This window comes from Dromaius novaehollandiae, chromosome 10, assembly GCF_036370855.1.
Source record: "Dromaius novaehollandiae isolate bDroNov1 chromosome 10, bDroNov1.hap1, whole genome shotgun sequence".
NCBI lineage: Eukaryota > Metazoa > Chordata > Aves > Casuariiformes > Dromaiidae > Dromaius > Dromaius novaehollandiae.
The window spans coordinates 6,621,080-6,909,437 of record NC_088107.1 but is presented as its reverse complement, the minus strand read 5'-3'; the positions used below and the strand labels follow the sequence as shown (position 1 = coordinate 6,909,437).

The 288,358-nt window shown below is 41.6% G+C and overlaps 1 protein-coding gene and 2 long non-coding RNA genes across 10 annotated transcripts; 2 read left to right on the top strand and 1 right to left on the bottom strand.

The window, feature by feature from the left end:
• Positions 1-88,191: 88,191 nt before the first annotated feature.
• LOC135329330 (uncharacterized) lies at positions 88,192-92,541 on the top strand. 2 transcript variants are annotated; one of them, XR_010390698.1, is made up of 5 exons: positions 88,192-89,535; positions 90,074-90,190; positions 90,773-90,862; positions 91,287-91,340; positions 91,421-92,541. It is a non-coding gene; the product is annotated as an uncharacterized LOC135329330 (long non-coding RNA). The 2 variants fall into 2 exon arrangements; XR_010390697.1 differs by having other exon boundaries at positions 90,071-90,190.
• Positions 92,542-126,196: 33,655 nt separating this feature from the next.
• On the top strand, positions 126,197-253,098 carry MCTP2 (multiple C2 and transmembrane domain containing 2). Of its 5 annotated transcripts, XM_064517924.1 has the most exons (25): positions 126,197-126,266; positions 126,387-126,587; positions 142,735-142,836; positions 143,658-144,191; positions 150,714-150,776; positions 151,856-151,964; positions 164,226-164,368; positions 165,159-165,235; positions 166,052-166,163; positions 168,136-168,171; positions 176,860-177,024; positions 178,840-178,970; positions 185,672-185,858; positions 186,736-186,829; positions 191,406-191,508; positions 193,963-194,065; positions 203,345-203,446; positions 204,722-204,796; positions 205,588-205,707; positions 229,148-229,270; positions 232,079-232,120; positions 243,124-243,233; positions 245,643-245,752; positions 248,049-248,146; positions 250,455-253,098. In XM_064517924.1, exons 4-25 carry the CDS (start codon positions 143,721-143,723, stop codon positions 250,521-250,523), a joined length of 2,643 nt encoding a protein of 880 aa, XP_064373994.1. In that variant the 5' UTR covers positions 126,197-126,266; positions 126,387-126,587; positions 142,735-142,836; positions 143,658-143,720; the 3' UTR covers positions 250,524-253,098. The 5 variants fall into 5 exon arrangements, with proteins under 5 accessions (XP_064373994.1, XP_064373995.1, XP_064373993.1 ...); XM_064517925.1 differs by having other exon boundaries at positions 126,216-126,587; positions 142,735-142,832; XM_064517923.1 differs by lacking the exons at positions 126,197-126,266; positions 126,387-126,587 and adding an exon at positions 126,890-127,009 and having other exon boundaries at positions 142,735-142,832.
• Positions 147,057-152,364, bottom strand: LOC112987224 (uncharacterized). Of its 3 annotated transcripts, XR_010390932.1 has the most exons (3): positions 151,910-152,364; positions 147,533-147,600; positions 147,057-147,317 (listed from the first exon to the last, which is right to left on the bottom strand). It is a non-coding gene; the product is annotated as an uncharacterized LOC112987224 (long non-coding RNA). The 3 variants fall into 3 exon arrangements; XR_010390931.1 differs by having other exon boundaries at positions 147,057-147,600; XR_003260227.2 differs by lacking the exons at positions 147,057-147,317; positions 147,533-147,600 and adding an exon at positions 149,466-150,507.
• Positions 253,099-288,358: the final 35,260 nt, after the last annotated feature.

Sequence of the window (288,358 nt, the reverse complement as noted above, 5' to 3'; positions counted from 1 at the left end):
CAGCTTTTAGCATACTTTTGCTCTGGCAAGACTGCCTTGTTCACAGGCACACGCAGTATCCCCTGATACATTTCTGTAATAGAGGATCATTATAATACGTAAATATGTTTTGGGCTGGGATCTTCAGAGGAGACTATGGGAAATGAGATCCGAATATCCTTGGAAACCAGTCCTTAATAATTTGTGGCATTCTTAAGCTTAAGTATGCAAAATAAGTGAGCTTTTTTTCTAGGTGCCTCATATTCACTGCTCTGTTTTTGTCTCACCTCCACTCCAAATATCATCCTAGTGAAAGACTGTCTCATCTTCCCTATATTATACTGAAGGAACCAAAAAGCCCTAACAAAAAACAGCCTTGAGCAATGTTCTGAGAGTGCGTGCACTTCTCTATATTTGTCGTGAGTGATCGTATGGACTTTGTTAGCTAATCAATATGGGAAAAAATGCGATGGGTACTTGCTTTCAGGCCTGGAGCTTCCACGGACTGAGGAAGATCAGTTCCTTATTATCTCTGTGCCAAAGGCAGCTCATCTCCAGGTGAAAGGCTTTACATGTGTGACTAAGGAGTGTGTGATTAAGTTCCCATTAAGGACACTAAGGTAGCTATTAAAGAGAGGAGAATTAAGCTAAAGCGAATGCACTTGGGAGTTTCTTGGGTAGGGAGGATGCAGGCTGTGAAAGACCTGCTGGGGAAGCTTAGGGAGCAACCCTGAGAGGAACCAGGCCACATCTGAGTGGGGCAGGCAGCAGGCTCTGAGGTTTCATTTCATAAAAGAAAAAGGCTGCGGGTTCATTTCTGCTTGGACAGGGAGTATGTGTTTAACCCTGCTTGTAGTGAGGGTGGTGGGACTTTAGGCTGCTAAACATGAGTGACATGATTCAGTGGCTTGTGGTGTGAGGTCCCTGAGTTAGCTGGTCAGGCTTGGCAGCAGGTTTAATGGGCTGACAGCTGCCTGCTTCCCTCCTGCAAGGGCTCCCTGGAGAGGGGGGAGCTGGGGGCTTGAACCCCATAGGGTGGGGATAGAGTAGAAAGCTGCTCTCCTGCTTTCCAGCAAAGGCTCTGACTTTGGAGACCACATATTAAAACAGAGATAGCTGTTCCTCTTCCTCCAGGCCTATCTGAATGAGCGTGCTCAGTGCGTTTCTGAGATATTCACTGTTCTTGTTGAGCCTGGGGCACCAATCAAACAAGACAACTCAGGGGCATGGTAGGTAAATAACTGGAATCTTTAATTTAGGAGGGGGTTTGGGGTAGGCAGGAGTTAGGCTGCTCACACTTGATAATGGGCTTTCTGGGCAAGTTGCTGAGGGATCTACTCTCTAGCATTTTGTGGTGGTACCCTTAGACTTGGTGCTAAATGTTATTTTATAGCTCTGTGCCTTAGGTGCTAAAGGGTGCTGAGAGGGGAGGTGATCCCAATTTGCTATTTTTTTCCCTGTCTTATTTAAGCAATTCCTCTAGGTAAAAGTGAATCTGTAATGTTTGGGTCACCATTACAAATCTTGGAATAACAGAGTGAATCACCCCAGTCAAGAATGTTAGGTCTGTTTTCAAGTAGGTAAAATGACATCTCTGGAAATCTACCTGAAATTATTTGCAAGTCAGAGTTTTGAAGAAATCTTGCTTGGTCTGTGAGCATCCCTCCTCTTCTGTTTCGTGGGCTTTGGGGGAGGATGGGAATGGTCTGTTCTGAAACTTTCGTATGTGACACAGCCTGAATAATTTTCCAGCCAATGATCTAGGAGGGTGGGGGAAAAAGAAAATGAAGATAATGAGCAAAAAATAAAATCACTGGTTTTGGGAAATGATTCCTGGTGACTTAGTATCATAGGCTTGGGATAGCTTCAGAAGAGAAGAGGTAGTGAGCCTGTTGCTTCCATTTGAAAATAGTTTGAGTACTGATGAATATCTCACTGAGTTTAATCTTACGGTAGTAGCTGGCTGTACTGCCTGAGCTGTCTTTAATTTCTCCAGATCTGAGTTTCCTTGTTCCATTGCATTGATGTTGGTAGCATTTATGGATTTTTATACACAGTAAGTTTATGTAATTAATGAATGGTATTTCCATAACATTTGCATAACATTCCTTACCACATCCTATAGCTGCAGTCTCGTGGAATTAAACCTGTCATGGAGAAAAAAAAAAAAAAAAAAGAAAAAGAAAAGAGAAAATGTTTATTGACTGTGTCACCTCTGAAAAATGGGAAAAAACAGATATGATAGGAGCAGAGTGGGACAGTGAGTGGTCTCACGTACAGGCTGAGCTGCAAGGAGCTAGTCTGCTTGTTGAGGGCTAAGCTAAAATCCAAGATATATCAGAGCCTTTCTCAAAAGTCACTCAGCTGGACAGGGCGTTGAGATCTCCTTGCTGAGGTTGAGTTCATGGCTTATTACTCCTAGCTCTTGCTTTTTGAGCCTGTTTCTGAATCCCTTTGCAGAACACTATGGTCTCTCCAAGTCTGATAGGCAGCCATGAAAACTGAATTGCGATGAGCCTACAGGGAATAGGGCCCTAGAGTTGAAAAGTAAACCAAAATATTCACCTCTGTCATTCAAGATAGTATATAAATTTGTGGTCACTTCATCAGGCCAATGTGCAGTCTAAATACCATCCTGGGCTCCTGCTATGTCCAATGCCATTGGAAATACAATGGTAACAGTGGCAAGGAGTCAAGTGAAAAGATTTGAGCATGGACCTAGCCTTCTTTAAAAACCTTTGGAGACTTTGCAGGCTTGGCTCTCAGCTGAAATTCAGCTAAAGTGTTCAAGAATGGCCCAAACCTGTGCGTTACAGATGCCTGTTACAATAAGTCATGGTTGTTATTCTAAGAGCAGAACTGGACATTTGCAGTGTACTCTGCTGCCCTTCTATAGGTACAGGGAGAGACTCTGGCCAGAGCTCTTCCCTCAGCGGGGAAACATGGAAAAACAAGCCCACTAGACCTCAACCATTTTTGTTTCCTAAGAAGAATAATACTTCTTGCTAAGTCCACAGCAGAATATAGTATGTGTAGAAAAAAAATTTAGAGATGTAACAAGCTAAACTCTGTCTTTTAGAGACTATCTTAGAAAGAAAGAGGTGGCGGGGGGTTGAACTTCTAATTCCTTCTTGTGTGAAATACACTCAGCTTAGCCAAGTCAATGATGAACTCTGTCTGCTCTCCCCCTGCTAAAAAAATTCAGGCTTGTCTCTGTTCTGTTTCTTGACTGCAATGAGCATCCAGTCAGTTGCATTGGCAGGTAATACATTCTTTCAGCTATAGCGTGCTCTTCCTTCCAAGGCATTTTAGTTTTTACAGCTCAAGTGCTCTGAGGGTGCCAAAATAATCAGGGCTTTGCATTTCGTGTTCTTGCCATATATGGGCTAGGATCTGATTGTTAATCCCTCAAGGTGGCAGTAGCTTAATTAAAGCTATGTATCTGTGAGGAGATAATTGTAACATCCTTTGAATAGTTGGTCCTAATTTACACCATGTACAGTCTGATATTCTCATCTATAATGTATCAAAGGTCCATGCTAGGTTTTAATGTAAAGCCATGTAAGATAAATGAAGAGTACATGTGGCAGGTGCTCAGTACATGCATTTAGATTAAGTAAGCCCTGCTCATTGAGGTGGTGATTAGATGAGTTATGTCAGGGAATTGTAACTGCTTCAGTGGATGAGGAAAAGGTTATTTCTTAAGAGCTCATTTTAGCAGCATAACTGGCACATAATTCAGATATCAAATACTAAATGAGAAAGGAGAACAGGCAGGGTGTAGATACTGAACTACGCAGACTATATATGCACAAATTCAATGGAGCTTCTAGTACAGAATTAGTGCTAGAAAGCTATTTGAGTAATGCTCTTTCTGATTAGCGTCAAGTACCTTATAGTAATATTTAACTACATCAAAAGTGAGCTTAGGGTGTAGCTTGTTCCAAAATGGGGGGCTCAGTCACAGTTCATTAGCTTTCTCTGCATCTCTATAGATCTGAGAGCATGCAGGTCAAACCTGCAAGACCAAAGGTGGAAGTGCAAGGCTTGTCTTCCTGAAACAGCATAATTACCAAAAGAACTGTTGTGTTTATCAAATTGACCAAACTTTCATCAGAAAGAAAACAAGTGGGAACAGATGGGTTTACTAACTCTCCAAAAATATGAGACCTATTTATGTCTGTGCTGTTTCTCTGACTGGGTTTGGACAAACTCTGGGTCAGAGGATTCAGCGAGCACTAATGGGCTATGCCCTGCTCCTCTCTCACATGGGTGTAGGTAGAGGAGCTGGTGTACAAAGGGAGCGAGGGAACTTTAAGCAGAAGAGGGGAGAGAGCCTGGAGGCTGTCCTGGAGGCAGCCCATGGGCAGAGAAGAGGGCTAAGAAGAAGGATCCCTAAAAGGAAGATAGGATGAAAGTGGGAGAGAGCTGTACCTGTGTAAGGAGAAACTGTTTGGGTCTATTTAGGGTGTACTTCTTATTTTATGTCCACAAAGAAGTTGTAGAAATATCAGACTCTGGCGTGTGCTGCCCTCTCCGCAGCATTATGCCCTGCGAACGTACTTGAAATGTCAAGAATGTGCTGCCACTCTTCCCTGAAAGTGTTTTTCACAAGTACAGCAACATGCTGTGCAGTTTTGCAGCCACACTCACTGTGTTAACTGTTTTCATGTTAATACTTTCTCTTAAAGGTCAGCTGAGATTGTGGCCCCTGAGCTGCAAGGTGCAGTACAAAGAAAAGCAAAGTGGGAAAGGAGTGAGGTATAATTCAGTAGGGTGAGTCTTAACAAATAAAACTGGAACGGGGTGCTGTAAGGAATCAAGCCTTACATCTACTGTAAATGAGAGGGGATATATTTCTGTGCATTACAGCTTCTCCTGGCCATGTTGATGATGGTAACTCTGTAGAAGTCACTGAAAAGTATCTATAAGTTAATATTGCTGGGTGTATCTATACATGATGAGAACCGATAAAAATGCTAGAGGATCCCAGCACATTTCTTACCAGGCGCTCTCCACCATAGCGATATCTACTATCTCTAATCTCATGCACTCTATTAAATCTCACAAAAAAGACAAATGCCCCGTGACAAGTGATTGATCTTCTGTGCCTTATGGCGACCTCACAAAACAGAAGGCTCCCCTCAAACAAGACTCCTGGAGGGGAGCGGTAGAACGTTTGTATTATTTCTTCCTGCTATGTGAAGACTTAGCAGGCCGTGCAATAAAAGACATAACATTCAATTGACCTTTTGCTTATCTATAAACGTAAAATGAGCTACACAGACCACAATTCACCGAGGAGCCATTTCCGAGAAATTTATTTCCTTTTACTAGCCATAAAAATAAATTGCTCCGCACAAAGAATAGGCACAAAAATAGCTCTACTAGCCTATAATAAGATTATTATGAAGGAGATGTTTTTCCCTGGGCAATCACAGCCAGCCAATGTGTTATCAAATTTTTATCTCATTGAATTGCTAGGCGCAGATTAGTGTTCTAGGGAGATTTTGTATGTTACGCTGGCCGATTGTAACCTCCTACAGCCTGCGTACCCAGAACAGGCTGGATTCAGGGATTGACTTCTATTCTTTGAAGGATGGATCTTTTTTTTTCCTCTGCCCTGCTTTTGAGCCAGATTTGAAGAATCTTACACAAAGCGTTCAAAGAAAAAAGTAATTTTTCCATGTCATATCAGTCTATTTGGACAAAGCCAGGCAAAACTGTTCTGAAAGACAATGGGAGGATAAGGCAATAAGTCAGAGTTTATCCAGCCCATTCCTCTTTGTGGAGCCTAGGACAATGAGCCTAGCTATTAATCTTCCCAGGGTTATAACTGAAGAAGTTGGCTCCCTGACTTCCATCCTTTCATTTTGCTTTTCCAATGAAATTCATACTGGAAAATGCTGCTTCTAAAGAAAAATACCTTTCCCAAAAGAATGAAACCCAGCCCATTGCCCCTCTATGATTAGTATTCAGAGAATCATCAGGGTTAATTTTTTTGTCCTCGACTATGTCCTGATTTGTCAAGTACTGATGGAGGTGCTGAGGAGGAGCAGGCTGGTGAGTTGCAGGGTCAGGGGATGGGTTCTCTTTTTGGTGCTGCTATGTCCTGTTCTCCTTGCCTTTGTTTCCCATCAGCTTTTTTTTCTTCTTTTTTTTCCTTCCTTTTTTTCCCCTCTGATTAGCTACAAGATTTCTAGGGCTAAGGTTGACCCTCATAGTGTGATTTCAGCTGGAACCACTCTGAAAGGTCTCACAGCACTTTATAACCCATGTCAGACCTAGTCTCACAGCCAAGGTGAGCCTTGTTACAGGAATATCTGCTCCAGCAGCCTCTTGAAGTAGGAAGTGGTCCAATATGTTGAGTCCTGATGCATGTTTCTTTAGCAAGCTAGCAAAGCAGGGTGCCAGAACCTGAGTTGGAGGGGTGAGAAATCATGAATGTATTTGCTTGGAAAGTCAGCATGCCTTGGTGCAGCTGTCTACGGTTTCTTCTTTTGTTCACGTGGAGAGGTTGAAGCAATGAAATAGTCAACCTGAGAAGAGAGTTAGGACAGCATCAGAAAAAAAAATAGGGTTTCTTGTCCCTTGATCATGTGCTTTAGCCATCAGAGCTGCCTCCTGCCAGGAGATGTGAGCCTGATTGCAAGAGAGAGGGGGTATTAACATTAATGTCATCAGTTAGGGTTCCTAAATGCGTGTTTGCTTGAGATCTAATCAGGTCATTATTTTATGTTTTCTGAATACGTATTGATTGCAAACATATTTGAGCTTAAATCATTATGTAATGGTGATTAATGTATTATATCATTAAGGTTCAAAATAGCGTCCTCTGTTCTCACATGGTAGTAATTAGGAAGCAATGGATTGATAAAATCTACATGAAATGCATATTTAGAACTGTGATTTCAAACAGAGTTCCCTTCATTGCTTAGTCCCTGTATATTTATTTCAAGATAAATAGTGCAAATCTCATCTCTTGTTCAATGGCCCTTGAAGCTACAGACTACCCATCATGCTTTCTTTGACAGCAGCAAAACCAACATTTCTTATTTTCTAAAATTCAGATCCATTTTTGAATTGACTGCATTTTTTAATTCTTTCTGGATGTGTTGTGTTGTGATTGCATTAGTGTGGAGAGCGTGGGTAGGGTGTCCCACAAGTCCCCTGTCCCTGGGGCAGGGTGGCAAGTCAGAAGGGATTAAGTTCCTCCCCAGCACCTCTGAGAGGCGAGCCTGAGTGGGCTGCTTGGAAAGCCCCACGTCGGCCCCAGCAGGGACCTAGGTGCTCTGAAATGAGGCTTCGACGAATGGTTTGGGAGCTGGCTATGATTTTAACAGCTGACTTGATAAAACCGCCTCCAACACAGATATGGATGAGGGGCCTGGATTTAGCATGAAGGGTTTGTAGTGCCATAGATTAACCTAGTAAGATGCTGAAGTAATTTGCCTGTTAGGATTCTGACTTTGCTTTGTATGAATATGCATGTCTGCTTTTGGGATTTCTGAAGGGAGTGTTCTTAATTTAGACTGAAGTTCATGAAGATTGATGTCTCTTCAGTTGACCACTTATTCTTTCCATAGGAATACTTAAAGACCAGGTCCCATTGCCTTTAAACCATTCCAGAGTTCATGCTGAAGAAAAAAAGTCATTTTTGAAATAAAAGATGACTGGAAGAGGTGATCTCTTTTTGCTGCTAGATGAGGTCACCTCAGTCCATGTGACCTACTGGAAGGAGAACTTTAGCCAACTGATACTCTCCTCCCTATCTGAGAAATTCTGTCTTGCTCATGCACACATATTAACCTCCCATATCCTTGGGACCTGAGAGGGCTTAGAGAGGTCCTTTGCTCAAAGGACTGGAGCTCTGGCTGCACTGATAGGTCTTAAAAGTGACACAGAACAATGTCATAGACACAGGACTGCAATAGAAGATCCTCTGTGGTGACTACAAATCCAGTTAGTTTCCTGGATTCATATCTCTCCCCCTCTCCCCTCCTGCAGTAAATAGCCTCTAAAACAAATACACATTTCTAAGCATTATGTCACTTCTGGGCAGCAGCCAGGGGATAAGATTAGCACCATTGTCATCAGAACGAGTACGGGCTGTCTCTTTGATGAATGATATTGGATCCTTAGGATTTTTTTTTAATGTGCCTGTATATTTTTGGATACAAATGTCCCCAGATAGCCTCAGCATGGTGGTGGAGGGGCAGGGAGAGGGGCGAAGAGAAAGAGATAAGGCAGCTTTGCTGTCAGCCCACTTTCTCCTTTGTTCAGCTTTTTGAGGAAGCAAACCCAAGGTGTGAAATGCAGGCCCTTTGATCAGCTGGTTCTCTTCTGTGCCTTCTGTACTGGAAGAAAGACCCAAATATATGGAACAATTAACATCTCTTGGCTTGTTGCTCTTTTTTCCCCCTTGTGAATTTTTCATCCTTATTTAGCTCCCTGGCTCTTTCAAATACCAAAGATAATGTCAAGATTTCCAGTTTGTCAGGCCTGAGGTTTTGCATATGATCTGGGCAGCTGGCTGGTGAACTGCCATGCAACAGGCAGAGTCCGTGGTGTGTGTGCACTCACTAATCTTGTGTCCTCATTTCTTCTCTTCCATCTCTGTTCTTATCTGTCCTCTTTTTTCCAACTTCTGTTACAGCCCCCTGGGACAGAGGCTCGATCTCTTTTGTTCTGTGTTTTGTACAGGATCTACTGCCACTCTCCACACCTGAGAGTTCTCAGTTTTGAAGTGAGCAAGTAACGGCATTCATGTCCCTAAATATCTTCCCTTCCAAACATCAAGAGTTTTCACATGCCCCTTTGAAAGGGACTCAGGAGAACAAATACTTTTTGGCGGGGGGGTAAATGAACTCTAGCTGAACTTGGATTTTTTTCTGTAGACTCCAATTCCAAACTAAATATGTTTTTTAATTTGAAGAAAAAATGTAATTAGTTTCTTGGAAATTGTTTTAGTTCCACATTTTGCTGCTTAATCCAATGGGATGTGAAGCAAAGACAAATGCTGTTACTAGAAACAGCATAAGATTCCTTTGTGATCTTAACCCTTTGTACCCCTCAGCTTGAACATCTATGAGTTCATCCAACTTGATTTATTAGAGTTGTGTGCGTTAAAATAGGGGTGCCTTTTATTACCTGAGAGCCAGAGAATATGCCCAGCTCTGTGCCTTGACAGCAGCCTACACTGGTGAGCAGTATGATTTTATATTTCTTTTTGCCACATCCATCTGTGTCCACTTGCTTTCTCTTGTCTTAGACTTAGGGACAAAGATCATCTTTTCAGCTTGTGTTTACATAATGCCTAGCACAATGCAGTCCTGTTTGGGGCCTAGGACTACAATTCCACAAAATAACAAAAATCCAAAGTGAAATTTGAGATTGTGGCACATTCTCAGCATACTTACTTCACTGTAATGCCTGTAACTATCATAGAAATGATGAATTTCTAGCACTACTGGAGCTAAAGTCTGCCTCCCTCTTATGGAACAGTTTCCTTATTTTCTCCCTGTGGGGAAGCTTTTAAGCTTTTGTCTATTAATGGGAGCTGTGGGTTCAGATAGGGAAGAAGATGGTTCCATCAAGTGTTCAAGATAAACATGAAGCACACAGCAACACTGGAAGCACTGCAGTCTTTCCAGCTTTCCCACTGTGTGACCGTTCACCTAGGTCTTTTCATTCTTTCTTTCCAATTTATTTCCTTACATAATAATAACCCAAAGGAGGGATGGCACTTTGCAAACACCATTTGGTTGAATTTTGATGAGGGATTTGAATCACTCTGACAAATGGGAGCCTTCTGAATGGCTGGGTTTTAAAGGTGGGACTGTAATGGGGGGAATGAGAAACCTTGCAGAGAGCATGCCGATCCCAGCATTTTGTCTTGAAGGGTTTTATAACTGAGTAGGCAGATCCATGAAGAATTTAACAGTATTAAAGCTGGATAGTGGAGTGGTGGAAGGGAAGACTCCAGGAAATGGTAGCTTTTACCAAAGGGCAGTTACAGGCAGATACTGTGCTTACTTATTCTGCTCCCTTCTCCACCTTCCCTCTCCTCTATACCCTCTGATACCCTACTGTCCCCCTTGAGGTACCTGCACTTGAGGTACTCAGTGGCTGATAGGGGTAGATAGAGCATAACTGTAATATACTACTTGTGCTTCTTGGGCTTTTTAGAGGACTATGAAAAGCCATGTGCTAGTCTGAGCTTCTGCTGGAGGTTGTTCAAGCCTCTGAGGGGCTCATGGTAGGCTTGCAGCAGTTTTGAATCTGTTACTGCCTAACAACACATTGATTGAGGTTCAGCATGTCTGACCCTGCACTGTATCAGGGACCTTTTCATCTCTCAGGTCACTGAGGACTCCCCCTGTTATAAAATACAGCAGAAAGAATGCTTACCTAAGAGCTTAAAGAATGAAGAGTTCCACTGAAGAGCCAATTAGTATTATCTCATACCTTTTTATTAACTGAGTCAAATGCATCTACCTTTGTGCTAGAAATGAAGTTCACCTGGGAATCCTTATGCAAAATGGCATTGCCTGTTTATGACCTTCCAGCACATGAACTTCTGTGCATTTTCACCAGGCTTTCAGCATGCTGGATGACTATCAGCAACTTGGGATATGTTTTAAATTAGTGCCCGAGGGGAGATTTGGATTGAGTTGTGTGCCACATGCCCAACTCAGCTGAACTTTCTTCTTATGCTTTTTATTAAAGTTGTATATCATCAGGAGAGTGTGAAAGTCACATTAAAGAAGGGAAATTATCTCCCCAGCACCTTGGCCTGTCAGACTATTTTGCATAATAACTTACGGAAATGAACTGGCCACCTCTAATACTCGAGGACAGGCTGGGAGAGCGAGAACCTTCTGAGAATTTTATCACAGAATATCCTTGTGTGGCACATCTGGTTTGTTTTAAGCATTTCTGTGTATTGGGAAGAGAGCAGCAGGGGATGGGGAGGGAATGCTTTATTTGAAATCTGTTGCAATGTTTCTGAGTCAACTGTTTATAATGAGAACAACAGTCTTGGGAAAACTGCAACCAGGAGACCAACTGTCTGAGCACTTGAGCCACTAACATGGAAACTTCTTTAGGGTTTCTTCACCTGCTGTACTCAAAAGGGAAAGTTCATATGGATGCTGCTGGTGAGGTGTGGGCCTTGGGCTTTATCTTTGTGAAATAGCTGAAGAAGATTGGAATTCAGATTAAGACCCCTTTGCTCCAGAGCAGTCCCTCATTGAACACAGGCCCACATGCAAAATCCAGCCATCTGAATCATTGCTAATTACAGTATTAGTTAACTAGTGCCAGGAGTTGCCTGACAATTTGGTTTAGTGGTGTGTGGTAGAAAATAGCTGAAGGGTGCTTGTTTTGTCTAGAAGTTGGTGAAGCACTGGATATTTACAGCACTCGATGGTTTGGCCCAAATCTTTTGAAACTGCAAGGCACAAGGGCTTAGCTTGAGTAACACATGTGCCAGACACACATGAGGGGAAAAAATTACCTTAGTCACCATCCACATACTTCTGGACCTTATATCAGGGAGTGAAGAAGTAATGTAGAGTAAATTAGGCATCAGAGCTAATTGGAATCAGTACTTAATATTTTTAGCTCTCAAAATGAATTGCAAGATGGTGTATCACCCATTTGATGGTGAAATATAGATGGATATCTCAGATTCTTTGTCTGGGGTGTCATTCTTTTTGAAGTGCTATCTGGTTCTAATTTTTTTCCTTTCCTCCCCTTTCTCCTTCCTGTGTTCAAATTCTCTTACTTTAAATCCCACATCAAAATGTTGATAATTTAATAATCAAAATATAAGTTAGCAAAACTGCAAGGCAAAGATAATTCTTTATTGGCTGGTATAGGGAGTTTTAAAATGGACCCATGGAAATGTTTGCATGTTACTGTTCTCTTCTGATTCAGCTGATCAGGTGTTTGCTTCATTTCGCATCCAGGGAGGAAAGGAAAATGAATCTTTATGGGATTCTAACAGTCACCCAGGAGTGTCTACAGTAATTAGATGCCTTAAATTGCAGCTGGGGGCTTTCATGGGCTTTTCAGAAGTGCACAAGGAGGTCAGACCATGAATACCCGTTGATGTCCTGCTGATTTCCTCAAATAACAATTCTTCTTATACTATATAAAACTTGCAATGTGCCAAATGAGTTATGTATTGGCCTGGCTACGTGTACCTCTAGCTATTGTTCCTAAGGGTCACCCAAACAGCCCCTACAGCTAGCCTTATAAACATCTCTGCTTTCACAGTTAAGCGATATCCTGGCTGGATAAGCAGTGATATAGTCTTAATCAAGCAGGCTTAGGCCGTGGTGTAATACACCTAAATATACCCAAGCACTCAGTAGGGCTGACTCATCCAGCACAAAATATTTCCACTAGTACCCAGGTGCCAAGTGTCGAGCACAAAAGTTAGTGGCTGCCCTTGCTCACAGGGCAATGGGGACAACCACGTTGAGCACCATGGGTGGCTCAGGTCAACGGAGGCGCCCTGATGATGTACACCCATCAAGCTGATTCAAGCTGAATGAGTAAAAGGTAATCAGCTGGTGTTAATGTTACACAGAAATTAACACTTAAACACATTCTGGTAATATGTTTCCACCCACAATTTTTATCTGTGGTATCCAGTAGTTGAAGGATTATTTTGCATTGGAGTAAGTCATTTTATAAGCATAGTAGAGACTTTAGAAAATATGTTGTCATTTCCTTTCTGCTCAGTTTCTTTCCACAAAAACAGGCATGCACAGGCATGTTTATGATACCCACATTTATAATTGAATGTGTATGTAGGTGAAGAACTGCAAATAAACACATCTTAAAACAAGATCTATCTTCCTTCCCTTAACTGGCATGATCTCGAATGAAGTCAATCATAAAATTCCCTTGTGCTGAATTCAGAATTTTTTCCTGTATGAAAGCTGATGACCTCACAAGCCCTCCTCTCACAGAGAGAGAAGAATAGTAAAACCTTCCAAGTATTTGGTAGTGGTGTGAGTGTTGTTATTAGCAAGATAGAGTCAGCGGGAAAGTCACACATGTGACTGACTTTGTGTGTGCGTGATGGTGTTCCTGGTACTGTCAAAAGAAGACTACAAATGAGTATGAAGAGAACTGTGTTTCTGTATCTGTTCCCAATTTTTCTTTCTGCAGTTGACAGCCCTTGTGCATGGCCAGTTGTTCTGCTTTCTGTCTCTGCAGTCCCACTGCTCTCTTGGATGATAGTGTGAGGCTTTTTTTATGCAAGTCCCCAAGTAAGAAAGACAAAATTTTAAAAGCAAGCAATAAGGTGCTCCCTCTAGTGAATGTGTTTGTGTAACGTTGTGACCCAGGGCAACAACATCTGTTTAGTCAATATGGTAGAAGCACTGGAAAGGGTGGGAGGAAATATTACCATTCCTGGTCTAGCTGGAAGTCAATAGCAATTTCTTGTTGTAACTTAGAGTCAGTCATGTAGTGACTCTTAAGTTGCATGACTACATTTTGGAGAAAGGCTCAGCTAAGTACTCTGTGTTGTGTTATCCTTTTCTCACCATACCGTGTCTTCCCCATGGCACTCCCACATTGCAGTTGTGAAGCTGGTCTCTGTTGGTTTTTCAAGCTTTGTGACAAAAGGAAATCTGTGTGACTGACTTTGGCTGTGCTGGGTGTGAACAGCGCCCGGACATTTGGTACTTGAGCACTTTCCTCTGTGAGATAGTTGAAGCAGTTGTAACTTTTTTCATAGAAAAATTACATTTCCCATGGAAAACAGACCTCTAAAATTTCCACAGTTTTGGGCACTGTGAAAAAAGACTCAAACCTGAGTATTGCTGGCTGAATACAAAAGAAAACTCTTTCTTGTCCCAAATGAAGATAAAAAATTATTTCCAAAAAAAGAAGAGTCATTCTGAGTTAAATTTAAAATGCTCTATTTTCTGGGGAGAAAATAGAATAGATGGGAAACTTTTAGCCTAATTTAGTAGCTACCACTCAAGATATAACTTGGAAGAAAGTTTCTAAAGCTGGAAAGTAATTCTAATGACATATGTGACTGGAGAAGCATGAGAGTCTCTTTCGTGCTTTGATTAATATTCTCTATTACATTAGGCAGCTTAAAAACTGAAGGAATACTTTATCAGTGTTGTTCTGCCATTCCTTTAATGCAAACCAACATCTCTGCATAAAATTAGGACTCTGGATTGGTTTTGACCTGACTGAGGCAAAGCAGAATCTGGTAATGCTCCTCTGTGCAATCAATTGTGTGTCCACGTAGCTAAACCTGAGGCAACACACAATTGTGATGAGACAGACTTGTTTCTGTGGGAAAATGTGAAACATTTCTCTGTGTTTCATTCCTTTCTGCGAGAGCCGTGAAGTGAGGGGTGATTTTGTGTAAGCGTGTCGGACAAAGCCAGTGAAAAGAAGAATAAAGAAAAGGAGACGAGGTAATTCATCAGGGAGTTTGCTTGCAGTCTGAGAATGCTGCTAGCACAGGTCTAAGAGCTGAAACAAGATTTAGCAGAAGAGAAGTCTATCTCAATCATATCCAAGCCCCCCCAGGAGACTCAAAGGCACAGGAATCAGCACATGGGTCTGTACATCTGGAGGAGAACATGGGGCTGATGAATTATTCATGGATTATCTACTTGTGCTCAGGAATTTCTCTTTATTCATACCTGAGGAGCACAAGAAAAGGGGAAAAACTTTGTTTCACACCTGCCTTTTAATTTAGAAAGGGATTACTTGTAGAGCTGTGGGGAAAATCATGTGGTCCTAATGGCAAGGGTTGGAGGAGGGAGTTTTGGAGCCATGGAAGGCTGTAATGCTGCAATTTTATTTCCTTTTTTAGGCAATCTGAAAGAAAGCATAGAAAATCTATGAGAAAAAGACCACTATCTGGCCCTTCAAAAATTAATCTATCAAGCCTTTTGAAATAATGTGTAGCTTCATAAAGTCTGTAAAGACCTGAAACAGGGTTCTGAATGATACGTTTCCAGTGTTCTCCAGGCATTGCCAGTCCCTTTGCTTTAATTTGAGTCTGAATTAATCTTAATCTTCCAGACTGATAAGTGCAAAAAGTCCTCAGAGAAATCAATTCATCCTTTACTATCCTGGCAACGTCTTAACATAGATGTGAGGAAGATTTGTGCTGACTGAGACAGAAATGGCAGGACTGGGGAGGGGGGGATTTTTTCCATGTTCTTTCTAAAATAATCCTCAATGTAATGGGCTCTTTGCAAAAGCTCTCCTTGCCCTCCTCAGATGATAGTGACACCCAAGCAGCCAAGCTTATCTATGGCAGATCAGTAGTTTAATCCTCTGGAATGCTGTCTTGCTTTAACACATCGCTTGGGAATTTAGGACCAAAAGGTCCTAGGTGGCCTGATCAAATGGTCATTCCAGAACCTTTTGCTCTAATGATGAGGTATTTTCTAATCTAATTCCTGCTCTTCAGTTTGTGGCCAGTTATAATTCATATGTTCTTGTACCAGCTTTGCCTGTTAGCTTAATAGCCATCCTCCTTTGCCAGTACTTCTCTCTCCACCTCGCTCCTTTCCTCTCATATATTAATAGAAAGCAATCATGTTACTTAATCTATACATAGATATCCTGCTTTTCACTTTTCTATTTCTTCATTATCAGAAGAAATTGTGCTTTAGCCTCAGAAGGTATGGAGCTGCAGTTCAGCCTAGAAAAGTTTTCCCAAATGAACCAATGCTTTTGTAAATGAGTCGCAGTTCATGGACTGGCAAAATCAGACTGTAGATCTGCTCTCATTGTGCATTTCCAAGGCATATTGATTGTTTTCAGGGTTAGAAATACCAGCTTCTTCTACTATTTTATAGAGCTTCTGCTTCTGGACCCATACAGGGGAATAATCTACAGTATTTTCAGCTAAAACCAGTCATACTATATTAGAATAAACTCACAGGCTAAATGTTGATTTCTGCCAAGATCCCATCTCCGGCAAATGACTACTAGGAAAAAGTATAAGAATAGGTGGCTTTCTGGGCCAGAAGTTGTACCTTGTGAAGTTTCTTCCCTTATGTTGTGTAATTACTTGCTGAATCCTTGTTAAATGTGATGTAGGAAGTGATATTCTTTTCTAGCCAAGCAAGAGATGACAGACAGGCATCCAAAGACTCTAGGGTTCATGTTCCCTTCACCATACCACTTTTGTTACACTTCTCTTTTACTGTTGTCATACCTGCTATAGCTCCATGTGTCATTGTGCAGGTTGATTCTTGAGAGTATTGACTTCATATTGTGGACTTTATCTAACTGTGTAGGTTCAGGCTTGGACAAGAATATATATCCATGGCTGTTCAAGCCCTGGCTGTCATTGAAGAAGAAAACTTTGGAGGGAAGTGATCTCATGGAAAACACACTCAGACTTTGGGCAGCAGGAAGTCTCTTCCAAGCATCAGAAATGATCTCTAGTGTCAAGCAGAGGGCAGCTTTGCTGGTTAGTTTGACAGTACTTGGCCCAGTGAGTCTCCTTGTCATAAGACAGCCAAGTAGATGGTCTTAAGAGAAAATAGCAATGTCTGATAGAAGGGCTGCCAAGCTGATGGATATTTCTGAAGGGGCTGTAATAAGGAGCAGTTTGACAGAAGGCAGTAGTTCTGGCAATAATTTCCCACACCAACCATACACACTTGCATCTGGGAGACTGGGATTAGAGCAGGGAGTGGCTGGAAAAGCCACATCCACTTTGTACACCACTAAAGACACCATGTGGATTCAGCGAGTAGCCAAGGGGAGAGAAGGCAGGCATTCACTCTTACCTTGAAGCAGAGCAGATCCCTGGCTTTTCTAAATTACGGTGGCAGAGGGTGATCGGCCTTAGCTGATGATAAAGTGCAGAATGGATTCTCTCAGTGTTTCTGATCATAGCACAAATCAAAAGCACTGTTCCGTGCCAATGCTCCCAGTATGACTGATGCTTTAAAAGGTCATAGCTGTGGAGTTTGTGTTCATTTCAATTCATCAGTCTTGTAAAATCATTGCATTCTTGCCTTCTCCCTGCTAGTCAGGCTATGAATTTGTTATTCCTTTTATTTCTTTTATTCTTTGTCAATCAACTCCTAATAAGGCGTCATAAAAATCTAAAGCAGATGACTGAACAAAGCATCAGTGAAACGTTCGTTCTTGATGTTGTTTAAACTCTGTATTTTCTGTCTTTGCTATCTAGTCTGGTTAAGAGGAAAATCCTTGAGCTGATTCACTAGGCCCTGGCATTTTTTCTAGTATTCAGAACAATTCTCTAATCTTTCTGGTGGAGACCAGAGGCTTCTGACTAGGAGCAGTAGAATGGTTCCAGGACCAAAACTGGGACTTGAACTTTAGTGTCTTCTGATGTACCAGACGGCAAAGGAAAAATGCCTTATTTCGTCTCATCTGTAGCTGACACTTACCTTGCAGGCAGAGTCCTGCCTGCAGGAATCCTCTCCAAGTATCATCTGACACTCCAAATGATGCAGGAAAAGGAGGACATTTGAGTTCAGGAGGGATATCATTAGCAAGCACAAGCTGTTTTACTGTTGGGAAGGGAAAGGCACAGGAAAGTCCTTCCTTAAGGAAGGATCAGTTTGTTCTCCACTCTGTCCTGAAGTGCTAGTCTCAGCTGAGTGAGCATTACTGACTTCACTGTGGCTTTTCCTGGCAGGGGAATGGAGGGTGGGCTGGTTGCTCAAGATGCAGGTCATGTTGCTTCCTTTTCATCTCTGAATCTCCTTTCCTGTGACTTGTGCTTTCACTTATGTTCCTTTAGGAACATAAGTGCTGTGCAAAGCTCTGCTGAAGGGCTCAGTAACTGCATCTTGCAGATCCTCTTGAACACAGTGGCTTGAACAAAGGCTGCTGGAGGATATGCGAGCATCTGAAATCAAAGGGTCTGTGAAGAAGTGACTGTCTGGATTGCCATGATCCCCATGGCTCCACCAAGAGGAGGGGGTAGTGTTTTTGCCCTACCAGTCCCTGTCTTTGTACCCCATGCAAATTGTTTGCTGTTGTTTTGAACATGGTACTTGAATCACACCCTAAGATACTATCCTGGATGCCTCAAAAGAAAAGGACCCCTTCTACCTCTCACCCCTTGTGCTTTGAGTGAGAAAAATGACAAACTGGGGAGTAAAGAAGGCAGGGAAGGAGGGCAAGATCATGTCTCAAACAAGGCTGAGTGGGACTGATGTTTTTTCTCCCTGTTGGAGGACTGCCTCTCCAGTTTCCAACTCACCCCATCCACACTGCCGTGGCGGTGGAGCTGGGCACTTTGCTGTGCATGCAGAGGCTCACGCTCTCCCTCTGCCTCTCTGTGCCTATTTGTGCGGTGCAGAGAAACACTTCGGTCAGCATGAGCCAGTCCAGTTGGTAATAAGCCAAAGACTAAATTAAACAAAGATGTTTTCACTCTCAGGAACCTTAAATATTGTCAGGATCCCAGGTGAAATATAAAGGAAGGCCAGAACGACCGTACAGAGAAGCCAAAATTTCTCTCACATCAGTCGGGGCTAGTCAAAGGTTCAGCTGTCCATGGCACCAGACTAGGTTCAGTATGCCAAACTGCTTTTGTCTCCAGCTGTTAAGCACTGAATGACCAAAGCACCAGTCAGATGAAGTGTAATTGCTTTGGAGGATCAGTGCCATAGTACCTATGGTTTATATTTTCAGTTTTAAAAGTTAAGAGACTGTATGGAGAGACATACTGTGTGAGCTTCTTACTCCATGAGGGACTTAGGAGGGCCAGGAAGGCATCACCTAGCTTGACTTCTTCATAATGGGAACTAGAAAAGGCCATTGTAAGATTTGAGAGACCTCAGAAGTGGGCCATATTCAGTGTTTGAAAAAAGGGTTAGAAGAGACTTTCCCATCCCTTGAATTTTAAAGTGCACTGGGCCAAATTTCCCTGAGGCCAAACTCCCTGGAAATGAATTCAGCGGTCACACGGGATAAATCTGCTCCATTGTTTTTTTAGAAGTGAACCAAAGAAAGCATCAAGATACAAAAATGTTGTTGGTTCCTTGTTGTAGCAGGCTAAGCAGAAAGTGTCAAACACTGAAGCATTTGAAAGAGAAAAAACTAGTTAGCTGCTGCTCTTATATGCATGCTTGGTCAGTCCAGCTTATCCATAAGCAATGGTGGGGATGTATACTATTATTGAACAGCCTTTTTACCCTTAACCTGAGAAAATTGAGGCTTGACTAAGTAAGTACTAAGGCACTAATTCAACCCTTCATACCCAGCCCTAGGGAAACAGCCTTTTACTGTGTCTGGTTGAGTGCTGGTACAGGTGAAAAGGTGGCTGTGTTTAGTGTTTTGGCCTTCCTTTTTTTTTAAACTCTCCAGATGGTCCATTTGTAAAGGACCTTGCTGGCATTTATTGGAAGGTAAAGTCTGTACTCAAATATCTGTCTTCAAGAGCTGAAATGATTCCTTTCCTAACTTGTTTTGTTGTTTGCTGTTTAGAGGGGATAAAGCCCACTTCAGGGACAGGAATTCATGCTGAGAGAAATCTACTACGAAGGTTTGGCTGTCAATAGCGTCAAGCTGAGCTGAGCATGTGAGAGGCTTTTGTCTCCTCATGTAGAGAGCTAGAAAACTCCCCTGTGCACTGGCAAGGGCTTTGTTTTGTTTTTCCCTTCTTCCTTTTCCTTGCCAGATTTCATTAGTCTTTCAGGAATTGTTGAGGATTGATTGTTCGGATTGACCTGAACTCCTTCCCAAGAGATAAATGGGAACATTCACACATAAAGGTCCTGGACCAACATTTTGGGTGCTGTACTGTGAGTTGCCTTAATGGTACAAACTGTGCAGCTATTAGTGGACTAGATCATTGCTCCAGGAAGACTGAGCAATGTGAAAACTGCTGGCTTGATGCCTCACACTAGAGAACATGTATACTAAGTACGGTGTGATAGAGAAAGAACAGCACTACCAGGGCAACTCTGTGGACCAGTCCACCAGCTCCAATAGAGCAAATAAGGAGACTTTCCAAAAAGCCCTTTCCTCAGAGCCTGTTTCAGCAAAACAGCATGGCACCAAACTTAAAAAAAAAAAAAAAAAAAAAAAAAAAAAAAAAAGTGGTGTTTTTTTTTTTTGGTGTGTTTTTTTTTCCTGGAGTGATGTTCTGTTTCATAGCAAGACGCAGCTTGCCCATTTTAGATGAGAGGAGAAAGCAGGGGTTTGATTGAAAATATGGAGCAGAAGGGGAGGCAATTCACAGTCTGATTCCCAGGTCCTCTTCCTCCCCCGCGTCAGCCTGTACTTACACAGCCGTTCTGCAGTTATTACTCTGGCGAGGGAGACCAGAGACTTAAAACTGCAGTTATCTGAGGTGAAGAAATAGCATTATTCATTTGGCCAGTGCCTGTGAATGTGGCACTGATTTCAGCTGAAAAAAAGTGATAGAAAAAAGAAGGCTTATAAATGCATTAGCAAGGGGGAACATTGACCTGCCACTCAGGTATTTTTAGGATGTGCTTTCTACATTAGGGCCTTCTTGGATTTTGCATTTTAATATCTGCAGAATCCTGCAAAGCTGAATTTTAGGAAAGCAACTTTTCTCTTCACTGCATTACTATTGTCACAGAAGATGTTAAAAAAGAAACCACTGAATCATCTGTAGTGACTGCCAGGAACTCAAGCAGGCCTAACAAATCATGCTGCTGGGCAGACTGCACTTCCAAAAGCAGCTATTAGAAGTGTTGGCTGTTTTCTGCCTTTCTGAGTTAAGAATCGATTGGGAAATGACAAAGAATATTCAGTGCTTTCAGAAGTTGCTTTCTGACTAATTTCTTTCTGAAACCAGCTGTCTCCCTGGAGTCTTTCTTTTAAACCTACAGTGTATATTTATTGTTATAATCTGCTTTTCACCTGAAAAGAATAATAATCCCCATTTACTTTAAGCCTGGTTGAACATGCACTGAATTCAGAAATTAATTTCTCCCTGCTCTTAGCAGCTAAGCTCTGAAGGATGGATCCTCAGCTGTGCTATAAATTGCTTAGCTTCATTGAAGGGTATTGCCCTGTGTCTTTAACCTCTGGAAACAAATCTCAGCTTAGAGACCATATGAAAATTGATTTTGCTTGTCATGCCATTATCTTCATTTGTGTAAAAATGGTGTAACTGATGCACTGTAGACTCAATCCTGTGAGGCACTGAGTGCACCCAGCGACAGAGTGAGCCCCCACCAGCGGAATGATTCAGACCAGGGTGCTTAGCATCCTCACGGGAAATACTTTGTATCTCGCACTGTGGAGCTCCAAGCTGGCATGGTTTCAATTCTGCCAGACCTAGGCCGCCTTCAAATCTCATACACACACCCTGCAAAACTCAGGAGAGCGACTTAAAAGTTCTGAGATGATTAAAAAGTAAAGCATCTGTCAGCTTGCAGTTTGCCTTCTGGCTTTGAAGGCTGGAGGGAATGTTCTGAACACAAGTAAAAACAATTTTTAATTTAACAGTTGAGGTTGTTATGTAGTTGCTTACTTAGCCAGGAAGAAAGGCTTTGAGATGACCATCAAATCTGCATGTGAGGTGGCACAAGCGCTTTCCACCATTTAGCTCTGTGTTTGCTAGACTTTGACAGGAGACAGTTGCTTTTACATGCCTACATGGCAGAAAGCATACAAAGCCCCTTGCCAGCCCGTTTGCTCCAGACAAGGCTGTAATCCACAAAGTTCCTGTAAGCAACACAAACCTCAGCAGCTGTAAAGATCTCCCTTAGTGAAGGCAGATCCTCTTGCTTGATGTGCTGGACATTGGGAGCAGTGTAGGAGAAAGGCCTCTGAAATGGTATTTGAACACCTTTTAATAGACCACTGTTAAAAGAAATAAACTAAGTCTAAAGGTTATTTTAATGTTTAATTTTTTTTCCTGGTCAGGCAGCAGCGAACATATGGATTGGGGCTCAGGGGTCTCAACACTGCTTCCCTAAATCATGAAATCATAAAAGAACATGTTGGAAGGAACTTTGCAAGGTTATTTACTCCATTCCTCTGCTTGGAGGCAGGATGTTGAACCTGCCATTAAAAATTGCCAATGATGATGATTCTATATCCTTCTCTTGCAATTTATTTTAGTGCTGTAACTAGCCTTGCAGGTCTTCCAGGTCACATATTCACCCTGGTCTTAAATCACAGTGCTGTCGGTGGTGGACTCTTAGGAAGTATTCTGTGCAGTAGGGGAGAGCACCACGTAGCCTGGTGTGTTACTGCAAAATATTGCAGTCTGTGTGTGTCAGATGTGTATAAAGCAGTATCTCTGCCCAGAGCTGCCAACTGTGGAGTAAGGAGCTGGGCTAGTGTGCCTGGCGTATTGCGGGATAATTTCTTAACATCTAATGGACTCTAGTTTCTGTCAGCCTCCTTGTGAAAATCAGAGGGTATTTCTTTTCCCCTTCCCCCACCTCCTGTTCTCTTTCTGAAATGCTAAAGCATCTGGCTGCCTCCAAGCAAAGACAAACTACAAACACCTGGGTGTTGACTTTTTTTCCCCCTTCCAAGATCTGCAGCTGCATGACAGACAGATTCTGGAGGTTTTGAATGGCACCTTCTTTACACGGCTGTCATTTGATCAGAAACAGCCCCTGACACTTACCGTGTGATTTAGAGGATCCTTACTCTGGGGCTGACCTGATTACCTCACGATAAAATGATGTGGGGCCATGACACCAAGGCATGATGTCATGGGCCTTGACATGTCACCAGAAGAAATACAAGCTTCCTGGTGCTGTAACCTTATTACAAGGTGAGTTTTGTTCTCCTATACGCTGACTTAATGGTAGGTAGCGTGTTTATCCCATTCCCTTCCTCCCCACTGAGGCCACCATCATCACCAATGCTACCGACAGCTTTGTCAAACTGATACCCAAAAAGCATGGGAAGTTCTCGTGTGCCCCAGATGTAGGTATGTGAGATAACACCCTGGATCTGCACACAACCCCCCTGCTCATCTAGCAGCTCCAGCACAGTCCAGCACTGCTCCCAGAAGTCTAATTAGATTGAAGCTTGAAGTCTCTGGATATCATCTCATACCTTTATTTGAAATGATTTATCATGCCGTCTGATATAATCCCTTTAGATAACTGTTAGGAGGCCTTGCTTAACATGCTGTACACACCCCTGTCCAGTGCAGAAAATGTTCTTGGCAAATGAAAACCAAAGGCCTGGAAACAGTATTTAAAGCTCTTTCCCTGTCTTTTCCTGCACTTTAGATGTGCTTTCAATTGACAGCAGTCTACAGGCCTTTGTCTCCCTGGAAGGACACATCAATACATGTCATTCTGTGTATTGACTCCTAATGGTTTTAAGAGGGTTTTTTTTGTTGTTTTTTGGGTTTTTTTTAAATATGCTGCATTGGAAATTGATAAAGTACTTTCCAAAATCCTCAGACCATTAGCAGACACGAGTAGCTGGCAATTGGATGCAGTAGAGACCAGTGGAGAGGCAAGTTTCCAGAGGCGCAGGCATGTCGGGGCCATGGTGGTGCTGCTCCTTCCCTGCCTGCCAGGTGCCCTAGCCCCAGGGAGGTGCTGTGCTCTGACCGACTTTGCACACATGGGAAGCGGGAGGAAGACACGAGCTGCCTAGGTCAGGCTGAGACGAGGGAGATATTTTGCCCCAGGATATCATTTTGGAGAAACTCTCCCCAGCTGCCTGCCAGATAGGTCCAGGGTAAAATGTTTCTCTCTTTTTATTTTCAAGCCAGTGCCGTGACAGCAAGTGACTATCTCAAGGGATGGTGTTCTCTCCTTTCCCACGTGCATCCCTGATGATGTGCAGGCTGTGGCCCTGGCTGTACTCTGTGTGGTCCTGGCTGCTCAAGATCTGAATCTGGACCCACTAGGGACTGCACTAATATTCTCAGGAATGCAAATTTCAAGGTACAAGGCAAGGAGAGTGCAACCGCATCTGGAGACGCAAAGGTCTTCTCTAATGCACAGAATGCCCCCCTAGAAGTTAAATTTCTCATATCTTCCTCTAGTGAGTGAAGCAGGATTTCTGCTAATCATTTCACTGGGAAATTAGGATCTAAAATGAAAGGTGACAGAACATGCTGCCTAGGTCTATTACTGTCAGTTTGCTTGGGCTGGCAGATAATTCATGGCAAGTAATTTAAATGGCACTTTTACTTATCCTGCCTTTATCTCATCTGTGGTCAATTTGTTGGAAGTCTTTCTAATTAGAGTTGTCTTTGCCAATCACGTGGTTTATTTCTGTTGCCTCACTGGCTAAATGTACCTTGTATGAGCTATTAATGGCATATAACTGTTGTGAGAATAGGAAGAAAAACTCCTCCTTTCAACTGGAAATAATTTTTGCATTAGTTAAGAAAAAATGAAAGTCTTATTTAAAAAAGGATTTTTTTTAGATCAAATTAATGTTTGATTAATTTCTGAGGTTTTAAAAACCTGCCGTATAAAACTGAAGTAAATGTAAAACTGTATGCTGCTGAAAGCCAAAACTATTCTGTTCTCTGAATGACAAAGACGTTGCTATTTCCACCCCCCCACCCATTTTTCAACCAGAACAATTTCACATTAATCAGTCCAAACTTGTAAAATGTATCAACAAAAATGGATATAGTCTGAAAAATATTTCCTAGATCTATACCTGATGATAAATTTGAAAACCATTTTCCTGTAGGTGTAGCAACATTAGCCTTAAATGCCTTTGTTCCTGCCAGTGAGCTCATTTGCTGGAGTATTTGCAGAAAAGGAAATACAAAAGAGAGGTGAACAAAGGGGAAATGGTTGAAAAATCTGAGTGAATTGTAATATCCCAGATGGCAAATGGAGGGCAAGAGAGAAAAGACAGATAACAGTGCCACCAAGCTAATGAGGGAATTTATTCAGCCTCTTGCCTGGGCTGGGAAAGAAACTGCTTTTGACGTTTCTTCTCCCTGGTAAAAGCTGATGAGTCGTAGGTGGGTAAGTGAGAAGTATAACAAAAATCTCTCTCTCTCTCTCTTTCTTGGATATTCTGCTGAATGTTGTCTCAGATGTATGAGTTTAGAGCAAGTCCTGCAAAGATTTGTCTCGTATCCTTGTTCCATGAGTGGCAGGTTTGGTTTCCAGGTGCTAACCTGCATCCTTGTGCCGCCGGCTCTGGACTCACTAGAGAGCCCAACGTGCAGCTTGTACAGAGCAAAGCTTCAGAATCACTGTTAAGATTAGCTTTGTTAAAGCCATTGATGGTCTGATTGCCCAGGTTATCCATATCCCTCCAAGGTGAGGTTAGCATGTGAACTTCGAGAAAAATCTGGGTGAGGACTTTAGTTATTTGGATTTCCCTTCAGACTGATTCTGTCAAAATACCCTTCAGTAAGTAACTTGGAACGAGATTTTCTACTCCTCATTCCAGCCACGCTAAGTAATTTAACCTCTGAGGGAATTTTGCCTCGGCAAAGCTTGCAGGGGACCAGTGTGGCACAACCTAATTGCAATTATGTAGGCACTTCTGGTAGGAAGGAATGCTGCATGTTTTCTTAACTGCACTGTCCTCCTGCCACCTGGTCCCACTGCTGCAGACAAAACCGTTCGACACGCGTGTCTGTTCTTTCCATTCTGGGAACTGACTGCTTTCCTCCTTCCTTCCCCCCTCCCCTCCTTGCCTTCATTTCTTTTCCTGCTGAATGTCAGAGTATATTGAAGAAGCAGCATTTTTTTCATGCTCTTTGGCATAAATATTGTGCGGGGCACAGACAGCATGGGCTAAATCGATATTGGAGAGGTTGGGCGGCTGGGCCATTCACGCCTTGAATTTAATTTCACAGATTGATCTATAGAACTGAAGACAGGTTGCAAAAGACAAACAGCCCTCTGTGCTCTGCTTCACCATTCCCTAGCCGTCAGGGCAAGAAGGAAACCAAACTTACCATGAGGATGTTTCCTAGTTTCAGGCCCTGTATAAGCAGCAACATTAGAAAAGCCGAAGACATAAAATTCAGATTCAGGCTTTACACTTGGGACAGAGCGAGGAATGAGTTTGGATTTGGGTTCTGACTAGCCACAAATCTCAGCCCTCGATTCAACCACATAGTAGGTTTGACAGTGTTTTGTATCATTTGTTTATTATGACACAAGAAGTCATATTCATTTTTTTTCTTTTTTTTTTAAATCAGTTAAACTTCTGGGGGTGGGATTCACTACTTTTTCTCCTCCAGTATGCTGACCATGGGGCACTCCAGTGCAGTACAATCATCCGTGCCAGTAACTAAGCAGAGAATGCAACCCAATAGCTGGAAATGCTTCTTCATGATAGAAAGGAGAAGGGAGGAAACATAGGTGTGGACCCTGTCCAGTTTCTATCTGCCCCAATGGGAATCTTTGGCCTTCGTTTGTACAGCAGGCTCTTGCTGCATGTGCTCAGCCCAAAGGACAGATGCATTTGGAGCCTTATCTGAGTTCTTCAGTCACACTGCGTCTTCAAAAAGGGGTGAAAAATCTTTGCAGTGCAGGCTTCCTACTGAGATTTCTCATAGTCCTTGCTCCAGAAACACCAAGGCATCAGGAATTCTCCCTGCTACTTTCTATGGCCACTGCTGGTTCCAGCTGGAATGTGAAGGACAAAAGAGCATGAAAAAGAATAAACAGGATTTGGCGGTAGCATGGCTGACAGGTTTTGTTTTGCATACGTGCATGGAGGGAATGTCTGAATTGTTAAGCAACCTTAAACAGATCTCGTTTAGAAGGTCAGAGAAATAGAGGGGTCTTTTCTTCTCTATGCATTTTTCACTTTTAACCTGTTTTCTACCAAAGAGGCCCCAAAATCAAATCTGATGGCAAGACCACCCCAAAAAGCTAGGAAAGATTTGGACCATGATCCAAATTTCATACATCTCTACTTTTCTCATTTATTGCTATTGGATTTATTTCTTTAAGAACAGCACTCCTGGGAGCCCTTCTCCTCTTCCTCTTGTGCCAAATGGTATTTTTTGTTGTTTTTCTTCCAAGTAGTAAGTAATATTCCAAATACTCTTTTAGTAATGGATTAAACACTACAATGAGTGACAACCTTGTCTGAAGTTTCTTATGCCCAGCTTTGATCTTCTAAGTCTGGTAGGAGTATGGAATAGCCTAATTTTCCTTATTTCTTCTGGTATTCAATTCTACTTTCTAGATTTTCTTTTCTGAGTGATGTTTTCCAGTAATCATGGCACTGAGCAAATGCCCACTGTGATATTTAGCAGTCTGCAGATATAACAGGAATTTTACCTTCTCTATGCCAACTCTTTCTAAGTGTTCATTTGCTTCCCTATCACATGGCTGGCATTTTGCACTAGGTTAGGAGTCAAGATTTTATTTTTCTACTTGGCTGTTGCTGTCAGTGCCCTGTGAGCATGATACAGTTCATAGGTACACACAACAGCTCTGACTGAACTTAGCATACAGCCTTGCCATGACTTTCAACCAAATTTCCTCACCCATAAAATTGCTTTGACTAGTATAAAAATGCTGAAATGTGGGATCCTGTGTTTTTTGGTTTTTTTCCTATTATTTCTCTAAGATAAGTTACGGTATGAGCAATTTATGCACATGGAGCAGAAGGAAATGCAATAGGAATAGAAAGTTTTTCCCCTCCTGCAGTGAGAAGTATCAACCGAGCTGCTTGCAGAGGGGCTTTTAATATGGCTTGAGCTGGACCTGTCCAGCTTTCTTACACTTTACCACTGTTGCTTTGGCATTTTCTTTTGAAAGGGAAGAAACATGGCTAATTGTTTATGAACCAGATTTTAACAATCTGCACTGGCTACAAAGAAAAGCTTGTGAACTGGGGAAAAAACCTATATCCTATAAATACTCTTTTTCTTGCTACATTTTTATATGTGACAATATTAAATTTGTTGTGTCAGCACACATTTTTGCAGGAATCAGCATCATAGGCCTCATTCTGGAAATCTGCAGGAGAGTCTAGGAAGACTGGCCAGCACACAGCTCTTGGTCTAAAAAGGAAAAAGATTGCACATTTCACTCACCACCAATTTTTGTTTGAAAGTAACTAATACAGAGTTTTTGTATTATAGCACTAAAAAACGATATGAGAAGCTATAAAAAATTGAAGTAAATGATATAGCAAAGTGAGGCTCATCGCTCTTCTTTCTCAGGCACATCCTGGGTATACAACTAACAGCGCTGCTTCCTGATTCCTTCTGCTCTAAGTCTGTCCGTCCGAAGTGCTGAACTGCCTGTGTACAAGCAGCTAAACTGGCAGCAGGATGCTACAGCCTCCCTTTTTAACAGAGTCTGGTTTGAGCTCTATAGCCCCCATATTTTAGGATGCCACTAGCTGCTAGGCATTTCTTTGCAAACAAGGTGGAAGGGTTTGGGAGCTGTGCTCCCAAGGCTGCCTTTTTAAGGCACAGCTACAGTGACTGGCACAAAATCCAGACTGAATCCCACTCCCGTCAAGCGTATGCCCCTGTGGCCAGGAGCAGCTTTGTAACAGTTACACAAAGTGAAATGAGTCACAGGCTGTAAAAATAACATTCATGTGGTGGCCAACTTGACAGTGTGCCCACCACAACGTGTCCTGGTGCCAATCAGATAGGTTTCACACCTTGTGGATACTCCTCCTTTATCGCTGTTGCCATCATTGCATCAATGCTGAAAGGGCAGAAAAGCATGAACAAACTGTTACACTTGGCTTGATAGACATCTCTCCTTTCATTTACTTCTCTGTAAACAGATTGAAGATAACAAGTGCAGGCATCTCAAATGGCTCTTTCCAAAGCAGCAGGTTGCTCAGTAACTACTTGCACCTGCCCCCTCACCCTTGACTGCAAAACATAATTGCATTTCAAGTCACCTCTTCCTTTTCCACCGTCCTTTATTTTAAGTATCAAAAGAGAATCATCTACACTCTTGTTTAATGTTAGCAATAACCCTTAAAGAAGGATGTTAAACACACTGACAGATGCCAGTTGCTGTTTTTTAAGAACACATAAAACTGCTCTTTTGTTTCCAATAGCTGTTTTATTTTAGGCTTTTCTATTCAAGTCAAAGAGGAGTGTAAGGCTTACAGTTCTGGTTTGACATTACCTGGCTTATCATTTTCCAAGTGATGCAGCCCACCACAGCCATAGCTTGCCTGTGTGCTAGCGGCTGATGAAGCAATGGCTATTTGTCCTTCCGATCCCACCTCCGAGTCATCTTGTGCCATGATTTACAGCATGCTACTACTACTGCGGTGGTACTTAGATGTGTGGCAGACTGTGACTCTTGCTGCCTGTCAGTTTATTACTCTTCTGAATTTTGCAAACAGCAGATCTATGATGAAGTGCCTTCATCTGTTGTTACATCGTCCTTCGTTTCCCCTGCCTGTATTGTCTGACACAGGGATGCCTTTTTCAGTGTTTCTATAGAGTGTCTGCAGATATGTTATCAAGGTGCCTTAATAAATAAGATATAAAGAATATATTTTATTGGTAGTGCTGATGGCTGAAATTGTCTGAGGATATAAATGTGACCTTTGCCTAAAGCAAGTTGAACTTTGTTCAGTGGCTGAGGGTGGGGATAGTTGTATTCAACCCATATTGGTCTTTCTAGTGATGGCACCTCAGACACTTCTGTATTAGTGCTGAGAATGCTGGAAATTTGCAGCTGAAGCAGAGGTTTGGTGGCTGATGTGTCCCCCCAAACTCAGTAACAACATTCCCATTGCTCTCCATGCAATCGGATCCAGCCCTTAATGCGCAGCAATTAATGATCCTCCTTGAACACTAGCTGTCCTACAAGCGTCTTCAGACGTGATAGGGATTTTGATTTATTCACTAAAATTCTTCCAGCAGCAAATAGGAGTGCATCCCCCTATATCACACTAATATGCCTATACAATCACCCCTGCTGTTTAGATGAGGGGCTGATTTCCATGCCAGGAATCCTGCATTGTGCCAGATCCCTTTATTCTTCTTGGAACTTTGAAGATACATTGTGATGCTAATTAATCCCTTTCTCGAGAAGAGGGCAATTGCAAGTATTGGAAGCAACTTCATCAGTGCAGGAAATGAAGGCACATAGATGCTCTTTTGTGTTTTTTTGATTTCCCTTTTGAAGCAAAGACCATGAATCGATCTGACGCCTGGGCTCCTTCATTAACCCACAATGATATAGTCACATGGTCAGATGCAGCTGGTTGCAAACTGCCTCCTTCAAGCTTTCGGTTTATTTAGTTAGGTAAACTGTTACCTGTGACCTGTGTGGATGCTAATTTAAGGAAGTGAAACAACCTGGTCTCCAGGCAGGATGTTAGTTTGCCTTTTGCCTTTAGGCTGGAGTCCCATGACAGGAGGTGCAGTTATGCTGCAGCATGGCAGTTACTAATGTTCTTTTACTTCTCCTGTTTAATTTTGTCCCATATTATCCTTACTAATGTGCATACCCAAATCTGTGCCTTTGAGTGGCTGGTCGGCAAACCGCAGTCGCATGCAGCTCTCTCTTCCCATGTGAAGATGACCATGCCTTCTCCATTTCCCTGACATAATGAATTTGCAAACCAGAGAAAACCAGAATGGCCAAATTGTGGAACAGTGAAAAGGTCAAAGCACTTGAATGCGATGCAGTGAATTGCCTCCAGGCCTCTGCGTTCTTTTGACAGTTCTAACGGTAAGAATAGCAAATGGCATGGCCTGTGCCTGCCGGGGCAGAGGGCAGCAGGAATCGTGACATGCTGCAAATGGCAGTCTCGCCTCTCTTGCAGCCTCTGGGCACCAGCTTCCACCGTGGCATTAATCAGATTCCTCCGCTATAGTGCAGCTCCAGCAGCAAGCGGGGCATCAGGGCCATGCAACGCACAGCCCGCTTGACGGAGCGCTTGCTCAGAAAATGCTCTGGCTTGTGCAAACAGGGCCATGGGGAGGATCAGCTGTGTTTGCTGTGAAAGCTGGAAATGGACCTCTGGCATGGCGGAAAGCAATAGGTGTGTCATGGGTAAAGAGAGCTTTCAGATTCATCTGGGGTGCTGAAGGACCCCTACTGCTCAGAGGAAATACAAACTCAATAAATCTCTCGGGGCATGTTTTAAGCACAGGTAGGTGGTACCTTAGAGCAGTCCCTCGTGAACCAGGCAGGAGGACGAAGTCAGGAGAGTCCCCTCCAAACAGCATGGCCCTCACCGTGAAGAGGGGACTGCTGCCTCCTGCCACGTGAGCTGTAGCTGAGAGCGGAGGTTAAAATCCTCACGCTCACTTCCCCTGCAAATTCATTCGATGGCCTAGATGGTGCCACTCACTGTGATTTTCCTAGTGAGACAAAAGCAGATGTTCATTAGTGAGAGGTTTTTCTTAATAGGAACTTTGTGGCCATAGGAGGGATGGATTTGGACCTTTGCAGTTCTTCTAGGTATCTTGGGGGAAGGCAGTAGGATGGCCGTGGCATTAACTTTCTATTCTTTATAGAACCTCTCTTGAGACTCCCTTGACCTTTTAGATGCTTGATTTATATAATCCTCTCAGAGGACAGGCTAAAGGGGGGATATTATCAGCCAATTAAAAGGTTTCCTCCTGAGGAGGGTGGAAAATAGCATACAGATGATCTATTTTTCATACAACATCAATTACCATTCTGTTGCCAGATGTTGCACTGAGGAGGATATGTGCTGCAATGTGCTGTGCGGAGCTGCTTTTCCCAGACAGAACCTCTGGGAAGAGAAACTCTGTGGTGGATTCCTAAAGCCATAAGGGTATTAATTAAATACTTGATGGCCGTGAAATGCACCTTTCTGACAAAAAGCAACCAGCCATCAAATCTGCATTGGTTATATCCCCATTTGCTCCTAGCAGCTCTTTGCCAGCTGATATCTGGGTCTAAATAAATAAGTAAATAAAAATTCAAGCTAAGTTGCTGTTATTTTTGTAGTTTTCTGGGAATCTCCCAGCTAATACCCATACTACACAATCTCTGTGGTATTTACTCACAGTTTCATCTGCTCTCTCTCTTGCTTCTCTACTTCCAGCTGTTCTTTGCATGCAGTATGCTGCCAGTTATCTTCAAAAGAGAATGTGACAGTGTGTACTCATAAAGATGTGTAATTCCACAGTATTTGCATCAGGGTTTTGGTCAGACATGTCATGTGGAAAAGAAGATGCTACAAATGGGAAACAGTTGCTGAAGACTCCAGGGTGTTAAATGTAATATTCTGGAGAGCATCCTGTGAAGAGAGAGAATGTTGCTTTTCACAGATAAAACTGACTACTACTGAGATTTCTGCGTAACTTGAGTCCAGAGAAATTTTTGTACATGGAGATTTCTACCGTAGCATGGGGAGATTGTTGATTTGTGAATGTAGGTTTGTGGAGGGTGGTGTGGAAGCTGCTAAGGAATATTTAATGGTTGTGGAAAGTTCTGAATCGGAGAATCTTATAAAAGGGAAACATAGCTGATATACTGATAGAGCCAGCTTGGAATAAGGGGTTGAGATGGGAGGAAAGCGTGGGAGTTAACATGAGCTGAAGCCAGGAACTGAAGAAACCAAGGCTTTTTCAGAAGTGAAGGTCTAAAGAAGAAGCAGGGACAGAGGCCAGGACGAAAGTCAGAAAACCTGGAAGGCAGGACAAGAGGAGAAGACAGAAAATGAGAAGTGAGGCAAGACTGGAACAAGTCAAGTCTGAGAACGGTCACTGGGAGCTTGGTCTTAGGGCATAGCTGCAGGTAAACATCATGTCAAGCAGCTGTATGTTTGATAATGGGGTAAACCATCACGCAGGCTCAATGTCTAGTCCTTAGCTTACTCCAAGCCTTTTTGGGCTTATCAGGGAATCAGTTTTCCTTAGGCTGTGGTAAAGACTTGTCCTTGCAGAGACTGCTATGTTGGAGGCTTGTCACTCTGCTGTCGGCTTTGAGAGACTTTGGGTATCCTGCGGATCTCAGTCTTCCCAGTGAGCCTGCAGGCTGTCTCTACCCACCTGTTCTCTCTTCATCTTAGACTGTCTTTGGGACAGGGTTTTTTTTGCCCTGTCTTTGCACAGCACTTATCATAGCTCTCACCCAACTGTGGTTCTGGTGTCAACTCCAGAAGATATTTTGCTACCATTCATTGTATGCCCTGATCTCATCATACTGTGCATGTGTGTGTGGGGGAACATCTCTGCAGCAGCTGCTGCTCTAGTATGGCTCCATGGGCCATGCGAAGACCATGCAGGAGGGGTAAGGACATTCCTTACACTCTTTTAGTTGCTGTCACATGCTATACAATATTCTGCAATCCAAACAGACCAGAAGCTGGTGAGTTTGCAAAGCTGTGGCTGGACAACTTCTCCAGCCCAGATGCATCCTGTGAAATGAAAGCTCCCATTATGCTGCCCTTTTAGCATGCATCTGTCTTAACCGAATGGTGCTCATTAGTTCATGTCTGCTCACTCCTTGGCTAATCCATCAATGCCAGTCATGATGGATGTGCTTGTGAGGAAGAGTGGTGGAGTCTGGGAGCTGCTAAGTGTTCAAAATCCAGGTGGAACAAAAATACAACCTATCATTGACCTCAGTGGTGCCAATTCAGCAGCCATGGTGTTTGATAGCTATAGAAAGCAGCACAACTTCAGTCTTGAATTTTTCTTCCAAACTCGTCGTGGTCCAGTTTAAATGGATCAGCTAGACTGATACTTCCCAGAGTTGTTCTCCAGTATGGGATTCTTGCTGGGCTCTGCTGCTATTTCATTTTAGTTGCTTACAAGCTGATGCTTATGAGCTCATAGGCCACAGTGGTCCAAGGTAACAGACCATCCTCTGATTGCTGACCTAGGACTTTTTCATTACAGACTTTTTGCACAGTACAGTCCAATGCTATGCTACAGATGCTAAAGCTAGTTTGAAGCAAGTCAGTGCACCTACCACACAGAGATCCCACCTCAGATCCTAAAAGCAGTGTAGCTGCGCTAGTATGGCTTTTTGTGCCGATTATCTACCAGCGCTGGCTCTGAGCAGAATTACCTTCCTCAGGCACAGCATAGTAATGGTGTAGCTGAAGTGTCTGGTGTTAGAGATAGTTAAAATACAATAGCACTCCCAGACCCCTGCACATCTCTCAGAATCTGAGGGGCTGAACCCATCTCCTTTCGAACTTTCCCTTCTCAGTCATACTGAGACAGAGAGGCTCAAAAATGCCAGATTTCTCAGCAGATCAACAGGTGAACACCTGTACACATTGTGGTAGGGGTCTCAACCCTGTAACACTGAACCTGTTGCTCCTGCTAGGTACCTCGCACCACCTTGTTCCTTCACACTGGAAGGAGACAACTTGGGCCATAAAATCCATCACTGTACATCTACAGGAATACAGACTGACTAGCCAGATAAAGTCCCTGTTAGCCTTAGTTGTATCAGGAGGAAAGGATGTTGTGACAGCTGGAGAAACTGCAAACATCTGTGTGTTGCCCGCATGTATTGCTCTTACTGGCAGTCTTTGTACGTTAAAGCAGCGCAGCGCTGACAGTTGTAACCTTTACAAGGAGTAAGCAATCACCGCAAATGACCTGGAGGCAGACAAATAAAACTCATTTTGAGTCCCTCGTGTATTCCATCCAGGAATCTGTGCAGGAAAACCAAATGAGAAATCACAAGTCCTGTTTTATTGCCATGCTGCAGATGAGAATGCAGAGCTGACCTCTGATGAATCATTTTACGGTGGTGCAAGAGGAGCAGAGGTGTGTTTGATGATTTGGAGAGAGAGAGAGAGACCAAGTGCAATTAAAGTGAGGGATACCTCATTTAGGATGCACATTGCACAGCACAGGCAGTAGGTGACAAATTAAAGAATATGTAATATTTTGTTGCAAAACAGCAAAATAACTTGCTTGCATTTAAAACCTTGAGATTCTGTGTAGTCATGTGTTTGTAAATTGCATCACGCTGTAAACTGGGACATCACATTTCATTCCTTTAATGTATTCAGTCAGTCTCTCCTTTGATTGACTCCTTTACAGCCACACTCATGCTTCCCATCTTGCTGTTTCGTGTTAACTTTCAGGTCAAACATTCACTGGTTAATATTCCACCACAGAGCTCTTTGGGCCTGTCTGCCTCTTACTTGGGCATCGATTCGCCTTTGGAATATGCCTCAGGTTAGACAGCAGTGAAATACCCTTCCAAAGCAAGGTCATGGGGTTCGACCATTGTGATGGAGATCCAGCAGATGGAAGGAAAGGAAAGCAATTTCCTTATTTCAGGGGGAGGCTGAGCACTGGTCATACATGGTTTGTGAGAAATTCTCTTGCAGGAGCAGTCATTTTATGAGCAACTCGGATGGTGTTTTCCGTTCTTTTGAGTTATTACTAGGAGGATAAGATTCTCAAAATAGTGAGGATTCTAGCAGAATAGTTATTGCCCTTTGCTCTGTTGTGCATGCCTGTACCCTCCGAACTGAGAACTTGCGAGAGCTCACAAGTTCCAGAGCGTCAGAATGTTTGGGGAAGAAATTTGTTTGGAGACTGAAGAGAGGAAGACAGGATACAAAGGAGGTGAAAGGGAAACCTGAAATGATTTGAGTTTTTGAAAATTCCAGATGCTCTTGTGCTGAAATCATAAGAAGTAATCACTTAATATCTGGGTAATCTGAAAAAGAGATGACAAGGATGGTAGAAAATAGCTGTTCTAGGGAGTCCAACCAGGTTATTCCCTAGAGCAGGAGAAAAAGTAGTGCTGTCCACAGGAGAAAAAAAAAAAAAGATTTAACTTCTCATGTTCTTGTGAACCCCTGTTGCACTATAATAATACTTGCAGATTTGAAGGCCTCCATTTTCCAGCACAAGGCCTGGTCTATTCACTGCAAAGGTCTGGCTTTTATCTGAAAGCAAAGCAACATATTTTCAATACTTTATCTTGATGTTCAACTAATGTCTCATTTTCCCTCTTCACCTTCCAAGCCTGGTTTATAAAGTTCTCAATATGTTCCTAGTAATTTGAGCTTGGAAATTTCCTCATTTTTAATTAATGAATGTTTTCTGAAATCAGCTATTACTGTCACTGGAGCCATTCAAATATCTTCAACTGATAGCAATTCTGTTCTTACAAAAAAGCCTAATTTGTTTTTTCTGGATAGTTTTAAAATCTTTTTCAGACACAAACCTGGGTATGCCCAAAATTGTTTATGACAGAAAGCTAACACCATAGGATTCCACCTTGTTTACTTTATCACTGCTGGCCCATTTTAAGTGAGAATGATAAAGAAAGGCCTCTCTGCTCCAAAACCCCTTTAGCCAATCTACAGTCATTACGTTAAGACACTGTGCTGATGATGGAGAAGCTGCAATTGCATTGCTTTTGGACTGTTAAGATGTGGTTATAAATGTGTCCACTTAAACAGCTGCTCTCCAAGCTACTGCTGGTGAATATTTTTTTAAGGAGCAATTGTTCCGTCTTGCCTTACATGGGCATTTTCAGATGTGAGGCAGTAGATTTGGAGCAGCAGCTGTGCCCAAATCCTTGAAAGATTCCCCTCTCCCATTTCCCTTTCCTTCCCCAGGAAGTTTTGATTTTGAATCTCCCAGGGAGCTGAGGACCTTGAGACAGTTTGAGGACAAACGCAGCTGAATAAGCTACTGTCATGAACGTCTCTGGGCAAGTTCTATCCCCTCTATTCTTTTTGCAAAGAACAGAGCTAATGAAGCGTTGTCAGGGAAAGCTCTATCTCTGCAGCTTAGCTCAGCTGGCAAAGGCTGTGGGACCAAACATTTCAGCATATCTTCATGGACAGACCTTCTCTTTTTCTTTTAGAGAAACTGTTAAATGAAGAACCAATGAAACAAATCATAATAATCCTAAAAGAAATGGTAATAATTGTGTTTCAAGCCTGTGCTAGGAATCAAGAGGATTAATTACTGATTTTGTTTTGATTATTTTCTTGTTCCTTAGGACAAGATGGATCTTACTTGTTTCTAGTGATCTGCCACCAGGCACAGACTCCATTTCCTCTTCTCCACCCTTTTTAGTGCTCTCTGGAGCTCAGGGCAAGTGCAGTCTGGTGCAGGCCAGAGGTGCAGTTTTTGCATTAATAGCCACGTCTCTCCATCTCCATTTCCTTCCATTTCTCTTAACCATGCAGGCTTCACTTTACGGTATTTGGCATCTCTTGGCACCAGATCTACATTTCTCAACTTGTTTCATGCTATTTACTCATCGGCTCTCATCCCAGAAAACTTCCTAAAGTAGGAGAAATGAGGAGCATGCTGGGGTGTCTCTGAAGAGCTCTGTATTCGTTGTTACCGCCTTCCTCAGCCAGCCCTCCCCACTGCTGAAACTTAACATCTCTACTCCTCAAGTCTGGGGTTTTGTTTCTTTTCTGCTTTGTTTGTACTATAAATTATGAGGAATCCCAGTAAATTCAGTGGGAATCATGAGTGAAAAATTGGTATGGGAGAGAACAGAATCAAGCCCTTTTATTGTTTAATGTATAGCATTCCTAGTGGGTAAATATCCTGTAGTAGCACTGTGGAAGAGCAAATATATGAAAAACTGCTTAGTACCAATAATGATACTAATGTAGTTAAAGCATTAATCTTGCTGCAGCTGTTGTCTAACCTGTCACAGGGCTTAAGGTGGTTCCCCATACTTCCTCAGGCATAAATAGTGCATGTGTTTCTGAGTCTGTTTCATACGATCTTAAGAGGAGGAAACTGGATCCGGGGCATTTTTCATTTAGATATACAGAAAGACATGTGCTTCCTCCCCAAGATTCTTGTAGCCTGCTCTCATCTGCACAGTATCTGTCAGAGCTTGGACAAACCCAGGGCTGGAGGCTAGAAAGAGCAGGTGGTGGGAGCTGCTGGGGACACTAAGCTGTAGGATTTTGTCAGGATGTTTGCAGAAAATGGGAAAAAGTCCCATGTGAAGCAATCACTGATTTCTTACAGAGTGCTTGAATGTTGCTGGGAGCAGCAACAGATGTGTCACTTTGAACTGCTACCTTCAGTCCTTCACGTTTTTTTTTCCAGGATCCTCCTTTTGGGCTGATCCCCAGCAATCAGTATCTTCCTCACACTTATCTTTTGCAGCCTTCCCAGCCCGATGCTTTAGGATCAGGCTAAAATCCATCTCAGCTTTAATTAAAAACAATTTAAAAGGGGAGGAAGGAGCAGTTTCTTGATTCCATGGTATCCAGGAAAATTTGAAAAGTTGAACACAAGGGATCTCAGCAACTGAAAGCTCTCCTGTTTTTTAAGGTGACCTCAAGATTTTGGGGATGGCAGTAAGGAGTAGGCAACAAAGGCAGGTGCGGGAGTGAGAAGACAGTCTAGAATGGCAATCTCTGAATACTGAGAGGGGAGAATGGCCCCTTTATAACGTTGTCACAAAGGGCTTTCTCCCTGACGGAGGATGCAGTGCGTCTGAGGCAGGGTGTGCATGGTGCACAGATATTGTAATTGTCTTTATTGAGTGAAATTGAAACCCAAGTTTACTAGCTGGCTGAGTGCCATCTGGCGGCTAGATGCCCTGTGTCAGCAGCATGGGATGGTTCTTTCTTTTAGTCATGCTCTGAAAATTCAGTATACTGTGAGCTGAGCTGGAAAGAGGCCAGAGCCCACCAAGACAGAGTAATGTTGTCCTTTGGCAGAAGGTCAGATGGTGTGGAGGTGGGGTGAGGGAGGAGGACATGACGGGGGTCACCAGCCACCCAGGGTTGGAAGGAGCAGAGGATTTGCAGCGTATCTGATGAAAGTTTCTGCTTTTCACAGCTGGTGAGAGGTGTGATGTGAACTCTGTGATGGTCTTGCAACAGTGAGACCCTGATAGTTCTGCAGAAGTGGTAGTGGAGGGTACACCGAGGCAGTGGTGCACCCAGCAGGTATCCACATGCTGCTGCATCAGTGCTGGGACCTGTTGTCTTAGGATCTTCCCTCCACACCAGAGAACTGAGTTTACAGTCTCAGGAGAGTCTCTTCTAGATGTTACGGTGCAGAGCCAAGGCACTCTGAGACCTCATCCCGTGCACGTGCTCTGCCTTACCTTTACAGTCTGCTAGCATTCATGGTATTGTGCCTCTGTGTTAAACCCTGTGGTGTTGATATCCTTTCTGTAAACAACCTCTTAGTGAATAAGTTAGGCTTTGTGACTGGTATCATTCCACCAATGATTATCCAGCATGCTGCACTCTAAAAGTGCCTTTCAACTTCTCATATGATTAAAAGCTTCCTGATATCCTGGTGTCCCGCTGCTCCAAGCTCCAGGACCCCAAATCCTGTCATGGAGGTTCCCATACTTCTGGTGGATACCACAGAACACAATTACAGACCACAGACAGCATCTAAAGTGGCCACTAGATCCAAGTTACCTGACGTCCCTTGGCAGATATGGTCTTTGGTCAAAGCTGCTCATGCCTTTTAGCTAGGAACACAAAGCCAGCATTTCAGCATGGTGGCAGCATTTTTTCTCTCTGAATAGAAAACTATTTCACTAAGGCTGAAGGCTGAGGTTGTATCATTGCAAGTGTTCAGGTGTTAGTGCATCCTTAATGTAGACTTTCCTTCAGCTGGAGGTCATTGTCTGCCAGCAGAGACATTGCAAATGAGCGTTCTCTGAAATAACACAGCCAAAGCCTCCAGTTTTACCCAAGAAATGTCAGTTGTTCCTTTGATGCAGCTGAAGTTAGATGTTCAGAGCAATTGCTGTCATCATTTTAATTACAGTCTCAGCTCTGCCTTGGTCATTGATGCAGGGCCACATGAGTATAGCAGAATTCTGCAAACATGATCTGAAACACTGCAGTTGACTGTCATCTCCTTGCTGTGCTGGGAGCCTTTGCTGTAGCATGCTATATCTTTATTTGCACGAAGTCTTGGCCAGATGCCTGGCACCATGCCTGCAGACTGGTCCTATTTCTATTTGTTGATAGATTTCTCTTATATCTGATACCTTGATTAACGTACATTGATCTCTCTTGTTTCTGCTGGGTAGAAAGGATACTCTTAACAGCAGCCTAGGAACTGGTTTCTCTGGGAAGGATTGCTGCATTACATTTTAAACTCTCAGCATGTACAGCTATGAACCAGACCTAAACACAACATATATTTTCAGGACTTGCTTTTCCCTGCCACTTAGTGGCTTTAAATGGCAAAATATTTTTGCAAAGACAAATTGCTTTGCAGGTACCATGCTGAGTTTCTGGAAAGGTTCCAAATGCACAGAAGGATTCAGAGTGACTCTCTGAATCCCCATCAACAGGGTGAGATGACCCCAAGCACTTACTTTCCACATATGAAAATTAGAGGAATGTGAATTATTGACAACAAATTGCAGTTCTGTTTCAAATTCAAGGCAGTCATGTTACTGAATAGCACAGAGGACTAGTTCACAACACCTCAGCTCTCCCAGGACTGGACCCTGAGCACTTTTTGTTTTAGATGCAGCAAAATTAAGACCATTTTGCAATATGGATGGGCCATTTCTGAGTAAAAGATGGCTAGAAATAGGACCATTCTCAAGTAGATACCATCTTCTTTGTTAATAAGATGAGCTTTTGAATAAATCTGTGGTGTTGCATTAGGAGTATTAGTAGTATTAGATTTTTGAACTGAAGAAGAATACCTTATGTTACAGGGTGCTTGGATCTTTGTCTGCCCCAGCCTCCTTTTCCAGTTACCATCTCCAGAGTCTTCCACTTGTGAAGATGTACTGGATACTTGCAGTGGCATAATCTTCCCTCTTTTTCTTAGCAATAGAAAATCTGTAATCATTCTCCAGTTGCTGATATCTGGGCATATCTGGTGAGGCTCTGGATGCTAGACATTTCCCATGGGGAAGAATAATAGAAAGCTCAGCTTCCTTCTGCAGCACACTTCACATTTTCCTTCCCTCTTCTCACACCAGCTACCTTTCCCTAACTTCCCTAGGGATCACAATAGTGGAGTCCTTAAGTTTTTTAACCCTTTTCTTTCCAAAAGTGGTAGGGAAACTAATTCACTATAGGTGGGTTCAGCTTGGATGTTATTTATTGGAATCAGCAGCTCTATAATGTTAGGCAAGAAGTTGCTTTTCAAGGCACTGGGTGGCTCTGAACATTATTAAACATGGTCATTAGAACATGCTTTTCCAACTATTGACTGGCTGTGAACATTAAATATTTTGTTTTAATAAGTGCTTGCTTTTTCAGCTGCTGAGTGGCCTTAATCTTTTTTTTTTCCTCATTAAAAAAATGTTGATTTTCCAGCTCATGAGCCACTGAAAATACTGTTCTGTTTTTTTCTGGCATTTTTCTTTTTTCTTTTTTTTAATTCTCTGATCAGTTTATTTTTATTAAAAAAGCAGTGAGGATATTGGAGCACCTAGCTAAAATAACTTGTTTTCAGCTGCTAGGACAAGTATAGGGCAATGCTTAGGATAACATAAATTCAAACCTTGCTTGTGTGAACAAGTTCCATTGAGATAAGAACATGCAAACTATCCAAACATCAGCAGATTGTCCTCTTTGTGTGCTCTGGAAGGACTAATGAATCACAGTGCTGCATGCCAATTTTACCACCTGCCAATCAAGCATGTCCTGTTGTGTCATCCGTACATATTCATCGGGTAAAGATATAAAGCAATTCTAAGGTCAGAAATGAAGCATGTATGTTTTGGATTCAGAATGAAGATGAGAGGTTTGACTTAAATTTCATTTCCCTTAATTTTTCTGTAAGAGAGACCATATTACACAGTAAGAAAGGTAAATAGGAAGAAAGGCCTCATGCTAAAGCATTAGACTTTGAAGAGCTACTTCTGCTGCTGTGGGCTCATTGCATCACCATGAGAAAGTCATTTATGCCACGACTCTGTTGCCTAACCATAGACTTCACAAACTGTTTGGGATGCTCACCATGCCCCATCTGTCCTCCAGCTGCCATTCCAGGAGAGAAGAGATCTCTTGTAGGCATCTGCTAGTTCCATGAGCCCTAGAACAGTATGTCGCAAGTGGCATTAGATGTCTCTGTTTAGGTAAATGGATTTTGATCTTAGTCTCTCTTCCTGGTTTTCCTATCTGTAATAGCATCCTGCCAGGAATCTGCTGAAGACACTGTCTGCCCATTGTTATGTGTGGTACCATTCCTGCTCCAGTGGGTCCCTGGTCTTCGGGGTTGCTGTGATGGAGGAGCAGTAGTTACAAGAAGTGGCCGGCATCTTGCTCCACTGGGATGTTCTGCTTAGGGAGTAATGAAGTGGCAGCTTTCCTCTGTGACTGGGGCATTTCTGCAGCTTCTAAATCACCCATTTGGAATATGCTGTGCATCAGCCTGGAAGGGAGTCAAACCGTTTTATGAAAGCTGCAATTAGTGGCTTCCCACAAATAGCATCTAGCACTGACAAGTGGCTGCTCTGTAATGCTGTTTATGGGCTTGTTTCAGGTAATGGAATTTCATTGCTTTTCAGGTGCTCTCGCCACAGGAAACAGATATATTTTTTCAGCTCTGTGATTTTTTCCACTAAATTGCACAAATCATTATATTTGGGCAAGTGCATTGGAAGCATTTTACTCTGCATTTATTTTGCAGCCCAAGTCCTTCATGAAAGGACAAATAAATATGTTCATCTAGGCAAACAATCCAGGAAAGAAAGCAAAGAGAGAATAGAGATGGTAGGGAAATGAACTTGGTCTTCACCTGCAATAGGTTAGCATATCTGTACTGACTTAGCATATTTATGCTGATTGATATTGGCTGACAAGTGGATCCAAAATGTCCCCCTTTCTCCATCTGTAGCTTTGGCAGCTTCTAGCAGCCACTGCCTGAAGTCTCCCAGAAATGTGTGTGACTTCCTTTGGAGACCAGACTGTTAAGTGATGTGGGACGGTTTCCTGACTCTTCTCCTGCATAGTTAAATACAGTAACTGTCTTTGTGGGAACTGAGTGAATCAAGCTGAGAGTTCAAATGGTCTCTTCAACTGTGGTGGATGATTATGCTGCGTTGAATGTGGGAATCACAGAAGGTAAGAGCTAGTAGTGTTGCTTCTGGTTGGCCCATGTAGTTTAATGGTTTTCCTTGGATGACACATGGAATTCAGCAATACACAGGACCTCTATGTGTGGTCCATGCTTACTAGAGTCCTGCTGGGCTGGCTGCCTTGGCATTTCATATTAAAACATATCCCACATGAACAGTAGTGAAGATTAAGTCTATGAGACAAGACCACTTGCACTGATCGTATTAGGTCATGATTAGGCATAAAGAGCATTTGTAAGGCAAGCTGAGTACCATATATGCATAGTGTCCTCTTTTGTGCATAAGTGGTGCTGAAACCATAAGCCTCAAAGGGAAAAGAAGGCCATGAACCCAAGAGAGGTGCATAAAAGGCAATGTAGTCACTCCATGGGGAGAACTTGGAATGGAGGTTGCAGAAAACTAGGGCTCCTAATAGAATAATGTAGGTTATGCTATCGCACAGCACTGAAACAATACAGGACTAATTAGCTCAAATATTTGCTGACAGTGTGGGTTTTGAGGAGAGGGGGGCATGGGCTTTCATAAAACTTAATTAACCCATAGAGTAAATCAGTTTCATTCATTGCCATAACCCAACCAATCATGATAGGCTTACTGTTTGCTCATTTGGAAAACGATTAGGATTCCCATTTAGACTTAATTACAGAGCAAAGGTTGACAATTATCATCTTTGTGGAAGCACTGGATGCCACAGTATCTCAGTTGAACATGTGCCTATAATTATACACATCATTTTCTTAGCAGAAAATGTAACCCACTTATTACCTGGATTTCATGCCTGTAATTAGAGATAATAGTAATAAAAAAATGAAGAAGTGGGCTGGTGCTGAATTATTTTGGATCTTTCCGTAGCTAATTACTTTGTGCGACTGTTTATCACAAATTAAAGTCTTGGTTTGTACTTCACACTTTTCTTGGAAGGAAATTCATAGACATACAGGTGAATCAAAATAGCCAAATAGCTCATACTTTGACACCGCTAAGAACACCACTGCCTCATGTTGTTTTGGGTGCATGAACCCTTCCTCGTTCCTCCCTGAAGTTTCTCATGTTACATGGACCTGTAGTTATCATCCGAGTCACTGCAGAAACAAGCTGTTGAGGGAAACTTGGAAAATCATAGCTTGATCTGAACCAGAACAGAACAAACTTAGCTGGTTGACCAGAAAAACCTACATTAATATTAAAGTCTGCAAGAAGTGCTTGACTATAATCACGTTTAATATAGCAAAACAAAAAAGATAAGCAGGTTGAGATTCCTCCCATTAGCCAGCTTAAATCCCTGCAGGAGACGGTTTCAACTGCTTGCATCCAGGGGGTGCACCACAAGTGCTTCGGCTCAGATAAGGGAAAAAGAAAGTTCAAAGCCTTTTACAGATATTAATTACAGATAAGGCAGGAGGTAAAATGAGGATTTGTGAAACCCAATCTTGCTTCAGTCAGATTCATGGTCCATGGGCCTCTGTTTATCCCACAGGTCAGTAAAGAAGCTGTAGGAGAGTGCCCTTTGTGGAGAACAGGGAAGGATCAAGGGTATGCCAGGCACTCAGCAGGCATCGCAACCTTGCAACAAAGTTAAATCGGCCATTTCCCTTAGTTTCAATTGCATTTAGTTCAAAGCCAGAGTGGGCAAGATGGCAGAATGCAAGACTGATTTTCTTCTGTTTGCTTCATTTGGGATGTGCCTGAACTTAGAATAATACCTGCACCGTATAGGGAAAATGGCACAAGTGACTTTAGGATCTGGACATCACCTTTTCCTTGAGCAGTATTTTGACTAACCAGCAACTGAAATGTTGAGTTTGCCTCACTTATATTTCCTTTTTATTCTTGGTGATCTCTGAAGAAATGCAGCATTCAGTATTTTTTTCTACCATTTTTGCCCTACTCCTTTTGAAAAACACCATTTTCTTCCTGAAATGAGGACTGCCTTGTTAGATGAAAAAAATAAATTCAGCTTTATCAGGCTAAATCATCTCTGTGCACCAAAATCAGCAAATAGCATCAGCAGAACTTCAGGGAATGCATTTCCACAGCTGATTGCTGCTGTGAGGTAGCTGGGAGATTGGAGGCAAAAAGTTGTTTTTGTTGGTCCTCCAGAAATACTAACTTTTCTTTTCATTCAGTTTTCTTCATAGGTGTAGATAAAGGGCAAGAAAGTGAAGTTTGAAGCACTGACAGTATCCTTTTGAAGGTTTACTGTTCAGATGCTTTTAATATTACTTGAATCATAAGCATTTCACAGGGATAATAAAAACAGTGATGGAAGTAATAAAACATGAAAAATAAATCCTTACATTGTTTGAGTTGCTTATAATGCTGAGGGCCTTTGCTTTTAGTTAGTTTCTTAAATATTATCCACTGGAGCTTTATTTAGGCATCCATACCATCGAGCATACATGATATTATGGTGTTGCTTTGAGGAAGCTGAGGGGGCTGGTTCACTTCGTTTGGTTCCTTGGCTCCCAGCTGCCTGGCAGCAAGAAGCTCCATCAGATGTCTGCAGAGAATACTGCTCTTCTCCAGTTTTAAAAGCAAGCCGGAGCTCTGCAATGCCAGAAACTGTTTGGTGTGACAGCAGAAGGACTTCCACACTTCCCTTCAGTTGGGAGCTCAGCGCTGGGACTTCTTAATTGCTCCTGACAAGCCGGAACAGGTCAGCCATGCCCCAGCCGCAGTTTTCGGTGCAGGATGAATGAGCTTTCCTTTGAACTGCTGAACTGCAAATTCCCCTCCTGGCCACGCAGCCGTGGCGGGTGGGACGAGGGGGAGAAGAAAGAGTTGCTCAGCGAATAAAATACCGGTAGGTGTGCGTGTGTAGGTGGTGGGAGCAGCTGACTTGCCAAACCCACTTGAATTCTCTCCACAGAGCTGAGCACAGTTGGGAAATCTGGCAGGGTTTGATTGCCTGGTACCTGGAAAAGCTCATTTGGAATGCTTGGTATCTCAAACTAACCCACAATTAAGTGATTAGTTGTGATGATTGGAGGTTCAAAGACATAATGCTGTATTGAGAAATATTGCAATTTGTTTTAAAAGTAAGGATAATAATAATAATAAAAAAAAGAGACCCAAAGGATAGAGGAATCCTTGTAACAGAAAGAGGAAGCAGGAAATTAATGGAGTGGGGATTTTTTAGCAAACACCGGTTCAGGACTGTTCATGGGCTTTGAGCAGAACTAGCTGTGCCACTTCAGTGTTTATCCACTGCAGGAGTCCCAGGTAAGAAAACAGACACAGAAACTTATTGGCACACAGACATTCATTATTTTGCAGTACAGGCATGTGAAATCACAGGCAGGAGCTGCGTTGCTGTACTCCTGTCTTCAGAGTGCAGAAAATCAAAATCCTACAGATGGATTTTTAAGGATTCATGAGCCCAAGCTGAAATGTGTGGTTGCAGCTCACTGACCATGGGAAGGAGGGCAGCAAGATTCAGAAATACACAAACACACACCAAAACCAACCTCTTCCAAGCTTCACAGAGCCACATTTGTCTCAAACTGCAGCATTAGAAATCCTGGATCATGCGTGCTTCAATCACACGTGATTGAAGGTCATCCACCTTCAATATCACATTTGTTTTTTCAGACAAGGAGAAAAATTGTGTATCTTTGCCCAGAGAGAAGCAGTCTGAAAAACCTTGTTGTTTCAACATTTCCGAATGAGTTCTGTAGATGCAAGAAGCTATGGATAGTAGATGTGAGTTTTGAAAAACACCTTGATTTTTGTATCTGAGTTCAGCCTTAGCACTAGAAGCTGTGGAAGTTAAGTAATCACCGTTTTAGCTCTGGGAGAGGCTGCCAGCATTACAGTCATTTGCCTTGCCCAGGTAAAAGCTATCAAGAAAAATGCATGTTAAGAAAAGTCCATTTCTTGTTACAGGGCTTTCTGGAGGTTAAGTCTGGAACAGAGTATATGTGAAGTTTTAAGTTGCAAGAATAAGTATTGGAGAGAGCTGTAGTGTTAAGCATATATAGAAGAAAATTGCTGGCTTATTATTGACATCACTCTGAATACAAAACTGAGCAGAGAGAGCCTTCTTTTGCCTTTGCTCTTTACCTCAAGCATTTCATACTAGAATTATTAGCTGTGCTAGGAGAAGATGAGAGTCACCTCAGTGCAGTGGTTGTGAAAAGCTCTTGCATGGGAGCACAGAACTGGTGACTCATAGAGAAGGCCTTGGAGGCACACATCTCTGAGATGTATTGGTGTTTGTATTGAGTGAAGGTAACTTAAAGCTGTGACTGAGCTTATGCTGAATCCAATCCCCTAAGCACTTCTAGTGCAGAATGAGTGTAAAAATGCTTTGGAGAGAGCAAAAAATGCATCTAAGTACTTAGAACTAAGCAGTCAACCTTTGATATGGAGCGCATCATTTTAGTGAGTTGGAGAGGTCAGAAAATTAAAGATGAAGTGGCCCAGATCACCTTGGCTTTGGCATTTGGGGCTTTTGAGCATCTTGCTTTGAAAAGGAGCCACTGAAATAAGTGCCCTCTTAGTATGCTATTAATTCAAGAGTATTTGAAGGTGAGAGATGCCTATTGTATGTGAGACACATCTTTGGGAGCCAGCGCTAGGATATGTCATGCAAAGTGTATGTGACAGAAATGATGGGGAGCAGAACAGAGCTGCTGAGCAGGTTTATTACAGCTTAACATCCAGTCTCCTGCAGAGGGAAATCTCCAGTGTTGGGCAGCTGGGATCCTGCAGGGCACAGGGGCTGAGGGTTGGAGTAAGAGGCTGAGTTAGCTTTCCTTTTTGTCTAAGGGTTTGATCCAAAGCTGCATGAGAAGGCCCAGCTCTGTCTTCAGCACAGTTCTCTCTCCTGCAGGGTGGGTGCAGCTGCAAAGACCTTGCAGTATTGGTTGCTCCTAGCTCTAGTCAGGCTGGGAGGATCAATACCTTCTGTCAAAGGCCTTGAAAATCTCCCTGAAGGAAAATCAAGAGGTGACTGTTCCAAGTCACACCTAGTTTGCAAGCAGATACCTTCTCCTAGGGAAGAATGAATGTCTAATTTGTTCAGCAGGGAAATATGTTTTAAATCTTGGTGTAATCTGACTCCCTGCACCAGGAGAGATAGTGCATGGTTTTTGAGACAGAAATATATCCCATTCTTGAAGTGGTTGGGAGAAAGCAGCAATCCGTGTGGGAAAGCTGGAGAAATGGCAGGAGGGAAAAGAATAATTACATGCATTAGTGGTTTATGCCTTCCAGACGTTTGCAAACGCTGGGTAATGCAACTTGGAGGGAATTTTAGCTATTCCAAGAAGGCTGCATGATTTAAGAGGGCATAAGAATTGCAGTTTGCTCTATGGTTTAACCCAGCAACAAGATTTCCATCAACCAGTCAAATATCTGGAAGGAATTTGGAGACGCATTTTAGGAACACAGATATTAATATAGTAGTGCTTTATCGCTTCAGTGACCTATCACCTCAGTATTGTCTGGCCCTGTGCTGCTTGTGGTACTAAGAGGTTAATGTATATAGCAGAAGGTTTGGGGAAAATAAACTAAGACAGTCCTGCTGTTGTTGCCACTGTGAATTATTTTTACGTGTGCTGTTGGTCTTTCTTTCTGTTACGTGCTTTAGAGACCATTTACCTGATCCATTCTCCCTTGCTGGCATACTCTCTGCTTTCCAGAGAGTGGTAAAACAAAGACAGTGAGCCACTGACAGTCCCATGGCCATCATCAACCCATGATCTAATTAAATTAAAACTCTGATAATTACACGTCCCTTTAGCAGTCTCCTGCCAGTTTCATTCAGTGATATCTTCCAGTCCTCCTAAACAGCTGATACGTTAGAAATGGTCCTGGAATATTTTTTGCTGTCTCCCGCTCACAGAGGACACTTTATTTCATTTAATAGGTGTTCTTATTCCAAGCTATCCCGTGGGATAAGGCCTCTTAGCACTTTTTGTAATAACATGTACTTCACATAGCTTTTTCACCTTTCCATTCCATCACCTTCTTATATTTTCCATATTTTTCACATGCCACAGTATCTTTCTGCCTTTTTCTTTTTTGACATCTAAAGAGAAGACACATACCAATATCAAAAAATCCCCCAGTCTGCGTTGTGATGAACAACAGATGAGCATGACAGTGGTGAAAAACAAACATCAAGCATTTTCCTTCTCCTATCATAAAGGCCATAAAAAAAAAAGAGGAAACAATTTTGGAACTGTGATAAAAGCTTCAGTCTACTGAGGGTTTAATTTTTATCCTTATTTTATTTGGAAGGGGAAACAGAGGCACAGTGACTTGCCCAAATGAGGCAATAATTCAGCCTAAACAGATGGGCTAGCATGGTTCTGGCTTCTTCCAGAAATGTCTAATTTTGATTGTGCAATACTTACTGAATACTCATTTTCCTCAAAGAGTTTCATTTCAGAGCTAGCAGTTTGAGACTATTCTGAAGAGAAGAGAAGGGTAGATAATACCACATATTTCAATCAGCCCATGAGCAAGGACCCAGAACAATCAAATTCAGCTCTTCTGCCCTCTGTGCCTTACTTCACATCTTCATTTAGCTCTAGGAAAGAGTTTGAACTGACAGAAACTGGTGGAAACCTGCAGCGTTGCAGTGGTGAGCAGGACTGAGGGTGACAAGGCTTAGAACCAGGGGAAATTTCAGCAGCTCTCTCTGATCCGTCTGCTGGGGACATATCACCAAGCTAATTTAATTCCTGTCACTTCAGGTGTAATTTTAGTGATGACAGAAGTCTCCAAAGTGCTGTACTATTGGTTTGCCTCTTTACTTCTGTCCCTGTCAGGATAGCTGGTTAATGCAATTGGTGCTCTCTTTGGGTGGTAATTCAGTTCATGATTAAAGTTTTCTCTCTCTTGGCTTTATATGTTTTCACTGTCATCAGCACTCTTTCAAAAGGGAACATAATACACGTAGTTGGAGACAGTTCTTAACCCTGAATTGCAGAGAGTAAAACAGGCATTACCATCCGAATATTTTTGGCTAGTCACAGAAAAATGTGGAGCTGCAGTGTCAGGTATTGAGGTTAATTAAGCTGCTGATCACAGTGCCATTTGCAATAAAGGCTCTTAAGAAAGCAGGAAGCAAATGTATTCTGCAAGGCACCAAGAAAACAACATAAAACTTTTCAGTTTACATAACTTCAAAATATACCGGAAGCTGCTTAGCCAAAGCAGCAGAGAAATCGATACAGGCTGTTAAATTAGCTTCAGAAGAGAGTGGGTGTTGGGTTGGTGCCCCATAGTCATCTGCTGCTGCCTCATAACCTCTGGAGCAAGCGCTTTGTACTTTGCAGCTGGCTCAGGTGTGCTGCGCTGCACTGCACCCCTCCTGGGGAACACAGTGTCAAATACGCTGCCTTAGGAATGTCTGAAAGGTCTTTCAGACCCTCTTAGGTCTGAAAAGGACTTAGGTATTCAAGATCACACAGGAGAGAATCTGCGCTGCTATGAATTAAAAAAGGAGACATACAAAGGGTATTTTAAAAGACCTATTTTTAGCATCGTACTTTGCTTTTCTTATGGATAAGGCTGCAGCTGTTATCTGAACAATTAATAAACCATCTTTTTAATAACTTTTTTTTTAAAAGGAGAGGCTGGGAGAAACTAAATTGCAAATGTTTTCATTGTGAATATTTTCTGAAAAATGCCTTGCAAAATGTATTTCTGTAAAGACAGCAGAGGGCTTAGGATGCTTAGACAGTAGCCAAAGCAAGCAGCAAAACGTGAATGCCTCCAGACTGCTTCCAGGGTTTTGTTCTGCTGCCAAAAGCTGAGACATAGACTCGCAGCATGAGGCAGCAAACTCCTCCGGCTTTATGTGCTTGCACGTGAGGTGGATTTAACATAAGAGACTGTTATGCTCCCCCCACTTCTCTCCTATTCCTCCTTCAAGATCTTGGTTTGACAACTAAGAGAATAATATGGGAATAATTCCAGATCTAGTGATGCTGAAGGCAGATGAAACAACTTTGCTGGTTGCAACACATATTTATCAAAACATCTGTGCCTGTAAACCCTTTCGAAAGCCCAGTTCCAGTGTCTTTCATCAGGTTGCTTCCAGCTTGTGCCTCTGGCTGGCTGGGCATTAGGAGATGTCTGATATTTTGAGTGTGCCTCCATAGGACTTTCTGGAATATAGAGTCAAGACACCAGAAGGTTATATAGTTTCTGCTCAGGAAGGGCTGGATAGGTACAGGTGGTCTTCAGACCTCCTGAATTTGCAGGTACTGATATTTAGAGTCAGAATGATGGGTTGTATGCAGCTGCAGGTGCATTCAGCTCTGGAGAGAGGGTGTTATTATCACCTACTTTAGAAAAATCCTGTAACTTGCAATTTCAGGATGGTTGCCATTCTGGCACGAAGAGTGGCAGGTTTTTTGGCCCAGCAGAGGTGATAGACTAGACAGTTCCTAGAGGCTCCTTCATTTATCTTTCTCCCCCTCAAAGACCTGGGGATGAGCTTTGTACCTGAACAGTAGGGCATTATGCCCTAATAAGCCAGTGAATCCCATTATCACAGGGTAGCACTTCTTAACCTCACTTTTGATTTGCCTGTTTCTCCTAAGATCCTCCTGAGTTAATAGGAGTTAATTGCCTGCAGGGGAAGGAAATCAGCTATAATTCTTGGCTGCAAGGGTTTAGGTAGATATCATCATTGGCATTAGAAGCCTGATGGCAATTAAAGGTAGTTAGCCACTGCTTGGTGAATTAAACCTCTTCAGGTGATAATTATAGACTGTTCTCATTCCCTTGCTCTGGAGGAGCTGAACTGCTGGGGACTATTGCATTTGCACTTCAAGCCCTTCTGCAACACCCAAGGTGGCTCTGACCCTCAGTCTGAGAAATAGTCTCATGAAGCAACTGTGAAAGCTCTCTTCACCAAATTCTGTTTCATGCAGTGGCTGGAGATAAAGGTCTAGATGTTATAGAGCGTATTTTCAGAATTACCATCAAGAAGCCTGCCCGCTAGGTATGAGGTATGTGTGTCTGCTGGCAAACATAAGCCCCCTATCTACGTGCGTGGAAGTAGAGCCTGTCAGAAAGAAACTCTGATTGTCCATGTGTAACTTCCTCATATGCAGATGTCATTGTTCATAAAACCTATGGATTTAGTTTTAGATTAATGGTGAAAGTTGTCCCCCCTCCCCCTTTTTTTACATTGTGTCAATTAAGAAAGGTTGACTGGCTTCTAATTAAATCAGTCTTTAGGAATCTGGTAGAACCCTGGCCTGAACCAGTGTTTGAAAATCTTCATTTGAGCTGTTTTCTGCTCCAGTTTCACATACACATTAAAACAAGTAGACAGTAATGCTTTGTCATCTGATGTTCTTCAGCTATCTGGGTCCTAAAAGATATTGTTAGACAATGGAGAAATTTCTGATTTCCATTTAACCAAATGGAGAATGGCTTTCTGTAGGTGACTAGCCCATTTGGGAGTGGGACCAAATTATGAAGCCGAGGGGATGGTGAGAGACTTGAACTGCCAGCCACCAAGCAAGGGGGTCAGAGAGTTTGAGTTGGACCCCAGGCAGCCAGCAGCACCCCCTCAGTGAAAGGGGCAGGGCTTGGCTACCTCTGCCAGGACCCAGTGAGAAAAGCATCAACGAGCAAGGTAATCTGTTATCTCAGACTTCTCTTTGCCTGATATTTGAGCCAATTGTTGTCTTTGACCGTTCAGTTCGTTGTGCAGAGATTTTCAGAGTTTGGGGACACAGGAATAGTTTAGTCACCTTTGTTTTAGAGTTATATCAGTAAATGCTAGACATCTTACCCAAATCTTCTCCAGTCCCTCTTTTCTCCCTCCTAAACCTCCCCCTCCCACCCCTTTTTCTGCTTCTTAGCAAAGGGCCACAGATACAGATCACAATCCAGTGCTAGGAGAAGCTGCCTTCCTAACGTGTTCATGCATGTAGAATATTTCCCAGGAGCAAATGCATTTGGCTAATCTCAGGAGTTCACTTTGTATCTTGAGATCAGACCTTGAGCAATTGAAATTCACTGCCAGATTTCCCCTTTGGTATGTAGAGATTCTGCATATCAAAGCTATCAGCGGCAGGATTCATCTGTATGAAACTGATATGTTAGAACCTGTGAAACCAGGTTTTATTCACATGGCACTGCAGGTAAGCAGCATGGTGTAACTGTAGACTACATCATTGAAGGGCATTTCACTTGCTTAATGTCCAAACAGGAACCAGAAGTAGGAAGAAATACGTTAAGTAATCAATGATAAAGCTGGGGTGCGGTAATTTCTGCCAGGCATTTCAAACATCAAATAGCTCGTTTCTTCTTCATGGTCAACGTTAGCACTTACTATTTAATATTCAAAATTTTCAGATGTTCAAGACACTTCTAAAAGACTTATTATAGTTAGTCCTCAGAGCCATTCTGTTCTGCCACTATTGAAATAACTCTCCTCCCTTTATTTTGCCTGTATTTGTATTTCATAGTTGCAGCCCAAAGGATAATTCAGTCTTTGTGTCCGTTCAGTCTTCGGCCTCTGCGCTTGTGCAGGGTTGTTAGGGTGTCAGCTTTGGTATGTCTCATTTTGTGATGTGGGTATTTATCCACTGAGAGCTGTGCTGGGACCAGCAGCCCATCTTTCCAAGATGCACAGAGAGCTTTCAAATGGGAAGAAATTCTTCAATGTTGTTCTGCAATGCTCTGTAGGTCATAGCTGTAGGGGCAGCTGTGGTAGACCTCTCTATGCTGACATTAAACTGCCTGGTTGGTCTTCTGAGCTGCCATGTTACCACAAGTCAGTTGAAGAGCCCTTAGCTCCTCTTTAAACTGATGGAAATCAAGTGCTTAGTTTCTTGTAGACTGACTGCTTTAATTTTGGACTGTGCTTGAACTGCCAAACTGAAGGGAATTATACACAAACACTCTGAGCCATCAAATCCCAAAGACTTTTAAATTAGCAATACATTTCAAATGCAAAATCCTTATCATTCAATTTTCCTTCCTTCTATGCGATATGACCTAATAGATACGTAATTATGTTCAGTTAGTTTTTTTTTTTTTTAAATAGTGGGCTTTCCTCAGTGCTGTGCTGTGCTACTGCAGCTCCATATATTTGTAAATTAAATTGCTGGAGATATATAGATCTCCATATTCTTTTACAAAACAAGAAAAAGAAAAAAAACTATTCATATTGGATATTTTAGCATGCAAGGGTTTTTGTTTGTCTGCTGGCTTTGCTGAGTAAGCTATTCCTAGGGTTGGTTCTGCTCAGAGTATTTCAGCTGTGTAACCTTGAAGCAGATAGTGATCAGAGGGGTTAAACTTCTTTAAAACTGGCATGAGTTGGACTGGCATAAATACAGAGCGCTGAATCATGCTCCCTGTATGTTTGAATTCATGCCTGTTAAAAACAGATGAAAGGAATTTTTTTAAAAGGGATAAAATAGAGATATCATATGAGGGAAATGCAGTGATAATGGTATCTTGAGGTGTTTCTTGCTTTGTTTTTGAAGTATAAAATATTAAGATGATCAGTGAGAGAGTGGAATAGGCAAAATTATGGATTCTTGGGCATTTGTATTGATCCTGAGGAATATGAAATTTATGAAGTGCCTGTCTGGAATGTGGCTTGACTATTTTAAGCAGATCTGAGAGTCTGTAAGTCATTTTGCATTAAGTCAAAGACAGACATCAATTGAGGGATTTTCTTTTTTTTTCTTTTCTTTTCTTTTTCCACCCCCCCCCCAAAAAAGCTTTTTTTTTGTGCGTGTAGATATATTCATTCAATGCTGCTCATTCACAGACCAATTCTGAGAACAACCTGAAACCTTCAACAGCAACCAGTAATTTATGAAGGTAATAAAGAGACAGAACACTTTATTCATTCCAGGTATGCTTGTGTCCAGATGAGATGGAGGGCAGTTTTCAAATTACATCCACATAATAGATGCAGAAGGGAAGCCACTAAAATTGAGGACACCAGACCAGAAACAAGCTGCCTTGTTGCTGTTAATATCCAGGAAGTCTCTGTGATGCAGATGTGGTGGCAATAGCAAAACCTATTTCAAGGTCCTGTCCCATTAAGAAGCTCTGAGTGTCAGTAACCACACAAAAGAGCTAGCAGGGGGCAGGGGAGGGAATGCTCTTGAAAGCACCAAACATTATCTGTCTGTCTTCGGGGAACTCAATTATTTGTAGTTCCCACTGCCTAAACCCCACCAAAGTAAAAGCACAACACTGCTATCCATTGTTATTCTGGTTTGGTTTTTGTTTTTAAAATGATTCCAACATGTTGGCTTATGGTTCCAAAAAAACTACAGTTCTTAGAAAGAGAATGTTGTTTTAGTTTGAAAAAGAGCTGTGAACCCAAGTATCCCTCTGACAGAAACAGGGGTGTGTGAGAATGGCTGTGATGAAGCACAAGAGGATTATTTGACTCCTCATCATGAGAGGAAACAACCTTGGCAAAGAGTCATCCCTGTTCCCTCAGGTCCTTAGGACCTGGTGAGATGGTTTCGTTGGGGTGGAGGGAGATCAGGATCTGACCCCAGATCTCACAAGCCTAAGGGCAATTCTGGGTCGGGTGAGGTTTGGGAGGGGGGAAGGAGGGTTAGGTTATTCTCTCTCTTCTGTTTTTTGGGGAACAGACCAACCAAAAGTTTGCATGGGCTGGAGAAATAAGGGAGTTGCTACCCAGCAGAGAACAGATGTTCTGGAGTAACCTCTTAATGTGAAAAATGGTGACAAAGACAGAATTGCCTTTAAGACACAGATTAATAAATGAGTGAGATAATAGAGCTAAGAATCTCTCACAACCTTGATTAGTGTTAATAGCTCTACAAGAGGTATTAGGCCCAATTTGTGTTGGGGATAATTTCACTGTACAGATCATGGATCTGATCTATGTTGCTGTGTTCTAGTGGGGCAGCAGTGTAACTGTACTGATGTCACTCCTCATTCACACTGCTGGAAAAGAAGAACAGAGCCAACATAGTTTCAGGGTATTTTCTGTAATACCTTATTCAGTTTTTATAGAACCCTACTGATTTCCTCCCTCTTAAACACTTTAGGATTTTCTTCCATAAAGGGTTGTTTGGAACACTAAAAGTATTCAGGAGGGAGGAGGTATCGAAGCAGCCAAAGGTGTGTGATAAATTAATGCAATCACTCAGCTTTGCACTTTATCTCAGCGATATCCCCTCTGCATATGCAATGCATGCATTAGTATGCAGTAATAACGGTAATACAGTATTAATGTAAACATAGAGATAGACACGTAAACACCATTTGAGGCACATACTATTTCTAGATATATTGTATGGCTACATCTGGCTGCATGCTGCAGAATGGGGCTTTTATGCTATTTTTGTTTGAGACTTTCTTTTCGTAGGATTTTTGTTTGACTTCCCTCTCTTTCTCCTCCTCTTTGCCTCTGACTGCACTCCACATGCATTTGGGCATGATAATGAACATGCAAAATCACACTAACAGGCAAGTCACAGAAGGAAAGAGAACATAATCCCTTGTTTTTGCAAATCCACGGTTACTTATCCTATCACTCCAGCTGACCTGTCCCTGCTGGCTGGAGGACCAGGTCTGGTTACTTCAGTCTGCTGAAACTGCTGCTACTAAAATCATCTTCCAGACTTCTTGTTCTACCCTAGTCTTTAGACCTTCCCTGAGGTCAGTCCTCTCTAACAGCAAAATTGCTTCTCTTTATAGCCTCATATACCTCAGACTATGCAATCCATGCTCTTATTCCACTCCTACCTGCTTATTCTTACCCACTGCTCCACTATTGAAGTTTGGAATAAGAGCTATACATATCACTTTGGGCCAGTTACCCAAGTTTGTAAGGGACAATTCAAAGCAAAATATGCCATTCTCCAGGAGAACAGGTGAGCCAGTGGTTTGCATTGCACATCTGTGCTGTTGCGCAAACATTCACTGTGCAAGAGCCTCTTTGTGAAGGGATACTACTTAAAATTACAGAAAAGTCCACAGACAAGGCTCATGATTCTCCTCTTCAGTCTTCCACCTTGGCAATGAAAGCTGAGACTAGAAAGGGGGTCAAGGAGCCAGATCTGCCAGCTTTCTGATCAAGCTTTGTTGTACTATGGGATTACTCAGCTGGGAAATGCACCCGGTAAATAACCATCCAAGAACCCATGAGAACGGACATTATCCTGAAATGGACAGATAACAGAGAGACCCCAGGGAGACGATCTTTACTAGTCTAACAGAGATTTTTGTTCTACTCTTCTTAGCTGGAGTATCAATATTAGAAAATGTAGAAGTCCTGGACAATTAATGTTCTGGAGGGTGCAAAAGTTGTTCAAAGCCATCTTGCCTTTCCACTGTACTCCTAACAGGCTCTGCAAAAACTTTCACCCCTGCACAGAGACATTTGCCAATCTTTGCAATTATGTAAAAGTAGTACAAGAAAATTGGTACTATACTTTACTCCCAGAGTGAAAACTTTCTAAACTGTTTTAAACAGATTCTATGTTACTGATTGGTTTGCCCTGTGGTGTGGCAATACGTAGTTATGAGCAAATGGCCAATGAAATAGTTCACTTGGAGGGAACCTGTGATTGAATATTTAAGCACAAGTCCATCTGCAGTGAACTCTTTTTAATGTTCCAGGATCTGCGATAGAATGTTTAATTAAAGCCAAATTGAAATTTCTATTGCTCCTTTTCAGGCCTTTTTTTCCCTCAAAGCAATTCTGTATAAATGCTCTTATGAAATATTATGAGGCTGAATGGTTTCAGATGAGAATTCCAAGCCAAAATTAGAGTTTTTCCAAAAACATTCTAAACAAAATGTAGAACCAAATGCTTGGTGTTTTCTGTGATTCTCAGTAATTTGAGCAATTTACATAGAAGCTTCTTTGCTTTTGGCCACAAATTTGTTCCTTTTTAACTAATTTGCAAAGTCGTAGGTGAAAAATACCAGTGAATAACAGATGCAATATGCAATAGCATAAAACACAGATGTGCTTACACATAGACTATCTTGTAACATATATATGAGCACTGCTGTGCTTATACCTTAATGTTTTTTTATAATCACATTCAGAAAGCAATTCAGTGAAACTCCTGTAACATCTGAGTAGCCTCATTTGCCCATTGCAGATGCTGTCTCTTCACACTTATGGTTTTGTGTGCTCTTATTAATAGGGATATTGAAAATACTCAAGTTTTGGAAGAAAAGCTTTAAAATAAGCATCATTCAGTCACAGCAGCTCTAACTTTTGCTCCCTCTTGTTTTGTCTCTTGTTTAAAACAATAATAAAAAACATACTCAGTTATGCATTTCCTAAGTCAATACTAAACTAAACACAGAAATGGCTTTCTGTAGGCAGCCAGAGTTATTAGAAACACAGAGGTGTCCTTATGCTAGGTGCAAAATGTTCAGCCTGACTGGAAGCATGTACACTAGAAAGGACTTTAGAGAGATATTTATAATTTGATAGGTGATAAACCTATGCCTGCACATCTGTATCAGGTTTCCAGATCATGTCAGGTTCATTCAGCAGTGTAATTTAAAGACCATTGAAGCTTTGATGGTTCTGCAGTGGGCAGGAGCTGAACGCTGTGTTAATGTTGTCCCCTAATGCTTTTGTGTGGGCCACACAGTATGGTAACCTCTAAAACTTCTGCTTGGCTGAGATCTGATCTCACGATACCCTCGGCCTTTTACAAGGCTACATTGGTTCTCCGCTAGGTATTGATTTTTGACCATGCTGTGCAAGAATCTAGCTACTCCTGTTTTTATTAGTCTTTTGCTCTATCCTTCCTCAGATTGCCATTGTGGTTATAATTTCCTGATCAGCAATCATTTGCGATGGCTTGATCTATACTTTGTCACAAGCATTACAGCTAGAGTAAATTTTCATTGCATGTCAAACTGTAATTTTGCCACTTTGAGCTAGAACTGTGGTGCTGAAGTACAGTAGTTGTAAGGTTGCTATGAGGACTAGCTTATTTAGGGGGTCATCCAAAAGGCACATTCAAAGTATAAGTGAACCCTAACAATTGGAAGGGGCGTGTTTTCCAACTTCAAACTTTTCATGACGTCTCCCTACAGGTGAATGACTGCAAGGGATTTCCCTGTCCAAAAGGATCCAGGCTGAGTTGACTGGCATGAGTGGAATGTTCATGTGAGAAAAAGAAACCATGTTTTAATGTCATATTTACTTTTTAAGCATTTTTTCCAAAGAAACAAGTGTTTCTTTAGAACACTTGTGGGAAATTATATACAGCTTGGCTGATGCAAACAATTCACAACTCTGTAGGGATAAGCAGGAAATTAGAGGTGGAATTTTTTGCCCCTGTAATAGAGTGGATTTACTTGGCTGCAGTAGCAATACATTCTGAAATGTTCTGTTTCAACAGCCATTTGTCTGCTTAGTGAAAGAAAGGATTAGACAATAAAATAACTACAGTATTTTGTAAATATTTAGTGAAAATAGACAAAACAGCATCTTTGACTTTATTAGCAAAGAGGACAAAGACCTTTCCCTGGAAGGGATAGTGAGGCCTATTGAGGCATGAGATTTGGTGGAGAAAGGTGGAGGACAGGTTTTCTGTTTGTTCAGTATTTTTTTATTCCTTATTTTCTGCCTCTCTTTTCATTTCCCTAATTTTTTCTCTGTTTAGATCACAAATTCTTTTGAGCTGGAGATTCTCATGACCACTGTAATGCAAATAAGTTAAAGCAGCTTTTGGTCTATGTTATCGCTTAGAAGAGATTGAAAATAAAAAGGAAGATATTAGGGTGGGTAGAGCATCAACAAGCATCAAATGAGGTTATCACTGAGGCTGGCTATCAGCCAAGTTGCTGGGAGCCTCATTGGAGTCTGCCTTATGAAATGCCACTTCTAGCAAAGCCAGAAACTGCCTATGAGCAGACTGGTGGTAGAGATGAGAAAGCTTCTTACCATCAATGGGATGAGCTTCTGGGACATCCTCTTACTAGGATTCACTGAAGCATACTGCCTCATTTTATGATAAAGTTTTCTCAGACTATGGAAAGATGATGTGATACATGCTTGCAATATAAGGGGACTGGGCCCAATGTCTTAAGAGGTCCTATCCTGTCCTTTGTTCTTAAGGCCTTCTGCTTGTTTGAGTAGGAAAACAAAATATTCCTAAGTACTAAAACTCCAGCTAAGTTTTGCACAAAACTTAAATTCTGCTTCTTGTTTATTCAAATCTATCCCGTAGAGAGGGGAATCTTTTTCAGCTGTTCCATGTTGAACCCAGTGGAATTGTACTATAGTACTGCAATTTTTCGTTTGCTTTCATTCTCTGCAGACAGTGATTCCCTTGGTAATTTCTTTAAAATGCCTTCTCTTCCCTACTTTTCTGTCTTTATATTGCCTTTGGCAATTTTAAACCTTCAGAGACAGTTACAGTTTCTTAACAGTTTTCTTGACAATCTGCATCACAAGACTGAAGATCTTAATTGTGTGCACTAGCATCCAAGTATGATATCCAGAGTGGTTAAAAATTAATCCCTTGGCAGTACAGGGTATTTCAAGAAAAGTAGGCATACTGGAAATATGCCGGCATTTTCAGTTACTTTTTTGTTTTTATTTTCCCAATGTGAGCTCATCTGTCCTACTGTGATAGACAAGAAGAGGGTGAATGGATGGCCTAAATCTAGATAGTGAATTTCATGCTGATCAAAACTGGATTTCATTTTTTCCTCAGCCTCAAGGATTAGAATTGGCCAAAAAAAATTATACCTGAAAATGTTTCCGTTAAAGAAGCCATTTCATCAAAAACTAGAAAGGCATAAATTTTGCTGAGCAGACTTCTTATAGAGAGATTTGTCTGATGTAGAGGAGGACCTTGAAACTGAATCTTCTGTGTCAAAGATGTGGAGTCAGGCCCTTTTTCAAGTTCTCCTAATGCTGCTGTTACAGTTTGCTGGTCTTATCCACTCAGCAAGTTTGTTATTCTGGCTTGTCTTTCTCTCCTGAAAGTTTTTATGAAAATAGTTGAAAGGTTTCATTTTTGTTCCATTGTGGAATGAAAATCAAGTGTCAAAATCATGACACCTCTTTTTTTCCTTTAATGGATTGAGATTGCTGTTTTTTAGTCTACCTACATGTACTGAAATGACTTCTCAATTCAAATTGCCATTACTGAGAGGAAGATGATTGTAGTTTAGGTATCAGTTCCCTGGGACCTGCAACCTGCCTGGCAAGGAAACATTGTCAGGTTGTCTTTACCTCATTTAAATGCCATTATTCCAAGGCTTACTCAATCTATGTATCCTGAAATGGGAGAGACACCACAGAGAACGGAAAGATGGATGGCAGGCCTGGATGAATGCCCCAGTTATATTCTCTGTATTAGATTGTCATGCTTTTCCTGGCCCAGATGTTAACATCTAACACATTTTTAATACTATTGCCTGTTGAGATCCTATTAGAAAATGATTCAGTGTCTGGAAAGTTAGGGGGGAAAGAAAGTTAATTCTCTAGAAATAATACAGTCATTATGTGTACGCACAATTCAATATGTAACATGTTTTTTAATAGCCTTTCTACCATCCTGTACATTAGCTTTTTAAAATTGAAGTCACACTCATTATAAACTAAATGCCTAACACAACTGATTCTCAAAACAGTTTGTAATTTAAATTCCTATTGGAAATAAAAGTAATGACCCACAATAGCTCATTAGCGGCCTTGCAAATGTTCATTATTTCCTTTCTCTTTGTCTTTCTCATGGTTTTCTCCTCTGCTAAAAGACAGGGGAGTTGAAAGAGTTAGACTACCTTTAGAGCTATCCATCTCTAATGGCCCATGAAAATGCACATGGGATTCTTGAATGAGGAAATCATCATTCCCAGGTTTTTTCAAGGGGATAAGTATGTTCACTTAGCAGTCCATGAGGCAGCTAAGTATTCCAGATAATTTTAAGGAATTATTTCTGCCCAGGAGATTTATTAATTGCTTTTAAATGTTAAATCAAGTCCTGAGAAGGCCAAAAAGTCCCTAGAAAGAAGGATATGGACACATGGGAGTTTGAACCCGGGTTGTTTCAGATGACACCCTTCCATCCCCTGGATTCTGCCTAACTACCATTGGAGAGGTTAATTTGTATTCAAATTGCTCAGAGATGTGTCCTACTGCCAGCTTCCCCTCGCAGTACTACTGCGTAAGCACCAAATAGCACTCAGCAATTGATGTGCTTTAACGCAACCCATCTGACTGGCTTGTGTGTCAGATGAAGAAGGCTTAGCATCTGTCATGCAGATGATCCTTGGATTACTGACGCAGAAGAAAGACAGCATGGGGTTGCAGTGAGACTCTGCATTGCTTAGTCCCAGGAGCAGGACTTCATTAGCAGCTCTCGCATGGGAATGGTGTTATCATTGCTCATCCTTGAAAATATGCTGCCTTTTCACCTGGCTCTTTTACTGACCTGAAGTCCTCAGTCATCCACGACCACTCCCCATCTCTCTCTTTCATGATGGCTCATACAGCAGCATCTGCTGTTGGTGTAGGCAAAACAAAGAATTAAGGCAAGACACATGCTTCCCTGGTGGTTGCCACCCCTTGTCAATGAAAAAGTCTTTTCCCTCCAAACTGGCAAGTTCTTGAGGAACAGAGATAACACCAGCCATTTCCACTGTCGTGCCTCAGCTGCTAATGCCTGTGGGCAAATACAGCCTGGAGAGCTACTGATGGAGGGGCAGAGCTCCAGGGAGCAACTTCCCATCCCTCCGGGAGGCTCCAAAGATTCTGGCAAGTGATAGGCTGATCAGAATAGCTGAGCTTGCAAGATGTGGTGATTAAAACTGGCCTAACCATTTCTGCAACATCTCTTTCTTACCTAGACTGCTCAAGGCCTCTTCAAAGAAATGGAGAATTATAGTGACTGGTCAGCTTCTGTAAGTCAACACAAGGCAGAGTCCCTTCTAAACCGCCCTTGGGGAGAAGAGTAGCAAAAAGTGCTCTGCACTGCTCTTTCTCACTGAGGTGACAACAGTTCCCATGACCTAGTGCCTGTATGGCATGAGAAGGAAGAAAGCCCCAGCAGGGCATGAGTGAGCAAGCAAGCAGGCTCTTCAACTAAAGACCTTGGGAGCAAACATTCTGTGGGATTAAACCTCCCATATCCCGTCTGGGTGGAGCACTCTCTGCTCTAGCGTATCCTTGGAGGAAACGAGTGTGAGAGAAACCTTACGTATGCTTAGTTTCTCTCTACCCCAGTGATTTTCCTCCTCATTAGCAATCCAGACTCGGAGATCGTCAGCATACTGAGGAATGCTGATGGGGCAGCCCTTAATGAAAACCTCTTCAGAATATGAAGTAAGACATTGCTTGCCTGTAGTAGTGTGTCATAAATGCTTAAAGAAGCTAAGTTTCACTAACTACTCTCTGCTTATGCAAAAATGTTATTTTGGCAACATATGCATGAAACAAAACCTGGTAACATGCTTTAAAGTATTACCTATTGTTGGAATTTGAGTTATTCAGTACAGTACAGTCATCACTCAATAATTCTGTGAAAGCTGATTTTTCCTTTCTAAGGTCAATTCACTTCTATTAAATTGCTTCAAACAGTTTTCTATAAAGCAAAATGCTCCTCTGTGAGCTCACAGCTGCCAGCACAGTGACAGTTACCTGGTTTGCTGATACTTACCATAGGTCATCTAAGAATGAGGTTTGACTGAGTTTAGACAAAACTAGCTTATTTGACCTCCGTCAGATTTCTTAAGGAAAAAAAAAAATCAAATAATGTTATTTCTCAGTCCTTTGCTCTGCTTTCCTGGGACTTCTTGTCTAAATTTTGCAAACAGTCCTTTATGACTGGTGAGACCCGCTAGCTATACTGGAAGCATCCTCCTCCTGCTGCTCGGGAAGGCAGCTGCTCTTTGCATGGCGTTGCGTCTAGCTCTCTGCAGGCAGCGAGAAACGCAGGCCCCATCTCCAGTTTGTCATAACTTGCATGCGCTACGTTGTATTCTTTTTAAAACCTTTAGCTCCATTCTTCTTATTTATATCTAACATACCAGTTGGCTTCCTCTCTTCTCATTTAGCGTGTGTTTGGAGGTGTCAATAGTTTAGCTTTGCCCATGAGGTTGTGCCAGACACAATGCTATCCACCTCTTCCAAATTGCCCTTTAAAACAGTGTCATTCTCACTTCGTTCATTATAAACTGACTGCACGGTACCACCTGCCGATGGACCAGCATTACAAACCTGTCTTTTACTGCTATTTTTTTTCAAAGGCAAAGTAGTCTGTGACAGCATTGCTTCTTAGGCAGGGGCCTATGTAAGAGATAGGAATGCGCTTGTGTTCGTGCAGGGCTTTCGAGTCTGTCATCTGCTACCACTTAGCAAAAGGATAATGCTGTGTCAGAAGGAGACTTAGGCTTTGGAGGAAAGAGTGAATAGTCTCCGCTTCTTGGAGCCTAAAAGGGCAGAAAAAAAATTAGAGCATAAGCCAGCAGGCCTAAGGCTATTCTAATTTACATCAGAATGTACATAGGCCCTGTAGGACTTGCAAAGACTAGTAATCATCTAAATCTACTTTGGTCACCCATCCTAAAGTTCAGGAATGAAGTATCTGAGCGTCGGGGTCATTATATTTCATTAGTCTTCATTAACATGAGAGCTGATTTGGTCTGATCTCTTATTTCAAAAGCTTCACTGAGACTCCAAACCTCTGCCTTTTCCCCAAATTCAGGAAATAAGTTTGTGTGATCTTATGCTAGGAAGCATGTTTGTACTTTACCATGCAAGCTGTTCAGTGAAATATTGATCATAATTTTTAGCTGTTGATTCTGAATCTTTTACTTACCCAAGGAAAGTTCCAGTAACTTGTGGCCTGATAAAAGCTCAGAGAATCTGCCCCTTCCTGAGGAACAAAATCAGTGTAATCATAGCCAGATAACTGTCAAAACGAATGAGTGCAAAGCCAAGAAAAAGATACGATAGAGCCAGAATTTGGTATTTTGCAAAGCCAGATTCTCGGCTCCTTCAATTGTCTAATAGGGCAATTAAAAATGGTTTAACCTATGTCCAATAAAACATTGTTGGTTTCAAAAACTTTCTTTCGCCCCGCTTTGCAATGGTTATCTCAGGTTTGGGGGGGGGGGGGTTAAGATGTAAAATACTTTGGTATATGGATTTTGGTTTAGGAGGTTTTTTTTTCTCTTTTCATTTTATCAGGACAGAGTTCCATTTGTTCAGCATCTGCACAGGACAACATCTGGAGCCTCAGGAAATTCAGCTGCTCTGTGTATGACGCTTAAATGAAATTACTTTTTCATGCACTTCAGAAGAGTATCAAGAGCATCTCTCTGACCAAACAGGGCCTTTTGTTCTCCTCCAGCAAGTGTTTCTCATTAAAAATGTCATCTCCCTAACAAATTGCTTCATTGCTCTTGCAGCTGGGGTTATTGTTTTCATGCTTTTGTACTTGTGTGATTCTCTAAGGGAGCAGAAAGCTGGGGGAAGCGCGGCTTGATTTCTTTTCTATTTGCCCTCTGCATGAAGTGCTTTGATTTCCCACCTTTATGGTGGAGGGTGATATATTTACCTTTTCTTCCCCCCACCCTTCCCCCCCCAGACTCTCGCAGCGCTCGCGTTGCCAGCGCACGCGGCGGGCTGTCCCTGCAGTGCGGCTGGGGCGCTGTGCCTGCAGCGGCCGCAGCGCGGGCTGGTTTGCACTGCTAAGCCACTCTCTGACCGACTATTTCAAATCTCTTGGGGCTGTTGTGTTTGAGCAAGAACAGAGGGCAAGAGCAAGGAAAGAGCAAAGTGAGAACTGAGAAAAATCTGTGTAAAACTAGAATACAAAGGATGATTTCTAAAGGACATAAACCTGCTCCTTTCAAAAAAAACTCCGTTAGGTATTTTCTCTAATTATTTTTCCTGAGGAAGGTATGCAGGGCAGTTGGGTCTGCAAGAAAACCCAAACTGCCCTTAGGGATTAAGGAAGATTGTTGTGCCTTTTTGTGAAAAGTCTGGCTAGAAATAAAATTGGCAGATGAGAGGAGCTGGAGTAGTTTCTCAGGACGTGTGTCGAAGGGACGCATAGGCAGCTCGTAGCTACTAGGAAGGGCTCTGATAGCGCACAGTGTATGCAGCCCCCTACGGCAGCAAGCAACCCTGCGCTAAACCTGGCCTAGGAGCATAGAAACTGGAAGGGGCTATATAATTTCAGCAAGGAACTGCAAAGAAAATATCAGAACTTCAGGAAGTATCCTGAGGAAAGGATACCGTTTAAATCACAAAACCTACAAACTCCAAACTCTTCTCACCTCTCACTTTTCAAAGAGGCTTGTGTCTCCTTTGTGCACTTTGAAAAACATTTTTTCCATTTGAAAAGAGATATATGGCAAAATATTAGAATCACAGCATAATTCAGTCTGGAAGAGACCCCTAAAGTTCATCCAGACCAACCCTCATGCAGAGAATGACCAGCTTCAAAATTTAATTTTAAATAGCAAGTTATAAATAATCTAGAGTCTACCTCTCACTTGCGTAAGTGTTCAGTGCCTGCTAACACGCCATCTACTTAATCTGATATCTTTTTTTTATAGGTGACTACAAATTGCTCTTTAATATACTCCAACAATATGAACTTGCTGGGTAATCAATTTACACAGACTTCTTGCTCCTTTTCACAGTTCTAACTCTAGCCCTGCAGTATCTGCCATTTCTCTTCAGTGTTGATTCCTGGAGCCTTGTCTGGACACCAGGTTTTCAATTTTTCAAATGGTATGAGCTGTAGAGAAATGTTGAAAGAGTTAAGCCTAAAGCATCATAAACCAGAATGCAAATAATATCCCCTCAAATACATATGCTTCAAAAATCCTGTTAACATTAAGACATTCACATAATGTTTGGAGGTTGAGGTTGTTATTCCAACTTCTCCTTCATTATAGAATAGTTACAAGTCACAAGATTTTCTGCTTTAGGTGAATGATTTCTTAACGGGCTGGTTTTGAGGTTTGTTCCTCTAGTTCATGTGGGACACCAGCAGACAATTAGCTCGCAAACCACAATAGTCACTTCTGTCCGTCTCAGACACAACTGATTTAACTGTGTCACCTCTCCTCCTCCCATCCCAGTTCCACCCAATGAAAAAGGTTTCTCTATGTTAAATATAGCATCAGTCAGCCTTCCTGTGTGGCAGCTCCATTTCAAGCTGTAGCAGAAACATCGGGCACCACACTGCGGAAAGTAAGTATGTAGCAGTTGTAAATATATACATATATTTGTATATATAAAATGGTGCTAGAACCCACAGTCTATAATTTGTGGGTGACCTTTAACTACATGAGGATAAATGGTTACAAATGAGGACCTCTGGTCTTGGCTGTTGTAACCTATTTTCTTACTGCTGTTAGTAAATCAAAAAACATGTATATCCATGGGTTTTTTTAGTATAACATTTGGCTTAGATTTAAGTGGGGATAACTGAACAAAGTGGAAAGCTAAACAAATAAATATGATTATCCTGCAGTGTTTCTTTTCATGGAATCAGGTTCTGAAATAAGCAAAGCATGTGAGATACTTTAAGGTCTATAAGACAAATATCTACTATTTCCATAATGAAATGTACTCTCTGAATTAGGTCTTTGTGCTATTAGGAGCTTTTTCTTCTGTTTATTTTGCTACAAGATCGCATTTTTATGGGAACCAAGTGACATGTTAAGATTTTGATTCTCAGAGGCCCCTGACTGAGAAAGCTAGTGACATGAAGTCGACTTTCTATGCACAGAGCCAATATCTCACAGGTCCCAGCTCTACCCTGGCTTGGCCTGGAGGGGCACGTGTTATGATCAGAGGGTAAGTTCAGTCTCCAAAATCCAGAATGTTCCAGGACATTTGGTTTTGATATGCACCACAAAGACAGAAAGGGCTATTTGTGGTGAGAAAATGCACAGGACTTCAGGAATAGGACAGAAATAAATACATTCTTTACAGGTGGATTGTTAAACAGCTGTGAGGTGACAGTCTCTTCCTGAGATCAACATGTGGGGAAAACTGGAATGCTGAGCTAGCACTCAAAAGCTATATATCCTGTTCCCAATCCCTATAACTATTCATTTTATGTCCTTAATTAAGTGTGCATGTAAGAGCTTTCTGTATTGTATTTGTTCATCACAATGCAGAGAAATAAGTTTTAGCAAGCTGTCAATGACATTGAGGAGTCACTGACCCTCTTGGCTCTTAATTTTTCCACCCTAATTTCAATGGGTTAAGTTCTTCTCTGTGGCAGTCTCTCATTGCTGCTGAGCTGTGGCCCATCTGTCTTTGCTTTGAAGCTGAGATATTCTTGTCACAACTGAGAATAAATGTTGGGCTTCATGAATTCATAAACTTATTACCCACTTGTTTCAAGCTTTTCTCGACAGAGGGAGCAAAATGAAAAACCATAACCAAAGCCAAAGTAAAAACCCTGCTAGCCCATATGTATGTGGATTTCCTTTCTCTCACCTCTCTTTCATTCTTTCTTCACCTCCACCTCCACTAAGGTTCATTTGAAATCTCTGCTTTATCATCTGGGCTGTACCATGCATACTCAGTCTCAGGGTCAGTCATTTATTTCCTATTTCCTTAAAGTATTTGCCCCAGTCAAATCCCTGCCATGTTTTTATCTCCCTCTTATCAGCCTGAAATTTAAGGCCAAGTGGTTTCTACTGAAAGCTTGGGAATGGTGGATTCCTTCCTCTTGCACGGGTCTTCTTAAGGGTTTCTTCACCAGTGTGACAGCTCTACCCAAAGCTCAGAGACTGTCTAGGTATCTGAGTAAGACTGAAGCTCTCAGCTCACTTTCTCTGTAAGGAGAGCAAGGATCAAGAGGCAAAGATGGAAGTAACTACAATTCTCAGTGTCAAATTAGTCTCACACAGGAACCCTGGTTCAGTGGATCCCCATGAGTCTCATCCCCCTTTGGTTTCAGTACCTGCAGGAGTGGAAACCTTGCTTGGTGATGGGAAAGTATGCTCCCAAAAAGTGACTTCACAAGGAAAAAGGAGAATGGCACCTCTGGCATCGCAGAAGAAGGGGTATGTAGGGAACTAGACAGGACTGCTGATGGTGACAGGGTTTTAATTCAGTTACAGCTATAGAGGTAGTCACACCCGGTGCTGAGAGAGCCAGTTCAGCCTCAGGAAAAGAATATCCAAAAGCAGCGATGATTTTTTTGTGATGTCCAGAATGGGGAAGGGGCGGGGGAAGGGAAAGAGGGTTATGGGCGTAAGTTTTAAGGCTTTTGTTCTTGAGAAGAAAGAAGCTTAAAAGGCTGGTTTGCAGTTCCTTTGGGCACAGAAGAGAGATATTATGCTTGGAAAAATCTGGAGCACAGAGCTGAGATCAGAAGCAGGGCTCAGCCAGAAAAGGCCTTTAACAAGGACCCTGTGATACACTCCAGATCCCACTCTGTTAGTGCTGCCCTTAGCATAGGTTACTGTTCTGCCTTTCTGCAAATCCTCATGAACTGCATTAAACCCAAGGGGTCTTTACACAGCTATGATACAGAAATTAATCTTTGTAAATAGTTCCCTTGTCTGTGTATTCCCCAGTTTCACTTCATCTCCTGTGAAGGTTTAAGGAACTTTGCAATTCCACAACCTCCTGAAATATTTCCAGTTAGTATTTTTCCTTGTTCTTGTACCTTTATCCCTGATGGTTTATCCTTCTGGTTATCACAGCAATATAGTACCTGAATGTTCCTCAGGAAAAAAAATAGGTCATCAGAAGTAAGGTTGGGATGTCTCTGGTTCTTGTCTTTTTTATGGCTTAAGAGAGCTCTTTGCTTCAGATGTGGAGAGATGGTGATGCTGCAAATGTTATCCTGTTTATGGAGGAAAAGGGGAAGGGTTTTCACTGTTTCCCCAAGGTGCCTAACTGTGGATTTGTCTCATTTCCTCTCTAAGTTTCTTGCACAGCTGGATCTCCTCAACTGGGAGACTTTGTCCCTGGCTCTTGTACTCTTTGTTCTGGGCTTTGCAATCTGCACTGTTGTGGAGAAGTATAACTGTCCAGGCAGTTTACAGATGGAGAAGAGGTCTTCAGTGGACCAGGCACTGCAGAAATTACTCTGAAGATTGGCTCTGGGGATCTAAATTAGGAAGAGAGGCAGACTAAGAGCACGTGGAAGGCATAGATGGATTTGCTGAGGGTGGAGTGAGTTAGAGGAGGAAGCCACATTTTATACCAAGGAAGTCTTTGCCTTTGTTTTGAGACACATTTTATATCAAGGGAGTCTTTGCCTTGAGACACTGTGTCTAAATCATGGATACAGTACACAGCTCCATTACAGACACATCTGGGGATTACAGGTGCCTTTTCTCTCAGTTATTGACGTCCTGTCACTTCTTTCCTTTGTTTTTTAATATACCTTTCTTGTGTGAGATTCATTATTCTGGCTTCCATATCTAAATCCCTCTCCCTGAGGATGTGGGAAATCTCATTTCCAGGAATCTGTGGCTGTCTCAGTAAGCTCTTAGAAGTTCACCAAAATTAAGGAAAGCTTTCTGCACAGAGCTATTCTGTGGAGGATGTGGCATAGATGTTCAGGTGTCTGCCAAGTCAGCAATCAGCTGTTTCCTGAATAGTGATGTTAGCAGGCTCCTGGGATTTATCTACACTGGCCCTCATCCTGGGGGTGTTTTTCATCCTTTTCCCTTGTGATTTCAGCCCTCTTCCCTTTTGTCATGAACTAGTTCCTTCTGATCTGTATCAGTGTGGGGGCAGTTTAGCTTGTTTCACAGTGTTACTTATTACAAACTGCCTCCCTTATGCTCAATTTCCTTCTGTTGCGGCCCATTTGCTCACGTTCGATTAAGGGCATGACTGTTCCTTTCCCCTTTCCAAGCATCAGCTCCAGAAGTCCACCCCACAGTTGACCCTGCCCCATCTCGACGCCTGGCCCCACCTCATAACTGGTTGTTAGTACTTGGCAGCACACCTTGTTCTGAGAGGTGTTTCAATTTCTGATGGGTGAGTGATTTGATTCAGAGTTTGGTTTGGATAAGCTCCCATAAATTGCAATGCTTGACTGTAGGTTATCCAAACTATCTGAGCCTCTTGAGACTCTAAATTGGCCTGAAAGATCCACGCTTCTTTCTGAGATTTTGGCACTTTCTGATCCCAGTGAAGCTGCAAATAGAATGGCAGCAGGCTCTTGCATGAGATCTTAGCATTTCTGTTTCCTATTTCAGCTGGATCCTGGAAGCACAAAGGCGCAAGATGCAAAATGAGCGAGCAAGCAAACAAGCCCGTTAGACCCAGCTACTCACCCAGAGAGGAGAATGAGAGGGATGGGAGGAGAACTCTGATTCCTTGCACCTGCGACGTGCGCTGACAGAACTCAGAGGTCAGAATTTGATAGAAAGGTGACTGGAGAGACTATCAGTAGCACAGCATTGGTTTTGTCACCTCAGAGCACTGGTCTGGAGGTATGTCTGGGTGGAGGAGGTAATGCTTTGTCCAAGGAAATACAGATGAGGCTGTGACTGTCAGATTAAAGTTTGTATTTTTGCTTGTTTCTCCTGGATGGATGATGACTTTGTAAGACAACCCCTAGTATCTGTGTATGTACGAACAGCCCTAGTGTCATGGCCAGTGCAGTATCCTGTCTACAGCAGAAGTTAGCGGAGGACACGTAGGGAGAGAAGAACTGGATATGTACTGACTGAGCAATCCCTTGGCAGAACCTCCCAGGTTCCAGCACTCAGTAGTTCAGTGGCTTTCAAGCCAGAAATCATGTCCAGATCATTGTATTTAACAGCCACCAATGAACCTATCCTTCCAGAATTTGTCTACATCTTTTCTGAACACAGTAACACTGACGATTTATAATTACTGAGGTAGGAAGAGAGATGTGGAGAGAGAGGTTCAATCTTTCACAAATCTCTATAAAGATACATCTGTTTAAAAAAAAACAAAAAAGTAGTTAGAGATTTGGGTAAATTCTAAACCACTTATTCCTAGAACTACAGTTATGGATGGATTCCTTGCAGAGTTCAGAGATGGGAGAGGGCTTATATCTGCTCTGCCAAGTGTGTGAGACAAAGAAAGCAGTTGTCTGACCTGATGATGTCATTTATTTTTACTCACCTTTGAATGCTTTTTTCTTATCTTGGCCTGGAAGCACTGGATAAACACAATCATTTTGCCAAACATGGATGTTAATTGGGAGGAGCCCCCCCACCTACATTCCCATTACATTATAGCATGTTCTTGAGAGCAATTTGCAATGTCCTGGTGTTTCAGCTTTAAATATTGCAATTTTCCCTCTCTCTCCAACTACAGTCTGGTGTGCAGCCCTTCCTGCCCACATTGTATTACGTTTCTTGTGAACGTCATAAAGATATTGCTAAATCACAGCTGTCTTGCCAAACAACTGACTGCCTCTTGCCAATTTTGTTCAGCCTCTGAAAAGCTGCAGGACTTGTGCTGGGCCACATTCAAACTCAGATGATGTTCTCTGTTAAAAATACAAAATGAAATGCAAGTTACTAAAAAAGCAGTATGTTTTTGGTTAATTCTGTGAAAGAGTTAATAGGATTCTCCCTGCCCCCCCCTCTTTTTTTTTTTGCACTCTCCAAGGGAAAAAAAAGAGAGCAAGAGACCCAAATGGACACAACTAGAACAAAGCCCTGTTTATGATTAGTATGGCTGAAAATATCCATGTTAGGCCAGGTGCAGATGGCTAATTCCCCCAGACTACAAGCCAATTTAAACCATAATTCCTGAGATAGACCACTTTTCCCAACATTAATGGGAACCAGCTGCCTCCTATTAATAATATGGATGATTACTAGAAAAAAAAGTGGGGGATGGAAGCAGTGAAGTTAGAGAAGATATTATTTTCCGGCCTGTTGGCTGTGTCCTGCTGAGGACAATATGGAAAGCTATGGAATACGAGTCTTGAAAAACCTGTCAAGTTAAATATGCATAGTGTGTTTGCTCAGAAGAAGGATCGAGTTATCTGTGTACTTGTGTGTTTCAGTGAAAAGGTTATTTAAGGGGTAGCAATTGTATTTATTTAGTTATTTGCTGGCTCTTTGGTTTTGTCTTCCCTCTGCTGACATTGGGTGGTTTTGATTAGCTTTCTAGGAGGGGAGCCTATTGCCTTTTGTACATTGAGCCTGGCTGTTCCCACTGAAGCCTGATTGCATGTGAGATTGTGGAGTACATCAAAGCAGAAGGACAACAAATGAACTGAAGTGTTCTCCTTAGAGCCTGACTTGCTGGTTGAAAAATTTGTTTGGGCTTCCATTATCACCATGCTGGTGTGAGATGAAACATGAAGACGTGGAAATTCAGGGCTTGTAACACCTGTGTGTCTCGGGAACTGTTTTTTCTGTGTTTTTTAATGATTGTTTTCCTCTGGTTGTTTTGGGGAATTGGAACAGAATTTATTTTGAAGAGTAAATTCCACAGTATAATCGTTACTTTACTTGTTTGGAAGGAGGGAGGAAAAGGCCCATGATATCACTCATTTTGGCTATACTCCTTGCTCCCTATGTAGTTGTGATTCCTAACACATGGATCATCTCTTTGAGATCAATGAATAAAGGAGTCTAGCTATATAAAAACTTCTCTCTTGCCCCTGCAGGAGATGGAGAGGAGCCAATGCCCTTTCCCAGTTATTCTGTTAGGATTTTGTGGGATTCTTGGAGATATACTAGCTAATTTAGGATGAATTTCCTCTTAATCCTTTTCATGATGGCCTCTGAACACATGGAGGAAAATGCAGCTAATGGCATTGTGGTTTCTGCTAGAGGGTTTGCAGGTTGCATTTTTGTGCAATTGAATAGATGCACAGATGGAGCCGGCTGGGATTCCCATCTACCCAACCTTAGGGTACAAAGGGCTGTGATGTCTCCCCAGACCATGTGAACCTTGTACAAGCCTCCAGTGCAAGAAGGCTTTATAAGAAATTCTGCAGAGGGAACCTCATAGTTTTTTTCTGGTCCTCACTGACTAGTGAGACAAGGTGGGGGAGAAACACAGACCAGGACTTTGACTCTTTGAAACACTGATTGCTTGGCGTTTATAACAGGGAGTTGGGGACCACAGTTCTCAGGAACAATTCTCAATTTGACCAACCTGAGTTGGATTAACTTTTGTCCCTTGCTAAGTTACAGGAAGAGCCCTTTTCTGAGTCAGGAACAAATCATTTTCCAGATAGCAAACAGGCTTCACTTTTACGAAAGGGAGAAGCAGTTCAAAACCTGCAAGACTTGGGTGCCAGCTCTGAGAACAATATCTTTGGACTTCCAGGCAAGCCGTGAATCTAAGGATACTCCAGCAACATATTTCAGTGGCGGCACTTTGTCTTCATTCACACTGTGTAGTAACCCAGGTTTTGCACGGGTCACCAGAGCATCTCTCTGAGGTATTTACTGTAAAGAAGAAAGCCTCCACTGCCCACACCCAGCCTTTCAGAACAGCATTAAAACAGACATACCAGAGGTAATGGGAAAGGGATTATTGATTTTATGTATGTAAAACAGAGCACAGTTGAGTTGACAATGCCCCTTTAAACAATAGAAAGTCAGCCTCAGCTGACACTAGTTCGCTAGATAACAAGGCTGGTTGTGGAAGAACAGGAGTACTTAGAAAGCAGGGATTCTTGCCACATGGAATTGACCCTCGGGGGCTTGGAGAAAGTGGGATTTGTGGCTGCTCTGAAATGCCAGTGGTTGGGTCCAGCATTCCTCTTGTCAATAAGAACCTTGTGTTTTTATTGGAAACATGTGTCAAAACAAAACAAAACAGCAATTGAGGCTGCTGCCGAGAGAAGGTGGGCAAGTCCAGAGACAGCCAACCTGTTTTTCTGGTTGTTGTCAAATGTACCATGTCACCATTGCCCGTCATGCTCAAATGGAGGGACAGATGGTGAGTATCTATATACAGAAGAGGCTGTTGCTATAAAGCTATGTACGGGTAGAAAAATGTCTTACACTAGTGATTCTGCTGCTATTCTCTCCTTAAAGACGCAATTCCCATTCAGAAAGTTAAGAGAGGTCAGGCTGACTGTGACTCCCTGCTACAGCCTGATGATTCCCAAATTGAGATTTCATATTAGATTTATGCCCTGGAGAAAAGCTATCAGAGCCAACCAGTGCTGATCTGCTGTGAGAAGGCAGGGGAGCTTTCAGTGAAGCAGACCTATCAGTCATATGTAATATTTTACTCCCTATGGGCTGCCAAAACACTTTGAAATCATCGTAAGTCATGAATCTTGGAGCTGTTACCTGCATCATAGAAGCGTCAAAGTAAAGAAGTGAGAATCCCAGTATCTGATGTTTAAATAAGTCTTTTGGTTTGTTTGTTTTCTTTTTTCTGGTTAAAAATTATTTTGTTGGGCTGATGTTAACATCTGCCTCTTTCTCTACCTTCCTACCTCCCCCACCTCCTGAGGTGGCTGTATTTCATCAGTGAGTGAAGTGGTTTGGGGAGCTAAGGATCACAATTTGTAGCATGCTTTAAGGGCTTTCAGAATGAAAGGCAAGGAATGATGTTGAGTGTTCAGTTATTAGTGTCTCAATATTTCTTTCCCTTGATCTACCTGTCCCATTGTGTCGTCACATCTTCACAGCCCAGATTTGAGGCAATATTGGTGAAACCTGGAACATATGAGTCCTATTTAGGCCAAGCACCAGCATATTTCTGGACTGAATCCAAGCCTAATTGAAAAGGCAAACGGATGTCTCTGGCAAAAGAAAACATGGTTGTCATAGGCTTTACCAACTTCAGTTTAACGCAAAAGACTGTGTTCTGGCATCCTTGTTTGGCTTCCATTATAAATATAAAATCAAAGACGTACTTCCTTCTCTTGTAGGTTTTAAGGATGGTTTACGAACCAAAAAAGAACTCTCTAGAACTACAAGGTCCTGGCCTTGTGATGCCAGGAAATCAGTCTCCTCTTGTCTTAATATCACCACCTCAGCTGTTTGTGCAAGGCTGCTTATTGTTCACCATTCCTCACTGCACCTGTGTGATCTCTTAGCTATTTCCTATTGCTCTTCAGGAAATAGAAACTATCTGCATCCGAATTCCAAAAGATTAAAGCCAAGTTTTGGACTGGAGGACTATGAAGGTGGGTTGAGAGTATTTCCTTAATGAGCCTCATTTCTTCACTGCTAGCCCAAGCAGCTTTGAGATATTCTCTTTGGAAGGCCAAATGTACCAAAACTTTCAGGGAAAAAGCAGTCTGTTTTTATCTTCTGAGACCTCTTTTGAGCATCACTGTTGTTTCAAACATATTTCATCCAGTATCAATCTCAAGTTTAAAAATTGCAAACAGAGGGCTTTTTCATAGTCAATACTCTTTTTTTTCTTAGGTTGAACCATCACATGATGGCTGTCATGTACACTTAAGCATATAGTTTATGGGAAACTTTTCCCTTCAGTAATGGTTTTGCCAAGAAGAAATTCCCTAATTAATTAATTGTGCAGGCTTATTGATCCTTTCATTCCCAAGAGAGATATCAGAAACAGATGCCAGTTGTAGAAAACTAAATCCACTTGTTGTGATATTTGACTGAGCCCTTTGGTTTTAGTTGTGCATGGTGCATTTTAGTATCTTCATTGCTCACTGAACAAAGACTTCTCTGAACTAGGTACATTTTGGGAAACATTATTACAAAAAAAAAAATCTGGAGACTCTCAAATTAATGACATAGGATCTGATAGCATACAGACTGAGCTCTGAATGGCTCCTTTTGAAGGTCTCGTCTATCAGCTAGGAATTGGCACAGGCAGTTCTTGGCTCACAGTGGAATTTTAAGCACACTCCTCTCACGGCGGTGGCACAATTGTTTTGAAACTAGGCAGATCTTCTATGTTTACTATTTGGCAGGTTCTGTGTTTTTGGCTGGCAGCCACATTGAAATGTGTTTAGTTTTAATTGACAGCTATGGTCAACACTGCAGAGCCCAGGTAGGTACTGCTAATCCTGACAAGGCAAGGCAGAAACAGCAGCTTCCTTTCCAGCTGCCCAGAGTCTCCTACTCTTCAGGAAAAGAAAGGCACTTCTGCTCCAGATAACTCTGCCTTAGGAACTCCAACTCCAGTCTCACCCTTTGTCTCGGTGCCTCTTTGGAAGCAAACCACAGATCGTTGCCTTGTCCTTGAGGTCTGCTCACTCAATGGGTCATAGTCCGTTGCAAACAAAATGATTTGTTGATCAGCTTTGATGCAACTGGGAGCCAGGTGCTGCTATCTTTGCATGAGAGGTCTTATTAGAGCAGAGAGACTTCCAGAGTGGTATTTGTTTTTGGTTTTAAGACTTGAAAGTAAGAAGAGTTGCACACAAACCTTTAGTTTGAAATATAAGAGACATTCCAAAAGGGCATATGGTTAGATTTATGTAAGCCACAGTTTGTAATGGTTTAGATTTAACCTCCTAGTCCTTGTGAAAGAGTTTCAACCTTGCTCTTGAGAGAGCAAAACAGTAACGCATAACATTTGTAAAAGGAAAAAGAAGAGAATAGCACATGCACAGACTTACAATGGCTTTGGTCATGACATCTAATTAAAGACAGCAATGATTTCTGTGAACCACAAAAATGTTCATTTCTGTTGGCATAAAATTCCACAGAATAATACTATCAGCTATCTCTCAGTCTATCTGTCTCTGTGTCTGTCAGTCACGCTTGTATGCCTCAATATTAGTGATGCATTCCTTCTCATGTCATTGTCTCCCTTATAAGACATTTTTTCAATGAATTCTTTAACTTTCTCCTCAAATGCCTTACATTTCAAGTGGCTGCTTAACAGAGCTGTCAGGCCATGCTAAGGAACATGTATTTACAGAGAAAAGGCTGCACTTGGGTATCAGGATAACATGCCTCTGATGAGCATTTAGATCGTGTTCTTATTAACATTTATGCTTCTGACAGAGAAAAGGAGATCACATCAAGTTAGAAACTACCAAGAGAGGACAAAATTTACTGTGTGGAAGAGTGATGAGAGACAGAAATATGGCATGTCACCAGGGAGCAAATCGGAGGATTGTTCCTCCTCTGTGTCTTGGGATCCCCCCAGTGAGAAAGTAATCCAGATCTTGACACTGCCTCAGTGACATGCTTTGGAATATGATTTTGGTGAACTGTGGTATTCAGCAGCCTCCAGATACGATTACTGGTCATGTCTCTGCAGAGAAGCACCTTTGGAGTAGCAGAAGGTTTATGAAGTCTGGATTATTTCTGAGAGATGGCTTTTTGGATCTGGGGCAAGGTGAAAAATATCCCCCAGCTGCTCATTTTTTAATGGGGCCATGAGATCGAGGTGGAGACCTTGTTGTTCCAAACTTTCCAAAAGGAACTTCCAAGAGCAGAGTAGCCCTATTTTCTCCTTCAACGGGTCTTTAAACTGTGCAGTACTCGTTCATCAGCTTCAGACTTTGATTTGGCACTGCTATGTTGTGCAGATGTAGCAATCACATTTGCTAGCCTGGAACTAATTAAAAATGGAATATTTTAGATCAGTCATGGTGAGTGTGGCCAGATTTACAGGGAGAATACAAGGGAGCTTAAGGAGCAGAGTGATTTAGCCTTTTAAAAATATTCTTCCTTCAACATTGGTACATTACCTACAGGCCAATTGGGTTGGTCCGTGACAGCACTGTCTTTTATGCAGCCTCATGCTGGTTAAAGTGGAGCTTTAAGGGAGCACAGGAGTTTCACGGTTTGCTGTGTCCCAGATGAATGGAGAATTGTCTCTAAAATCTTCCTGGCAAAACATCTCTTTTTTTTATTTCCATTTTTTTAAAGAGGGCAAGGTTGCCAAGATCATCCATCAGTTTTATAGGAGACAATGAGTTAAAGGCAATGGGAAATAGAAAAATCAGGAGAGCAGATAGAAGCAGATAGCCCTGCAGAAGCCACGTGTCTGATATCTGCACGAGATGAGGTAGGCCCATGATAGGTAACATCATTGTATAAAATTTGGAGACACGACTGAGTTCCATGAACATGTCCAACCCTATGAACTCTGTAGTTGACAGCAGTGAAAGCTTGCCTGCAGACAGCATTGTAGGATCTTTTGGGAGGAAAGATTATCCACAGAGCCATGGTGTGGTAGGTCACCATAATTTTGTCTTTGCTCTGCTCATCATTTTCTAGGCTTTGCCACTCCTGGTTGCTAGCTCTGCATCTGCTTTTTGTTGAGTCAGGCTTAGAAACAATGAAAAACAGTGATCTTTCGCACAGTACAGTTAAGGCTAGTTACTGATCAGTGCTTTTGGACCCTACAAGCAGATCACTCTACTTGCACAGTGGCTGGCAACTGATGTGCCATGACCCCAGTTATACACTGATCGTGACCTGGTAGAGACATCAGGCTCCTGTCACCACCACTTCGCATTACCCGATTATCTCCCATACAGCACCCTGGCTGCAATTCCTTGTGTCCGTAGCTCTCTCTTCATTGCATGCAGACTCTAATTCACTATTTGATTAGTTCCTCAGGTGACTACCTCAAGATAAACAAATGAATGATAATAATAAGGCTATGCTCTAGGTGTTCCGGACACTGGAAAATAGAAAGTTTACCTGTAGCTTGTCATTCGGATGTGATATTCTTGGTACAGTGCTCAGCTGGCAAAACCCATTATTTTTTTAGATATAGGAAAGTGATTTTTCAGTCCATCTTCCAGGAGGTTTATAGCATGTAAAGTTTGTAGTTTGAAAACTCCAAGGCGAACAGAGAGTTTAGTATCATACAGTGATTTTTTTTTTTAAATCCTACAAGCCCCTTAAAAACAATTTGCTAGACAAACTGATAATGTATTAACTGCAGATAGAGACACGGGGCGGGGGGGAGTCTCCAGTCATTTGCACCTGGCTTTTTCCTCCAAGGGGTGCCCGGTTTCTGGCAAGTCTGTCAAACCAAGAAGCCCCGTGAGGTTCTGCTGAGGGTATTCAGCAAATGCCTGAGTTCATCATCCTGTCTTAAAGAAAAATAAATGACAAATCAGCTTTCCTTAAACATAAGGAGAGGCAGGTCTTGCAAACTCTGACGGGCTTCTTTGCTAGCATAGCTTATATTACCATTAAAATGATTTAACTGGAACTTCTGCTCAACAGCATTGTAGGTGACATGTTCCCTAGCTGCAGTGTATCCAAACAGATTGTTGCAAGGCCTTGAATAAATATTTTCTAGATCTAGCTCTGAAGCAATTTACATCAAGCAGCATTTATTTCAAGGGTTCCAGCTAGCTCTTGTGTATTACTGACAGAGCAAACAATGTTTTCCATCAAATCTGGTGGGTGTAAACAGAATGCCTATTAATAATGTGGCAGGAACCCGACTAAATGTAATATTCATGGCTTATGCATATGAAAGTCTCATAGATAGTTTGCTTATAAAGAGCAAATGAATTCTGTAGTTAATGTTTGAAATGAATAATAGAACAAGGATAATTTTTAAAATTTCTCTCACAGACATAGCTACCCCCACACTTTCTTTCTTCTTGTAATATGAAGGATTGATGCTTTCCTCAGAACAGGCTGAATGCAAAGCTCATCCAAGCTGGTGTGCTCATTGATTTCAAGAGGTTTAGTGTCAGGGTCAATACAATGTAGTAAAGTGTTAGACTAAAGCATGCAAAATCTAGTAAGAGGAGCAAATTCCCAGGGTCCTTAGCTTCTTTTCTGCATGTTACGTAGGTAACATCCTGCACTGATCCATTCATTTCCATGATGGTTTTAAGCTGTGCTGAAAGTGAGCAGGACCAGGTCTTGGCCTGTGAAGCAGTCATTACCTGGCTGAGCACCTTAAAACTGAGCCTTGTCCAAACCCCAAGTCTGCAGAACGGAGATGGAAATTTCATGAAACTTAGTTCAGTTTGAATATTCTTGCTGCTTTTGCTTTCACACAAATTAGCAGAGTTCTAAAAACAGCTTCTAACTCTCATTTCTACTGGCACAGCCCCTATTGATCGTGTCCAGAAAGAGGAATGGAAAGACATGACAAAATTGGCAAAGATCCTGAGCCGGGGAGCTTGGATCTAAATCCTGATCTGAATTTTGTTAAAGAACAGGAGTTTTTTGAATCGAGAGGTTTGATTTAATCTTTTGTACGTGCATGGAAAATCCATAGCACTTGAGTATGGCTTTTTCTCGGTGGATAAGATCTGTTGGATCTGGTATTCTAGGATGACCATTTTAGTGAGGAAACTTGTAACCTGGGAAGAGAGAGGTCTAAGCAGCAACGGCATCTGCAGGGGTATGGAGCAGTCTCCAGTCATGGGAACCAGGGAGGCAAAGGATATTCCCAGCGTTCTCCAACAAGGCTCAGCTCAAATGTCTCCTCTAGCTTTTTTCCAGAACAGTCTTTTTTGGTTGTTGAGTCAGTCAGCTGGAGCAGGTATAGTACTTAAGAAACTAATTCACAAATGCTCCCACAAATAGGTTGGAAACTTCAGTTAGCACCAAGATTTTTGCCACATTGTGATTTATGCTTGCCCAATCTCTGCACATTTTTGAGGTAATTGCAAACCCTAGGAACTCCCTTAATTTTAGTACCAGTGAATTTTCAGCCAGATGCTTGTACCTGGGAGTGCATTGTTTTACCATTTACTGTTTTTTGGGGTTTTAGTTTTAAGCTCTTCAATCTCTCCAGTCAAGAAATAAACATTATTCTGTGATTGAGTCAACCAATATCATCATTATTATTAAAACCAGCTAACAAAATCTCACACTGTACAATTTGTAAAAAGACAACAGATTGGCAATTGTTTGTCCAAACCGTATAGTAAATATGTTCCAGTAATGAGTGGTTTAGCAGAAAACAGGAGAGAAAAGACCACAAATAAAATCAATATTATTATAAATATTATTTGCCACAAGTAATTTGAAAAGCTGAGTTTTCCTCCAAAACATTTGTTTTAAATTATATGCTGACATATTCTGGAAATAACTATGATAGACTATTTTTAAATTAGTAGTACACAAAGGAGTTTCTTCTTAATGTCCTTTTTCACATCAACAGTTTCTGATTTCTTACATGCTAAAATAGACTTGGATAAGGATTTATGTGTGTGTGTGTGTGTATGTATGCATGTAGCCACTTTTATTTATTTATTTTCTGGTTTGGACTACAGAATTGTGTGCAGGTGGTTTCCAGCAATTGAAGAGATTTGCATGTTTGATGAGTTATGTTTTATATTGAAGGGAAGTATTGCTACATGTATTTTCACAACATTCCTTTCAGGCATCTTTTTGGGTTTGTTTCCAAAATGCTATGAAAAAGTGATTTGCTTTCAGAGAGGAATTGCTCAGCTAAAAATAATAAATATGTTATAGCTAATGTGGAAACTAAATATGTCAGAGGTGATGTGGAAAACATAGAGCAGACTGAGCTGAAAGGATAAATGATCCCAAGAAGGAATCAAATGAAGCTGTTTTAAAAGTCCAGCTTTTACCAGAGTCAAGACAGTCTGAAAACACAGATGAAAGATCCCTGCTTTCCATGTAGGGCTCAAGAGAGCCGAGAGACCTTCTGGTGGCTTGGGCATACATAAGTGAGATGGTTACTGCGGGCAATATACCCTTATACTGCCCCTTTCTGGGCCAAGTAGCTGAATGTCAGTGCGTGCTCCATGATCTGCAGCCCCATTATGGGATGGCCAGATACCCTGCAAAGGCACATGTGGGCTGGGAATGCCAGGCATGTATAGCTGCAGCTGCAGGCAGGCACCCATGTCCTGTGTGAGCATTTTATGTGACCTCTCTCTATGGCTTTAGCAGTATAGCAGTTCTCTGCAAGGACTGAAGTTTCCTTATACTCATCCCAGGAAGCCTTGCATTTGACGGAAGTGAAAATTAAGAGTTGCAGTTTGAGTAGTGGCCCTATATAACTGGCTGACGATCCTGGGCACCCTATCCCCATTGACATACAGTATTTATACTGCAGGAGGTCACTAAGACTTGCTGCATTGTCATATGTGTGTGTTGTTTTCCCATTTTTACCACCAAATATCATATTGGCTAGAGGTTGAAAGACAGCTCATCTAGGTGTCATCTTTGCTTTTGAAAACATTCATCTTACAAGATGTCTCAGATCAATTCTCCATCTTGGTTACGGAATTGAAAATTAAATGTCCGGGAAAAAATAGCTTGAAAATACATTTTTAACCCCAAAGCAATATTCTACCTGCAAACTTAATTGTCTTCCTTTAAGAAGATGTAATTAAGTATCCTCATAGCAGACCATCGGTTCCTACAAAGCATCTCTAGAGCAGACAGACATCATTACTAATACAATTCTTGGAGGTGCAGGCCGGAAAATAAATTGGTTGTCACTGGGACATCATCAATATAATGAACACCTGACATGCAGCCTGTTTGTTTCTGATGAAGCAGATATGGATGAGAGAAAGGGATTCTTAATAAGAACCACAGAGAGAACATTGTCTGACTGTATCTGTCTCATGAAATGTTATTTGCTGCCAACACATCACAGTAAGGAAAGTCTGGCCTACCTGTGAACATATGAGAAAAATAAAGTGAAGAGACACTTGCAGGTACATTGTGAGAGGCTCTGCTGAATAACAGAATTTGAATCTTTGACTTTTTTTTTTAATTGCATCTCAGTAGTTACTTTCATTTCAGGCAGGAAATTGGTATTTTGCCTGTCTTTTATTTCCATTTACCACTTCAGCAAAATTGAACCTTTGGTTTTTTGGAAGTATACCGTTCCAAGAGAAATCAGTAGCTAACGTTGTCATTCAGACAAATACAAAGCAGAGCTGCTTGGTGTTTTGCAAAGCCTGCAAGGAAATTTTGACATGCAGCAATGAATACCCAAATGCCCTGGGCTGCCTTGGGGATTTCCAGCAGTGTCTGGAGGATGCTGGGGAAGAAATTCCAACATCAAGAGCAGCTGAATCTGTTCCATGATCGTGTCTCAATTCAGCAAAGTGCGCTCTTTAGTCTCATTCATCTTACAGTGATTTAAGCATGTATTTATTGTTATGGATGTACATAGACGCTATATTCAGTGCTTTTCCAAGCAGAACCTTAGCTCCTTTTCTGATTAGTTGAGTCATTTGGGAAGTGAAACTAGTTTCCATCACGAGTTTTCTTCCAATATTTGTTAATTTATAGTTCAGATGATGTACACCCTTTCCTTCAACTGCTTCCTATTCAATTTACGTGATGGGTGATCTAAATCACACAATATAATTTCTCTTTTCTGTTAGGTTGAAGCACACTGAAGAATAAAATTTTCACTTTGTTTACTTGTAAAACATTTGAATGAGCACTTACTCAAGTCAAAGGGATTAGTAAAGGGATTGATGAACGTAGTCACACAGATCCCCACTTGTCAGAATATCTGTGAACACTACAACTCAGAGCAAACTACAACAAGCAATATCATTGGAGAGTATCCTTGTACCACTAGAGCAGCTCCACGTACCATGCACACCTTGAGCTGATCAGGAACTATAAATAACCAGCTTCATGAAACTCATTCAGCTAAAGAAAGTAGACAACATAAAAGCATAACTTGTGGAACCTAAAGAGATAGCTAAACCTCAACAGGATTAAAAGTTCGGATAAACACCCTGATGCTCAGATCGTAACCTGAATGCTGTCCAAACCTATCCAAGCCATCTGGGCTTAGAATATTAACCTAATAGTGTCATGAGAAATGGTTTTCTCACAAGGTTTCCGATGCTTCCTGTTTTTTGACAGGCAGGAAATACCATAAGAGGAGCCTTTCTTGCTGTAGTTCATCATTTTCAGTAGGAGCGGGAATCAGGAAGTGTGCGAAAATGAAAAACAGTGCATTGGAGTTGAGGGGGAGGGAAGAAGAGATGTCAAGAAGGAAAGTTAATCAATTTTCTAGTGCCACTGAAACAGGTGAGTTTTTAGAAGGCAGCACGGTATTGGGAATTGGCTGCTGTGTTGGGCTGGATGTGCTTCTGGCAGGGCAATTCACCCCACCAGCTTCCCGTGCGGATAATTACGTTTTCCTGTTACTCGGGAATGTAGCTGGATGGGAAACTTTACGTTTGCAAAGCACTTTGCAGCCCTCAAGGGAACTTTCTGTCTAAGAATCCCAAATCAGTAACACTAGTCTTGATGCTGTTGTCATTTCTCTTCAGATCTGGCATCTTGGGGTGACTCATCTCCTATTGATTTTTCTACAAGGCCTTAATTAAGGTACTTTGAAGGTAACAAAAGTTACCTGTTACCATGTGGCATCATCCCACTGCTGCTGGGTGACACGAGAGCAGAACGCATCTGTGATGATGGATTCAGTGGATGTATGGCTGTGCTATTCTGCTACCACATAAGCAAGTGGATGTTTCTCTGTGTGCAAGTCTGAGGTTGTGTATACATGTGTGTGAACTCTCTGAAAGCAAACAACTAGCCTTTACAAGACCATAATCCAAGCAAGTAACAAGCTCAGCAGCTGGGAAGGGTGTCTCTGTGTGTCAGTGTTGATAGGAGTAAAACCTCCTGTGACTCAAACCTCCAGGATGGGGTGGGAAGTTGAGGAGAAGAAGAAAAGAAAGATAGAGAAAGGGGAAGAAAAAGAATAAAGTCCTTCTAGGGACGAGGAGCTCAGAGACAGAAGATTTCTTTGGCACAGACGTTGCTGTCATTAGCCTTGCAGGAGTTTAATGTTTGATTCCCTGTTTTTTTTTTTTCACTTTGCACTGAGGGTGAAAATTTTGAAAACAGTGTTTTAAATAACAAAGCTGACCTGTTGTGAGTGCCATAAACAGCATCTCTTTCATATGCTACAAGTAAGTAGTGCAAGCAGGAACCTGACATACAAGCGCTATCACAAATCTAGCAGTTACCTGCATCTGCTCACTGTGAAATAAGCATTGATTATCATTTTCCTCACCACCTCCCCTTCACTCCAGCCCTTTCTTGAACTCTTCTGGGAGAGCAGGAGGCAGCTGCCTGAAGGACAGAGACTTGGAGTGGAGAAAGGGAAAGGGAAAATCTAGTTTAGAAGTTGAATACTAAAAGGAGACATCGATTTCCTGTCAGGGAGATGAGGTGTTCCAATTTGATATGCTGCTTTGGCTTGAAAGGCATTTACCCAGTCATCAGAGATGCGAGGCATGATACATTCAGATGAGATAATGTTTTAGAATTTGTTCTTAAGCCCTAAATTTCTCTCTACCAGCTCAAGCCATGCGGTGTAGCCACAGTTTCTTGCTGAAGCAACAGGAATGGTTTGAAGCTTGCCTCACTGTTTCTCCTGCGATGCTACTGTCAGATGTTTAGCCAAAGGAGCACTAGCTCATGCCCAAGGAAGGAACTAAACAATCCTGTAACAGACAGAGAATAACAAGCAGACCAGGTCTTTTCTTTCACTACCAATGAGGGAAACATGATGTCCAGCAGAAGAGTGCGGCTCCAATAGGGCGGTGGTCAGAGCAGAACAATGTAAGGGATGAAGAAGAAAAGAAACAGAACAAATTAGTAATGATAGGAACCTTGTGGTCTGTAGAGTCCAAGAGCGACATGACTCACAGGGAAGAGTTAAGGAGGAAGTGGACAGGAGGTACAGGTTAGCGTACAGCTTCACAGCTGGCAGACTGAACCCCCTCTCCTAAAACATTTTGAGTTCACAGCAGCAAGAATCAAGCCATTAAATATGACTTTGAATCCACAGCTTGCCCAGATCTTACATTTTCATTTTTCCTGCTCTGCTTCAGACCAGTGTGTTACTGAAGCTCAGCTGAGAGTTTTGGACACCTATGTGAGAAGGCCGTATGGGCCTGTCTCTTAACATTTACTGATAGAAATAATCCAGGATCTCCTTTCATGTTTAATAAACGTACTGAGTTGACAGCTGCTGCTTCAGCATTGAAACACAGTGCCTGCTCTGAAAAGGAAGATTTACAAAGGTTAACTTGAGCCTCTGCAGCAGTGATTTTCATGTTGCTGATGACTGTGAATCCATGGGATACTCAACAAAGAACATGAAAGGTAACTAAGAAAAGCAAGCCCATTATCTCTAGACTTAAATTTGCTATACCTCCACCATGGGGATGTTATAGAGACCCACAGTTGGAGAAAGATTGAAAATGAAAGCTCAAAAGTCAGTGAGAAGTAGGGCTTCAAAGGCTAGTTCAGAGCAGGAGCCAAACTGAGCTGCTCTGCATCATCTTCACTGACTGAGAGGGGACCTGGGGAGCTCACAGGGTGAAGGTCTGCCTTTGTGAATAGCAAGTTGAATGTGATTGCTTTCAAGCTTCAAAGAATTTGAACAAGGCATGTGAGCTCTGAGGGGCTGGAAAGGACCAGTTACAGCAATAATTGTGGTGGCTTTACCCAGGCACCTTGCCAGTCACTGACACCTGAAATAAGCCATGTGTTACGGCCTTTATTGGCAGATCTTTCAGAGAGACTGACTTAAATTACTTAGGAGTATATCACTCTCAGGATCTGCTCACAGTGGATGTGGGCGGAAGCCATAGTCCCGGCATAAGCAGAAGTGCGAGCCAGCTACTGTCACCTGCTGCTTTGTGTGAACCTCTAAGCATTGTGACAGCACTTTACAAAGATAAACAATAAATATTCATACAAATGTTCTCATACACAGAAATACACTCACATACATGTGCATGTGTGTGTGGATACATAAACAAACATATTCATTAATCAATGCATTTCCTGAATGGCTGTAGGTTTTTTAATACTGTTATTCTTTTATCTCCACAAATGAATAACAGCGTAAGATCTGATCTCTAATTATATTCTGAAGCCAAATAAACTCCTGAACATTTCTGGATGTCTTTAATTAGAATAAAAACAAAACAAAACAACCAAAGCAGTTGCTGAAATCTTGCTATCCGTTTGCTGGTGATTAGGAATAAAACTGGGAGAATTAGTCATTGCAAACATTTAATGATTTTAGACCTTTCTAACTTTTCCCATTATCCTACAAACAGGCTTTAGTTTTTGTACATATGTTTACTCTTTGAAATCATTTGCTATGTATTTTGTACAAACATGTGTCAGCACACTGGTTGATAGTAAAATAGTTCCTAGCTGTACTCAGGGCTGTTAGTGGTATTTATGTGACATTCAGTAGGTCTTGTAAATCATGTGGTGCTGTATACGCTTACACTTGGGTGACTGAAAGCTCCATAAAACAGATGGTGAAAATCAGAGATTTTAAATGGCCAAATAGCCACTGCTATGAGAACTTGCTTGAGTAGTCACCAGGATGGGAGAATGTGGGTATAGCACGACCAAGTGTTGTTTCAGTAATAAGGAAGGGGTGTTTTTAATCCCTCATAAACACTTTACGATATTTTCATTCACTTTTAACAGCTTACTGACTGTAGAAAAATATTTTACCTTTAATCCTTTCATTCTTTGATTGATTTACATAGGAACAAAGCAACCCCTTGCTGAAATGCAATCGTTTCTGGAGTGAAGCATTACTATTTAACTCAACTATAGAAGCAAATCAGCTCTGTGCTTTTGACAAAGAAGCAAAATAAGGAAAGAAGAATTGGTTAAAGAGGTAGAATTTATCTGGGACGTGGGAGTGAACTCTCCAGAAAGTACCAGGAGATCGTCAAGGAAGCAGAGGGATCAGCGCTCTTATTGCATGTGAATTGCCTGAACTACATAAACCAGCTTCAAGGAGAACACTAATGAAAGAATAAAATGACTTACAAAATAAATCAACCCTGGAAAATAGGAATGCTTTACAAATGGTTTCATCTTCTTTGGCTGGTGATTCCAAACATTGATGTACAATTACTTTGTGTCCTAGTTGTTTTGTTGTATCTGAAACATGAAGCCTTCACTTTAAACATGGATAAAGACTAAAATCAGGGGATGCAGTTATTTCTAAATTAACCATCAGCTCAGAAGCAGGGTTTTCTCAGGCTGTTTTCAGGGAAGGGAAAACAAAAATGGAAAAAAAGTTAAAAGTTTTGCCTTAAGGGCTGGAAACCTATTTTTCACGCCGTTTAACTTTTGTCATTCTCAGTGCATCTGTTCAAATTAGCTTCAGACAGTGAAATAAATAGGAAATATTGCCCAAGGGTCTCTGGGTTTGTCAGAAGGGATTTTGAAAAAGTGGAGGAGAAGAAAATAGGAAGCCCGACTCATGAAGGCCCGCTGAGTCTTTTTGCTGATGTGAAATCAAAATGACTGAGGTTAAATGCATTCAAATATTACAAACACCAGCATACAAGGAAACCCGTAATTTGGTGATACTAGATTAAAATTTCAGGACAAGAAGCAGTGAGAACTTCCCCAGGTTTGAAGTCAAAGTTTAAGCAAAGCTGTGGAAAAGAGAAAGTCAAGTAAAGCTGGAAAACATGTTCAGAAAGTGGAAAAAAAAAAGATGATTCCTCACAGTGCAGAACAGCAAAGCAGCCAAGGTGTTTGCTGCACCAAACCGATGATCATGTCCTATGAGCAATACAGCAAGATCTTAATGTGTCTGAGAATTAGAAGATGTTACTGATGACTCCAGAGAGCCAAATGGAGGGAAAGCTTCAGAGGAGGTCACAAACAGGAGATGACAATGGTTTCTCAAGAAGTTGCTGGGAAAGGGACTGGGGAGAGACTGGCTGTTGTCTTTCATTTGCTTGTTCCATGTCCCCAGTGGCAGTTCAGGTGCCAGCAGCTCCTGTGTCCACACTGCCCCTGTGACATAGGGACAACAAGGAACCAGGTATGAGCAACCTACAAGGTGTCCAGCTCAAAGGCTGGCAAATTTTATGGTGCGAGTTTGAATCTCAGCTCACCTATTTATTAATAGTTGCCAGGTTGTATATAAAGGGAATAATTCAAGTCCGGTCACTCTGTGGTGGCTTTCAGCTGTAGAAATGCATACATCTTAAGTATGGCTCAATAGAGCATCTCTGCTTAGAAAGCTCTTTGAGCTAGTCTGCCTTAATAAACCCTGCTTATGGCAAAGTCCTGGATATTGGGTTCCTCCTCTTTCAGTGTGCTACCAGACCATGGTAGCATCTTTGTTTCCAAACTCCTTTCTGAACTGGTCTCCTTCCTGACCAGTTTTGCAGGATTCCCCTTCTTCCTCTGCAGTATTGTGGAATAATTATAGAAAAGTGACATATTACAAACATGTGTGACATTGGCAAAATGCAATGGTGTATCCTCAGGTTTGAAAGTCTTCCTTCCCTCCCTCTGTCAGTGTTTTAATTCCTGGTGGGTTGCCAAAGCCTCATCGATCTCTTTGTTTGCAGTAGAGGAGGAACACAGGACAACCCATGCACTGGTCACTCACCAATGGTGATGGTTCTTGTGTGACTGTCTACGTGGGCTAACCAGCTGACCAAAAAACAACCTTCCTGCAGATGAGAAAGGTAAAGCAAGACCATCCAGGCTGGGAGATCCATAGAGCTATTCCTGACTCTGCTCCTAGCTCTTCTGGCTGCTCTGGCAGTGTGGTGCCAAGGCTCCTGGCAAGGCAGTTATGGTTCTCTCTACCCTCGTGACGGTTTTGCCTTCCTAGGTGTATGTAGATGACTGGCTAGTCATGTAAGGGACCCATCTGCAGCACAGATGAACACATGATGTGGATAAACTACTAATTTAATACTAGTTAATAGGCTTTAATATGCCAGCTTCTTGTGAGCAACAGCTTGACATGACTTCCTAACCTCAATCTGTTCCCATTTTTCCTCCCAGTAGTTTATTTCTTTCTGTCGGTCACATCCTTCCCTACATGCTCTCTGGCACTGGGTATTTAAGTCACACGGTATTTCTTTGTAGTCTCTGTATAGATGAATTAAACTGTTATCAACAAGAGTAGCTTATCTCTTCTCCTTTATTGAATCTGGAGTTTGCTAATGCATCTATTACCTTTATATCGCAGAAAACAATTAAGAGACTTGTTTGTTCATAAAAGAATCAGTTTATCTTGGTTAAATGTTTGTATCTCGTAGTCTAAAGCCTTGCCCAGTACACCTGCCGGTTCAGAGTTCTTCTGGAGCCAGCTAAGAACATCCTCTGGAATGGCTGGGAAAGGCATTCTGGTAAGTGACCTTATTTCAAAACTTATTTTTGGGTGCACATATATCTCATTTTTCACTGTTGATATTTTCTAAATGTTTAAATTCAAAATGCCTGAAAACAGCATGGAAATATACAGCCAAAAAACATTTTTCATGTTTTTTTCAAAATGTTTTTGTGAGAAATAAAATGCACTTCACAGCTCCCTCTGGCATGGACTGTAATTATGATTAACATTTCTAAGTGTAATAATGAAGATGACGATGATAATAATAGCCACTGGTTCCCACCCATTTCCTGCAGGAAAAGAACTCACTGTAACAGAAAATATTATGTGTTAGACCTCCCAGATTTATTCCTCCCCTCTCGCAGAGGTAGAATAGGTCAATATTCTGTTATAGTCCAAACCTTATTAACTTTCTTTCCCCATATATTTTGACATTTCAGTGAAAAAGCCATGTGAAAATCAAAATTGCACTTCAGAAAAACAACCCATCTAAGGTATAATTTTAAAACTTTTCTCAATCCATATTTTCAATTTTTTCTTCACAGTTCCTTGTCTATCCTCTTTTCTTTCTCAGGAGGAAGAGAAAGGAAAACAAAAACTGAGGACTCAAAGTGGAAGAAAACAAAACAGGTCCTGGTGCTCGTGGATATTTTCATTGTGAAAAAATGGCAACATCTTTCCCAAAACAAAATAAGCATTGCTATTATTTATTGCAATACCAATCTCTTTCTGATAAGTGCTGGTCTGGAAAGGAGGAGTTGTAACTCCCTGGAGTTACATGGGGAGAAGAAGTCATACAGTCCACCATTTCTCCGCATATAATCTTTTCTTTGGGACAAGAAAAGAAAACATCAAACTACTGGCATCTTAGGGTATTTTCTGGGTAGAGCAAACCTCTTAGTAGGCAGCCACACATATTAAACCAGAGCTACTATAAATGTCTTGTCCATTTATTCTGGTTACTCTAACATGGAGTATTCACTATTTTATGCCACCTGCTCTGACAGAAGAGAAACTGCAGTAGAAGAAAGAAATTCTTCCTTTTGTGTCTAAGGTTAAGGCAAGCTTCAGGGAAGAATGAAAATGGCATAGAGAAATGAGTCGTTCCTCTCAGCAAGGTTTGAATTGTTTATCTGCAATATTTTGGATGATTCAGCATGTTTTCTGGCCTTTTTCATTACAAGGGGTGTTTCCATGGAAATGAAAGCTTGAGGAGCTGAGCTTATGAATGTCTCTTACTTCTTTCTCTTGCATACCTGAAGCTGTAGGCCTGGTTTTCCTCTAACTGGTCCTGGGATAAATCAGGTGTAGGTTCACTGGAGGTCCAGGTTTGGAGAGATGCTGGTGTGAAACTGGTCTGAGATGAGACACATCACTTTTTAGGTGTTACAGGTTTCTAGATCTCCACAGAAAGCCACTGTGGAGACTGAGGATTGGGAATAAGTAGCAGATGTTGAAAAATCCTTAAGAAAAACAGCTACTTTTTAGATGAAAGGGGTTAACAGCCAGGGCAATAAATGGAAGAGAAACAAATATTAGTGCAAACAAGAATCTCTTCCAAGGAGCTGCCTTTCTTCTCCCCCCAGCCTATGTATAGAAATCTATTGCTTCTCATTGGAAAATAATGTTGTGAATGTATTATTAAAAACTGGGCTGATCAATGTCTTAATCTCTTGATTTAAACATGGGAGCAGAATTTTTAGGTAGCATTAAGCATGTTGTTCCACTGAATTTTTAGGTAGCATTAAGCATGTTGTTCCACTGATATGTGATATTAGCTATCTAGGATCAAATGTTTGAAAGCAACCTCAACCTTTTTTTTACAATCTACTCCAGGAGAAATTAATTATAAGCACAAAGCAGAGGTAAGAGGGAAGAAGGAAAGCTGGAGTAAGTAGCAAAAAGAAAGGAGGAGGAGGAAATGAAATGGAAAAATCACACAGCCTCATTTGCTGTAGGGGAAACAAGGCGACAAGCATGAACTTTGATTCTTGGAAAATGTACTTGTTGACAGGAACCTGGAATTTTTATTCACCAACATTTTTTCCCCTCAAAGTATCTGCTTTTTACTTTAATCCTCAATATTTCACCCAATTTACTTCCTCCTCATGGTGCTCCTCCTCATTCACTCCTTGCCCTTCCCCCAGCTATGTGGGACTACAGCCAAAATATCTAGATTTTATAAAATTGGAATGAAAAGTCACAACAGCAGCAAATCCATAACAACTATTTCTATCAAAATGATAAAATCATGTTTGGGGTTTTATGACTTTTTTTTTCCACCTGGAGGTGTGTAGCAAGACTTTCAGGCAAAATCACAGTTATGGAGATAAAATGGCAGACACTTCAAACTATTCTTCGAAAACAAAGTGTGGGGTCAAAGTTACGGGCAAAGGAGCTGAATGTGCTGCTGAAAGTCAGATATCTCACGTGCAAAGGAAATCCTGTCCAGATGAAGAGGTCACTTCATCTGCAAGCCTTAGGCATTGGGTGGGTAATAATCCCCAGGTTTGCATGAATAGAAAACAAATGCAGCTATTTGCCATTTATTTCCAAATAAATGCAAATTTATCACGGACAAAAGCTGCACTCTGTCTCGGCAGGCAGATCCTACAGGGTAATTTCAGTGTAGTTTTCCCTGCTGAGGTCATTCCAGGGTTATGTGAGATTCTGCTTCTCCTCTTCAAGATACAGCAGAGAGTGTCTGTTCAGAGAGTGTCTGGTGCTTCGTACAGAAATGCTACTTTGTGGTGAATAAAGATTTTTTTGAGAACTTCTGTACACATTTCTGGTAAAGAGACTTTAATTTAGCAGATAGACCCACAGTGATTTTTTTGGGCTGTGAAAGAAGTCCATGGAGATATGTCTCTACTGCCTTGGTACATGCCCAGCAACAGTGTGCATGCAAACAGCAGAAGTTCAGTTAGCCAGGACGGCAACAGTATCCAAGAACTGATTAAAGCACTTTGATGATACAGGAGGAGGGGCACATGATTCTGAAAGAGAATAGTTGGATCTGCCTACCCGGGGGCAGGAGAAATGTGGGGAAGACCCCCATGTCCCATGCCACCAGGTAAGAAAGGGTTAAAGAGCACCAGTCAATGTGGAATAAAGCAGCTGAGAGGCATAATTAGCCTGATTGATTAGGCCATAAAGGCTGTGGCAAGGCTGAGGTAAGGTTTGCTTGGAGAGGGTAGTCTGGAGAGTGTGCTTGCTGGGGAAGGCTCAGAGGACTTGGGCTTTCTGGGCTGTGGCCACCGGCTCCTCCTGCTTCCTCCCAAGGGTGGCTGGGCTCAGGCGGAGTGGGAATGGCTCTTCTTTTAACAGTGAGTAACTATGGGGCTTAGATGCTGCTCTTCTGCTGCAGCTGTGATGGAGTTGTCTCCTGATTCTTGAGCTGAGGCCTGGTCTGTGTTGATGTGGCTGTTTGTGATTCCCAAGGCTGGCTAATTCTCTTGGGGGGGGTGGGGCAAGAGATACTTCAGATAGTCCCAATTTATGTCCTTCCTTGGCAGTATTGGGGCAGGAGAGAAATAACAGCAGTTTTTTAACAACTGCCTGGGCTTCTCGTGAGCTTGAGGCCAAACTGTTGGGATGCTTGGCACAAGTATCTGTATGTGACTGACTGTGAGTTGGGAGCCAGCACTCTAGTTGGGGTGGCTGTGAGTCTGGAAGCATTTTATGTCCTCGTGGTGCTGTTGCTGAACCAGCCAGTTTGGCTTCCAATTACTGCTGAAACTGGGGCTCTGCTTTTCCCCTGGAGCAGTGGTGGCAGCAGAGGAGGGCTGGAGTACTAATAGAAGTTCTCTTTTTACTTTTTCAGTGCTCACCCTCCAAGTGTTTGAGGGTGGTGCCATTAAAAAAAAAGTGTATATAGTCTATTGCTTGATAACAAATCTGTGCACCTGTTGTGTGGAGATAAGGAGGGTTTAGTAGTCAGGTTTCTGGCTTCCCAAAGAGACAAAGGAAGAGGCAAGAAAATAGTAATAACTGAGAAAAAAAAAACACATGCACTTAAACCCTTGTAAAGCTCCAGGCTTGCTGGAAACACTGCTGCTTCCCTGTCTTCTAAAGCACAGCACACCTTCAAACATTCCTGGCTGAAGTAGCTATAAAAAACATGTCTAATTTGGATTCACAGACCCCAGTCCTATCCTAAACAGTCCTGACTGGAATCTCGTTTGCCAGACAGTTGGCATATCTTGCAGTGTAGCTAATGCTAACAACAATGAACTGCAGAAAGGGGAAGAGGCTGAGCTGGGCCTTGGCTCCGGAGCTGGAACGCTACCCCAGGAACACATGCCTGCCCGAGCTGTGCACGGACTCCTGTTCCTTGCCTTAAAGCGGAGGCATTTGCAGACAGCAAATGGTTCTGCTCCAGATCTGCACCCTGCATGGAGGGCCAGTGGTAGGCTGCAGACTGAGCTCAGAGAGTAATTCCACTACAAATTGCTGCAAGTGTTATGCCTCCAGGGAACTGATTTAATAGCTCCCTTCTACTCCTACATTGGTTTGTCAGACTCTGGTTTATGGGCACAGCTGGATGATGGTGAGAGAAGGCAGGAAGGGGAGGCTCTGCTGTGTTTAAATTTGTGCAAAAGTGAATTTGCACTTGTTTGTGCTTTTCTTCATGTTGCTTCATCCCTGTAAGTTTAGATGCATGGGGAGGAGGAAGCAGGCTGGGAGTGAAGAGCTTTAATTCAGCTTGCCCAGATGAGGAATGTGGGAACCAGCACCAAACAGGCCTTACATGCTTTATGAACAGTAAAACAAAGTTTCAGCAGCTCAGTCTGGAATTTGGGTGGCCACATGTAAACACCAGTGAGCTTAGCCTTCTGGGCAAAAGAAGTTAGGACCTCAAGCTTGTATTTGCCTCAGATTTCAAATGGTAAAAGGAGGAGGGGAAGATGTATAAATGCCAGCTCAGCAAAAGAAATAGTTCACACAGAAAAACCAATGTCAAGAGTGAAACCTGACTCACTGAGAGCCTCTTGTGCATTAAGTGCATGTGTTGTAGTGACAGAAGAATATTCCTGCTGCCCCCATCCTAATAAAATTAAAATGCTACTTATTCAAGCGTTTATTAAAACACCAAGAGGAAAGGAGCAAAATATCTCTATAAAGATGTGATTAAGTGGAAGCCAGAGTTTCAAATATCACTTTCAGGAGTGTATCGGGCAAATGGCAGTGGTGCTGCTGGAATCATGGTCCCAGCTTGCTCTGTCCTTGTACCTGCAGGACAAACCTGCTGCCTTGGGCAGTGCCACAGAGCTGGGAACATGGCACCTTCTCTTGGGAGGGAGAACTTGGAGGCGTTACCATCCCAGATGGATCTGTGGTGTGGAGCTGGGAGGCAAGTACCTCAAAATCATCAGAATATTTCTGTCTGTGGGGAAATACTCACCTGGCTTGGCAGGTTCTGCCAAGCTTCAAGTAGGAAATGTAAATGCTTTCTTGAGGTTCCCGGTATTTGTTTCCATTCTCTTCCCACCTTTTCCCTTCCTAAACAGCAAGATGGCTCTCAAGGTCTCAAACAACTGGTGAGCGAGGGCTGTGAGGCTGTTGCCAGTGTTCATTCCTGCTGCCTACAGCCCAGGGCAGGTTGGCTGTGAGCACAGGTCCCTTTTCACTGAGGAAAAGCAATGCGTTCCCTGTAATGCTCCTGGAAAGGCTCTTGATGTTGGAGAGGGCTCTGCCTCTCTCTTCTGTCAAATTTGGTTCCTGGGCAGGGTAAAACTTTGGCTTATGAGCAAAGTAATTTCTTCAACTCCATATCTTTTCATTGCTCAGCTGTTGACCATCAAAACAGGGCAGAAGCTGGAAAACTCCAGACAAGGGGAAATGTTAGGAGCATGTTGAAGTTCAATGAAGCTTGGGCTGGAAGAGAAGTGAAATTCTGCCTCTTGCCAAGGTGGAGGCTGTTTCCAAGTGGAAGATGTGTCAGGGTGGCCAGCTGTAAGCAGCACCTGTTGCAGCCCTAGACCTGCAGCATGCCTGCATGCCACCACTGTCAGCATGGGATGCTGTGGCAGAGGCCAAGGAATGGAGGAAGCTTTCCCACACTGCAGTGACCTGTCACTCATTCCTGTAAAGCTAAAGCCTTGGGTGTGCCCATTAGGGAGTCCTTTAGCCTCTCGCTGCAGCATGTGTTCTCATTTGATGTGGAGATAAGGAAGTGTACATGTGTTTTCTGGTAAGCCTTCCGATGTTTTTAATGGGCAGATGGTGGCGTGTGGAGGGGGAACAGGCCAAAAGGCCTTTCAAAAAAGACTGCATACAGTTGCACCAAGCAGAGAAGTCATTCAGACAGCAGAAATGCTATGTGCTTATCTAATACCTCTTCAGACCATTTCTAAACACTCCAGGCTGGGCAAATTTTCACTTGCTTGCTCAAAAGTTTGGCCACATGTTTTCTGCTTGCCAACCCTTGTTCCTGTGCCAGGGTTTGGAGCCAGCTCTCCGGTTGACAGCACTGACCTGCCCCCATGGGCTGCACATGTGGGATTTGGGCAGGCCCCCCAGAAGGCGTGCATAGCCATGCACGCCAATGGGTGCAAAAGGCACTGGTGTTCAGTAGTGGCAGAAAGTGAAGTGAGCATGTTGTGGATGTGTCATGGCCTTACTGATGTCTATAGAGGTGGAAGATCTGCATTTGCCAAAAGGTGTGGGATTTAGGAGGCTTTTTTTTTTCTTACAGGGCTGCCAGGCCCAGCAGTGAGCAAAAGGTGCATTTTTGCATAAGGCAGCCTTGCAAAAAGGGCTCTGCCCTAGCAAAGGGCTCTGTCTTTTCTGCCTCAGGCCGCACCCCACTAGCTAGCCTTGCTCAGTGTGCAATAAATGTGCTTTTTGTCACAGCTGTGGCTCTCATCTCTGATGCTAGGGGACACAGTGCCCTCTAAAGGAAACACTTTGAACAAAGTGCAAGTTTTAGCAAGCTATACAAGTAAAACTGGCTGGTTACAGTTTGAAATTGCTGGAAATAATCTCGAGGAAATCTAGCACCTGCCTCAAAGCATTTATTAACCAAAATGATTGCAAGAATCTGAGAGCTTTTCCAGAGCACTCTGCCCTAATGTGCCTCCTTGCAGCAGGTGAAGAGGTTCAGCCCTGGGAGAGTTGCTCTAAGTGATGTGTGCTGGAGCAGGGTGTGTGTGATTGAGGAGAGATCCTGTCAAAAAGTGTCTGGGGGGGGAGAGAGAATATTTGCTCTACACACCAAAGGCGGTTGTAAAGCAGGAGGCATGTCCATGGGTAAAGCATGTGTGAGGAGGAGCAACCTTAGCAGCACTCACAGCAGCTTCTGACCCTTGATTTTTGTGTTCAGGTACTCTAGGGGCGAATGTGTCTGTGCAAGGACCATTTAGAGCTATGTTAGCAGTGCTTATCTTAAGATGTCCTTGTGCACAGTCTAGTTTTCCAGTTTTGACTTTTCTGTGCTGTTAAATGTCCTCCTAAGGTAAACAGAGCAAACTGGAGTGAACATTCCTGACAAATTAATGAGCAAACACGTTAGCAACTCTGAAAATGAAGTGCTCCATGTCCCATCACGAATTCGTTTCAGTGTTTGTTTATGGAAATGTCTTTGAATTGTACTCCCAGCTCTAGCAGAGATGATGATTTCTTCCCTTATAAAGCAGGTTACCTGGCGATAACTTCTAGACCCCCTATGAGCTGTGGGAGCAAGTAATCATCTTGTTCCACTTGTTAATGATGTAAGATCTGCGCAAGTCCCAGAGTAGTTGTATGCACTATGCTCAGTGATTTAAAGAGGCTGTGTAAATTTAATTTAGTCTCCAGTTTAGTTGCTGGCTTTGAACAATCTTCAAATAAGTACTGTAAATGTTTCTGGGCATTTAAAACTTTTTAAAATTGCAAATGGGTATGTAGTACTGCAAATCTAAAGTTAGCATCATGGTGCTAACATATGAAAGTGAGAAAGCAGGCTGTAAGCAAAAAGCTGACCAGGCTCTACTCTGAAATGCATATTGCAAGCAAACATCAAACTAATACAAATTAGGCTTCAGGCTTTTAACTTTGAAATAATCTTATTGGTAATGTAAGCTATGTTCAAAATGAATTTCATCTTGACATCCTTGGAACATGGCCACTTCATACACTTCTGGGCTGGAGATCTACAAACCTCTGTTCCCCAGCCTTCCTAAAATGGCATCACTAGTTTTATGGTGTCTCCTTGCTATAATCCTGCTTCTCTAGCCTGCCATAATAATGCTAATTAGTTCTGTGTGTAAATAAACTATTGTTGACAGGACACTTTCAGCAATTCACATGACTCATGGAGAAAGAGGTTTTAAAAATGATTTATCCATAAACAGAGATTCCATATGTCCTAATCTGGCATGGATTTCTCTCCTTCTCTTTATAGCAAGGAATGTGTGTATGCCTGTATGGCAGGGCTATAATGTGACAATTTGTCTCGGAGTGAAACCAGGATTTATGGTACTTACTGGAGACCACAGAGGTAAAACGAACAGCAGGCTGCATTTAATCATCTGAATCTTCAAATATTTCTTTTGGTTGAGTAAATGTCTTTGTTCCTTTTTGGAAACAAATTCAGCTGTAGGATTGGTTCCTGTAAAATTATCTGAAAATATCACAGGCGTATTTATAGTGAAGTGCAAGCAAGGGGTGGGAGAGGAAGGCATGGGTAGGGGACATTCCTGAAGAAAAAGGTTTGGGCCCAAAACTTTTCAGCTGACTCTACTTCTGGCAAGGCTGCTGCTGTGAATACATGCTTGAAGAAAGTACACTTATCAGCTGTGCATCTTTCCAGTGCACATTTCTGGAAATTGGGGCATACCACACTGATCCCAGACAAATGCCAAAGGAAATCCAGGCAGAGGAGGAAAAGGAGTTGTCATGAGCAGTCAAATGCTATTCACTTCTAGAGGGCTGGATTCCTGCGTGCTCACAGAAGGCAAATGTGCACTTCAGTGTTTGAAAACTTACCTGAGAATGAAGCTTAGGTTGAAGTACTCTTTTTATTTTTGCCTTTGCAGTCTGGACTGAGCTGTGTATCCTCTTAGTAATGCTGGTTGTTCTCCCTGTCTCATTTAGTCTCGTTTCTCTTTTTTCTCTTTCCAAGCAAAAACTCATTCCTGTGACCAGTTTCCTTGTTGCTACAAGTAACTCCTGTAACTTGCAGATTCTGCTCTTCCTTTAAATGAAAATTAGGGGTTTCATAAGCACATGAGTCCAGGAGCTTGAACCTTGACTTAAAACATCTGGGAATCATGGAGCTGGTGCCTGAGAAATGGCAGCATGGACTACCTGAACATACAATGTATATTTTGAATAAAATCAGTGACAAGTGATGTTATGCCTTTGTAATTTGAACAAGCCAATGCTGCAAGTGCGAGCTGTGAAATGGAGGTGAAAGAAGGTGCTATTGGCAGTGAGCTGTGCAGATGGAACAAGAGCAGAAAGGGCTGAATTTTGTGTATGTGGGGGTAAGGCTGGCATTTGCAGAGAAAGAAGCTGCCTACTTATGAATAGAAAAGATGTCAGCTTTTTTCTGCCAGTGGAGCTTGAGTCCAGTTTTTTTCCTTCAGAGAAACCTCTGTAGTGGTGAGAACAGTTTAATCTGAATGGCTTGTTACAGCCTTTGGGCTGCATCCTGGCAGGGCTGCCAGTGAAGTGCCAGCACAGAGGTGATTTGTTTGGTGCAAACACTTGTTTGCTGAGAATTGGGCCAGGCTCTGGCACATTGGCAGAGCAGCCTGTGGGAAAGGCAAGGCAAAACTGCTTTTTCTGCTTGCTTGAATTTGCAATGACTTCAGGCTGTGTAGGGAGAAGAAACAAAGGCAGCAGATCAACTTTCCCAAAGAGGAAATCCCTGGTCTGTTTTTTCTTGCTTTCATTGATTTTTTTTCTTAAATTTAATTTTTTATTCATGTCCTGGCTCTGATTTGGTCAGCCTGACAGTCGTCATTAACTGGTAACGCTGGCCTGCCAGCTGCTATTGGCTCGTTGTCAAGCATAGCCAAAGGGAAGAGCAGATCCCTGTACAGAGCGAGTAATCCAGAGTTGGTCTGTCTGGGGAGAGTCATTGTAGCAAGCTAACATAGATTTTTTTGGTATACCAGTTCTTTGCTTTGTGCGCAGTAACACCCTCTGCTTTCATTCTGGAGGACCCTCTGGCGCAAGGAGATGTTAATGGGCCATGTAGGTGGCAATGCTCTGAACTGGCACCCACCATAGGTCACTGCACTAATGTCCTGTTGTAGCCAGGTCTCTAGAGATGAAGCACCAGTGAGCCCTGCGAGAAGAGCTGCTTTGTAGCTGGTCCTGGGAAGCTCCCTTCCAGCCTCTGCTCCTTTGAGATGCATGAGAAAGAGCATTTGCTTGTAGCATCCAGGCCAATATTCAAGGTAATGATCTAATGTGTGCAAGCAAAACAAATGCGTGGGCCGGATTCTAGGTAGGAAATCCGGATGAAGGAAGAGCTTGGTACAAAGGACAGGTACTATATTTTTATCTTTGTCATGTAAATAACTCCTGTTGATTTAATCTTACCGCTTCATTTGCTGAACACCTTCCAGCTGGGTGTTCCCCTTTGTCCTTTGGTTAGTTTCCATGTCCTGAATCCAATGATTGAAGTTCTCTTATCTGGGAGACTTTTGGCCCCTTTACTGCTTGCCTTCAAGTTGCATACAAGCTTCTGCTACAAAAAAAGATGGATGATTACAATGTGTATTAACTTATTTTATAAGGATCTAGATATAAACTCAAAATGCACGACCTGAGTCCTAACCTGGGGATAAAGAATGATAATGCAAGAAGGACCCAATGAGTTGGGAATGTTTTGGATGGTTTCTGTTGGCAAACTTGAGGAAAATCTGCACTGGGGCCTGGGAGTAAGTTTTCACAAACAAAGCACTGGATGCAATCCTGAATCAGAGTGCAGAGCAGATCATGCTAAACTATCAATGGGGTAGCTAGATAGTGGAAACTGATTCACTTCTGATAGTTTTGACACCTGTTCCTATTGCTAAGATATATTACTGTCCTTGACCTTTGTTTTGCATCTAGGCATTTCTGGTGTAAACATAGGGTGGTGATAAAAGTGAACTGAAAGCAGATTTGTGAGAGACAGCAGAAATGTAGGTGAAGAGTAGTGGGAGCTGAATTTATCTTGCTCTATCAGAACTTTTCCTCTCTTGCTGTGTACACACTTGGCAGCTTATTTATGCCAGGGATTCTTAGATTGTTTTTTATGATGTTGTCATTGCTTGCCATATGAAAGTTGAAATGAAGAGCAGGGTTGTTTGGCTGCTGTGAGGTGAATAACCTGTTTACTGAGTGGTGATCTGTTGCCTGCCATCCCAGCTGGGGTACCTGTAGTTACTGGTTTTAGCCATAGAAGAGCTTGGGGTTATGTTGCATTTGATCTATTTAACACAGAGGAAAGTCAGTCTTTCTAATCACTTTAAACAAATTCCTTAATGAACAATATCCCCCCCAATATCCCCACAAAAAAGCAGCCAGCTATGTTGGCTGGACTGGGTAATTCCAACTCAAAGGCTAATCATTCTTAGGGAGCTGGGATTCCTGGAGAGGGTGATTTTGAAAGAGGAGTAAAAAGTGAGCTGGGAGATATGGCTAGGGGTTATCTGGTTTTCAGAGAATTTGGCACATGGGTTGAAGAGTTGGTTAGGTACCCATGAAGCCTAGTTCTCCTCTGAAAGAATAGCTGCAGTGTAAGGTTGGGCATGAGAACTCGTGCAGAAATGTTAGGAACACCCTATGTCTTGGAAGAGCTTCAGTCAGGGAATGATTGTCAGACATGGAAACTCTAAGTCCAACCAAGACAAAAGCATAGAAAATCTCCTTGAGCTATGGCTTATTTTCTTTGCCTCAAAGCAATTAAAATGTCTGGATTTATCTGGAAGTGTAAGTACAGGACAGGGCCACTGAGAATTCATCTCCTGCTCTCATTGCTCTGCCCAGCTTCTTTGCCATTATAAATATTGAGGGAAAGGCTGATAGTACAGAAATTTTGTGAAATTGCTCCTGGAAACCTTTTGTTCTAGAGTCCAAAATGTGAGCTTAAAATGTGCCCTGTGGGCACCTCTTCTATGTGTGCATAAACTGAACAAAAGATAAGAGTGTTGCCAGAGCTGATTGATTATTCAGTGCTAATGAATTTCTGCAGAGAAAATTTAGCAGGATCCTCCCAGAAGTTTGGGGGAGGTATCTTAAAATGTTGATCACAGGGGAAAAAGTAAAAGTTTTATTTGCAGGTGCAGCTGGCATCTTAGCTCTCAGATTACCTGTATTTGTTAGCAGGTGGTTGTGGTGGCTGCTTATCTTCACATCCATTGGGGTAGACTGTTAAAGGCTAATATTTACAGTGATGGTTATAGATTCCACTGGCAGAGTCAGAAGTGCATAGGCACAAAAATGCATGATTGATTTACGGGAACTTCAGAGGGCTGCTTATAAAAGTCCCTGCTGAAAGCGACTTCCTGTTAAGGTTGCATGTTGCTGTTGCTGCTTCTGATACAAAGTTGCTTCAAAGTTTTATTTCTATATGATAATGATCTACCTTAAATTTGATAAGTCTCTTACTGGACAATCTACCCCAGCCCACAAATACATAGTAGCTATATTCACTAAAGAGGAAGAAGGTATTTGAGAAGGTACATCTTCTATCTTTGATTTCTGTAAAAATCAAAGTAGTGATACCAGCCACCATTGAAGCATGTGGAGATAAGCTGATGGAAAGAAACTAATTAGCCTAGTAAAAACACTTCTGTGATTCTGTGGCCAGCTTCCCAACCTGACTAGAAACCAAAATCTTGAGGACCTTCAGTAAACATAACATCCTTGTTTCATGCATCTCTTTCCCTCTCTGGTCCAGAATACAAGAGGAATCTCAGCTTTCTGTTGCTTCCACTTAACTGGATTAGTCTTTCACCTCAGAAGGTATGTGCCTCAGGTCTGGTTTTGCTGACAACCAAGCCAATGGGCCGTTACACAGGGCAGATGGAATCCAGCATCAAAGGAGAGAGTAATTTGGGTTGGATAGATGCCAGGAGCTTTTTGTGCTTATCCAAATACCTGCATACATTGAGATTTTTCGCACTGCTGCTAGTGCTCCATTGCATGTTGGAAAGATGAAGACCTTTACTTCTCTGGTGAATAAGGATGTGTTACTATTATCTACAGTGCCTCAATGGAAATGGCAGTGTGGGGCTGCTTGTAATGCTGCAGGATGTTTCTGACTTCCAGATGCTGGCAGCTCCTGGCAATGAAAGCAAGTGCTGAGTAAAGCTATCTGCACATACTGTTTCTTTAGCGATGCCTCAATGCGATCAGCTCTTCATCTCTTCCCATCAGACAATCAACAAACAAAATTAATGATTATTGCAGGCAGGAAGGGGTTGTGAGGAGATGAGAGCACAGAATCCCTGCTGAGTTGTTCTAATGAAGCTATTAGTGCAAGACAGCCTTCAAAGCATCTGCACAGAGGTCCCTTGAGAGTGTGCCAGGGATGTGACATGGCAATGGCTTATGTTGCTCTGTTATGGACCTCAGTGTACTCTGCTCTGTGGGCTGCAGTAGCAGACAGTCAGTGCAGGAGTGTGGTGTAACATCATGGTGGGAGTGATCTACGCTGTAGATAAGGACAACCTGCAATTTGAGGGCAGCTCCTAAGTGGACACTAGGAAAGCTGGTGCTGACACCAAAGTCTATTTGAAAAACAGGAGAAAAATCAGATAAATATCCACACTAACATGTGTGAGGGAAATTAGCTCCTGAGACCTCCAAGGAGCAAAGTGCATCTGCTTTGAAAAGTATGATCCCTTCTGTTTGTATATTGTCAGCCACCTCAGGAGAATAGTATTTACTATGCTATTTCTAGTATCCTCCTTGTAAAGCAATCTTTATTTTCTGCTCTGAGAAAGAGTTTGGAAGTAAAGAGGCAGAAGGAAGGTAACTGGACTTTGCCCCTTATGAAAGATACAGTAGGGATGAAAAAATAAATAGCTAACAAGCTGAAAAGATTTTCCTTAGTCTGAGCTGCCAGCTAGCCTGGACTTAGCCCATCCCTTCCTCTGTGCCTTAGTTTTCTTGATTGAAAGGTGGGATGAGGATACTGATCTCTGAAGTACTTTGTAGCCTATTGAAAAATAGGTGTCTATAAGAGGCAGGTATTATTTGAGCACTGCTTTGGTGATGGGACCTACTTTGATTTCTCCCTCCTTATGACTAATGTACAGAACTGATAGCTTTGTGGCAATAGCAAGCTAGCACATGAAGAGCTATGAAGTCAGTATGAGTACTTGTTTGCAGAGAAGTTGAGGGTCACCTTTACAAATGCAGCCTCTCAGAGAACATCTGCTAAAGTTGAGGGGCATGCACAAGCTTACTGGGGAGCATGTTAGGAGTGGACTCCTCTTCTGCATTACCACACCCTGTCTGTCCCATGACGCATTTACAGCTACTTCCCTGCCACATGAGTGCTCACTTTTCTTCTGTCGGTCCCTGGCTGCCTCCTGCATTTGCTGTGTTGAGACTCAACCTTTCTGCAAGCTATCGGGCAACTTGCCCTTACAGCTCAGGCAGATACAAAGACTATTGCAAATTCTTATCCTGAAGGTCTGCATCTGTGGAACCTGGCTCTATAAAACTAGTGTTTTGGTACAGTTGTTCCCAGGGCAGGGAGGGTAATGTACAAAGTCAGGAATCTCAGTGTTGGTCCTAGGTGTGGATTCTGCCAGTCTGACTTTTTTCAAGGAGAAGATATTCTTGCTTGATTTCCAGAGGCAAACCTTTTCCAAAGCTGTGAACACAAGAGCTTGCTAAATATTAGCTTTCAAGGTTTTAAGTTGCACAGTGTTTACTTGAGTTACCTCTTCTTGAAGTCTATATAAAGAGTCATGTTTGCTCAGGCATACTCCTAAAAGCCTGAAGACATGGCTCAGGGAGGAGGTATGCAGCAGAGAATGTAAATATTGTTGTCCTTAAAACTGGAAGCCTTCCAAGTAATCTATAGAAGGAAATGGTAATTCAGAGAGGAGTTTATAAGAAGATTTGGAAGCAAAGACTACAGAACAGTGTCTGGAATGGATAAAAATCAGTGAAATTCAGTGGTATATTAAATGGCTTCTTTTGGCCAAGGTTTGGCCCTGCATTTGCAGCTGCTCTGCTCTGTTCCCTAGTGTTGCCCTTTGCTGTCACCTAAGCAGTGTTTTCCCATACCCCAGCCTATGAAGCAGTTGCTGGGAACAGTTTAAGGGCTTTGCTGGCCAAATTATGCTGGCTTCTTGCTGTGGGATTGCAGCTGGAAACAAAATTCCTCTCAAAAGGTGGCAGGGAATCACTTTGCTGTCAGTAATTGGTGTCATTTTCCTGCAAATACTGTGGGAATGTGAGCTGAATTTCAGGTGCTTTGCAATACCATAAGTAGAAGAGGAATTTTTCTCAAGTCCCTAAATGTGCAAACCAAGAGGAAAAGCTTGGATTAAAATTAAGCCACAGCATTTACAAGCCTCTTCACCTCCCCATATGTGCAAGTATGCTGAGATCAACTTCGTGTCATGAGTTTCCTGAGTCAAGATGGTGATGAGTGCTGGGCTGGCTGAAGTGAATTGTTTTTTTTCCTGTCTTGCCACTTTCTAGGCATTGGTGGGGTTTCTGGGCTGGCAATGCCATCTGCTGGCATGGTCCTCTCGTGTGCTCCATGCGGCAACACTCTCTGGCTTCCCTCACCCACGGGTGGGATGCTGTTGTTTTCTGCAGCTTTGCGGGTGGCGTGACCCCACGTGCGCCCTGTCTTGCTGCTTCCTTGAGCTTTACAAAGCAGATGCTCTCAGCAGCCAAGCACCATAAAATCACTCATGATCCCTCCAGGAGCTGTTCTTTAGCCATAGGTTTCCCAGACCTCCCTTTTCATCTGGTATAATGCTGCTAAATGGGAGCAGCCCCAGATCCAAGTGGATCTGCAGCTGCATCTTCTGTTTGTAGCCTACCAGGCTAAAACCATGGATTCATGCTTTTTTGGGAGGGTAGGTTTGTCTCTAGTGTTGTAGTGGTGTTGGTGACACTGTACAAAAACAAGGTTGTAAAGATACTGCTAGAAAGCTTTGGGAGCAATGGGGCTTGATTTTTTTGCGAAATCCCTGAAATGGGCTGAAAAATTGAATATTGAGGTGATAGAGGGTATAGAGAAGTTTGTCCTGTTCCTGTCTAGCAACAGGGAGTCTTGCACTAGTTAACTTGAAATAAAGTGAAATTTCTAACACTTAAATTCTAGTAAGTCAGGAGTGGTTAGTGACAAGACCTAGCTGTAAACTGCAGTAGCATGTTTGCAGATACAAACCAGAGGTTTGAATTCAGATGTCAGGAGAATGAATGAAGAGGAGAAATTGCTAATCAAATTCTCAAGGCCTGCAGTGCAATAAAACAAGGTAACTTAATGGAAAATGTAGTCAAGCCTCCTAGTATGTTTTCCAACTATATTCAGCCACTAATTTTTCAATCTTTATGCCTCCTTCTTTGAATAAACTTTAAAGGGAAGGAGGATGTCCATGAGGATCAGTGAAGCCATTTAGTTTTACCAAACAGTTCTAGTAAGCCTGCTGGACAGGTCTTCCAGAGGCTTCCTGGTCTTAAATGGGAGAAGTACTGTAAAGAAATCTTCAGCCTTCAGACCCTTACTAGAAGAATTCCAAAGCAGAAGCATAATGTTGGAATAGAAAAAAACCAGGGTTTTTTCCCCCTCATTGGCTAATAAGTGGTTAAGTTTGAGAGGTGTTTTCTCTAATTTGCACATATATAACAAACCAGCTTTTCCCAGAGTTCCAACACCTAGTTTTGGGGGATGTTTGTACTTGTGCTCCTTGTCATGTTTATCAAAATGGTGTAATTGATTTTAGAATATTAATAAAGTGCTGGTCATGGACCATAAATTACGATGAACTGCATGTATATTTTATTGAGATGGCCACAAAAAATGTTGCCTTCTAGTTACTGGAGAGGGGATGTCTCATTGGTTACATTAGCAAGAGAGCTCTTACTGGAATAATACAGGATAGGAGATATTCTGATACCCTGTTTCTTCTAGGATGAGAGGATTTGAGCAAGTTCATAGCAGAATTGCAGGTGTTCGCTTTTTACAAGTGACCTAAAATGTTTTTCTTCAGATATTTCTGTGTTTTAACACTGTATTAACTGACATACTGCCTGTATTTTGAATTTGAGCCAATATTTCACCCTGAAAGATGGCAATGATGGAGCATTTTGGGTTCTGTCATATCTGAGCACATCACTCAAGGTTTTAATGTTGTAGGCAGACAGGAGATTAGCTACAGCATTGCTGCTCTTAGACTTAAGAGGTCTCTGTAAATTAGCTTTTTATTCTTTCTCCTTTCTTTTTAAAACTTGCTGCCAGGTTTCAGGCAAAACATTATTTTGCCAGAGGGAACCTGATAGTAACAGTAAGTTTTCCCTTTCAGTCCCAGTGATCTAGAAGAGCTTTTTTCATTCCATTTTATAGGTGACCTGTAACTTCCATACCTACAAGGGATCCTGGGTCTTGCATTCAGTGATATAGGGAGATTGTGGATTCTACCAGGCCCTGCAACAAAAAAGGAGTAAATACCTTAGTGGTCAGACTTTGCAAGGGGTATCATCTTCAGGTGGAATTAACTGAGGGAGATTCATACCTGTATGGAAGCATTTCAAGCTTTAGCTTGGTTCCTAAACAAATGGGACTCAATACTGTAAGACTGAAGGAATAGATCTCACTTCAGTGCATGCCAGGGTGTTCAGATACTGGGTTTCCAAAGGGGCCTTTCTCACCAGAAGAGCAGAAGCATGGCAGTGACTGGTGGAGCTGGAGGAAGTTCTCCTGTAGCTTGCTGTAGGTTGACCTGTTGAGTACAGCTAATGAAATTTAAAGCAGAGGAAAAGGAGAGGACAAATTCTGACCCTAAATTGGGGCATTAGAAAAGCATCTTACACCCATGCTTTTTTGCACAATGGCTTATGAAGTGTCAGGGAGGAGCTTGACAAAGCTGGTGAGAGGGCTGTAGTTGCATATAGCCATAGAAAATGCACACACTTGCTCTGCTATAAAAATAGAAACAGGTTCAGGAGACAAATGGAAGCAGCTGCCTTTGGAAGCTGTCTTGCATTGCCTGTGCTCATTTCCTGCAGTTTTCTACCTTTACACTGGCACCTCATATGCCTCCAGGACCTGGGAACTGGATGGCTTTGAGACACCACCCTTTGCTTCCCTGATCCTCAGTGGTCAGCAGTTACCTGTGCACCAGGGAGCGACAGGGGCTGTGACTGTCCTCATGCTGCTTCGAGACTTGGTCGCACTGAGGTTTCAAGCTTAGAGGAATGAGCTTTAACACCAGAGTCAAAATGGGATCTTCCAGACTGAGGCTAGTCTGGAAGAAATTCCAGCATGCTTCCATGTGCCTGACACTGCTGTCTCTCTTTCCAGTGAATATTAACATTAGTAACAGTTGTTTCAATTCAGGTTTTTGTTCTGCATTTTTTCACTGTGCTGCAAACAACTAATTTGTTTTTTGGGCTTGTCAAATTTTGGTGTGGTTCATCTCAGATTTGGATGCATTTGGGGTGGGAGATGGCTTACTTGTATGTAAACTTTAAAAATACTAAGCTACTTAAGATACATAGGAAGTGTTACAGGAAGACCATGAGGACTGTTATTTAATAACTATATAGCAGTGGGCAGATGTGATTTTTTTTTTTTTTTTTTTTTTTTTGCTTTTTTCAAGTCCCTCAAACTTCACGTGCTGAGCAGAGGCTTCAGAGGTGATGTTCCTTGGAGGTGTTGATGGCAGCTGTGAACATCAGATTTTTGGCTCATTCTCCAGGGGAGACCCCTGCTCAGGCCTTATCTTTTACTCTCAGGAAAGGGCATCTGCGTTTCTTTGGTAAATTCTCAATTTGCCTGTAAGCAAGCTACAGAAATTCTCTGTATGAGAAAATACAAGGGCCAGAGTCTGTGATCATAGCTATGGAGCTGGGAGAATTACAGCATCTTAATTTAACCTCTTTGCTCTCAATGGCCACACAGTGGCAGCAAAAGCCAAATAGGTTTTCTCCTCTGAAGTGGTGGGAGGAGGAATGAATACATGCCTGTATGCATAATCCAGCTCGTGCAGACAATGTATGGAAAGGTGCATTTTAGGAAAATTCCTGTCCATAGGGGTGTAGGAAATGGGAGGTGTGCTTGAGTCTGTGCTGGCTGAGTGTAGTGCTCAGTGGAGATGAATCCCACTACTGATGGGATTAATTTCTAACAATACTGATTGCCTTTGCTCTGCTCCTGAAGGAATGCTAAAATTAAGTTGTGCTTTTGCTAATGAGGTAACAAGGCAACTGAAGGTCTGCAGAGGGCATGCCATTGTGATGGCACTCCTGGATGTTGGGACACCCTTAGACACCTTTTCACAAGTGTCTGGTACTGTCTCCCAGGGAGGAGTTCTAGCAAATATAGTATAGTATATTACAAACCTGAGTGACAGGCAAAATAAAGCCAGAGGGGGAGTAAATGAAAAGGACATCTGTACAAAATCCAGAAGATTGGAAGATTTTTCTGAACTTTTGAAATGTGAAAATCTGGTAAAGCCACCAGAATGCTTTTGTAATGTCACACAGCCTTTCCCAAATCAAGTACTTAGTGGGAATGACATAAATGCTCCTAGGCACTAAGTTTTGGTTGAGTTGCATGGGTTGTTGAGAAACTGATTAAATGTGTTCTTAGCATCAGGATGAATGAATATTAAAGGTATACTGAAAATTGCTCAGGTTTGGGAGCCTGTACATGCTTTCCTTCAGCCCATTCACACCGTTGTACTACCACTCACTGTTTCAGGGTCCTATTGGGCTATGTACCCTACAAATGTGGTATGAAACCATCCCTCCCAAATAATCTGTAAAGTCTAAATGTGCAAAACAGCAAAAGGACGCTTTCATTAGAGATGAAGTACCAAAGCATGGAGGATTACTTTTTTGGGAGAAGGATTTAAGTGAAGACCACTAAGGAGCTGCATCTCTTTCCAAAGAGCTTTGAATTCCTAAGTCCCTTGGGATGAAGTCTTCAAGCACTTGAATGCTTCTTGCCTGAAACTCTACAGGGATCCCCACCAGGTGTGGGACAAAGACTTGTACTGAGCACTGTCAGCAGATCACTTCTGGTCCTAAGACCGTTCGCCCTACAGCATGAGCCATAACCAACTAATCAAGATGAGGTTGAAAGGCAACCCTGAGAAGATGCTGGCTGTGCCTGTGGTGTGTCCAGCCCAGCTCCACAGGAGGGAAAGGCTGTGCATGAAGCACAGACCACTGACAGGTTGGGACACCCTAGTTAAAGGAGGAGCTGTTTGCCATGCAATTGTGGAGCAAGATCTGACACATGCGAGCAGAGGAGCAGCACAGGCAGACCATTTGCATGAAGGAATGCGGTCATACAGGAAAGCAGGGCAAACCACCACGGGGTGTGTGAACTCTGAAGCAATTTTTTTGCCTTTCTTGTACAGGGATTAAAGGAGACAATCTGAATATCTTCCTTAATTATCACCATTTCCCATATGTGGAGCAATTTGCTTGTTTAAATAGGAAATAATATAGTACCATTTATTTAAACACCTCATCAAATAGAGTAAGACTGATTCAGCCCACTGTTCTATGTCAGCTCTACAAGAAGGGTTATCTAACGCAAGTCATACATGTGCTGTACCATATGGCAAAGGCTGTACATTTTAGCTGTCTCTTGCATACCACCACATGCCTGTTCAGTACCTTTATTCTCTTGTCTCTTCAAGTTCATCAGAAATGATATATTACAGTTGAGATGTATTTATCTTGGAGTGATCAACAATTGGATGGAATAAAGAGTCTGATACCCATTTTAAACTTTTCTTTTTTCTCTCCAATCATTTATTACAAGAGAAAAATAGTGCAACCGAAAATAGGTTTTGATGTCCTGGTCCATAAATCTTCACTGTAATTTCCTCCTCTAGAAGGATGGGGCCTGTTTGCAAGGTGCTGTAGATCAAGATTAATACTTATTTGTGTACAAGGCTGAACACAGGACCTGAACACTGACAAAACCTCTGCATAGTCCTTATGAATTTCCACTGTGCTTTGCAAATGACATATTCTAGTATGAAATCTGCTGTTTCACCGAGAGTAGCTCTTGGATGGCTAGTCTCAGTGAAGATAATTCTGAGTCTCAATGAAGATAATCTTGGAGGTTTAGATATCTTAGTGAACTCTTCAAACAGGGATTAAAGATCAGATTTTCAGACTGCTGGGTGCAGATATGCTCTCTTGTGTCCACATGCATGTCTGCTAATTACAAGATTCCTTTGAGACAGCTGCCAGAAGGCAGAAGGGCATGGAGGAGTGGTCAGAAACATCTGGAGGTACAAATGGGTTCATCTTTGGGGACAGTAGGAGCATGCAGATGAGTGTGCTGGTGATATGTATGGCTTGTGCAGTCCAATGTCCTGTCTTGGTGCCCCCAAGGACCAAATGCTGCAGAGGGAAAGCAGACACTTGTGGATAAAACCTCTGTCAACTAGAAGAAGCCTTTCACACATGCATGTGTATGTGCATGGAAAGGAGATAGGCTGATTGATGTCATATATATATATATAAAACTTTGTTCTTGAAAAAATACTGAGTATTCAGTTGCTATCTTATGGCTATCTGCATCTTTCTCTTTCCCTCACTGCTACTCTGGTCTCTGTCCGCAAAGCCTGTTCTCAGAGCTGTGATAGCTGACAAAGGGACTGTCAATGGGCACTAAGCTACTCGTATGCTGAAGACAAGTCAAAATTTCCAGCAATTTATCCTTTCAGGATAATGACAGCAGTGGCCAGTTCCCTCACAGCTCCTGCACTAGCTCACTTTTAGATGTCAGACGGGTGACTTGAGCTTTAACAATCTTTTCCTCTGCTGCAGCAGAGGTGATGTTGCCTTTTTTCAGTCAATTTGCATTTTCAGATATCTTGCAATTGTTTGTGCATGATGCTTTGCTTCTGGAGAACTGGATTAGAGGTAAATCTTCCAACTCCACTTGCAAGCAAGCTGATTCATCTTCTGGCCAATCTCCTCTTGGGCATGTACAGAAGAGGGTGCTGCAGATGGTGCAAACACTTTGAACCCTGCCTGATGCATTTCCATGAGTGTTAATCTCACTTTCTTCTCCCCTTGTATGTCCTCCTAATTTTCATTTTTCTTCACTTATTTCTCTCCTCCCTTTGGAGGTCAGGCTTTTTCAGTCCCCTCTGTGCACAGGCAAGTTTGGAGCATGAACAGTTCAGGGGAGCTGGCAATGTAATGCTCTTTAGAATCCTGTTTTGTTGGTCTTTTTCTTCTGAATTGCCCAGATCCTGTTGTTCAGTCTCATTCTAGCTCCGACATGTTCCCTATTGAACCCATGCTGATTGTTTGCGTAACCAGGAGTTGAGTTTCTGGCCGCTGTGTGCCCTGGGATCTGTTTATTAGAGAAGGAAGGGGTGAGCTGGTACTCAGAACTTGTCGACTCATGTTTCATGTGCTTTGGAGAATCTCCCAGGGGTTTAGCTCATAATCGTAGTCCCACCTGGAGACTTGGCTTGTGCCTCTAACTTGTTTTGTGTCCTGTCCCCCATCCCAATATTGCTGCAGCTGGGATCTGTGCATATATAGCTCAAATTCCCATATTTCATCCTAGTGATCTGAGGGAAAGTGTCAAAGGCACTTACACAGATGCCACACTACCTAATTCAGGTCCTCTTGAAAGCATCTAAGAGTTACCTACCTTCTCATCATATAACTTAAAATTGAGGCCATCCCCCAGGCCAGGTTTCCAGGATGTGGACCTACCCGTGGAGTTGGAACATGAATGATGTCTTAACAGCCTGAGCTTGAAATGAAGCAGATATTCTCTTTCCATTTGTTAGCAACTTTTTCCCCCCTCCGTTACCTGGTTTCTAGATTCAATGTAGATTTCTTTCAAACTACAATTCTCAAACCTCCTATGCCTTGATTATCAATAGATTTTATTGCATCTCCTCTCAAGTAAGAAAGTCTATTTCCTTTTTCTCTCCTGTGCTTACTATTACTTTTCTTGATGCTTAATGGCCATTAGCTACCACCGCTGGACAATTGCATTACCATAGAGGTCATTTCCCTCACCAGCTGTATCTTCACTCTTTCTTCTCCTCTTCAGACCTGCTCTTTTTTGGGTTTTGTACCTTCCAGCCCAGTCTGAGGCTGAAACCTGCAGCTGAACCTCAAAGGAGAAATTTGCTCGATGCTGAGGCCAAATGCTACTCACTTGATGCACACTGCAGAAATGGCTATGTTCCAGTGCAACTGGCAAATCACTAACACAAGTCTTCCAAAAAAACACTGAAGTACCCAGAGACCAGCTTGTCAATGGCTTTAAATCCTGATGCCAGAAGATGCTCCAAATCTCTACTTCTGTTTAATTCTTCATGCAAGTAGTGGTACTACTTTCCTGAGTACTGTGAGCATGAAACTTACTGGTATCTAGCAAAAGAAATCAGGTGACACTGGTTAGCATAATCTAAAAAACTTTTCTGATCTTTAGACAGGTGTAAAGCAATTCCAGTTCGGGACAAACAAGAATAGAATCTGAGCTTTTGTTTCAATAAGAGCTATTTTTCTGCAGAGTTCAGATGCTATGTACACATGAAATACAATACCACATAACAGAGGAAACATTTGCTGCATCTATTTGTCACTAGTACATAATCCATGGCACTTAATAACCAAATAAATTGATGTACTTTGTAATGAGACTGTGCTTTGGTGTTTTCCTGTCAGTGAGAAAGGAGGGGTGAGAGGAAAAATACTTATTTCAGAGGAGAAGGAGGAGAGAAGGCCTTCCATCAAGTCTGTCTGTCTTTGCCAACATTAGAAATATTTCATGCATTTTCTTTTATACACATTAAATCATATGAGAGCATCAGATCCTGAAAAGAGAATAGCATGGAGGAAAAATGACTTAGTGTCTGTCTCAAAGCATGATTATGCTGTGTGCATGTACTATTTCTGAAACTATTTTCCTTGCTCTTAAGGTTTATCCTTGAAGCCTCTGACTTACTACAGCTATTGGAGGAAATGAATATTATAGTCTGTGCAGGATGTTTGTAATACTCCTAGTGGTATAAAAATAACTTTCCCAGCTTCAGTTAATTTACAAATCTTCATCTTGATAATTTTGGATTGATGTAATAAAATTCTAGCAGATTTCTAAAGGTGCTGTCTATTTAAATCTCTGCTATAAACAAGGTATTGCCTGTACATCCCTACTGCTGTCAGCTGAGAGGAGTGATAAACTTGCAAAGAAGCAGTTTATGTTCAGTTTGGGCAGTAAAAATCAATGCAGTCAGCTGCATGTTTAGCTTGAAGTTAATTCCTCATTCACATTTTTTCCTAGTTGTTGAAGTTTCAGCATTCTAATGGATGGATAATTTCTTCTGGAAATGTAACTTTTTACTCTTAAAAAAAAGTCTTGATTTGCTTTCTCTGTAAAACTGTGTGTAATATTGAATTTAATTTGATATCGATCCAAATTTTCACTTGCATTTTTAAAGTACAAAAGGGAAAAAATCCCACTGGCTCTTTGGACAGGCCACCATTTAGAGTTGGAGTTTACAAGCATTAAAAGTGATTATTTTGTATCAAATGTTTCCACTGTTCTCACTCCTTCATGTCAAAGCTTAAAATGAAGCTATGTAAAAATACAGCTGTGTGAAACAGGCAAATAAAGCAGTGGATCCACACCTGTTTTCTGATCTGTTTTCCCATGTGCTGTGAACCAAAAAGGGAAAATACTTCAAATCTACCTACTTTTTTCAGACTGGGACAAATTCAAGCTAAGTATAAATGTTAGAAAGGATGGAGAATAAAGCTGCTGGAGAAGGTTATTGCTCTGTAGCTTATCCATGGCACATCTCACTACTGGAAGCTGCTACCTCCTTGGGGGTCCTGGCAAAGTGACTTGCTCCCTGGCTGAGTGTTAGCCTTCATGGGGGAGGCAGGTTGCACTGGGCAGACTCCAAAGGTCAGGAGACATGTCCCCTTCTGCTGACACCAGTGTTTAAGAGGGGGCTGAACCCCAGCTGTTTTTTCATAGCTACAGGTGAGATGGGTTCAGGGAACACCTGATCCTCATCTTGTATTTGCCAAAACAGCCACTTAGACTTAAGCACCCAGTTCAGGTTTGTCTAAGTGATGCAAAATTAGGCTGAGTGGGACAGCCTCACTGATGGGACTTCCAGAGCTCAATAGCAAAACTCAAAGGTCATGTTGTTTGGGAGGAGTTTTGTATAAATGCTGAGAGGATCTAATGTTCTGGGGTGTTCTTTGTGTTCTCCAGAAAGTAATTCTATTTAGAATTACTGCTAAACACAGTGTGGGGGGGAATGTGTATATTGGATGCTTGAGCATAGCATGAGGTGTGGGAGTGTAACCTCAAGGCATCTTTTTATTGAATTTTGAGCTGCATCAGTGTGAAAAGGACCTTTAATGTAATGTGGTAACTTGTCCCATGCTGTCCCAGGCCAGTTGGCAAGATTGCTCCCTGTTCCTGCAGTTTCCTTTGCTGTGCCCCAGGACCACAGCATCAGATGGGTGGCAGCTGTGCCTTGCTGCTTGATGGAGCTGGGACACAATCCCTGCTGATTCAGGCTGAAGCCACATGCGGGACGCTGTTCAGAGTGTCTATCTTTCCAAGTTACTTGCATGTTTTCAAGATGAGGCTGGAAGAACTCCCAGCTGGCTTCATCTAGATACTGTTGAAATTACAATTTCACACTTGGCCTTCAGCTGAATTGAATTCCTCCTCGCTTGGAAAGGAATATGCATAGGAAAATAAACAAAAGCATATACCAGCTGGTGCCCGATGAATTACAGACTTTGATAAAGTTCAAGGATGTTGTGATAGTACTTGTTTGACTGGCATTTATGTGGATGTTAGGCACTATTTCACCCTTTTGAGCACTATATTCAGACATACATATGCTTGTGCAGTTTTTCTCTTGCCCTGTGAAAAAGGTGCTTAACCTTTCACAAACCTTCCTTATTCCCTTGATATACCTGATCTTTTTTCTTAACAGCAAACAATCTAGACTGGTTCCTGCCTTCCTAAACCGTTCAGAGTGGCTGTCTTCGGTCCCCTTCCCTGCTCAGTAAAACATAGGTGGAGAAAGTATGTAGTGACAGTCAGCTTCCAGAAATGCACCAGTTTGCAGGGTGATTCCATCAAGGAGGAGATGTGTGATTTGTCTGTCTCCCGCCAGCAGGTAACCTCTTGTGTCACTGTTAGACTGAAGGATCCCTCCTTCTGTTTGTTTTTTTCCCCCCCACTCCCCCCACCCATCAAATGACTTTAAAAAATTGTGTCCTGAGGGTTAAGAGGAAAGTCAGAATGTTTTAGGCTTGCCCTCCTGTTGTAAGAGGCATCATGTCATAATTTCCTTTGAGTTGCTAGATTGCAGCTTGCAACATGGAAATGCTGGCTGCACTAGAAAGTTTTTTTATGACTAATATCGGTGAATGCTTTTCCCAAGAACCATGGGACATTTGGGACTCTGTTTTACTACTGAGCAGAGCAAAATATGGAATCACCTTCTGCCTCCAAGAATTAGTAAAAATGCTAGTGCTGCAGGGGGCTGGAGTATGCCTTAGCCTGCATTACAGAGTTAATTTGCTTTGTTGTAAAGCAAACAGTACAGCTATACAGTCCTAGTAGGCAGTGTTGAAACTTCTGCAGTTCTTCCTCCAAATGGTCAGAGTAAGCTGAGAACTAGTACTTGTCTAGGAAGTGTCAGTTTTTGATAAAGGGATTACTTGCAAATTTGCCTCATCAAACTGGCAAAATGTGTAGGTACCTCCAAATGCTTGAGAGCGAGAATTTTCCTGCGGCGAGAAAATGTCTCTAAAGAACCAAACAACTTTTTCCAGTTTGGCTCTGTCTAATCATTCTCAGAGACCAAATCATTTGCATGACTTTGAAGTTTATAAAGAAAATGAACAACAAAATTCTTAAATGACACACTGTCTTGGGACAGCTTGCAATATGATTTATAGGAATGACATAAAAATGCATGTGTTATACTAAGTGTTGGAAAGCCCTTTAAAACACCCACATTCAACAAGTTGTTTTTCTTCTCATGTTTTCTTTTCTTTTCTTTTTTGTTCTAGATACCAAAGATGGTAAATGTATGGGCATAAGAATCTGCTTTAGCAGTTCTGTACTCTAACCTTTTAGTCATATCCCCACTCAAAACAGGATATCGCTTCGTTCCCAACTCATGCAAGCATATCTCTTATCAGAGAAGTCCTGCAGCCGGATGTATAAAGTACCTGGCTGCCATCTCCAGCTGTTACCTAGAAACATCATTCTCAACTTTGTTAGTGCCTTAGGTAAATCACTCAGATGAAAGACCTTAACAGTGACCTGTTGAGTTTATCAGGGAGGGGAGGGAAAAAACAAGCATGAAATACTTTCCTGTATACATACTCATTTTATATAAGCCTCAGACAAGGTCTAAGGATTTTTTTTTAAGGCTGCAGGAACATAAATCTCTGGGCTGGCACTTGTAGCTGGTAGTGGCTGGGGTGAGCTTATGGGAAGGATTCAGATGTGGAAGATGCATTTGAAATGAGGGCTCTCAGAGCTAAGGACTACCTCTCACTTTTACACTTCAAGTTCAGCCTTTTTTATTTTTTATGACTCACTTCAGAGGCTGGTCTGTGCTTTTTTTCTGCTTATCCAGATTCAGGTTGGAATTTTGTCAGCTCCTGAGGAAAGGGAGTGTAGCTGTGTACACAGAGGCGGGGTGCTTGCTTGGCCTTGCTTAGGCAAAGGTTTGAGCTCTCAATCAAAACTCTTGGGCTTTCCAAGAGGAGGGATTAGGATGATCAGGGATTCTCACTTAAATGTTGCCTGTGCAAGAGCCTTTTGTTGCATGTCCTATCTGCAAAATGTGCAACCTTGTTCCAGGAAAAGCTCCAAAGTAAATCAGAGCAGCCTTGGGGTCTGCTTTAAATCATAGTGGCTGAGGCTTTACCCCAAGGCTTTGTGCTTCACCCCGTGCCACCTCTTCTAATGCTCTCCATAATAGTCCCAGACCTGTATCTGTGTGCAGAGAAAACCCTGTGTCACTAGTAGGTTATCCTTGGATGGGAAGTCTCCATATCCCCTGTGTAATAGTCAGCAAAGAGTGAGAATATGGCCTGTTATCTTTGCTGGGGAAATGGGCATTCACCAGTTACTGTAATTAAGCATTACTGTTTATATTCTTACTGTTTATATTTTGAAGGGCATAGACTTCTGAGAAAAGGAAAAATACAGCTAGAATAATTGTTCCTGGGTATTGTGCTTTTAGATGCAAATGTATCAGTTCCTGAAGCTGTTGAGGATTTATTTCCCGAACTTCCAGCATTATGCAGTCAACCGCTGCCTTCTCTGGGGTTTCCACTTTCTTCAGCTGTAACAAATACTGGTCACTGCCAGAGGCAGGACAGGGAAATTGATGGATCAGTGGAATCATCTACTACCAGAAAATCCATAGCAGCAAAAATAGCCGGTTATTCCTGTCATTTCCTTGTTCTGACACAATTTCCTGCCCTCCTGTTAGTCTGTTCTGAAGATTGCCTGAATGATAGATCTGCTTTGAAGACTGTTAAACCCTTGTGCAAAGTACCTCTCCTGTTAAACAACTGCATTGGAGAGCAACAAATGGGAGCTGAATTAGAAGCTGCGCCCATGTGAACAGCCTTTGATCATGCTTGGCGTGCATCCAGCTGATGCCTGGTGTGGACATGGCTTGTTTTTAACTTCTGATCACATCACATTAAAGCATGGGAAATGTGCTTTGCTTATGAGTTTTATCATACCTGCTCTGGAGTTAGTGCCCTACTTGGAGCTGCTCTGAACAAGAGAGGGGAGTGGGGAGCTGCAGAGAGGAGCCAACCCCAGCTCTGTGCTCCAGCTAGTTAGGACATGACTGAAGCAGGCAAGGGAGGAAGGTGAACAAATTTGTTTAATAGGGTTCTGCAAATGCAGTTTATTTTGACAGAAGTGGATTAATGAGATCTCCCAGCTGCAGCTCTGCTGGCAGATCTGAGAGTGATAATATCTGGCATGGGGTGGTGGTGAGCAGATGGAGTTGGTAACCTCTTTGGCAAGTACACCTGTCCTTGGGATAGGAAGCGTGATTTAATACAGTCTTCAATGCCCCTATAGAGACCTTTAGAGAGCTATGAACTAATGGCTCCACAGGTCTATGTGACAGCTGGGCCTAGCTTTGCAAAGACTGATCATCTTTAGCTTGTCATCAAACCCTGTTAAGATTAGTCATGGTAGTTCCCAGCTCACCATTAGTCATTTTTGGGTTTTATATATTAAAAAAATCTGTGAAATTAAGACTAAAGAGTCCATAGCTTCTTGGGTTTTTTTTTTTTAAAAATAATAAACGCTTCGTTTATGGGAAAACACTTGGAGAGCCTGACTACTCTAAGTGGGGTTCTGTAGACTTGTGGCTTTGTCTACATGGAAACCCTCGTTCTGGTCCAGGGCCCATAATATTGCATAGATCATCAACATCTAGAAATGTGTGCAAGACTAATATCTCCCAGAGTCAACAATTCTAGCTAGTCTGGGGATATACATTTCTGGAAGATTAGATAATATGGGGGGAAGCCTCCCCTGCTCCTAGATCAAAATTTTGGATTTAAATTTGCTGTCATTTTATAGTACTATAATGAAGTGGCTATAAATGCTGTAATATAGTAAATGTCAACAGTAATAGAAATGAAAATGGCAAGCTATTTTTCCCATGTTCAGGTCAGTTTTGTGGGACACAAAGCTTGCTTCTTAGCTATTAATTATTAATAAATATAACAAGACTTTTCTATGTTCAAAATTATACATTTAACTTTGGTTTTTCCCTCAGCTATCTCTGATCACAATTTATAAGCAAGTGTCAGCTCTCACAGAGGCAGTGCAAGGTAGGAAAATACTCTCCTGAACGTGCACTTTTCTGAACTTAGCCATGGAGCAGAATACTTTATTTGGCAGAGTCTGGAGTAGAGGACAACTCTTACATTTGTGTCCCTGGTTTTCTAGATCCATCACTTTTCCAGAGCGCATGTGTTACTCTTCTAGTCTGTGTGTTTGCATGTCTTTCCCATGAGGATCAAGTTGGGAAGGGGGAATAATGCACATCTAACTTTTAATTGTAGGATACAGCTATGGGGAAACTCTTGTAAGAGCAGAAAGTATTCCTAGGTTCTATGGCTTAAATGTAGTCAATGCACCAATAATCTGCTTAATTAACGCTGCAGATGCAGGAAAGGAGAGAATTTATTCAGAGAGATTAAAATATATTGAATCGCTACCTATGCTCTTAACTTCTTCAGCCCCATATTTCTTCATAACTTGTTTGTTGTTCAGACTCTGTGGCTTGTGTTTTCAGTTGCTTTGCTTCATCTTCAGATGTTTTAAAAGAATAGAAAGGGAACAAGAATATGAGGAAAAAGCACAGCCTCAAAGAGCAAAGATCTGGCTTCAGTAAACACCATTCACAGTGTCATGTTGTGGATGTTCTTGGTGCCACAGGTTAAAGAAGTCAATCTGAAGACTGAAAATGTAAAGAGATTGCTGTAGGTTACCAAAAAAAAAAAAAAAAAAAATCCTAATATGTCACTGACTAGAGACCCCCTTCTTGCTGTGCAAGATCTCCCCTTAGTCTGAAGCATCTATTAAACAGCAAAAAGGGGCAGGGAAGCAGCAACCTGACTTATCTCAAGGGCCAAATATGTCACTGCAGTTCTGGCAAGAGCAGGGAGGTGGAAGCTGAAAATTCCAGGGGCCTGGTTTTCCTTGTGCAAGGAATATAAGCAGAAAACCCAAACTAAAATAAATGACTCCCTTTCCTTCCCTACAAAATAGTTAGCTACCTCAGTATTACTGGAAGAGTCTGTCCTTGGTTTCCTACATAACTCTGTTTTAGTCATAAAATGTAGCTCATTTTAGTTATGTTTACAACAATACTTCTGAGATGTATGAGGATGAAGTCATTAATGTTGGTAAATTACTTGGTGATTCTTGGATGTATTTCCTTATTCAGTTTCCCAAGTATGTTTTTGTTATAACAATTGTTTGGCTGCTCTCAGGAGTGCATAGACCCATTGCACAGCTTTGCACTATTAGGATAGAAAAGGCTGAATTTTTCAAGTGATTGTAAATCTTGCTGTTTGCACGAGAAATGTAGTCCTCTGCAGTGCTGCTCAGTGAACTTTTTCAGTAAAATGACTAGAGTCCCTAGGCTGAGATCTATTACAAAATGCAGCCTATTTAATCAAAAAAAAATCCCAGTAATAAATCCTGAGTTGATGGCACAGCTGTATTGCATCTCCATTCTTTCTCACCAGATACAGGTGATCACAATGTAGTAAGCACTGAATGTCAAAACCTGGCTTGAAAGGGTTGAGGAAGTCCCATGTAAATGTGGGTGTATGACAAAAAGTGAAGAAGAGGAAACTTGAAGTTGTGATGGTTTCATTTCTTTGAGGTTTGAGCTCTGGTCTCAAGATGTCATTGACCACCTTTCCATCTGACAACAGAAATGTGACATTTCAGATGCAGAGAGCAGAGACTCCAGCCATAAACTGCGTGTAACCCTTTTTAGCCTATAAGGTGAATCATGATGATCAATGGGAGGAAAATGTTTTCCAGGGTTGGTTGCTGGTGCTGAAAGTGAGTAGGCAAATCATAACTGGCTATCACCATTCATGTTTTAATCCTAGACCACTGTGGCATCCTTAAATGTCCTAAGATCTTGAACGTATTTACTTGTGTGGTTGCACTGTGGGTGATTTAAACCATGCAGCCAGCTCAGTTTGCATCCTGGGAACAGCTCATTGCGTGCAGACCTGGAGAGCAAACCCACCCTTGGGCCTTTTCCAAATCCTGCCTGTAAACCAGGTGCTCGGCTGCACAGAAAATGAGCTGTGTCTTCCAGACCCGTGCTTCTCTGGGGTCAGCAGGAGTCCTGGAACCTAGCTGTCCACCTTTGGAGTAGAAGTAGTACAGACCAGCAGTTATTCTTGCACAAAATGTCATCCTGAGTTTTCAAAAAGTCTTTTAGTTGTGTACTTGTTGAATAACCTCAGCAAAACTTGTGCCTCAAGCTAACAAATGTCTAAACCAACCTACTAAGTAAACTTCTGTAAGCAAGTCAACAAATTTGGTGATAAAGCTCCTGGTAGTGTTCCCGTAGGTATGCCAGTGAACATGTCTTACCTGCAGGTGCGATAGGAGACATTTAGAGGAGGAAACACTGAAATGTGTTTTACTTGGTCAGTCTTAAAAGACTGCTGTTACTAGATGTGTTACCTCTGAGGTCAGGAGGAGGAAATTCATTTTAATTTAAATGGAAGGACTGTGGTATTTCTGTGGGTGTTTTGAACAGGATCTCCTTGTGCCCCATACCCTCAAGCCCCCGTTTGCTGTCCTCTTGACCCCGGGAGGTGTGCCACTGGAAACGGGCCATGCGGAGGGGTGCTCCAGATGCTAAAACTTCCCTTGTTGCAACTCGGTAAAGAGTTATAACTGAGCCTGTGATCAGTAATGCAGCTAAAGCTGTATCTTAGTCTCAAGTTGATCAAAGATTGCCAGGTTTTGTAAGGACTGACAAGGCCATATGGTAGGCTTTTTTTTTCCTTTTTCTTTTTAAACAGGCTGCAAGAAAAAATCATGGTGATGGAGAGAAGTTGCATTTCTTCTTTGGAGAAGAGAGCTTTTTTCCCCTGCTATGAGAAAATAAGACTTCCACACAAGATGAGTAGGACTTGATAATGCCAACTGTAATCCTCAATTATGTTTTCCTTTCTTTCCCAAAATGGACTGTTAATGCTGTCTTTAATAATATCTAGAAGAAAATCATTTGCATGAATGAAGGGAAGGTGCCCAGGGTTCCTTGTGAGTATTCAATATAGCCAGCTGGAAAGGTGGTAAGTAATATTGTTTAAATATATGCACTTTCATTTGCTGCATTTTTAGCTATGCATTCATATTTCTAATAATGTCTTTTACAGGGGGATTTAAAGAGCATTTATCTGAGTCCTATACTTAAGGAGTTATATAATATTATAGCAGTGACCCTAGCTCTTGGTGGGCCCGAAACACTCCCCTGTCATGACAGCAGCTGTCAGCATATACAGTGGGTGTTTGCGTATGCTCTTCAGGGTGCTTTGGGGATGCTCATCGGATATCCTCAGGTTGGCTCCCCTCGTGTTTCACATTGATATTTCACTCCGGTTTGTCTGGGAAATGGTGGTATCTCCAACCCTCACTGCATTCCCCAGCCTGCCAATGCTGGAAATCCATCACAGGAGCATCTGCCTGGTATTGTCCTCCTTTCCCTTTCTTGGTCAATGGTGTGACGGTGATGAACCTTGACACTCGCAGTCCTGTGACTGCTGGCCTGTGCTGGTGCCAGGTTGCGGTGGGGAGAGGCAAGCCCAGTCGTCGCAGCTGCTGCCTCTGCTCTCACTGGCTTTGGGCAGACTTTTCCCATCACTTCACTTTAATTTGTGCACTGAGGATTTCTCTGCAACCCCATGCAGTTCTTGTACAAAGTGTGAGGGCTGGAGCCCTGAGCTTAGCATGCTAGATGTATCTTTTTTCTTATTTTTCCTCCAGATATGTACTTATGCACTTACAATGTAATGAACTGTGCTACAGGAATTGTTAAAGCTTATTTTTTGGAATTAATAAAAAAGTACTATCAGTTGTTATAAATAGTTAACATGAATGTTAGCAAGCAGGTGTACTGTTTCAGCTATAAGATAAGGACAGGACAAGTGGTGAATATCTCTGGTTTCTTGCCTATCCTTTAAAATTAGGTGTTCTCAAAAATAAGCTTCAGATGCCTGTGAATATATCAAATAGCTGAAAGATGACAAATAGATCAGCTATGGGAAGACTCTAGAGAGTGGCAGGGTAGTGAGTCACCAGATCCACAGGCCTTGACAGGAATGAGAAGGCAGATGCGGCTTCCCGCTCCAGGCACGGCTTTGCAGTGGGATATCTCGGAGCAGGCAGTATTATTATTTATTTTTTTTACCCCAGTTCTGTTGTTCTGGGTCTCCAGCACAGCACCCTGTAAGCACGTACCATTCAACGAAAAAAAAGTCGTGACGCAGACCTGATGGCATCGAATGCCAAGACGGCGCGCGGCCCTGCTCGCTCGCATGCTCCAACGCAGCTGCAGCGGTTATCACCAAAGACACCTTAGTATTTATTCAGCGCTTCAATACGGTTACTTGATGTGCAGGAGTGGAAAATCTCTCAAGCTCATCTAATCTTTATAACTACGGGTGTCCATATTTGGGCAGCCTTGTAATGGTTTATTGACTTTTTTAATGCCCATTTAGTAACTCACAGCAAACTTGCTGTTTTGCTGGATGCGAGAACTTTGCTGTATTTCTATTCCTCCTCTTGCACCCCGAGAACACTCTTACATTTTATTCTGGCAGAGACACAGGCAAGCTAGTTTTTAGCTACTCTGAAAATCAACCGCCCTTTCTAATAATTACCCTTGGGCATGTTTATGGGTTTTACTGTCTTGGCTGTAATCTTTGACAAAACATGTGCATAAACCCATTTTTATGATGCACATTTTGTGGGATCCCAGAACTAACTGAAAAGTTTTATTTTGAATATTAAGTTGTTCATGTTCCAGGAACCACCTAGCTATCTGAAAATGATAGGTTTTTTCGGTTTAGAGGAAAGGATGACAAAAATATTAAGTGGCACAAGTTTTCTTCCTTCTCTGTTTTCAGTTTAGGTGGTTGATCAGTTTTCTGTTCTCAGCTGACTTCCCCTTAAGTCATTTATTTTTGATTGCACAAGGCAAGTAAAGCTGGCCTACTCAGCATTTAATATGACTTTGGAAGGTTGTGTGTACTCTAGGAGTAACTGCTTATTTCTTCATGTAATGTTGATTGCAAATGACTGATAATTTCAGTGATCCAGTGCTTGAGCATTAGGATCTGGCTGTTCAAATGTGTTTTTTTAAGTCAGGAGGCCAAGTAAAACTTTTGCCAACTTTGGCCCTGATCCTATAAACTTTCTGGGATGTGAGCAAAAATCTTACTGATGTGTAGCTCCTTGCTCCTGACTCTAGATCCATGTGGAGCTGTGTTCCTGTGCAAATTTCTGATTTCCAGAACGGAGTAATGGAAATCACAGTCTCCCCACGTCTGAACTTTCACTGGTTAGTGGAATAATTCTTTACACTCCAGCAAACCCTTATGTGCATGACAATTGCTATTTTGCAATGGCACACCGTGATTGCATCATGGGTTTCAGTAAATGACAGGAGGTGAGTGTTGCTCCTTTAGTGTGCTCTTAGATAACACGCAATTCCCCTAGGCATGGGATGTAAATAATTCCTTCACAAGGTTTTTTTTTTTTTTGCCCTGTTGTTCTGCACCTCATGTAGTGACGCCGCACTCAAGGGAGGTTAGACATGGCCAGATGTGGGGGTGATTGAGGAATCGTCCTGCAAGGCGCACAGCAGAGGGTGAGACCTGCGCAAAACGTGCTGGCATTGAAGGAGGGCTGCCAGGTAGCGTCCAACTTTCCATGCTGCAGCGTGTCCGGAGGGAGCCCATGGGGTGCCCTGCTGCTGCTGCAGGCTGAGGTAAAGTCACTGTCCCCTGCCTCAGTTTCCCTGCATGCAAAATGCAGCTGTGATGCTGGGGCTCCTTTGCGAGACGCTGCGAGGGGGGGAAGCTGCTGCTGGGGTTCCCTCCCCACCCTGCGCAGGCACCTGCCTGCTTCCCTCCCCGGGTGCCTCGGGGAGCGCTGCTGCCCCCCCCCCCCCCCCCCCCGGCTGCCTTCAGGCGCCTGCCGCCGGGGCAGGAGGGATGCTGGGGAGAGGGGGGTGCGGCGGGGGGATGCTGGAGGGGAAGAGGGATGCTCGGGAAGGGCGGGGGCGGGCGGGGGCGGCGCTCGGGCGCCGGTGCTGGGGCCGGTGCCGCCCCGGGGCGGCCGGAGCGCGGCTCTTGAGCGGCGGCGACGCGGGGAAGCGCGGGGGCTGCGCAGCCTCCGCCGCGCTGGCAGGTAACTGCGCGGGGGCAGCGCGGCTTTGCTCCTCTTGCTCCCGGGAAAGGGCTGCTCTCGCTCGTCCTGCGCTCGCTGCCTCCGAGCGCCCGTGTTGGTTTAATGCGCCTCGCGTTGGTTTAATGCGGAGTGATTTCGCTTTAAAAGACAAATCGGGGCTGGCCGCGCGGGTGGAGTTTTTGCCTGGTTTTCTGGGGACGCGGTGGGTTTGTTCTGTGCCGGCCACACCGCTGCCAGGCGCTGCTCCGGCTTTCCCAGGTGTCTAGCAGAGCAAGTTCGGGGTGGCAGACTCTAATTTGCTCTTACCGGTTCGTTGCGCTGCTGTATGTTGCTGTGGTGGTGCTGGGCAAGGCGCTTGCACTGAAACATTCAGATTTGTCGGAATAGTTTCTCTCTGTGAGGAAACTGCACCGAGGAAACCCAGCTACCTCTCCTTTCCCAACCCAGTTTGGCTGGACGGATCTATCCATAGGTATACCTGCTTACTTCAATTGAGTTGGCTTATTCCTGACGCTAATTAAAGAAAAGACACTTAAGAACCACCCCCCGAAAGAAAGCAAGCATTCACACACAATTTTTTTAAAGCATATTTTTAAGGAAAATTTAAGAAATAAGCCATAATTCTTAAAAAAAAAAAAAAAAAAAAATCCACATGTTTGTAATGATGAGCAGGGGGCAGGTTGGACTAGCTCTCTAAAGCTCCCCACCAAACTCAGCTGTTCTGTGATCCTGTAATGAGAAATGGTCTAATTTATCAGTAATGTTAGCATAGCCCAACTGCTGGCAAGAAGCGAGCTTGCCCTTGATTTAATGAGTATCAGTTGTTCAAAGTACTCTGTAAGCTGAGTGACACGTGGCATTAAGGACATAAAACTTTTCACGTTGATATATTTGTATTAATTTTCAGTGATTAAGCTGTGGAATTTGTGTCTCAGGTATTTTGCAGTGATTTTGTTTCTCTTTCAGAAGATACTATCAGTTGGGTAGTTTTAGGTGTCGATGCATGTAATGAAGATAGTTGTTTGATTTCTTGTTGTTGTTCATTACCATTGTAAAATAGCTTATCATAAAGCAAACTTTTCTTGCATGGTGTAGTCTGAAGATGGATTCAGGACATGTAGTTTTACTTTGCTATAACGGTGGGAATAGAAACTCAAGATTGTGCAGGGAGGAAACTTTCATTTTAGTTCTTCCATGTTTGGTCCTTTTTTCTCATAAAAATAGTCTTATGACTTCAGAAAGCAATTTTAGTGCTGATTAAATATGTTAAATAACAAAAGCATAAGGAGGGGCACCTCTTTAGTTGACGGTGGGTGAGGCTGGGCACCTAAATGGCAGGTGGGCTTTCATAATCATCCCTTCTTTGACCAGGGCACAATAAATTAGTTGAGGGCAGAGGCTTTTGCTCAAGATAATTATTACCCTAACTGGATCAGATTTGCTGCAAGCCCTTTCTCAGTGGCTTTTGCATTTAGTAACACAGCAGCTGGTTTCCAACTAACTGCACTGATGAAATTCCTCTTACTTGAACAGGTAATTATTCAAAATGTACCTGCTCAGGCAAGAAGTGCTCCTGAGGAGGTGACGGGTTATGCTTTGAGCACTGAAGTTAACGGGGATTCGCTGCTGCCTGGGGTGAAGCTGGGATCTGGCCTGGCTTCGCTGCCTGTGCCAAGGGTGGTCATGGCAGAGGGGTACAGCCTCATGCCAGGAAGTCTCTTAGGTCTTCCCACTGAGATTTAAGGCAGTATTGCATCTGTAGTCATTTAGTCTAAATCATACCAATTTGCCTGCATCCTCATCTCTAAAAGTAACTTCTCACTGATACCTGAAAGTGACCATGAGGCCTACCACAGCAATGGGGAAATTTGTACAGGACAAGGGTGTAACAACTTGCTTTTTTTTTAATGAGGAGGTCAAGTTTTATCAGTCTTGGTTGCTTGGTCCTAAAATTAGGAGGATATGCTGAATTTTGGTCTCCCGAGGCTGTGCGTGGTGGCGTGGTGTGTCTCAGCAGTTCAGCGCTAGCCTGAGTCCCTTTGCCTTTGGCAGTGCTCTGCTGTCTGGGGCCTTCAGAGAGGAGAACTAAACATGCTAAAAATGCTCTGTGTTTCTACTGTGCTGTTTCCATCCTCGAGGGGAAGCTTGTTCCTGATATCCTCAGACTTAGAGGATTTATGTTGGCATCCTTCCCATCTTCCTATTTTACTTCCATTTATATTTGTTGGATAACATACTCTCACAGAAGCTTGTTTTTAAGCAAAAGGAACATTCTTTTCCCTAAACTATTCCTACTGAAGAAGTTAACTGGTCCCTGCGATGTCTGTCACATGTTCGTGTCCTGGGGTAGTTTCTCACTACGAAGGTAGCCTTTGCAGGGTTGCAAGGCTGTTGGAAGCACAGGTGCCTGGCAGAGACACTGACTTCACATCGAACATACAGTGCTCTAAAATCAGACGATTGAAGTGGAGGGGATGTTCATACTTATGCGTTTGTTTTTCTCAATGATTTAGACTTTATTTCTGTGAAGGCTACCTTCCCGTTGCGTTCTGCACGAGGGTCCTGACCACAGACTGTGGCATCACGTGAGATGCTACAGAGATGCTGGGCCATGTCTCCTGTGTTGGATCGATTGCCTTGTTACATGCTTTGCAACTTGCTTGAAGGAATTAGTTTGGGTGTAACTACAGGTTTACCAGCATTGCCAGTGAATGGGGTGATTGCTGTGTGGGCAGATGGTTTTGATTTAATTTGGGTGACAATACCGAAGTGTTATTAATGTAGACTTCATCTGTTAGATGTGCTCTGTTTGCTATGGGTCTTGAGTATCATGCAAGGATTGAGCCTCTGCAGATGTTTAGTCTGCCCAAAACATACCGAGGACGCTATGGCCTAAAGCTACCTTGGCTATCTCCACCTGTGTTGCAAGCACACCTCTATGTTGTGGCATAGATGCTTGAAGGCATGCAACTTTATTTGCATTAACTTACCATGTAGCTACTCTGCACTGATACAGCAAGTTCTTGCTATATATTTGTGAAAATTTTTTTGGAATTACTAACTTACTGTTTATAACTATCAAAAAATGCTGTGCTTTAGAAAAGCTCCTTATAATCAGTCTGGGGGAAAGTGCAAACACTTTAACCTATTCTTTCAGCTGAAAAACTATGGTTACTGATACCTAATGATAAGACTGTGAGAAATAGTGTTAAGTAAATAACTTTTCTTGAAATGTTTCTGGAATCATTTTGGACTTATTTTTTTGCAGTAAATTGTAAAATCAATTATCTCCCCTTCCCCCCAAAAAAAGAAAAGAAAAAAAAGAAAGTATGCCTGTTGTGCCCCAGTTAAGATGTCCTGATGGTATGTTATTAACTAGGCACCTTGATATTGGGACTTTTCAATTAAAGGATTTACTGAGAGGGATATGACAGAAGTAGACAAAATCTGAGTGATGTGGGGCAAATAGAGAACAATTAATCATGATTTCACATAACTCAAGATCTCTCAGGCCTAAGGGTAAATGGAAAATACTTTTTAATAAACGGAATTAGTGTTTTATGTAAGCCTAATTTATTTGTGGAACTTTTTACCAAAGGATATTCTTGTTGCTCAAGATGTGGATTAATTTTTAAAGTTAAGCAAATTCATGGACAAAAGGTCTGCAAGGCCTATTTATTGCAATGATAGAGGTGCTATTTCTAGCTGAGAAAGCCTCTAAATCACATGTTCCTGGAAACCAGAAGGGTGTTTTGGGGATAGAATTAGTATATAATTTCCTGGCCTTATTTTTTTTTCCCGCGCATCATTTTTGGTCAGTGTTAGAGACAGCTTACTGGGCTCAAAGGACATTTGGTATGATGCACTCCACTTGTATGCTATATATAATGAAAGTTTGGGTAGGTTTTTGTCAAATCACCACTTCTCTGTCCAAAACAGTTCAAAGCAGGTGAATATAAAATATATATAACTAATATTCAAGCTAAGGAAAAAACTGCCATAAGCAGCATACCTAATACTGTATTTCCTTAAAATTGCAATTAATTTACTGATAACCTGGGGTTAAAAACACACATTGATCTGGTGTTTTGCAAGGCTACATCACAACTCCAAACCTTTGTTGTTTTGTCACTCATGAAAGAATTAGCTTATTGTGTGAAAATACGGAGGATCTTCTGATTTTGTTTTTCTTAAGTGTTAACTGTATTTTTTCTGAAGGAGACTTATTTTTGGTAATCTGTGCAGAAGCAGAATACTAACCGGTAGGTGTAGTTTTTTTTTAAAAGACCTTCGTTTTTGCAGCTTGTGCCTCCTCCTGTTAAACCTTGCGTCAGGGCTGATTGTTGCAAAGTGCATGTGCGCAACTTTGGTTGCTCAGTGTCTAAGGAAAACAGCCCCTTCAGCTGGGAGCCGTCAAGGCTGTGTATTGAATTTGTGTTGGAAAGCTTCCAGTGTGGTAGTGTAGCTTCCCAGACTTCCCTTTGGGTAGACGGGGCCCTCGTGCGGCTTGGTAGGATGCACTGCGGGATGACCTTTGGTCTGCAGGATAGCCTGCTGGGAACCCTCAGGCTTTCTGATGGTCCTCATTGCAAAATAATTAGCTCAAACGCTTTCTTTTTGTTTCTTGGTTAGTCTGTGATGAGAATTTGAGCCAAATAACTGGGAGGGTGATTTTTCTGTGCTCTGTGGTGGACGCCTTTTGCCTGTGTATTTACACAGATGCTCCTTTGTTAGGTTGTTTTCTCTTTCCCACAAGAATATCTTGCTAAAATGCAAACAAAATAGTAATGTGGGTTTTGAAATCTCGTTTTGTTTTGTTTGCCTTTTGGGCTGGGGGTGGGGGGGAGTGAAAAAGGGAGATCTTATTCATATCCTTCCTTTCTGGGAAGTACTTGTACCCTTGACAATTCTTCCTGTTGCCCATTCCTAAGGACTATGTTTGTAATGTACAAAGTATGTTCTGCATTCCTGGAAACTTTAGTTTTGTACAGACTTTGTTTTGGAAATTCTTGGAATTACATAGCTTTGCTCTGTTCATAGTCAGAGATAAGATCTAATATAGAAAGTAAAGATTTCCAGCTCCTCGTAACATTATAAATTAAGAAGCAAAGCTGTGTGGTGGTCTTTTTTGGGCTTACAAATGCATGCTTTTATTCTTCTTTGCTCTTAAATAGATGAGACCTAATCTAGAATTAAGTTTTGGGCTGCATAGGGTATGAGATCTTTGATAATCTCTTAATGGAGATGGGTGAAAATGAGATGACTACGGCAGTTTAGTTGAACAGTCATTTGTCTCTAACGCCATTGATTAAGAAGTGTTAGATGACCTGGAGGTGTCCGTGAGGGTAGGGCAGATGCTCTTAGCTCATGTCATCGTGGTTGTGGAAAAATTTAAAAAATTGGCTCATTTTGGTTAGGATGAGAATGGATTATGGTGTTCTGTTCATTGAAATTTTATTTGATACAAATTTCCTTTAAAGCAAAATTTTGTTGAACCTAATGATTTTTGGAAATTTTCATTTGAACTTCTCAATGAATGAAGTAACATAACTCAGCTTCTTGCCTCTCCTTCCCTGGATTTCAAGTGGAATGTCTTTTCCTGCCCCTCTCATGGGAAACATCTGCAGAACCGAATGACAAATCATTAATGTTTGTTCAATAACAGGATTTGCCCAGGTTTTTAGCACTTCAGAATGCTTAACCATAGTGTTTTTTTGGTTTGTCTTTTTTTAAACTACTCGGGCGTTCGATCCCAGTTATCTTAGGGAATTTCATAGAAGTTCTTCTATTTTGAATTGATTTTAGTAATTTTAGAGGGTATGATCACTGCCCAAATTCAAATCCTGCTAACTGTGGTAACACCATTGTGTTGGGATGTGACCTTTTTTTTAAATTTGTAAGTGGCTGCGTTATGTGTAACTTAAACTCTAAGATGTGCTTCAAAACTTGTTACAAGCTAAGGGAAGCCATTTGAGTTGAGAGGCCTGTTCCTTCCAATTCAGGAAGGTTTCTGGTTCCCAATATCTACCAAACAACCTTGGATATCTCATAGGAACATGTAGCAAAAATTCTGTCTAGCCTTTGATACTAATCAAATAAAAGCTGAAAAAAACTTTCATCTGCTTAGGTACAGAATTTTTCTGAACCAGAAAACCACCTAATGTAGTTAATTGTAAGCAGTTCCTGTTTTGAGATGCATAATCTATGTTACCACATCTTCAAAGGTTTGAGTTGGCATTTATTATAATAGTTTTGTTTGAGTACTATGTGATATAATCCATAAAGAAATACAGGAGATGGCGTAATCACATTAGCTGAATTAAAATGCCTTTTTTAGCATTCACCAGAACTAAAAGTCGACTATTAAACTCTGGTTTTCCTTCGTGATGATGAGCTAGGTAGTCATAACTCTTACATTTAAAGGTTAGTCTAAGAATATATGAATGTGGCATGAAAATGAGAAGCAGACTGGTCAGTTTGCTCTGTTCTATAATACCCTACCTGGAGCATACCTGAAAGGAGAATTTTTTTTTAATAAGCTAACTCTATGAATGAGCAAGTTGGGCAGCATGAGAAAGGAGCTGCCTATATGCTGAAAGGAAAGTATTTAAAAGCATAACAAATGTAACCCCACCCTGACTATAGCAAATTTACCCCTGATGACTTAGGGCTAGGGTGTTTTTAAGGACTGTGTAATGTTTGCAGTTTTTCAGAATCAAAGTAGTTTGATTTGGATGTGAATTAACCTTTTCGTGGGTCTATAACTCGTGGGTATAGCGTAGCCTGCTGGGAGCTCTCTATTTGAACCTAGGATTTGTCTTTATTTTCATGTAAGATAGGTGATTTGTCAGTCTCATATGACTGAAATGGCACAAAATCCAGCAAACTCTAACTCTGAATGGAGCATCTGCTGAACTGCACTTAAAATACTCTTATGTTGAGCTTTGGGTGTCTCCTGCCAACAGGTAAGGTGATGATCCCACCCTTTGAGTGGTGTGCGGCAAGAATGAATAATGGTGTTCATGATGGTCCTCATCAGTGTTCCTCAGATGGTAGGGTATGTTTTTCTCTTTCTCAAAAAGACTTGAGGATGGTGTAAATGAGAATTGTGTTGAAGTGAGGTGGGTGCTGGAGTCGGGCACTGCCATGTGGGACCTGCCTTAGTCCTGGCTTGGACAATGGCAACAGCAGCTGGTTCTGCCTGATGTGAGAATGGTTGTACCGGGGAGATCCAAGGGCCGTCCACCCAGGATCCCGTCTTGCTCCAAAGAATATTTTGGGAAATTCTGGATTAGAAACAGGAAGAAAATTTTCTGTGACATCAGAGCAAATGACCAGAATGCCAGCCTCATTCCATGGACCATAATTCCAACAAAAAAAGATACCTGTAACTACCCTTAGGGCAGATGGCACAAAATCAAAAACACTAGACTGGGTCTGTCATATGAGCCAAATATCTTAGAGCTGAAAGTGCATTTTAAATTACCTGATTGAATGCAAGCAAAAGAGGTGCCATCCTGACTGAGCAAAGGTACCATTTTGGGGAGCCTTTCTGATTACATTGCCTACTGGAAGGTATCAGAGTCGATAAGACCATATGGCTTTACTGTAGAGCTGAGGCTTTCTGAACTACTGCAGCTGAAGTGCTGAATGGATACTTAAAATTAATCCTTGTATGGGATAGCAGTGAATTCTGATTTTTTTTTCCTCTGACCTTTTATTTAATTCCAACTTCTAACAGTTACCAGAATCAAACTTAATGGGTTTCTTGAAAATGATGTCAGTATTCGGGGCCTTCAACTTCAGTGAAGTGAAATCTGGGTGTTGAGACTTGGGAAGTGTCAATGTGTAATTACTAATGAACATGAATTAAATTTACCACCTTTATCTGACCTTCTTAATGGGAAAATCAGGCTATAACAGAACCCAGAGACAAGATGAACCTTTCTAGTGCCAAGAGCCTGAACTGTAAACTCAAGTGGTGAATGGAAAGATAAATCAGTTTCTGAAAGCTGGCTCTCTTCGAGAAATGAGTAGCATTTAAAGACCCCCATGCTGGCATGCTTCATTTCTCTACAGTTTTGAGAAAAAAAGGGGGGGGGGGGGCATTCAAAGGAACCGTTAGGTTTATCCAGCTGTTTGTGTACTGAACATTTTGCTGTCATGCCTTTGAGAGCAATGTTTACAGAACTGGTTTTAGTTGCATAAATTGACTTCAACATATTTAAAGCACTAAGGTACTGTCCAGGATGCAATCTATTCACCAGAGTTGCAACTAGGAATAAGCAGGATGAAGCCCCTTTACTCCAGGGGCTTAGGTGAGGATGGACCTATGCCACAGATGCATTTGCTTGCTTTTCTACGATGTAGCAGACTTGCTACTGCTATTCTAACACACCCCAAAGCCCAAGCAAGAGAAGCTGTCTTAACGTTAGCAATTAGTTTATATGCAACTCTTATCTTCATTGTTTGCTGCTAAACTTTGAGGTTAGCCATGTACTTATGGTTTATTCTTACTATTTATTCTTATTTAAACTACTGTTTTTAAAATCATAGCTCATTGGTGATTGTTAGAATTTCCCCCTAAACTGTCCTTTTTTTCCCCTTTCTCTAGCAGGTATACTGCATCCTCATCACTGTTTATTCAGTGAATGCAAAAACATGACTTTTGAAGGTCTTTATTTTTCAGGAGATACTCCCTAATAATGTGCTTGTGCTTCACTATTTTTGTCAGTGCCTTATCTCAGCATATTTTTACTTGACTTCTGGAGTAGCTGAGGATCAGTGAAGCCCACTAACATGTTCTCACATTTTGAAAAAAGTTGAAGTAGGGAACTTTACAGGAATAACAGCATGCAATACTTCTGCATGCTCATGGTTGATTTGTTGGAGATTTAAGAAATATTGTGCATCTTCCAGCAATGCTGACTGAGAAAAAAAATCAGTGTTGAGGAGCGTTTTTTCCTCTCTCCAAATAAACCTTTGTTTATGAGAGTTGTAGCCTGGAGGTCAAACAGATTTATTGTGGCTGTGATTAAATGCCCTCTGGGTTGAGAATCTGGTGGCTGCTTTGTTGTTACGCACTGAGAAATAAGTTGTTGTTTTTTCTCCAAGTATCTGTGGTGTTCTTCATTTAAACTTCCCTGTGCTTCTCCCAGACTCCATTTCACTTTTGGTTTTGCTGTCTGTCCGTCACCTGTCACAGTGCTGTTAACCAGTTGCACGTTGCTTGAGGGTTGTCGCAGTGCAACCTGCAAATGTTTGGCCTCACCAAAAGCTTCCTCAGGGCTTTGCTTCTATGCAGCTTTTCCTGTCTCCTTTTCTGCTGTCCCAGCAATGCCAAAGACCTAAACGCAGTGATTTGCTGCAAGATGACCTGCGGTTCCTACAGAAGATGAGGGCTGTTACCAATGAAATTCCCTCCTTCAGTGATATGCTACAACACTCAAACTCCTATTTTCTTTGTGGGCAGTTGCTTTTGTTCCCCCACCTCTGTGAATTAAGAGATTGTAAATGCACTGGGTCATTTAATCTGCAGATACCCCCAAACCATGTGGAGATGCTAAATGTGAAAGGACACTTAATCTTGCAGGTCAACAGATTCAAAGTAATCTGAACTCTGTGTACTTGACTTTCACTGAGAGCTATGGCTGTTACCCATGCCATGCAACTTGTTGGAAAGAAGCATATTGTAATAAAGATGAAAAGAAGGCAAAATATAACCACTTGTTTCGTGCAGTCTTTTGTCCTGTTCACTCCAAGTTAGCATCAGGTCATTTCTGCTGATCAGAGATGCTCTGTTTGTGCCACTTTGATATATTATTAAATAAAGAAACACACAGAGCTTTTAATAGATCTTTCCCATTCAGCCTCTGAGTTTTGATATGTAGTTTGACAATAATAGTTATTTAGGGAGCAATGTTGGCACATACACAAGTAATTTACATATGAACGCAAACTTTTTTGGTAAATGTGTGACTGAAGTGCTAGTAAGATGCACTGGCTCATTTGGCCTCCTGTGGAAATGAGTCTCCAATTTCCTTCCTAGGTTTGTTTTCCCTGAGAGTTATGAAAAGAGACTATTTGTGTGCACCTTCTGTTATAAAAATACACTTTTTGTTACAAAAGAGGTGATGAGGGATGGAGAGAGTGAGCAGGGAGGAGGCTGCTGTGTTGGATCCCTCCCCAGAGCTCCTCCAGATGGGCACCAGCTCGTTAACGTGTCCAGCCCTGCTTCTCCTCCGAGCTTGTCCTACTTTGTCACAGGAGCCCAGATAAAGCTCCCCTTTTCCTATTTATTCTAGACCTCTCAGTCTTGCTCTTAACCCTGCCCGTAGCTACTGCCTTCCCACATCACTCCTTCACCTTGCTGCTCATCAGCTTTTCTCCTCTTCCCCTGCTCATGGAGGGACACTGCTCTAGGGACCACCCTTCCTGCGGATCACTATATGGTCGGGAGCATTGAAGGCCAACTAGGAAATAGGTATAGTCAACAGTAAAGATGTTTCCTGCTTGATTTCAGCATGTGGCACAGTATCTTCCAAGGGGAACTGCTCTGGTGTCTCTTTTGGAGTCGGGTGTTACAGACATGGTCACCCTGCTGCAGATCTTCATGCATCAGTGTCCCCAGAGTGGTCTGAAGCTTGGAGGTACAATCGGGTCATGTAGATTGTATTCAAGTGTGCTGCTTGATGCAGTCCCATTGATTAGATTGAGGATGAAGGCGACTGCCTGGCTTGCATGGGTACTATCACAAGTTACGCTATTTGGAAGGAAGCAGAAAGAATGGAAGGAACTTGTGAAATGTTTTTGTGAAAATACACCCAAACACTTCCTCCTTGATCTCCCCACTACATACTCATCATTTTTTTCTTCTGTTTTATAGAATACACAGCAGAAAATGAAAGCAATACTTTTTGAAGCTGGAGGCAGGTGCAGTTTTTTTCAGTAACTTTCACTATTGGATGCTATTTTAAGCTGCTTGTAGCAGCTGGTTGTTTTGTTACTTCTCATAGTTACTGTCTGCTCATAACTGTTGAGAAAAAAACTCTCCAGATTGTGCAAAAGTCTCCAAGGAGTTAGGATGTCCCTGTTCCTCTCTTGTGTTAAGAGTGGAGGAAGACGCATGCTCCCTTCGTGCATTTGTCAAAGGTGGAACTCGTGAAATTTGAGCCAATAAAAACAAAAATCCAAGCAAGGGATGCAAAAGCCTGTGGTCTAAAAACACAGGGATCTGTGGCAGATTTAGGTACAATGAAAACATAATTGAAAAAATCTCATTCAAGATGCTGTGAACTGCATCAAATAAATGTTTTTAAGCTTGATATTTGTCCTTGGTATTATCTGTGGCCTGCAAAGATTGTAGATTTCTTCTAGATTGCATCAATAAAATAAGGCTGTTTTCTTTTGGTCATTTCCATTCAAGCATTGAAGCATACAGAAGTTGCTTTTTATGAAGCACTTGCACTAATTTGGGTTGACAGCAACAGGCTATCTTGAAGCAAAGGACTGTATAGTGTCTGGTTTCAATATCTGATGTGCTTTTTTCCCATGTTAAGCATCCTAGTACACTTTGCAGGTGAATCTATATCAATAGAATAGTAGAGTCTCTAACAGTGGTCTCACATCATTTGGAGACCTAGGAGGGAAGCATAGGCTTAAATATAATTGCAGGAGTTGGAAGCTGGCCAAGATATGACCCTGCTTTTGCAGCTGGTCACCTATGCAATTAAGATGTTAGCTACACTTCAGCAGTGCTTGTTAGAACTAAACATAATTCTATCACTGAATTTCCCCAGGGTAATTAGCCCATGCAGAATCTGACTGAGATTAGACTTATTTTTTTCTGGTGCCAAAGCAAATTTAAACTCAGGTGTTTATGCTGTAGGACACAGCTGCAAGAAGAAAAGTTTATATCACCTTTTCAGCATTGCAATGTAGGTCTCTAGTTCAGTGACCCTGTTAGCTTAGGTGAGCCTGCACAAAGAGGCATGGCCTTGGGCCCACCTGTACATCCTTTGTAGAAAAAGAAAAAGTCCAAAATGAAATGCTGATACAACACTTGAAGTCCCTAATAATCTAAGGGACATCCTGCCCCTGGTGAAGTGTGTGGTTTTCTTTTAAACAGCATATGAGTGTAATTGGCACTGGGTTTGGAATGCTCAAGGATAAACTGGAAACTCTGAACAGAGGGTTGCTTTGTTTGGGTGCACAAATATTTCCTTATCTCTGTGGTTGATGATGCTTATCATAAAGATATTGTATTTCCAGATAAGTTAGTGAAATAAGCTATTGCAAGGAAGGAAACATTTTTCTATCTAGAAAAATTCAGCTGTTAGTAAATGATTTGTATTTGAGGTTCTGGACATGGTCATGAGGAAAATTTGGGGAACTTAGTATGATCTGTTACAGAAATAGTCACCAAGCACATACAGTTGGTTTAAATGTTGGATGGTGTTTAGTTATAGCTGAGAACATACTGACTTGATCACACGTTATGGAGATAGATAGCATGCAGGCTGACCCTACATTTTCACTTTGTGTTCAGTTTACTTATCTAATGAAAGATTGCTATGATTTAGGAAAGCTATAATAACTGTGTTCTTAGGCTCATTTGCATTTTTGTTTTTTACTGCCTTTGAGGGCACTTAAAAGCTTCAGCAGGGAACATTTCGGGGGGGGGCTGTTTCAATGAACGTTATGCACTTCTGGATGTGCAGAAAATGATTACTTAAAGTGAAGAAAGACAATGTATTCCTGAATTTATTACGTGTAAGTCAGTTTGGTTTTTGTTTGCAGGGTTTTTTTTTTTAGCAATATTGTGCACTTGTATAGTGTTTTCTGAGTGTCTTGCAGTATTTCTCGCTGGTGGCTTTTCTGGCAGCTTGACAAGACAGTAAGTGAAATAGAATTGCAGAATGATTTTTCTAGACTTTCAAAGACTTTTGAAATATCCCTTAAAACCACCTGTTATAACATCTAAAAAAACATTTTGCTCTAAACACTATAACCACTTAAGGGAGAAAGCAGAGAGCTTAGTAAAGAGTCTATCTTTAGATATCATGGTGAGAGAGATCCAAACACACAAAAAAAATCCCAAGGACCATAGTTAGAAGATACTTCAGGGAGGATAAAATGCTAAAATTACTTATGTCAGTGAGATGGTGAGCTGTGACCAGCTTTTCTGTTGCTAATCCTTTCCTTTCAGCCCCTGTACCCCTCAAGAGAAGAGCAGAAGCACCACAGAGAAGGGTATGATAAAAATGGCATGTGCAATCAGAAGTGATCTCTCTAAAGGAAGACATTAAAATATATAGATCATTCTAAGCATCTATGATTTAGCAGCATCTTCAAGACTAAGGTGAAGAAGATGTATTAAAAAACCTTTTTAATCTTTCTCATTACCTAAGAACAGAGAGCTATTCAATTAAATTAAAACAACAAAGTTAAAATTGATAACAGGAAGTGGGTTTTGTGCATGAACTCTGTTTGAAACTTTGTTATGATGTGTCACTGATGGAAGGAAAGAGTAAGACTGTACTTGGACCATGGCTTTAGCAAAGGATGCGTTTCACTGTGGTTGCTTAGAGGATGTTAGCTGATGCTGTTGGCACTGAACTTCTGAGGCCGTGCAAGGCCGCGGGAAAACAAATGGCCTGTAACAGATAAGGAGGGCATGAGTTGGGGCTCAGACTGTGCTTTTCACAAGCAGCAGAGAATTTTCTCTCTTTAAAAGGGTGCTTTTCTGTTGATGCTGCTCAGTATGGTGAGCAGAAGCAGGGAGAAATTGGTGTAGAAAGCAAGCACGGGCAGCCTACCAGCGTGGCTTTAGCATTTACGGGAACTTGGTGCATTGGTTAGCAGTAATGGTTGTGTGTGTGAGCGCATGGTGCTGTGGCCCAAAATATCCCCAGAAAGCCTGGCAGCTCACAGCTGGAGCACTGTGCCACGGCACGCTGGTGCTGGGAATTGCTACCTGCCTGCGCAGCCCCTGTCATAACAGTGCCATGTTTAGAGAATAGAAATTATAATTGCAGCAGGAGGTGCAGGGTATATAGGTCCACAGGTGGAAGATAACAGGTAGCTGGAGCCACCCTTGCTGTCTTGACCAAAACCCAGAGACTTTTCTCCCTGTGGTTATTTTTTTAAATTTTATTCTATTTTTTCCCCCTCTTTTTCCTCACTGTGATTCTGTCTGGCTGGGGAAGAGCCTGGCCGTACCATGTTAGATGGTGGTAGGACTCCGAGATGCAGGGCCGTCCCTCCAGCATCCTTGCTGACCATGCGTTTCCAGTATGAAAAATGCCAATGGGGGAATTTAATGGGAAGAAAGCTACAGGAATTAGCTTGCTGCTAGGTGACAAAATCTCAAAAGCAAACAAACTAAAAAAGGCAGCAGCAGGTTGTCAAAATGAGAGGGGCGGAGAATAACAGGAAAAGAGCAGGAAACCTAAGAGCCTTGGGATGTGGATACTGGGAGCTGGTCCTGCCTTATTTATGCCTTGACTTTAGCAGGTTTCTGAGCATTCAAGTGAGCAAGGCAGAAAGCCTTGGCAGGAGATGAGTTGTTTAAATGAGTCCCAACAGTGTTGTTTTGTAATGTTTGGTGCAAATGTGTTTAATGTAATAACGTCTGTTATTAGTGTATGACGTAACACTACCAAGAAAGCCTGCGACTTCCTCATCAAATTTTTATTTAAAGAGGAAAGAGTCTAAGTGAAAGCTATTGGCAAAAGAGAGCAAACTGAGCCAGGTCTCCTCTGAGGTTGCACCAGGCTTTGCGTGCCGGCTTTTGTACAGGAGGCCCTCCATCCGTGGATAGATATATCGGGGTGCACATTTACAGCTTCTCTCTAGCCCTGGTTAATCTGACTGTTTGCTACCCTCACCCTGAGGGATAGTCAGAAAAGGGAGCCCTCCATCTCTCTGTGCATCAGTTCATCAGTGAGGGGCAGAAAACATTTCTTCTTCCCAATGAAGCTGTGAGGGGAAAAATACACACGGGCAAACCGAAGTTATTTTGATCCTAGGTCTAACCGCTGGAGGTGAAAATGCTGCATTTAGTTGATAATAGCTAGACAAGCACACCTACCTGAGCACCATTAGTTACTGGCATGTGAATGTATGTAGTGCTATTATAGCACACTGTTTGTATGGAATATAACTATGCTGGTATCAAGCACTTAGGTACTGACATAATTATGACTACAGAGGAGGATTGTGTGGCTTTAGCTATATAGTAATATAGTAGTTATATAGTAATGCAGTTAAAGCAGTGCTTTTTTGTAGATGCCTTGGCAGTCTGCAAATATTATGGTAGGGAGAGTCATAAAATTATTAAAATAAGTTATTAAGTAACTGGCTGTACAAGTAGTTTAAACCTCATTCAAATTTTTTAAACATAAGAGTAGATCTGTTTGAGAGTAGACTTTGTTTTCTCTATTTGAGTTTATCCGACAGTTGTATTTCTGTTGTCTGTTCTGTTTACCTTAGTGTTCAGGATAATGTTGGGATAAGTCACTTCTGGTCAATTGTGGAATGTAAATGGGCTATGAGTTTTGGAAGTAATAGTTATGCAGTTAAAGCTTATATGTTTCTAAAGATTGATGTATATATTGTAAGCTGCATGTGCATGTATCTTTGGGCCTTCAAAGGAGTGAATCTGCAGGATTCCTTGGCTCTTTTCTTAAGGAGGTTGTGATAACCTGACTGTCTTTGCTTCACAGAATAACGATGGTTGCTCAGCTGGTGACTGCGAAAGACACTAAGGATACTGCTGTCAACACGACCGTCCATTTGACCAGTCCCATAGGATGCAGATGCAGTAGGTGATTTTATTTTAGTTCTTTTCTTGTTCCTCATTACAGTATCGATGCTCAGTATGAATCAACTCAAAGACAAGAGCCCACCAGCAGGTTTTCAAAATCCGTAAGTGATTCCCTCTATCTGTTTTTTGTCCTCATTTTTCTTTTTGTCTTTCTTTGGACTGCCTTCCTTATGAGGAAAAAATTGATTAGAAAAAAACCCCACTATGTAGGAACAGATTAAAATTCATGATTTTGATAAAACTGAGTACTTACTATTTACTTTCTCACTAGTAGTGTATTTTTTTAGCTAAGGTGGCTGAAAGCTTTTTAAAAGCTATATACAATAAAAAAAATTGTTAATATATTTGCAAAAATGTTTCTCTGTGTCCCAAGTGATGGTGGTGTTTGCCTTGTTTAACATTTTTAGAGATACGTAATATTTTCTTTGCGTTTTAAGTTCCACATGTGAGCTTTGCAAGCATTTTTTTGTACGCGGGTATTAACCTGAGTTAACTCTCATCAGTAAGTTTTATCTGACTTGAAACTGCTTCTTTATAAATCACAAATTTTTGCAAATCAGGACTTGTCAGAGGAAGAAATGTAATCTTTCCCCTCCTAGCAATCATAAAGTAGTAGACAGATAATGCATTTTAGTGTAGGATTAAATACGGATAATCAAACCTACCCGCCAGATTGTGTTTGGAAGCACTTACTAATGCAGTATGCTTTGTTTTTGCTGTTTAGAAAGATTACTGAAAGTTTCAAGATGAGATAATGAGTCATAATCTTCAGCTGCTCTTCGCTTTCGTGATTGACTTTTATTCTTCCTACATTCCTTTTAGTCACCCTGGGAATCACTGAAGCTATTTAATACAAGAAACATTACCAGGACTCCTGTTGCAGCAATGGACTTGGATAAACCATCCGTTTGGGGATCTCTGAAACAGAAAACTAGGCCTTTCCTACAAAACTTGAGCATGAAGAAGACGAGGAGAAGGTCTAGCAAAGTGGTGGAGAGGACGCAAAGGCACTCCTTGGACCGGCGCCTCAGCGTGTCTGTGCCTGACATGCTGGAGGTCGAGTCTCTCACGGAGGAAGAGGCGACCTACACGAGCGCGCAGGTGCTGTCCACATACTCCCCCAGCGATGTTCCCAGCTCCGTTGTGTCTGTGAAGGGCAGAAGTGCTTCCCTGCGGCAGGCAGGAGAGGACTGGCAGTGGAAGCGGCAGGAGTCGGTGCGCATGGAGGTTAGCGCGGCTGAATCGGAAACACAAGTTGTGCGTGGCTCCGAGGCCCCACGGAAATCCAGCAGTGACCTCTTCGAGCTGCTGCAGAGAGCCCGTCTGAGCAGTGACCTGACCGAAGAGGTGGCTGAGGTAGGTGGCTTTCGTATTGGCCAGGTGCTGAATAGCCATCTCAGGCTTGTTGTGCTACTTGGACTAGGTTATGAAGGGATGGAGGAGAGGTTCCTACTCAAGGGATGAACAAGGGGAAAAAATGAGCATAAACCAAATGTGACGTATACGTTCTTGGAACATACTTCTGACCTTCTTTCTGTCAATCTGCAGCTACAAAATGCTCCTTTGTAGTTCACACTCCAGTTTCTTATTTTGTCAAGATGACGACACCACTGATTTTTTCAGTGTTGTTGAAAGTGCTCACTTAAGTCAAATTCAGCTGCAGCCCTCTGAGCTCTGAAATATACTGCTTTCTGATACATTTGCTGTAGGTTAAGAAAGCTTACCGGGATTGTCATAGCAAATCAACTTACCTTCCACCCCCTCAACGTCAAGCTGAAGATAAGAGGTAAAAGAAAGGGTGAATGAGGTGAACTCTGTACCTGGAATTAACACAAATGAACATGTGATGGAGTGCAGTGAACTTGTAGCATCATGCCCCAGGATGTCCTATGGGTTTGCCTTGTGATTAATTGGAGGAGATGCCAAACCAAAATGTTGCCTCTGCGTTTCCTGTCTTATCTCCCCTTTCCTCTCTCCCTGCCTCTTTGGCTGTATTTCTGTAGCTGGATATAGTGCTGCAGGCACAGCAGGGTCTGATTCTGACATGCTTCAATTTGGAGGTGCACAATTTCTTTATAATATAGACAGAAGGTCAGAATTGTGGCTACTTTGAAGTGTTTTAGGCGTTTAGATTTTTGTGGAAATGTATCTTTTCCTGTTGAGTTTTCAACAGGAAAAAGGTTAGATTTTGTATTTGCTTTGATGCCGTCTTTCCATAGCCTAGGTGCTGCAGTTATGATAGCCTTCCTTAGCCATCTGAGATGCAAAAAAGGAACACAGACATTTCAATTTAATCCCCTTATTTGGAAGTAATGATTTTGCAGGTCAATCAACTTTTTTAAACTCTATGTTTAGGATTATGTTCAGTGCTACCATAGTTTTAAGTGAAGATGGTAATTGGTGAGGATGCTGTCACGTACTTTGTGACCACTGTGGTGTTCAGAATCTGAAGTGAGTTGTTAGTCCCTGTCAAAGTTGCTGTAATGTTAATTTTTAGACTATCTGAAAAAATTATTTTGTCATGGGAAATATTTACAAGGCCGAATGTCTTTTCTTAACTGTTACTCACCAACTCTCTCTTTTGTGATATAATGGTATAGCTCAATATCTGAAAGTTTTGTAGATTCTAAGAAAGACTGGTACTTCCATAGGAACTGTTACTCTGGACCCAGCAGATCACTCAAGTTCCTGGTTCTTTCTGTCATGAGATGCGTCCTATAGTCTTATTAGTGTGGACGCAGGTAGTCAGGCTGTGTATGTGTCTACCTTTTTTGTGGCCCACCTACCACTATTTGTTTAAACAATTAGTTAACTTCAACCCAGTGTGCAAAAGGAATAAGTCTCAAAGTTGATTTCTTATAATTATCTAAAAGTAAGCAATTTCAGGAAGGAAAAATAGCAATGACAGCTAACCCAGTATATGAGATGCAAAACTACATGAGACATAGGTCCAGTTATTATTTTCTCATAAATTGTTTATTGAAATTGTTTATGGAAAGCATATACAAGAAAGCAGAGCCCCTCACTGTCTTACGTCTATCACTATCATGTTGTGCCTCTTCTACTCCATGCGGCCGGCTGGAAAGTGGCTGTATTTAGGCTCAGCTGTTACAGTGACTTGCAAAAGTTGTGCCTGCAAAAATAGAGCTACGGCCACTAGTGGCAGACATTCAGAATAACCTTAACCTGTTAGGATAATAGGACACCTGAGGAAACCTAATCTTTCAGTTGAAATCCAAAATTATTCTCCCTGTTTCTAACTACACTGCATGTGTTATGCCAGGGTCAGCACGCTGGTGTTCATCTCGTTTCTGTTTTGCAAGCATCCCTCCTTTGCAAACATGTGAAACTCCATAGTTGGAGATGCTGTTTTGCTGCCAATCCCACTGCCACGAGTGCTGGCTCTCAATCTCCAGGGTCTTCCCCCAAGTGACAAATTCTGTGTCTGACCAAATAAGCAGAAGGAATCTGAGATTTTAATAACCTGCCTGCTTAGCTAATATGTGGTACTGACTGACCAGTGCCTGCTCCTAGTCTGTTGTGGTGCAAAGTATTAGACTTTTAGTCAAGGGCAAGTCATTTCCAGTTTAGAGATGCTAATTTTTAAACACATTGGCTTGCACTTCTTTGAGCATACCATTATTCAGATGGCTACATAAGAAAAGTAGCGAAAAAGGCATAATTATATCACTTTATTTCTGCGCTTGAATTCTACTCAGAAATTGTAGCAACTCAAGTTAATCTATATATAGTAGGCTGGAAACAACGAAGATGCCACCGTTTTAGGAGTTTGCTTCTCAGTTGTTTTAATCGTATTGGTTCACTTCTGTTGCAGATCAGCAGTTATAACCTAAAACCTACCAAGCAGCACCAAAATTAACCCAAAATTTCACCTTTGGCATTGGGCAAACTAAGTGCTTTAGCAGAGGGTAGCACCTGTACATTTTCTTGGAGCTTAACTCTGAGGGGAAGAAAGTTTTTCTGACTCAAAACAGTCTGAGTTTGGCTCATTTTCTGCAGCATTTATCTTTCCCAAAGTGTGTATTTGCGTACATGTTTGTGCATATAAATCATTTAATATTTACTTTTATACCAAATCATCTCGCTAGGTGAATGTCCTACCTTCCTTCTGCTAATCTGCCTCCAATTACAACTTCTAAATGCAGCAGAGATCTTTTTAAACAATATGCAGCAGAGTAGAGCAAATGAAGATAGAAATAGTTAAGGAATAATGAATTTATTTTTTTTAAGTTCAGTTCAGTGAAAACCTCAGTGTATGGCTTTTCTTATACTTCATTGAACAACCACAAAATTTGTACTCTGTGTGCCTCAGATGGGGACAGTTTATTGCAGCCTTTATTGGTCTCCTAATACTACTGGATAGGGTCGCTGTAGAGAGCATGACAAATACTTGCAATGTTCTCCTGTAACCATGAGCATCATTCACTGATCAGTGAGGTTAATCAGAAGGAAGACAGATCCCTGGAACAAAACAAATTTAAAAAAAGAAAAGATGTAGGTTGAGTTTTTTTCCCCCTGAATTGCTTGTCATATGCCACCTACTCATTTCTCTGTTTTCATTGGTCACCCAGTATCATGAGATACTTTCCGAGCCACATGCATGAGCTCAGTGTGGGGTTGTGGTTTTTACACTCTTCTGAAACAGCAGCACAGAGCTGTCAATACCCAGAACTCACCATCTTCAGTGAAGGGTCTCGCCACACGTACCAGGCTGGGCTGAACTTTAATGTATTCGTCTGTTGTTCTGTCATGACGACATAAAGCAAAAGTTAAAAGTACCACTTTCCAATGCTAAAAAGGGTTGTTTTACCTTTTTTCATTTTCATTTGCCAAGAAATTTACTTTATCTTTGTTCTATTGCAGCTGAGCTAGACGACCTTGAATGGTGAAGGAATAACTAGGTTGCCATTAAATCCTTGGCCCATTTGCTTAGGCTTATTGCAGAGTTGCAGAGAACACTGTTAATGCCACTTTTTGCAGTTGCTTTTGGTGCATGGTCATTTATCATCGATAAAGTGCATTGAGGCCATTCATTCACGTTCTTAGTAACTAGGTGCTATGAGTCATTAGCAAGCCAAAGCCTCATCCCCTTGCTGGTGCACTCTGTGCCTTTGTGCTTTTAATCATTCCTTTACAGAAAACAAGTGGAGGTAGAGGCTGGAAACCCTGTCAGGAGGAACATTTGATTTTTAATTTTTATATATATGTAATTATGTATAAAATCATATATGTGATATATATATTATATCTAAAATGTGTTTGTGCATATATATGTGTGTGTAAATATATATATATTCACATACATGTTGTTTAGTTTTTTTATAGAGCAGTGGGTGGAGTGTGGCTTGATGCTGACTAGGCCTCTGCTACCTGGGCAGAGCAACAAGTGCTGGAGGGCGCAGCTTCTGCCTTTTGAGGATCACGGCCTTCAGTATCTTGCTATAGTTAAGGCCTTTTAGAAAAGGATAGTGTTGCATCCTATTTAGGGGAGGTATTTCAGAGAAGTATCAGGGGTACGAATAATACTGATCTCTTAGTGTAACGATAATGGGTCAGATAGTGTTCATGATTTTATGGGAGCACTCCTTGTGTAGGACTTGGCCCCATACATCTCTCTTCAGTCTAAATTTTTCATTTAAACATTGGGTCCTTTTATGGTGAACTTCACTCTGTCTTGTTCTAGTTTCTTACTGGGTCCTTGGTTTTAAATAACGTGAGTGCAGTGAGTTCTATCTTGAGTTCTGTTGAGTTACTGGAATGAGTTGCTTAAGCAGAAAGAAATTTGGATTCAAAAGCATAGGCAGATTTTGTGAAAAATGTTCATAATTTCTTGTTTTCCTTTTGAAAGGATCAGGTCCCACAGACCTGATTTGGGACTATTGGGTGTATGGGGCCCCATTTCCTTCTATATAAGTTCAGAAGCTTCAGTGTAGCTAGGCAGCACCAGGATTTCAGGACCATATTTTCAGCTAGTCTTTTATCTCTATTCAGTGATCTCATTGCAGTTAGCTACCTAGAATAGCAATTTACATTATATAGAGAATAAATGAAAGAAACTTTTAAATAAAAAGTCTTTGTTCAAACTCTGTATTATGCAAGTAAAAAAAAAATAAAGATAACTTTGAGGATAGGATTTTTTTGTGATGAATGGTATAAAGGTAGTAGAGAGAATACTTTTTCAATTATGATTGTGTTCCTCAGTAGAGTTCTTTGATTCTGTGTTTATGCAATGTAAAACAAGCTGTAAAGAGAAACTATTATCAATGCCAATGATTGTGCCTGAAGGAGATTCTTCTGAAGCTAGAGACTACTAAAAATGCTGTTTAATGCGCACAAGTGAGATTTTATGCATGCTAGTCAGGAAATTCAAAGTTAGGGTTCCCCTAGCAGCTGTAACTCAGCCCTGTTGTGCAAGGAATTTCTTCTGTTGCTCTGTATGATGATTTTTTCTGATTTTAATGTGTTTTTGCAAGGTGTCCAATTTACGATTGCTGTGGGAACCGTAATGTTAAATTTTCTCTTGCAAGTGAAATTTTACTTGCAATGCTGAATTACTGTACTTCCTAAAGTGTAATATATGTGTATTTTGGGGGAGTAGGAGGAGAATGATTACACAAAAGCTTATGTATATTTAATTCAGGACATCAATATCTACAGGCTTTAAGATCTCTGGTATAGGACTTGGTCCTTTTGTTTTACGTTTGTATAGTGCTCAACACAATGCAGCTCTCATCTGAGGCCTTTGGATATAACCACGTTGCATATCATAACACTTTCACATGGAGATCAAATTCCATCTTGTGTGCATTTCTGAAGAGTGAGGTGGTTATTCTTAGCATAAATCTGTGTGCTTGAATGGCGTGTAATTACCCTGCATTAGACCAAAAGTTTCCCATGCACGTAGGTCCTCTTCAGCAAAATGATGATCATAGAACTGTCCAGGCAATCAAAATAACATCAGAGGGTCCTGAGCGATGAATCTCTTCTGTGTGTCCAGACAGTCTAAACTCTGTGCTTCTGTAGCCGAAAATGGTAACCTATGTGTCCAGCATCTTTCTTCCCTTTTCCTTTGACAAAATGTTTCTATTTTTTGTCTGTTTGCCAAAGGTGATTTATCCCCTTATGAGATTATATACATTATGAGGTTGTATGCATTATGTTCTCAATTTGAATGTAAATAACTGAGTTACCAGGGCATAACATACTCTAAAACAGTAGTATGAAATATTCCCTTTTCTTGCCACCAAAGGCTTAGAGAATTCGAAGCTGAAATGCACACTGGGATTTTGCGAAGAATTTTTCTTGAAACTTGCCTTTTGGGTGATGAAGGAGAAAATGCACTCGGGTGAGAGTGCTTCCTGCTCTCTGACCCCAGCATATTGCTGCTGCTGCTGCCGCTTCTGGAATTTTTCATTCCCTCTTAGTGAGGGAACTTACAGATTCATCAAATAAAATCTGTCCAGGAATTACAGGCATTGCAGCAGAGACTGATAATTCACCAACTTCAATGACCCTCAGGCATCAGGAGAATTTGTGTGAGGGATTTTCAGTGCTTGAAAGCACAGACCTCCATGGTGAAGAAGAGTTAATTCTGATGTCTGGGAGCAGGCACTTATTTCATAGATCAGGCTCAAGAGAATAAGTGCAGTCACTGTAAAACAGGAAAAAGAAATTTCTAGCTAAATTCCAGGAGGGGAAGTTTCTATAAGCAGAAGTATAATTATTTTTTAACCAATTTTTAGAATCTTTCTGTTCCTGCCCTCAAGCAATCTCGCCAGTTACCATGCCTATGAGTCATGACTTGACTGAGGAATCCCAGTATTACCATCGTCTAATGCTTTGTATTTTTTTTGATAGTACCCATGTGAAGGAATGGATCTAGACTCTTCCATGTCATCTCAGATTTTTGATGATCAGATGGTAAGTCCTCTTATTTTAAGGCATTTTGAAACTTGATCAAATTCTTTGTGGGAAGTGCAATTTTAGGTTTGGGGTCTCTGCTTGCATGTCTTTTGCTTACAAATGTGGTGAAACAACCTTCTGTAGATTTTTCCAGTGTGGTATTTTTGGGGTGTTTTTGCAGTAGAGTCAGTTGCTAATGCTTTAAATGGACTAGTATGTTCTGGCTTTTTTCAAGGTATTCTATAATTTGTATGTATATGTACTTTTATGTATAACTGAAGAAGGCACCAGCGTAAATACTTAGTAGCCCAGGAATAAATAGGATTAAAATAAAGACTACAAATACCTTAACATGGAAATAAGGTTTAAAAACCAGACCACTAAAATCCAGTTTTGGTCCACTGTAAAAGGGCATTTGTAGTTTTGAAACATGGTCCTCATGTAAAGCTCATTTGTCTATTCTGGATTAATTTAGCTACCTTTGCCTTCTAATAGCCCCCTCCTTAAATGCTGTGTGGAGACCGTTTTCACTGCATGTACCAACTGGATAGTGATGAAGAGGGGTATAATCCCAGCAGCATCTATGAGGAACAAGAATGCTATTGAGTTTATTACTGCAAGAACTCATAACTAGCGTTGCCCACTGTTGCTTTTTTCTTTTAGAATTGTATAAAGAAATATTATGTTCTCAGCTGTAGGAAATGTGTATTTCCTCATGAAATTATCATCAGAGGAATATGGATGTACAAGAAGCGACTCGAAAAAAATTGCAGTTGATAGGATTTGAAAATCCTGTCCATGCCTTTATGATTTTTAGTATTACTAATAATTTGCAGGTATAAACCTTCTCGTGTTACCTGTGGCTTTGTGAACGTGTCTGACAATGGTATTAGGTTATTTGCGTAATGAAACAAAGTCTCGGAAAAACATTTTTCCTTCCTGGTCTACTGAGTGCTCTGCAGAAGACTTCCCTAGCGAAAGACGAGACGGTGGGGTCTGAATTTTGCTGCTGCAGAACTAAGAAAACACCTGCTTCTGTTGTAATGCGTCTGCTTCGTGAGAAACGGAGCGGTGACTGATTTCTTTGTTCTCCCTAGGCTCTTGAGGAAGGAAATGACTGCTTGAGTAACCTGCCCAGCCCCTTTGCTTACCTGCTGACGATCCACCTGAAAGAAGGCCGGAACCTGGTTATCAGGGACCGCTGCGGTGAGCCATGCCTTGCACTCGATACCCTGCCTTCTTTTAAAATTTACAGTTTGGCTTTTGCGTACTGCAGCTTGGCAGCAGCTTGTGCCACCGGCTTCTTCCTTATCTCTGGTGCACCTCTATAACGTGCACCTATCCTCCAGCTTGCAGGTCAGAGCACTCGACGGCGGGATTCAGCCACCTCAGCCACGCAGGGGAGGGAACTGCTGCTTGCACGCTGCTCCCCTCTTCTGATCGCAGCTACAGAACACCTCCTTGCCTGCGCTTACTGGGTGTATCTGTCCAAGAACTGCAGAGTCATTTCTTGTCGAAAAAATTCTAATTTAGCAGAGAGAAAAGCCGAAGAATGTTTTGAAATTGGTTACACGGAGCAGCTGCTGAGATGAGTGGTTTGGGGGTTAGCTGCAAAGATCCTAATAAATGGGAAACTTGGGGGGAGGAGATAAAAGCCAGCACTCCTGTTTCAACCTGAAAGACAGTTCAGGGAGGACGTAATTTAAAAAAATAACAAATGATGCATTAAACTAAGCTTAAAAGAAAGGGGAGGGGGAATTCCTGGGAAAACTGGAATTTCTGTCCCTCCCACCAAGCCGATCCTACTAGAGACTGAGGACATGTTATGCTCTGTCACATGGAGCTGTCTGGGGGGATAGCCTAAGCCTGCCAAAATTAGTTTTGGAGAGTGGGGAGTGTGTGAAAGTGCCTGCTGTTAGTCTGGCTGTCCTTCAGTCTGTCACAGGCAGAGAGGAAAAGTGCTTATAAATAGCCGGTTGCTAGTTTCTCTGCTTGGTGCTGAGGGAATAGATAATCCTGCTGGCAGCTCCAAAGAGGCTTAGTATAGCTCTGGCAGAAGCGATTGCTTCTGGATCTTCCATCTGCACCTTTCTCATAGCTCTTCCAGATATCCAGCATTGGTCATATTTGTATTTCTTTCTGCATGTGGAAAAGTTTCTAGATACTTTTACATTGCAACTATATATGAGCAGTTCCTGTCTTTTGAGATGAAGCAATAAGCCTTATTTGTACAGGTTTAATGAAAATAAGTTTGAATGGCCTAGAGGCCTGTAAAGGTATGCATATAAAGGGACTGGGATGGATTTAGAAACCTTCTCGCACTGGTAGCTTGTTTGCTGTTGGGATTTCACCTATTATCTCAGTTAACTTTTCCCTGTTGTTTTTTTCACTTTTTCACCAAGCAGTAGCTCTTGGCTGAGCATATATTACATTTTCCTTGCAGTTTCCAACTTTTGGAAGGAGTGAATGAATACTTAGATTAAGATCTTCACTCTTTGAGCAGAAGCGTGTTACTTCCTGACAGCATAGCAGTTAATCAGATTTACTAGCAAGGTATACAAGCCAGGACACATCCAGCCGCTGCTTTGGAAAAGATGCTTTAAATGAGCAATTCTGGCAGAGCAATATTTCTAGAGAAGAGAAGGCATTGTTTTGTTCAAAGCTGTGTTCTGCATTAGAAAGCAAGTGCTTGCCGTAAGCCTCATACAATGCAGCGCAGTACAATGTAAAATAGTATCAAGGTAATCAAGGGGAAAAAGCATTTTGATAGGTCTCTGTCACTTCTGTGGCAAATGACTGCTCATTTAGAAAACGGAGTATGTAAAGTGGTGCATCATCCAATTAAATTCCTGCTTTTTTAATTTTATTTGTTTTGCACGCAGTAGAGCAAAAGTAGCAGTGGCTCTTCTCCAGTCACTGTCGCGTTGCTGTGGTGGCCTCCTGAGAAGAGCATGCCGGCAATGCTCAGATTCACACCGCATAGATGTCTGTCGTCATACTGGTTACTTACGTGCTTATCTCTGTGAGATGCTTAGCTGGGTCTAACCTGCAGCCACTGTGGCTCTTGCGACGTGCTTTTCAAAGCACGAAGTTGTCAGCTTCATTCTCTGCAGTGTGAGAAAACCTCAGAGGAAACTTGTAGGCCGGGAGAACGATGCGACTTGCCTCCTCCTCCTCCTCCTCTCCCCCGTGATGCCGGATGCTGCCACGCTGAAAAGGAGGCGTCGTGCCAGGGTGCCGGCAGCTGGCTGTGCCCACGCTTCCGTGTCCGTGCGGTGGTGGGCCGCGGGGCTGTGCTGGTGTGAGTCCCCGGAGCTGGCAGCGTCCTGCCGCACGCTAGTGAAGTTACCGCTTCTGCTTTCGCAGCTGCCTAAGCACAGCAGCCTACCCCGATAACTTCAATATAGCAGCAATGTGTTGTCTGCAGTTGGCATAGCCTGCGAGTTGGGCTGAGCGCCAGGTCGTGCTCATTCACGTGTTGGGAACAGGAAGCCTCCGGAGCTAACCAAGCAATGCTGTCTGCAGCTTAGCTGGGGTGAGGCTTTCAAACCCTCTTTCCTTCATTCATGGCATGTATTTTTGTGTGCAATAGGGTCCCTGAGCTCTGTAGCCTTATACTTACTGGAGAGCGAAGTTGCAGGTCATGCGTTTCATGTGTATTGGAGTTGTAAAGCTGCTCTGGTCAGTCTCACGTGAACAACTGCAAAAATGCTCTGGTAGATACCAGTCATGGTAGGGAATCAGAGTTCATGCGTAGGAGTACTTCTGTACCATTTTAACTCAAATTTGAGGTCATACCTATTGGTAAATGCTTGCCTAGTCAGTGATAGAAATTTTAACTCCTTGTCCCTGTGGAGTATGTTTTAAACTAAATGCCAAATGGTATGAAACCACAGAGCTTGACTGAAGACTGTATACCAGCATCTTTGGCTTGCATCAGGTTTGTTATAACCAGATTTTTAATTTTTCCTAAATTTTAATATTTAGTAATTATGATACCAGCAATTTCTCTAAAAAGTCTCAAAGCACTCATCAACCCTACAGATGTTATACCTGTCAGGTTATATTTTTGGGGAAGTTCTGCATCTTTTCAAAGATAATGGTGTGCAAGTGTGGTGCCCTCCCCCTTCTCACACACGCAGTTTTTTCCACTTAATTTTAATTTACAGGCAAGTCAAGTTGAGGGGACCGGCAGAATATATAAGAGTAGAAATGCAGATAAAAATCACAAGCTGCGTTCTTGATGCCCTCTTGTGGCCATTTTGAATGTTGTCCTATAACCTCTGACAAGGAAATCGGGCAGAGGGCTTCTGGAGGGCCCCACAGGGGTGGACCTCTAGCCATTTCATACAGATTTAACTATTTCGCCTGTTACTTTTATGCTACTTTTATGTTCTGCCATAAATGCAGCAACTTCTGGACTGGATGGGGATGTAGCAGCTGTAGTTACATTGTGCATTTCAGCACTATGAAAACTTTGTAAGAAACAAGATGCACTTGAAAAGTCCAGTGGATGGAATGAAATTTCTTGTTTTGGTATTTTGTCAGGACACCAAAGTTGCTTAATCCACCCCATTAACAGGCCAGTATCCCATCACTTCCTAACATTATGCCATGGTTTTGAACCAAAACCTACTCACACATACACTGTCTGTAAACTTGCCAGCAATTTTTGTACCAGATAAGCAGAATAACTGTAGCTGAAAAATGAAGTGCTGGCCCACCCACCTGCAATCCCAGTATTACCAGTATTGCCCACAGAGCCAAGTCCTTTTGTTTGGTGTGGCTTTTTCCCTCACCTCTGTCAGTTGTTGTCTTCTCATTAGAAGTAGTGATAGAGCCAATTAAGAAAGCATGGACTAAATGATTTAGAGGGGAAATGCTGGTGGATCCGTAGGGGGACGTGTTGTAGGGATGCACTAGTTTCAGCAAAGTATGCTCAGATCTAGGTTGGACCCATCTGTTTGAACCTGGAGAAGGGCAAAGGGGGAGAGCAAGGTATTCTGAATCACAAAACTTGAGTTGTCATTGGGCTGTACTGTGTCTGGGAGATACCTGGGAAACTCAGGTGAAGCCCCTGCCCAGGTTTGTTCATACAGCACAGAGGGAGATCCTTCCTAGGTCAGCACTAGTTAGGACACTTGTTTGAAATATGGAAGAACCAGGTCCGGGTTGTGCAGGAAGATTTTGCTCATCTTTTACTGTCTTTGTTTCTACCTGTTTTATCCAATATAAATAGTATGGGTCTTTTTATTTAAATCTAAGGCATGTGACAAGGGACAAATGTTCCTGCCATTGGAAATAGCTGTTGCTGGAAGCTCCTGGTTCTGCTTGCCAAATTAATAGGGCTCTCCCTGAATTTACTAATTATTCGCTTAACGCCTATTAAGCAGGAATTAATTACAGTTGGCTGAGTAATGGTGAGGTATAATTCTGCTGATAACCCCAGGCTGTAAGACTAGCATGTGACTTGACTTTTCCCAAACTTTCCACGGATTTTTCCTGAACTCTTTCGTTCACTGCATACTGTTCTTTCCCAGATGTGTTCCTTTTAGTTTGGTTAAAGTTCTTCCTTCATCGTATTAGATTTCTTTTTTTCCCCTCTTCATTATATCATCCCTGTTAACCTCTGCTCTTTCCTGCTTTTCTCTTCACCTTTGCCTCTTGCATCATTCTGCATCCATCTGTTGTCTCCCTGTAGTCCCTGGCTTTCTCCAGCTTGTCTCTCTGTACCTGCTCTGTCCTGGGGGAGGTGTAGGTGCAGGCACAAGAGTCTGGCTCAGCTGCATGTGCTCCCTGTTGCTTACTGTAAAATACGTAAGCAATGTGGGAAGAAAATGGGGAAAAGGTCCTGGAAGATCCCTTGCTGGGTCAATATCCCAGCGTCCCCTTTTGGGGATGCAGGTTGGGATAAGGATGATATTAGCCATCAGCTTGACGGGAGTCTGATTTATTGGCTTCTCACTGATGCTTTTCAGGATGCAGTCCAGCCAGCTAGTTACACATTAGAAATGACCTAAACAGGCCATAAGTTGTGCTTGGCAAGAGGCATTCACATCACCTATATATGAAACATCTACATTTGGTGCCTAGTGTTATGTGGCGCACAGGTTCTCCAATATCTATAGTTCTTGTAACTAATGAGCCGGACACTGAATGGCGTGAATCTGTTTGTGTGCTTATGTAGAACCAAACATACGGGGTTTTATGTGTACTTGTGTAGTATTACAGTTATTAGGTAACATGATGTATCTTGGTAATGGTGAGTTTGTGAGCTATGTAAGTAGTATAAATAATAATAAGAAAACAGAAATATTAATGAAATATAGATATCTGTAGAGCACTGGTGGTTCTGCAGAAGATGGAGGTAACTGCTGCATACTTGGTTCAAAAAACATTAAATGTTCTTAGACACTAGTGCTCTAAGTGTTGTCACTTCATCATACCCTTGAGGGTTTTATGGCTTCATTTGGGCTTTTCTTGGGGAGCTTGTTACTTCCAGCTCCAAATGCTTTGAGCTGGGACAGGCTGGAGCCCATCTGCTTTGCTGTTATGGGACAGGGTGGTGCCTGATGTTAATCTGAGCCCATCTAATGAAATCTGAAACGTTCTGCTCCCTGTTAGCTGTGTGATGCTCTGACTGTGCCTGCTGCTGGCCATACTGAGTCATCTCTGCAGAGCAGTGTCACTGTGACACAGAGCAGTAACACGGTGCCACAGTGGTAAGGAAGTGTTACCATCCTTGAATTGACAAATCCAACTACAGCTCTCTCAGATAATAGAGAAACTCTGAGTTTCTGTAATGGTGAGCAGCCCCTCATGTTTCCAAGTTCCGCACTTCCAAACCTTGAGTATTTTTTCCCTTTTGGTTAGTGTGGTTATGAGAAATAGATTTCTCAGATGTGATGTCAGCTGGAGAGTGGCTGTGGTTTTTTGTTTTTGGGGGGGTGGTTTTTTCCAGTTGCATTGCTGCAACCTGATTTTTCACCTTTTCTTTTTCATGTGGTCAGGTATCCTCTAGATTTTACACTACAGTGGTATTTGTAGCTGGTACCTGGCCTTTTCTATTCTTTTCCTTAGTTTTCCCTTGTCATTTCCTGCTGCTGCACTGTGCTTTTGGTCTCATTTCTTGACAGAGACAGCTAGATTTCTGAAATTTGGGCACGAGAGCCATTGAGAGCAGCGCGTGACGGCAGCTGAGCAGGTTGCGTGGGCGCCTTCGCCCCGCAGGATTTGTGCCATCTCCCCCACTTGGGACGCCACTTCTTCTGCACCCAAAGCTGAGCATGGCACACAGCTGGCTGGAGGCTCCCAGGGTGGCAGGAGCGAGGCCATGCTGCTCTGCTCTGCGGGGAGCTGCAAGCTGAACTGCAACCGTGTGCGTGATGGGAGCCACGCGGGAGCTAGGTCTCCTGAAGTGCCTTAAAGCAATTGAAGAAAGAGGACAGAATAATGTATAGTTTCTATTTTAAACACATTCAGACCTGAACCAGGCCACCAGGTCTCTGCTGCCTGGGTTCACCCGTGGTAGCAGGCTGCTGGCGTGCAGGAGGCGAGGATGTGCTTGTGCTGCATCGAGCATTTGTCAGCTTATGCAGAATAAGTCCATTGTTTGTAAAGCAAATGTTCATAGCAATTAGGCTGAATAGTTCACTACAAGCATGCTGTCTGATTAATTTAGACTTTCTCTGTTTTCAGGGTATCTGCAATTAGATCATTAGTTCTTCAAATTTATTAATTATTCAGATTTATTAGACAACTTTTCACACTTCTTTTTGAAAGGCGTAATCATGACTAATTTACAAATGCAAAGAATTTGAATGGTGTTGGGTACTTATTTTGACATTTTCTGGATCCTGTATCACTATGCATACAACGGCGTGTGCTGCAATTGTTTGTCTGTGCCAAATTCAATTTCTGTAAGAGCAGCGTGTGTGACTGAAACTTTGTCTCCTCTACACAGTCGTTCCTGCAAGCCTCCCTTCTGGACTGGCTGAATGCATCAAGATAGGAACCTCAAAAAATTGGGTTGAATTAAAACAAAAGCAATTAATCCAAGAATGCCCAGCTAGCTTTGGTAAAATGAATGTTAGATTAAGAAGTATAAGGATGGCAGCACTGGAAGAGAATATGTAGGGCCCAGAGACTCTCTTCCTTTATAGGTAACTAGTGTAGATAAGTGGTTTCTTCAACCGATCAACTGGAGCTGGCCCCAAGTGGGCAACTGCCTACATTACCAGTTCACACTTACCTCTTTCTGGGACCCATATAAGTAGTTTTGGCAAGACCAAAGACTGAGAATACAAGAAGATGAAACTGCTTACGCAGTGAGAATGATGCTCACAAATGGGACGTGTTTCACTCTCAGAAACACGGTGTCAGTGTCTTCCTTCCTCCCCCAGAAACCTGGAAGCAAGCAGACCTTGTAAGTCAAAAAAGGCAGCAAGATAATAAGCTTATTGTCAGAAGAGTTTTCTTGTCAGAGATGCCATTCATTCTGATGTGAATTTGAAGTTGGTGGGAATATTGCACCAAAGGACCTTGATACTAGGTACTAATGTAAAAGCGGTTGTTTTTGTGCCTTCCTATGCTTTCGTATCTGAGACCCTGCCAGGAGTCAGCTTGACTAACCTTTGTTGTAGGTGGTTTGTTCTTTCTGTCATTGTCCCTCGTGTGTCTCATGGCATTTTGGTAGAATCTCCTTCTTTTCTTTTTTTTTCTTTTCCATTAGTTGGTTTGTTTATTTTAGTTTCTTACTGCAGTTTCTGAAGGGTGCTGCTTGCACAGTATCTTACATAAAATTTCCTGTGTCTGCTTCTGTGGTTTGTTAACGGTCAATTCACGCTTTCGTTCTTCAAGCACTGGCTCAACTGTAGGCTTGCATGTGTTCTTCACACTTCTCTGGTTGAGCTTTTTGGTTTATTTTCCCTAGGAGCCTATTGGTGACACTTGTTTCTCAAGCAATGTTTCACTTCCATCTGTTCACATAAAACTAGCTGTGCACAAAACTTCCCAAAATTACCTGCATTTCCTGCTATTAAAATACCTTTTTCTGATTGTCTCTTTAATCCTTTATCTCTGCTGTTTCTGTGCAAGAACAGTGGTTTGCCACAGAAGTGTGAGCTGTTTAAAAATTGTCTTTTACTCTTTGTTGTAAGTAGCTGTAGTAATTCTATCTCTATGAAGTTGTTAAATTAATTTATTCTTTATGTATATGGAAAATCCTTCATTTCCTTTCTTCCAATTCAAATTTAGAATTTTGACCCAAACTTAAGATGGTCTAGGTTATATTTCACACTGTTCTTTTTTTGAGTTTTCAGGATTGTAAGGTGATTAGGTCATGATTTTTTTTAATGTAACCAGATGTGTTTCATATGCTGTATTTCCAGTAAGTTTATGCCTATAAGATGGAGTGTGGTTTGAAATCGTATCGGGTCTGCAATTAATTTTTCAAAGTGTGAAGGAAATGTATAGTAGTATTCAGTACCGTTGGTGTGGCACATCTCTCTGCAGCTGCTAGAGGGCAGCAGTATCCATTTAAAAACACTATTAACAATTTCTTAGACTGCTCAGCCCTGTCTAGTTGCTTTGTACTGGCAACTTTGGCTCGCCAAAGCGTGCTCGCATTCTAGCTGATGTTTGGTCTGTCTGTGCTCGTCGCTTTTTAGTGCTAGTGGAAGAAAATAGCAGTAAAATACTTATTATGGAAATGAATTCAAGGAAGAATCAGTGTTGAGATACACATCCTTTCTCTCTCTAATGAGAAAACAGCTCCCCATGATGGAGTGATTTTTCAGAAGTTACCCTTTCCTTTTACTCTTACTGGCTTTGTTTTAGGCTAAGAAGCAGATTATTGTGTGTTCGTGTTTATATATATTTTTTCCTATCCAAAAACCTTCCTGTCTTTACATAATATTTAAATTGACCTTGAAACATCCTTGCTTTTTGCACTAGAATAGACATTTTTTTTTCTTCAGGCTGAATTCTAAGCTGCTTTCAAGAAAAATTGATCTTGCTTTATCTTATTGGCATGTGGCTGCAGCTGATGTGACATACAGGGAAATGAATAGGTTCCGAACTTGCATTTTTGAAGAGTCTGGGTGTACGTGTTTAGAAGTGGTTGTTGACTTGGTTGCCTTCTCTCTGAAATGGCCAGAGAAAAGATTTTTTTTTTAATGTCCTGGGTTTTTCAGGAAATTCTTGGACACCTGTTGTGCTTAAAGGAAAAACTTGGAAAAAGAAAAAAAAATTACACCAGTCTATACCTAAAAATACTAGCTGTTATTTTGAGAAGTTCAGCCACTTCAAGCATGCTGCAGGCTGTCCCTGGTGGACCCGTGCCATGGCCCGGCCGGGATTGCCGTGCCTGCCCCCATGGGAGCAAACCCGGCAGCTCGCGGCACTCCTGCCACAGAGGTCGAAACCCGTTGGGTCGCCAACAGCCCCGTCTGTAGCACCGAGCGGCCACGCTGTCTCCCCACCTGCCTAGTTGAGATGTCTCATCCCTGACAGTGAGACGGGCGAGCTCGGCGAGGAGCCGCTGCACTCACTCCCGCACCCGCCTGCAATTATTTTCCCGAACAATTAACGCCATCCTAACTTGACACTTTTTCCTTGCTTGGCTGTGTAAACCATCATCCCTTTTTCTATTAATTCCAGGCGTTAATATTTTCTTTTGCCCAAGTGCCGCCGTTCACCCGTGAAACAGTTTGAACATTATGTAGCTGTCAAGATACCTAGGGATTACCCGGTATGCCTTGCCGCCGTAAGTGACACCGCCACGGCCGGCCTCCGAGATGTTTATTTTGAGAGTAAGCTGACAGGCATGAAGGCCTGATCCCAGAGTGGCAATCCTATTTAATTAAAGACCTCTTTTTATTATCCTTTTTTTTCCATTTTTTTTTAATTTTATTTATACACACGCACGCACACACAAACCCCTATCTATCTGTCTGTATCTATCTCTATCTGTCTGTATCTATCTATCTCTAACAACCTTGAAAGCTTTCGGTGCAGTAATGCAGCTGGGATCCTTGTTAAGATATGGTCCTCTTGCCTCCCATGCTCGGAAGGGCTTGGAGGGGTTTGGAGTTTTATACTTGTAGATACTGAACTTGCTAGCTGTTTGCTTCCTCGGTCTCTGTCTTTCTCTTTCTCTCTTTCTCTCTCTTTTTAGGTTTTCTGCTCACTCAGGGGTTTTTCTGTGGAAGAAACATGAGTTATGGCTGTAGACCACCTGCCTCCATCACCCTGTTTGTGCTTTCATTTCATCAGTTATTTTCCTTGAGTCTGGTCACTCTTTCATGCACTTAACGGTTGTGGACTTTACTATTGCTGTTATCATTTTTAATAATACAGCCTGCTTCTGTTTATCCTGTAGATAAAAGCAACCTTGCTTTTTTATTTTTCCTTTTCTCATTTAACGGAGAAAGGATTTAGGATCTCTGCAGCTGGGACAAACTAAGACTGAAAAGCTAAATGTAGTTACTTCTCAGCAGCTGCATCCTCTGAAGGCTTCTGCACATGATGTGGTGCTAGATATTATCTGGGTGTTCGCACTCCTGTAAAGCATGCTGTGCATTTTGTGTAAAGATGTAATCATAGTTCTGGGAAGTACCCTAATGGAAGGTCTAATCCTGACCAACTAAAAACGATGCAAATCTGCCCTCTGACTTCAGTGGCCTTTGGATCAGGCCCTTATTGCTGTTCCATTAGAGAGGAAGGGAAAGAAATTTCTTTTTAACCTTCTGCAGCGTTGTTCTCAAAAAGTGGTTAATTTTTGCAGTCACTACTTAGAAGAAGAATTAGCTGCAGGCAGTATTTGAAAACCAATCAAGATTTTGCTGATGTGAATTAAACACTCTTCATAGAGGAGATGGGCAGAATCGGCCATGGCTCTGTTTACCATTTAGAATTTAAAACACAATAAAAACTTGCTATAATTTTTACAAATAATTCCAGTGTCACAGGGACACATTTCTTCACACTACTACATATTTTCAAATAGATGCTAAAACAGGGCTATCTCTTGTTGAATCTGTCTGTCTTTACCAACCAGTGATTTGAGTGTCACATATTTGAAAATGTTTTTTTCACATTCTCACTATTTACCAAATTAGTGAAAAATCTGAGTCTTCATGTCACTCCAGGTTACCCTGAGCTGCTGCTTGTTTGTCTACCAGTAAGCAGCTCCGTGGGAACCCGAGAGGACAGATCCAGATTATTTCTGGCTGTGTGAAGTCCAGTATAGGAGGTCTCTCTCTCTGCCTGGAGCTGGCACTGCGGGCTTTCTGGACGGCTAAATGAATGGTCAAGAACATGAAATGTAGTGCTTGCACTGATGGCTTTATTTGAAGTGTCTGTGCTGAATAAGTCCATTTGATTAGATATCATTGTTTTAATGGGGAAGTTTATTTCCAAATATAAGGTGTAATACAGTATCAAATATGACAGATGAGGAATATCGGATGGGATCGGTTAATTGGATATCCTGCTGCAACTCAACTTTATTCTTTCCTTTATTTGTGGTCTCTGAGAGATATTTGCAAAGTGTGTGTGTATATATATTTTACTAAATAAACCATCTAGTTAAATCCTTCATGTTGCTTGTTTCCCTTTTTGTTTGGTATGCCATTGGTTTAATAACAGCAATAAAAAGTTGATTCCCTCTTTTGTTTTCCTTTGACAGCTGCAAGTCTTGCTGTTGCTGCCATGTGGCACAATCCTCATGTTCTGTCTGTGCACATCTGCCCCATAAAAGCATGGGACCTTATTACTGTGGCAAAATGTACCACTTAAAAGATTAAAAATGTGTTATCTGGATACTGTTTATTATCTTTACAGAGTCTTGTATGTGTGGTTTTATCTTGCGCTGGTCAATAATGTCATTACCTTTGCAGTGAAACTTCACATTTGAACTTAAGTAAATTGGCAGATGACACCAGCGATGAAATCCGGACTGGAGTTTTAGCTATTATTACTTCTTCCTTGGAGGTCCCATCAAAAGTTACAATGTTTTTTAATTTTGGTCTTTTATATATTCATAGTCACAGGATCACATTTTCACTGTTTCACTGTCTGTTTTGTTAGTTAGCCTGTAAATAATCATTCATCCTTGGTTCTGTTTGCTCTTTTCCCAAATTAAAATATTAACCAAGAAAGGAATAATTAACGTTCTTTCAAAATAACAGCAGAGATCAAGCAAACTATGAAGAATTTTTGTTGCCTGCTATCAAGAAACTTTCTGGTTGTGTTTAATACATTTCCTATATGAACTAGAAATGTTTTTTTTTTTATAAATATATACACACACAATGTGTGTATATATAGTGTGTATATAAATATAATACGTGTATAAACTTGTAAATTATTATAGTTATAGCTATTATTAAATTATATTTTAAGATTGTTTTTACGAGGTTATTATCAGAAGAGGGCTAATCTATTTCTTCTTATTAATTATCATAGGTACAAGTGATCCATATGTAAAGTTTAAACTGAATGGGAAAACTCTGTACAAAAGCAAGGTAATCTACAAGAACCTAAACCCCGTCTGGGATGAGACTGTTGTACTACCGATACAGAACCTCAGTCAAAAACTCTGGGTCAAGGTAAATTTTGGTTTCAGATTTTGAAAGATCAGTAAATATTTTTAAGCAATCGTTCTTTACTTTAAATAGGTATTTATTTCTGTTCACTGTAGCAGCTTAAAATAAAACGTGATCTGGTTTAAGAGTTTTAGCAATTTCAAATTAAAATGCACATATGTCTTTTCCAGATTTTACTTGGATGTTTTGCTTTCAGTCTGTGAAAGCCCCCAGTTGAAATAAAACTCCTTGACTGGATCCATTTAAAACTCTGGAACTAAATTCTGCTGTTACTCTACTCTGCTTGTACAAACTCAGTGAAATCGATAGCAGTTACATAAGCAGAATTTAAGAGTGTAATTTGATGGGGTGGAATAGAATTATTACCTGGGATGAAGCAGTGACAAGCAGCAAAGCCTTTTCTCATTATGAGTAACATTGCAGTTACCTGAACTGCAAGCTACCAGTTGTAAGCACTAATTGCTAAAACATCTGTAGCAAGAAGTACCTGGTTTTGTGCAGCATTTCATTATACTATCAGGCAGAGTATAAAGACACAGGCATGGTCTGTAGCAGCACATGTCTCTGTTTACATTATATTAAGATGATACTTACAAAATGCTGTTTAAATATTTAGTTAAAATTACAAATTAAAGCAGGGAGATGGAAAATTATCTGTGAATTATATCTGAGCTTTCATCTTTCAAATACAGAATTGAACCTAATGTGCTTAAAATATCTGTTCTTGTATTGGCCAGGACAAAACTGGCTTAGGATGTGAAAAGTGTAAGTATTTATTTTATTTTGTCACCAGGTGTATGATCGAGATTTAACCTCTTCTGACTTCATGGGGTCAGCATTTATCGCACTTACTGAACTTGAACTCAATAGGTAATACATTTTTGCATTTGAGGCTTGGTACTGCAGCTTAATTGAGAAACATAGTAAAATAATTTAAAGCTTTTGCTATTGCATGGAATTTGTTTATGTATGAAAACTTGTCTATTTGCGAAAACTTCTGATAGAAGGGTGGGGAGCACCTTGAGAAATTGAGACACATTCTGTACATGCATGGCCTTGTCTGGCTTTATGTGCTAGGTTCAAATCCAATGTGTAAAGAGCAAGATTCAAAAGGAAGGTGCTGGCCCTTCCCCAGCGCCCCATGGCCAAGCAGCATCTGGCCCTGGTTTAATGTGGAAGCAAGTCCTCCACCTTTCGTCCACAGCTGGTTGGTCCAAACATGTCACTGGTAGCCAGGAATTCAAGGTGAATTTCCATTTCATATGGACTCTGAGGGACTTTTGAGAAGACAAGTGCCCCTGTGCAGGTGTATCATAGCTCCTGTGGTTGAGGTGTCTGAGTTTCTAGAAATTTTAATTAATACGCCCTGGGGATCATGCCACCAGGTAAGTATCAGCATCGCCGTTTCCAAAGGAAACCATGCTGTGGAGGGAGATTAAATGCACATGCAGGTGGGCAGAAAAGTCTGACACCGAGCAGGAACTAATACAGATCTCGAGTCAAATTCCAGTCTTCAGTGTTTAAAAAAGAAAAAAAAAATTACTTGGATGAGTTGTTGTCACTTTTCTTCCCTGTAAAGCAGAGCTAATGGTAAATTAGCTCAGTGTATACCTGCAAATAGAGAGTTATAAGTAATGCTATATGTCAGAACTAAAGGATTTTTTTGTTTTTTTTTTTTTCTTGTAGAACTACTGAACAGATCTTAAAACTGGAAGATCCAAACAGTTTGGAAGATGACATGGGAGTGATTGTATTAAACTTGAGTCTAGCTGTCAAGCAAGGCGACTTGAAAAGAAATGTAAGTGGCTTAGGAAATCAAATTTATAGCTGGAATGTGTAGAGGGGAAAGAAGAGCTGGCCTAATCTGATTTCCTGGGAAATGCTGCTGCTGTTTTCATCCCCTGAGACTCAATATTGAAATCTAGATAGATCATAACTTAAAAACAAAAAAAAGCATATTTAACTGGGTAAAAGTTGCTTAGGCGTCTGTAGCTGGATGCTTCTGTCCCGTAGTCGAGAAGTACTCTGTGGCAGCACTTTCCATATATCATCTGTGTGTGTTATCTTCCACTAAAATGCGCAGGTGGCTAAAGTGAGTGAGTGAACTACACCTTGTATGATTGCTATTCCAGAGCATGATATTTCCTGATTTACATCCAGGAGTTTAGATTTTAATGCCTAAGGGGGGGGGGGGGGGGTGAAGTACTGATGAAAATACAGTTATGTGAAATCTAAAAGCAGGGATTTGATGTCAGGATTTTGACTGTGCTAATGCTGTGTAGGAGCACGCTGGCTGAGAGAGAGAGGTTGCTTGGGAAAACCCTGATTTTGCCACTGGTGGTTTCTTCACCAAGTTCAACTGAATTTGACTCCTGATGCTGAAATATGGTGCAATTTTAATCTCAGAATAAACTGGGCAGAGACTGGGAACAGCAAAATAAATTAAAAATTAATATGCTTTTTAAGGTTCAAGGTTCTACAAGTGTTTCTTTGCTCTTGTTTTCATCTTTTAAGATTCCTACTGGTGTTTTCACAAAGTATAGTATGTGCCTACATTGGTAAACTCATCCTGCTGTTGTCCAGGGAGCAGATTTGCAAGGAAAGGAGTGGGGAAAGGCCAGGATGTGGCATTTGCTTAGCTCTGGTTTTCAAGCCTCTGTAATTTTAGTTGTGAAATAAATGTGTTAAATCCAAAATCTTTCTAGAGGTGTTTTATATAGTCTAGTAAGAAAGTTGCAGTTTACAGCACATTTTTGAATTATAGGTGTGGAATTTCAGTCTGAGAAGAATTATTTATAAAAACAAAGGTTTCAAGGAGTTGGGAGGCAAAACAGTAAAAGTTAATGCGAGATGTCTGTCACTCAGTATTTATTTTCCTAATTGTTGCCTTTTTCGAGAATTGTAAAGTCACCCATTAAATTAAGATAGTTGTAAAGTTATCTCTGCCTCTTTATATGATTATTTAAAAGCTTAAGGATGACATTCAAAACACTGTTGTTGTATTTTATGTATATATATAGTAAGGTGCCTTGGATCTGAGATGTGAATTCCCCCATTAACTTATCCAAGACAAAGTGCTGTTAGCACACGTGCCGCTCGGTTGCCAGAAGGGATGCAAGGGGAGGCTGTTTAGCTGAAAGAACCTGAGAAATTCTTCTGGGATTTGTAGGAGGACATGGGGTAAAGTGGACCTAGCCCATGAGGCAGAAAATGCGGTGGTTTAAAGCAGCAGCTTTGGATACTCTTGGGTGCTTACTTAACATTCAGAGTGCAGATGATAGAAGAGTTGGTGCACACTGTAATTTTTTTAAAGACGATGTTTTAAGCCCTCATATTTCAAATGCAAATTGCTCAGCCATTTCCAGTGGAATCAGAATAGTGAAATGGCTCTGTCCACATTAGCACTTAACAGCAAGATGATTTTTTCCCCCTTTTTAAATTAGCTTAGTGTAGAACCAGATGGCACCAAAAATATAAGCCATGTTTCTTACTAATGGCTCTGGGTCCCTCCACTTCCTATTCTTGATTATTTCCCCCTCTTATTGTTGGTGCAATGCAGGTATTTTGAATTTGTTGATTATTATATTCCATGAGGGAGGGAGGTAGATAAATGCAGTAGTAGACCCAACCCGCTACTAAGTAATAAGCTTTTCTAATGCATTTTATAAGCTGCTGTTTGAACGATTTTACTAACCACTTTACCTATTTTATCCTTCTCTGTTCCCCTTCTCTGGGTTCTCTTTGGTACAATGGTGGGGACTCTTGAATAGAGATGGTCAAATCGGAAGAAGCGAACTTCATCCAAGGTAATTCATATTTTTTCCTCTTCAAAAAAGAAAAAAAAGCCCTCTCCCAAAATACGTGCCCTTTTCTGAAACAGTGTAAAAATATGAAAACTTTGAGGTCTGAATGCAGACTGTCAAAACACGGCAGCCGGGTTTCCCACTGCTTTTGAAATTCTTCAATACAGTGAGAAATTGTGGCTGTTGTCTTGTTTTAGGTCCTGTGCTAATGACTAGTGGTAGCAAGTAAGAATAAGACTCCATTCTGCAAAGAGCTGTAGAAAGACAGTCTGTACTAAGGAAAACTGGGTGTAAATTGAAGAAAAGGAGCCGAGAAGGATTTGGGTTGGTTCAGGTTACCTGACCAGTAGCAGGTCCTGGGGTTGAGACTGGGTCTCCTGATTCCCAGTCTGACAGTTTGTGTGCTGGCTCTGGCTGCTAGGGGAGTTTGGGAGGCAATATTTCTTCTGATTGCTGCTGTGGGTTTTGAAATCCCATTTGTTCTTGGGGTGGAGAAGCAAGCAGGCGGTTTTCATTATTAAAAATGTAACAGGATTTTCAAGATTTGTGTGTTGCTGCATAACCACATAACTTTCCTTGGCTTTCTGTAGTACCCCTGTAGGCTTCCATTACTTTTATATCTGTGTACTGTCCCATTCTTACATTAGATTTTAACTTGTTCAGGAAACACTGCGGCTTCTTATTTGTTCTGTAAAGCTTTAATTTTCTATCGAGTAAATAACAATGATACAGAAGCTGGAGGTCCCAGGACCCAGCCTGAGTGCTGCATGGCACAACTTTTTGAAAGGCAAAATTTGGCTCATGTGGGAACACACATGCATCTTGGTGTTTTCGCTATGTAACTATTGGTTTGTGCATAAGTAAATTGAATGGTTAACCTCCTCTTGTTTTATTTGTTACGACTGTGGTGTGGTATGTGGAGGAGCCGGCCCCATCAGGTATTGTGCCAGCAAGTGTATTTCTGTAAATGCAAGAAGTGCAAAGTACAGCCCTGGAGCTGGAGCGGAGCTTGGCAAGCCGAGCGATTGCGGAGCGGTGATGCCGGCCTCCTTCTGCTGCCCTTGCGGTGCAGGGAGGCAGCCAGGGATCCCTGAATGCAGTGTGACACAAAGTGATGGAATAATTGAAGAGCTCAGCACTTTAGTTTTTAACTAAAGCTCTGGAAATTACTAGTGCCCTCGCTCATCAGTGTAGCTTGAATCCCCCTTTTTTCTCACCCGTGCACACACAGCTGTCTCTCCACGCTAGTTGGCATTGGGTCCTGGGAAAGGGAGCCAGGTTTTTAAACTCTGGTCCTTTTTGTCCAGAATAGCCAAACGTCTGTCTTGGTGGTTGTTGCTGGATTTGTTTTTCTTTCTTTCTCTTCTTTCTTTTTTTCCCTCTGTTTTGTATGTTTTTGTATGTTACATCCCATTACATTCTGAATATATATATTTTTTTAAATACAGTTTTCTTTGCAGTCTTTTTAGCTGTAAGCCATGTTGGCAGGTTGCTCTGTTCACAGGACTGGCTAATGTCTTCAAATCTTTTCAAATAAAATGAAAAGATGCTAAAGCATGGTGCTGAGTTAGGCAAAGTGAATGTATTGTTTAAAAGAGGAAAAATAAAAGCTACAAGCCTGTGCTCTGTTCTGTTACAGTCACTAGAGGGTAGGAGAGCTTCAGTTCTTCCTAGGAAAGACATAGTTCATGCTCCAGCGTGATCTCTAAAGAAAAGCTCTGTGACCATCCAAAGGCAGTAAAAATATTTCCCAGCATGCGCTGGAAAAATCTGACAAAGCAGTATTTCCTAGTTTATTGATTCTGCTACTGCACTAAAACACTAGTACTGTACATCAATAACCATCTTTAGTTAGGAAACTCCGGTCTGTGGAAGCAGTACTAGCAGTTTGTGGCAGAACATAAAGGCTAGAAAGAAAAATTGTGTGCATGGGGAATATAGGTGTCTAGGGAAGGCACAAGAGGTTATGGAAGAATGGCCAGAGAGTATGATGGGGTAGAAAACAATGTTGCTGGACGAGATAAAGATATAAGAGTAAGGGGGGCAGGGGAAATGGGGAGAGCTCTGTAACCGATACACAAACTCAGCTCCTTTTTGGCTACTGAACTGACTCTGGTTGGTGGTTGTGGGAGAAAAAGACCGTATACTTCCCATTTAAGCAACAGAATTCCCAGCAAATCCAAGTCTCACTGATAGCAATTTATGAGACAGATCTAAATTTCATTTGTGTGTATAGGCAAGTAAGTTTTCTATTAGTAATTTTCCTGCTTTTTGCGCTGAACTATGGCTGACCTGTACTGTAATGTTAAGCTTTTCTTGTAACACAAATGTGAGTGAAAATGACTTATTTTAAGGACACACAAAATGAAACTTTCCCAGCTTTTTTCTAGTTCGTCTTGATGATATAGAAGAATTCTGGTTAAATGCTAATCTGACGAGTTTAGCATTATCTTTGTGCAGTTGGCAGATTAGGAATACATCAGTCTCCTAAATGAGTCTCGTTGCATTATTGACTAGATTCTTGTTGGGTTCCCAAATTCATCCAGAATGGCTAGTACCTGAGTGGATGGTATTGATGCCTGATGCAATCCCATGTCGGAGTGGTAAAGAGGTTCACCTGGGTTGTTGTAGGTACCTTGCACTTTTCATGTGTGTTCTCTGAAATCTCTGCGTTTTGGACAGCAGTGAAAATGGCAGCGGTACAAGGTCATCCAGGTTTGCTGCAGTTGTCTCACAGACCTTACAAATAGTATACAAGAAGGATTTCAGCAAAGGAATATTGTCTTTTAAATCAATTTGGTGTGAGTTGTTGAACCGGATGATTTTGCTATCTGTTGGTTAAACAGCATATATCTTTCCCTGCTGCTAGGAGGGGATCATCACATATTTGGGCAGAATCCCAAGACCATGGGCAGCACTTTCAGATCCCTCATTTTTCATAGGAGCTGAGAGCAGCATTGTCCTCCATGGGAGCTGTCTCCGAGAGCACAGCTTGCTTGCTTTTCTCATGGCGAGCAGCAGTACAAAGGGAAGGGGATGCTATTAGGTAATATTAATCTGTGCACTTGCACCCATGTATTGGCAAGGTCTCCCCTTTTTTCTGTTCCTGGGCTATCTGGGGGCAGGAGGAGGGAGCAGGCTGCTCTGCCACAGCATGCTGATGCTCAGTAGCCTTGTTTGTCCCGGGTGGCTTGAGTCGGGCGCTCAGCGCCCTGCATGCTATTTCCAGCATTTGTACAGCTGAATAACCTTTAAGTGTTGAACATCTCCAAAGCAAATAAGCAGGTTCGCTTGGGGTGGATTGACCTGCAGCAGTTTAGACCTGAAACAAAAGTGATGCAATTGCCACCTTGATAGCCGAAGCTGATTGAATAAATTAGCTGAAAGACTGACTGGACCAAAGTCCTCCGAGTCGTCAGATCACTGGGGAAAATCCCTCGCTCTCTTTTCTGCGTGGGCTGTTAGGCTTCACTTTTTCCTGCCTCGCTGTGTTTGGCAATACCCTTTGGGCAGTGGTGATCTCTGACCGTTTCGCAGAGCTGTGGAAGTCGCTTGCCACAGGGTCGGGCGTCGCAGTGACAATCTCGCGTCGGTTCGCTTGCCGTTGTCGCTGCCCTCTCCTCTTTCCCGGGGGAGAGGCTGCCTCTGTGAAACGCTCTCCCCAGCTAATGAGGAGAGGTCCAAAGAGTCGTCGTATTTGCATGGTGGTGTTTTCGCAGATGACAAATTACGCGGCCCAGTTTCTCCTTTGACCTGTTCTCAGGGATCGGAGCAGACTTTCTGTTGTCCTGTCTCATCCTTTTAAGTGAAAGATGTGAGAGATGGGCTTGCTTCACACTTGGCCACCTCGCTGTGTCATTTAAATGTTCAGTGTTTTCTGCATCTTTTTATTGCTTCAAAAACAAGTTTGAACTTGGGGCATATATGTGCATGTCAGGAAAAAAAGACAGATTTGAAAGCGGTCCTGATGCACCAGAGGGGATTTGCTGGGTGCCCACAGAGGTAGATTATGTACAAATGGTGTTATCAGGGAGACTTGAGCTCCTAAAGGATTTTGTGAACCTGGGTCAGCGAGCCAGTTCTTTCCCCTCCAAAGCTCAGGCATTCCTGCTCATCTCTCATATTGCACATTTGTCAGTGAAGGCAGAATATGACCCATCTGCTCATTATTGTCCAGCTTTCTTCTTTAAACAAGAACGAGAAAGTAACCAAAAATTAAAATTGATGTGAGAAGCTTTAATACTCATTTGGAAACCAGAAACTAGATTCTGAAAATGATACAGCATTTTTTTTTGTCTTCTCTTTCTGTTCAGACATTTGGGATGCTTTCTGGGGAAACGTTCTTTCTAAGTGGGAGGGAGAAGAACCATCTTCTGTGCCATGTGCGACAGGGTCCTGCTCCATGACTGGGCTCTACTTTTTTCTCAGAGAAGATTACTCATCACATCCTCTTGCCTGACATTGTGCGATCCCTAAATCTGCGGTGAACCGGGGCTCTCAGACTTTAAAAACATCTAGTTGATTTTTTTTCAATGTGTTTTGAATGTTTTTGTGTTCAGTATTCTTTTCATTCCTTCTGACTTGCATGAAGGCTGTTTTTTATTCACATTATCCATTTTACAGTATTGAACTGCTCGTACTGCTATGGTATCCCTGGCTATTTGCAAGCTAACACCCAAGCCAGATGCATGTGTGAGAATGCTTAAGTGCACACAGACCCCAGTAGAAATCAGAGCTCTATCTGGAGATTCTCCCTAAAATTCTGATCTGAGGACTGTCCTCAAGACCAAGAGGTGATGGGAGCGGGGGAGAAAAGAGGTTCGGTTTGTTGAAACAAGGAGTCCAGGAGGGAAAAACATTTTACTAATTTGTATTTGGCACAGGGTGGTTGTCCTAACCATGGAGAAGTTGAGACTCAGCGAAATGAAGGGACTTGCCCAATGTCTTGTGCTCAGGATGTGTGCCAACTTCCATAATAAAGCATGTGTTTCCTAATTTCAAGACCCATAGCCTCATCCAACTTTTCTGAAGCCTCTGCGAGGCACCTTTACTTTGCTCTGGGACCTAGCCAGAGTGCGAGCTGGCTGACTCCAGGGAGAATACAGGAAAAAACAGGAGAAGCCTGAAGGTCCTGGCATCTAGTTTGGGAACACAGCTGGAAAGGAGCTAGGGTTCAGTGACAGGAGGAGCTGAAGTTCCCCACTAAGGAGGCCTTCTGTAGCTTGGGAGGGAAGAGGGAAAGGAAAGAGCTGAATAGATTAAAAACAAAGCCTGCATATTTTAAAATCACTCATTAAACAGTAATGTCTTCCTTTTCTGGCCAGCTTAGAGAGAGGCTTTCACTTTCTGGTGGCAACTTGTAGTAAAGGCAGATTAGTGAAGTAACTGCTGAAGGAGGAAAAAGGGGGGTATTTTTGGTGCTTGTTTTGCCACTGACTAACTTTGTGGTGTTAGACTAATCACTGAATTTCTCTGTGCTCTGTTTTGTAATAGTAAACTCAGAGGGAGGCTGTGAAGCTTAATCAATTAACTCTGTGTAAATCAGTTTGAAATGAGTAGGTGCAGGCTACCAGAGAGGAGTTAAAAGACTTAAAATAAATAATGCAGTATCAACTTCTTTTCACCTGGGAGAAATTTTCTGTAGTGCAGACTTCCCCAGGCGACACTTAAGTTGACTCATTGATGGCCCAGGTATGTAGTCCTACCACACATCTGGGTTTCCCCAGACATGCTTCCTTCCAGAAACCAAGTAGTATATGAGACCCTGGCTGTTTGACTGGGATTTCCATCAGGGTGGCCAGAGGAATCGCCTGCCAAGTATATGAGAAGACTGGAAAAACGGCCACGGAGCGTGCACAGATCAATTCTTTAGCATGTGTGCAGACAATATGAGGCACAAGAGACGTGTCAGCCCTGCCGAGCGCACGCTGTGTGAGCGACCTGGACATGTCCGGGAAATCCAAAGCAGCCCAGACGTGACGGGCTGTCTTGCAGGCCTGTGAGGGAAGCAGCCTTCCCTGGCTCCCTACCTCTCCTTTTGGAGAGATGATTGCAGAGGAGGTAGAGCTTGGTGGGGGGCAGGAAGCAGAATGCAATCAAGCCTGCATCAGGGTGGTGCAGATCAGCATTATATCCTGAACTAGCTGCAGATGTCTTGGTTTCTCTATCCAGCGCGATGCTCTAAAGTGGTGCTAGCTCTGCTCCAGAAAGTAGCAAGGTCCTGGTAGCATAGATGTCTGCTTGAGCCAATAAACCTTTCTTCCGAGATGTACTCATCGCCCCAGCAGAGTGCTTTTGCAGCTGTGTAGCCATCCGGAGCGGGGGCGTGCAAGGTCGTTTGCTCAGGACCACCTGTTTTGAGGAGGTCAGAGCTGTTACATTGCAATGTGGTCTAACAATGCAGAGCTGCAGGCTCTGATTTTCCCTGGACGGTGTGGAGTCCGGGTGAGTTTGAGTACCTCCCAACACCCCTTTGAACTGTCAGGGAAGACTTTGTGGCTGGAAGGCAGGGCTTACGCATCCTACAGAGTTTGAGTAGGAAGACCCCCAACGCTGAGTGACTCCCTAAAATACTGAACCGCTAAAAAATGAAAAGAATCCAAATTTGGTTTGAAAACCGAGTGATAACAACTGTTTTCCCTGTTCAGCTTGGGAGCTTTGAAGCTAACTAGATGTTTTGTTTTTAAAAGAAATTGTAATGTGGATAATAAACTTTGTCTGTTTTTTGTGAACTAACTTCAAATATCTCTTCCTCCTCTGAGGAAGGGGAGGGGGGGGGAGAAATCCTTGGTCCTAAAGCAGCAAGTACATCACATCAAACATGACTATGTTAAATACTAAAACGTTCAAAGTACAACTGAGATAGATAAAGGCTTTGATGGGAAGTGGATATTTCCCAGGGACATTACAAGCAATAATCCAGATGTTATGGTGTAATGCAACGAGTGTCCATGGATAGATCGGGAGCTCAAGCCAAGCAGCGCCTGCTGTAGGCCTTAGCCCTCCACTCCCATGCTGTTATGCCATATGGAAGCAATCTCTAGGCCCCTTTAATAGCCAGCTTTGGATTCCATTTTCACAGGGCTCATAGAGCTAAGTGGAGCTGTTTTATGGACAAGTTAGATAGAAGCCTTTCCAAGATAAACATCCAATTTGAAATTAGGACATACCAAGCTGCAAAATTATTTTAGGGCATATTTCATGGAAGCACTGCCATTTTTCTAAGGCGATTGCCAGACTGTAGAATGCCCTTTGATCCCTTGTGGACATTACTCCCTTTTTTATAAAAAGGATTTTGAAATAGTTGCAGTGTTTAGGGAGGAATATATCTGCCGGGACTTTGAAGTATGTCCATGGGAACAGTCATGCTTTAGCTTTTTGGCCTAAAAGATGAACTTAAAAAAAAAAAAAAAAATTACATTGCAGCTGGATTTATGAATCGAAATCTCATTTTCTTTTTAAAGGTAGGAATTTTTATCCAGTGTGCCAAGAAAGCCAAACGGGGTGTTTAAATAGAAGTATATTAATATGCTTGTGGGATTCAAAGATTTGGGTATTTTAACCAGTAAAAAGCAAGTAAAAATTTGAGATCACTACTCATGATTTAAGAATTTTGTTGCTGGGTAATTGATCCATAAAAAGTAATCCTCAGACATCAGGTGCTTTTGCAATCGTTTTATTTAGCAACAACATTTCTTACTTGCTTTTAAAGCTAACACATCCTGTTTTAAAGTGACTTGTGAAATCTTCTCCTCCGTCTTGCTCCCACCTGTATATGACATGATTGAAGCGCAGAACTGTGGCGAGTTAAAAGTTGTTTCACGAGAGTAAAATATGGCAGGATTTTTACTGTGAGAAGAAAAGTGTAGCCTTGAGTTTTAATGTTTCCAGCTCTCACTCTTACTCCCCCCAAATAAAGGCCTATTTAATCATCCCCTGTCCAATAAAATATTGCTGGTTAGCAAGCTGTTAGTGCAGCCATGCTATGTAGGATGAAATGGTGAAGGTGACAAATGGGGCTACCAGGTATCCATAACTCCAGGTAAAGAGCCCAGATGTGTCTTCGTTTTTCAGCAGGCGTCAGTATTTTTGACTCGTGAGCTCGGTTTCTGGGAAGAGGCACTCCAAAGGCTTGCAGGCAAAGAGCTGCTGCCGAGGACAGGTGGCTGAGTGACTGGGGATGTGGAAGATGCATGTTCAGCTTTTTCCCTAGCTGTAGACTTACTGTATGTGGGCTGTCTTGCAGGAAAGGACAGGCTCCAGTTTTATGCGTGTAGCTGGAGACCTTTAAGAGTTTACTTCTTTCTCCTCTCTTCCACCTCTCCTCCTGAGCACTCTCCTACGTGTTTCCCTGAGCCAAAGTAACAGGCTGCTCTAAAAGTGCTATGTCTGCCCTTGCCGAAGCTCAGCCAGGTTGGTTAAGTTGCCTTCTCTGGTGGTTTAAGCTAATCCTGCTCACGTTGTTCTGATGCTGGGCGGTAGTGCTCACACAGTCCTTCAACCAGGGCCACAGCCGTAGGGTAGAACGGGCAGAAAATTGGTAGCATCTTTCTGCCTTCAGTTCCCAGCTTAGTGCTAGGGGATCACCATACCCCTCTCGCTTCTGATAGTTTCATGATGCAGCAGGCAGTGTAAGTATCAAAAGATGGTTCTGTGTGCATAAACGTTTCACGTCACTGACTTGTTTTTCAGTCAAGTTTCATGCGGAGCGTGCGACTTTCTGATTCTTTACGCAAGAACCAGTTGTGGAATGGACTTGTCACCATCACGCTGCTGGAAGGGAAGAACATCCCAGGAGGTGGCTTGGCAGAGATTTTTATTTTGCTAAAATTGGGAGATCAAAGATACAAGAGTAAGGTAAGTACTAAAATTTCCTTAAGTTTGCTAAAGCCAATAAGGTACTTGATGTTTCTTTTACCAGTGTTGCTAACTCTGATAGAACTATGCCTGGATCTCTCTTGTTTAAGCGAGATCAAAATGAGGAGATCAGATCAGGGTCATTAACATTTACTAATATATTTTAAGTACTAATATAGAAATAGGAAATTAGGAATATTGTGTGTATCTGTTTTCATGAATATACCATGCTCGTGTTGATGGATGTTCAACAGTAATCTCACATGAAATAGGCTACCTGCATCACATGTTTTTTGTTCTCTGCCAATACAGAAGTCAGGTTTGCAATGTTAGGTATGCTGGAAAAGAATACCTTAAATGGTTTCCATTGCAGAGGGTTATTTTTTTTTAAAGCACTCTTCTTGAAAAATGTATTGTATATAGTGGAGGAAAAAAAAAGAACACCCGGAAGAGTCTAGGTTTTAATTTAAAATTTTATTTTTCTAGACCATGTGTATTTGTATTCAGTACCATTTTATGGAAATCTAGGAACCAAATGGTGTTCCCAAAGATGTACGTTTCTTCTCTGAGAGAGAAGGAGAGGGGCTGTAATTAAAATAATATTCTGTAGAGAAAGCAGAACCTCTGCATGTCATTAGCTGGCCGCATGGGGCAAGGAGGAGAAAACGAACAAAACCCTTTCCATACAAAACGTACTCTGCAAGTTCACAGGACGTACTGCTCAGATGTCTGCACATTTGAAACCTGCACTCCATCTCCCGCAACAGACCCCAAACCAAGAACATGATATAATATTTTTATTTAGGAAAGCTGCTTTGAAAAGTAACAAACAGATTAGTTATTTTACAATAAATATACATTATTCCAGTTAAGATCCCTTTTTATGTTTCTCTTTATGGTCTATTGCCTGTGCCAGAATCTGCAAGACTCTGCATTATTGTTTGCAGTCACAGAAAATTAAAAAGTTTTAAAGGGAGAGTCAACTATGATGTTGCCTGCAGTGGATTAATTGCTTAGTATTTCTGTCTGAGGTCCAACAAAAGTTGGGGACCACTGCTTTAACACAGCAGTAAGCATTCAAATTAGCAGCATGTCATGTTCTTTCCTGGAGCTTATTTAATTTATGAAGTACAATCTCATGGTGCAGAAGAGCAGACAAGATGGGAGAAATCTCAGTCATGGTCCAGCTAATCCTATCTCCTGTTTCTCTCAATGGCCATGCTGACATTGATGGTGGTTAGTGTAGTGTGATATGAATTGCAAGTGATTTAAGTCCTAATCTGGTGAAAACTCAAACTCAGAGTAACCTCTATGCATGAACAATCTCACTGAACTCAGGGGATCAATTTACAGATATCAAATTAATTGGATGTTAATATTTTCAAGGCTGCTCCTTCTTTGCCTGTATCTTAACACAGACTGAAAATACTAGTCTGGGTTCCTGAATTCGTTCAAACCTGTTTTAAGGTCATTGTCTTCAAAAGGTTTATTCTTGATTTCTTGCAGTGTCTGTGATGTTGAATGAGGAGCATGGTCCATTGAAAGTGGAGATGGTGGTTCCACCTTGCATTCGAGCATTTCTCCAGCCAATCATTCATGTCATGCTTTCAAGTTTATCATTACTGGGAGAGAGGAAAGAGAGCTTTTAAGAAAGATGAGGATCTGTGTGATGGGCTGTGGAGCTTTGACTGGAATGACCTTCTTAGTACTTAGTGTCCTAACATCTGGCCTTGTTCTTGTAGAATTGATATGTGCTTTACTGTGGAAATAAGTGCCATTTAAGAAAAGTAAATATTATAACTGCATGTTTTCTAGACACTGTGTAAGAGTGCAAATCCTCAGTGGAGGGAACAGTTTGATTTTCACTACTTCTCTGACAGGAAGGATATGTTGGACATTGAGGTCTGGAGAAAGGATAACAAAAAGCATGAGGAGCTCTTGGGAACGTAAGTTTTTTTGGTGGGGGATGTTAAGTGTAAAACATAATGTAATTTTTACTTTTTGTGATTGATCGATTTACTTTTATTGCCCAGGATCATACCGCATGTTTCTCTCATTATTCTGGTCATGTCCAGATGCCTCTGTAAGGGTATGTTTATTAAAACCTATTACTGGCTAATTGATTAGCCATGACCTGAATGCAGAGACACCCAAGCTGACTCTGCACATGTTGACTGTAAAATCTAAATACGGAGGGAGCTCAGTCTTAGCTGATGCTGAGGAACCTGGTGGCAGTAAGGAAGTGGTATTTATCTTTATTTACATGGTAATGCTGCTTCCAGGTGCTGTTGCTGTGCTCTGCAGGGCAGATTTGCTGGGTCAGATTGGCACTAGCTCAGGGATCTTTGTGCTCTTTTTGAGACCGTCACGGGCATGCCCACTCTCTATTTGCACCTTTGTGGTGTGCTCTTATAGCCTTGTTTACATATGGGTCCTGTTACTTGGGTTTGCTTTATTTGTGCAAACTCTTTCCCATTGCCACCAGGAATTGACCTGTGTGGGGCTGGTGCTCACACTGTTGCACAATCTCATACTGCTTAAAGCATCACTCTTCGGGTGACTTCCCAGGTGATCTTTCCCATCTCCTGACTGATACTGGATTTTGCCTCGTTACGTTATTCCATCATAACTTCAAATTCTCAAGTAATGTTAGCAGATGGGACTTTTTGTGAGTTAGCAGTTGAACCTTTAATTTATGACTGGAAATAGAGTATGACTTTTATGGCTCATCTTTCTCTTTCACTCTAATCCCATCCTGTTTTGTGCTGTTTTAGAGACCACAGTCTCGTTTGTCTTCCTGTTGCCTCCTCTCTTCTTTTGACTTGCTGCACTGTCATCTAGACCCTTTTACTGAAACTGCATCTGCACAGTTGGATGAATGCAGCAGCACAGAGAACTGTTTAATTTACTGGAGCCCTGCTTGGGTCTGTTGGTGCTTACTCACTTGCAGGATCGGTGCCGTGACGTCCGAATTCATAGGGGCAGGGATCCTGTCTCCAGTTGTTTGTGTTCTCACCTAGCAAGCTTTTCACAACTTGCTGACTAAATAGCAGTAACTAATAAGAACATTCTATTACTTTAGGCATTCAAATAGTTTGAAACTATTCACTGAAAAGAACAATGCCCTTTGGCTCTACAAATGTTTGTGGTTTTGCAGTGCAGGAAATGCTTTCTGGCTGAATGCTATTGCTCATCACAGGGAGAAGTGGTTGGAGATGAATCCGTTCCTTCCATTCTCACAGTTACTTTTATTACTTCTGATATTTTATATTTACAGTTGAGAAATGTAGCAGCATTTGCCGCTTGCCTCTGTTCAGTCTCCCTGATGCTGGAGGAATTCTTCCTTATTTTTTTTCCTCTTTTCTCCTACTGTTTTCTGGCAGGTGGTGATCAGTATGGCAAAAAATTATCAGCAAAAGGCTTATTCTATAAACAGTGGTATTACTAAAGATTTCAGCAGCAGGAAAGCCTGAGTATGCAAGAATTACCTTAAAGTTGTTTTTGCTGTCTATGTGGAGAGAAAGCATTACTGTTATTGCCTCAAGCACAGTGACTTTGCTGTAGCAAAAAGAGAAAAAAATGTACTAGACTTTCAAAAGTGATTGTAAGATGAGGTAAACACCAAATGCATAATAACAAGCTTTGTTTGCACAGCGTAGAAACTTTCAATACCCAATAAAATAATTTTTTATGAATGGTTCAAGTGCGGTCTAATCTGGAAAAGGATTCTGCAAAAAAAAACATATTATGAGGTGCTGTGTTTGTTGTATCCACAACTTCCAAGTCAGGTTTTGATATTTGTAGATTTTGCAACATCACTGTAAGAAGGACTGTGCAGCTAAGATGCCTGTGGTTTGTTTGGGCATTGCATATAACAGTGTACCCCAACTACCTTCACGTAATTTGCACAGATTTAAGTAAAGGCAAAAACTGGCACTGCCATTGGATCCTAATAATTCTGTGGTTAATAAGTGGATAGAATAGAATCCGTCTTGTTCTCCCAGGGCTGTGTAGATTGACCTGTTTGCTAGAACTTAAAATATGTGTACATGTGTGTATATATGTATATTTAGTTGAAGTTGGAGAGATGCACAAAGGGGGGTCATGTCTCATCTGTACTGGGAAGCAACTGTGTGGAATAAAACTTCTATTGATTCCTTTAGATTCAGGATTTCATGATGGCCTAAGTCCTGGGATAATGGCCCTTCTCCTGGGTGTAATTTGGTTTTGAGGTAGAATATTGCTCTTGAAATAGGACCTGAAGCTTGTGTGAAGAGTATGGAATGTGTAGAATAAGAAATGTATCAGACCTCCAGTGCTAAACACTAACACCTGGGACTTTTGTCTACTTCTGAATAAGTGAACAAGCATTCAGTGCAATTTCATGTCACCCTTCTGCGATCAGGAGATGAGAACTCATTGTCAGTGCACACTGCAAGCTAAATTATTACATTCAGCCTACCTACGCTCCCCTTATATTTTCAACTGGATCCAATTTCTCTTCCTCACTTAATATACTGAAGCATCGAGTAGTTCAGCTGCCAGAGCCTGACACTGAGGGGTGGCTGTATTTTGGTGCTGGATAAAATAATCTCTCTATTTAGTCTGCATGGAACTGTTAGTAACATTTATTGAGTGCTTTTTGTGTCCTTTGGGATAAGAGGCATGCCATAAACAGGCAATGATGTTAATGTATATTAATAAACAAAGGTGTTAATGTTTGCAGAATTTGTCCAGGCTGAGTTAAATTGTTTATGCCAAGTTGTTAGAGCGTGTTTCTGTATTACGGGGTATGTTTTGAAAGAGACATAGTAAAATGTTAAATTTTTTTTCCTTCACAAATTTAGCTCCAGAAATACATTTTACAAAAATTCTACACTTAAGAACATAAGCTGTCAGATGGGAGAGCATCAGATATCTTTGAGAAATGCCTCTGGAAAACGGTGCCTTTGAAATAAGGAACGATTCTGTTTTAAAGGACATGCAGTTGGGATTAAACAGCAAAACCTGGTTCCAAACTTTTTGTTTAAATTCCACTAAAGTTTTGATTGTCTGATTCTTCCTATAGTTATCTGTAGAATAAGTCAGATTAGGACCATATATATGGTCTCCTTGACACTCGTGACATTTGAAATCCTTTTTCAAATATTAATCGTTAGACACATCTTATTATATATGATTATAATGACCCTAACCTTTTTTGTGAAAGGCTTTCAAGAATTCTGCAGGATGAAGTCTTGGCAGTGATGTGTGTAATTTTTTTCGTATATATGTGTATATGAAACATATGAAAAACATTTAGGAGCTTTACTCATCATAATTCGACAAACTGTGGGTTTGGTTGTAAAATATTTCTCCGTGATTAATGGTAAGAGGTTAAGCCCAACACCTTTTGGTCAAATTTAACATCTGATTCCCTGATGAAGTTAAACAAATTTACCCCCCACATTTATTCTTCCCTGAATTCAAACAATACATCTTTGCAGAATGAATAAAAAAAAGTGCAAAAAAATGTTTAGCAGATCAATAGGAGGGCTGCAAATAAATCAAAAGAATAATTTTAAATGAACACTAAAACTACAACAGAGTCCTCTACAGGACTGGGGGTCAATATAGAGGTCCAGACTGCTTTATTGATCAGTAGGAGGAAGGAAAGCGATTAATTGTGATAAAAAGGGTGCTGCATTGTGTGCATAGTGCAGTCCTAACCTATAGACCTACATCCCCTATAGATCATCTATACAGCCATGTGTCTAATGCACATTGTGTGAAAGTTTATACCTGAATTTAATATGAAATTTAGGGGAAGATGGCAACAAGCTGAGATAGATTACTATGTGAGAGTTTAGCTCAAGGGGTCATTTGCATCACTTAAGGTATAAATAATCCTTGAAGTTTGCACTTTGCATTCAGATCAGGCAACTTCTGAGCAGAAGCAGTGGATTGCCTCTCTTGCTTTTATATTGTGCCCATTGCCGTAGTATCTTATCACTTTTCTGTTAAACAAGCATCTGTAATAAGGTCTTGCAGATGCAACAGAAAGAAGGAAAGAAATAGTCTCTATCTCAGAAGGATGGGGGAAGTAGTTTAGAAGTCATTAGGTTATTAATAGTGTAGAAGTGCTTTTGTGGAAACTACTGAAAGTATACAATAAATGTAATGTAGGATTATTTTAGTAAGATGCTTTCTGTGCAGTCTGATCAATTAGCTTGTATAATCTAAATGACATCGTATTTTTTTCTTAAGCTTTTTGCCATTTATGAGTGCAAATGTGGATTTTCCTTTCTGTTTCCCAAAAGAAAATAGAGAGGCCTACCATCACCTTGAGTGAACACAGATGTTTTAAGGAAGTTACTTTGCACGGAAATCGGACATGATTTGAGGAAGAAATGCTTGCACTGCGTCTCCTGCTGTTTTTCCCTCCACATGTGCATCCCTCCTACCCCCGCACTCTTATACTCAATCTTTTCTTTGACCTTTGGCTATTCAAATTCTTTGAATAAGTGTAACAATTCCGATTTGCCAGAACAAACTAGAATTATATTTAACTTTGCCTTGGAGGTGTAAGAGATTTCTGATGAGGTTAAGTTTTGGTAGAATACCCTGTTGTTTGAAAGAGTTATCTGTTCTCTTTCTTTCTCCCATGTCAAGTTTTTAACATGGAAAAGCCAATGCAGTGACAGTTAGTTTAGCTTTTTCCAGTTTTGCATTGTGCTGAGTGGGTGGTGGATGAAACGCTGATGTGGGAGACCTGGCCTCTATTGCCAGCTAAACCGCAGAGCAGCTGGGTGACCCTGAATTTTCCCCTCCTTCTGCTTCGGTTTCTTCATCTGTATTTTTTAAAAAAATAATTAAAAAAAAAAGCTAGGATAATGATACTTTACCCTTTTGTACTGATACCTAAGGTATCAGTAAAACTGCTGCAGCCTGAGAAGCAACTGTGTTAATGCAGTCAAGGTGCTGTTGACCTCCAGGGGGAAAGTGCTGAGGTCTTTCTCGAACATTTATCTGTCTTGTTTTCCTTTCTGCTGCATCTTCTCTTGTAATATCTTTCTGAAGAGTCTGGGTGTAGCCATGAGCTTTAAACGCAACCTCCCGCGCTTGGAAATTGTGTTGAGAGGCAGCCTGCGCGCAGAGCCGTTTTGGTGCTCTCCCTGGTTTATTTTTTTTTCCTCTTTCAAAGCACTTGAGAGCAATTAATAGGAGTAAACTTGCAACCTGTTGTGTGTTCAGCACGAGGCACGGCAAAGAGCCTACTTAAGGCAAAGTCATCGCCTTTGATCCTGGGCGGGAGGCTCTCGTACAAAGAGCCACATTTTAATGCACAGTCCTAGTGGATGACTTACAACCTCATCAGAGCAGTGACTTTTACTTCATAACAGAGCTTGTGGGGTTTTCAGGCTGAGATGTTTTCGGAAGGTTCCCCCCTCTGCTCTCCCTCCCTTAGCATTCACAGAAAATAGGCTGTTAAGAAGCGGAAAGCATGCAATTTATAGCAGATGGGTATAAACTGCTCCAGCTCTACTACTGGAATGGGATCAATCAGGAGCACTACATGCACCATTTACCCAGAAGAAACCCACCTGGGGGAACCCTGTGGAATTTTAGCCTATTAAGACAACACCTTAACAAGTTTAGTTTAAATAAAAACTTGTCGGCAGGCATTAAGCGGAGCGAAAGCACGCTCTCTCCATCATCCGCTTGCTGTCCCTTTGAGAAATGCGACTCCCCTTACGCTGTGGCAACAAAGCTGCTCCTTCCTCGATTTTTTTTTTTTCTTTTTTCATCTGTAACTTTTGTTCAGCCTGTTCTTAAAAGCAAAGCCCCACAGAGCTTCAGAAAAGTTCCACTCCATTTACTGGATTTCTAAATAGAAGGCATTTAGCTGAGCTAAATGATTAGGCTTTCTGTTGCATTTAACCACTCGCTTCACATATAACTGGCTGGCTGGTGAACTCCTTCTCTGCTTTAGCCCATCCTTATCTTTTATTATTGTCCCTTCATAAATGTTTCTTTTTGCTCTTTTTTTCCCCGCTTTTTGAAATATCAGATTAACAATACATGTTGTGAGTTGGGGGAGCGGGACTTTTAAGACAGCCCTTCCCTTTGGGAAATATAACAGTACACTGAAGACGTAGTTCTAGTAAGGCTTGTAAAGGAGATTGGGGCATACAGTATAATGTAGCATAAAATGGAGTGTGTGACTTTGAAGAAACTAATCTATTTTAGGCTAACGTTTAAATTTTGTGTTTGCTCCTCTTTTCCCCTGGGTGAAATAAAATTGTTTCAAATCTATCACAAAACACTATGGGATTTTAGAGAGGAAGGGAGGCAAGTCAGAGTCAAATCTTCCCAGCGGACAGCTTACAACCCAGACTTTTGCCTCTGTGCTTACCAGTAGGTGAACCAGAAAGCAAGTACAATTGAACCTGGCTGATGTTGCCCCTGTCTAGTTTGGGGGTGCCTTTTTTCCTTCCATTTTTTCCATTTTGAAGAAGCAGTTCAAATTATATGTATATATTTCAAAATGTGATTAAGCTCTGCAAAAGTGTTTTAGGTGCCTAACTGCTATTGAAACCAATGTTAAGTACTGCTTTTATATTTTTTTCCAGCTTCTCTCTCTTAATCCTTGACAATGTTGTCCTAGGTGCAAAGTTGACATTACTGCCCTGCCAACGAAGCAGACCAATCGTTTGGAGCTGCCGCTGGAAAAGCATCCGGGGTCCCTGCTAATGTTGATTGCTGTTGCTCCGCGTACAGGCGTTTCTATCTCGGATCTGTGTGTCTGCCCCTTGGCAGACCCCAGTGAAAGGAAACAGATTTCACAGCGCTACGTGAGTTTGCGTTTTGGATTTTTTCTTCCTTTCTTTTTGAAAATAGTCAAAATTGCAGCAAAAGAAGATTTGTCCGGTTATAATAATGTCTCCTACCTGAGAAAAGTATTACATGCGAGAGTTACTATGTTTAGAATGACAAGGAGATTGACAGGGCAGAGAGACTCGAGGAATTTGGCTGCCTGTATTTGTTCAGTTTTAAACTAATTCTTTCCTTTAAAAAATTTTAATTTTCTTAGGGCATTATTATGGGGAATGAGAGACAATGTTACAGAGAGAGAATAGTAATTAGCTTTCTTTTCTCCTTTGGGGAGGGGAATATGTTCTGGAGAATCAGCTTTTGGAAGATAAAGACTTATGAGGACTTGTGCTCATCAATCCTTAAAAGTTAGACAAGAAGAAATAGGTGCATCTCTCTCTAAAATGGGGTGCATGGGACAGAGGCATGGGGAAATTTGAACAATTTAAGCTGAAGATGCAGTTGAGATCCAATTCTGGATTCCTCGCTCTCGATTCACTGTGCTAACTCTTGACCCATACTCCAGATCCACCTGTGCCTAATTATCTAGTGCTGTTTTGATTGGCAAGTGATACTTGCATAAGCATGAGGGGCTCCTTCCAATCTCCTCCATCAAGTTAACATATAGCTTATGTGAACTGAAAATTCCCTAGAAGCAGGTAGCTTGTGATGTCATGAACTTCACGGATATGAGGAGTGAGAGTGGGATAGTGGAACTGTATATATGGATATCAGTTGTTAAAGTGCTGTGTGGTAGAGGTGGGGATGAATATAAAAATGTAAGTGGCTTAGTTCATTAATATCTGTTTCATAGTGAAGTATAAACAAAATGCATTTTTTTTGTTTTCCTCCTTACAGTGTATAAAGAATTCCTTTCAGGACATAAAGGACGTTGGCTTCTTACAGGTCAAAGTTTTAAAGGCAGCTGACCTGTTAGCAGCAGATTTTTCAGGTACTTCATTTTTCTTTTCCAATGTATGATGCAATGATGCATTTTGAGTGTTGTTTGCACTTTGTGCAGTACTGTCAGTTGACCAAGGAAAAGTAAATCTTCTCATTGCTTCTTCAGTGGTGAAACTGCATCAGGGGCCTGGGATTCCAAAGAGCTTCAACCTGCAATCCTGAAGTATGTGGGAAAGGTCCACTGGCTAGAGATCTGATTCCCCCTTTAGATCTGAGTGGCATGCCCAATAACTTTGGCCTTTTAATCAAATTCCTTATTAAAAAATAGCTCATCTCTGTGTCTGCCTTTATAACTGTGATATGAGAGAGTTGGAGCAGAAGTAAATGTTCCTTCATGGATGCAGTGAGATTTGATTTAATTCCTGGAAGCCTCATTTCAGAAGTGCATCAAGTTTCAGGATGCCTATAATTTGCACTGAAGGAAGAGTGTATTGAACACTGCAGACTGTTTTCTACCATTGATTCAAGGTGTTTTGGTGGCTGGCAGGCACAACCTGTCACTGTGTTCTGTGTGTGCTGCAGTAGGCATGATACGGTGTCAAATGTAATGCAAAATGCATTCAGTTCTTACAAAAGGAAGAGCCAAGCTTGATGGAGGTTGCCAAATACAACTCTAGAAAAGCTACGTGCACAAATGTGAACTCCTTGGCTGCAGTTTATCTGTGATAACTGTAATATGAGAAATGCAGGTGTTGCACTGGTTGATGAGTGTCATTGGTATTGCAACTAGTAAGTGACAGCTCTTGATGTTGCAGCCCCGTGCACCTTCCTGTGCTAACTAGTGAACTCTGTGCTGACAGAAAATCAGTGAAGGCTCTGGATTTATTTTATGACTCATGAAACCCAGCACCAGTAGCTAGAACTGGCGTAAGGCTTGGCAACAGTTGCATGTGTTTTGAGACCATAGTGTTCTCTATTTTTAATGTTGATGTAAGGGTGAGCATCTGTGCATGTGTGTTTACTGTGGCCTGCATATTCAGAAGAGCGTTAGCAATGAAATAATGTTTTACCAGCCCAGTGGGAAGATAGATTAGGGTAAATAGTTCTGATCCGGAGTGCAGACATCACTTTTTGTTACCTGGTTTCACTTGCTGACTCTGTGATTTGACTCTCCAGGAAGACAGTGATACACTGATCTTGCTGTCATATCTTTCTGTAGGAATATGTAAAATAGGGAGAATACATACAAAGCAGTGGTGACTGCATAGTAGCCGGTCCATCAGGTGCTTTGCGAATCTGAACTAGATGAAAGGATGCTTTAGAAGACCACATGTGCCAGATACCCTGACACGGTGCTTGCCTGAGCGCATGGACTTGCCTGGACCTACAGGCTGTCCCTGATAGTGAAAGCTTGCCACTGATGGAAAAGCAAGAGCGATGGTTTCTCTTAGAGCTTGTTTGAGGCTTTGATTTGGAATGGTCTTTGTGGCTTTCTTGCTCCAAAAAAGGATAGATTTTCTACTGAGCTTTACATCAAATTGTGCTTGTTTCTGACAGCAATGAACACTAATACCTTTTAAAAATACAGCCTTATATGGTTTCTTCGGGGAAGTTGTAGGGAATTGATACTCTTCTGTAGTGTCTGCCTGGATGCTATTATTTTTATTATCATCTTTTCCAGGATTCTGGAGACCTTTTAATTCCCCTCTGTATCTTGCAGCAGCTTGTAATTCACAGACACAGCATTGCGTGCTGTATATTTGCTGACATAGTCATTTTCAAGATAACTTGTTGATAAAAGCAGGAAAGATGCTAGAGAGAAAATACTCTTGCTCCATTATCTGGTATTCATACAGGCATTATAACATAAGAGAACATTGCTCCTAAAATAAGGACCAAAGGATGAAGCCCAACATGAATCATAATATTCCAATTTTAATTCGCTGCTTAACCCTGCAGCGAGAACAAGGTTACTGCAGACAACAGTATCTTAAAGAACCGAAGAACTTAATTTCAAAGCAAACAAACAAAAAAAGCTGTCACTAACAAAAGGTAGCTTGTGCAAAAATGTATTTCTAAATTGATATAATGTATACGTATGTATGGAAGTGCTAGTGAAAGTGCCTCTTGCTAATAAATTTAATAAGAACTATGCTACAGCAAACCAGAACTTTTTGCAAATGGCAAGGGTAGGGCTGTCTAGGAATACACCAGATTTTAATACAAGCGGCGTGCAGGGAAAGAATCGAGCCCTGAAGGTTATTTATCCTTTGGACAGCTTCACTGACACTAATGCAGTTGCATCAGCATTGGATTTGGCCCCCTTTCCATCCATACTTAAACAGGAGCGTGTGGGTGGATAATGAACATTGGAAGAGATGCACAGGTTCTTGATTCTGCAATTCAATGACTTTTCATAAAGAGTATGTGACACACATTCCTTGTGCATAGCACAGAATGAAATTCTGCTTAAGTAAAAGGTTACTCAGTCTGTCATTATATTCAAAATAACCCAGGCTTTGAGCCTGATTCATGAAGCAAATGACAAATTGTTTTTCAATGGCAGTGCTGAAAATATCCTAGTATTATGCTGTAATAGACCCACCAAATTGCAAAAGGATGCAGCCATTTTAGGTAAAAATAGCATAATTTCTGATCGTGAAATGAGACACATAAAGATTAATTATCTGTTCTGAGCCATTCATAAATGATTAGTGCAGCAATTATGGGCTTTCATAATAGGACCCTTCTAGAGCAGTGCCATATTTCCTGCATTGCCAGGGAGACTGCTCAGATTTATTGTTATTGATAAAAGTAAATTCAAAGTCCAGCTAAAAATCTGATAAAGGAATAATCATAGAGACAATAAGAGATGTAAAGATTTCCAAGGGTTGAGAGGAGTAGTGTGAGCAGGTAGCATTCCCTGCTCTGTCCTGCCCCATAGCAGTCGTCATCCTCAGGTGGGTATGCTTCTGCAGACCATCTCACGCGCCACTATAAAGTGGCGTTGCACATCTCATCATATTCACTTCAAATCTTTAGATTTTTGTGCTGTTAGTTAATGTGTGCTGGTACTTATATATTTTGAATGTTAATTTTTTTTACCTACTGCATAGTACCTGCTTTGGTTTTGAAAGTCGACACTTCACCATTTGACACACATTTTCGGCTAGTTTCCACACAGATATGTCAAATATGTAAAATGTCCTTGGCCACAGCCAGCCCAGTTTCAGTCTTCCATACTGTTATATTGCTAGATAATAGTTTTGTTGATGTGAAAATGACTTTTTCTGCTTTGTTGGGTGTTTTCTGTGTATGCATGAGACTTCTCAAACACTGTATTTGCTCACTGACCAAAAAAATAGCATTCAGAATACCAAATTATACAGTGGGATTGTTTTTGGCATATACCAGTTTGCATTTCAAGCAGTTTCTCTAAAGAGCTACAAGCATTTTCCACACTTATCAGGGAATGGGCACATAAGCTGAAAAGGAGAAGACAAATAGATTCTAGTAACATGCATGTTTTAAACGTTACCAATATTGACTCATTAATACTCAGTGTTTAGATACTGAAAAGATTCCTGTTTAGTTTGTAAACTTTGCAGAGTAAGATCCTTAAGAGCTCTGCATCGATAATACCAAAAATAAGGATTAAGAAAAAGACAGCTTTTACTTAAATATTTTTTTTGTCCATTATCTGAATCTCTGCATTGCAGACATATCTAGTTGCCTGCATAAAAGTTAGGCTGGAATTTGTGGTTGACTTGCACATGAGCACTAAAGATGAAATTAAATCAGATACTGAGTCAGACATGCTCATGATCATAGTGGAGAGTGCTGAGCTGCTCTAAGTTGTGCCACTTGTGAATTCATGTAATGGGACTTATCAAAAGAAATACATTAGCAAAGACGTCTCCACCATAAGAGAGGTTCCAAATTGACATCTTCCTTTTGAAAGAAGCTTTTTTTTCTTTTAATATGCTATCTGCTTCACACATGGATTCTCCAGTTGGGTCTTCCAGTTGATGTCAGGTTTTGTTTAAACTGCTGTACCATATAGGGTCTTCCATAGATTCAAGGACTTGCGCATATGGAACTGACTGAAGAAATGCTGCTGATCTAGCTACAATACCATGCTTCTCATAGTACGGGTACTTAATCCTGTTATCAACTGATGAAGACCACAGACTCCAAGCAGAAGATGAAACAGGGAGATGTATCCGAAACATGCTTGCCTAGTTCAGAAAGGCAGTGCTTTTTTCATAATGTCGTTTGAATAATTGTCAACATTGACAGGTTTTTGTGTTGCCATAAAGCTTTAGAAGTTATTCACCGTAAGCCTCAGTTTTCAGGCCTTAGAGTGAAGCTGCCTGAATGAATCAGAAGATAAGTTACCTTGATAAAGTTTCCAGAGCTGAAGATGCATTGGTGGGATTGTTATTTAACAAGTTGCAAGTTGTTCCAAGAGGAGAAGGCACTTTCCAACTGTCTTCATGCAGTTTATTCTTCTTTAGCCTGTCGCTTCCCCAGCTATGGTGCAGAAAAAAGAACATGCTAACTACAATAACTGGTCCACGTCACTTTTTTTTAAAATTTATTTCAATCTGTTTTTTTTTCCCTAGGTAAAAGCGATCCTTTCTGTGTATTAGAGCTGGGAAATGACAGTCTTCAAACACACACCGTTTACAAGAACCTCAACCCAGAGTGGAACAAAGTTTTCACATTGTAAGTGGATTGCTTTTGAAAACGTACTGCAAATACCAAACCATTAGCAGCTTAAATATAAAACCCATTGACTTTGTGGAAATACAAAGGTCAAGTTTAAGATGTGTCATTTTTTCATAGTCAGAAGAGGATGTTGGAGAAATATCAAATATAACTCAATTAAAGCCTTTTGCCTTTTATTAGTTCTTGCATGGAGTTTATTAATAGAAGTCATTAAAAGAAGAATTACTGTGATATTTATAGGAAGAATCATGACTAGACATAATGGAGTCATATCTGGATTCAAGAGATAATATAACAGAAAATGGAGACTAGATACTCATGCCTACGTTTTCCATAATTTAAAATAAAATGTTTCATTGATCCATGGTAGAATACCTCATTTAATTTGTAAGTAAGCACAAAATTAGAGTTCATTGTTCCTGATATAGCTGATGAATTTAAAATAGTCAAAGGTAGCTTACTCCAAGTTAGAAGCTTATATTTTTCTGAAAACCAAACCATGCATTTTGGGGTGAATTTATTAATAAATAGAATTGATAGTTTAGGTATCAGCAGCACAATTTTTTATTTTTTATCTTCCCTTTATGCTCACATAGTGGTTTCTTTTTTTTTTTTTTTTTTCCTTTTTTTCTTTTTTTTTTTTTCTTTTTGTGAGTAACTGAGTGAGATGAATTTCTCCAAGACCACAGTAGTCTGTGGTAAAGAAGGCAACCATGAGTGCTGGCATATCATATCTACACCTGTCCACTGAAAGAATAATATGAGCATTACGGAGTTCTTGCAAAAGCAACATTCAGAAAGACTGAATACAATGAGAAGTGTCTGATTTCTTTGTTAGAAGTGCTTTAGTGTGTTTCTATTTAATTCATGGGTGCTGGAAAATGAATTTGTGAAATACTGAACCTTGCTCTGTCTAATGTTTTCTGCAACTGAATGTCTCTTACAGTTTTTCCCTTTTTCTTACTTTCGCCCTTCTCAAGAAGCTTCTGGTTGTCACTATTTTTTCTGAGATTGTGGCAGTGGAGTGTTGTAGGATGTTCAGCCAACAAAATAAAGCTAATAAGAATCCAAAATGTTTCTTTTCAAGGAAGTTTGCATCTGTAACTCTTAAGGCTCTCAGAAGCGTCAGCTGCAAACTATTGCTATCCTTATTGTTGTTGCATGTTTACTCCAAGTAACAAATCTTCAGAGACAGTCACTCATCCATCTCTTTAGATTTCTGGCCTCCTTTTTTTTAATTGAAATTAAACTCTTTAGAAGGTATTGAGAATTTAGATTTATCTTGGCCCAGAGTGGGTTGTTTCAAGTGAATCCATTTCAGCTGGCATGCTCAATGCTACCAGAGCACCCTACCTGTCTTATTCAGGTTTTTTGTAGCACACTTATCTGTGTGTGACATGCAGGGTTTTTAATATTTTATATTGCTGGTAACTATATCACATGCAAAATTTTAGTGGAGAACTGTATGCAGCTATTTTAAAGTTTGTTTTTTAATTTGGCTTTGGAGGTATCTGGAAATATAGTTGCTGAACTGGCAGGTTTTAATGCATTTTAAAGCCATATGGTCTTGAGAACAGTGTACAGCAGGTTAGTTGTCCGCCTACAGTGCCTGGGTCACATCAAAGAGTGTAATACAGCTGCTGGCTGGATAAGCAACCGTGTGGCCTTTAGGCTCTGAGTTTGCTCCATGAGGTATGCAGAAGTCCCAAGAGCAGTAATGTTCTCAGAGGACCTCCAAGGCAGAACAACCTCACCCAGCTAAAAAACATGCTATACCACTTGCCTCTTGCTTTAATTCTTGCATTTGAAAAAAGGAAAAGCAGAGATAATGAATATTCATCTTCACGTTACCCATGCTTTTGCAAGAACAGATATAACTTTTCTCAAATAAGACTCTGGTATATTAATGATATGATACCCACATAAGGTTGAGCACCTACTGCCACATCTGTAGAGTTTGGACTGGATGGAACAAAAATATTGTCCATTTGGCCTTTAATTACCATTGTTAGAAATTTTTAAAGTAATTGGTTTTGTTAGTATTTTAAAAGGGAGATAATCGTTCAAGTCAAAAGAAAAAGTTTTTGTTTTCTACACTGTTTTTCATGTATACCTATTGTCCTGAACTCCAGTTTTAAATTTACCTCTCGACCTTTCCTAATCACGAGCTACGTCTTGAGAGCCTAGTTCTACATTGTTATAATCAACATCGACGCACAAAAAATGTCACACTCTAGTGTTATTTTCTTCACCTAGTTATGTGACTGAAACATGAGGGGAAAGCTTGGGGAATACCCATCATTTGATTCATTTTTTTGGAATTTAATTAAATGCTTGTTTTATACTCCAAGGTAATGCAAACTTAATTAGTAAAACAGTACTGTCAGATCTTTGTGGAGGAGACTCTGTGCATGTATATAGAACATCATTTGCGTGTGTGTTTCATTCCAGCCCTATTAAAGATATTCATGACGTTCTCGAAGTGACAGTGTTTGATGAAGATGGAGATAAACCCCCTGATTTTCTTGGAAAAGTTGCCATCCCTTTGCTGTCTGTAAGTTACACTTGCAATGTATATCATTCAAACGTTGATGGTTTCACTGGGAATAAGTTGTGTTTCTTTTCCCCATAGTACAAAGCAACACCGATTGAGAGATAAGCAGGTTTTGTGATGTATATATGTCTTAGTTGGCAGTGTTTATAGTCCTCCTTAGTGTAGCAAACCTTCCCAAACCATTTTAGTACAAATTTGATTGGAAAGAAAATTGTAGAAGTGTCTGTACTTCATCAGTGCTATGTGCTGTGCAAGTCTGAAAACATAACTGAGTTGTTCTGTATGTTTCCACATCATCTTCTGAAGGTAATGTTTTAAGCATGTCTTTGTTCTGTCTTGCTTCTTTTTACTCCAAGAAAGTAATTGCACATCACAGTAGGATTGACTAGAGATAGCTGTTGTTATTGGCACAGCTGAATAAAATTACCTAAAAGGGGTGTTTTCCACTCCATAGTGCTTTTAAAGACTGGTGGCTTTTGTTCTGTAAACAAATATGTGAAGAGTGAGCGCTACCACGGGAGTGTAAAATCAAAACTGGAAACAAAGCAAGCTCAGGGGAAAGTGGTTGCTCTGGAGATTAAGGAGAGCTAAAGCTTTTTCAGAGATGGCCAAAAAAGGCCAAGCTAAAGAGAGAGGAACATAAAAGGGTCATTAAAAGACATTAATAGAGAAATGGAGAAAGACAGCTTTGTGCTTGGTGAGACTGATTTAAATTGGAACAAGGCTAGTAATAATAGAATAAGTAAATCAGATCAAGAGGATGTAAATAGCTCCATGTGTATATATGCAGAATCGCAAAAGATTCTGGTAACTTTCGCAGTAAAGTTTGGGAATAACTTTCTAGGCCAGTGGCTTTTATGAAACCAATTAGCGGCTGGGGCTAGAAGCCTCATGGGACCCTCATGTTCATATCACTGAAATTATGTTAAGCCCATGTTTAACTTTAAGCATGGGGATTTCCTTGAATTTCGAGGCACTGACATATTTCAGTTGCCTGCCTATGTGGTAGGGATGCTGCGATGTATTTATGCAATGAATACAGTGTCAAGCCCTGTATGAACATTTATACTTGCGATGTATAACATGATTCAGGTAATACGTGCCTGTGGGTAGTATGAAACATTAGGTAATGCCTAACATGATGCTGTAGGTAGTGGCTTTCAAATAGGCAACCTGTGAATTCTGGTTGAAATTATGTAGTGCAAAATTGCTGTATGGTTTTGAAACACCCCTGTGAATGTGTATTCCCCTCTGCCAGAAAGGCTGTGGCCCAACCTCTCTCATAGTTAGGACTAGAGTTTGTCTTTAAGTCTTATCGGTGGTCTAGTGAGGGAAAGGCAATACTGGAATATGGGCCTCAGAGAGGAGAATAATGGGAGGTTTCTAGGGGGAAAGCACAAGTTTCATTTGATCAAAGTGGGCCATTATAAGCACCACAGTGTCAACTGGAAAATTTATGTACATAGTTTAGGTAAACAGCTATGGACGTAGTTTTGATCAATCATGATCACAGAGGGGATGTTGAACTGCAAGGATTTGGTGTTTCCAAATAAATAACGAACTGCTCATAAAACTCTTGACCAGCTGAGGACATGATTCCAGCCTAAAGAATGCTTTATAGTGGTAAAGAAATAGGATAATGTGCTCCGGTTTTGTTATTGTGTTTAAATATGTGTGTTTCTTGTGCATGCAATTTAAAAGCAATGTGGCTTCAGAATCTCTGCAGGCGAGTGTGTGTGTTTTCATCCAACCCTTGCTCTTTGCTAGTTTTACTGGAGTCCACCACATGTGCACCTCTGCAATTTTGAGAATAAGGTATGGTTAAACCGTAGGAGAGCTTGAGGGGGAAATAGTAGGCTTTTGGCACTGTGCATCCTCCACTCGAGAAGCGATCCTGGGCAGAGATTCTGCACCAGCCTGGTACACCAAGAGACCTGGCTGTGGGCAGTTTTGAGAGTCAGCCTGTATATAGAATAAATAATAAAATCTGTTTTGAGACTCTGTAGAACAGCCTGAGTCTCCAGTGGGAGAAGCCCGTCCAGTTCAGTGACATACATGTATGCATACTCGCGTATGTGTGATGTGAATGTAACGGTGTTAGAATTGCAATGTGTTTTGCGGTCCTCTTCCCCCCATGGCTGAGACCACCAGTCCTTTTTGAGGCTTAGGATATTTTAGATTGTCTATTTTAGTGACCCGAGTTGTTGATATGTCCGGTTTTAGAACAATATTAAAGTCAGTTTTGCATGGAGAATGATTTGATGTTTACAGGGAGGAAAAACTCTTAACATTTTTTATTCCATTTTGGATCACTTTGTTAATTTTTCCCAAAGTCCTCATCTCTCTGATGTTACTGGAAGAGAGTGGCTAGAGCAGCTGCTCTCCTGCAGATCCAGCGCTTGCCAAATGGTCTGCATGATCGGCAGCAGGCTGTGTGGGCTCACAGTGAGATGATGTTAGATTTGGATTTTCTGTCGATTTTATAGGCAGTTGTCAAGTATCCCTTAGGAAGCATGTAACAAGGCAGAGGATGGGAGTGCATGTGTGTGGTAATGTCCAAACTCGATTCAGTGTAGGTTTTTTGTCCAAGGTTTGAGACAAAAAATAAAAATTGTTTATGCTTTCCCTTGCCAACTGATCTTCTTCTTTCCCTTCCAAACTTCTCTGCCTCCTATTTCAGGCAAGTCTTGTATAAATATAATCCTTTCAGCTTCTGATTAAAAAACATTTTGCACCTATTAACTTAGTCTACTCAGAGAGAGAACTGCAGTTTTATACTTTTTTTCCCTTAAAATAGGAATTTTAAGCAATGTTGTCATTTTGACTATAAATTTGAATGTATCCTTTGAATTATTTAGATAAATATGTTGAAAGGGAACAACAGTTAGTTACAGTCTCAAGGACACCTCACAAACCTCACAGATTTAATTTCTCATAGGTAATCAGGCCTAATCCTTGATTTGCATTAAATTCCCTTCTGAAAATGAAAGTGCATTTGCAGCTTTATCCTGTTAAGTTAAAAATGAACAAGTTTGCCTGTCAGCATGTGAGGCAAGTTTACTTCAGATATTGTTTATGGATAGCTAAGTTCTCTTCTCAATGAAAAATTGCCTTGAATAAAGTGTATGTTGGAAGGATATGAAAAGCTCAATTAATTTGACAAAGAATTTTCCTTTAAATGTGTCCAGCAATCTTGCAGTGGCATTTTGCAAACAGGTATGTTTATCATCATGACTACACATTAACGTGAATACCCCAAAATTCACAGACAATGAAATTGGAGTCATGCTTTTCATTCACCCTCGGGTGTGATCTAAGCTTTTTGCATGCACCAAATAAGAAATACAAACAAAATGGGGGAACACGAGTAGTTTTAAAATGTTGGACACTGAATAAATCTGAAAACTTCACATTGATTTTGATACCATTACACTGCATTTGGTATTTTCTCTGTTTGGCAGGTAGGTAGGGGGGTGAATTGCCTTTTGTTGGCCTCTGTCAGGAGGATGAAAAACAAGCTTGCATTTTAACTCTAACTTCCTCTGTCTCAAGCAGCCTGTCAGGTTTTTTTTCTCCTGCTTCTCTTTACATCTAACTGCTCCTCACCTCCTATAAGGAATATATAACAGAGACCTCATCTCAAATACTCTGTTTAGCCACATTCACAGAAGTCACATTTAAACTGGAAAAGATGCTGATTAGAGCTATCAGGTTATTCAGGGCGACGGAGCACTGTCTTACCAAAAGAAGCAGGCCCTTTCACCAGAAACTGAAGAAGATCCTGGGAAATGGAGAAGTAGGGCAAAAACTTCACTGCTTCAAGAAAAGAACTGGATAGATTTAGAAGTTTTGCAGGTTTGGGAGGACTTGAACTAATTATCAAAGAAGTGCTCTCCATTTCTGTATTGCTTTGACTTAGATATTACAAAAAGCAGCCATATTTCTCTTGGTAAGGGTCTGTCTGTCTTGTTTTGCTTCAGAAGACTCCTGTCTCCTAGGAGGTTGCCAGTTATTAGAGATATGGGAGTATATAATATGCTCCAACAAATCTGAAAGCAAAGCATAACAAAAATCTTCATGTAGAAAGACCTCTGAACAAAGTGTTGTATCATAGAAAGGAATGCTTTTATCCATAGCATTATCAGCTCAGAGTAGACTTCAGCTGCACCCTTTTTCAGCAAACAGGAAGAGGTCTATGAATTATTTTCAAGTGCCAAGCAAGGTCAGTGTCTAACAATACAGCAAAAGCAACTAATACGACTTTTGCAAGCTTAATTATCTAAAGCATGGCCCGGATTCAGGGAACAGATACCTGACAACTGAGATTACTTAGCACTTGACCATAAGTGGACAGACTTTTGCGAGAGCAAGCTTGAGAGTTCGAGAGCAGGGAAAATGCTACAATTACGCAACAGAGGCAGCTGTCAAGTGGAATTTCTGTTCTGACTTTTACCCTCTCACGAACCAGAAATGTTGGAAGAGGAAAAAAATCTCTTCCGTAAAAACTGACACCTTTCTGAAATGAGATATTCTCCCCAGACCATCCAGCACTCACTGAAAATGATAGCAACATGACCACGTTTTCCTGAGGACCTGCCTTGGATCCTACTGTCTATGGCTTGTGCCCCCAGGGCTTTCGGTCCTCATGGACTGCCTTCACACCATCAACTCCATCCTCATTTGGTCTTTCGATGTTGGCCCTCTGCCAAGAATCCAAATTCATACCCTACTTTGGATGCCACAGAAGTTTGTTAAAAGGGAAATTTGGGGGGACAAACAGTTTGGGATGAATGAATGGACACTTCTTAGAGCGTGAAAGCTAATCAGCGTATGTTACTAGGCTGAGGCGAAACAAAAAAAAAAAATTATTCTTGTCCATGTGGACTAAATATGTGGCTTGCTTTCATCTTTTCCTGTGGAAGTATGCCCTTTGATAGGATAGGTATGTGTCTATTACAAGACATCTTTATGTTACGTAGGGCAAACGGTATGACATTGTGCATCAGCAATGAGCTCAAGCAGGAATATCAGGTGTCCCGACTGCTTTAGATGGATTACCCTTGGAGAGTGGCCATTACCCTTTCCACACGTCGCGGGTGTTGATGTACAGAGGTTTAAACCAGCATTGTTCTGTTAGGTCATCAATATATGACATTGAATCTGCATCAAAGCTGGTTACAGAGTGCAGTTTTTGTAAAATCAATGTTAAAAAAAACCCCACACTAAACCATATTTCTTTGAGACAAGAGCAATGAAAAAACACCCTTTGCTGCGTAAGGGTCCTGTCTTCTCAGTGTTTTGTGTCATATCAATCTCGGCTTTTGCGATTTCATTAAAATTCCCAAGCGGTCAGAAGGTTGTTGCTTAATAGATTTAGCATTGGCTGGCTACATCAATACTGCGTTTAGTCACATTTGTTTTACTGGGGACATCTGTGAGAAGAGTTTAGCAAATATATTCATTCATTTGAAAGGAACTCGGTACACTTTGAGCCTTGACTGCACTGCAGTCCCGTGTACCTGACCATTTCCTTCCCACTGTGAGATGGTAACGTAAGTTAAAGCTCTGCTAGACGTTGCCTCTGCAGGCCAGAATACTTTGTTCCTAAAGAATTTTTGCATTTTCTCCGAATGATATACTTCCTTCACATGGTCCTGTATGGGGAAGGGATTTTGGTATGGAAGTAGGTGTGAATTTTTCAGTGAAAACATGAGTTGATTCAGAACAGGGAAATGCCTCAACTATCAGAAATTCCTATAGGATGAAAATCCTGGGTTTTTGTTGGTTTCCTCCTTGTGTTTTTCTGACCTTGCAAAATGAAATAAGTCAGTAGGGAAGGCTTTACTGTCCTCATGTTAATTCACCTTGTTGTGGGCAGTATTGGGTGGTGACTAAGCCCTGGTATGTTACATGCTATTAGCGTGTTTTTCAGAGAATGCGGGCATTAATATTCAATAGGCTATGAAACAACATCAATAAAGGAATAATATTGATTCGAGGACCTTACCTACAGACATTCTTACAATTAATTTGAATATGTAAGACTGAAAGAGCATTCCTTTCCTTTGCATTTCATGTAAATATTTATATATAAATGTTCATGGATAAAATAACCTATTTTTGACACTGCTATCAGGAATATTCGTTGAGGGAAATCCATGTGAGATCAGGTACCTAGCAAAAGGCGTTCGAGTGGCAGAAAGATTAGATTTCTGTCAACATTTAGGTTCAGCCTAGGACCGCAGGCCAGCCTGCGACATCTGTTCACCTTTTCCATAGCTGCAGAGAACATTTAAGCAGTATTTGTGAACAGCAGAGATTCTGGAAAAAAATCCAGCGAGGAAAAAGAAATAGATCCAAAATAAAAATTAGTATGACTGGCTATCACTAGAGAGGAGAAAGCATTGAGCAGAATCTGAGCTCTGAGGAGGAGAAAAACTGTGACCCAAGAAAAACATACAATGAAAATGTAGTGTATTAAAAGCTGTTTTGGATGTTTTCTTCTGGGCACAGTTGAGACATGCCCCTGATATAATCTCCCTGAATGTTTGAGTTACCCCATAGCTTTTGTTGAACCACACTGGGTTAGTACATTGCCAAAATTGTAAGTGAGACTTTTGTTTGACTTTTTTTTTTTCAAGGTTTCTTTTTCTTATCCAAATGAAAAGGCAATGGAGAAATGCCATTTTAAAGCAAACTGTTCTTTTCTGTACTTTCCCCCACCACCACCACCAAGAAGTTGAATGTTTAGTCTTGGACTGTTATAATTGCACATCTTTTACTAGAAAAGTCAGAATTGAAGGTGCTAAATAAAGCTGTCTGTAAACCTGGATCTGCACCACGACACATTTTCCCCAGTTCCATCTTAAAATAACAGGAACAACAGTAATGATATTTACCCTTTTAAAAAGTCTCCCAAGCAAAAACCAGCCCCTGTTACCAAAGAAAGATTGAAATAGAAGTTAATCCTTGCTGATTTGAAACTTGCTGAATGAACACACCTGCAGGCACAGCCCAAATGTTTGATTCAGCTCTAGCTGTGTAAATGAAGAGACTTTTCCCCAAAGTCAGAAGAATTTTTGGGACACAGAGGGCTGTAATGCCAGAATCGGACCTTCTTGGAGTGACAGCTTTCCTCTTCCTTCTTCTGTGAACTTAGTAGCATGTGACATTTCTTTCCTTGGTGGCTATGTTCTGGAAAGATGCAAGGATATCCCAAGGAACAGGAAAAGAACTTTCCACTAGTTATTACTCCTGGGGTGATAGGGTGAAGTGTTACGAGGAATGTGTAATTGGAATATGTGGAAATTAGCCCCCAAATTCATATTTGTGGAGAGTCCAGAATTACGATGTTGTGATACTTATGCAAAGACACACCTCTATCTCTGCAGGCTCACTGAGAGCAGCACACTCCCTGCCCCATGGCAAGGGGACCTGAGGTGAAGCTCAGGCTAGAGCTCCTGCTGGTGGCCATTCCCTGGGACCGGAGGAGTAGTGGCCGCAAGCCAGATCCATCTGGCCCTATACCTTCACCATCAGCAAATCCATTTCTTTCAGTTCATTTGGAAAATGGAGCAAAAATCTTTTATTTCCAAACTTTGTTTTGTCTTGGTTTTTTTTTCAATATCCTTTTAAATTATCTTTTGCCCTTGGCGGGGGGAGGCGGGGAGGGAGGCAAACTGTTGAATATCAGAATCCTTTATGATGGGCAGATGTTACTTGATTTGGCAGCTGGCATGAGGAATCTCTGATTTCAGTCCTTTTGGCTCAGAAGAGGGGCCAGCCTTCTGGGTAGCTCTTCTGTTTTGGGGCTGCGGATTATTTGAGGCTGGTGGTCTGCAGAGCAGACCTCTGCCTGCTGCCTTCTTGGGAGCTGCGGTGTCCTTTGCACCCAACTCGGAGCCCTCTTGTTCTCATCTCTCCTATAGTGGAAGCAGAGGCAGTTCAGGATCGGTTTAGTGCTGTGTCTATTATTATTATTATTATTTGAAGGGAAGAAATCCCACGTATGATTGCATAACCCTCAGCATCCTGTTAAGCAAAGCTTTGCTTGAGAACATTAACAAAAGCTGGAGTTCCTGTTTGGACACCACTGAGGATGCAAACTTGGGCTTTATGAGGGCCCTCTTCCCTTTTAACTGTTGGCCAGGAAAGCCATCTAGCCTTGGTGAGCTGTTTGGTACAGAGAGGGTGGAGCAACACTGGGAAGGAAAGCGACCTTTCCCTTGTCATGTGAAATCACTTGGTTCCCATTATGCCTTTTTTTTTCCTCCTTACTCCTTTCTATCGTGGTTTATATGAGCGCCTCTTCTAAATGCCGCAGCAGCAATAGCCGTTGTAAATATGGTTGCAATTTCATGCCCCCAAATTTCCTCTGTTATCTTTAATCTTTGATCATTACAGTCCCTGAATGTAGCTTTTTGGTAAGCTGCAGTTTTTTATGTTACTGCTGTTTAGAATTAACTGGTCTGCTTCCTAAAAAGCCAAATGTTTAATCAATACATATCCTACTGTGTATAATAAATACATTTCTGCCATCACTTTCTGAAGAGAGAATGCTTTTGATTTGAGCCAAATAGTTTACAAAATGGTGAGGGAAGGTTTTTTCTTTTTAATAGATGTTTAGTGCGATAGGGCCAACCGGCAGATTAGAGCATAGAAACAGCACTGAAATACGGGGCGGGGGGGGGGGGGGGGAGGAGGAGGGTTGGACGGGGTAGTTTTTACATGAATTAGTTTATTTTGAACATTTGTTACATTAACATTCACTGTAATGAAGCTGATTAATTTCTCTGGATTCTGTTCATTTCCCGGGTAGTAATTTGAGAACCTTTCAATAAACTAAGCATTAAGAAGGGGGTTCGTGTATTGGAGTGTGCAATAGGTAAGCAAGTTGTTGCTGTGGCTCTTTTCCTAAACTTTGGAAGAAAAAATCCATTTTAAACCTGTAATAACAGTGGCTGATTACTTCCCATCAACTCACTGGCTTCCAGGGCAGAATTTTCAAACTGGTTATTGCTTGCACTGCTCTACTATAAAGTACAAGGTCTGTAAATTAAAGTTGGACCATAAGAGATTTAATCTGCAATTTTATAGGTCTCTAATCCAATGGTCATTTTGTATTTCCAGCTTTGAGTATATTATCAGAGTTTGGGAAGTTTTTTTGTGTGTGTGTTTGGGATTTATTTATTTGTTTTTAGTGTCTTTTCAAATTATATTGTGAATTACAGCAGGGGAAATATTGATGCTTTTTTAAATCCATCTCCCCCCAACCTATAGATTAGAAATGGTAAACAAAGTTGTTACACACTGAAGAATAAAGACTTGGAACGTACTTCAAAAGGAGTAATTTACTTGGAGCTGGATGTCCTATTTAATCCTGTAAGTTGAAATGTTTTCTCTTTGCTTATCCTTTGTGTAAGAAATCGAGACTGCCTGAACCTGCAAGGGCTGGGGGGCTGATCCGTTAAGCACGGGGACCAAACGGGAAAGGTCCTGACCTAAATGCACCTGGCTGCGGAGGGTTTTGCCTTCATGCCGTTGGTACGGGAGCGCTGGCGCAACGGTCCACGCAGGTGGATGAGATGATGCCGAGGACGTGACGGTGACCACGGATGTCTTAGGAAGGCGGTGTGGATTATCGTCCATAAGGGCTTCATTTGGAACAGCCGAAAAAAGGAGTTAACGTCTAGATTATACGTTACTTTTAACACCTACTTCCTCCTGAAAAAGCTGACCCACGATGTTCTCTCCTCACAGGGTGTTGACAGGAAAATTAATGAGGCATGTACACAGCGCGCTTAGTTTTTAGGTGGCTGAGTCAGTCGCAATTGTTTATGCCCTACAGTCCTTTACCAAGTTAAATCCTGTTTATTAAGGCCATCACGGGCTGTAATGGAGCTGCGTTCGTGCCGGCTCGGTGGTGCGGCGGGACTGGAGACCGTTGCCGCTTACGGCAGCAGCGCGCGGGGATGGCTTTGGTGGTGGAGTTGGGAGGGCTGGAGGGGGCAGCCGTTTCCACCCACGCTTGGAGGAGCCAGCCTGGCACTGCCAGACCTGCGGAGGGGTTTCGGGGGGCTGCAGCTGCCCTGTGTCCGTGAGGAGCCGCAGCACCCCAGCACGGAGGGGCTGCTTGCGGGGGACGCTGCCGGCAAATCCACAGTCACGAAGAAGCTTCCACCAGAACCCTGGGCAGGTATTGGTCCTCTTGCCTGTAGACTGGCGCTCTGGCCACCAAGCCATTCTTCCCCCTGTAGTGAACATAAGGGGTTATATAAATACTTCAGTTACTCTGTAAGGTGCCCTACTGCTTTCTTTAGGTCCGTTCCTGAATGACTCTTAAGGGAGGTTGGCCTTACCCAGCTCAACCCCTGCACGTTTTACCTGGAGTGATGGACCTGTGCGTTAAGGGGGGACTGCTTGTACGGTGCAGTCGCTGCTCTTCAAGTCAGTAGATCAGACTCTGAATTAGATTTGCGCCAGGAGAATTAGATCTGCGCCAGGGTTGTGGGGAGCATCGTTATGTACACCTAGCTACTCATCATAAATCATTTAGAGACGCTAAAGCGTGAAAGATGCTGGGGTTCCCAATCAACGGTGGTGATGCAAAGCTGAAAGGATAATGCTTAAAAATGTGATTTTTTTTTTTTTTTTTAGGTAAAAGCAAGCATTAGAACATTCAAGCCACGAGAGAAGCGCTTCACGGAAGAGAACCGCAAATTTTCTAAAAAGGTAAAGTTTGTCTTTGGACTAAGCGCTCATGTTTGCTTTAGGAAGATTTTAGTTTGGTGTAGGATGGCTCGAGGAACAAAACCTATTTATGCATAGAAACACATACGGAGCACATTTTTTTCTGTATATATTTAAAGGCTTGTTAACACAAAATTGTTTTCTGATCTAGTTTGCATCAGTAGTTCTGCTTTGTGCTTCAGGGTGGGGAAAATGACACCCGTAGATGTTGCACAGTTCACAGAACCTAAAACAAAATGAGCCAGATTCCTCTCTCCTGTAAGGAAGAAATGAGGTCTAAATTAGTTGCTTAAAAAGTCTGTAGCATTTTAGAACAATGGCCGTTATCCTTTTTTTAAATAAAGGCGTGATATAATGAGGCTGCAATTTTGTATTTATTTTTATGGACTAATTCAAAACAGGTAGAGAAAAGGTTCTGTATTTGGATTAAATTCTATCTGCCTGTTTTCCTAAGACATTGCTATTTTGTAAAAATTGAAGGGGAATAAAGGTAGGTTTCTGTTACTGTTTTATGTAGTTTTGGCATCAAAATTTGCTTTTTTCTTCTTCTTCTTTTTCTGAGGGATAAGGAAAATGGTTCTGAAAGGTTTGGGTGTAATCAGAAAGCAGACAGGAGCTGGAGAGTATCTCTGAAATAGAAGCTTTATTTGTAATGTATGCCCTGGCATGCATTTGTAGCTTAAATTATCCCCGTTTCTGAAGCAGTAGTAGGATATTAGAGTATTTGATTAAACTCCTCTTCTCCTCCCCTCCTCCCACTCAATGTTTATCAGATCTTATCAAGAAATGTTGATCGCGTGAAAAAAATCACCATGGCAATATGGAATACAATACAATTCCTTCGGAGCTGCTTTCTCTGGGAGTCCACGGTAAAGAGTGTGATAGCATTTGTGGTAAGTGGATTTCTTCTTTATTGCATAAGACTAAGTGATATAAGATCTCGAGTGTTGCAGTGCTTCCTCCCCACCAGCTTAAAGCCACGTATTGTTTGCTGTTATTGGCGTTTTGTGGCTGCGCCGTGGTATGGCGCGCGGAGTCCAAACTCAGGCCTGCGTTGTGCCGGGCAGGCATGGAAATGAGACTTTTGGGAACAGCCTCCTCGCCCTTGGTGCAGGGGCTTTCTGTGTCTCGGCAGGTCTGCACCCATCTTCTGTGGGCATTTTACTGCAGTTTATCAATGTATGTTACTCCCGCTGCTGCTGCGGACTGTGCTGCACGTCCTTATTGCACGTCAGCAGGTCTACTGATGTTGCCTGTTGCAAATCTCTTCTCTTGACGTGATAATATATTGCTTAAGGTGGGGGGGGGGGGAAGGTAAAGGAAAAAAGGCTGGTCAGCGAGTTCTGCTGTGTTCTGAGAACAAACAGCCCAGTTGTCCACCTGCCTGTCCCACTTTTCAGCTCCCTCCTTTTTCCTCTTGGTAGTAAACACCCCACTTGCAGTTTTCTTATAATCCACTCAAGCACAAAAAGGTTTTGCCTGCTTTTTATTCTGCGGTGTGACATTTTCTTCATGCTTGAAATGTTTGGCATGCCGTTAAAGGTTGCAAAATTGTTTTGTGGTGGTCCAGCATGAAAAAAAAAGTTTGAGTTGAGTGTTTATTAAGCAAAATAACAGCCACATCTCCAAGATTTCTAACCCTTTTACTGTCTGTGAATTGTAAGTTGCTTTAAGGTTCCTTTGAGGAAAACACTTCACAGTGTATTTGATGAGTAAAGTGAGCCATCCCTGGCTGAAAGAAGCTCAGAGTAAAGACAGAGAAGCAGTCTTTCACCCTGCAGTTTACAGGGATGACTGGCAAGTAAGAGTGGAAAGGAAGAAAGGGTGTTTTCTGTGTATTATTTTTTGCTTTTGTTCAAAGCTTATTTAAATCATATCCAGAGCTCAGTGGTTCGAGAGCTGGTGACTAGTGCCGTGAAGTATCTTCTCCACTGAAGAGCAGAGATGCTAATTGATATACCCTTCTGTAGGATGCATATAGATATGCTGAAAGCACCAAGAGGAAGAAAACCTAAATAAACTTATCCTTGCCCTCAAGGCCTTAAGGTGATGGATTCCTTGGAAGAAGTGGAACTGCTGTGCCTGAGTGTGTGTTTGCATAGTGGTGGTCTGAAATCCCTCTCCTTGTGCTGTGCGTAGGAAAGGAGGATGAGCAGGTACCTCGTTGATGCGGCTGTGAAGAGGGATTGTGTGGTCGTGCATGCTAGAGGTGGAGAAGGAGGGATGTGCAGTCCCCGCGGTGACGTCCTGCCGTTGCTGCTCAGCAAGAATCTAAGCGCGAGCCTGGGAGGTGCTGAAGTAGGGACCAAAGCACTTGAGAAGCTATGGCTGTTTTCTAGACTATGGAGAAGTTTAGCAATGTTTGTAAGTGATAATGAGGCAGAAATATAAGAAAGTGGGAAAGTGGATCTGCAGAAAAAGTAATTGATTCGTGGTAAAACGGATGGTGAGCACAAAGGTAGAAGGCTACAGGTTGCAGATCGTGAACATCTTTACTGTATCCCATAATGCTACTGGTTTCTTAACAGAAAGTGTGTAGTGGGAAAGGAAGAGAAATACATGAATATATGAATGCAGATAAGAAGTGACTTCCTCTACGCATCAAAATCTAAGTCTGATTTTTCACGTGGAAACAATTCAGCTCTAGCGCATGTAATGAAGAGCTAATTCTGTGTATCTCGCTATTTCCAGTGTGTGTTCATAATTCTGAAAATAGGCAAGCACTGTGGTAGATGCAGCAAAAAAGCCCAAACCTGTGCATGTGATCCATTCTTAACAGGTTAAACAAAAGGTAAATTAGAATAGCACATTTGTAAAATCATCATTCCCCAGCAAGCAGCCTCTGTGTGCCTTCCATGCCCAGCTTTGAATCAGCCTAGCTTTGTGCCATATTTATCCTCACTAGCAACCCACTTGTATCTGACTCTGAAAACCTGAGAGGAGGGCAAGATGCACAAAGCTCCTTGAACATTTTTCATCTGGGTTCTTGAAACCACGACTGTTCAGGGATAGCATGGTGAATCTATGGTTTTAAATATTAACCAGGCTCCAAAACCTTAGAACACCCTTCTCTCCCCAAAGTTGTTCCTTGGGCTGCTGATAACAATGAAGCATGGTTGTATTCTGCGTATTTCACCTATTCTCATGGCAATAAGCCCATAGAGTGTGTTCCTGATGACCCCCCCCTCCCCATTGCATTGCCCTTGGTTTCCCTCTACAGGTAGCCTATGCCCCTCTTGGGAAGGGAGAACGGAGGGAGGGATGAAGAGGGAGGAGGAAGACAGGCAGACAGTGCTATCATATGAGCCTTGTTTTCTTAAGCAACCAGACTATAAACAGCCAGACAAAAGAAAATAAGAGATCGTTGGAGCATTGCGATAGGCAAGGACTGCAGTATCTTGCACCTTCCTGTTTTAGTCTTTATTACAGTGTACCTCCCTCCCCATTAAAGCTGACAGCTAGGGCGTATGACAAGGGCATGTGCTGCTACTTCTGGGTGCGCAAGAGAAAAAGAGGGACAGATAAAGAGAGGGGAAACAGAGGAGGATAGTGGAGGCAGGATGCAGATGAATGGGGAAAATGCCATCATTGTGTGTTCTCATTTTTAAGATACATCATCCCCAGCTTAAATTTCTGTATTAGTCTGTTATGGTGAGAGGAGACCATCCAAGAACATGTGAGTAGTTTTCTTTTGCACTTTAAAAATGAGATCTTACTTTGTGTCTGCATTCTGCAGTGTTTAATCCGATGACTTTTAACCTGAGTCATTCATGTAGGCACTAAAGACACAGATCAGGCCTGTTTAGGTAGAAGTGAAATTAGGATTTAGTCAAGCTTGGGGGTTTTGGAAAGAGGGTTGAATGAGAGGTCTGATGAAAAGCAAAATGTCACTTTTGGAGAAATTTGCACTGTGCACGAGGGGGTCAGTGCAAGTTGTGTGTTACACTTAAATTCAAAAAATAGTGCGTCAGAGGAATGAAAGTCATGGCATAGTTTTTTGACTTCTTTATAGTGTAAACTTTGTGTTGGCTCTGGTGCCAAAATAGGCACCACATGCTGTGCATAACTGAGAATATCAGTACACGTGTAAAAAGTTGCCTGTAGTGCTAATAGTGTTCACGTGCAGGGAGAAATCTTAGTGTGTTCTCCTTTTAGGTAGAGGGTTTTTGAGATTTGTAGAGAATCTTAAGACCAAAAGGCTCTTTCGGTAATCCCCTCTGATTATTTCATTTTCATATAGTTATGTCTGTATTCAACCCAGTATGTTGTATTTTAACTGAAAGCTCTCAGAAAGGGCTCTTTGTTAAGGTGCTCCAGTATGTCCACTCGTGGTGCTGCTCGTGTGCCTGATGCTCCATGTGCTATCCTTGGCAATTTGTTCCCAGTTTCCAGGGCGAATGTTCTGGTTTTAGCCTTGATTTCCTGGTACTCATCACGCCTTCCTCTTGTCACACCTTTCTCCACTGAAGCCTCACTTCCACGCTGCATTATTGGTGTCCAGAAAGCTGGAGTTGCATGGTGAAATATGCCTTAGGAAATGTCTGCCTGTAAGTCATTTTGTGTATCTGTGCGATTATGAGCTGTTTGTTTTTTCCACTCATGCATGTGAAAACTCATGTTCTCATCTTTCAAATGCAATTTTAAATCAAATTCCTACTCCTTCCTGCCACATATACTCGCTGCCTACCTGCTTTGCTCCTTCTCTCACAAATTTGGTTGTGGAAGTTGCATCTATAGTAAGAAATGAATTGTTCTTACTGTACAAAACATATTTTTAAAATATTTCAAAAGTTAATTTTAGTCACAATGATTTTTATATGGAATTATGCATCATTGCACATTGTGCTTGTGATTTTATACAACATAATTACACCTTCTATTGACATTTTTCTAAGCATTAATAGCAATTATGTCATTTAATGAAATTACAGTAATTGCATTAAAAAAACCCTATAATCTGGTGCAAATTAAAAGGATATATTGACTGGAATTTTTACTATCATATATATTTTTTTAAAGTTTTCATGATAGGTGCAAGAGGCATTGACAAGACCAGGCGAGCTATGGAAACCCAGCCTCCCTAGCAGCTCTGTGGTGACTGGCAGGGCTCGCTGCTGATTTGCTTCAGGGTCCCTGCACACTAACCCATGCCAGTACACTACTTTTTTACTGGCAGTGTGTCCTGCTACATCAGATTTAGGCCTCTGCTCATCAAGGCTGCTGCCAGGGTGGGTACAGGTGGGAGCTATTTTTCAGGCTCAGACCTAGCTGGCAGCCTGGGTGAGACGATGAATGCAAGCATGCACAGGCAGTATTTATTCATTTCGCAGTGGTATTGCAAAGTGATAAGTCTTTTATGCTGGATCAGTATGGGGAGGAAAGGAAGGAATGCAATGTAACAGGGTTGAAATGTGGAGGTTCTGGTCAAACCCACTGCAGGTATGTAATGATGAGCAGCTGGGGGAATGACAAGCATGGTATCGCTTTCTCGGGACTTCTCAAAAAGGCAACTGATACAAGATTAGGAAAGCCCTGGTGTTTGTGGCTAAGGGGCAGCTGCCTGGCAGAGCTGCTGGGAGCTGCGGATGCAGTGGAAACCTCAAACTTTAGCTCTAGAGCTTCTTGCGGTGGAGGTGGGATTCTGAGCCCCTTTGCCAGGTAGGAGCTCAAAGCTCTGCAGATCCAGAAGAAGCTGGGTCTGGGGGCTGACCAATTTTTTTATTTTATTTTATTTATTTATTAGGTGCTGGCCTCTTGGGCTGTGGGAATTGCACTGCCCAAGGAATCATGAGTTTTGTGCAGTCCTGTATATAGCCAAGTATTGCACAAACTTCTTTCCATGTTCCTTGCTGATTTTCTCATCACTGAGATGTATAGCTTTGATGACAGGTAGTGCTTGTGCATTTGTGGCAAATGAAAGTTCATTCTGTCAATTGAAGAGCAGCAAGGCATGCCTTCCCCAAATATATATGTACATATACACGCTACTCTGCTAATTTGCTTCAGTCCTAATCTGGGATAACAGAGATAGATGGCTTAGACTCTGCAGCCCGCGAACTTCTTGGTGTCTATGCTGAGTCTGCCATTTAGCACACTGCCACTGAAGTTCATGATACGGGAGCTGGATCTGAGCCCAATTAAACTCATTTCATAGAGGAGACACCAAACATCTTATTAGGCATGAACAATTTTTAATCTCTGTGAGCTCGGCTATATTTATACTGACGACCTAGAGGCAAAAGGCCATTAGCTTGTTGACAGTGTCCTCTAAAATTGTTAATTGCCTATCAGTAAGAAGGAAATGTTTTTTCCCCTCAAGGAAAGATGTTTATTAACTCAAAATCTATGCCTTCTGGAGTTTACTTGGGGTGAGGTCTTCCATTCTGTATGTGGACAGGCATCTCCTACATGTTATGCTTAGGCTTTCCCAAGCAAAACATGAAATGTTCCAATTCTGTTCACATTAAGCATAGTGCAATACTAGACGTGACAAGAACATGTGAACAAAACATCCAGTTTAACACAAGGGTGGCATTTTGCAAAACAAAATGACTCAATACTTTCGTTTTTGTGGAATTTTTGAACGGTAAAGGAAATGTTTGGGGCAAAAGATTTAGCAAGGAAGATCTTTGGAGAAACGAGACCAATAAGTGCTCTGAAATCCCAACAACTTGGGTTAAAGTAGAGGTAGAGTAGACCTCTTGGATGGGCTGTCTTATGACACTTGGACACTCTGGCCAACCCAGGAGAGGATAGAGGAGAATTTTGACTAAAACCCTACTCATGAATGACCAGTAGATGATGATAACTTGCTTTTTTATAGAGTGGGGAAGGAAGATGCTCTCCCATGTGAACTTCTCCAAAGTCTTTCTTATTTTCCATGTGAATTGTCAGCTGATTTTGAACCAGAAGCTGCTTGATACAAAGCACAAACCACAAACCACTCTGACATTTGATTATATGTGTAACTGATGAGAAGGGTATAGTCTTTTTTCTTCTTTTCTTCCTCATAGCTGAAGACAAAACATAAAACATTGTTCCCAAAGTGTTTGGGAACAGCATTAAAGCAATGGTAGATTAAAATGTCTCCACATTAAAAAGCTAAATAAAATGAATAGATGTAATCCTAAAGAAAGAGAGAAGAATGGGTATTCTTCAAACACTGAATAGGGAACTTGGAAAAAGAAAAAAATTAAAAAAAAAGTATTAATGCAAAAGAGATGGTCTTTACTTCTGTATTGCAGAGCCTTTGCTAAGGGCTTTTCTCACCCCATTTGCAGTTTGTGTTTTGCTACAGTTTTAAAGAAGCAGTAGGCAAAGGGATGAATGCAGATTTTATCTAAATAGGGAAGCTGTGAAATAACACCCTGTGATACAAAAATTTGTTCACATTTAAGACTAGAGTCTAGCCCTGAAGGAGTAATGAAAGACGGTGTTTCAAGGATTTGGTCTGGTAATTAATTCTTTAAGCCCCCTACCATTTTCCTCCCTCCTTTCCCTCTATATACCCCCAGTAAAGGCATGTCTTTAAAATGATTGTCTTGAACTGCAGAGAAAAGGCAGGATCAGAGGTATGTTTTTATTTCAAACTATTATATCCCAGTAAAAGCATTTTCCTAATGACAGAGGAAGCGTTTACATCCTGCTTCCTCCACACTGCTCATGGCAGCGCCTGTGAAAATGCAACATTTGTGCACGGAAAGCCGTTAGGAGCATATTACCTGACATGTGCACGTAAGTGCTCGGATGAGAAACAGGCTTTTCGAGACAATTAAAGGAGACGATTTTACCCTTCTCGCAGCAATTTTTAAAATTTCCAGTATTATTCTTCTGTGGTTGAGGGGAATACGATTTAAGCTTGAGATCCCAGGCTTTGCAGCCGTTAAAATTCCTGGAATAGCAGTAGCGATATTGATGATGCTGAGAGAGACACAGCAAAGTAAACACATGTTATTTCCAGCTCTTTCAAAAATGCAAGAACAAACAAGGACAAAGTTAATAGGGAAATAACCACTTAGGAGCTTGACAACACTGTAAACAAGATCTAAAAAACAAAGTTTGAAGCTTTGGAGTGAGGGTTAGATGGAGCTTAACTGAGACTGACACAAAAACTCTTTTTGGCTTTAAAAAGAATAGATAGTCCTATCGTTCTAGCTCGGGAGTTAAGGGATTTGGTTTTTTTGCCAATGAGAAACCTTCCAAAAAAAAAAATTTTTTTTGTATCTGAGGTGTAATACTCCTTTCTTGTGGGGCTTGACGGGGCATTTCTCCTTATGTAACGAGTTCCTTGCTTTTGTGGGTGGGGAGCTACATCTTAAATTATCAACGTGAGCCTACGCTGCGCTGGTATTTGTGAGCAATAGCAGCGCTTTCCGTGTTGTGTATTCCGAACTTGCGTGCATCGTACAGGGATGATTCCCGCAGCCCTGGTAACGAGAGAAATCCAAATCCCCGCTTCGCTCTTGCGCGCGCGCTCTCTCTCTCTCTCGCGCGCGTTCTCTCTCTCTCTCTCTCTCTCTCTGTAATTGCATTACTTTGTTTTTACCTGATGATGAAGCCTTTTAATACATTTGTAACGGTGCTAATCTGAATAGTCAAAACGTACATGTAAAGGCCCGGTTCTGCCTGAGGATATGCATCTGTGCAGCTGGTCAGCAGCAATATATACACAGGCATCCAAAGAAAAAATCAAGGCAATGGAGGAAAAAAAAATCATCTTTGTTATGGGGTAGACGTATCCAAAGAACGTGCCTGTGTTAACATACACAAACCTGCCTGTCTCTGGAACCGAATGAGTAATATGTAGTTTTCATCTGTTTGGCTATCTAATGACAGCCCACAAAGGCAACCCTAGATGTGCAAACATTTTGTCTAATAATAAAAAAAAAAAAATGCACAGGGGCTCTTTGTAGCTCAGACCTGAACTACGTGCATCTGAAAGCAGTTCTGCCTGGCTTTCGGCTCGAGTTGTGACCTGTTGGAGAACTCTGCTCAGCGCTTGCATTTCCAGCTAATTTGATATTGCCTTTTTTGTGGTGGGAGCTTTGTCATTTGTTTCTAAGCTGTCATTTTTATTAGTCTCCCTGGCTGATCTTTTTGGGCTCTCGTCAGGTGGTGTGTGTTCTCCATTGTCTGCCTGGGCTTGGCAAGCTGTAGGTCCTTTTATTGCCATATGACGTGGGCGTGCTTGCAGCAGTAGCCTGTAATTATACCCACCACAGGTGACAGTTACAAGAGAGCTTTGGTAATAATTTTAGCTGCCTGATCTGATGTTTATGAAGAGAGAACCCTCTTTGTGGTCTGGCTGGAGTTTGCTGTATTGTAGTATACTTTAGCTGCTTGATTTATGAAGCCTTTTTTTATATATATATATGTGTGTGTGTGTGTATATGTATTTAATATATATATGCACACACACATAAACATCTTGTGTCTTCAGAAGTTTTGCAAGAGATCATTGTTGATCTTAAAACTATCTTGTACGGTTTCTATTTATTTTTGCATATGTTGGAATTATTTCGCTCTGTCCAGCAGGATAAAATTGTACTCTTGCCTGTTGCTGGTTTTCTTTGTATATTCAACATTGCTGAACTCCTGTTTCTAACCACGTATTAGCAGATACGCTCAGTTTTCTTAGCTGAGTCTAATCACTGATAGCATGTAAGCATGTCTTTCGTCCTTGGATTTCAGCTATTTTATAAAGGATCAAATTCACTATCCATGAAAGCAGGGGCTGGCTCCTTTATTCTCAATGGAATTGCAAAACTTGCTTATGCAGAAGGTGAATTTATCTCATGGTTCTTATTGTCATCCTGCAAATTTACACCCTGATGTTAGGAATTTGCTACAAAACATCCGGGAAAGGCTGAAGTGCACACTGTGTGAAAGTAGGCTTTTTTCTTTCGGTTACTGTGGCTTTGGTTTTTTAGATTCCTTAGAGGAACTTCAAATTAAAAGTTTTTTAGCATCTTTTGAATTTGTGAAAAAGCAGGAATTTGTAATTCCTATCAATTGACTGGTATGCTGAAAAACAATAGGAATCTATTAGCAACCATTTGCTAGCTCATCTGGTCCTGACGAGGTGACTTTCCATATTATGAGCCAGTGGCTTTTATTTTCCCAATTTGCCTGTTGCCTTCCCCAAAAGTTTGCTGTATTCAAGGATTTGGAATGGCATAAACGAAGATGAAATTAGTATTCTACATTGAATGCGGCATCTGTGTGTGACTCATATTAAATGTGAGTGTGTGTGAGAGAAGCTGCTTGCCCAATCACTATGGGCAATATCACAGTCTGAAATGCTTATAGGTAGACTTTCCAAAGTGTGACGTGCATTAATTAGTGGTATTATGCAAACCATATAGAAAAAGGTATGCAGCCCAGCACAGAAGTGTCGACTATTTTTGATGTCAGAAGCAGGGAAAAAAATGTAGGAAGTCCCTGATATTTATTATGAGAAAGATATGTATTAGAAAATGAAATTGTCATTAAAAATAAAACTTTTTTTTACTTTTAGTGTAGCTTTTTCTAATTTTCTTCTACTTTTTTCCTAAACCCCAGGTGCATTGATTTTTCTTTGAGTCCAGATCTGCTTGGTTTTGTCTCATTATTTGCATTACTTTGACCTGGCACCTCTTAGAAAGTACTTTAAAGCACTTCGTTTTACAGGAAGATTGTAGACACTGACTATTATCTCCGCTGTCATTGGTGGAGTAATCCTATCACTATTTTATTTCTGTTTCTTCATTTTTAAAAAAAGGAGGGGAATCCTTCAACACTGATGTAAGCTTAGAACAGTGCGTTCCCTGGAAATATATATGCCCTCTTGATTCCCGTAAAATGGAGATATGTAAAGCTATGTCTGTAGGTGGTGTAAGTCACTGCAACTCCCTCAACTTCAGCAGCACTGCATTATTTAACATCAGTTAAAAATCGCCATCCTCATTTTGGAGCAAATCCTGTTTTCAGTGTTAGGAGCTGGTTTTCTGGGGAGGACAAAAATCCTGTAGGTGGCGATGCTCGCTCATGAATGAGCAAACTCCCAGCAGTTATGCTTTTGTCAGATATTTTTTTTTTCCTTTTCTGGCAGGTTTTCTTGAACTATTTTATTTTTAATTTAATTCACTCGTTCTCTCAGCGCTAATCTAACACTAGTTGCAGAAATCTTGACAACTGGAAGAAATTTCATATTTGAAGGTAATGCAACATTTTGGTTTTTATGATGGAGACAAATGCACCTTAAGGGGTTTCTCTTAAACCATTCTTTTTCTTTTTCTTTTTTTTTGAAATGAGAAAAAGAGTTGGATCCTTTACAAGACCTGAAATAAAAGAGGATTAGTATAGAAGCTACATAGCCAATGTGTTTTGAAAAAGCCTGTTTTCTTCTCTTTCGGTTTTGCTTTTCTTCACTAGTGACTAAGATGTGATGCGTCTTAGAGGTTAGACTTAAGCAACCTGGAAGTCCTAAGGTGTTGAACATAAGGTTGTTTAAGGACTGCAATAATAAAAATATTCTAAATCAGAATATCAAGTCCAACAGCAATTCCAGTCTATACTGTCTTTTTAGCACTCATGGGGAAACAAAGCTGGAAGGCTGGGGTAGCTGCAAAGTCCAGAAATGTCTGACAAAAAAAAAAAAATCCCCCAAACTCTGTACTATTAATTATGAGTAGATTTGAGTACTGCCACAGTAAAGGATTATGTTGGTACCAGTAATATCCCTGAGTTTTGATGTCTTCCCCTACACTTCATTAAATTGTAATAGATTAATCTTAATTGTGACATGTGCATTGTAGTTGGGCTTAGCTCAGTTTCAGGTGCTTTTTTAATTCTATTTTATTTTAAATGCAGTGCTGTGATCTTGATAAATGCTAATAAGTATGTAAAACATGAAGTGTTTTGTACTAGTCTAATAGGCTGATTTATTTTAGCCTTAGCTATATGCCCGGAAAGTCAGAATTTTTACTGAAAGATGAGTGTCATGTGAGCAGGAATCTACACTAAAACAACCTTTATCTGCTCTCCTTGTTCAGATGCAGAACCTCCTACCTTGCTTTTCGGGAGATGTTACTGTCTGCTGTGTTTTCCTTCAGCTTTTGTCTTTCAATGGAATATAGTAACTGCAGAGCTTTGTATCAAAGCCAATTGTCAACTTTCATTAGATGTATTCTGTCGTTTGTTCAGATTAGAAATAACTGCATTACACTTTGACTTTGAAGGCTTGTTTGTTTTTAAATATACTAGGTATATATGACCTTTTTGTCATTTTTGATGCACTCAGTTTGACAATTGTTGGGATACACAGTTAAACAGCAGCAAAAAATACTTCACAAAAGCCAGCGGTGGTGGGTCTAGGACAGTAAAACAAAATCTTGCAGATAATGCAAAGTATTAATGCATTAGTACAAAGTATTATCAGCTAGCACAGTGCCTCTGATAGATTGCATGGGGGAAAAAAAACTGATCAGTGTGAATGCAGGACCTGTTATTTAGCAATGAGTGGGAATCCAGTTAGCTAGTCTTACAAACCCATTATGCACTGTCCGTATGAGGAATGTTCGGATGTGGCCTCTGTCAGAATGTGACGGCATGGAGGTCTAATTCCATTAAAAAATGCACTAAGCAAATTTTCTTAAAATGTTTAGAATATTAAATGGAAAATGCATAATTGATTCAGTCATATTAGCTTTTTTTTTTTTTTTTAGCAGAACATGCCCATCAGGAATTAGATGATGGCTTGTTCTAGTGGTTAAGAAAACTTCCCCAGATACCTTCTTGTACACATTTGGGAAAATTATTTGCAATGATATATTTCAATTTCCTTAATAAACTAGACCTGTCTTTCTAATTCCCTTTCCCTCAAGTCCCTCCACGGGGGTTAAGGAATGAAGTATTTTGAAATTATTAGACAACTGTTTCTATGAATAAAGAACTAATCTATGTTGTTTTAAAAACAGATTTATATTGCGAAGCTGGGAAATAGTGGTGATGGAAAAGAAATATGAGATTATTAGAAATGAAGACATTCTGCAGAGCTAATCTGGGTTGGGTTTTTTCTTTTTTTTCCTCCCCCGGAGGAATAGTAGTTTTGTAGTGCCGTGCATTGTAATGGCTTTCTTGCCTTCTATTTTAAAAGTTGTATGAACACTAGCAGAGATGGAGGTCCTTTTAATGCACGATGAATACTGTCTTATGCACTGATACCTATAGTAACACATACGGAGTGACTATGAGATCAAATGCTCTGGTTAAAAAGCCTTAGGGAAGCATTATGTGTCTGAGGTCTGATCTATTGTCTGGGAGGTCGGAGAGTGTTAATGCACTCTGCAAAGATTAGACTCCCTCTCTAATTGCTCCAACACTTCCTTAAAGGATTTAAACAGTCGGGAAAGGTGACGCTCCTTGTCAATTTTTGTCTTCTGACAGCCGTTGAAGTTTATCTGTCTGTCCACGGAGACCACTAGATCACGGAAACCAGGCAGCGTCTAAAGCAGGAACCCTGAATTAGGGCTGAGAGCAATGAACACAGTTATTTACAACTTACTTCAGCATCCAAATGCCTCAAAGTTTGGGGGCAGGAGTGGTTTTTACATTCTGTTCCCTTTCAGTTTGGAGAAGGGGACTCCTGGAGTGCCAGGAAAAGTTTAATTTACTAAGTTTGATGAAAACTCACTCTTTGAATTCAGAAGTAGATCAGATTATCATCTGCCATCTATATAGCATGGTTGATACTTCTACACCGCAGCTCTGCAGCACCAAGTGAGTGCATCCAAGAGCCGCGTCGTCGTCATAACCCTGCTACTCACCTAACTGTGCAATGCCAGAATGCCAGCTACTCTTTGCTATTTATCCAGAAATTTATTTCCTTCACTTAAGTCTATTAAGGATTTGATTTCCCTTGGTTCGCAGAACCAAATCATGTATAAAGAACCACTCAACCTGTGGCAAAGCTCACTCAGGAAAGATTTTCTGCTACTTAACCTGCATGTCCATACTCAGAGAGGACCTGACCCTGTCGCTGGTTTTGCAAAGCAAAATATGAATTTGTCCAATGGATTAAACCCACAGAAAAGTACCTTCTGCAATCTAGATATCTGAAAATTAGTTAGAAGCCCCACTTAGTTTTTTTGCTGTTTTAAAGGACTAATCTGTTACAATGGATCATGTTTGCAAAGGGTGCTTCTCTTGCGTTAGAAAGCACTCAAGGAGCTAGGGATGAAAAAGAGTGAATGTTACTGAGGAAGGAGAAATGCAGCTCAACCCTAAGAGGACTTGGAACATTTAATATTTCTGCATCAAGGCGGTGATACTCTAATGCTCACAGTAGGGTTACATTATTGTAACAAGGGTGGAATTTGACCCATCTTTTTTAAAATGCCCATTTCTGCTTCGCAGTCAGATATGAGGATGTCCTGTTTCACATGACAGGTCCTGCTGAACATATCACCATCCTGTAGTTTTTCATGATGGATCAGAAGGTTTTTAACTTGATGGCATCTGTATTTTTGGTAGCCACGTAGCATCTTAATTTATTGGTACGTGTAATCCATCTCACACTTATGTAAATATGACCTATATAAATATATGTATTTAATGCATCTTTTATAGACTCTGAGCAGATGACCAATGCAGCTGTTCAAAGGAGAAAAGCAGTTTTTTCTCTCTCCCCTCCCCCCCTTTTTTTTAAAGCCCTCTTGGCTCTGAATTGGAAATTGAGGAGCAGAATTCATCAAGTGCATTTGGTTCGTTCTCACATGGGTAGTTCCTCCTTCCTTTCCTGCATAGCATGTTCCTTTGCACTGTTGCTATATTACATGAAATGTTTCATCTGTATATAAAAATTAAAAATTCAAACAAAAATCTGGCCCACTTGAAGAACAGGCCCTTTGGGCATATGGTTCATTATGCATATTCGTTTAATTACTAAAACACTTGGGATGTCTCTACTGCCCTTGCTTTCAACTTGTAAAGTTGGATCTGTTCTGCAGCACAGAATATGTTGAACAGGCATGTGTCATAAAGGACTTCAGTTTTCTCCTATTTAAAACTCTATATAATGTTCTTGGCTGGGTTGTTAGAATTTACTGAATATTAGTTCAATCCACTGCATCAAAACAGCAATTCAGAATCTCTTTTCCCTTAACACCTTTTCTAACCCCAAAAAGGCAAGTTTTACGGTGGTTAGTTCATAGTTGTGTTTAGTACAAGAGTAATGTGAGACTAAGGCTTTAGATTTCAGGCACATTCCTGCAAAGCACCTAAAGTCGCACGTTAAAGCTGTATAACTTTTATTAGCTAAGAAGGGATTGCTGTGATAGTGTGACTTTAATTGATTTTCAGGGCAAACAGGTGGTGATGGTTTAGGCATCCCCTAGTCTCCTGCCATTCCTAATTTGGAGCTGGACATATAATAGCTTTATTAAAATAAACAATCTTCTGGCTGTAGTTTTACCTGAACAGCTGCCTTAAATTGCAAGAGGGTCTTGCAACTTTTTTTTTTCTTTTCAAATTGTTCTACACTTTGGAAAGCAAGATGCTATAGGTCCGTTACCAAAAAAAAATTTGTTACAGAGTCATGCTGTCAGTAGTTCGGAATTTTGTGTGTGCATGTTTTGCTGCCGTTGTTGCTAGCTTACATTAGCAACGTATTTAGGGTATAATTACAATGAGTGTCCCAGTCATCTTTGTGTGTTTGTTCTGTAATGCAGCAATTTTGTCACAATGCAGATTATGAACCTGCTGAAATTGCTCAAGTGTTGTAATCACTCTCTATTACCAGTCTGCAATGTGCATGCTGGAAGTGGGGAGGGCTGGAGGGGCTGATTTACCATTTTTGCAGTGCTCTTACCTGTGGAAGCTCAGTCTCTGGGAGAGGAGGCTGCCTCTGGGCTCCCGTGCGGTGCTGCAGCGGGGGGCTGCGGTTGGGTGTCCCCTGTGTCCACCAGACAATGAAAAAGAAAAATCTGAAAGTCTTTGCCTGAAAGGATGTCATCTTAGACTGGTGTTTTATGGTGGTTTTTGGATTCACTTTTTGTGGTCTGGGTTTACTGGGATTTTTCTTTGTTGTCTTTTTTTTTTTTTTTTTTCTCCCAACTTTTATTATTAAAAAAAAAAAAAAAAAAAAAAAAAAGCCTTGCTCCCTTGGCTCTGTCAGTCCTAAAACATGTCTTTAGGACCAGAGGTTTTGGAGAGAAGGGTACTAGTGAATTCTAAAGCATTGCTGTGTACAAGCACCTATTTCTCACTTTTGTGGATCTATTGCAGCTTGAATCTTTTCATGCCATAGATGAAGACTGCCAGAGAAGTAACCTTATGTGCGATCCTCCTGCCAGTGTACACTGAATGAAGTTTAATTACATATACTTGCTTTATTAGAGAGCCCTTTCTCCTTTACTCATTCAGATCTAATATACACTATGAACATGAGGAAGTCATTAGATTAGCTTAAACATATAGTTTAAGCCTCCTGTTTGCTACCAGCGTTAACCCAGTGTTGACAGGCCAAAGTTAAAGAACATTTCTATTGAATGCTCTTTCCACTTACTATAGAGTTACGTCACCATCTGACCCTCACTGCTAATGTTTCTCACCATGTTAACAAATACGTCTCCAAAGTGGACATTTATCAGCTCAGCTAATGATAATTTTTTTCATGACCCTTTTAAGGTGTTCACCTTATCCAGAATAAATAAAACTAACTTATATTTTTGCATCCTTCTACACAGCACAAATATATTCTTTCTGACCCTTTTTGAAAGAATTCTTTATTATAAGATCAGCTTCTAACTTGCACAGTGCCTCTCCTCACTGAAAATACATCATAACTTTCTGTATGAGAGTAATCCCAAAACTATGACCCTGCTGATAAATAAACCAAAACACCAGAGATAAAAATGACAACTTAATTTAGCTGCAATATAATGCAACAGAATTTTTTTTGGCTTGTTCCCCTCCCTGCTTTGTTTTAGGATCTTCCCCGATTGCTTTGTCTGTGATAGCTATCCTTTTAGGAGTAACATGCAGATTTCTTCTCCCATTCACCTCCTCCATTCCACTCCAGCAAATTACCCCAAATGGTATAAAACTGATGTAATATTTTTCCCTGTTTTTTATTTTGTTTTTTTGGGGGGTGGATTTTTTTTCTGTTTTTTTTTTTTGGAGGGGGGAGTTACTGCTTGAGGGTGTTAACTCTATTTTACTTGGCTGAGGAAATGTAAAATATGTTAGATAAAACCACAAGTGAAAAATTAGAATAGTCTGCATGCGAACAAATGGGTATTTCTTCAGTGTCTGCAGCCTAAAATGATTTGAGGTCTAAAACTGCTGTACACACATAAATATAGAATCCAAAACTTTAGTTGTTATAGTTGTTTTCATTTTACTTTACCCCTCTGTGGGTTAGGGATAGAGAGCCCTGGTAGCAGCCACTATGTAAAGACATCGTATTGGAGTTGTAGTGGGCTATTACGCTTTGGGATTTATAGGTATATATCTTAAAGAAGAGGAAAACCCCCACCTTTTATGTTGAAAATGGTCATCCATACTGATACCTGACAGTATGAGCTTCAACTATCTGTAGTGCAATATAGAAATGTTAACTTATGTATAAACCTAACAGGTGATAAGTTTGGTGAAAGAAATGAACTTGGTGGCTCTTCCCTGACCCCTTGTTAAAGCAAGATCTCTGAGGATCTTGTTTTTAATTTCCTGGGCTGACTAGTCTCATTAACATAACCAAAATAATTGAAGTAAAGGAAAACCCACAATTACTCATTTGATTCTTTTTGGTTTAGTTCTGTTTCTGATTCTGGGCATTGTTACAGATGGAGAATAAATCCATTGAACCTTTTAATGAAATAAAAGTGATTTAGGCTCTGCCTGTAGATGTTTTGTAAGCGTTTGCAGTCAGATAGTCTTAAAGGTAGCATCACCACCTTCCCTGATTAAGTTACTAACAGCAGCATCCCGAGAGGGCGATGGAGAACAAACCGCGATATTGTCAACTCTTCTAATTTTGCTGGGAGTTTTGCAGAATAGTGTGCTTTCCTTAAAGTGCCGTTTCTTAGCATCCTGTGTTTGCACATGAATCACAGTTTTCATTTAAAACACAGGTGAGTTTCTACTTCCTAGCAGCAAAGAAAGTGAGATGCCCCCAAAGGGTCTAAAGCAGACAGTGATTAAAAAAAAAAAAAAAAAAGGCTCTAACACCCATTGAGTTAAACGGTATGAGATTTTTCACATGTTCTTAAGGGATTTTTGGTGGTGGTGGTCCCTTGTTGTTTTTCTGCCCTGTTTTGTTGGGGGAGCGCTATTGTTTGGTTTTAGGGGATGGAGAGGCACGTGCCTGGCAGGAGGCTGTGGCTTTGCAGCCCTGCCATGCTCGTGATGGCAATGGGTGAATGCAACCAGCTTGTTTCTGGTACCCAAGGCGGCTTTTTCAGAACAAAATCAGGTAGATCTACATAGTAACACACTGTGCCATGTGAACATACCCTTTATATCTAATCTTCAATTCCATGCATCTAACACACAGCCAGGGGTCTTTCTGGGCACAGTTTTTTGCTTTGTTTTTTTTCCAGCTCCTATTGGGTTTGCCCTTGCAACGAAGAGCTTGTGTAGAACGACTAAGCTTTTTGCCTGTGGTACACCCTGAAAATCAGCAGTTGGTACACTGATGAGATGTGTGGAGCAATGCAGTGATGGTTCATAATGTGGCATAAATATTTAAAGAATTCCATTCCTTCAGGTCGTTTCTGAGTTTGGTCATCCCGCTCGACAGAGCATATGCTGCAGAGAATGGCTGAGATGCTGTGTTCTTTTGCTGGGGACACAAAAGCAGGTTGACTCTAAAGCAAATAGGTTTCTTCTGGCAATGCTGGTTTGTTTAAGTGCAATTTCTCTTCCTGCCATGTTCTTTGTCGTTGCATCGCAATGAGGGAGTGACTCTGCTCGTAGCTCCGGCTCCATGGCTGTGAGGTGGTAGAGGAGCGCTCTTGACTGAACGTGGCACTGGGGCGGAAAAGGGAGCACTGGGAAGAACGATGTTGGGATGCACTTTTGCAAGAAGTTCTGCTCTAAAATATAAATCTGGGAGGGATCAGCAGGGAAGTACGTGTTGCGAGAATGCATCAACCTGTTTGTTGTGCCCTGAACGGGGACATACTACTGAGAAATTTCTGTGGGTATTATAGGCTTCTTTCTTAACAGTTTCTCTAGCCAAATGCACAAGCCAGTCCAAGTTCAACAGCCACATTTCCACGTTAATATGAGGCTGAGCCCACATGACATACCCGAACCTCTATTAGCATGGGCTCAGTGTTGGATTAGTGCATCTGTGTTGCCTGCTTTGGGAAGGGATGCATCCAGGTCCCATGGCACAGCCCGGTGGAGTCTGATGTGCACATGGACAGACTGGTTTTGAGCATGTGGGGTGTCCATATTGTGGAAAAGTTTGGAGGTGAAGCTTTTTATACATATATTTATACACACACACACATGCACACATGTGCATATGAGTTTCCTGCTCTGTGCATGTGTACACATCCACTCTCCCTTCTCCTCTTCTCCTCTCTCTTTCTGAGCACAGGAATAAGTATCTGTCAGAAATAATTTGCTGTCGACAGGCTTACTGCCTCCAAGGGATTCAAATGCCCTTTTGGGGAGCCAGTATCTTACGTTATTGGCTAATATCCTGGATTTTGTTTGGGGCAGAGAGAGAGGCTTAAAAAGAATGCTAGAGAGTTTGTCCCCAGATATCTAGCTGCAGAAATTTCTCCACTTTCACAGAGTGCATTTGCATGTACAGGGCAATTTGAGTAGACTATGTAACCAAGAGATAGGTTAGAAAAACATCATTTCTCTCCCCTGCGAAGGGAGGGGAGCATGTCATTGTGTCTCAAAAGTGAGTACTTTTGGTTTAGTCCAAAACAGATAACTTGGACGTTCACAGTTGTATTGGCTGAAGTTTTTCTCTAGACTTTGTATTGCATGTACCGTGTTTATAAATGGCAAGGAAACTTTTGGCAAAGCTGTTTGGAGTTCACTCAAATTGTGCATGGTTTTGAAACTTTCAAATAATTTTTCTCACAGCTCTACTGATGAGGCATTTCATTATCTTTTGAGCCTGCATGGACTGAGAGAGTTGTGTTTTACCATCGGTTGCTTTGCATGCATTTCATCTTCTTTCACTGTTATTTTTTCCATTTGATGGAGTGTATACATCTTTGCTTCTCCCATTGCTATTATTTCACAAGAATTATTTTTTTCACACAACATACAGTATTTTTTACTTCTAAGAATTGCGGGGACAGAGTGCTTTTTTTTTTAATTACAATTGAAAAGTTTTAATCATTTCCTAGAAAAATTGCACAGAATATCCTATATAATGCTAGACTTCTAAACCTCTGAAAACTTGTTCCATCCCATGACTGTGGGGTTGCTGGTGACAAATGTTTTATGGGCATACTTGAGTAGACACCCGTCTAAAATCTGTTCTTAATAGTCAGATTCTAAATTGGAACCAGAGGGGCAGAAAAACCATATTTGAAACGTGTTTCTAAGGGTTTGTTTTTACTTTTGGTTGAGACTGCCTTCTCTCATCTTTTGTACTGCTGTCAAAAGGGCCACTCTCATGGTTGTTCAAACTCCATGCTTCTTAACAGGAACAGTTGGACCCCTCTTCAATGATTTTCAGATGAAACGACTTCCAAACCTCCAGAGCTTTAGCTTGTAGTTATTAGGCCCTTTGAAATAGCAACACATTAATCAGCTGAAATCAAGTGGTCCTTTCTCCAAGACTCTGATATTGCCATTCTCTTCTAGGTAGAACACTAGTCTAAATATTAGTTTCAAGAGCTGCTTTTTTTCTTCCAGACATGTCTATCTGGTTTCTATTTATATTTTGATCAGTTTTATAATTCCGTGAATTAAATTGCTCAGTTCTATAATTGGCTTTTGTACTGTCCAAATCATTAAAAGTAGCACAAAAAACCACTAGCTTGTGCCTGTTTGACTTTTATTTCAGAGGTTGGCTTCTGTCCTTTTAACGTTTCTCATGCACAGTATGAAGTCCAGCAGAAAAGGTGTCAATGGTGTAATGGATTATGTCTAACAGAACTTGGTCTAATGATGATGTGAAACACCGAGGGGAAAAAATAGTGTTGTTAAAACCTGATCATTTGAAATGGGGGCTCGTGGTTACTGTCCCTCACCTCTGCCATGTAGAGCAAGTGATGGGAACCTGTTAATGTCTTCCCTTTCTAGCCTATGTATTAGGCAAAAGACAGGCTACAGACTTGTTAAGATAGGATACGGGCTTATATGGAAACTGCTTTGATGGCTGCTGCAGAACCACTCAAAATGCCTTTAGAATGCAGAAATATTCCTATTTGTTTTATAAACACCCTCTGAACTTTTATTATGTACTGTATGTTCACAGCAATCACTTCTCATACCTCCGAGGCTAAATAATTTCTGACTAGCTAGATCAATTTGTCTTGATGCTGCGTTGTGTCGCAGTAATGAAAGTTCCCTCCGCTGTGGCTATAGCAGTAAAGCAACTCTCCTTAAGTCGATGTGGGGGCTCGATCAAAGTGTTGCTGTCTGAGAGTTATAATTCAGTCAGCATTAGAAAGGAAGTAGCAGTGTGCCTCAGCTATGAATTGAGATGGCAGTGAGATTTTGTAATTAAGCTTTTAGTTTAATTTAAGGTCTGAAACTTAATAATACGCAAAATGTACTGTTGGATCTAAAATCACCAAGGTCTTGGTTTTATATCTTGCCTGAATGACCTGTGATTGCAAGGTTGTATTAGACTTGCAGCTGAGCAGCATGATGTTCGTGAGGATAGTGACAGATGCACTAAAATTGGTTCTAGTCCTGCAGTTGAATGAATGAAGAGAGGTTCTGCTACAGCTTCATTGACTTCTGTAGGACTTTGAGCTGATTGTAGGTTTTGGGCTTTTTTCTTTTTTTCTTTTTTTTTTTTTTTGGTGTTATGAGAAGATTGAGTTGACTAATATCCCAGGGAGATGATACATACAGAACCTCCTCCAACAGACTGAAGCGAAAATATTGAATACCTAGTAATACAAATTTCCATTAAGGAGCTTGTATAAGGATTAGGTAGATATTTGTGTCTATTTTCATCTACCTATCTATGTATATGTGACATAGATATCTATATAGCTCTATACAATCACCTTGTTCTTTAGAATGACATTTGAGTTAGGATTGAAGCTGATATCCCCTTCTCTTTATCTTATGAAGCAAGTAGAGATTCATTCAAGGGAGTTGAAATGTCTTCAGAGGAATCTGTTCTGGTTAGAACTTCTCACCTATGGAACTTTTTTTTTTTTTTTTTTTTTTTTTGATCTTAGGATATCACAATTTCATAAAGTCTTAGCTACCTTCTGTAAGATAGATCAAGTACCATGCCTTCCAGACCAGCATTCTTGTGTTTCTGTTGTCTTGCTTACATAAAATGTAACTGTTAGAATCATTATCCCTTCTAATTTTTTAATATGTTGAAAAGCAAGATCAAAAAAAAAAAAAGCCTAATTGTAAGTTCCTATGCTGTAAATGAATAGTATGACAATATGATGTCTGGATGTCTGCCCATTTTATAAATGAATATATCTTAAAGGTTGTTTTACTGGCCTACAAATGCCAAGAATAGGATGACAGTCTAATTCCTTGCATAGCAACAGCTATAAAATCAGGATTGCTCTGTGAAATGCAACTGCTGTTTGGGCAGGGTTGCGCGTACTGTCGTCATTTCTTGGTTTACATTTGGCCCCAGTAGATACTGGCTGGCCATTTCTGATGCGAAGCAAGTCATTTTGTTTGAAAGCTGCAACAGCCGCTTTTCTGTAGGGGTATGAATCCTCACCTGTAGAAGTCAGTGGGAAATACTTTTCTGGTAGCATGCTTACACCTTTGGGTCCATAACACAAAATATCTGTTGTCACAGTCATCCCTTGCTACAAGTGCTAGTCTTGCCATTGTATATAATGTCTGACAGGCCGCAGATTAATGGAGGTAGAGACTGAGCTTTCTGGTAGTTTGCCCTTCATTGCAATTTGAAGTGCATTGGCTGGAGGATCTGACTCATTTTCACCTACCTGTATTATTCTGAAAATAGGATTTTTGTTGCTGATAATTCCAGAGATTGGGGTGGGGGGAAGAAAAATCCAATAAATGTGTTGTGCCTAGTCTTTAAAAGCAATTGTTTGAAATAGCTTAAAGTTACTACTGGCATTAGGGAGTTCTGGAAACACTAGGTATGAGTAGAAAAGGAAATGGGATCACAACATGCATTTTATGGCTGTTCTGGATTTAGTTTATTAACTTTGCATTTCCAACCACTCCAAGTTTGGAGGCTGTTCAGATAGGGTGGATACTCATGGGGGGAGGATTGCAGTTTGGCTTGCTATCATTTTTTGAAAAATTAGAAAAGGCCCCCAAACAAAGCAAACAATAAAAAAGAAAAAAAAAAAATCACTTACAGTCTCCATCATATATGATACATGTTTTGCTGACTCAGTTTGCAGAGTGGTTTCCTTTGAAATTTGGCTCGTGCATTTGGTATCAGTGGATTTGGTCAGACACCACTGCTGAGGCCCTAGATTATACACCTTTTTGGGCAAAGAGAGCCTCAGCCACCCATGAAATCAGAGTATGTTGCGCTGCAAAAATGGCAGGGGAATGGAAACGGAGAGCAAGGCTCCAGGACCCCTTCCCAAAATCACGTGCGAGCTCCAGCCTTGCCTGCTGTGAGCTGGTCGTCCTTGCTCAGCGCTGCTGTGCTAAGCAGACCGTGGGTGGGTAAATGGTGAAGCTGGGTTTGCTGGTTGTTCCCCGTGTGGTGAAGGGAGACCTGCACCGCTCCTGGTGGACAACAGGACGAATTTCTCCTCAAGCCTGTGAAAGCCTCCCTGGCAATTAGTTGGATGAAGTGGAGCAGGTTTACCTCTCTAAGTGGGTCTGTTGTGCACTAGCGCTAAGGATTCAATACCGAGCCTGGGTATTCAGGCTCCGAGGGGTCCCGGGAAGGAGTGAATAATGCCTTTGGACTAACCTTATGTTCGTGGCCTTGTACTTCACCAGGAACAGAGGGGAAGAGAAACTAACAAATGGTAGCCTAATGGATTCAAACAAAATAGAAAGAGAACACGCTTTCCGAGCAGAATTTGCTTTGTCAAAGTAATAATACGAATGAGGTTAACGGAAATTCAAGGATGAATGTTCGGAGGGATAATGACTGAACGGCCTTCCTATACATGTCTCTCTTTAAACACTCATATGTATCCCCTTCTGCTGCTTTATTTCTCCCAGGTATTTGTGGTCACCGTGTGGAGCGTGGAACTTTACATGGTGCCCCTGGCTTTACTGGTGCTCTTTGCTTACAACTTCTCTCTCATCAAGACTGGGAAGGTCAGCAGCACCCAAGATGCCCAGGCAAGTAAAGTAGCAGTAACATTGCTGGCAGAGCCAGCTTGAATTTGCCTTTGAGCAATATATCATGCATTTTAATGGTATTAAGCTAGTTCTGTAGCTAAGCAGTGTTTTTTATTTCTGAATTACTGAAAAGAAACCTCCACTCTCAATTTTCATGACTCAATTCATGCAATAGACCATTCAGAGTAGCAGAGGGGAAGGAGACAAGTGTGTGGGAGGGGCATTTGACTTATTAAACAAGTGCAAATGTTTTTAACTGATTTGAATTAAGACAGACTTCCAAAGAGACAAGACCCAACACCCTGTGCCCTGCCACTCTTGCCCTTTGCATCACACTGATGATTCATGATTCACAGAAGGGGAAGGTCAATGGAAGCTGAAAAGAAAGTTGTTTTTTAAACCTTGTCCTGTGATCAGAGACTTCAAGAAGAAACCTTTTCTCCCCTCTTCCCCCCCGCCATATCAGTGGGAAACACTTTTTTAAATTTAGCCTTCAGTTTCTTAACTTGATCTAGCAGAGGAAAAGGACTTATATACAAAAATAATTACAACATGTGGCAAAGTGCTGTTGGTGGGATATGAAATGCTGTTTGAACTTAATCCTGACTTTGACTCTTGTCTTTACTTGCATAACACTGTTAATTTAAGTTAAAAATGAAGCAAGTAAATTCATGAATAACTGTAATCTGTTTAAAAAACATCTAACAAGTATGGGAATAAAATACAGGCAGAATTAACTCCGTTCTGGCTTTTGAAAAGAAAGATGATTGACATTTGTACCCATGAAGAATACTTCTCCCCAAGCTTATCACATGGATTTTGTACAAAGAAATAATATCCTAATATTAAAAAAGTCAATAGCTGTTGTATTAGTTTTAGCAATAGAAGCTCTCCTAGTTTAGTTTTCAGTTGTTCCTAGGTGAAAGAATTATTTAAAACATAGGGAAAATCACGTTATCCAGACCAGGATATGAACTGGATGTGAAGACAAATGGTAAGCGAAGTGCTTATCTCTAATCTTAGCTAAGCCTAGACGACCTTAGAAATGTATTTTGTGTGTTCTTGACTCATTTGTTTCATTAAGAAAATGAGAATTCACATGTGGGAGAATCCCAGACAAACACTGGGTTTTTTCTGCTTTTTTTAATAAAAAACAATATAAAATAATGAGTCCAGCTTATTAGATAAAATGCAGCGTGAATACCTGCCAATGTCCATCTTCCTGCAGTGAATTTGTTGCACATTCCAGTGCGTGGTGTCCCACGCTCACAAGTCAGCAAGGTTGAATAGTATGTCATCCTGGTGGATGCTACAGAAAGCATATATCCGAAAATACAGGCGAATTGTAGCTATATTCAAGAAACGTTCCTATGAAAGTTGGCCCATTTCCTGTTACAGCTCATGAGCAATGCTATGCCATGGAAATCAGTGGTGCATTTTGCATAAGCAAATATTACACGTGTGCCTAAGTGCTTTGCAGGATTGGGATCATATGGAACAAGTAGTCAAAGTGCCTTTGATATTACCTGATTTCTTTTTTATGTGCATCTATGATGCTGACCATCTGTAGGTCAAAAATAGACAATCAGGTGCTACTCTTAACCTTTTCTCATCTGCAGGACAGATGTGGCTTTCTTCAAAATACAAATGCTTTTTGCACAGTCCTTTTTTTCCTCATGTTCAAACCTCAGCTGCATGTATACTACCTTTGTTTTCTGTGTGCCAGCATGCGTGTTTCATGTATATAAAAGAAGGAAAGCAACAGTCTTTGGAAATGTGGACCTCAAATTCTTTCTCTGATTTCTGTGCTATAAAATAGGGATAACACTATTAACCTTGTATGCATGATCCAATTGCTGGGAGGCTAAACTCATGAGTTTTGGTAAAATGCTTCATGATTTACAGATGGGAGCTTCTACAGAAATGTGAACCATGATCAGTATTAATTCAGCTGCTCAGGATATTCCAGAGAGCCAAAGAGTAAATCCAGGTATCTGAGCTCTCAGTGCCTTCTGCATACTTGATGCAACTGCTTTCCTGAAAAAATAAAAACCAGAACATCTTTTATTGTGATTCTTCACATTCTTTGCGTGTTAACTGTATTTAAACTTGTAATACACTGATTCAAATATTCCTATTAAATAACCAAGAAAAACTTGGAGGACTCTGTTAAAGGCTCAGCTTATAAAACACTTGAATTGAAAGCCAAGTGATCCTAATTTCAAGCCTTAGCCAAGTCTTTTGTTTTCTCCCCTACCTGTCAGTGCAGAAGTTAGAGGGAGGAAATAATGCCGTATAGAAATCTGTATGTGATTCGTGAGATTGATTATGTTCGCGCTAATGTATTTTCTACCGTCTAATGTTTCAGTAATGGCCCTAAAGGGAGAGAGCAGTCATTGTAGCAGCGAGGATGGAACAAGTTGAGTATAGAATCCTCAGCCTTGACATACCTGCTGGTTCGTTTGTCAGACTAAGAACAAAGCTGTTTACAGACAGTAAAAGTTGGCAATGAATTTGAAAGCCTGTTGCCTTCAAACTACTGGACACGGCCGCTAATGGTTTTATTTAGACTTAAAATTTGTATAGGGTCTTGCACGCTTTGTTCAGGATATCACAAAAAAGAAAAGTCCTTGAACACAGAACATTATTTCTGAAAGGTGAAAGTGGTGGATTTTTTAATGACTTGCAATAGTAGTGGGAGAAAACTGCGTAATGAAATGTTGTGGGAGTTTCATAAGCTTTTTGAACACTGCCTGTCGCTGAGAAGTTAAGTGTAATGCTTTCTAATATGGACATCTGCTTTTGCAGGAGCTTATGGGCTTATATGAAGATGACGATGAAGATGACAAGGTAAGCACATCTCGTGTTAGTGTGTTAGCCGGAATCAGAAGGAATGTACAGGAGCACAAACCCAGCATCTTAACTCTGTGAGATCTGCAGTTGTGCTCTGTATTAACTGGGAAAATAATTGTTTCCAGTTGACTAACTGGCGAAACTGAAAAGATGAGAAGATTGGTTTACGTAACATTTAGCAGTGGAGTTACCTGAGTGAAATTTGAATCTGAAGAGTCCTCAGTTTGTTCTTGAAATCATAACATAAACATTCACATGTATGTGCCCATGCACATGTGTGCAAGTGTTTGGGTGGGTGAGGTACGCAGATGTGCATGACCATATAAAATTTCTCATCACTTCTATTTCCAGTTTTTGATGAGCATTCTGTACTAATGGCTTTCCCCAAATTATTTGGCATTTCCTCTTCTGGAGGCCAGAATTGCTGTGATTTGTGGAGGACTGGTTAGAGTTTTCTCAGCACTTCTTTTTAGAGTTTGGAGGAGAACTGGTTTTAGTTCGTCTGCCAAGATGTTGAAAGAATTGGAATTGACAAGGCCAGTTTCTTATTTTATTGGAGCACACTTACTCATTCTTCTCACCATGAAAAATGCATTGGTTTTTTTTCAAGTTTATCAAGCCAGAGTGACAAATGATAAAGGGATTAGAGGGCATGACATATGACGAAAGATTAAGAGAACTTAATGTATACAGCTTGAAAAAACATAAGTGGGTGAAGGAGGACCTGATAATCTATAAATACTTTAGAGCTGAAAGGTGAGGAATTATTTAATAAGCAACAGCATGCAAGGGAACATTAGCTGTTAGGAGGAAAATGTTCACAAGGCTATGTGAAACTTTAAGATTGCATACTAAGATAATAAGCGTTTTCTTGAATATTCTATGTTCTAAGAGAATGTTACAGCGAAACTGTTGATCATTGAGAAGTCAGTCAATACCATAGTTAGCAAGTGCACCTTAGCTCTCGGTAGTAGACATTAGGATTGAAGCTCAACAGATTAATTGATGTGAATAGTTTAAATTTAACCTAGTCTTCTGTGGCTGTTACACTTTAATGAGCAACTAGAAATCCATCAAAGTTATAAAATGAAGTGTAGACAGCCTAGCTGAATTACAGGTTTCCAGAAAGCACAACAATGATTTGAATGTTCTCAATTGTTATTCACCATTTGCATTGTAAAATTGGCCTACTAAATGGAAGTAAAAATATATCAATATCTGGAAGTAAGCAGGAATCCTTAAATGATAGTTTCATTATTTTCAAAGGAATAGTGCATATCTCTAAAATCTGATAATTTCTGTTTTGTGGGTGCCCAAAGTTAGAGACCTGTAAATGTTGACCTTGCATCTCAGTTGTGTGATGCTTAAATGTGCAACTTATTCTCTAGAACCAATTCTGTTCACTTTTTTTTCTTTCAGTATTCCTCTTCTTCATTTGCAAGTGCTGAGGTGGAAAAAAAATGTAAAAATGTATTAAATTGACATTTAATCCTTTGCGACTTGTGCTCTGTGACAGATTTGATGCTGCAAAGCCAAAATATTCTAGGTCAGGTTTACTACAAATATAACTGATTTTGGTTCTCTCTGTGCAGCTGGGTCACTGAAATGTGGCTCTAGTCACCTTGTGTGTTTTGCCCTCTGCTAAACAACCCTACTGTCATTTTCTTTGTTGTTTTTTTTAAGTATGCTGCTTTGGGAAAACTTGCGAGTCTACGTTCTACTATTGCATGGATTAAACACTCTCAGCAATGGAGGACTGGTAGAGCTGGCTAAAACAACTCACTGTAGATAGAGCAGGCTTTCTCACCACCAAAATGGCTTCTATATCAGCATTGCAATGATCATAGTTCATAACTCATATTAATTTGGATCTTAAAGTTATTGGTCTTATAGCATCCCGACAAAGAATTACCAGGAGAGAGAGCATTGCCAACTACTGCCATGCGTCCCATGCCCTCTGCACCATTGCCTTAATATCTGCATGCTGACATGGGTATATCCCCCTTAAAACCCGTGACGGACCATGTATGCACACTGAGGAAGGACTGCATCTTTAAGTGTATTAAGTTATTCAGAGCGACTTTTCCAAGTCTGAGGGTGGCCAAAGCGCTCTAGGGAGTATAAGAAAAATGTAATTTTATGACATTATCTCATTGAAATGTCAACATTTAAACAGACAACTATACTTTAAAAAGAAGTCTGTGTATTTTTTTTTCCTCCCTAATACAAGAACTCCTGAAGTCGAAATCTGCTAGTTGGGCTGTGGTATACGAGGTCACTGTTTCTGTTTCCTATCATCGTGTTGTATCAAAATACTCACACACATAGCTTTTCTGGGTTCTGCTGCACGTTAGACATAACAGACCATGCTTCTGGGAATTGTAACACACCCTCCAAGAGATGAACTGTTTACAAATTATAAATACACAGACGCTTAGTTCAAAAGCCCAAGAGCAGATTAACTCCCTTCCACCTAAACGATCTGTCTTAAATGACAGGGCTTAATTGCCAACTCCCTTTTTCTTTCCCCTTCCTTCCCCCTCTCTCCTCCCCAAAGAACAGCGTAGAGGACTCAGCAGATAAGAGTGCTGGGTCCCTTTGGCGCAAGCTACGCAGAGGAGGGAGGAATGCCTTCTCGGATTCTTGCCATCTTGGATGTAGAGCTCGGGCTGCGCTGTGTCAGCTCTGGGCTCTGTCAGGCTGTCTGAATAAGGATTGTTTTAAAATTACTTCACTGAAACATCTTTCGCCCGCCAGTGGAAAAGTATAGACAAGTTACATGCAAGTCAAAATGTATGTACTTTGTCTGATTGTTGTCTATTTCTATTTAATTAACTTTTTTTTTTTTTGACAAAGACAGAGTTTCAAGCAGACAGATACCTCATGAATGAGCGTATCATAACACTCCACTGGAAAGAGTCTTGCAGTCTTCTCATGATCTTAAATTGTCTGGATTAGAGTTAGTTTTGTCTGTTTTGGAGGAAATGCTAAGTTATTACTATTACTAGGTCTGGAAATTGACTCAAAAGAAAATCAGAGACAAAACTAAATCAACACTAGTTCCTGTTTTCTTGGACAGCTTCCACCCAGTGGTGAGCCAGTGTAGCCCTGCTTGGCTAGTGGGATATGACAGAGTAGGATCAAATGACACCACGACTTTAAGCCAAGTTATTTGGCAACTTCTAAGAAATTGTGAGTATCTCATGCTTAGGGAAAAAAGAAGGGGGGGAGATATCCCCAAAGAAGAAAAATGCAATGTTTCTGATGTAAGAAATTCTCTGTCAAAAGTAGGTACTAAAAATACATCAAATCTTACGAGTACAGTTCAAAGACTCCAGCCGAACAAATTAAAGGCAAATTTATCCAGTAGCAAACAGCTGACATTTTCCATTTGTGTTGGATTCAGCATGTGGGAACCTTCCGTATGTATCTTATTTGTACGGGTGGATTACGATGAAAATTGCATTAATTTTCTCCACAGTAAAGGTCAGTAATTGATAGATGAACCAAGAGTCTATTGTGTAAGATGCCTTATCCCCATACTTAGGAAAGGTCATTCAAGACAATATCATCTTATTGTTTCCTTCTTTGAAAGTATAAATAATTTCATTAGGGTTTTTTTCTCCTTTTCTGTTCAACAATTGCAATAGAATATTTCAACATCTCCTATGAAGATTGCTGAAGAGAAATGATGGTAAAGGCTTGGCAAATATGATATGCAGGGTATGTTCACACTAACAAGGAGCACCCACCTTCTCCACATCGGAGAAGCAAAATTGTGGGCAGGATCATGACATGAAAAAAACAAAGTGCATTTTTATGTTGACATGGGCTCCTTAAATTACTGCTCTCTGTTGAGTTGACTCCCTTTGTGGCTCCTCTCTTGCTGCTTCCTAGTGAGTTCACATATAGACCCATGAATATGTTAGTACTCTTTGTTGTAGTTAATGGAGATGGTTAAGGGGTAGATTCTGCTACTGGCCTGAGCTATGCTCAGTGCAGAGCTGGAGGAAGGGGGCACATCTAAGCCAGCATAATTCATTTGGTGTTGCAACCATCTGGACTAAAGTAATGCCAATTTCCAAATATCACTTCGGACACAATTATGGCTTTTGTAAGTTATTCCCAAGCTTCTTATTAATCTAATCAGCTCTGGTTAAGGAAGTTTGTGCTTTGTTCTTTCTCTGGGAGCCTGCTATGTACCAGAAGCTGGAAGAGAAGTGGCCTGTTGTTGTTTGTTATTTCCAGTGCAGTGCTATGTAGAAATGCCATTATCATAAGCATCCCTTAACTTGGCACAATCCTTGTCCTAGAAGGTAGCCCAACAGCAATGAAACCATCTGGAGATTTAGGAATTATGGGAGATGAGTTTTAAGGAGGGACTTGCAGAGGACTTTTTAAGTATCGTTGGGGACTGCTGTCCGGCACTTCTGTATGGACCTCTGCAGCTCTGTGACAGCCTAAAGATCTTTCTCTCACCCTGGAGCCAAGTAAGCCACCACCGCGACAGCAGCCAGCCAAGCAGGCCACGGGACTGAGCACATAAAGCTCAGGAGTTCTTGTCCCTTGAAAATTCAGATGATTTAAAATGTTAAAATTTCTTTTGAATTGGGCAGATGCATGAATAGGTCTATCCTGTACCCAGAGCTGCTAAAGATCATTACCTAGATTATAGATGATGATTCGGTAGTTGAAGTCTAATCACCATGTGCTTGTTCTTAGGTCTCATGTATATTTCCAGGAGAAAGCACTTATTTTCCTCAAAGTTGTTTTCCTTTTTTGCCTTCCATTTTTAAATAAAAGATGGCTGATGACTTTTTATCTCCATTCAGACTTTCTTCTTGGTTCTTAGGTACATGCACCTCACCTGAATAGTGTTTCATTCTGTTGCAAACACCAGTATTACTTTAAAATCCATAGCAATATTGCAAGACTTTGGGTTTCTCTCCATCTCTGCAAATGTGAACAAGTATAGAAAAAGTCTCTTAAACCCCCTGTCACTCCTTTCCAGAAGGAAAGCAATGGAGTTATGAGCTAAACCTCTCTAGATCTGATGTTCAGGTTGGACTTAAGGACTTGAGTGTAGACTTTGCTGGTCCTCTGTGCCCAGATGATATTTGTCCAATATAAGCAAGAAGTATGGTGCTGTTTTTCCCATAATCATTCAATAGCAAAGTTAAATTTAACAAGGCATGGGGTAGTCACCTGCCTTTTTGACAGTGGTCCCCCAGCCTTAGCTGGCGGATTATATGCCCTGCTTTTAAAATGTGTCCTTTTAAGGCTAATGGTGCTCTCCTTCATATCAGTCTGAAATAATTCTATTGGCTCCGGTGAAATTATTCCAGATTTCACACCTTTTTAACTGAGAGAATAAATTGACCTGTATGTGTTGCATTTCCTCTGTTTGGTAATTATTTCAAGTACATTCAGATTCGCTGAATTTCCACAGCCAAGGAGGCACATTTGCAACATGGTGTTAATAAACAAAGCGATCCTGTGATGCACAGTTTCTGGACGGCGTGAGGCGACTGCACAGACTTTGGCAGGCGTCCTGTACACGTACCCTTCCTGCCCTGCGCGCCGTGCAGCCTTCCTGGGCTCACAGCTAGACATCGCAGCACGGGGCACGGCAGTGGCGCGGATGGCCAGGATCACCGCAGCCGGCTTTGGCTCCTGCCGAATCTGGTTCAAGGTTGCTGTGGTGACTGTTTCGAAGCTTGCCATGGAATTCATTTTAGCTACCCAAAGACTGTCTGTCGCTCCCTGGCTACCACCTCCCACAAGAGCTTCGCTCTGCTGCTAGATGGAAGCTGTTAGCGAGCAGTTCCCTGCAAACTGTAGAGGCCAGTGGACTGTTGTTTATACCCAATCAAATCTAGGTTTCAGGAGTGCTTAATCTCCAAGTATTTCGGCCTTCGGAAGGCTTTTATTTGGCAAAGGCTTGGCCAGATGGTGCTAAGTTTGGAGTTCTGTGTTCTAGGACAGAGCATGCCAGTTGCAAGTGAAATCCAGCTTTGGTGAAATCTGCTTTTCTTTAAGTAACCACAGCATGTTTTTTTTAAAACCCAAAAGAATAGTGGGGTAAAAAGGCATGCATGCCTCAGCTTTTTCCTCTTTTGCTCCTTTCTACCAGTCTTGTTTGATGTTAATGCATGGGGGAAATCATATCTGGTGTGTGGAATACATTCTGATAAAACATTACCCCCCATGTGCTTGTGGCAGTGGTGCCATAATGGGCTAGCTACCTTTTTTTTTAAAAAAAAAAAAAAAAAAAAAAAAAAAAAAGGCTGATCCTGAAAGTTAGACCTGATCAGGGCTAGGCAGACTAACTTTTTTTATTCCTGAAGATATTCAAGATTTTCATTCCTGACTTAGTTGTTTGCTTTCTTCCTCCTTTTGTGTTAATCTCTATTTATTTTTTTCTCCTCTCCTTTTTCCTCAATCCTTACCCCCAAGTGTTCCTCAGCTTTATGTATTGAGTTTCCCTTGGCATGCCAAAAATCTGCTGATGAATACCACTTGTATGAAAGTTGCATGCAAGATTGCTTTTTGTGAGAATGTTTTATATGAAGTGGAAGTGGTAGGAAGCATTTAAAACTTGTTAGGGACTTTCAGCTTAAAATTTTAGTTCTGTGCATGAAATAGTTGCACTTTCCACCACAAGCACTTCTAGAGAACAGCATTAAAAATTGTCCTTGAGTTTTGAGTGCAGAGTGCAGTTTTGGATGTATCCAGAGCTGTAGCTAACCCCATCATGGATTTCCATGCTGATGCTGGAGACATCCCCTTCCAGCCTGCCCCATATTTCACACAATTTCAAAGTCTCTGCTGTTGGAAGTGCATCAATTTTGCAGTTGTGCAAGAGTTCCTTTTGCAACTGTCCCTGCCTGTCTGGTGGTCAGCATGGCTCTGTAGGGAAGGGAAGATCACAGAAGTATAGTAACTCTTCAACTGCATTTACTTGTCCTGTTTATTAACAGTTACAGATTTTCATGGAAAGAAAAATCTAGAAGTAGCCTTCATTCAGCAGGGCGCCGTTTTGGTGCCTTTGTTTACAAATTCAAGTTGGTGTGTATTAGCTGGACACAAAAGGCTTAATTTCTGAATTTGATGCTGTTCCTCCCCCCCAACATTGTTAATCTTTTGTAAGACCTCTTTTGTGGTTTTGTTCAGGCAATTAATGTAAAAATGAAGGTTTCTTAAATCGGGATATGCAGGGAAGATTTGAAGTAACATACTGATTATATAATTAATTCTCAGTTGTAAATTCATTTTGATGGAGTTAATTCTTTCCCAGAGGCTGAGGACTGGTTTTGGTCCACCCACAGTGCTCTAATCAGCCAAGAAATGAAGAAGAAAGAGGCCTTGAAGGAATGGCAGTTTCACGACTGGTTTTAGAAAACTATGCCAGAAACAGGCAGGATGTTTTATTTTCAATTCACGCAAAAGCTTCGCAGCTGTGATTTTGAACCATGGGTATCCACATTTTGTTTTAAGGCAGCCATTGTATAGTATGTTGAGACAGATCAGTCCAAAAGAAGTCAGAAACAAATGACCCCCGAGGTGGATGGAGCATATTATCCAGGTTGTGGGACCTTGCACAAATGGGGAAGTGTGTGGAGTGGAAGACATTCTTGGGATTATTTTTGCATCTTCCGCAGACATGGCACCGCTCAAATGTAGCTTTCTGTGTGACAGTTGCCCATTTGTTAATCAATATGGAGCAGTGACTGTCTTCCTGATGGGCTCATGAACTCTCGTACTGCTCCCGACACCATTTTGTGAGCTGCTGGCTTCAGAAGGCATACGCTGCGCTCCAAAATCTTAAATAGTTTAGCAAATCACACGTTTGTCATACTTCATTTGTCTGCTGCTGTCTCGCTTAAGCAGTGACCTAATCATGCTGTATGCGTGTTTAGACTGTAGGTTTCCAGAACAAAACAATAATAACAAAGAAAAGATGTTGACAGATTTCCAGCATTTTCAAATGTTTCTGCCCAAATATTGAAATGCATAGTATGAGAGCAGTAGCCACCTATTTTACTTTCCTAATACTTGATAATCTTTACAAGGCTTTCTCATCACAGACTGTCTCTGCCTTTTGCTTTGCTGGACATATTTTGTATTATAAATGAAAAATGTTGTTGTTTAGGAGTGATTTTAGCGTGCACTGCATTTAAAAAAAAGAAAAGAAAAAAAACAGTCTAAAGGTGGTAGGGGTTTCTGTGTTTTATTTTGTTAGGCTACTGGTTGCTTCAGCAGAAGTTATGTTGTATTTCTTAAACTGCATTATCACCACATTTCCAAGCTCAGTCAAAGACATGTAAATGAAGTCAGCGTGATGCAGATATAGTTGTCGGATGATCTTTCTTGCAGCTCTGGGGAGCAAGAGTAGGCTTGCCCTGGAATATCAGTTTATCTAAAATGTTGTCTTTATCCCCTCCCTCTGAATTTGGACAAAATGAAATTCTCCCTGGCTGGATCTCCGTGAACTGTTCCCGAAGTTTAACTTGCAAGTTGGGTGCATTAAAGCCAAATTATGACTAAGGGAATGTTGCACCATTCTAGTGAGTGAAGAGTTAAAAATAATCCTAATGTGTCATTTACATTTGAGCCTAACAAGGTTACAACTGAAGCTGTGTGAAAATGACTTTTTGGTGCTATTTTCACATAAACTGACTATTTATTTATTTATTTTGCTCTGGGGTCATTTCACACCCCAAAGGTTTCATTTTTGTTGGTGGTTTTATTAATGTAAAAATACTCATTTTCACACCCAATGTGTGATTATTTAAAACCCTGATTCTATTCATTCTGTGTTCACTTGCAACCTAAAGGCAAATATTCAAATGTCTGGAGCTTGATAACTCCGCGGTGGTTTTGGCTGGCGTTTTAAACTCGAAAGTTACTGTGACGAGAAATGGGTAGCACACCTTTGATTTTGAGAGTTAGAAGGGCTGTAGTGTAGTGTCTGGCTCTTAGCATCCAAGGGCGGGTGGTATGGTATTTTGGCACACCGAGATGCAAAGCGATGCAGCGTTTTGGATGCACGCAGACCCTCTCATGGTGTAGTAGTGCCGAAAGGCTGTAGCAATGAGTCTGCACCTATTTAGCACAGATCCAGTGCAAGCAGCCTCTGCCCCTCTCTTGTGCAACAAAGAAACATGGATTGCAGTGCAGAGGGCAGAATTGCAGCCGATGCTGATCTGAGTGTGTTTGGCCCTTGCTTGCTTCCACCTACCCTGTCCTCTGCCCTGCCCTGGCCAGAGGGAGTTGATGGAGAACATGGAAGTGACTTGTGTTGTGGCAGCATCTCCCCTGTCTGGGCACTGACTGGTTAAAACACAACTTAAAAATTTATTTTTTCTAAATTGGGCTGGTTTCGGATAGTCTAAATGTGATGTAAAATCGGTGTCCTGGGTGCTGCATTTTGCAATAAGTGAATGTTTTGCTGATTTTGTGCTAGAATATCTGCAACCACACCAATTTGCATGCCTGTATGTGTGTTAGATTGCTGGCAAAGAAATGCTGAATGCTGGTAATTGTATACTGATTTCCAAGGCTGATTTAAGTCATTTTGATTTTTAATTCATTCTGTGCTTCCTTTTTATTTCTGCACATGTGTAGTAATGTCCTGTAATGTTGCTGCCTAAAATAAGCAGTAAGAAATGAAGTTATAAGATGGCTGCTGTAAAAGGAAAATGTCATATTTTTCCTTTGATTCTTTTTTTTTTCAGTGAAAGAATAGGTCTCTGCATAGAAAATGTTTTTTTTAAAAAAAAATTAACCCCCTAAAGAGTTCACAGCCAAAGTAGTAAATTCAAATCTAAAGTTCCTAGTTTGGCAGAGACTTGAATTTTTCTAGGCTATGCTGTTTGTTGGCAAACTGTAGTGTTCCCTTTAACTCAAATTACTGACTTTCTTTGGTGATTGACTTTGCATGGAAATATCTGTGAAAGAAGTTAGTAGTTACAGGCCACTCTGTCTGGTACAGCCACCTGCAAAACAGTCTGAGAATAGAGCGGGAGGGAGGACTCTTGACTGTGTTCAGACCTGAAGTTATATATATGTTATATACAGTTACTCTCACAGACGTGGTTCTTGGCCCATGACAAAGGCAAGGTAATCTGAGTTGGTCTGCTTTTGGTGTTGTGCACAGTGAGGTGGTCATCAGGGTGGAAAGCATTGCTTAGAGAGAAGTGTTTGACCAGACTAATGCCACAGTGGCAAAAAAAAATTTACAGGATGTAATGTTAAGTAAAAAGACGACTTCAGAATTTAGTACTCAGAATTTAGGATCTCTAGTACTCTCAAACTGTCTGCTCATCCGAATGTCTGGTACAAGAAAAAATAGCTTAATGGGTCCTCTGCCAATCTTGAAGGATACTCTAGATATTCAATAATACTTAGGTTAACATTTCTTGAGGGGAAAATGGTTAGTCTGGAAGAAAAAGTATTAGTCATCAGCCACTGCTTATTGTTGCATTCAATAACCTGTTGCTAATTTATATACAGAAAACAACATAGCCATTGGGTACCTATAAAGCTCAGAAAAGTGATATTCAAAAGTTCTGCATAAGTTCAATCTCGTTCTTGGGAAGCACTGGCCACCCCACACTCCCCTGCAGGTCATCTGCTCTCAGAAGTGCCCCACAGCTCTTCTGGTTTGACATGCAAGTGGGCACTGCACTGAGAGCCTGGTTTGAGATACTGACATCAATGATTTGTGCTGGAAGATGTAGGAACCTCTGCTTGTGTGCTGGGAGAAAGACAGAAAATAAAAGATGCTATATGCATTAATGTTTATTGTATATAGTAAACCCAGTGTGCATGTTCTCCTTTTCCTTAGTGATACAGTTGGTGTGCAAGTATGCACTAGTGCATACTATGTGTTCAATTCTGCAGCAGTGGAACTGGCAATATGTTACTTACTTCACGTAGCTGTGAAAAGATTAGCAAATACTGAATGCATAAAATGTTTTCATTTCCATTTTTATTAGGAATCTGAGAAAAAAGGTTTAATTGAAAGAATCCACATGGTCCAAGAGATCATCATAGCCGTTCAAAGCATCCTAGAAGAAATAGCATCATTTGGAGAGAGAATTAAAAAGTAAGTGGATCAATTTTCCTTGCTTAGCCATGATACGCATGAGAGAAGACCCAGGAAAATTAAGGTGGGGTAAATTTCTTGCTCCAAAAATGACTGCAAGGTGTAGCAGGAGAGACGACGCATTGTAGCACTGTTTCTTCTTCCCATAGTCTTTTACTTCAAAAACCTTTCCAAAGCAGAGAGAAGAGAAGCAGCCAGGTGCTTTGCTGGTTGTAGCTCTCATATTCAACCTTTTGTCCCAATCCCTGGTCTCATCTGTGTGTTGCAGTAGGGAGCCACAATGCCAGCACAAGCAAAGGTATTGCTGGGAGACCTGGGCACCAAAATATCAGGCTTCTCTTTGTGCGCTCTCTATAGAAAGTAGGGAAGAAATGATGGCTGGTGTCGCCTTTCCCATGCCCTCCTTGCCGTTGCCTGGTTGCAGGGGTTATCAGTCACTTATTTCTCACTCAGTGGGAATATTTCCCACAACAGTGCATTGATGCGCTGCTCTCTTTATCAATTTGAGCTATCTGCTTCCTGCTGATGCCACGAGGAAGCCCAAAGGGGGTTCTCTGGGTCTTGTCGCCGCGGGAGGCACATAGGGTATTCCTGGCCCTAGGAGGAAGGGAGGTGAAGAGCCTAAAAAAAGTCCCTGCCCACAGACACGCACCAACTTTTAAAATCCAATCTTTATTGGAGCTTAATTGACCCTCATTGTTTTCTGTTTTGAACACAAAGTGATGGTTTGTGATTGAGCCACACTTTAACGAGGAGCTGTGGGTTCAAGCTAAAAATACAGCAAGCCCATGTGTTGTGGTTCCACTCCACGCAGCCCAGCTGGGGTGGAAGTGGCCGAGAGACGTATTCCCGGCTATGAACAGGGCACTGTTCTGTCCAGCTGTGTGGCAGGAAGACTCGGAGGACTTAAGCACTATTAATTCTTGTATTCATTTTGGTAACAATGGTCTTAAAGAACACATTGGATATTAATGTGGATGTTCGATGTAATTTCAGAAGAATTCCATTGTAACTCAACAGTAATGTGCCATTAAAAAAACTGCCACCAAAGTTTTTTTGTAAGTGACAGACTGCATTGTGCTACAGTTTCCGTCTGTCACTCTAGTTATGCAATCGTAGGGAGTTTAAATAGCTTAACTGTACTGAGCTGTTTTGCTATTTTTTTTACTTTAACTTAAGCTATGTTGATTGATATTGATGGGTCCTCTCCCACCTATCTTTACTTAATATTTAATACATCTATTGAAGCTTAGAAGTAATTTTTTCCCCCTCCTGTTAATTTTATCTGTCAAGGGAGGTTCTGCTTATTTTATAGCCTGACGAGTGGTCCGCATTCATCCTCTTTTCTTCCTACTCCCCTTCATCGTGATGTGATGAAGTTAGCAGGCAGACTGTGAAGCAGAGATGCCCAGACCTGTAAATCCACCTACAAACTAATGGGCAGTTTAGGTACCTCAGTGTTCTGCGGGTACCAAAGAGAGAGCTTACAAGGCCAGGGCACGGGGAGACAAAGTAACTTCAAAGATGCATTAGCAACAGCTGCTTATCTTATGTCCACCATAGGCTGGCTTACAGATGGGGCAGTGGATGAAAGGAAGTCTTGTTTTGTGTTGATTATTGTCCACAATGGTACAAACGTCCGAATGACTGTGGTGACTGAGCCTCTTGAGAGTGCTCCGCTTGGGAAAACTGGTGGCATGCAGAGGTTTGTGCTGCTGCTAACATGCTATAACTGACCCAAGACACCTCCTATATGCAAAGTAGTAAGGAATTGATGAAAGTGTAAGGAAATAAGAGGTAAATATATAAATATTAAAAGAGATTTTTGTAGAATGTTACTCCCTAGTAGCATGAAGAGAGAAAGCTAACTGCTCTTTTAAGGTTTAGCGTCAGTCACAGCTGCTCCATACCACGTTACTGGCGGAGGTGGGTCTGGCCACTTGCCACGTTTGAGCTGTGCACTGACAAACATCCCATGTTTTCTCCGCTGTGGCCCAAGCAGAGCCAGCTCAGGTGGCTGGCACCTGTGTCATGGCCGTGTCTCCAAATCAGATAATCTGCCTATGAATAATGGAGAGCTGACCAGTGAGCAGAGATGTGTGACAAGTGCAACGTGTATAAGAAGGAACTAAAACAACTCGCTACATGGCTGACAACTTCACTGAGCTCCCCTGAGAGTATCCTCTCTCTTTCCTTATCATGATACCTGCTTCTCGGCTATCTCCCTTAATCTATTATAGCATCCAGATGCAGGAATCTATTTACCCACCTCCCAAAGGGTCTGCAATTTACAGTGTATTCAAATGCGCTGAGCACTGTGAAGAGGTCATTAAATTATTATTGGGTAACAGAGTACAGGCAGTATCCAAGAGCGGTAACATTGAGGAGAATTATTTATATTCTTTACAGCACATTCAACTGGACGGTGCCTTTCCTCTCTGTCCTGGCCTGCTTAGTCCTGCTAGCAGCAACGGTTATTTTGTATTATATACCACTGAGGTACATTGTTTTAATCTGGGGTAAGTACTCCGTTGCTTCTCATCTGCATGCGATAAATACAATATATGTCTGTAGAATGAAATCAAATAAGCTTTAAACTGCCTGTTATGGACAATCAAGCACTGTTACTTAGAGGTGAGTAAGTATGCTATGAACCTGTGTTGAAACTGTCATTTCTTTTCCTTGGGTGATCTGATGGTCTGCTTTTCTTAGGATTCTCTATAAGTTTCTAAGAGAAAAGGATAAGTAGATCAGCTACTTCCAATATTCTTATTACTGTATAAGGAAGTAATTAGCTTTCAGCCCTCAGCTGGGAAGCAGCAGAGAGTTGACAAGAGGTGTTTGAGAAGCTCAACGAGCAAGCCCCAGACCCCAGGAGCATTCAGGCCCTCAATTGCTCCTGTGGTCAGAGGGTGCAGTGTGCCGAAATACCGTGTGGCCCAAGATGTCAGTCAGTCCAATGGGAGGCACTGAGCATCCCTTTGCATCAGGGCATGGAAAGGAGTTTCTCAGGGCTGTGTAGAGGTGTTTCATTTTCTTGGGATGAAGCAAAAGATGTTTCAATACAAAAAATTGCTCGGCAGTCTTATGAAGAAGAGTAAGATGGTCATTTATAGAAGAAGATGGCATTCCAGCTGCTGAAGACTTCTTATCTCAAAATGGCATTCTGACTTATTTAGGGTGATGTCTTTTATCTCAGTCTTGAGGTAAAATGGCTGAAAACGTGGGGCAGAGTATTCTCATTGAATCACCGAGGCTTGTTCCCCATGTGGCTCGGGGCATTAGAGAGCCCCTGTTATCCTCATGGGGCTGAGGCGTCTGCTGAGGTCTTGGCTCTCGTGGATGCAGAAATAGGAGGAATGAGAAGGGGCCAGCATGAAAAGCGAGGAATTACTGGGAAGAAAAAGTTCAGTAACAAAGTAGTGCTGCTCTGGTATGGAAGACATGAGTACATGAAAACCCTACATCCATTCAACATCATCTAGACTGACAGGGCCTTCAAATATGATACATGTTAAACAACTACCCTGTGGCAAGGCCTCAAAAGACCATATGGTATTTTCTGTTTTTTAAAAATCAGGTACACAGAAAATTGTGTTGGCATTTTGCTACAACAATGTGGCTTAAAAGCTGAATCTCATGTGAAGCAGGTGCTTTTCAGAGAGAGAGAGGAGGAGGCTGCAGCAGCCATCGCATTTGAAACCACTTTCAGGGAAACTCGAAGAGATTTTGGACAGGGCAGGGATTGGATCGGATGTTCTGTTGTGATCCTCACAGGAAAACAGCATTTGAATTTTCTTGCTATTCTTTAAAATGTGCTAATTGTTTCCCTTCTCCCAGTCATCCTTTCCTCTTCTACAGCACCTTCACATAGCCACGTTACTAATTCCTGTTCCTCGGGGGGAAATAGTGGCAGAGGGCTGCAACAAGGAGAGAGCTGGGAATGGGGCCCAGCTCCCTTGTTTTCTCATCCCAGTCCATGCAAAGAGCCGGTGCTAGCTGAAGGCTGCTCGGCCCTCCCTTTCCTCGTAGGATCAGAAGACAACACGCTGAAAACCCCTCAATAACATGCAAGCTGTACTCCCAAGGACCTCCTCCCCCATGTAGGGACCTCTGACAGCTGCAGCGTAACTAACTCCATGGAGGATGCTGGGAGCGCTATTGCTGCAGTTAACAAGCCAAGTTATTCGCCTTAAAAAGATCAAAATAAAATAAACCTAATAATAAGTTTTCACAGTTTCCCACAGCATCAGAGTATGGTCAACTTGTCAACTCTGGTTCTGCAAAGAGAGGATAAGCTGTGAAACATGATGAGGAAGGGAAGTTTTTGGCAGCTTTCATTTTCAGAAAAAATGGAAGAAAAAAAAAACTTCCTGCTGCCCAGTTTCTCTGAGCCCTCCAGCTCCCTGGGCAGCGGGCAGGTCTTTGGTCCTCAAGGCTAGCATATTTATTAATAGTCTGGGCTGTGAATTCAGATATTCCCCTCACAATACACCCCCAGAATGAATGCCTGCCACAATCTTTTTTTTTTGCTTTTTTTTTTCCTTCCCCATCGTTGACAACAAATCATCCCCAAAGTAGAGAAATATCTTTGTATAATAATGTCCTCTACTTCTTCCAGGAGGCATTTGTGAATGATTCCACATGACAGGCAACATGTGCGTGACTTGAAGTCCTAGGCACTGTTTTCACACTAATTTTTACTTGTGAATTCTTCTTCTTTTTTCCACCTTGCCTGAACAATTTAAGGGCGGAGGGGGAGGACAGGGAATAAGAAAGTGGTTGTGTTATTTTGTTTGCATTTTTCTTTTCCAGGCATAAATAAATTTACAAAGAAGTTTAGAAATCCCTATGCCATCAACAATAATGAGCTACTAGATTTCCTCTCCAGGGTACCATCTGATGTTCAAAAGGTAAGCAATGAATGGCCACCACCAACAGAGGCAGCAAGTGGCACTCGGAGCGGCCGGGTGCTCGGCTTGGGGAATACAACGCCGGTGCGCTTTTGAATAACAGAGATAAGGAAGCGGGAAAATCCATAAAGGGGGAGGGGTAGACGTTAGAAGAGAGGGGAGCCAAAGTCCTTTGTCAGAAGCATAAGATGATTGCAGAAAAATTATCCTGAAAAGACCTACTTAAAAATGATCTGGAAAATCACACGGCATGGTTACAGAACTATGGTCTCCGTCACCTTTGTGCTCTGATATTTGTACGGAGGAAGAGGAAAAATAGTCTCTTTGATAGAGATAACTATCCAAAAGGTTTTGTTGAATTCTCCCTTTTCGTGAGATTGGGGAGGGGGTGGTGTAGGAATTATTTCTGTGACTGTGTGCTTGCTGTGGTTTTTTTTGTTGTTTTTTTCACATCAGCCATCTCTCCAAACCCCACCCACCTTGAACTCCAGGCCTCCCTCGGACAATGCTGCTCTCATCTTTTCCCTTAGAGAAAGCTTCAGGATGCCTATAAAATACTCTGCAGTTGATAAGATCAATCTTCTGCCATTATGGAATTACAACTTTTAATCTAACCAGAATCTCTCCTCCCTCAATTTCAGTCAAGTCTTGTCTCTTTTCATTTTTTTTTTTAAACAACAACACTGTATTCAGTAATCTTGCCTATCTTCCTGGAAATTATTTGAACAATAAGTCCTTTAGAATGTCAAGATCTGTTTATTTCTCTTGGAGGAAGGAAAATAGTCTCTTTGGGTAACGAGCCACAAGATATAAAGGATTCTTTCTTTTGTTTTAATCAACTGGAATCTGTGTCCCAAGGCCCTGATCCAGGCACCCCGGATCCCACTGGCATCGTACCTTCCTCTGCGAATCGTCGTCCTTTTGCAGTGAGGTGCTACTCACTGTGAATAAGGGGATCACAATCTAGCCTGTAGTGATTTTACTCTGTTGGAGATTGAAAAATAATTGCCTCCATGCCGTGTCGAGGCATCTGGTAGGAACAGGGTTGGAAAGGCTTATGGTGACATTTATTTCAAGAGGCCACCAGATTGGTGGATGGTTATACTAATAACTCGAGAGAAATATCTCCAGACTGGTGGGAGGAAAAAAGCTAAACAGAAATAATCACAGAGACATTAAGCTTCAGTGTATTTTTATTTTGTGATTGCTCTCGTAGAGTGCACTGGATTTGCAGTGATGGTTTGCATATGCCCTTTTAATGTTTACATTTAAAGATAAGCTGCTTTTCTGTTTATGCTTTATTTAACATTTACATTTATAACATTTCCTTGAGTGGTTTCTATCATTTTGGGAACCTTTGAGCTCTCTGAGGAAAATGACAACTATTTTCTATGAGAGAGGACTGATAAAACTTCCTAGGATGGGGCAGACCTTCCTACAGGAGTTTTCCACTAGTGCTAAAAATAGTGAGCCTGTGTGACAGCCGTGCACTCATCCAGTGAAAGTCATCTGTGGCATTTCCAAAGCCTGTCCCTGTCTGCTTCATTTTACGTGCTATTAATGCATCATCGTTTTACTTTGGTACTGCAGTGAGTTAGAAATTTCCTCTGTCTGTACTCTAGCCATTTACAACCCACGTGTGCTGGACAAAAGACAGAGCAGCAGGGAAAAAGATGGCACGCTCAGCAAAAGATTCCCACGATTTCAATGGGAATACTTTTCTGTAGCACAACAGACGATTTGCTGTTGGGATTAGGCCATCTCTCAGTTTATCACACATGTTTTAATCATTATATTGTACATGAGATTGTTTTGAAAGGTGGAGGTAGCTTTGTGCAGGTTCTGTTTGGGAAAATGTTTTCCCTTTTTGAGATGGTTAAATATGCCAGCATCCTGAGGTCTGTGTGCAGTTTTGACAACTGCCATATTGCTGCATATTGGGATCCACTTGCGTTGTAACTCCCGAGAGAAGTTTATTAAACTTATAAGTTAATGCCAGGAGAAGAAGAAAAACAACTCCCAAACCAAAGCAAACCCCAAAGATCTATCCTGCATTGCTGAAATCAGGTAGAACCCCATGTATCTCATTAGAAAAAATCTGCTTTTAATATTTTTGTTTCAAGAAATGATGCATGACTTCTCAAATCCTTCCTGCAATTAATCCCCTATGTTCCTGTGTTTAGAAAATGATTCATTACTTTTGAACCTTCCTTAGTTTCCCTTGGTTGGTCCTCGGGGAGCCATTAACACACACTGTAGTGAGCTAGAGTTACCTAACTGCAAACGTCATGTCTATTTGTTTTTACAGGTGCAGCATGCTGAATTGAAACCATACAGCAGCTCCAGTCCCATTAGGAAGAAACGGAGTGCGCTCTAGGATGCTGAGGGATTTTAGAATGCAACATCTCCCTCCGTACCCGTGCGTGCACATGCCCTTCCCTTCTTTTTTGGTTTGGAACAACACTATAATCTCTGCCATCGACTTTTTCTCCTCAAAGATGTAGTTTTTAACACCTAAATGCCTATCCTGGGTCGTCTTTCTTTTTGGCATGGAGACCTAGCCCGGAAAGAGCAGGATGGGATGTCTGAAGTAGTTGGTGGGGTGGGGAGGAGTATGGGAGGAGATGGTGCAACTGGGCTCCCTTTTTTTGCTTCGACTGCTGAGGCAAGGCTGGCTGTGGCAGCACTCCCTGTTTTGTGTAGGAAGAGATAATTCCACTTAGTGTAGCAGATCAGCTGAGCTGATGTGAGGAGATGCTCTGAACCAGTTTTTAACATAGCCAACAGATTTACATTAAGATATGAGAGCTATTCTTTTCTGAGTTAAATCACTGTGCCTAGAAAGGTTTAAGCTCTGAATTAACAAGTCTTTGATACTCATCTTCTGTTCAAGCGGTGTACATTTTAAAAAGTTTTTTTTATCATAATTAGCAGAAAGAGCTAGAAGCTCCAGCAGTATCTCAATATTTCATCCAGCACTTGTGGGTTTTTTCTTTTTTTATTAAGAAGAAAAGCAAGCCCACCCTGCGGTTAACTCCTCAGATACTGAGATCACTGGAGATCCATTGCGGGCAATGGATGTGTCTTCTGCCATGAAAGGATTAAGAGGACGTAGAAAAGCCTCACTCACTGACCTGAAAAGACTCTCTTGACTTGCCTTTTATAATTCCATCTCATCAGATATTTTCAGCATAGCTCTTGTTTTTCTGTCTAAATCCAGAGGGGTCAACACTACAGCTCTAAGAGAAAAACACTTTTTAGCCTTAAAGAAACAAGTGCTTGTGCAGAGAGCTCGGTGCCCAAAGAAGTGGTTGTGCAATAGCGTGCAGGCTTTTGCCCACCGCTGATGTCTTCTTGGAGTCTCTCCTGGCAGTTCATAAGGAAAGCAGGAGAAAATGAAACCATGTGGAAACTGAGCAATGGAAAGACATTAAAAAGGACCTCATTTTCTACTGTGAGGATAATGCAAGTTCTTGTTTACTTACCTGTCATTTAACTATTGTGCTTTTGCTTTATAAAATTTGGATAATGGATGTTGTTTGACTGCGGAAACTCAGATCCAGAATCGCACATAAGCCTGCCCGCTTTTAGTGGGACTGTACCCCTCAGTATATTAGGTGCTGTCAGATGCTGTGGAGGTGACTTGCCACCACGATAAGTCATTGACAGTGACAGAGCTGCAGCTTAGTTCCTGTGGTTCCCAGATGGGCATCTCTACCAGCATCCCCTGGAGTGATTCACAGTGTAAAGAAATGGAGAAGCCAGGGAGCCAACCAAAGTGACACTTTGGAAATGATCTGATTAAAGGTAAAACTGGGAGTACTTTGCTCATGGACTGGAGATCTGAGTGGAGTCCTACTGTGTTGTTCAGTAATGCCACTTTCTTGTGGGCCTATTGCATGAATTTAGAGAAGGAAAACTAAAGACCAGAGTATCTTCCGCTGGATTGTTATCCAGGTTCAGTGATTTTCCAAGAAGCTTATTTGTCGAAGTAACAAGACTCACTGTGCCTCTGAAGAGGCACACTTTTGTAGATTTAATTTGATAAAGAACATGTTTTGCTCATGTAAGGCTGTGTGTAGCTGTGTATGAAAAGGTAGAAGAAAATTATCCCAGTTAAAAAGCTACAGAAATGCCTCTTTGTGTGCATGTGTGCTTGCATACCCATGCATATACAAAGTTGTGTATACAGAAGAGTTCATATATAATGTATTTATAGGTGTGTGTGTGTGGCGGGGGGGAAATGGGTGAATATCCAGATTTAAAAACGTTCAAAGAAAATGTTTATGAAAAATGCCAAAGATTCTAAAGCTTATCATCTTGTGTCTGTTCTTCTTCATATTGTATCTTTCCCGGCATGTCTCTCTGGCTGAGCCAGATCTCTGCATGATTTGATTTACTTCAAGTTAATGAAGCTGGTTGGAAAGAGCCTTGTAGAAATTATAAAATCTCCAGTAAATCTCCTACTCGTACATACAGTAGATGTCCATGGACCCCTTTTGTTAAACCACTTTCTCAATCTTCCGTGTAAACAATGCCTTATTGTCTCACTTCAAAGTATCGTCTAGTTTATCATCCTGTAGTCTTGTCATTTTTTAAGGACCAAAGTCAGACATTTTTAAGCAGACGTGTGAGATCTGATCATTCATTTGAGTGAAAACATTCAATTGCAGGAAGAATTGTTTGTTTATTTATTCAGAAGTTGGGACTGATATTTTAATAGCTTTTTTTTTCCTATAGAATTTTCCACATGGCACTGATTTCTGTTCAGGAGACAGGGTGATGTCTTTTTTTAATGTAGATATGCTGTGTTCCAGAATAATTTGTATTAGATTATTATGCTGGAGCCATACCAACTGAAGAGTTTGGGATGCTCCAGTACCTATATATGTTGCAATGAGCTCTTTGTTATGATAAATGCTGTTTGAAATGCAATAAACATTTGAGTTTAAGCTGGTGCTTTTAATTTATCTGAATTAGGATGTACGTTACCCATTCACTGCAGAATGCTTACTGTGCTACAATCTTTAGTGTCTGACTAGGTAAGAAAGTACATCACTTGACAGAGTGCAGCATAACTAGTGTGAAAGGTTACTTGAAATGGAAGCAGTACTGCTGTAGGAGATGAGATGGATCGTTACCCCACTTGCTTGAAGCTCTTTGACAATCTCCTAGCCCCTAAGTTAAAAAAAGAAAAAAAGGGGGGGGGGGGGAGGGCGGGCTATGTGTGTTTGCTCCAAACTCTCATGACCAAACTCTGTTAAGAAGACCTTTAGTTTGATCCTTAAAGCAAGAATGGTTGTTGGTGTATGTCTCTGTGTCTATTTGCTCATATGAATTATGCATTTTTACATTGTTACTCTATTCAGCATATAGCATGGAAATTATAAACTTGCATTTTTAATTTTATAGTCATTTCAATGCACCTATGTGCATGTTTGTGTTCTAAACTCTCTAAGCCCAGATGGCATTTGGAAATTTAAATCTGACTATGAGTATTTTGAATGACTCTAGATTTGGAATCATTCAGAAACATTATCAGAATATCACTAAGCATGTTGACTACCTGTTCAGTGTGTAAATAATTGGATTTGATGTATATGTGCAAATGAAATGTATGCTTACATTTGCCCAAACATAAGCTGCTGCTGAAAAGTTGGTTTATTGAATAACCATGAATAGGGCTGAGAACTGTTTCGCTATGGATCACTGTCAGGAGAAATTAGTCACTGAAATGCACATCATGGAAAACAAGTGAATGACTGAAGCAAAGTCGGGGGAAATGTCACATGCACTTTTTCTTTTTCTTTCTTTTTCTTTTCTGTTGGCAAAGCTTTGATTTTAACCTTCAGTCATAGCAGTTCGTGCCTCTGCTTTCCCCCCTCAGTTTGCCATCTGTGTTGAGCTGTCCTGTCCTGCACCACCCTGCAGAGCGATGCAGAGGTCAGGCTCTGTGCTGCTGATCTGTGGCCCCTCACCTGAGGGTACCACCAGGCATCCACCGTCCTCCAGTTTGTAGGAAAGTGTCTGTCCCATAGAAATTAAACTGCTGCTAATTTGCTGCATGAGGCAAGAGTGCTAACAGCTTCCAGAACTGGGCTGTCCCACTAGAAAAGAGGGACTTGCCATTTAATTTCCTGTACTCTACATGGGGCTACCTTCTTCTTAAGTTGGAGGCCCTGATCCTGTCGGCATTGCCACAAGTGGAACTAGAGCTATTTTCCCATCAGACCAGTAGATTTGCACCAGAAAGGAATTTGGCTGCTCTGATGTATTAAGAGAAAAAATCCACAAAATGCATTGTAACCAAACTTTAACCTTTAGATTCTCAGTCCTTTAAACTAAGTTCATAGACTTTTGGGGAAATGTTAGCTTTGACTATAGAGACCATAGCATGTGTTGGAAATGAATCCTCTTCTGACTTAATATTTACTTGTATTTTATCTGTAAAGCTACATGTGTCAGTGCCCTGGTGCATCCACCCCTTCAAATCATATGGGGATATGATAAGAATATCCACTCTTTAGCATCCATAAAGTCAGCAACTTGGAAGGAAGCTGAGATGATACAAATGACTACTGTATTGCAGATGGAGTGTTTTAGTCATTCTCAAATTGGGAAAAGTTAAGCCAAGTGAAATTCTATCATTTCTGTATGAAGATGATTTATCGGTGGGGGAAGACCCTCAGTAGCAGCAACAATTATATAGTTCCAAGGAAGATGTGATCAAAAGATACATTTATGATTAATGTAAATATCCACAAGCATGTTGAAATAATGTTAGAGTGTGAAAACACCCACCTCTTGAGGTTATACCCTTTTAAATCTGTTTTTTTTTTTCTTCCACAATGCTTTGACTTAGTGCAGCATTTCAGAAGAATTTAGAAGGTCATTTCATTTTGAATAAATGACTTGTGCTGTTTTGACATGAATCATGAAACTGAGCATGGGGAAGCAAGAGGTGGTGTTCAGGTCTCTGTGTGAAACAGCAGCAGCACCTGGGTTAGGCATAGCTTCAAATTCTCAGTGTGGCTTTAACCTGGGGGCTGGTGATTCTTGTTAAATTTTACACAGAGGAATGTTGCCAGTAGATCCCTGGGTGTTGGATTGAACACCTGCAACTTCCCTCTTGGCAGAACAAGAGGACCTGTGTCTTAGATGGAGGAAAAGAGTACAAGCTGGAAGACTTGCTGGCTTAAACTTCATTTGAGCTGATTTCCAGTGCAAATCAGCCTTCTAGCCTCTTAAGGACCCCCTTGCAGGAGGGGAGTAGGACAGACACATAGACTGGGCATATATGTCCGGTTCTGCATCTTCCAGGGCCAACCGTGACCCGATTAGATGGTGAGCAGATTGCCCCTTGTACCAGTGATCACTGGCTGCTGAAATGGCTCCATGAAGCCATGCGTTCAGCTGGCATATCTGACCTTTAGTCCAAGAAGGAAGGATAAGATACTGGGCTTTGGCGAAATGATGGGTAGATGGGTGGAAATGAGAAGTGAACCTGTGTTTTAGGGATGGCTTAGCTAGGGATTCTCCTCTCCACCTCATTTGTTGGAATTGAATTTCTAGCATATGAATGAATGCATTTTCTGCTCTTAATCTCCACATTTTTGATGAGTTACTTCTGCCTCTCATTAGAAGCAATATTGTATTTTTAACTGTCACCGACCAACTGGAGATGATAAAATCTATAGACTTGGGACTTACACTTCCAAATGCACATTCAGGCTGGATTCCCCTTCAGTTCTGAAGGGATGTACGGATAAAATGGTGCTGGATCCAAACTCCTTCAGGCAAGTGCAAAGCTTGGTCAGCAATACTGTTACAGTTGCTTCCAAGATACTGGCAAATTTCACCTGCATCCTGAGGTGTTCCTATGGGGTAAGTAGATTGGGGGTTTATCCTAGTGAACTATTACACTTTATCCCTGCTGTAGATATGATTCTTTAAGGAGATCTCCTGAAAAGAAGCAAAAGAAAATGCAATATTTTTATTTCTTGAACAAACACTAGCTGCTACTTCCCATCCAGCTGCTATACATGGAAGATAGGATTTGGGAGCTCTTCGATCTCTCTCTATCATGTAGGGTAACTCCTTTCAGGGGTGTAAATCTGTGTGTAGAAAAACCATATGTTATTTACTGGCTCACTGCTGCCACCTGCTAAAGTAGAGTAAATATCTGTAGCCTTCAATTCTAAGCGGAGATGCACAGTGGAAAGAGCATATGCTCCCCCTGATAGAAAAAGACTTTAAGTCTCATTGACTTGTGTACTAAATTTTGCTTTGATCATGGCCCTCTGATTTCTCTCTCCACCTTCCGTCTGCCTGTGGCCCACCTGAGTGAGTCTCCAGGGCAGCATAGCAAGCCGCTGTGTTAGAAGTAGTAACCTGGGGGGAAAAAAAAGTATCTTCCTCCATCTCTGGCAATAGACAACTTTACTGAAAGTCAATGCCATTCCCTTGCATTTATCACTGCCACTCTTGCTCTGCATATTTTTGGTATTCGCCATGCATTGTTAGCGGTGATTGTCATGTAATTAAATCACTGCTCATCACAAGAGCCTATTTTTATGCTGAGATAAGCATCAGAAGTCTGCTGCAGCGTCCCCCAGATCAATAAAGATGTTCCCTGTAGGATTACAAATAGTCTGGGGTTGTGCAGGGCACTAGAATTAATTAGGAATGATTTCTCTTTTTCTTTCTTCTTTCAATACATTTTTAATTGTTTATCCATTTTCGATGGGCTTGTTTTTAACTCTGCCATGGTGCCCAGATGCTTCTGCTCAGACCTTCTGAGTATGATATGATATCAATTTGGGCAATGCTATTTGCTCTGAGCACTCACTATTATCATCATCTTTCTATAGTTGTGTATGGCTATTGCTTCAAAACATGTTTCAGAACGAGATATTTGCACCCGGGCTTTGCACTTGAGCTTACTGCTAAATAGGTTCATGAAGTGGCAGGACTTGGAGATCCAAATAAGGTGCATAACCCTCAGGCCCTGTCCTGAAGATTTGCCATTTGGATTGGACAAGACAGAGGGCAAGTGGGAAGACTTGAGACATTTGCTGAGGAAACATTTGCCCAAGGTCACAGGGCAAGTCTGCGGTGGAAGAAGGACTAGCTGAGGTCTTCCATTTCCAGGCAGTTCTGCAGTGTGCTTTTTTCAAACTGCCTCTTTTTAAGTCTTGTCTTTTAAAGCTGCTATTTATATATATATATGTATATACACACACAAATGTGTCTGGAGAAGGTAGATAACTAGCATTACGGAGACATTTGGTAACTTATTCTGGAAGAGAAATGAATTCTGTTACCTTTTCCTTCAGTCAGGAGGTAGTTGGTACCCAGTGAAAATTGTGGTAAAAGATCAGAACTGAGTCTGGATTTCCAAGATGCTGGAACTGACTTCAGGACAGCACTAACAGCACTTCCTTTAAAACTAACTTAGATGGGGGATGTTCAGTAAATTTACATGCTGTTATCCTTAGTGTCTGGGAAATGGGAAGAAGCCCAAATCTCAAAGCAGTTTTACCTTTGAAGATTTTTTGATATTGTATGCTGTCCACCCTTTACAGCTTTAAAAGCCTGCTTCTTGCACATGGATTGTCAGTCAAGCAAACATTTTAAAATCTAGCTGGGCATACTGTAGACCTGCGTAACTGTGGGTGTGAGACATCATCCAAGGGAATAACATCAGAATACTCTGGTTTATTTTGGTTTATACTTTCCTGTTCTCAGTTGTCTACTTTCTTTAGCACTGTCTTTAAATTTTCTAAAGTGGTTTTATCAGCCTCCATTGGATATTGATCCAACACCAGGATCCTCCACTGCTCAACCCTGCCTGCTGAACTGTGTGTATGAGGAGGCCAGGATTAGCCTGCTATGCCTTCTGTAGCAGGTAAGAGCAAATAAAGGTTGCAAATAGATCATAAGAGCTTGGATTATTCAAAAGGGGTTTTTTTTAAAAAAAAGTTGGGGGGGGGGCTAACCAATGCAAACTCTATTCACAAGTGTCGGGTTAGGAGCAGAGCAGCCATAAGCATTCTCCTGAAATTATGCAATGTTGACGTGCTGCACGAATGGGGACTGTGACCCTCTGTGTACAACCCCGTAGCGAGATGGGAGTTCCTGGGCCATTTCTGAGAGCACGGTGGCGGTGTCTGTAAATGCATGAGGCAAAGGGAAGATGAAGGCCTTCATCTTCACTGCTTATTGGTCAGACAGCTGAGTGCTATGTCCTTTGCAGCCAGCATCACCAAGAACGGAAAGAGCTGCTTCAGCTGCACCAGTGAGGAAGTGCTTGCTCTCTGGAAGACACTGGCAAAAGATAAATTCCTTTTAGAGAACAAACACTCTGTAAAGATTCCTGTAGGGAAAAATAGCCAGTTCTCAACATGAAAAACAAATTAATAGTTGAGTGTTTTGCACTTGCATTACTGTACTAAAGTGCTGTTCTTCTCGAGCTGTAGCTGAAGTGCACTGATATCAAACTCCTGCTGAGCTCAAAGGCTTTGGCTCAGTCTGGCTACCTCTATGAGATGGATAAATAGTGGCTAAATCTGCTGCTGGGAAACAAACCTGGTACACCTTAAGTAGAGAGGATCTCTGGACAGGCTTTCTTAAACGTTCTCAGTAACATAGTGCTCCTTCAAAAAGATTCTTTTAATTGAGCCGTACCCACTGCCAAACAAGGAAGGAGAAGCAGATATTACAGTAAGCAGCTCTGATATGGGCCCCGCACACTTAGTATGCAGGCTAGCTTGGAAGGGGGGCTTGTAGTCTGCTCTCCATCTATCCATCTCATCACTTCCCAGTGGTGAGGATTAGCCAGCACTCAGTTAACAGCCAGCCCTGATTATCTCGTGGTAGGGTATTCCCATAGGGGTCCTGAAGATCAGAAAAACCTTTGCTTCAATTCAACAATAAAGAATTGGGCAGTAGCTGTGCTTCCAATGGCACCCCCAAGAGCTCCAGGTAAGTGCAAAGATGCAGTTGAGGTGTAGCTTCAGCATGGCTGTTCACTCCTAAAAGGCAGCATAGACATAGCCACTGTGAAGGACAGCCCATGCCCAGACCTGCTCTAGCCCAGAGATGAAATATGTTTTTATTCAGGACCACCAGGATCCAAGGCTGCATGACCTAAATGCCTTCCTTCCGCTTGAATCTCCAACTGTCAGAACATAACATCAATGTAGGTGGTGGAGTTGGGAGGAGCACAAAATCAGCAAATCCCCCTGCCACTCCCGCTAGTTTGGGGCTACAAGGGCAGGATTGGCATGGCGTGTGTATGCGACCATGCATGCCCCCTTGTTCTTCAGCTCCTGCCAAAAGGAGACCATGCCCTGACTGTGATACGAAATGTGCAGTGTGATGGAAAACCCTACTACCTGACTACAGAAGTAGTACATTATTAATGGACTTTATTAGTAGGCAGTTGCCTTAAATTCAGTGGGTACTGTCCTAATCTTGCTGAAGTCAACACTATGCTCCTGTTGCTCTGAAATTAGCCTTAGAGAATATTGCAGGGTCACCACACGTGTGGCCTATGCAGTTTCCATTGCATGGCTGGCTCATAGACAACTGGCAAATTGTTTAAGAACCATGAGTACAAGCCTGTCTGGTGCTCTGCTAATTTACTGGGAAGGTCTGGGTACACAGATCCTACATAGTCTTCAGGGAAAGCTCCAGCTATCTCCCACAGTCCCTTTAGATGTTTTTTCCCTTTGCAGCTTATAAGGAATATCTGAAGAATGGGCTCAGTTTGTCCTTCACATGGGTCTAGAGGTACCTAGCCAGGCTAGGATTTGCCAGACATCTGTGGTGGGGAAGGCACCATAAATCGTTCTGTAAAAAGAAGCCCCCTCTAAAATCTATCTGGATCATGCATGGACGTTAGAAAACCTCCTTTTGTGCCTGTAGGATGTGGCTGGACCTTATCTGTCCTGTGTTCCATCTGGGTTTATTTTGGGGTGGTTGGAAAGGAAATCCCAGTGCAGAGGTAGGTGGAACGTTTTTATTATACTATTAAAAAAAAAAAAAAAAAAAAAGCTGGGCGTCTGGAAGGGTTTGAACTCTTAGAATAAGATTCTGGGAGGATGAATGAATGGTCAGAGGGCAGGTGAGGGGAGTCAGAGGTGGTATTGCTTAACTCATCGTTATGAGGAGTCACCATCTGACGGTGAAAGTAGCAGAACTGGGCTGGAAGCAGCCTGATACATTCCAGTCAATTCATCAGAAGGATTTCCTGTCCGAATATGCAGATGTGTGCACAATTATTTTATGTATCTTCACAAACACAGGCCATACCTCTACGCACTTAAATAAATCTTGGCGCTGTCCCTTTCGAAAGGCATTTTGGGTTCAGCCTGGCTGCCTGCATCCTGCATAGTTTTGTTCAGCAGAGTCCTTGCAAACAGCCCATCTCCTCTTCCCTTTCCGCTTCCCCTTCCTCCTCCTCCCATCCCACCACAATCACTGCTGCCCAGACCCATCCTTCACTCTCACAAAACTGATTTCTGTTTATGGAGCAGCTGGCAGCAGCAACGCTCGAGCACTGAGCGATGACTAAGAAACAAGCCCACTTTTCCCTTAGCTGTCAGGAGCTTTTAGAAATAACACCCTCCTCTGAGGAAGTCAGAATAGCAACAGGAAAATAAGTAAAACCTATTATAAAACAGTTGTCCAAGAACTTAGGCACGGTGCGGGGTAGAGATCAATATGCTGTGAAGGTTAAATCTATTTTCACACTGTGTTCTATTTCACAGTTTAATGGTGTTTTAATGTGTCTGTCACTGAGCCCCCTTCGTGTTATGCAGGTAGAGCCTTTACAAAGAAGAAATAACATTGGCTTTACAAGCTTCACAGTAACATCTTATTTACCAGCTGAGATCTGACGCTTTCCTCTCTGGAGATATGCCAGGCTTTGACTATTTTATTTTATTTTATTTTTTAGAAGGCATAATGTGGTGTTGCATTTACAATAATTTTTCGATATCTTTTGGGGAATGCCTGTAGGGATATGAACAGCAGAAATGTGTGTTTGTGTGTATAGGAGGGACAGAAATATCTACTGGCTGTTTGTACAGGCTGAATACGTGGAAGATGTGTAAAATTTCCAAGTTTGAGTTTGCATCTAATCCAAAATGGTGCATTCAAAAGCTGTCGCTTGAACTCAGCTGACGCTGGGGCATTGGATGGGGCTTGGGGGAGAGCATGGAGGATGATGCCAGCAGACAAAGAGTGAGCACCACCCAAAGGAAAGGTGCTGAAAGAGAGGGTATGGACAAGCCCTGATTTCAGACCGGAGCAGGGGAGAGGATGAAAGGGGAGGAAGGAAGAAAGGGATCATCCACAGGGACCTGCTCCCAGTGCCTGGCATGGTATAATTGCTATGCCAAGCCAGCGGAGACGAGGAAGGATGACCTGTTCATGCCCTGTTCATGGCTGTTTTTGCGTGACCTCTCTACCTCTCTAGCAGCTCCCTGCAGAGCCGACGAGTGCTCTGCTTTGCAGCCGAGATGCCTTCCTACCTCTCCCTTCGTTTGCTCCTGTGGTTGCTCTTTATCCTCCTCTTACTTTGTCTCCCAGCCTTAAGCTCTCAGGAGACATAGACAGTAGAAAGAGCATGCACCAAAGAAGATATAATATTATATGTCTTATTCGAAGCAACTTGTTAAAAGCCTCGAGCTGCCCCTCTATGGGTTGCTTTCCCGGAGTAGCATGCCTTTGCTCTGTCAGGGTCCGTGGAGGGTTGGTGCTTGCCGGAGTGTGAGTTTTTAGACTTGCAGAGCACTGACTTGGCTTAACCTGCATATCCCACTGTAGCAGAAATGCCTGCAATGTGTTTTTTGGCTTTGCTGAGCTGCGTGCTCCGAGTTCATCTCTTCCCCCCTTCCGCTTTCCATTGTAGGAACAACAATCTGCTGGGGAAGGCAGAGTGGGACTGGCCCTCTATTGTGGGGCCAAAACAAACGCTCTGCTAGTGTGTTTTTCATCCTTCACAAGGTAAAATACCAGCGCTAAGAGTGGTCAACCCCCTGGTGGGAGTCTGTCGTCTGGAAATCCAGTGACTGACTTCATGGGGCAAAACTTTGCCTTGACTGATACTGCTGAGAAATGAATTTGTGCCCTTTGGAGCTGCGGGATCAGTGTTTGGACTGGGGTGGCTTACTCTCGGAGGGCTATACGGGTGCCTTCTCCAACCACTGCCACTGCAAATTTACAGCCTGGTGCATTAGATCAAATAGCCTGGTCACCAATGTGCTGGAATTCAAACCACAACATTACAGTGGTCGCTTCATGAGCAATTTAGCTGCCTCTTCCAAGGGGATAAAAACCTCTGAGAAGGTGCAGAGCTGGTCTCAGAAACCTTCTGGGAGCCACAGTCCTGAGGAGCTGGCAAAACAGATTTGGCCCATTTTTCTGTCCCAGTTTCACAAATGCAAGATTCCAAGCTTCCAGTCCAGGAAGGTTCTCGCCCACTGCTCTTTGTGCACTGTTTGTAACACATTCGGACCTGGCCAGGCGTGAAGTGGTTAGAAAAATAATTTCTGCTCCAAACCAGAACCTGGGGCTTGTATCCTATGTCTTTGTTCTGTTCTCTTTTTTTTCGTTTCTTTTTACTAAAGTAACTGAATTTGACCTGATTGCTAAACCCTTTCAGCTCACTTGCCTTTCTTTTTGAGGGCTATTTCTTCTACTTCAACCAATAGAGCAAATCCATGAACATTTGAATAACAAATTTTAAGTGTATGGTTTGACTAACATTAATAGAAGTGAGGCCACCTTTCTGAAAATAGAACTGGGCACCTGTTGTGGCCCCAATATTCAGACCTCATTAATCCTGGAGTCATAGGTTAAATTGAAAATCTGAGAAAGCTGCCCAGTTGAATGGCTTTGAAGTTTAATGCCAGCTTTCAAGAGTAAAACTTCAATGCATTTGGCAACTTATGGCTGTATACCTTATATCAGGAGTAGGAATTTTGGAGAAGTGACAAAAGCACGGCTGAAATAGAAATGCTTCATTATTACATGCTCTCTTGCTTTCCTGCTTTACAGATGAGACCTGGGGAAAAAATGTTTGTTCTTTGTCTTGCTCAAAAGAAACATTTGTGGAAGTGATTAATGCAATGCTATTGCTTGTTTAAAATTGCAGCTTTTTTGTGAATTCCCTCCTGAAATATTAAAACACCCAAATCATGGAACAGACAAAAATAAAACATTAGAGAGATGAGAAGATACCCAAAATGATGAGACTTTTAAAGAACTGGCTAACACTCAAGGAGATGCTAGTTGGGTGCTAATTCTTATCAGTTTGTAGAAGGCAGTGGATGATTTTCTAGTGCAAGGAAATATTTCTGGTAGCTGGGAGGTGGAAGAGTTTTGCATCTCTTGCTGAGAGAAATCCAGAATTTCCCTGGGTTTAGAGAGTTTCTCCACAGCTGGGTGTGATCTGCCTTCTTCCACTGTAAATTTTTGAGTCCTTGCTGGGGCTAATCTGCTCAGTCATGTTAGCAGCAGCAGTGGCAATGAACTTCAAAGATCTGAACAGCTCCATGAAAGGAAAGGGTCCTGGGTGCTCACAGGTGAAAGGACAAGAGAATTACTGGGCATCAGCCAAGGCAAAGGTTTGTGTTTCTGTCTAGAGAAAGAAAGATGAAATATTGCTGCCAGCGTGGTCCATAGGAATGAATAATTCTTAGAACACAATTTAGAATTTTCTCCCACATTTTCTGTTCAGGAAGTCTGGCAAATATTATTCAGAACTGTTTCAAATGTTCATTTGCAAATGCTGCCTAATGCCATCGGGATAGCGTGTCCTGTTGAATTGTTCCTAGGAGGCTGCTGAGAGGATGTGATCCTGGCTTCTGAGGTAATGAAGTTTTTTAGAAGTTCATGACTGGCTTCGGCTTGGATTTCACATCATTTCCAGTGGACTGCTACCTATCGAGCTTTTCAGCTTTTTGACAAGGTGAGCATATTTTTGAAGTCATGTTTCTGGTAGTGATACTCACCTTATGCCTGTCATATTTTCTAAGCCCTTTAAATTTCCTCACTTCACAGAAAATTCTGTCCCTGCAATATTAACCCTACAAAAGTACCAAAGAAGCATCTGCACCAGTGAAGCAATGCAAATCAATTTAAATATCTGCCAAATGTTGTTGAAAACCCTTTCCCAGGTTTAATATTTTGTGAAGTCTGATGGAGAACAAACATCACTGTGAAAACTCCTTTCTCGCTATTGAATAAGTGGTTTGCTTTGAAGAGTTCGTGGTAACATGGAAGCAGCAGTGATGTATAGGTACTGCCACTAGAAGTTATCTCTGTGTGTTTACAGTTATAGAACCCAACTTTACATCAGCCATGTAGCTTAATGCTTTGTCAGTAATGCTTCTGTTTTTTTTTCTTTGAGTCGAAAATTTGCAGATGTCCAGTCACCTACAGATAAGAAGCAAATCAGTTCATAACCTAATAGTAAGTACTGTGCTGCAAATACAAATCTAAACACTGTTCTGAAACTCCAAGACCTTTTTTTCTTTCCAAAATGGAAAGTGGCAAACTGTTAATTTGAACTTCTAATCACATTTCTTACGTTATACTTTCATCTCCAGTTATGTTTCATTAGAAGACTTTTGCAAATATTTTGTAACAATGCAATAGTTCTGCTAATAAGTCAGCTCAAGATAGCATAGAAAAATTTGTTTCAGCAATTATCCTTCCCACCTGAACTTTCTCTTAGAAGCAATATTAGAGATTTTTAATAGCATCCTACTCCCACTAATGCCAAGGAGTTTTATTGTTGACTTCAAGGGGAGCAACATTTAACCCCTTAATTCTTTCATCTGCAGGGAGGGATAGTTAAGTAGTTGGAGGGATCTTGGACTGAACCTGAACTGTTGCAAACAAGCCCAGTTCCGTTTAACCTGAATTGAGCTGATTGCAGTTTGCCCCAATTTAGTCTCATCCTCTGCTTGCAACACCCCTAAGAATCTCTGCTCAGGTGCCATTCTGTGCAATGAAAAAAATACAGCTGATTATAGGGAAGCTGCTACACTCTTCTGTGGGCAACACACAGCCTGAAACGCAATAACCATGGCCCTGACACAACCCGGACGGGAAGCCAGGAGCTGTCAGAGAGGTCAGAACTGCAATAATGTGTCTGTGCATTTCTGAGTGCTCCTTGCATTCTGTTCTCCCAGGTTATTGTTTCCTTTTCGTACCCCTCTGGAGCATATGCATCCTCTCAACAGACTTCCCTGGACAAAAAATGTAATAAGTAAATACATGAGCAAAGTTTCAGAGTCAGAAAACTGCATCAGAATCTTATGAAAGGGGATATTTTTTGGAGCATGAAGACACTTCTGGCCCACTGAGCTCTCTCAAGCAGCTCTCCTTTCTCCTCTGGAAAGTTTGTACTGCTCCTTTTTCTAAAATGATTTGCTAAAGTCCTTTCCATCCTCTGTACCTGCCAATTCTGCTCATGGATGGAGCTTAAAATGAAGTACAGTCCAGTGCCATAACCATGATACCATCTTTTAGAGCAGATTGCCAGTCTTTTTTTCCCCTTATAGACCCCTGAAACATTACCAGTGGAGATGAGGATTCCTGTACGAATATAAACCTATTGAGAATGGTCTTGATCTTCACAGCAGCCTTTGCAGAGATATTGGATGTACACCTAGAGTTACCTTCAGCTTGAAATGTTTAATATTTTCATTTGAAACTAGTTGTATACTATTTATCTTTGCCTATAAAGAAATGTCTACCTTTTCTTAGTGAACAGAACAAAGTCATAACTATTAATAAATATGTAACAGAAATAAAATACCTGAAAACCCAGCATCTGCAGCCAGTTGTTCCAAACGACCTTTACTTTTAGACACGCCTTTTCTACAGCCTCTTTGTTTGAGCTTTTTGCCCAGATTCAGTCTTCAGATTAAGCTGAGATTCACCACTGCATGGTGGGCCGACCCTGTAACTCTGCCACGTTGCACATGGGAAGGCAACAGTGAAACCCAGCAGAAGCTACAAGGGTGAAACTAGCTTGACTGAATGCTGAGGGAGAGAGTTAAACGGCTGGGTTTTAGGCATAATATAAATAATGACCATGTACATATTTTAATCCCTTGCACTTAAAACTCAGGATAAGCAGAGGTTAGAGAAGTGAATGTTACTCTCCATTTGAAATATCTTAGAGTTGAGCCGCTACCATAAAAACTGAAAAATTCTTGTATCCTGTGATGGTGTCGAGTAGTGATACTGCTGGACTACTTCTGCCTGGAAGTTCATGGACCTCACTGTCATTGGTGAAATATTTATTCTGCAGCTCAGTGCCCTGTATAATGAGGAGTGTGTGAGGGAGGGAAACATCTCACTTCCATCCGTTGCTTACATCCATTTTTGCTTACTTCAGGAATCATAGTGATTGCACAGCAGCAGCCAGTGAAATGGGCATGTATCGTAAGTAATATGCAGATGATTTTAAGCATTGTTAAGATCAAACGAGGCCGTGGGTCAGTCTCAAGGAACTTCCGTGTAAAACTTCAAATGGTCAGCAGGAATTAAAAATGTCCGTTTCTGCCAACAACTTGTAGCGCTGCTTGTATAGCACCAAGTGCGTGTATAATTATGCTCTGAGGGAAAAGTCCCATTCATAAAAGGAGCGTTAGTAAACCAAGAGAGCCAAGGGGTATGGGGAAAGCTAATATCTTTTAGCTGACAAACTAATGTCATTTGGGAGTGGGAGGAGAACAAGTTTACAAGCCCTTTGTGACATCTGCGATAGCAAACTGGTTTTCTGTTGCAGCTCTCCAGTTTAGCACTGATCGTATCTGATCCTTCCTTACCTTCGGAGGTAAGACCATTGCCAGAAGTTGTATGTCTCTCTCAGCAGGCCTTTCTGCTGTAAATGCAATAGTTCTTTTCTTCTATTAAATTCTTCAAGAATGAGGAATTTTTCAGAGCTGCTGGATTTATGAACTGGGCATAGCAAATGCACACATTCTATAGCCTAAAAAATGAAGCAACTTTAAAATTGCTTTGTTCCTTAGCAAATTGGCCATGTGCATTCCCAGCAGGATTGCTGGAGAGAAAGTGTCCAGTGTATTCTGGCCGAGTGCAATCTGCATTTCTAATTAAGGTTATTTACAAGTCCACTTATCTGACCTGTGCAAGGAGCAAATAAGGCAATGAGAAACCAGCAATCTGTGAAGAAACTTTTGTTTTGAAATTCCTTCTTTTCTCTCTCCCTCATTTAAAAGTTGAGCGTCGGTAGCACAAAAGATGCCTTGACAATGCTATCCACTGCTGCAGAAGCTTGTGGCACTTTCAGTTGTTCTGATTTGCTTTCCATCTCTAGACTGTTCTCCAGGAAGTTACCCACTCGGACACTGAGTGTTTGATCAGAACAGGCTCTGAGCACCTGCAAATGCTATTGATTTAAGTGGGATTTGGGGTAGTTCAGCACCTTGCAGGACTGGGTCCCCCATGCGCAACTTGGCATTCATTCAGTTTCATGGTACTTTCATCTTGGAAGCCTCCAAAGTTGCTTCAGAGTCTGAGTTGAAACATAGCCATGTTCAAAAATAGAGCTTCCTAAATTATTCACTCGTGAGATTTTGAGTCTTTGGTATCTCTTATTTCTCTCTTGGAAGGAGGGCTGGTATTTGGAACTTTTAAAACAGCTTATATCTTCAGCTTTCTTTCAGCTTGCCTGACACACATTTTGCAAATACTGTCTGCCTTCACCCGACCTGAACCGCACTTAGAAGTAGAGCTTCTTTCACCCCCCTTGCTATCCTTTTTGCTTGGTACCTTGTATGCTGACTTCAGCCTCAGTGCTTGCTAACAAGGTAGCATGTTCTTAGCAAAACCCCAGGCTGGGTAAGTTGTCCATTCTGACCCACTGATCAGGGGAATCCTGTTTTGATTTGGGAAATGCTCAGGAGTGGGGAGATGGGGAGAAAATGGTGTGGAAATCAAATCCCCAAAGGCTGGGTTATCAAGGGAAATGGTTCAAGGGAAGCGTCCCACCTCCCTGGGGTGCAGGGCTCTGATAACTCCCCTGGGAGTTTGCCAGAAGACTCTGTAGTGAGCAAAAATGTAGTTTCATTGGAAAACAGTTTCCAATGGCATCTTTGGATCTTTTGATTTTTAATGTGTTACTATACAGGAAAATTCTAACAGTGTTTTAACACCATGTTTCATAGTGTTGCCTCGGGAAACTGAGGCTGGGTGTTCATTTTTTTTATGCCAGTATAAAAGTGGAGGTAAATTTTATTGTTTCTCTTCAGGTTGACCCTTCCAGAACTGATAGAGAGGAAGCCTTGAAGGTGCATTGGCAGAGGAGTATTTTGACACACTGCAACCTCTCTAGGCATCCCTAAAGGACTAATCTGTTGGATTTAGAGGAGAGCACATTTTGGGGGGCTGGTTTTTGATCTTGAGACTTCTGCTGCGGCTGTCAGTAAAGGCATAACCTGCAGCATTAGATCACAGTTTCAGCCTACAGAGCTTCTCTCTTATGCCAAATTTTTCTAAAAACCCACTACTCGATTCCTCTCAAGTACACGTTCTCACACAGCATATCCCCAGTGCTCAGAAGTGGGGGCAGGCTTCTCTAAATCATAGATTGCTTTAAAAAAGCAGAAGAATTTAAAGCTTTGTGGAGGTTTTTGGGGGCTCCTTCTCATTGCTGAACTTTTAGCAGTCCCTTCTTTCTATTTTTCAAGATTTCTCCACTGTGGTCATACTGAGATTTTCATACTCTTTCTTGCTTTTAGAAGCCCCTGATTAAAAAAAAATGTAACATCATAAGACTTGCAATATATAACCACAAGACTTGGCAATGCTTCATTTTCCTTCAAATTTAGCCTCTCTTCTTATGCAGGTTTCCTCAGATCTCTGTTTTGCTTAAGGGAGTCGCCTGTAGTGTTGTTTTTGCTGGGTGTAGTATTAAAAAAAAAGAGAGAGAGAGAGAGAAACAGTTCTTGAAATGGGACATGAACAGGAAAAAGTCCTTACTGCAGTCTACCAATGAGTCAGTTATGGCTGGATGGAGGAGCTTGCTCTTGTGACCAGCTGGAGGAAGACTAGGATGGGAACATGGTCTGAGAGGTCTTGTCTGCGAAGGGTCAGGAAACCTAACTGGAGGGGAGCATTCAGAGCAGAGGTAAATGTTCTGTGAAGGGGGGTGATATTTGTCCTGTTCAGGCTGTTTTGTCTATTCATCATTGCATTGCTCTGCCCATCTTTCCTTTCTGTTGCTAAAGCCTTCTCACCTAGGCACCCGTGCATGTTTCAGGTTATGCCCTTCTCAGTTTCTGCTACCTTTGGCTGTTGGCGATACAATTTGCATAACCACTTGGTGCACAAGATCAGAGAACAATCCATTTCATTGTTTCTCACTTCCCATCTCTTTTCCTGGGTTGAAATTCAGCTGGATCTCATCCCTGGTTTGATTTATAGGCCAGAAGACAAGGATACAGTCGGGGGCTGCAGTATGCAACAGGTATGAGAAGGGAGGTGCTTTTAGCTGCTATGTCACCAAAAGTATATCTCTATGAGCAATCACAGAAACCCCCAAGAGGGCGTACAAAGAAGAACAGCAGAGGCAAAACTTACTTTTTTACTACCAGCAGAGGAACAAAAATGTTATGGGCACATAGGCACATCACAGATAATCACAGACTGTGATAGGCAGCTTTTACTTTAAATGTAATCTTGAAATAACAGCATATAAAATGAAAATTTCCTGCTTCTCTTAGTCCTTGCACAGGACCAAACCAAGGTCAAAGACATCCTGTCTATGACCCTTGGGCTAGGAAGGTCAGACCCAAGTGAGTCTCACTGTGTGGGAACAGTGACAACCAACCTACCTCACCCATCAGAGGCTGTGAAAAATGAATGCATGGTAGCAAAGTGCTTTGAGATCCTCAGATTGGAAGAGGTCAGGAGAGCATCACCATCTCTTTCAGGAGCTCCAACACCAAGGGGAAAAATAAATCATACAAAGCTTAAATAGGAAACCGCAGCTGCTGTCAGATTAAATCTGTTACAAGTGCATTCCACTGCCTCACTGAACAGTGTTTTATTTCACACCTCAAAATGTGAGCCCCTGTGCCATGGACTTGCTCCTTTTTCCCTATTCCCCCTAGATGACTTAACAAGCTGAAAGTGCAGCTGGAAATTAATGCTTCCTGTCTTTTTAAATAATATGACATTGAAATCTTGGTATTTAATGTGTTGGCGTTTAACATGCCACAATATTTCAGTTACTTTGCACTGGTTGGGGTGCAGAAGTGTTATTACAGCTGTTCTGAAATTCTGACAAAGAGGTGCATTTCTTTCTTTTTTTTTTCTCCCTCCACTATGTCCCACCATAATTGCTTTTTGCCGCATCTCTGAACCGTAACCATGGCGATCCGCCACATTCATCAGAGGACCCTCTTGTTGTTTTGCTTGTGTGAATGTAAGAAGAAGAAAAAAGAAAGAAAAGAAAGAGGGAGCATAAAATATTTGCAGAACTTTCCAAAAAGGCAGCTTTTTCCTCTTTTATTTATTATTTTCTATTCCTAATCACAGAAGCTGCATTGGAGAAGTGGCCTGGTCAAGAACACCAAGGACTTGTTCAAAACCTAAAAAAGGGAGAGGAGGAGTCTAGTTTTGGAGGTGTTGCTCTTTATGGAAAAAAGAGTTACATAACTGGAGCTCTCAGGCCTTTCCCCCCTGAAAGGAGGAATTGTTATGTGCAGAAGGGGCAACAAAGGTTGACCCCCTTCCATTTCTGTCTTATGACAAACTGGTCCTTGTTTGGAGAACCAGTTAGTGCGGCACATCATTACCATATTAAAGTTGTGCCATTTCTGACTGGGAAAGGAGAAACTGCCTTGCTTTGAGCACAGATTTGGAGCTGCCCTTTTCCAGGCTTGATGGGTAGGATGTCTACTGTACACTGCCACAGCTGGCATGGAAGGAGAGATGTTCAAAGCGCTGGCTGTGGTGGGGCAGATGAGACATGAAGGGGAGAGGGAATGTTCTTGCTCCGAGGTGTCTTTCACGTCTGGCACCTCTCTGCTCGGCTCTTTCCCTGCTTCTCAAATTAGCCGGGAGACTGTCATGGTGAGGGATTTGGGCACTTTATCTTTGCTCAGTGTGTCCATGTCCTGTAGCTGCTTAGAAGTAGTACTGGGACAGCTGTCCAGTGTTTAGTGAAGTGTCCTTCTATGGGCTTTGCCCACCTGAGGCAGACAGTTTCAATCTGTCAGCCACCAGTGGTGGATTTTCCAGGACACAGGGAAGGAGAATTCAGCAGTGGTTCTTAGAGGCTGTTTGGTATCTCATAGCATGGACGGTGGGCATTGCACGACTTCCACTGTGCTGCCTCTAAGGTGAGATGGCTGGTGACCAGGGTCTTATGCTCTGTAAAGCCTGGCAGTTCTTCCCTAAGGAACTCTAGGAGTCCTTCCGCATGTGTTCATGCAGTGTGATTTAGTGGTAGAAGAAACTGCTCCCCCTGTTCCCATGAAGGTCTGACCAGCTAGGTGATATTATTTCACTACTCTGTAGAATGACAGGCGGGAAGGGAGCGATGAAGTAGCTGGTGCTCTGGACTCCACGCCAGAACATGCCAGGCAATCTGGAGAGATTCCCCAAGTGTCCTTATTGTGGCAGTCACCTGTGGAAATACCTGATTGTCTGGTAAAGCTGTAGCTCTTGACAAAAACCCTCACCTGAATGAATAATAAAGAGGCCTAAGGCTGTGAGATCTTAAAGGGACTATGCTTTGCTGTGTTTTTTACAGCTTCCAGCACAGGGTCCTGTTCTCTGGGCCTTCAGTGCAGCTACAGCCCGGTGCTGAAGCAACTCACCCCGATGCCTAGTTTGAAACTGCTTTGCTCAGAGTCCTCTGCTGCTGCTGCACTACAACAGCTGAGAAAGCTCATCAGCAGTGACTGTGGAGCTGTGGGAATTAGAGGGGTTTCTGCCCTTCGTCGTTTGCTCTTACCCCAGCCAGCCGCACATCATCCTTCACTCCACCGCACTTGGAGATCAAAGCCTCCTTCCATGCCTCCTAGGCTGGTTCACAGTTTGGCCTCTCAGCACACACCTGGCCTGTGCTGGTGGTTTCAGGCAGTGTGCTGGACCACGCACTACGCCGGCTAAGGCAGGGGCACTGGTCCCCTCCTGCCAGTCCCACCGGGAGAGTAGAAATCCCACCAGGAGGTTCCTCAGGCAAAGCTGCTTACTGAAGTGCCTCGGCACGGGCATTTGCTGGCGAGGCAGAGCCACCAGAGCATTGCTCAGTGACCTGAGAAGTATTTGGTTGGAAAATGTCCGGTTCTGTTCTCGTCTGGAAGCCATGTGATCCGTCCCCAAAGATGCAACATAGCAGAGGCCCTGGGGCCCTCCCATGGGTGACAATGGATACACTGGCTTTGGTAGAGCAAAGTAGGTTGTCTACAAGTCAAAAAGTCTGAGACACCCATTTCTAGGTGGGATTGTCAATATAGAATAACATAGCAAAGAGCACTCGAGGCTAAATGTTATCAGTGATTATTTTTAACATTATTTTTACTGCTTCTGATGTGTTCTTATATCTGTCTTGTTGATGTTTATTTTTCCATTCGTGATAAGGGTCATATGTCATGTCTCCATTGCAGTAGGTGCTGTACAAATATGGATTGTTCATCCCCCAAAGTCTTTCACTTTGAACAGACATTGAAGTCACTAAATCACACAAGCCCTTTAACAAGAGTTTCTTTAGAGGATGTAGGACTACTTATTTTTCTTCCAGAAAGCAATGAAGATGTAAGAACCTTCTTGTTGGAAACAAAGCAGGGCTTTAAAAGCCCAATAATGTTTCTAAATATTTTCTGTAATTAAAATTCTTAGCTATTCATAATAATTAGCAACAGCTGAACATTGATTTGGATATTTAGTATAGTGAGGCCTAGTAAAACTTAGGTGCTTTTCTTGGTTTGTGCTCCCCTTTCCCACATGTGGGAAATGTTCTTCCTCCACACCCCCAAAAAACCAGGAACCTAGGTGGGAATTACCTTTCTCTGTGATCTCAAAATATCTTTTCAGACCTTCAGCAACCATACTGTACAACTTCCGAAATACTTAAATTCCCTGCTAAAGCCAAAAGAAGTATGTGTTTGCAGAAGAATGTTGTGTATGCTGTTTGTAACATGCAACCAGAGCACAAAGGTAGATCCTTGTTTATGAGGAGGTCCTTCATTAGAGTCTTTTCCAAACATATTTGATTAGGGATTCACTAAGTACATGTGTACAAATGTGGAAGCCTATTAATGAGAAATTTTATATAAAGCTACTAAATAAACTGAATGCTAAATAAACTGAAAAAGGGAAACAGGAATTTTCACTAAGGAGCTGTCTTATCTTTTCAGCAAGGAAAGCAACACAGTGGTGAGAACGAAATAAGATCCCACTGGAAAAACCCAGCCTCTGAGGCTGCAGGAGCTCTGGGAGTGCAATATCATTTCATCCTAAGCAAGGACCATATTATCAACTGGGCTCTGGAGCTGTCAGAGGATGATAAAGCCCTGAGATGCCAATTATGACCGAGCTTTTCCAGACTTTCCAGTCTCCTGTGGATGAAAAATGATAAAAAAGACTCTCCAGGGATGTCCGTAGGTGGTGGCAGGAAGGTGTCCCTTCTATATTGCCAGTCTCCGAGTGACTTGCTCCAGTGTGAGGTAGGTTCTGAGCCACGAATGCTATTTTTCGCTGTGTATTTTGTTTGTTGTGGCTGAACACGAAACGGGGCTCTGTGGGGCCATTCAGTGGAGCTGCCATAGGAGGAGGAAGCTGCTTGAGGTTTCCTTGGAGCAACATTGCAGTGCTTTGTGTGATGAGTATCAGAAACCATACTGTTAGGTAGGGCAAGTGGAACTCAGAGCTGAAAATTAAATATTTTTAATTAAAATCCACATCTGTAGGCCACTCGCTGGAAGCCAGGATTTGGCTGCTAAATTATGCTGACATACTGGGATCACCAGTGTCAGAGACGGTAATCCCAGAGTGGCAGCCAGCAGATCTTGCTGGTTAATATTTAAAAAGCTGCTGGCGCCGGATGGAAACCATTTTGTGAAATACTCCATCAAGGCTGATTGTTTCTGCCTGCGACTAGTGTTGCACACGGGCAGCTTAACTATCATTTCTGCGTGCTGGGTCAGGTCTTTGCGTCCAGCCCGGATGCAGCCCAGAGGGTGGGTTCCAAGATGGCTTTAAGCTGTTTCGATATGATGGTCATTGAATCTGGTATCATGCCAGGAACGAGCCATGAGCTCAAATTAAGCCACCCCCAGATTCTAAATTGCTCTGACTGCTCTTTCAGTGGCTTTGGATAATATTTCCAGACCAGTCTTTTCTCTGAAGATGCTGTGGGGCTGGAAACGCAAATGAGGAGAGCGTTTAGCTCCTCCTCTTTTCTGCTGTAACAGAATAACTCAGCTCATTTCATACAATCCTTCCTAATGCAGCTCTATAGGCAGGGAGCAACTGAGATGGAGTCAACTACGTTCCGCTATACTGTTTCACTTACGTTATGGGCTGTGAGAGAAAGGGTTTGGAGCCTTTTAGTAATGATTTCAGATTCAGAGCTGTAGTGTGGCACATTCATACCTGGTTACTATGTCACAGCTATCACCATCATTTAGCAACCCCCTACCTTGTCTTTACTGCTGCTTTCTTGTTTACCTGAATTAATAGTATGTCTTTCATCAAAAACAGAGACAAACAAAACTTGCATCCAAACATCTTTCTGTACTAAAAGAATAATGTTAAGAGGCAGATTAAGAAAGAGGTGCCAAAAATGTGGAAGGGAGGCTTTTTGGAAAAGAAAGGTCAGAGCTTCTAAATTCCAGATTTAGTGTTTAAGTTGATATCCATTTATGGAGAGAAACGGATGCTCGGAGACAACCAAGGATTCACAAATGTCAAACCTGAAGATCTCCATGAGACAGAAGCTTGCCACCCTTGTATATCTTCCCAATCGGTTGGGAAGCAAGATTTAATCAGTTGAGATGGTTTGAGCAAATAGGGTTATCTTGCAGCTCTCTCTAAAAGTGGCCAGATTAATACTTAATTCTGTTCAACAAGAAGCAAAGTCTGGAGCAGCCGGCCTGCCTTGGAGAAGCACTGCTGTCAGCCCCACGGAGCAGGCGATGAAATGCGAGCGGTCAGGTTCACTTTTGTTTAAAATCAATTTCATTCACTCTAAAGCAACCTCATTGTGTTTGCGTTTTCGTTAACGTTTGGGAATAATTAATTCTCCTTCATTTAACAGATCTCTTGCTCTCTCATCACTTGAAAGAACCCCCCAAATTATGTTAAAAAATGACTTTGACAACAAATTAACTCGAGATTTAAAACCAGTTGTCAGTGGCCCCTTAAGTCAAATCCTCTTTCCACTTATAGCACAGACGCCTGAGAGAGGAGGCTGCTGTTCCTGGGCGAGCGTGGAGGAAGATTGAGTTGTGTGTGGGAGGACAGAACAGGAGAACACTCCCATTACTTGGGCCACTCCTCTGGCTAAATTAATAAGTATTCTTGGAAAGTACTTGGCAGGAAAAAAAAAATCCAAGGATAGCCTAATGATAGGGCTGATCTAAATAATAATAATAAAAACTTTATTGCAAATGTTGACTAATTTCTTCACTGTTCAGATGGATTCTAGGGAAACAGGTGAGAGCATTTTGTCACTCCGTCTCCAAACTGGATAAATAACTCAATCTAGAAGCCATAACAAATCCTTCTTCTGTTCCAGCTCTTTCTGAAGTTATTTTTCCTCTAGAGAGGAAGAATTTCAGCCCCAAACTTGATTCAGAAGGGTCCAGGATATTCAAGCCTTCAAAGGTCATTCAGACACAAACTAAGATAGACTATCTAGGAAGCACGTGGGGATTGGATTCAAAATGAAATGTAAGTAGTACAAATACCCAGAAGAATTTTCTTTCCATTTTCCATTTTGCCCCATCACTCATATATTGTACTATCAAGTTATCTAAAGAAATAAAGCATGTTTATGTTATTTAGGTATAGTTAACAAACTCTAACCTGCTCCCAAGAGGCCATCCATCAGTTACAGCCTCCATTTAAACTTGGTGACACATGGACCTGTAAGAATATCCATGTGCCTTTCTGCATCCTGTTTCTAGCAACGTCCGATCAGCAATAACTCAAAGAAGGGCCAAAACCAGAACAAAACAGACCCCATAACTCTTCCAGAATCCAAAAAGAGGGGGCAGAAAAATCTTTCCCACTCTACAGAGGTAATTACAGAAACTCTGATACATAAGATAAATGCAATGCAAATAAACAGTGATCCAGTCTTCTTTCGACCCCTTGGGAATATTCTGACACACAGGTTTCATGTCTTGGCAATGCAATACCTTCCAAAGGCTTATCAAATTCCAGTTCAGATTCCCTGGTACGACTGCCTGATTTTAGAAAATGATCGGATAGTTTCAATGCTCAAATAATCAGCACTCTCACTTTAATTTCCATGTTAGGCTTATTCATGACCAATCTATAATCAACTGATCTAGTGCCAATAGAGTCCTTTAACTTAATCTTCTTTTTTTTACTGCTTCCCTGGTCCCACCCTGCTGAACCCTGAATATATTTAGAAAGAGTCATCATACCTCTTTTAATCTTTGGTTGAGCAAGGCAAATTCTCTTAATCTCTTTTTATAAAGGATACATATTTGTAGTCTTCTCTGTATTTGTTCCAGTAAGTTTGTTGTTCTTAAATACAGGTACCAGTACCACATGGAATATTACCACGGGTTTTTTTAACAGTGCTTTCAACACTGATACCATTATTTTTGCCCTGACTAAAAGCACCTCTCCTAATGCATTCTGGCCTTTTATGCTGCTTCTTAGCACCAGCAAGTTCTTGCCATTCTTCAGCTGGCCAGTAACCCAGATCGTTTCTTTCCTCTGTGGCACTTAATAGATTACTCTCTTCAGGACTTGGACATTACTTTTTCCAGGACATGGAAGATCTGCCGGAGAGTAGAGCTGTGGCACTTCCACACTGATGGAGTCTGAGTTCTCAGACCTTTGCTGGTCAATGAAATCTTATGACTCCATTGCTTCTCAGTAACTCTCCAACCATTTTTGGCATGGCTTGTGCTCAAAGCAGAGGCGAGGGTTTCTGTGTCTGGACAGGGCTGCTAAGGTGAAGAGAAGTCAAAATTTTTCTGAGCTCAATGTCTGTTTCATAGAAGGGACTAGATTGAATAGTCCAGGTGGTCTCGTCTTACCTTGTGTTCCTAACGTGGTCCCAAATTTGGAGAGGGAAAGGGTTATTCCAACACTGAACATGAGCATTGGTCATGCTCTAAGTATCTTCGGCTACTGAGCTGTGCAAAACTACTGATCATTTTACCTTGGCTATCAAGTTTCCCAAGTGCCACAAAACCAGTCAAAGAAAATCGTGGGGACAGGGTGGGCTGCCGTATGCTTCTTCGGCAGCTCCGTTGTGCTTTCCTGTGAGTCACCAGCTTAGACCAGCAGGGACTGTTCCAAGTTATCATTCAGTTTTGAATCAAAGATCATCTTTTTATATAAAGAATTCAATTATAAATAGTTTATAAAGAGTTAGTAAATTATTAATAGAGAAGAATGCTCACCTAATATATAACATGTTATAGATTATTAAAAGCGCATCAGTTCTAGTAGTATAGATGAATGTAAGCCTGACTAATAAGCATGCTATTGAACAATCTGTAACAATTGATTTACCCATTATTAATTTATCTATTAATCCCTTATTAAACTGTTGTTCTTTATTTATGCTCTTACCTCTGACAGAAAATGTATCTGAAGTGATTTCTTTTGAAGCAATCATGTGGCAGAGCCATTTCTGTAGATTCTGAATTTTTGAATTTATTGAAAATATAACGAGATGCTTTTTCTTTTTTTTTGCCCCTTTGAAAAAATTAAAAACATATGACTAATTGTTTTGCATGACTTCCCAAAAGGTGGTATTCCCCCTGCCACTGCTATCAACTTCTTTTCTGTAAGCTAATCAAGTTAACGTGCAGACAAGGGAGTAAAGGAAAATAATTATGTTCACCTAGGGCTTTGCAGGAAAAAGTTTACTGCTTATCAAATGACAGTTGACAAGACTAGCGGAAGCATGGTCTATATGTAAGTATATTTGTGAGATGGATGAGATATACAGTTCTGCAAGCTCAAGACATCTATCTGACCACAGCTCTTGGGATGACAGTGGGCAAGGATGAGGTAGGGTGAATATCAGGAAACATTTCCTGGCAACGAGGTCTGTTAGACTGTGGAATGATCTCCCTAGAGAAATGGCGGAAGTCCTGTCGCTCGAGTCAATTAAAGAGTAGTCTAGACAAACCCCGCAAGGATATTCTCCTAAGGATCAGCCTTGTAGATGGGGAGGGAAATGAAATGGGGGATGGAAAAATGACCTCATCAATCTCTGTCACCTTTAAAATACAGAGACTATGTTGATATTGGCTGCCCCTCTGCAGAGAATGCCAGTAAAGATGTTTATTGGAGAGATGGTTTTGTGATATGGGTAGGAAGGAGTCAGTAAATATCAACATAACTCCTAAGAACTTACTGTAAGTCTCTATTTTTTGGCGAGGTCTGTATAATTAGCTAAGCATATGTGAAAAATTCTTTAGTACTTTAATAATCCCCAAACAGTTAGTAACGCTTTGATTCCATCTGAGAGTGTAACAAAGGGAAAAAAAAGATTAAATTGCAGTACACTTGAAAATCTTGGCGTGTCCTATGCTGGAGGCAGTCAGCTTGGCTCCATCCATGGTTGCCTTACTCTAGACTTCAAGCTTCAGCATCGTCAATAAAAGGAGCTCAACTGTACAAGGGTAATTGCATATGGCTTTATTTTCTCTGATGTGACAGAGCTCGGCCAAGTGCTCTGCATCAGCAAAGGCTGCTTTGTAGCCCTTGCTGATGCAAAGCAGCGATCCTAGTGGGAGAGCTGGTCATTTGGGGACTTCTCCCAGCGTCAGAGTCCCTGATAGAGAAAGAGCTTCGGAACCAACATCCCTGCCCTCTCCTGCCCGGTTCCTGGCAGATGGGACATAATTGACATAATCAAGGATCCTGTCTGGCTGCTGGCATAAACATGATCAAATTTAGGGCTGCTCCAGTTTATACAGCTCCATGGCAGCTCCAAGCCAGTTGGAAACCAAAAATGGCTTTAAAACATCTCAGGGATATATTAAATAAGTGCAAGGCTTAGCTCAAAAACTAGCCATACGCTTCATACTAATTGATAAGGGTCTGTCAAGCTCTAGCTGTGTGGAAGAATAGGGAGGAGATAATGATGGTTTTTTACCTTACTACGGCATGAATTATTTTTATCCTGTGCAATAAGAGTGTAATAATGGATATCCAAGGCACAACTGTAGAATCCAACCCATAGTCAGAATGTTATATTGAAAATTATGCTTTAGTTAACAAAGCACACAACAACCCTCTCCCTTTTCTAAAACCTAGATGTTCCAAAAAAAAAAAAAAAAAAAAAATCAAACACTGAAGGCTAAAAGTGTTTCTCTCTCTCTATCTAAATTGCTTTTGACTGTTTTTTTTTTTTTGTTTTTGTTTTCAAGCGAGTTCCCCAAGTCATTAAAAATGAATGTGGGCCTTTAAATTTCTAAATGCCGGTGGAGATCCCATTAGCTCGCGTCCTCCTGTCAGTGTCTTTTCGGGAACAGCGGAGTCGCAGATGTGGAGGAAGTGCACCCCGTTGGTAGATAACGCCTGACTGGCCTCTGACCCGCAGGTTAAACTGCTGTCTGGGCTGTGCAGGCCGCTAACCTCGTTCCAAGCAAGGGAGAGCTGCCAGCTATCTGTCAGCGTGCCAGGGCATTGCATCTAGCACGAGAAGACAAAGATACAATATCTTTTTAATGTCCTTTCCCTTCATGCCCCTCTGTATTAGAAGAGACGGGGGGAATGATGCGACCCAGCGCTGAGTCTCCGATTGGTTGTGTTTTGATATCTGCCAGCTAAATCTGATTAGTTTGTCTGTGTTCCCAGGAAAGGAAATCTACTGTTTTATCGCAGGGGCTATCAAATCCTGGGCATTTTAATTGATGCTTATGAAGGCATGTTGTTATTTATTTTCTTTATTATGCAATAGCTACAAGGATTTTTACAGGCTGTTGAATTATAGGTAAACTGGTGGCTTATTATCAAGCTAATGCAAGGAGACTGGTGAGCCAGAGCAAGTCTCTGAGCCTCTGGTGTAATAAGGGAAGGGACAGGAAGAGAGAGATTCATGTAGTTTTGATTTGGTCCTGATGGCACTAAAGAGGGAAGAGTGATTGGTGGTGGTGGTGTATCTGGGCAAACAATCAAAGCAGTTTGCTTGTGGACTGAGCATAGCGTGAAGAAAGGTCCCCTCTGACCGGCCCTGTTCTCAGATGTCGTCCCAGCTAGCCTGGTGCAGAGGAGTACTTGGCTGAAGTATTTAACTAGAACGTGCCCTTTGCTAGACTTGGATGTGCTGTAGCTTCATTAACACCATCTTGAGCTGATTTGCATTTGGAAGCAGAGACTGGGGCACTGTTTCCTCTCAGTCCGTAATAAATTGCTGAGTTTCCTGCTGCTCTGGCAGTTCAGCCCCTGCAAGGTTCCTCCCCGCTGTCTGTCGTTGCAGCTGAGTACCTCCCTGTCCTTGCCGTATTTGCACTCGTAATAATACTGCAAGTTTATAGATGGGAAATTGAGATTAAGTGGCTTGCGTCTAGTCATACAAGAAGTCTGTGCAGAGCAAGGAGCTGAACTTGGGAAACTCAGGTCTTGAACTAACCCCCTGACCGTCCTGACACCACCTTCCCCTGACCATCCCGACATCTTCCTTCCTCTAACCTGAGATGGAAAACAAAGGTCATAACCAGGCACACTTTAAAGCACAGCTTATAAGCATGAGTAGACATGGGACTGAACAGCTTCCAGACAGGATTTTCCTACCTAAAATATATCTGGCAGTTCAGTTGCAGAAAAGATTCTTCATTTCCCTCTGCATTTTACTTAGGTTTTGCTGCCAGTGCCAAATGCCTATCCCAGATGTGCTTGCATCTTTGTGGTGGGTGAAATGTCTCCTGGGAGGACATGATCTAGAAGGCTTTTATTAGTCATTTTTCTTGCACTTGGAGCTTCCCAAGCTTTTCGCAGCACTGATTGTCAGTGGGCCACAGCATGGTCTTCCAGGAATGCATGCAAGCCCACAGACTCCTGTTTCTTGTTCACACAAGCGGTATCTTCTGCTTTCAACAGAAAAGCTTCTAGTCATTGATTTGTTTTCCAGTTTATTGTATATTTAAAAATTGGATTAAAAATATGTATTTTTGCAACTTGGGAGTAAGTACCATGAAAAAACTTAATAGGACAAGAACCGATCTTTTTCCTCAGGTGGTAAAGGCCTATAGCTAGTCTCAGCTTGAGTCTTGCCTATATAGAAAGTGGAAAATGGTACTCAAACTACAAGTGCAGCAGGTTTGGGTGGTACAGCCTCCATGAAGAAGCTGGAGGATAGGATAAGTGCAGATTGCTCTGGTTTGGGTGTAAGTTATTGCAGTGGGCTTAAACCCAGCATCATTTAAACTTCCTCCACATGTCCCTCCCTCACCAAAACCCCTCACACAGAAGTGCTCAAGTCTATGCTTAAAGCATATATATCCTTGGGAGAGCACATCTGCTGGCAGTGACAGCAGCTGTACAAAAGCATCCTCTGCTTACTTTCATCTCCTTCCTAATGGAATGGAAAATGGAGCATAAAAATATTCTGCAGAAGGTTAAGTGCTCTCGTCTAAATGTGGTGGGTTTGGAGGAGTCAATGAAGCAAAGCCTGGGGGGAGTGGGGGGTGGGCAGGAGGGGCCTGGCGGGCATGGGCAGCCGCACCAGTTTCTGTTGTTTGGCTACAGATGTGTTATTACAATTAACTTGAAAGTGGGAATGTGAGGGGTGAATGGGAGGGAAGGCAAGGAAGCATTTTTATGGCAGGAGGTGAAGTCTACCCGGTAGACAGTGATCGAGATGGCCTTCCTGGTCTCTCTAAGGTCATTTGTTTTTATGTGAGGCGAGAGGTGTAAAACCGGTACGTGAAACCCAAACAGGAAGGGCCTGAATGGCACATGTGGAAGAGCTTAACAGACACATGCTTGACCTAGGTCCTGGATTGCTGCTCATCACTGAGTTGCCCTTGTAAATACAGGCTTTCCTGGACGCATCACTGTAGCAAGCTATGGGATAAGCTGCTGGTCTTGAGTTGATAAGCACTGCAGTTTGATTCTGAGTTTTTGTTAAGGCCTATGGAGAAACTTGTTGGGTGGATGGCTGGCATTAGGATACACATGGAAGAAAAGCTCTTTAAAAAGTCCCTGCTGGATGATGATACTAAAGGTACCTGTAATTGGACTGTGGTGAGAGTCTGGTGTGTTTAATAGCATTCCAGGCTGGAAGTGAGGAGGAAAGGAAGGGGGGCGGGGGAAAAAGGGACATGATAATACTGAGAATAAAAGTTAATTAAAAAATAAAATCAAGAGCAATGTGTCTCTAAGGCCACTTCTTTCGCAGAGACCACCTGTCAAATGCTTCGCTGTCTATAAACCCAAGATTGGCTTCCAATCTACACTGCGGTTCTTTAATTTTTAATGCCTCTCCACTGGTCTCACAGGTGGCTATTATAGACAGAAGCTGTCGCCTATATAGATACAGATGTGTAGGATGCACGCACTAAAAGTGAGTGCTCAGAATTCAGGCGCTGACACCAGGTGGGAGCGCGAACTGCCAATGGAGGTTGTTAAACCGGAGAACAAGGTGTCTCGGCATTGTTAGAGATTGCCACGTCTCTTTTCTTCTTTCTCCTTTTTTTAACTCTTCAAAATGTCATTGTGGTGCACTTGAACTGAGAGTAGCAAGGGACAGTGAACTGCAGGCAGATAATTCAAGGTATGGTTTGTGTATGGGATTTTGAGGCAAGAACCATTGGTTTTAATCCAAAGCTCCTCTGTAGCTTCCCTGCCACCATGTTTCTGGGTAAAAATGAGGGAGTCATAATTCTTTCTTCACCTGACTCACAGGGGTGTTGTGAGACTCAGTTAGTTAATTATAGTAAAGCTTCTGAATAATAATCATAATAACACTTAGCAAATGAAAAGCGAGTATTATTATCGTTAAAGTAATGACAAGGCACCCTGCTGAAAGAAGCAAATATCGTGCTGATTATTAAAATCATTTATATTTAGTGGCGCGAATGTAGCTGCTGCTTTATAAACTTAGAGATGTAATCTTGTCCCCGAGCCATAACAATAAGTAATTCTCAGTGTTTTGTTGTCAGATTTCTTGACATATAAGAACAAACAGGTACTTTCAGTCAGAAGGGCCTTTATTTCATCAACCAAGAAGACGATGTGAGAAGAAAGGAGAAAAGCGCCATCTCAGCGAGATGAGGCCAAAGGCGTCCGTCTTACTGTTTCCAAGTGTGACAGGGCTGCTGTGCACCCTCCCTCCTGGTCCAGCTTGCCTGACACGAAGGGGGTGAAATTTGGACACCTTGCATAGAAAAGGAAAGAAGTTGGGGTGGAAGTTCCTGTTTAGAGGATATCCGATGGGAAGATCTGAATGCAAATGACACACGTTTGTTGATTATTTCCACCTAACCTGAGGGTAAGCTCTCAGATGTGCTCCTGCCTATAGGGCCTATCACATCTTTTAGCTTTTCTTGCCATTCCCTGTGTTCAGCTCTCAGTGCCGTGTTTCTGTGACTCCTTGCTCTGTTTGTGCACTTGTCGTAGCTCTCTCCCAGAAAGCTTTCGTGCCTTCCCAGGGTGTAGCAGGAGCATGCCCAAAACCTGCTGATTTGTGAATACACCGGACTCAGACTGCCGTGAGGATATCCTGTGTGGGAAGGAGCTGAGATGAGGGAAAAGAGGGAGAGTTTCGGTCAAACCTGGTGAAGGAACAAACATTTTCATGACTTTGAAGTAAGCCTCTATCTGTTCGGCAGTGCTTCATTTTCTTCTTAATTTTTTTTTGCCCTTTAACTGCAGTTGAAGATTTTAGTGATGGGAAGTGGCCGGTCAAAAAGTCATTGCTGTCAACTGCCTAGTGGAAAAAATGCCTCTTCCCATCAGAAATATCCCTACCACAACTGGTCATAGCCAGCTGACACTGAAGACAATGTGTCAGAAAAGGGTAAAGAGTTGAACGGGTCTCTGGAGAAACTCGTCACCCTCCAGACGTGCTCTCTCCAAGGCCCGCATTAAAACAAAGAGGGGAGAGAAAAAAATCTGCAGAGTCAGTGTTGTATATTTTGTGTTGATAGATGGCTTCAGTTACTTGGGCTATTAATCCAGCATTTTTTAGGAATGTAAAATTATTTTTTGGAAGAAATAAACTACATAAGTAAAATGAGTATAATTGGCTATCACTCTGGTTACACTGATACAAGGGCTGTAAATTGGGCTTGATGTTTACAGAGTCAGGCTTCTAAGTCTTTAATTCTGTTGCTTAAGGATGAGTTATGCAGAAAGGGGAGAATGTTTGCTTCAGCAAGTTTGACTACCTCAAGGGGACCCCAAAATTGCTATAAAAGAAAAGGACTTGCTTGTTAATACAACCTCTTGGCTTTTGGGCTGCAATATTTCACCCTGAAGTTGGCTTTTGATCCCAGGAACAGTTATTACTTATTTAAATCTGAGGCATGTGAATGTGGCATAAATATTTAGGCTGACATTGAGGTGCTGCTTGAAGAAGGCCACCTCCCTTGTCCCAGTGACTGCACATCTCTACTTCTTCCAAGGTCTTTTTCTTTTGTGGCTGGTTTTAGAGGGATTGAATTTTAACCATTTTCATGTCCTGGAGTGAGGTTACATCTATGGGCTTGTCGGCCTCTAAACTCACAGAAACGGCAAAAGCAAGGGCAGAGAAAGCTTTAAGATACGTTATACAACTCTCCTCTCATCTTATGCATCTGTCAGTAAGTTTCAATTTTCGGAAGGGAGAGTTTTGAGACCTGGCAATTCATTACTTTAATTGTAGCACCCTTAGACAGCACTGTGAGCTGCCAAGAATAGAAGATACTTTGGATGTATGTATTATTTTCACCTCTCATAAGGGCTTGTCTGGAACCTAATATCTCCCCAGATAATCAGGTGGAATACAAACAGAATCCATGGAGGTATCTCTTGTGGTCCAGTCTGGCAGAGGCGCTTAGAAACCCTTCACTCCTGCTATTTCTTTGTTTAATTTACTATATTGTCATGTATAAACATCTTCAGGAAAATATTAGTGTGTGTATTCCTTGATAACTAACTATAAATGGATTAAACACGCTTTACTTGATGAAGCAAAGAGGTGTTGATTAAGAGAAATTGAATTGTATCCTTGAGATAATTTTCTGTCTCTGTGTCTAGAGAATATACCCAGACCAATGCTTGTAGAAGAAACTGAGCAGCTACACTCCAAGTATCTCAAAAATAATATTCAGGACATACATATTAATTGATTTAATGTAAAAATGCTCGATGTAAACTTGTGCTGAGACTTTAAATTGAGGTCCTGACCATACTCTGTGGTCACTAGAGGATCCCACAAGAATGGGAACAACCTGGCAATTTCCAGTTTGGATAATTATGTTCTGCCTCCTTAATATTTCCCATGCCCTTTCAATTAGTATGATAATCATCTTCACTTTGTGACCTAAACTGAAGTATAAGTGATGGTACGTGATGGTAAATAGCTGTCGTGCCACACCCCAGAAGTGGCCACTTCTCCGGGGAGCCGCCGGAGTCGGGAGCTTTGTCATCCCGTGCGCAGTTGGCTGATGGGACGGGTGGGACGGTGGCACTCAGGGATCACGGAGGGGTCGGAGCTGTCCCCAGTCTGGAAGGTTCTTTGGAAACACTTCTGGATGAAAAGTCCACAGCAGGTGGAAGTGCTCATTGTAAGCAAAGAAGAGACAATGAATAACTGAAAGTGGGGGGAGTACTCATTTTAAATTCAGTAAAATAATGGCAGGTGAGGAGACCTCTGCTGCAGCTCAAGGGTGAATTTTTAGTATTACTAGTGCAGTCCATCACGCAAGCTGCAGAGGAATGAAGAGGTGCTGCAGTTCTCATCTCCCTGACAGTGTGATTTAAAGAATTGTTCTTTGCTGGCATGGCCTTGTGTCTTGCAGTTGCCTTGAAAGGGAAAGAGAACCATGTGTCCGCTCGCTCATTGGCATTTGTCTTAGAAAGAAAGAAAAAAAAAAAGCAAGCAAGCAAGAAAAACAAGGGAGTGTGTGTTTGAGTCAGGGGGAGAGAGTTTTCCAAACTGAAACTCCTGATCAGCCATTGAGTAACAAGGCAACAGGAATATTTCACTGTGCTTCACACGACTTTTTTTACTTCCAGCTTAATTTAAGGTGTTTTTTGTGCCACCATTATACCTTGTAGCAGATACAGTTTGCATGGAGATGGTAGCGCTAGCTGCCTTTCAGACAGAGTTTCTTTGCAAGAGATATGTTGCTATTTTCTATATTTTTGATATGCAGTCTAAATGAAGTCTCTGAAGGGGGATCTGTCTTTCCTAACAGCCATCATTTTTATATAAAATTGAAGGTATTCACGTTATGTCTTCATATTCTATATCTCAACTAGTAACAATATCACAACTACTCCCTCCTGACAACTATATTCATTTCTCATTAAAGATATTTCATGTTTTATTCAGGAATTTAAATGAAGCTATCAGAGCCTGTAATAGCAACAGTTTGGGATAATTGTATCTCATTGATGGCAGCCTCAAGAGTTCTAATTAATATATATTTAGCTCCCTAGCTGTCTTTAGACCAAACGGTTCAGTATGAAAGACAGGGAGAGGCAATAAGGGGAGGGGGAAGGGAACAAACTCCAAAATAACAACCCCATATTGAAATTTGGATAGGAAAATCTGTGTTGCAAGAAGCAACCGTGCGCTTCTGGATTCTTTCTTTCTTTCTTTTTTTTTTTTCCACTTGATCCAAAATAACTTTTGAGATATCGAGTCCTTCTCAAAAAGAAAAAAAAAAAGAAAAAAAATATAGATTTACTGCCTACTTGTTTGTTGGGAGTGAGAAAAATGACAAATACATATTTTTCTCCTCCAATGATATACCTGATATGTGCGTTCAGCTTATCAGCGGTCTCTGCTTTTATTACCTCTTTCTCTGCTTTCTCTATAACACTTCTTCAGCCACAGAGTGCTCCATTCAAAATTGCTTGGTTTCACAGATATGATCTCCAATGCAAACAGGCTCTCATTACACTTTTTTGTACCAAAAAAAGCTTGCTTTGGTGTATGACTGATTAGCCCTCGCCATACAGCTCTCAGTTTTCTTATCCCCTTTGGGCTTTTTTTTATTCCCCCCGCCCCTTTCCTTCAACACTACCTTTCTCTCTTTTGTCTGAAATAAGGCTAGGAAAAGATTTGGGGAGGGGGATATTATTCTGTCATTGGAATTCATAGCACTTGTATTCACTTACAAGCCTGAACTATTTTCTCAAATCACTTCAGTCTCTGTGACTTTCTCAGACTGTAGTTTATAAATCACTTTTGTGGTACACTATCTAGAGGGGATCAAGACCCCTGGAAGCTTGAGTCATATTGAATTGCATTGTGTAACGGAGAGTCATTAGGAGTTTACAGTCAGGGGGAAAAAAGAAGTCTTATAAATAGGCTAATTCAACTGGCACTTATATGTTTTAAAGGCATTATTGAGGAAGGAGGATGGTAGTGTTATTTGCTCTCAATTTTGCTCTCATCAGCAGCAGCTAAGGGTGGCTCTTGAATAGGACAGGAATAGACATTTTGTAGACATCCAGCTTCAAAACCTTCCTCCCCCCCTTATTATTTAAGCAAGTACTAAGGACTGTTTAGGGGTTTATTTAACTGGTTTCAATGCTGGAAGCTAATCCAGTCTATGCTGGCTTAAATTGCCTCAGTTTCTCCTGAATAAGAGTTGCTTTTATCTTTCTTCCAGCAGATTTTGTAGATCTTCATTTGCAAGAAGAAGCTGATGCACAGCAGAACAGCCTTCTGAGAATGAAAGGATTGGGGGGGTGGGGGGAGTTTACATGACAGTTGCAGGTTTTCAGTTTGCGTTGACAGTAAGGCTATTCCTCTAAAGCATCTTTAAACAA

Bases quoted from the DNA above. Each gene is read 5' to 3' on its own strand.
- MCTP2 (XM_064517924.1), top strand. From the start codon at position 143,721: ATGGACTTGGATAAACCATCCGTTTGGGGATCTCTGAAACAGAAAACT. The intron at 164,369-165,158 runs GTAAATTTTGGT...TTTTGTCACCAG, and splicing joins GTCAAAAACTCTGGGTCAAG to GTGTATGATCGAGATTTAAC. The intron at 204,797-205,587 runs GTAAAGTTTGTC...AATGTTTATCAG, and splicing joins ACCGCAAATTTTCTAAAAAG to ATCTTATCAAGAAATGTTGA.